The sequence below is a fragment of the Macrosteles quadrilineatus genome, unplaced genomic scaffold (genome assembly GCF_028750875.1).
Source record: "Macrosteles quadrilineatus isolate MER2022 unplaced genomic scaffold, UCM_ALF_1.0 Scaffold_9__3_contigs__length_116548681, whole genome shotgun sequence".
NCBI lineage: Eukaryota > Metazoa > Arthropoda > Insecta > Hemiptera > Cicadellidae > Macrosteles > Macrosteles quadrilineatus.
The window spans coordinates 26,433,217-26,721,574 of NW_026542602.1; the positions used below are offsets into that span (position 1 = coordinate 26,433,217).

Genomic DNA, 288,358 nt, shown 5'->3' on the forward strand with positions numbered 1-288,358 from the left:
GCTTTATCAGACAATCATCGTGCTATATAAAAAGTGACAATTTCACAACAACTATACCTGTTATGGTACAATTAGCTGGATCAGACACTCATCGTGCTGTATAAAAAGTGACAATTTCACAACAATTATACCTGTTGTGGTACAATTAGCTGTATCAGACAATCATCGTGCTGTATAAAAAGTGACAATTTCACAACAATTATACCTGTTGTGGTACAATTAGCTGTATCAGACAATCATCGTGCTGTATAAAAAGTGACAATTTCACAACAACTATACCTGTTATGGTACAATTAGCTGGATCAGACTAATCATCGTGCTGTATAAAAAGTGAAAATTTCACAACAACTAGACCTGTTGTGGTACAATTAGCTGTATCAGACAATCATCGTGCTGTATAAAAAGTGACAATTTCACAACAACTATAGCTGTTGTGGTACAATTAGCTTTATCAGACAATCATCGTGCTATATAAAAAGTGACAATTTCACAACAACTATACCTGTTGTGGTACAATTAGCTGGAACAGACAATCATCGTACTGTACAGTTTTACAACATCTATATCTGTTTTGATAGAATTAATTGATATAGACAAAAAACTAGTACCTTTTTGACTGGATATCCTATGTTTATGTTCTGAAATATAAATCCATATACATACCTAATTTTGATTTCTAAATATTTTTTAAGTTATATTTTATATGCTTCAATGTTGAACTCAAGGTCTTGAAATTTTGTACAGAATCATTATCGTTTCGGTCTTGATATAGTCCATCTTCAGAAGGCCCTTTACGTACCAAGGCTGGCCGTTTTACCAAATAGTTCTACACGAATTAAGACTTTTCAACCATGATTCTTTAAATCAAATTTAATTTAATTTATTTGCATTTTATGTTTTTTAAGATTTGCTATGACAGAGTTGTTGCTTGTAAATTGTTCTTGCCAAGTTCTGTTTCTGTTACTTTCTGCTCAGATTCTACAACCTAGTCAATGTTTCAACTCTTTAAGACAGAAATTTTACAGTATTGACGTAGACTATCTACATTAATTCTGAGCAGTTTTGATTTCAATTCATTTTTGTGTCCAGCTAATTTAAACAATATTTACCAATCCTTAGTGTTATAAAATTGGGATATCGACTGTTATTTCTCATGATTTATAGATATTAAACACCAAAGGGGCGCTTGAACTTCTAAAACGAATATGTGGCCCAAACATTTGGAAGACTTGTATTCTCATCTTAATTACAAATTTGTGTGGTTTATTAAACCTGAATCCCTCCGCATGCAAACACAGACTCCAAACACCTGCCAAGGTATTAATTAGCCTGTCTCGAGTAGTAATTAATTGTACTTTTCACACCCGACCGAACCTAACCCCGAGTTTCGTGCTCAATTTCCCATGGTGTTGCTTTGTTTGTTTATCGCACTCTCGCGTACCGCTGGCGAGCACAGGTTTTTGTTATTATTTGCGAGTTATAGTTTAAATAAACAATCCAGAATTGCGTGTTCTCGGACAGTAACTTGCAAACGAGTTTATCTGCGCGTTATGAAATGCACTGCAATAGTGCTAGTAGTATTGATGGTTAATGCGTTTTGTGAATATATTTAATTTCCATAGGGTTGTATGCTAAGGTTGTTCTGTTCCTTGGTTCACGACGGGCTTATGACGCAGACATATAACTACGGAAACAAACCTCAATTAGTTGTACTGACTGAATTTAAAAATAAGATTTGGTTCAATTCAATCAATTATGTGGAAGAAGAAAATTACCATCTTCATTTCACACAGCAAATATAAACATTAAGGATATTTCTTTGTTGTAATTAATATCAATTAACCCTTACTTACAAAAACAAAAGCTCCACTACGAAATCTTAGGCAAACATCGGACCCGAGGGAAAACAAGTACATGGGTAGACATGTGTTTAACCAGGCTTGTGATCTAACTCAATACTAAAAGTGTAGAATTTTAGTCCTGTAGATTGTCGATACGGTTGGTTTGAGCTCACAAGGAATAAACAGATACGCAAAATCGCCTCTATTTATTGTATCATACCATCTATTTATACCTCTATTTATAGTATATTTACCATCACTTATAATTATATTTTTTCTTATATTTGTTTTTGATTTTGTTTATTTCTTCTTTCAGATCGATCTGATCATTGCGTTTAGTGAGTTTGTTGTATCAATGACCTTTTAACGAATTTACCCTTGGAGAAGTTATAAAATCTATCATCATATTGTAGCAGTAGGAAAACCCTCGGTTCTGTACTTCTTGTACTTTTTTAGTTTTAGGAGTCTCGAAGCCAAACATACATATCGAGGCTATCTACTGGATAGTATTGAAGAAGCCTTGTGCGATCGTTGGTCATTGACTTTTTTTTATTAATTACTTTGTTTTAAAGCAATGAAAAGAACAACTTTCAGTAGAAGTTTGTACAACGTTAATTAGCTGTAGAGAATATTGACGTCCAGGTTCATCGATGAAAAGCGAACTGTTTTGTGAACCATAGCATTTTCTGTATAACATAAACTATTATAATAAAACAAGATAATGAAGAAAATATAATCTTATACAGTGGTATACTCTGGGATTTCTTCTTTCAACAAAAAAAAAAATGGTTACAGCTGGTATATATAGATAGAATGCCTACTTCAGTTTACAGAAGGCAATGGTGTAAAGGACCAAACGTAAACATTATTTACTATGGCTTAAATGAAACCGTCTACATCTGATGATACTTTAAACAAATGTCCTGAACTGTTACGATAAATCTGATAATAGTTAATGCTATTAGTATAGGATTCGGGCCAGCAGCGTAATTTGTTTATGTTTATGATGTATAACGGTTCTGTTCAAGTATTCGTGTAACGTATACATATGACGGTATAACCTTTTAATAACTACCAAATCCCAACCAACTACCAACTACCAATTTGCGTTTCTAAAGTTTTTTGGAAATCTTTAAAGTACAGTAACTAGTGTAACTGAAGCAAATCATTCTAATTTTACCATTTCAGGTTGGTTGTGAACTATCAGCAGTAATTGAAATATTAGTATGGAAATCGTATAAGTTTATTTCTCTCAGTCGTCCAAACCCACAAGAATCTCAGGACCCACGTTGTAACTAGAGCACGACCACGACCAGTATGTGTACAAGACACGGTCCTCCACCATGATACCATCTCGTCTCCGTCTCCTACGCTACAACACGCTGTCTTTGTTACCCGATATTCTCTACAGCTGGGTGACCGAGTGGTTTTAGTGCTACTAGTCGTAAAGCTGCGGGTTCCATCCTGAGAAAAGTCAGTAGCTCCTTGATGGTTCGACACTACATCCATCTGACCATCAAGGTCAGCAAGGATCTACATTGGGTTTTTATTCGGTTCATTTCTGAAGAATCCGCTGGTTTGTGTAAGGAACAACGCTTTCATTTTATCCATTCAGGACTTAAAATTCAATCATCTTCGCCTAAAAACAAGCACTCTGGTGTTTTGGCGCAGTACAATCTAATATAATCTCCTATTAGTGAATCGCCTAAAGTAGCCTATCGTATGTACACATTCTTTTTCTCATTCTCAGTCCCTTTTCAAAGCTAATTGTCAACTTGTAGTCTTCTAGGACAATTTCATTTTCACCTGTCAGTTACATTGCAGCACAAATGTACAAGTTCCCCTGAGAGATGGTTGTAGCTTGCAATGTCAGTAACTCACCCAATATCTGGTGCGCTGGCGGATGCTGAGTGGTACATCTCGAGTGTACTGATAGTTATTTGTGATACCGTAAACGCGTGTCATCCACACCTACCGCTACCGATGCAGCTTCAGGATACATCTGTCAGGGAGATTATCTCCTTTAGACACCCACTTGTTCGTATGAAGACTGAAGTGCAATATGTACCGGGTGTCTAGACTCCAGAATGTCAACACCTTATCAGTTGCAAAGATGTTATTTTACCACTAAATGTAAATAATAATCATTTAAAATTCCCAAGATGGTACAGTATTAAAATAGTGACTAATCATATCTTGTAAAATCCTTGACTACAACACAACTTTACAGCTTGTTAAAGATTGTGTTGTATTTTTATTCTAACTGGTATTTCATAAAATATTCTAATTTTTTAATAAGAATATCGAAGGAATCAGATATCAATTTAACTTTTTTTAGCTTAACTTTTTTATTATTTTTTTATTTTATTATTTTTTTGGGCAGGATTTGTTGTTGTTATTATTATTATTAACTTGGAAAACCTTGCAAATCACTGAACCTTTAAAAAGTCACTAATTAACATAATTATTGTTGAAACATTTATTAACCTTTTATTGAAATAATGAAATAATGAGGTGAAACATCAGACAATCAACCTAATAACATTTGAAGGTGTTGTTCAATGCCCCTTTTTAATTAAGGACCTTAAAGCAAAATTAAAGAAATTTGTCAATTAAGTTCTGGTACCTTTTATTCTTATCTGCAGTTTAAACATTAATTATTTGAGCTTTACTAGGTCTACATACTAGAATGTAACTGTGGTAGTGGTACGCTTGTAAATAAAGACACGTGTTGACAAATCTGTCCTAACTGTATATTTTGTATTTCGGTATGTAGTTGTTGTGTTATTGAGTTGTGGTGGTATGGTGTTTTGTGGTATGCCGTTGTGGTGGTATGGCGTTATGGTGGTATGGCAAGCGCGCGGTCTCCCTATGTATGTTAATTGGTTTGGAGACATCAACGCACTGCTCTGATACGATTATCACTACCAAGAACTCCATTTACCACTTTCAATCCAAAAAGCGTTTGCATTTCAAACCTTTTTTAACCCGTAGAGAACGATTTTACTTGTTTTGTATTTAAAACCAAAAGTTGGCTTCGTATTTTGTATGATTGTGGAATAAAAATATAAATCCGATATATTTAGTATGGTTACCGACTAAGACAAGCTTAGGTTTGAGCAAGAACCTAAGCTCAACAAATTAAAAGGTTTTGCTTACATATATAAAAGTATATCCTCAATTTTTATTTGTCTTATTTTAATTATGCAATCATGAGTAAGGACTATATAAAAACTATATGTAAAACTATACATCTTGGAGAAGAGTTACATTGTTTTTTTCAAAACTGTAGCTAGACAATGTTTAGATTAGTTTCAGTTTGAATTGCAAAAATATTCTTCGAATCAGGAGCGAAATACAACAGATTTGTTGCATAAAGGCAATCAAGGCAATGTCCTTTAAAAGTATTTAAGTTTGTCGCAATCGTCCTGCCACCAACAGACACTCTATCAGAAATCCATATCTGGTTTCCACTATACAGCATAATGATATATTGAAGTTAAACTACATATTCAGGAACTTTGTAGCTGGTTAAGGCTACGTTAGTTTAGGTTTGAATTGTAAAATAATTAATAACTATTTAGCTTTTCTAACAACAGTGCCAGTAGGCTCATCACCCATTTAAGGATTTTACAATTTAACGTTGATGTCACGTTGTGTTTTTTTGAAGGCAAAAGTCTTCAGAGTTAGGAGGTTTACCTTTAGTGTGTTGTTCTCAGTGGAGTTGATCATTGCCCCCACAGAGCCATCTCTAGTTTCCACTATCCCGGGTATGTATGTAGCTCGTGGACCCAGCTCGTGACTATCTCGTAGCCCACGCGGCCATGACTCATCGTTGGTCGTTACTGCTCGTTAATGCTGTTAATTGACATACCCTCCCACACTGTAAATCTCCCAATTGCCTCCTCGTTAGCTTGTCGTTGTAACTCGTTGGAGCTTCTGTGTCACCTGGATGTGAAGGTTGGCGTAACATTGCATCCTGGAGTACATTGTTAGCGAGAAATATCGGCGACGTTATTCTTGGGGTTTCATTGCCCTTCTTGTTTACAATCTTAATAAAAATAGCAATTTTGTAGGTATTATCTTGTGAAGGCGTTTTAAATTATTGAAATGTTTTACGTTTTCATAGGGGAACGGTCCAAGTCCTCGTCTGGTTACCCAATGACCAACGGCATCTATAGGTCCAGAGTCGACCCCGCTTGGATTGATCCAGCAAACTTCAGATCCAAACGCGAACTCTATGACCTACCTCTATACCCCCTACCTCTATACTACCTAGACTATTGAATGTAATACAAATTTACAATTAAAATCATGAGTCTCTAATGTTTTCTTGATTCAATTTGAGCTAAGTAACTTCCATTGCTCTTTTATTAATACATCGTAACTACCCACCAGCGTAATTATTGTTTTATTATGTTCAAATGATGGAAATATGTATTTAAATAACTGAAACAACCACAGCAACAGGTAATTAGCAATTCCCCTAGTTAATTTTGAATTTTTACGTCAAAAACGAAATTTCTTCTGTTTGTGTATACTTTCGAGAGACTTTAACGCACGGTTTTACTGATCCCTAACCTAAAATAACTAATTGGGTATTAACCAACTAAGACCCACATAGGTGGTTGAATACATGTAACATAACTATAGACTTATTGTGAAGGTTTTATTTCTCCTCAACTAAAACGATTTTTAATGTTCCAGGACCTCAAGCGTCACCAACATGTGATCTCAGCCATCAAAAACACACCACGCCCCACGATGGGCCTAAGACTGTTGTTAATGACACTCTAGTGATAGTGAACTGTGAACATCGTAAAAGGAAGCAGTGATGATGTAATTGCAACTTATGCCAGATGAGGACATCCCAAATAGTGATGTAGGTAGTAACACTTTCCATAGACGGTCGAAGCTAAACGCTAGTGACAATGTGGGGAGCTCAGTAATAAAGGCGATCACACTAGAAGACACGTTTGGATGGGAAAAGTATTCATCTAGTGGTGTAGACCGTTACCATATGCAATATTAGTGATATGAAGAGTCACAGTGAACTAGTTCTAGATTTGCTGGCGTCATTTGACAAGTTAGTGATGCAAAGACCTAGTGATCACTAGAGATGTTGCTGCTGCCTGACCAGACGTACGAGGAGGCCTCCTTGGAGCTGTTGACGGTGCTGAGACTTTGTGATGACTTCTTATCTCAGTACCGCATTAGACCCGACTTCTTCTGTCGCTACCGGGAGAGACTGGCAGCCCTCAAGTGTCAAACTTTGATGCCTTCCACCAGAGCTGCCTCTCAATCAGCGTCACGCTCAGGTCAGTTCTGGATTGAGCTAGAATTTAAACACCCCTTCAGCTTAACGTTGCATGCTTATTTCAAACGAAAACTGTTTGAAAATTTCAATAGTGGAGAAATTTATTTTCTAAACTTCCATTATAATAACATGGTATAGCATCGTATACAATCACGGACATATCGTATGGATTTCATTATATAAGAATTTGCTATCCTGGCTAGGATGTGCATTTTAGGGTGTTTAATAAGAGATGAGTTTTTTGTTGAATGAATGTGATATCCACTTTGTTACCAAGTCAAATAATTTGTTTATTTTACAAGGACCGTTTAGCAAAGGCCCGATGAACAAATACAGCTACTATTAGGTCCATTTCGACTAAAGAGCATCTGACTTTTCTCAGGATCGCGCCGGTAACCTCTTGAATACCGGGCGAACACTATATCGACTCAGTTACCCAGCTTAATTCTCGCTGACTATAGTAACTTACTTGAATTTTGAACACTTATTCTCAAATATGGTGGATAAGCTAAAAATAAATGAATTCTGTATCAGTTAACTTAATCTCTCGGATTAACCTTAAGTCATTATCAAATAACTCGTCGTCGTCTTAGTTTATTGCAACTACTTTAATCTTAGTTGATTTATCTCAGCCCACCTCATCGTGATCGTGATCCAAAACTACTACTAAAATCAAACATAAAACCTATTAAATCCCAATAAAACTATAAAATGCATCATTTTCGGTTTCAACCCCGATCCAAACAATTCTGGATACTCAGTTCAAGATGCAAGATAAATCGCATCGGCTCTCAATAAACTATTACCCCCTCTATCACGCGCGGAATGCCACGGATTCTGAAGGACATTGCGGATTCCTAGGAGACTTAGAGGTATTTAGTGTCGCGGATGCAAATAGTGCAGGGAATGCATCTCGGCAAGTCGCATGTCACCATAATTGTATGCCTCGCTAATCTGACGCCGACAAAGGCAGATTGATGGTCGCGGGCCCTGAGTCGTCTGTCCCATTGTCCAGCCCAGTTTTTATCTGCTAATATATTCCGGGAGCGTCTCTCCGTTGATCCAAGGCTACCGGAGGACGCCCCCGGTACCCGCTCTACGACACACCCCACACCTCCACGGATCTGGAAACAGAAAACATACTCAAATGTTGTTGCAAGGAATACAATATTCTTCTGTCACCCATATACTACTGTCTACGTTGCCGAGTGATGTTAGTGCTGACTTTCAAATCTGAGAGTAGCTGGTTTCATCATCAGCTAGTTTCGATTCTTCCAGATTCTATTTTTGTGATCGAGCTACCAGTAACTATATTGGGCCCTCCGTCGATCTGGAAACATAGGGCATACTGAAGTTCGCTACAAAGAGTATACCTCTTTAAGTTCTTCAAGTTTATGCTGTCTGGATTGCCTGGGGTTGAAGTTCTTTGATTCAAATGTAAAGATTGCTGGCTTGATTTCACGTGGAGTAAAATCTTAACCTACTGAGTTAGGTGCAACTTAATTTTCAGTGGGTGCAATTAGTTTGCTATCGACACACTCCATATACCTCCGTTCTTCAAATATTAGGGTTGCTGGATTGGTCCCAAGTAGAGTAAGGTGAAGTTAATTTTATTCAGAAACTAACGTTTACAAAATGTTATTTATATTATTTTTGTAGGTAGATTTAGGTAAGTTACATCATTTGACACACAACGAGTTGATAACACGTGAGTTTAGTTTTGCAGGTATAATTTACTGAGTTTACAAACAAAGTGTTGCGAGTCGTCGCAAAGATGATCTATTTGTCAATTACATGTCCACCAGTAGCCCAAGAGCAAAGTGCTCACTGTAAAATGTGTCATAAAATAAGCGAGAAACGTTTATCTCTAAGTATGGATCTAAAGTAGTAAGTGGTACCTAAGCACATACTATTGATGATGGTTGTTTTTTAGGTTGAAGTAATACTTGATGGAAATGTTACATCACGAACATATAACATTCAAGTTACACTTGACGAGTTTCATCCAATATTAATCAACCTTTATTCAGTTTATGTGCAGAATTACCGGTATTTAATCACAATAATTTCTATCCTAGCTTAGAAACGTGTTTTAGAAACAATCAAGCAACACAAACAACAAAAGACAGGCGGTCGTAGAAGCTCAACAATTACTGGTCGGATAAGGAATGTAGTCTGGTTGAACACAAGACACTAGACCGCCTCAGACACAGCTTCACTGTCGCAAACTAAGGGAAGCTGATGTACGTCTTTAGCTATGCGTATGGTCAAAATGTCAGCTTATAAACTAAATTATTTTTTGTTATATTGTTATTAGATTTGATGTTCATATCCTTATCCTCATAATCCTAGAACAGCATATTCCATTATTACTAGTACCGAAAGTGGCGTATTCCGGCACGCGCTCAAGTTTGATGTGAGAGGCAAAGCCGAAAACAGGAAAACTAAATTTCACGTGTGACTAAATAACTAAACTTTAAGAGGAACTAAATAACGCGGAAAAACGACCAAAAATGTTTTTTTTTTTTTACCAAAACACGTCATGTAATAATCAAAAAATTTTTTGATCCGACGTCCTTTGTAGTACTAAAAATACAAGTAGGCCTAACATTAGCCATGACTTAACGCTTGAAAATGTAAACTAGCATAAATATTGAATATAAATTTAGGTAAAATATAGCTCCTGAATTCAGCGTCCATGATTTGAGTTATACATATAACATTTTGCGACTACCATATACATTTGATTTCTTATATACAAGTTGTATAAATATGAGTAAATGTCAACGTATAGAGAATGCTTCTTCCTCGGTGGATATTCAAAATAAACATGTTAATTACAAAGTAACTGTTCAACATGGGTAAGACATTACGCCTTTTCTCACGTAACATCAAAAGCAGCTCCGATTTTAACTTCATTAAACATTTTTGGAAAATTGAGTAATTAGAAAAGTAATCAAGTATGTTTAGAACAGGTTATGATAATACACTGTGTAGGTGTGACGGTAAGCGAAGAGGGTGATGGATTGTGTTTTGTTAGGGACAATCGGGTCGCCGGAATGGTCGCCCCCGGAAACATCACCCCCCAGGCTAAACGTGACGTCACGAAACCAGACAACCAGCTGGTATAAAATCTATGTCCGCGACCGGAATCGTTCCCCCCCAAGGGCTTGACAAGTAATTTATCAAAATCTAGTTGATATGAACTAATTATGTTATTAATTTTAATTCAAACAAGTAGAAACGGAAAGGTCTTCCCCGGCAAGGCATCCCCTATGTACACCCCGGAATCGTCCCCCCCTGAAACGCTACCCCTAGTAGGGCTGGGCTGCTCGGCAGCCTACCTGCTGCCCGTCCTCCTCAGTCCATTGTTCTGAGGGTCGGCCGCTCGTTCATTATTATTGTCGCTTGGACAACAGCTTTTCCACAGAAGAAAATTGCAGACGCTGTGGTGGAATATCAATCAGTAGATTTAGATGTGTATGAACTTCTAAGACAACTAAATAATGCGGGCAAAGATTGACTTTAAAAAATGATTCTTTTATACTTAATTCATAACCAACGATAATGTGTAAAGTATACAATTTTTTCTGTTGCATTAAATGGTAGTTATACTTATCAACATCAGTAAACTTACCTTACACCCTATGGTAATTGTTAAGCAACACATTTGTTAAAAAATAGAATAATTTCTAATTATATTAAAAATGAATCGCATTGCTTCAGGTTTGGCCCCGAATTAATTAATAATTTGAAAATTAGAAACAGATTATTAAATAAGAATAAACATAATAATATCTTTTAGGGGATTAATCCCTTAAACTTATCGAAATAATTAATTGTTAGTAATTACAAATATGTAAATGATACTATTCTAAAGGTTATGCCAAAAAGTACCTTAATTCGGAAACAGCCTAGGCTAGTTTCATATCACTGGAATAGAGTCAAAATATAATGAAAGTATAATCAAAATATCAGAATCATTTTAAATCGAGAAGAGGACTTGCAATCAGTGTTGATATACCAATAAATTAGTTTTGTTATAAGATGTATATGTTTAGAAAACCTTTTTGCTACTGAAGTTTGCAAAATTATGTTTCATAATTACTAAGGGGAAAATATACGTGAGTTCAAATTTTTAATGTGTAATCAAAATTTGAAATGTTGAGCTGTAAACTTGTATTACATCGCTTAAACGATAGTAACATTCGTATATACTCCAATTAATGTATCACAAATTAAGTTTTTAGTGTCAAAAATGGGAAAACCCAATTTTTACCCCATAAAACCCCCCATAAACCCCCGTTCCCTTGGTTCGATCATGCTGGTTCGCGAACTCGTACGAATAAACGTAGGTTTACACGCTTGTACCAAATTTCATCAAATTTATGAATTTGAACGGATGGTGTTTTTGGCATCTAGGGACCTCAAAACGAAAAAGTAAATCGGTCCCGGGTCCAGGTCTCACCATGAGTACTACGGTAATAGCTTATTCCCTATAGGGGAAATTCGCTAACACAAATTTAGGATTTTGTAACAAAGTTTGGAAGACAGGTACTTAAATTGAGAAATAAATACACACAATGAGTACTAAATCGTCTATTAGGCCTATACATTTTAATTATGGAAAGAAAATACAAAAATATAACTGAATAACAATTTAATATTCTACAAAGTGTCAAGGAATTTATACAGTACCGGTACAAACTTCATTTACAATATAATTTAAAATAATAAAATATATCAAAATCAAAATCAAGAGCACAAAAAGAAGAAAAAAGCATAAAGATAAATTTTTTGTGTTACGCACTTTAAATTTGTGTGTTTCGTTTCTTATTCTTATTTTTATTTCTTTTTATAAATACACATTTTGCTACTGTAGTACCTTTACCTATTTGGTAGTGTTTGGACACCTTCTTATATGGGAAAAGGTTGAAAAATATGTTGATAATATTTCAAATTATCAAATCAAATACTTAGTCATTTTAACTACGTAAAAAATAATGTAAGTAAATAATTAAATATATTTTCTTAAATTGTTTTTTGGCAACAAATAAATCATTAAAAACCTGATAAACATTAAAGACCAAGAGCACAACAAATAAAGAAAGCAAAAAGAAAAATCATTTGTGTCCTAAATGAAAAATGGCTTTAATACAAAAAATAACGTTTTACTAAGTTGTAGAATATGCCTACGGTTATCTGTAAATATCAACCTATGCTCTTATTTAAGATTTCCTTCTGACTCCTTGAAGGATGTCCCCATTATATGACAGAAAACTGACAGTCTTTAAAACGTTGTTTTTAGGTGTGGTTTTTATGTACCAAATCTTATTGATTTATCTATTGCCGTTTTGAAAATATTAAGCCCATGCGGGACTTTATAAATACACCCTGTATATGTTGTTCAAAGGTTTATTGCGGACATTTTCCATCACGAATGTAAAAAACAATACACAACGTTTCGGAATCTGGAATCTGATCCCGTCCTCAGGTGAAAAAAACTTAACTAACACATTACAACTAACAATACACAAACGCCCAACCTAAGTTGGTCACCCTGTATATGTGACCGTGAGCGCGGTAACTCAGGCAACAACGCTGCGAGTTTAATGAGATTTGTTACAAACGTGTATTGTAATTTATGTAAGATTTAATACAATTGTTTTAAATGTAATGTTTTAAGACTTGACTTGGCATGTACAAAAACGCAAAGAGTGGAAATTAAACGGATAAGCAAGAATTCATGGGGGGGGGGGGGTGGGTTTCATCGATTTCCACTAGAGTGTGCAATTAATTGTGATATATTATATTTTTAAACGTGACAGAGTTTTTTTTTTTTTCATTTCAGGATTCTGAATCAACCACTTTCGCGATTTCGTGATTTTTGTGTTGAAATAAATATAATTTTCTAAGGAAGGGAATGTCAATGCCATGATTTAATTTTTTTAAGTTTAATTTTTTTTGTCTAGCAGCCGACGCTAATAATTTAAAGTCGTTTCAGTGCTGTTTTAACTAACAGCTGGTTTCAAACTGTCATTGACGTTTTTATGTTACAAGTAGTTTACTTAAATATTGATCGTCGGTGTTTGCCCGCATACTGTTTCAATTTTAAATGTTGTTTTTCCTACCGTAACGGATCTTCGTATTCAGGAAATCTGTAGATTTGATTTGAACTATACATCTCTAATACTTCTACCCTTGGGTAAAATCAAGATTTGTCTGAAATCAAATCTGTGTAAGTAGGCCTATAAGCTTATGCCATGAAAGTTATGTCATGTTTGTAGAATGTGTGTAGTCTATATCGATATACCAAAATTTCGAGGGTTATAAAAATGTGAACCGGTGTAGCAGGTCTCTAGAAAACACTGGGGAAAATCCCCTACCATATTTTGAGCTGATTTTATTGTTAGTGCAACTTCAGAGTATACTTTTTACAAATTACATTAACATTTTCAAAATCTGTTTACAACTTAATGAAGCGTTCTGTTCACAAATTAACCCCTTCCAAATTAATTAAGTACATAGGCTAGATAACACTGATAATTATGAATTATGTTAATGTACGAATTATGGTAAAAAGATGAAACTGACTTTAGTAAATAACTAACTAAACTTTCCCTTGACTATGTTAAACAAACGTATTTGGCTCAGGTATTCTTGGGAGGGATACCTGAAGTGGGGAAGTCTAAGCTATTTTACAAAAAAATACTTCCCGCTATAAATACAGTTGTACTCTACGAATTAATAGTCTGCAAATTACAGACGAATTCCATAAATCAATACTCTGAGAATAGTGGATACTATACTTAGGATGTTCTCTTGCAAACTTTTATGTTATACGTATTAATATTCTGCGAACTACAGGTAGATTTAAATGTGTAACTTTCAAAACAATGGGCGACCGTTCATGGAATAACTGTACTACTTCAATGTCAATTTAGTTATTTAATATCAGCAGTGTGAAATCATGAAATAAAGTGAATGTGACACTGTTGCTTGCTTCTCTGTCAACGCAAACGTAAACAGTGTGAGCTTTTTCCTGTTTATTGCCGAAGAAACTAACCAATATTTACTTTCTAAATTCTTTTTACGGGAAAGAGTCCTTCACCAATATCAAATCAGGAATATTCTCAATGCATTTATTTTACCATAAAATCCAGACAATTATTTAAATGTATAAAAATTATATACAGCATTTATTGCTCAATGTTTACAATTTAAGAATTAGGAAATGTGAAAATATGTTTGTCAAAGTGTGTACTGTATTATGATGTTGAGTGGTTGAAGCATGCTCATATTAATACGAGTTGATTCCTTACTTAATTGTCACTATTACTATAAACATTTTATTTCATTTCCACGTGTTTCAAATACATTTTATACGTTGACGGAAAAAAAACTATATGTAATTTATACATCATTTGATGTATAAAATTAAGGAGAAATGTCTAGAGAAAGCACAATATCAAAGTGTTAATTTGTATTTATCTTAATATCCACAACATTTGCGTAATAATACCAAATCCTTTCCATTCTTGCGAGTTCAGTCGAGCGGTGGTAATATGGGACAGTCTCTACCCTTGTGAACAATAGCTGGCTCGAGTCACGAGCCCAAGCCCTACAGCAGGTATACCGGGGGAGATCATGGCAGGGGGGGACCTTTCCGGGGTGTGCATTTTGAAAACGATCGGGGTTAACGTATCCGGTTAACATCAATTCTAATCAGAACATCTGGTAATTGTATATGATAAGTGAATATAATTATCTAATTAATACGCAAACTCAAAAATAACTCGTCATATCGACGAGTGCATGCTGCAACTGAAATTGAGTGTCCGCGGCCGGAAACATCACCCCCCGGTCTCTGACGTCAATATGACGTAGGGGGGGTGATGTTTCCGGGGGCGACCTTTCCGCGTCCCCATGTAATTTACTGTAATTAGTTTTAACGCATCAAAATTGGCAAAAACTGTGTTCCTTAAACCCACCTGCTTATCCACGTTTGTAGTGCTTACTACCATCCATATATAAACACAATTGTGTTTATACATCGATGCTTTCTACGAGTTACCACATGTAGGGTAACCGTTTGGAAACTGATTGAAATATTAGCGCGCAGCATTTACAGATGTAGATTTTTAAGTTTAATGGGTGGGTTGGTTTTAAATCATATTTCTCTCGTGTTGTTCAAATTATATGTTTGTGATATAATATGTCTCTAAAACAAGGCTTATAAGGAATAAGTAAAACGATATTTATTTAGTGTTTATGGCTACATTTTCTAGTGCTCTGCTGTACAAATGCTATTCTCTCCTCGTAAATTTTATATAAAATCAAATGCTAGGCTTTTGGTTGTCATTACGGTTAAGTTTGGTTAACAAGTAGCTGTTTGTGACACAACGGCCATATGTCAGTGCCTCAATCCAATTACGTTCATTTTGTTCTAAAATTTACGACAAATATAACCTGGATGTAGTGTCACAACTTATTTTAATAAATGAAATCCAAATGATTTGTCACCCACATTCGAATCCCTGTGAATACCTTTATTGTGTAAGGGTTATGACATTAACCATGCACACCCCGGACGCTAAACCCGTGCAGTTTACCATAGTTTAAATAACCTACAAACGCCGTAGCATTATGTTTCCCATCTCTCTCTCTCTACTCGCACCTGCGCCATCGGCTTGCGCAATGCGTGTTCGATACGGTTGTTACGCATGCGCCGTTGTCGATTTATTAACCAACCAATCAACTTATTCTTGAACGGTTTACTCGAAGCATATCTATGCATTCTGCTAGGAATGTGAAATGATTCTATGTTATCAGTTATTTGATAAGCAATGCTCATCAGTTGAATTGAATAGGTTTGGGTGTGTATAATGTACAGATATTTATTTAGCTGGCTATGTGTGTAAACTGTTCAATATAGTCTCTGTAGTGTTAGGTCCAAAGTTAAACCGTTTTGAGCGTCGGATTTGGAATGGGGGAGGGGGAGTAGAGGCAAAATTTGTTAAATTTGTAGGATTTTTTATTTTTTAATATTTTGAAAAACAAAAAAATCATTTACAAGAATAATTGGCATCAAATTCTAAAAGAAAATCAAACTATTAAATATTTTGCCAAAGTTAACTGTTACAAAGATGCAAAATGAAAAAGTGTAAATTTTTAATACAACTTTATTACTATGGAAACTGTTTTTTTTTTATTCAGGATAATTTTTTGCAAAAACGAAAATTGTAATCTAATTGGCCGGCGAATGTTGGTGATAAGTCCTTGAAGAAATGACAGCGATCGCCAGCGCCTTCTCAGCGTGTTCTTTTAAATGGAAAAGAAGCTTCACTGGGGCGTTTTCTGATTAACATTTAAGTATTAACACATTCACTACCAGGGGACATAAGACTTCTTAATAGAGAGGAGTGTGGCGGCTGGTAGGCAACGTATTGAGCTACCTCAGACACTTCGTATTTACAAGTATACTTACATAAACCAACCAATCTATAGACATTGGGCACGGGGACTTACCCAGTAGGACTTACTTACATACACAACACTACTTGAATATATAACTTATCATTCGATGCTCTTCGAAGTTTTTTTTTAGTTTTATGTTTTTTGAACTGAGTTAGGCTACGTTATTTCTAACAAAGAAAAAGTCAAACACAATGTTTTACGACATTCAGTGTTCCATAGCAGTGGGGCAGTGTAATAATTGTTGCCTTCGTGAAACCTGAACAATTTCAATTTCAATTTGTATTTTCTGTTTGTTGTCATGGAAATTATAACGCCGAATTTATTTCTATGAAGGCCGTTTGAAGTTTGAATCCTACGTAGACATCGAAACGGAAATACGCACTTCATACGTTGATTATTTTGATTTTGATTCATATTTTAAGCTAATTTAGTACTGTGATGTTGCCCAGTATAGCGACAGGTACTATATATTTTTTTAATTGAAAAACGTTACTATGGTTTTTAAGCAGTCTGTCGTTTCTATGAGATTAAATTTAGTTTTATTATTGCTTAAAAATTATAAATCATTATTTTACAACTTGTATCCACATTTCAATGAAAATCGTGAATTTAAAAACGGGGGAAAACACAGTACTTAGTTATGTTAAAGTTGTAATAGTCAAAGGTTGTGGTTGTAGCCAGTTTTAGAACAAGAATGGACGTAGTAATGTTGAACCACCGATTACTGAATTATGTATCATACTAGTTAGGCCTAACCTGTTGCTCGAATTCGAGCAATTTCGAAGTATTACAGGCGTTATTTTAAAACAAATAACAGTCATAATTTCCAATAACTTTAAAAGAGTCGACTCAAAAATTATGGGAATACTCACAATGTAAATAACATTTCGATATTGTAATCAACATTCCCTGTAAATATCTTATCATATTGCAAAAGCTGATCTTATTTTTTAGTATTTTCCACAAATGTTTCCCACTCGTAGCCGCATTAGGTTGTCCTTAACAACGATTATAAATTAAAAAAAAAAAAACATAATTTCTATTTCTTCTACTTGGGGGTGTTCTATGACTTTCATATGTTTCCATAGTTTTGCAAATCAATGATTGCTCAATGTAGCAACAGCACAGTGTTAATTTAGTTTTCCTTTCGGAATATAACAAATTGTCAAGGCATTCTCGGTTTTCCATTGGGTTGGCGTAATATTTAGGCAAACCCAAATTCAAATAGTAAATATTTCATTTTAACTAAGTCAGTAAATGTTTGTAACACACGTTTCCTTAAATTTCAACTAAAATATTAACAGAAATTAAATTATCCAGCTGATCATAATGTAAACAAATGTTCTTCATAATGATAACATGGGAACTTTAAAAGCCACTGGGACAGAGCGACAGAGGCGAAGGGACTTAAATATAAGGTCAGTTTGCAGATCTAGACACTTAGACGAATATTTTGGTGTTTAATATGTGGAGTTAAATCTTAAAACAAAAAAGTCTTATTGTTTACAAAGTTTCATGAGAGTATTTTAATAATATTGATTGGTTTTTAATGTAAACAAACTACAACAAATAAAAACAAAATGTAACATTTTTTCTATATTCTACCTACCAGTTCATTCGGGGTAAAATATAATTTTGAGATAAAACATTACGATTGAAGGTATTCAAAGCTTGCAACGCATTCTAGTAGAGAGAGAAAGAAGCAGTTGGGTTGTTTATGAGTTAGTTGGTAGTTCAACAGTTGTCCGCTAGAATGTGTGCGCATCTACACCGAGCTCTGTTGCTGGGTTTTATGGTTTTATTCCATTTATTCGATTGATACAATTCTATTTATATTTCAGGCAGTTGATAGGGTTTAATAATCTCTCATCTGTGTAAGGGTTTTAGTTATGAATTTGATCAAAAATTGACTGTAGCAATTGCAAGTATATAAATGGTTTCTTTGGACTTTTTGTGCCGGTTAAAAATATTATATTCTCTAGTTCTATGCGATGTACATCTAAATGTTGATATATCATAAATATATTAAATTGATTTAAAAATAAAATACTTTATGGAAATCGAATAAAGGAATTTCAAGTTGATCATATGCATTGAGCATCGCTCTTGATCTACCTTTAGATACATTTTATAAAATTGTATAATATATGATAATAAAAATACGTTATAAGATTAGTGTATACCTTTATAAACTTCATTTTACTGTCTGACACAATTCACAGTTATTTTATTTTTATGAAGTAAAAACAAAAATAGACTTATAACTGTTACTAAGACGAGAACAAGTGGTGTTAAACGATACAGTTCTCAAAGGAAAATGTCTAAAGTTTTTTTGAGTTTTCCAACTCTAAATTTAAATACCCCCGTCACAGCAAACCTGCAGACTAAGCCAATTTACATTTACATGGTTGGATTTTCACATTAATATTTCACCTAAAATAGTAAGGTTTGTGTTTTTTTTAGTTACATTCGTTTTAATGATTCTTGGGTTGCTACCACAGGGAGGGTAAATTTGTGTTTTTAAAAAGAGATATTGATAGCTTAGTATGAAATAAACAAATGCCAAATTAAATCAAACTATTTCCACAAACAAGCAAACTACGTCAATTTAGTTAATCTCCAAAAGAGTTAAAGAACAAAGAGTTAAAAGAGTTAAAGACTTACAACAACACTTCCATATGTTTTTTAAGCTCTACAAAATGGTTCGGAAAGAAATATGCAAATGTTATGTTTTTAGGGTCAAAAATGGGGAAACCCAATTTTTACTCCATAAATCCCCATTCCCGTAGTCTGATCATGCTAATTTTGCGAACTAGTTAGAGTAAATTTAGAAATTTCATCAGAATCGGAAAATTGGTCCCGTACCTAGTTTTTACCATAAGACCCACGGTAATAGCTTATTCCCTTTATGGGAAATTTGCTAAAACATAATTTGTTTACATTTTATTATAAATACAGACAATTTTAAAATCACTGCTAGTGAGTCGTAATCAAAATTTAAAAGACAATTTTGAATTCTACTCTCTATCTATATGTACAATTTCGAGGTACATGACTGCTTTCTTGGAGGTAAAAATCTAATCCATTTGCTTTTGTATAATTTGTTATAACACAATCAGACATTTTTTTTTTTTAATTTCATTTCAAAGCTATACTTGCAAATCCATATAATATAAAGCCCAAAGTACCCATGAACTTTTGAGAAAACAAGTCACACCCCTATAAACCATATACTTAAAATGTTCGTCATGACGAGAATCCTCGCGCAAAACTATCCATTATTTCATAAATTTCCCTTTAAGTTTTTAATTCCTTTCTAAAGGGAACTGTCCATATACCTAATGTTAAAAATACCTCAGCTGTACTTATTTGTTTGTTAATCTTTCAATTTATTACCTTATTAAAATCAGGTGTGATTATTTGTTTGTATTACTGTATTCTGTTTTGTAGGCCCTAATACTTTGCAATTGCTCGAATTCGAGCAACGTGTACACTAGTTTCAGCTTAACTTACCACTTACCCAATCAATAGTTTTATTAATACTTATGAAGTCAAACGTGGTGAAGCTCGTGGGTAACAGCTAGTTTTACTAAAGTAAAAGTTGAAACATAAATTTAATTTTATTAATAAGTCTTTATCAGAAAATATATTTCAATTGTAACGCTTGACATCGTCAACACTTTACTTGAGTTCAAATTTTAAAGTGGTTTTAAATACAACGTATTTGCATGTTTTTTCTATTATTAATGTTTCCATAGTGGCGATAATTAATTTTATTGAGAACTCTCAATCAATCAACAGCACAAACAATTCTCTTAGTAAGTCCCTCTTTTTAGAGTAAACTAGTAAGCCATGAGTCGCATTCGTCCGGTGTTGGTGGGTGTGGATGTAGGGATTGCTGTTGACTGGGTATTGGGTGAAGTATTCAAGGGGCTACCTCCACCACCTCTTGGAAGTGTCGGGGTGTTGGTTCCGCGAGTACTTGAGCCTTCCTACACTTTCCCTACTCCTGCACCTCCAGCATCCTGGCGTTGGGGCTTGTGGTAGGGAGGAAAGCAGGGTCTGAACAGCGAGAAAGGGTATTGAAAATCGTAGTCGTGCATCACCGGAGCAATGAAAAGCCCTGAAAGTGAAGCTTGGACCCTCGAGAGTGGAAAACAAGTCAGCCTTGGACCCTCAAGCTGCAAAGCCACTAGGAGTTGGAAGATTGGGAAGAGAAGTGTGAGGACGCAGAGCAACATACCTTTACTAAGGACTGGTCAAGACCAACTCGATGAGGAATATCAAGTGCAGTATGTTGCATACAGGAAGCCTAATTATTACGAGGATGGAATTGAAAGACTCAGAGAAATGTCTTGCAGAGGTTCTTAACTTTGCTATGGAGTAACAAATAAATACTCCTTTCAATAAACTACCTTATTCTAATTTTATTTTTTAAGTAGACATAATTTATCTGTAATGGTTTCCAGAAAAATTTTATAGAAATGTTTGTGGATTATCTGAGCATTGTTATCACTTTATAAATGTGTTCTACAGGTTCTGAATAGTTGTAAATATTGAATCGTGACCACAATGTACTGTTATTAAAAAAATAAATAACATGGGTCACTCTAGGCTGGCATCAGAAGCTAATTAAAAACAGCAAACCTGCAGACTAAACGAATTGCCATTTGTCTGATAGGATTTACACTAAAATGTCTCCTCAAAAATATCACATTTACTCCCTATTTAAATACAATTAGTTTAACGAGTACTTAGATTTGCTGCAACAGGGAGGGCAAAAAAGTGTTATTTTTGTAAATAAATAAAAAAATGTCGTATGAAATTGTTACACAACCACCACTTAATTAAGAAACAAAATTAAAACTGTGCCGCTTAGTTTTTCTATCTGTACGTTTCGGTTAATCCTAGGCTACATGGTAAGACATTAGAGTGGTGCTGATTTACCTATGAAAATACTGTTTGTATATGATTTAATGTTTAAAATGTAGCTAGTAGCTACGCTTATTTATAAAACGAGTAACAAATTTTGGAACTTTTTATTTGAAGTCAATTACAGTAATAGGTAAAACGAATATTTTAGGGCACTGTAGATAAATAACACATAATCGATTAATAATCGTGTCTCTTTGCAATAAAGAGTGAGCACGTATTTAATCCTTTTTGGATTATCAGTGAAATGCAGCTTTAATAATGTAAGATGACATTCCATCCCCTATGAGCATTACCTAGCCACTAAAGAATACGATATTATTGAATGCTGACTCTTAACAGTCAATGCTAAATGCTTTCTAGATGAAACATAAATAATATAACCGTCACCAAAACACAAAATCAAGTGTTATGCCCATGAAGAGTTGTGTATAACTATTACAGTATATACAAGTCAGGGAGTAAGTTAACCTTTACATTGAACTTCCACCCTTATAGATTTACCGTTCTTATAAAATAGATGAGAGTAGTGTTCACGATTTAAATTTTCTCGATTGAAGTATTGGGCGTTTTGAGGTTTAGTATTTGTTTCTTGTTATATTAACACTCACAAACCAATGGCTGTTAAATCCATTAAACGTAACTACAATATCCTTCAAATTGTGTAAACGGTTGTGTTTACCCTGGTATACTAAAAGCAAGAAAAACTATCGAAAATTGTACAATAAAATAAGAGAGAAATATTTAGTCTACATTAGTGCACTTAAATTTCACCAACATTCAACAGACATCAGAGGTTTCGTATTTTACAATAAGCCTCAACAATGTTTTGCCAACCTCTTCTTTTTCTTCGCAAACCACTTTTTTACATTATTTTGACACCAGATTCAATTATTTCTAGATCATAAGTAGAGATATGGAGCCTACTAGTACATAACATTTGCATACATTTCTCCGTCTGTGGTCGATGGCAGAGTCTGCTGGGTTTTTGTCGGTTCCGTCTACGAGTTTGTCCGAAGTACAACTAGACTTGGTGCAACTGCCCGGCGTTATTTGTGTTTGTGTGTGTGTGTTGTTGAGACGATGGTTGAGACGTGCCTCTAGCGAATGCAGGTTTGTGTGTGTGCGTGTGCGCCGCGTCGGGACGGTCCCTAGCGAATGTGTGTGTAAGTTTCAAGTTTGTATGTGTGTGTTCGAATGCAGGTGTGTGTGTTTGTATGTGTGAGGACGTGCCACACATACCAACACATTCGCCTCTAGCTGCTCCGCCTTGCTTAATTGCTTCGATACAATTCTCGGCTCAACTAATCACTGAGCATTTCTAACCGCGCATCGCCATGGCTTTATTTATGAGATTCATAACATGCTGTTTTTCATTATGTATAATGAACTGATTTCTAAATCAATAGGGACAATTTTTTTCTTATTTCTCCATTATGGTTCTTAAAGGGGTTTGACAATGAAAAGCTTACAAACTAAACACCTAAAACGACTCTTATCGTCAAAGGTTTGGGTCTGGAAATGAGCAGTGGAATAAGCTAATGTCCTCAACAGTTTTTATCTCCTCCAAGAATAAAAATATCTTCTTTTCGTCCGCAACACATGTATTGAGCGGATGGGGCGTCAACCATCGTGTAGTAGCAGTTGCGCCGAGTAGCATTTGCGCCGCGGATTAAATCGTGCTTCCAGCGCCGCGGAGGTTGATTAGTTCAATGATGCAGAAGTGACGAGGGCCATATTACTTACACTTGACTGAGTTGCTTGTAAATAGTGTCGTTTTCCATACTCCTAATTAACTTGTACTAGTAGTGCACTATTGCACATAAAAAATATCAAACACTTGTATACCCCCACCCCCACATGCAGTATTGTGTTAGTATAGATATTTTTCCTGAACTATAATAATTATTATAACCAGTAGACATTTTCTACTTATCACATTACTAATTTAGGAGAAAGGGGGGCTTTTGTTTTCCTATGTGGAATGCAAACAGCTTGGCATATTGGTATTAAGGGGATTTGCTAGGGGTATATATCCCCATACCTTTCGTAGTAACCCACTCCCTTATGTTTCCTTTGGTCACTCAATGGTGTTGTCATTGTCAGTTTCGAGTAGAATTTAGCAGAATGAACATTGTAGAATCCACAAAGAAGGGCTCAATTTTCAATCATTTCGTCTACTACAATTGTCCTACTGTACATTATATCATCGATATGTCGCACAATTGATAAGAATGCAACAATACGCTACAATAAAACCTTTCTGAAACCTCTAACCGAATAAATGAATCGATAAATAATTTCGAACCATGCAATTGCTTACAATTGACATTTACAACTGTTCACAACAGTTGACTTGTATTCCCTAGGGACTAAAAGGCTTTTTACCACTGGTGATTAAAACGTTATATAGTTTAGACCCATATGGTATGTAAAGGTTATACATCGAAGTGAAGGATCACGGGTTAATACATAAAACCCCATTATAAAATGGTTTGTCATAATTACAGGTTCTAAAAAAGTTAACCATGTAAATAAATCAATAACTTGAGGGGGGGGCAAGCCCAAAATGACACTTGCTATATCATAAGATGTACAAGGACACCTACATCGAAAACATTGGTTAATCAAAACGGGTGAAAAGTTATTTCACAAAAAACTCTATGGTATCAGGTACACAGTTTCATTGTTTGTTAACACTTAGCTAAACTAAACAGACAATACCCCCGCCACAGCAAACCTGCCGACTAAGCGAATTTCCATTTGTCTGAACGAGTACCTAGGTTAGCTGCTACAAGGAAACTATTAAAGTGGAGTTTTGGTAAAATGTGGATAGCTTAGTATAAAATAAATAAATTTGCCAAGTTTGATCAAAATATATCCATAAACAAGCAAACTAAAATTACTCAAGTTATCGCGTTCACGCACGTATATAAATCTATACAAAATGAAAAAGTAAATTAGTCACGGGCCTATGTCTTACGGTGCCACCTACGGTAATAGCTACTTCCCTATAGGGAATTCTCTAAAAACATCCATTTTTTGCGTATTTAACATTATGGTACAGAAGACGTAAGTATCGTTAATTTATTTATATTATACCTATATGTGTAGGGAAATAACAACAGGGTTCATTCCGATATCGGTGGTTCGTAAACTTAATCAAGGTGATTCAACCTTACACATTCATGCCAAATTTAATCAAAATCGCACGAGAAGCGATAAGCATAGGCAGGCCGGGAGCGCGCCCGAGTTCACGTGCAAACCTCGCACTGTCAAGTTGATGATTTTTTAAATATTCGTGGGAATGGATGGGAATTTGTAATGTTTATTGAGTTGTACAATAGTATTGAACATTTGCATGGGCTTTTATAGGGCCGAAAGCAGGGTCATTAGAAAATGGCTAAAAAAACTCACCCATGTTATTCTTATGGAGAAAAAGTGCCTAAAGTGAGGTCATATTACTACCTACTGTACGTTACATTTAATGGGTCAGTAAATGAAAGAATTAGCTTTTTTAGCTTGATTTCGAATATAGTATATGAGGATTATATGTAGGGATATGTAGGCAAAGATCAGGATTTTTGGAATTAGTGGCAAAAAAAATGATCCCCATATTATTTTTATGGTGAAAAACGCCTAAAGTGGGGTATCTTTGTGGTATTGCCACTACACGTTTTAGAGAGTTATTTTGTAAACTTAACATGTACTTGTATTTCTAGACTTAAGATAAACTTAAATTTATATAAGGCCTGTCTCAATTCCCAGGGTTCACGAAGCGCGATGTATTACTACCAAACCTGCTGATACAGAAACAAACTATTTTTTTTCGTAATTTCCTCTCTTTTGAGCTATTGGTAATTAATTGGTTTTAGGTAGCCCTTATACTGAAACGGCGGAGTGTAACTGTGTATTGTTGTCAACCAGTGAACGATATGTGCAGATATTTTTGGTGGCACCGATTTTGCAGTTAGGCCTATTAGATTTAAAATTATGTATAACCATTAGCATGGGTCACGAGGTGACAGCATGCAACCACTTTACGCTGAAAGTAAAATGTGGTAGGAACATAAGTCCTCAATAATCCTATTAGTGCAGTTGATTGGTTCCGCCATTGTTAACTTGTCAAAACTGCTAACCCGCATTTAATTAGCTGGCGCGGCGCTGGTGCTACGCGGCGCAAATACTACTCGGCGCAAATACTACTCAACCGTCAACCATTCGCTATAGTATCTGTATGCCTTTCATATTGACCTTACATTGTATACCTCATGTGGATTCTGTGTGCTACTAGACATCTATTACAGTGATAACAGTTGTTGTTTTTATTTGTTGTTGTAATCAAATTTTATTTCAACAAGATATCCTTGAGGAAATTGGGCTCTAATGAATAACCCTAGCACAAGAGTTAGCTGATCTTAGTCAATAACAATGTTCCACAAGTCATCTCAATTAATTCTACTCTCTCCTGACACATCCTGTATACATATACCAGCTTAGAAACTTGCAAAAGTGTGCTTCGCGCACAGTAAAGTCATTTCACACAAAACCTCTTCTCGACTGCCAGTTACGATTGGCTGTACAAAGGTTATAAAGCACGACGGAATTACTCCGAAACAGTTAGAGCAACTGTTCAGAACCAATTTGTACCGATTTTTTTCTATTTCCTATTCTCACAACCACATAACGACTGGTCGCTCGTCGGTCAGTTCCATTTCGCGACGTGAGAACATTGGTTCAACTCAAAAATGTTGTCTAGTTAACACGTTTGTGGGGTTTTATTGTTCGTATTGTGCGTATTTCATTGTTAACCTGTTATAAATGCGTGCAAAATCTGTTGAGTGTTCGTTTTTGTTACGGGCTGAGAATATACGTTTACTTGATTTTTATCGATAACACTACAAATCTAATCTTAACTTTGTTATGGTGAAAATATGAAAAGCAATCTCTTGTTGATGAGGAATCCCAGATATGGCTGCAGATAGTAAGTATTAAAGTAATAAGCTACGTTTTTTTCGTAGGCTAACACAAAGTTTGGTTTTATCAAGTGTTATGATTTAAATATAACCGATGGTTGTTTATGATAAGACAGAGATTTAAAACACTGCCTTATAGATTTATCATCCATATGGATAATATCCTAATGGCTGTGGATAGTTTTACATTATATAACCAACGTCGCACTTTGCGTTACATGAGAACACATATAAAAACAATTTACAAAACTAGAATGTTAAGTAACAACAATTTAGTGAGTGTACATAAATGAATAAACTACACTACCAGGCCTACAACTAACCCCTTAATCGTGTTGTTTAAATTCCAACATACAAAGGTAGATATGATTGTTTATTTAATTTGTCTGATAGAAATGAGTAAATTACGTATTTAATCAGTGTTATTTACCCCAATGTCCAGCAACTTGTATGCTATACATGTTTTGTATTATTTACGCAGTGGCATTTATCCCAATCCTTCTTCGTTTGTACAATATTTGCTATGTTTTGGTATAGATTGATTGCTTATTGCAAGCATATTTTTTTATTATTTTGTGTATATTTTCCTTGTTAATCCATAATGAATTTAAACAATAAGGTCGACGTTTACAAATATTAATAATTTATATTTGTAAAAAAATACAACCGACTTCAAACGCTCTAAAAAGAATGAAATAATTTCAATAAAGTAAACTTTTGTATTAGGCAAGCTCACATATTTTAAGTCGGCGCGGCTCTATGATGATTTTTTATACAAAATTGAAAGAGGGGGTCCATATTGCAGGTGACTGTCTATAACCTCAGAGTGATAAATAAAAATTTTGTTTTATTACTCTGAGCTATAACTAAAGGTGTTAATCTGCATTTCTTTTTCATAGTTATGCGTTAAGTGTTATTTTATTACCGTAATCAGAGATCGGCATTATAGTGGTATTAACGAGTATCTTTAAAAAGATTATAACGCATTTAAATGTTTCTAACTTGGAAAAGTAACATTTTAATACTAAACTAGCTTCTTCTCCCTATCATAATATCAAACTAAATTATTTTCCTATTCATATAGAACATTTGTGTGTGTTATTTTCATAATTCATTTATTCTGAAGTAAACATAAAATACAAGAAAATATTTCCTTTAATGTATAAACAAAACAGTTCAGTATGTTTTTTTATATATTTATGTTATCCAGCTACAATTTATTGATTTTCAAAATACACACACAACATTTAATTTCAATCATATTTGCAGTTTGAGCCGCGCCGACTTGAAATACGTGAGCTTGCCTAATACAAAAGTTTACTTTATTGAAATTATTTCATTCTTTTTAGAGCGTTTGAAGTCGGTTGTATTTTTTTACAAAAATAAATTATTTCATGATTTTTAGTGACTGTATAATTTTTTATGTATTAATTACTTGAGGTTTTTTGATAAGCAAAACTGTTTGAAACAATCTAAAGTTCCACAGAACAATCATTATTTTAAAACTGCTTTGAGTCACCTGTTCAGGTTACATAATCAATGGGTATGAAATAGTTATTTGTGTAACTAGTGAGCAAAGTGAGCAATTGACTCACTCGAGAGAAATACTTACTCACGAGCCGTAGGCGAGTGAGGAATGGTTTCTCGAGTGAGGCAATTGCACTTTGCACTCGAGTTGCACATTATATTTTTCCTACAGTTACCATAAAACATATAAATCGGTAAAGAAACGTAACATATTTTTACACAGAAGTTAACTTTTAATATGACATTTAATAATACAACAGTACAACAGCTGACCAGCTGATTTACAGCCAGTGCTGCCAACGTATTTTGCGCGCATACGACCTTGTCTGCATGTTACGAGCTCACTATTTCGTGCCTTCACGTTGCAAATCTGGAGTGAGACAAAGTAATTAGAGTGAGACAATGTTAACATTGTCTCACTGATGAGCGAATTGGCCAATTTGCTTTCTCAAATCAGTGAGAGAACATGTACATTGTTAGGTAACTGTAGGAAAATAACCATTTTTAGATATTCCTTAAGAAAGAAAGAGTTGTCCATTACATTAGGCCTAATAGAAAACTAATTGTCTTTTCTAGATACCTTGAAATGTCAGACATCATCGTTTCCTGCAATCGGTGTACTTATACTTTATAAAAAGAAATACATTAACGTCTCAAGCCTTTTGGAACAATATGAAAGTTATTCCTCAGCCACCAGCACTAAAATATCTCTCAAAAGTGAAAAATTGGTCGTTAACACGTGTAGTACCTTTGGAAAATATTATATGAAAGATTGGTTCAGCTAAAAGTGGTGTAAGTCATGTAGGGGGTTTTGTTTGCTCAAGATATAGCCTAGTCGAAATTGCAAATCATCTTCCTCTAGGACTTTCCGAAGCAGGCATAATAGTATTGATATGTTGGGTAGAGAATATTAATACACATTCCACATCTGCAAATGAAATATGTATATGAAACATTGGTTCAGCTAAAAGTGGTGCAAGCCATGTAGGTGGTTTTGTTTGATCAAGATATAGCCTAGTCGAAATTGCAAATCATCTTCCTCTAGGACTTTCCGAAGCAGGTATAATAGTATTGATATACACCTGATGTTTTCACAATACACCTGTATTTGTCAATATAATACAGCTATTCACTGAAACATATATGTTTTTGTAAGACAGAATATTCAATACTAATAAAAACAGAATTACTGTATAAACAAATCAGGTCAAACGTTAAAATACAATTTTTACAGTAACCAAAACAAAATGCATTTTTCTCAATGTAATTCATTTAGGCTCCATGGCAATTGGCAAGAAATAGTTTATTGATCAATATGAAGCAACTGTTTCCGTAGCTTCATTTAAATGGTTTCAACTAACAGCTGTAGGAATGTTATTATTATTTATTGCCTTCTCTGTACAAAAGTAAACAATCTGCACAAATGTAAACAAAATAAATGTTGAATATTTAAGGTTTTCAGAATTTTTCACCGAAACAAATATTATACTTAAACATAATATATAAGGTACCAAATAGAAACTCTCCTGGTTATTTTGGTGGTTGAACCACACTGATCGGTAAAAGAATCACAGAGAAATTGGTGAACATACATAGAAAAAAAAAACATCGCCACAAACAAATTGAGAACCTCCTCCTTTTGTTGGTAGTGGGGAAGTCGGTTAAAAATTACAATTACAGTGTTCGATAAAAATATGTTTTTCCTTGAACTGAGCTAATTAACATTAGTTTATCCTAAAACTAAGATAGTTCCAACAATAAGGAGGAAGTTGATGGAGCCGTTTCTTAGTGCAAGTCCTGAGCCACGTTGACACAGGATTTACGACAAAATGTTAAGACTTTGGTTGTTATTGGCAACATAGTTCTTTTCACACATTTTGTCATTACTCCGGTGTAAAAGTGATGTAAGCATATATTTACAACTTCTTGCGAAAGACAAATTTCTCTCGTAAACACTTAAAATGTTGGAAAACATTTGGATAAAACTAGCGTTTTGGGGTGGTTGTAACTTTTTTTAACACACGCGGTGAAATCCTGTGTAAATGGTTACTCGTATTTAACAGCGTCGGATTGTCACCACTCAAATGTATTCCTAACGGGCCAATCGGATTGTTTGGCGGTCGTAGCGTTTCAATGGCCGAGGAATTCCTAGTATCAGATCGCATGGTAATGTAATGTCTGTCTGTTGGGCGCTCATTACAGTCTATAACTGTCAATGGCGTTCGTGGTGTCTATAATTGACTGTCTATCGTGCAGAGAGCGAGTAGAATGCGTGACAAGGTCCGGGACCCGGGTACACTGCACTTGTTAGTGGAGAAGCTTGAACCGCTGACTATAGATACACTAGGTCAAGTGTACATCGTAGATCGAGTCATTGACTACAAAAGACTGTGGCAATTTTAATTGGAGTTGCCGTTACATCGAGTATATCAAGTAGACTTCTCAGCCAATACGCCAGTAGAGGCGCTTAAACCGGTGACTATATCCCCTAGGTACCTAGACCCTCTGCAGACAAGTTTGTTGGATTTGTGGCATGAATTTTGAAAGTAGACTAGTCATTTTATTTCAAACTACGGCCACGTAGAAATTTCAATTTTATTTGAGTTGTTAAATAGACTTTGAACAGTGCAAATATACCATTTATCATCCTATTAAGCTGCAAAACTTGAACCATTGACACTAGATACACTAGGGTCAAGTAGGTATTTCCTTTAAGTTGAGATTTTAACATAGATTTCACACATTGCAGAGTAGACTTCTGATTCTGTTTAAAGGTAGAACTCGAACCATTGACAATAGATATACCGCGCTTTTCAGTTAGATTATAATGCCATACGACAAGCTATGGATCATGATTAGATCGATTTATTTGGTGAAAACCCCTTTTTAAAGACATATAGTTTAAATAAATTTGGTTTTGTTGATTTTTAAGGCGTTTGTTTCTTGCTATTCGATCATTTTAAAACCATTTTAACTAATCACAACTTGATAGTACAGTAATACTTTTGTGAATCAATGGCTAACAAGATGAAATATTAGTGAGAATAAGATTGGCTAACAAATATAAAATATAAAACATGATTAATTAGTACGTAAAGTGATAAATTATTATTGTATACTATATAAATTGTAGGTTAAAGTCAAGTAATGTATTAGGGATGAGCATTCCAGTACTAGCTTAAAATGTTAAATTTCAAACATTCAAAACAAAATGTAATCATTATCATTGTAATCATTGAGTATTTTGAGATTTACGAGACAAAACTCAACCAGAGCCAATAAACTTGTGCAGGCGCTGATAGGCAATTTGTATCCTGCAATCATATTGCGTTCACCCCTTCCGTATAGTAAGCGCTCATTTTCAGTTGAGGTTAGTAAACAAATCTAAAAGTAACGCTTCATCCAATCACGATTAATTATTAGGTATTTAAAAAATTAATATAGCTATTAAAAAAAATCAAGCAATATTAATTTTTTTCCAATTAGGATTATAGAATATTTTCTTGTTTCTGCATCCAGACCATGTATTCAAGTCCAATGATGGAAACCAGCTGATTTCAGATACGAACCCTGAAAAAAGCTTTTGACTATTCTCAGGATTGAGCGGGCAACCTATTGATTAGTAGGCGAGAACTTTACCTATTCAGCTAATCAATATGATACCACTACCCTTAACTGAGAAAACTTATTTTGCATTACGTTTTCCAAATCTTAAACGAAATTCATAATATTCAGTACGTATTATGTACTAGGTAATTTCCTCCTACCTGTAATTAATAAATCAAATGATTTTCTATTACAACTTAAGTATTTTATTCGACTATACCTTACAGTAGTTAATAATATTATTCTGATTATATTTATTTTTTTCCCAAAGATAGAGTTTTTTTTAAGTAGACAGTAGATTTCTTAGAAATCTTTGCCTGTAACATAAGTTGTGTATTTTTCTTTATAATCCATCTGATCTAATGTAGAGCATGCGATTGTAATTATTATTATTGTGTAATGGATTATTTTTATAGGTACTGAAAACAAAATTATATTTTTATATTTTTTATATTTATAATTCTAAAACAAATACTGTGACCCTAACACTGACTCTTTTCTAACTCAGACGAGTGTTTGGCTGAGAATATTTTCCAATAAATAATTATAATTTTGTAACCTTATTTCGTCTCCTTTATCTCGTCTCTTGGATTAATTGACTGAAATGTCCAAAAAAGACTAGCGACAAAATTTTAAAACGGACGTGCAAACCGTAATCTTCTGAAGTTTGATCGATTCAGCAAGTGTTAACAGGCCATCTGGAATTTGTGTCTCTGCGCGAATGCCAACTAACGGAACTGCTTATCCCGATCATCCCACCACGCAACTGTGCGCCTACCACCTGTGTATGCCTACTGTGGAATTGTAAACAATGTGATGTATATCTGCTTGTGTGTTTCCAATATTTATCTCGAAAACCATTTAAAGAGTTTTATTGAAAGTCCAAATTATAAGGGGCTTTTGGGGCAAACAAATCAATTGGTTGGATGAAAACAAACGTTTTGTTAAGCATTTACTAATTTGAAAAACAACAATTTTAACATTGGGTTTTTAAGATCACATGTGGGGTAATGGATAACGACAAAAATGCAAACAAAAGAATCATAACAAACATAAAAAAGCCAACTATAAGTTATTATACATTGCCATATTAAGAATTATGTTCAAAATAAAAGTGTAGTGAATACCATTTTTAGCAAAGACTATACCGATGGAATGTATCCACGAGGGAGTATGTTTAATCCAAGTCACCGATGGTTCTGATCAGTTGCACTAAATAACGTACAAAATTTTGATAATCTAGAAGTTTCCCATTGTTTATTAAGAATTGTATACATTAGGTATATATCTCACAACAATATCAATACTTCTAAACAACCAATTTATGGTAATTCTCTGCTACTAAAGGAAAAAGAATTGAGAAATTTATGGCCGGGAGACAAAAACACGCTAAAAAACCACTGCTATCGATTGTGGTGCGTCGTATAAACTATGAAACGAGCGTCTCCACCACCGTTACGGCCGGAGAATGCAAATCAGGTAAAGACAAAACATGATGAGGGCTATTTAAATAATCGATTCAATTTGAAAGGTATAAATATTCAGTAGAGGTTTGGGCAGTTGCTCGCCCAGTGTTATCTCGCTCTTCTCAAGTCGGTTATTCAAAACTTCAAGGATTGGTCTAAGCTGCTGATTTGGGGAATCACTTTGTTACCTTTCTACAAGTTCTTTTTGAAGACGGTTAACACAACTCATGAGGTATTAATACTGATCTGCTAGTTTGGATATCCGTTCTTTAATGTCTTCTCCGTACCCTCTAAAAGTCCTAAATTGTACTTTTGGAGGGCCACTTCTAATCTCTTTTCCGCAGGTTCTTATGAAGTCAAAATAATTAAAACTTAAAGTAATTAAGTAATAAGTTTCAGATTCGAAGTATCATTTCCTCTCTCTTTTCGACAGTTTCTTATGAATTGGATTATTCATAAATTTAGCATTCATAATTGACCAATAGCTTATATCTATTTACAAAATTGTCATTGAATCGATTGACACATGTTCCAGTCCTCAAACATTGGCATAGACTACAAACCTTCATTTACTATCCAAATCCATGTCCTTTTAGATTAAGAATTTTTTACACAACTATTCCCAGCATTTGGGACATAATAGAACTTTGCATACTGGAATGGGACCAAGTCCATCTGTGTGGAACATCAACGCCCACCTGACCGCAGACATGAACTACTGCGGTAGACATAACCGAACTGTGCGGTCATGCGGTCACAGACCAACACAAATCGCAGTGACCGCACGTGCTAGCTACCCGTGCAACCATACCCCTGCAACAGAGTACAGTTTCTTAACATGAGCCATTAAAACAGTCCTGAAGTGATTGTATAATTCCATTAGTCCAGTATTGATGTGGTTGCGTTTTACAATTGCAAAGTACGAGCTATTACAGTACAATTATCATACAGCGTGTTATCTTACGCAAAAGTATTTGGTCGACGACAAATTCACACTCCATATTTTAAAACGATGAAATGAGTTGTTCTTGTATTGGTTTTCGACACAAAATTATCTAATGTACTTCAGGGCGACGCGATGTCAGTAGTAGCGCATAATGAAGACCTAAGTTCGGTCTTTATTCAATGGCAGTAGGTATTATTTGACGAGGCAATGTACACCAAAATGGTCAAATGATTTATTCCCCTTTTTCATATGTAGTTTATTTCAAGTCAAATACATTTGTTCTGTACACGAGGCCCTTTATATTGAAATGATCAAATTATTTGTTCCCTTGTTTGTTTTCGACCCAAAGTAAACCCAGGTCAACGTCACGGGTATTTGTTGACGAGGGGATAGCCTCGGGTGTCGCATTCCAAAAGTTAAGCCCCGTGTACACGAGGCTAGTACTAGCAGCTAGTTGATTAGCGCTAGTAAATTCGCTTCGTGTAAACGGTCTACTAGCGTAAAAATTTACTAGCGCGCTAGCATTTTACTCGCTGCTAGTCGTTTTGAACATGTTTGATATTACTAGCGCTAATAAGTGGTGGGGGTGGTCACGTGACCACTAGCGCTAGCGAACTAGCGCGGTACTAGCGGGGCATTTGCACTTCTGCTAGTGCTAATGCCACTCGCCATACGCCAGTGATCACAGTATCATTTTTCTTAATCAGTGGAGTGATTAGTTCCAACAGTTCTTCAAACTTTAAAGCATTCATTCTCAAAAACTTAAAGTACTCTGGTCTCCCAATGCCAGTTCTTGGAGGATTGGACGCACCAAGAAGTTCTCGCCTCCTAATCCACTTTCGAACCCACACAGATTAAGTTCATGTTCACACAACTCTTGTACACCAATTCTTAAAATTCGTCTCAAAACATTTCGATTAAAGGGAACAGAAGACATTTTCATTTTGTGCGACCAATGAACACTTCACTTCTACATGACTAGCGCTAATAATAAGCGCTAATAACTAGCCACGTGTAGATGGGAATTTTCGCGCTAGTGTGCCCAGCTAGTGCTAGCAGCGAATACTAGCTGCTAGTAAACTAGCTACGTGTACACGGGGCTTAATGTTGTGCCTCCGGTCATTTTAATTTATAACGTTCTAGGCCCGCCATTGATGCGCCTGGGTGCTTTTAACTACCGGTGTACGGGTCAACTGCGTACAACAAACATTCTTTAATGCTTTAGGTACCCTCCGATCCATCTAGCTACTATGGTTTGATTGTAAGACAGACGCTCTCACTGTAATAAATCATCTACGTTATGAGCACCCACATGAGGACATACAAATAATACAAAAATCAGTTATCCCTGAAAAAATTAAACTTAATTATTTAAACTAATTTATAACTCGCTAAGGTTTATAAGGTTCTAGACAGCCTTAAAAACACAGAACCACTCAAAGGCAGTTTCACATTGAAATTATTAGTCAAACAACTATATAACTTTAGTTTGCCACATGATTTTAAGGTTTGGACAGTTTTCTGGTGAATTAGGTATTAGCAGGTTAATGTATTATTCTAACAGGTTGGTAATATATTTGTAGTTCGTTTTAAATATACTAGTGGTCATCCAGTGGTCGAAAATTCAAAATGTAATGTACAAACAAAACCATGTAATGTACAGGCTTCTCTATTTCCACCCCACGCTGTAAATAAACATGTGATTGTAATTTCGTCCAATTGTTTTGATTTTCTGTTTATATTTTGTTGCTATTTCGTCACCAGCATGGCAACCCATAAGGCCCATGTTAATTTTTGTTTGGTTTAAAATTCATTTTTTGTGCTAATTGTTTTGCCTATTTGAATTTATAAAGGGATTCTGCACATATACAAGAAAATATTTTTCTAACAGTATGCGTATACTTTCTCTTCGATGTACACGAGCTCAGTAAAAAGGTTTTAAAGAAACATGCTTGCCTATTAATATAGTTTTGCTTATTTTTTAGCCTATTTGAATTTATAAAGGGATTCTGCACATCTACAGGAAAATATCTTTCTAACAGTATGCGTATACTTTCCCTTCGATGTACACGAGCTCAGTAAAAAGGTTTTAAAGAAACATGCTTGCCTATTAATATAGTTTTGCTTATTTTTTAGCCTATTTGAATTTATAAAGGGATTCTGCACATATACAAGAAAATATTTTTCTAACAGTATGCGTATACTTTCCCTGTGATGAACACGAGCTGAGAAAAAAGGTTTTAAAGAAACATGCTTGCATATTAATATATTCGGGCTTATTTGTTTAGCCTATTTGAATTTATAAAGGGATTCTGCTCATATACAAGAAAATATCTTTCTAACAGTATGCGTATACTTTCCCTGTGATGTGCACGAGCTGAGAAAAAAGGTTTTAAAGAAATATGCTTTAATATTAATATATTCGGGCTTATTTGTTTAGCCTATTTGAATTTATAAAGGGATTCTGCTCATATACAAGAAAATATCTTTCTAACAGTATGCGTATACTTTCCCTGTGATGTGCACGAGCTGAGAAAAAAGGTTTTAAAGAAACATGCTTTAATATTAATATATTCGGGCTTATTTGCTTAGCCTATTTGAATTTATAAAGGGATTCTGCTCATATACAAGAAAATATCTTTCTAACAGTATGCGTATACTTTCCCTGCGATGTACACGAGCTGAGAAAAAAGGTTTTAAAGAAACATGCTAGCCTATTAATAGTATCTTACTAATATTATAAATCTGAAAGTTTGTGAGTTTGTGTGTATGTTTGTGTGTATGTTTGTGTGTATGTTTGTGTGTGTGTTGCTCAATCACGCATAAACTACTGGACGGATTGGGCTGAAATTTGGCATGATGATAGCTCACATTCCCGATTAACATTAAAGCATATTCTTATCTCAAAAACCCTTTCGGGCTCTGCCCCAGTGGCTCTGTAGTTCCCCATGTTAATCTTATGATTTTTCATATTTAAAAGGAATTAATGAATCTTAACAGCTGTTTCAATTAAACAAGTTGGTTCTGTTCTATGATGTTCAATAGCATAAAAGTTAAAAGGATTACCAACAGGGTGCAGCACTATTAATTTTTTTTAATATATGACAACAGCTAATTTCCAACCAAAAGGTGAGTGAGCGTAGCGAACGAACTTCAACCTGGAGGCGAGTTAGCGTAGCGAACGAGCTAACCTGAAGGCGAGTGAGCGCAGCGAACGAGCTCCAACCTAAAGGTGAGTGAGCGTAGCGAACGAACTTCAACCAGGACGTGAATGAGCCATGCGAATACTTATGAAGTTAAACGGGGCGAAGCCCGCGGGTACAGCTAGTAGATGTATAAATGTATAGATCTGAGTAATTTATATGTAACAATGATTGACTAAAGTATATATCGTAATACATAAACAAAAAACAGAGAGCTACAATCAGAAACGTCGATTTAATAAGTAAGGTTGGAAACATATACTAATGGGCAGGGCCAATAATATGTTATATTTTACTTTATTTTTCATTTTATTTTACATGTTGTTTTAATATATTTTATTCTAGCTGTTGTACCCGTGCTTTGCAACGGGAAAGTGACACGAAATGTGAACATTTTGATCTTTACATATTTTGTATAAAATAGTTACACAGTTTGCTAACTCTTTTAGAAACAAAATTCAACCTTTATGGCCTTTATACTGTAGAAACGTTTATGGCTTTTAAATCTGGTAAGTAGTGGAAATCACAATTTGGTTTCGATTAATTTTTTATCTCGTGTATGCTGACATGAGAAAAACTTAAAAAAATTCGAATAACATTTTCACATAGTGGTTTAACTCCATATTCCTTATTTACGTATCTTTTTTTATTTTTGACATTTTTAATTTCAATCATGAAGTTTCTAAAATACTAATTATTAAATTTAAATGAACAATTTTTAGGTCAATCTTCTCAAATTAAATCACAAATCATCCTTACATCTTTACTCACAATAAATCATTAGCATCACTAACATCTGTTATTAACTTAAGAAATATTGTTGTGCTTTATCAATGGTCTTTTGAAATGTTAAAGAAACGATCCCTAAACTATGAAAAGCTGTAAATTATTAATTAAGCTCGAATAAGTAGTAATGCCAATAAGGATTTATTTTTAATGAAATAATGAAGACAACTTTCTTATTTATATCTTTAGTACATATTATTTAATTTACAAATGAAATTGAGAAATTTTACCATTTAATAATTAAATTACATTTTACTTTATATTTTTAATGACATATTGTGTTAAAGAATTTAACGATTCTATCTAATAAATGTAGAAATGTCCATGTTAAATAAGCTACCTTATAACCCGGAGTCAATCCGGCCTTATAATACATTATAGTATAATACATTAGAAACTGAAATCAGTCTGTCCCTAGCCACTAGCTCAGCTGACAGCGAAAGAACGCTGTCAAGTCTAGGTAAACTACAAGCTCAAATTGCTGTTTTGACAAGGGTAGTCGCTGTAACTTACAATAAACTCATTATCCTGTGGGAGGTGAGGTAGTCATTCATTGCTTTGTTAACTTCTAAATGTATTTAATTTTAATTAAAAATTAATTTCAATAAATGTATTGATCCTTTAAAACCCTTTTTGTTTAACTTCTTTAAACATAATAAATAAAACAGGCAATCTGATGGTAAGTGGTAAATATAAACAAAGTTTTGTCACACGTGGAAGGACGCTGTGACGTGGGATTTGAGTTACATGCTACTGAACGTTTTGCCCAAGAAAAACTCTGAACAAGTTATTGAACGCTGTTCATTAGACAAAACAATTGAAGCATAATAATATATATAACCCAAAATTTACTTTGAGTTAAGATTTAAATGCATAAACAAATTAAATAATGTAATTTAAAAATTGAACAACTTATATTATGTAAAGTTATTACTACTTTTAGCTTGACTCCCTGGCATAATCCTTCGCGGAGACTTCGGCTTCCTAGTACCAGTTACATAAAACACAACACTTTGACAAATATTGCGTCAATTCATCAACAAAAATAGCAATCTCATAACGACAGAGCCTACTTAACCACGAATACCTCCCTAGAGGCTTATACATTCAGGAGTCTCCATATTTATGGGTATAGGCCAACGTAAAAATTCTTTTTTGAGGGAAATTCGGGCTATATCCATAATATTTAGTGCCAACAGTATTCCGCTATCAATTTGGAACCCGGACCCTCAATCAATTTGGGCCCATTCGATTGTATGGTAACTATAACCACGGAAGACCACACTATGAAGGGCGATTACTCGGGACCGTATAGCCCGGCCTTCCGGCTTTAATGGGATACTTATTTATGAGGCCGTAGTTTTTGAATTAATTCGTGATATAAAATTATTTAAATGCCTTCATCTTTTTTAATGACTCAAAGCTGAATAGTTTCAGTTACAATTAATGGTGACTAAAAAATATATCAGCAAAGAAGATGGTATAAAGAGGGAAGTCCATAGTTAGAAAAAAACTATTCACATCAATTGAATATTTTTAAATTTATTGACTTTCTAGTATATATTATTTTGTTTCGGGGGAGATCGCTAAAGAGATTAATATAGTTATTAAACTCTTCTGTAAAATACATAAAGCGTTATGCATGTTGAGATGTCAAACACGAGATGGGATGATAGAATTGGCTAACTCTGAAAATCGTTTTCCCAGCCCATTATAGGCTTTTAATTAATAAATATAAAGGTTACTTACAGTCTTCGCAATCCTGTAATAGAGCACTACGGCCGTTTCGGAGATAACTTCATCGTCGGGTGCGTAGTCATCATACACTAATCTGAGCTATTTACATATTTACATTGTTTACGTGGTTTCTTCATTTTCATTGCGTCAAAGTTTAATAAATAGTACATACAACACAAAACACGGACACGACACGAAAACATTAAGGCACGTGCACGGCTAAAAACTGACGACCGACTGATCGAACTGTATCACTGCAAAGGTTTGGTGGACGACTGGATTAATTTTTAATTTTTAATTAATAGTCTTGGCTAAGGAAACAGCTGGCCTTAGTAAATAACAGAGCCCCAAAATGTATCTCACTCTTTAAAAACACACAACCCTCGTATGTTTGTGTTAAAATATTCAGTTAGGCTTCCATCTCAATTGCCAATACTGTACTAGTTTCATACAATTCTCTTTGATAACCATTCTCTTTAATAATTGTGTTGCGTGGACGTTTTCATCACTTCTCACTCATACATTTCTCTTTGACCCTCATCATACATTTGTGGGACAGAATGAAAATAATAATTTCATCAAAATATAACTAGGCAACTATATAACGTTATGTGGACTTTTTCATCACTTCTCACTCATACAATTCTCTTTGACCCTCATCATACATTTGTGGGACAGAATGAAAATAATAATTTCATCAAAATGTAACTAGGCAACTATGTAACGTTATGGGGACTTTTTCCATGATGCCATGGATGCGCCACATATAGAAACCATGGGTGAACCTCCCAGTAAAAATATCAACAAAAAAGCAAAATAATATGCCTATGTCAAATCTTTGGTACAGTGGCTATGTGTTTGAGCCAAGTTGAATGAATTGGTCCAGTGTTTTTCGAGTTATGGATAAACATAAATAATAAATTTCAAAAATATGTAATTTTCCAAATTGGTTTTCAGGACGACTTAGGTCAAAACTGGAACTAAAAACATAAAAGTGAAAACAAATTTCATAAATTTTTGCTTTGCTTATAAATATACATAACATGTGACAAAAACACAGTAACACTAATAATTAATTAATTTTGCCTTTAGCCGTAGGGTTATCGTGCTAGCCTTCAAATATGAGGGTTATTTATTCAATCCCATGCGGGATAAGCTTTGGGCTGGAGTTTTGTCAAATATTTTGTCGGAAAACTAGTTTTTCGTATATATATATATATATATATATATATTTCATTTTAAATTACATTCAAGTGCCTTGACGATCAAGTAACTTGCACCACAAATGATGCCCTCACGGGCAGACACTATTTGCTTATGATTTGCTTAGTTGGGATATTCTTTTTTTTATAGTTATTAAATATACTCTTTCGTATGAAAGCAATTTATAAAAGAGTGTGAGGCCGTTTTACCTTAGCCTTGAGCGGTGCGGGTCCGAGCCACCTACATCAACAATAGACGTCCACAATACCCATTGTCCACCTATTGTCCCGTCACATTGTGTGGGACTTGTTTTATTCCCCTTCTGGAGACAGATTTTAGATCTTTGATATGCGTCTAGCGCCACCGTATTTTCTGATTGCCAACACGTTGTTGTTTAAACTGCTATCAGATGTAAGTTATAAGTTGTAAGTTCCCTTGGAGACAGGCCCTACAAGAGTTTTTTTTTTATCATTGCTCATTACACATACATTAGTTAACTGTATGTGATTTAAATTTGCACAATCTTGAATTAGGTTTTATTGTCTAAGTACATTTACATACTTTCAATCAATACATTTATTATCAACTACTCACTTATTAGCTATGAAATTGTAAACAGTTGTAAGCTTTGACTGTTTTATAGGCAATAGGCCCTATCATATTTGTTCTCTATGATACTTTAAAGTTTATATATGTATTAGATATATAAAAATAACTTGCTTAACTGTGAAATTGTGAACAGTAGTAATCGTTAATAACAATTCCTAAAAAAAAACATTTCAGGGGAAAGGTCCTACTTTATTCACTACGTATGATTCCTTAAAGTTTAGATTTGTCAATTATATTAATATATCTTTGAATTAGTTAGATTTTTCTAAGGATATGTCTAAATGCAAAAATTTACTCAGCTCAGTGGTAAGGTTAATCACACTTATATATTACAGGTGAGCTAACATACCTTTCTAAAATGATTAACGTTCCCAAATGTTCATGGAAACGTTGTTTCTACACAGATTAAAATCCATCAATTTTGAATACATTCCACAACATTGCGTAATCATGATATATTGCCCAGGACACGGTTTGGGTGATAAATCAAAAGCTAGAATTAATTTGGAAAACCCGGGAAGGAGCAAGATGGGTCTACAGTTGGACAGATCGTCACCGTTACCTCCGCCGGGTCGACGCTAATGAAGGTTATCTGGCCTCTCAGGACTCCATGCGTCATGTTTGTTATACGAGGCACCGTTGTAAAACCACGCGAAAATCAAGGGTACGTCGTTTCGAATGATAGTCAGCAGTGGCAAGCAGCAGAGTGGACAATGGCATGTGAAATCTAAACGTATAAAAGTTTGATGGTCAAATGAAGTCAAGAGTTGATATTGGGCTTGGAGAGAATCAAAATAAAGGAAAAGAGTTAAATTTCTAAGGGTTTTTGTAAGGAGAAAAGTGAAGGAGTATCCCTATTAGACCACGAGCCACCAATATGAAACCCTCCCCCTCTGTGGGAATTTATGACTTATACTTTTTTGTTTGTATTACCTACCAGATTAGGATTTCAGTTGTTTGCTTCTTTTAAATTACAGCATATTCCGGAAAATTATGAAAAACTGTTCAATTTAAAAACTATTTTATTTAAATTACAAAAGGGTAGCTTCTTACTATCATGATATTTTCGTGTTTTTTCCGGAACATGCTGTAATTCACAAGTGTCAAACACCTAAAACCTTAAAGTACATGTCAATACTATATTATCTTTGCTATCTATCTTTGAATTCAAACAGCTGAATTAGGCTAAGAGATCTGCTTGGGAAAATATTGGCAAATCTGGCATTGAGAAAATTATTTACTGTAACGGGGTATCTGTTAAGCTCTCGCAATTTATGAATAAGGTCATTCTATCGTCAGATCTATAACATGCTCAATTGGCAACTACTGTATATAATCTGTACAAGGAAACTATAAGTGCGGTATCTTGGTTATACGATTGACAAAATTAATTATTTCGTATCATTATTATGAAAAAATAATTGTGTTTCATGTCATTTTCCACACTCCACTACATTTTAATTGATTTAGTTCATGTTTGCTTGGATTGCTAGTTATTTATTTCAATAGCTTCCTCGCACTTTTCTTTAAGCTTTTTGTGTATTCCAAAAAATGTTCATGACTAAGAACAGCATCATTGAGCATCTAGGGAAACCCTCACATTTCAATTTAAAATCATCTAAGTTACAATTACGTGTACCAACATTTGTGTCTTTTAACGATTCTGGAAACTGTTACCTTCTTTTACCAAACATTTTTTCAAACTACACAAGGTTTAAAGCCATTAGGCTTTTTATGGCAAATGTGTCAAAAGTAAAAATAACATTAGAGGGATCAAGGGATGAATTTTGAGGGCTCCACACATATTTGTTAGCATGTTTTTTTCAGAACTCGTTGTAACTTTACTGTACATCGTTTTGTATAGTAACGTATTGTAACTTTTAGTTACAAACACATAGAACACAGTTGTCCTGGAAAACAAACTTTGACTCTTCGAGGGACCGAAAAACGCCCCCCTTCCCTAGGGCTACAAAAACGTATTTTTGTTCCTTAAGTTCATTCAATACACAATTAAAACACACACTCCTAATCTACTTATATGATTGTTGTGTAATCAATTATAATTCGAGTTTTAATTTGATACGTCATCTAGATTTGTTCTCCTTTTTTGTATAAGAATAACTACCAAACCAATCGGCAGCTCGAAAACATATTAATTTGCTGGACACTGCTTGGCTCACTCATTTTCGTTTGGTTCCGCTCATAAAGTGCGTTTTCTTTGTGTCGTAAAGCATTCAGCATTTAATTAAATGTGGCCTGACCTCGGGCCTTACTGTTATTGTGCTGTTGACAGCGAGGCAGACCTCCTCCCAAGACAGCAAGCAAGCCACTGTTAGTTGCACTGGAACCCCTTGGTAATTCCTGTTTGCATTTTATAATACATCCAATAGTAACATACTCTTTCTACATGAAACAAAATACCACAGTATAATAATGGATTAAATGTTAACCAGTTTACAACATTCAACGGACTCAATCTGTGGTCATGTCATATTGAGTAATTTACCATTGTACTGGCTGAATAGATTGCTTTAGTATTCAAATGTGCACTTAACTATAAAAGATAGATAGTTTATTTAATATTTCTCTATTTCCAAACGTTTCTGTTGAAAATATCTTAAATCAGCAGTTTCAAGTTGCAATTCAAATCTTGGACCAAATTAAATCAAATTAAAGCTACTTGTCGTTAAATGTAACTGATCAAAGACAAATTTGGCTCTAGTTTGTAAAGGCAATGCTCATTATGAGTTGACAAACAATACATTTTATTCCAAGCAAAGTGATGATGGTTAAGTTTTTTTCAGAGAACTGTCCAAGCCATTGTGTCTCTTTTTACTCTCTGACCTCAATATATTGTTAGATGACATTATTAATTGATAACCTTTTAATTGGCGAAGGCTTGAGTATGACACTTATCTACTAATGTTTTAGGTATATTCTTCCCTTAAAAGAGGTCTAACATTAGTAATCATGAACCTAAACCAATTGATTACTATCGCTACACGGATTTAGTTAACCCATGCGTTAAAGTCACCGCTTGATTACTAATTTTTATGCACTCAATATTTTATGCTCCCATCACATAGAACTTAGAGTATTTGAAAATTAACTATTTAGCTGTTTCCTTAGCGATAGCATGCATAGTACCATTGACTTTTGGATACTATACTGAAGTTGAAGTATAATAAATTCTTTGTTCAAATCGAACATAGTTACAGAGAGTTGAGATTGTATTTTCTCGCTTGAGTTATTAAAATAACGGATGGACATCAAAAAACGCCATGGTTTAGTATAAGTTGTGCTATCAGATGGTATCTTTGATTGTGGAGAGTCATATATGTTTAGTGACATAACTTAAATTTCATCATAAAGATTCGACTATTACAATAATTCTCTATTCAAACCAATACAAACAAAAAGGATCTATAAAACATAAGACAGAATAAGCCAGGAGCTCAGGACTCCCGGGGAAGTCGTCGGAGTTGTTTTTTAAACTCACTTCTCATTTCGGGGTGGCAAGAGCCAAATGTAGAGAGAGATGGAGAGAGAGAAAGAGTCGAGTGGGACAGGGGGGAGAAATTGAAAACGACCTGATGAAGCTTTGAGCGAGAACCTGTTTCTACCGCGCCAGCCGACCAATGAGAAGCGAGGAATGTGGTCACGTGGGCGTCTGTCTCTGGAACGATCCTCTGGTCAAAGAACAACTCAGTTCAGTGATTCGGTCGTTCAGTTTTTGTTTGAACACTAATATTAACGTACCAATCGTCCTTCATGTCTATACTCCTTTTATCTATGGCTCAACCATGGATTAAACAATAAACAAACTCGATGGATTTATTATCCTTGTAGAACAACTAAATATAATTTTAGGGTTGGTTCGGTTTAGTAGAAATCGGTTTCTTGATTTAATGTTTATTTTATGTTACATTATTTAACCTATCTTGAAACATTTTAACCTTAGCATATTTTTAAAATATAATGTTGTATTGGCAACTGATTGACTAAGAACAAATTTAAACATTTAAACACAACCTTTGCTGCGTTATCGTTACTGCATAATAGTTCTTGAATTATATGTGTTATTCCATGCACGAAAACACATAGACACAGACAGATGTGATGTTGTACCTGTTAACACACCTACCGTTGACTGCACCTCTTATATTACACTTAAAAATTTAAGTATGTTTTATTGCGTGTTAAATGTTGGTAGCGTGTGCACTGTGTTGGTGAAATATTTTCCTTATTTTTAAAATAATATATTTCGATAGTTTATTTGTGCTTTACAGTTTGGTTGTATTACCAGAAAACATACAGTAATGATATATCTTTCATAGCTTCTCGTTCCTCAATGTAGTTGGCCATATCGTGTACCGGCTCTCGCGGGTGATTCACTTGGTACCGCGACTCGTTCCCGAGAGGTCGTCAGTGCGCCTGCGTAGTTCAGTTGGAGTCGGAACTTCAGCGCGCATGCGCCTACTCGGTGTCGGTGTCGTCCGTGCTGTATGAGTCTACAGTGTTTGTGCCGCGGACTCGTGTGAGTGTCAAGTGCGACTGAGAGACATGTGACAGAAGTAGCATGGCCACTCTTGGACTTTCCAAAGTTTTTATACTGGACAAGTACTTCACCGAACTGCAGAAATTTTGGGAGACGGAGAAGAAATTACAAGGTAAGATCCGAAATCTTATCGTGGTAGAGTGTAGCTGAAACGGTGCACATGTTAACCAACCCAATATCGTGGTTCTGTTAGTATAGCACTTTTATCGTGAGTGGATGTTTGGAGTTCATTAAGTCTGATGACCGTTGATTGGTGACAATGTATTACCTAATCAAATGTACACATTACAAACCATGAGTTCATATGTTTCCGATTGATAGAATATAGAGGAATAAAGCTGGCTTATACACGATGCAATGATTGATTGTTTTTTGCAAAGCCATAATGTTTTCAGGTAAGGTGTAGAAGGCCCGGTTGTCTTGACCAGTTTGGATTGAACACGAGGAAATGTTTATCTGCTGAGAGGGGGGGGGGGGTTGTCACCTGTTAAACATGTTCTTTCCCTTAAAATTGTGATACTGTAGAGTCTATTAATTTATGTAAGGCAATCCAGTGTTAATAAACAAACGCTTTAACTTACAGGAAATCGTGCCTTGTTACTAAAAAAATACATTTTACGTGAGTAAAATATCTTCATACATAAACTATAAGACTAGAAGAAGAGTAGACTACAGAAGAGTAACAGACAAAATTTTATTAGTTGAAGAACTAATTGACAAAGTTGTATACTTTGTCTGGATAGTAGAAGGCCAATCGATTACTGTATAGTTAATAAAAACAGAATGTTATTATTATGTTAACTGAATGTTATTGTTTTAAATGGCATTGCCATGGTACCAGTATCTGTATCTTATTTTAAATACTATAATATACAATAATGTTGGTTTAAGGAATATTATGTAAAAGCTTTGTGATAGAATATCTCATACTACACCAATAGAGGTTTGCGTAGGCCTACATACTTCCTGTTTGGCCGCAAAAATACTCAATTAAAAAGAAAATGGAGAGAGAAGAATTTGATCACGCTTGGACAATAAGGTTACCGTACACGTTCTTCAACAATCCTGCAGATGTCAAAATGCATAGAACAGAACCATGTAGGCAATGGAGGCATTGCCTAAGAACTTAGTACCGTTTAGTTTTTCTAAGATACACGCACTCAGTTAACCCGCGCGTTAAAGTCACCTCTCGATTACTGATTTGTATGCACTCAATATGTTATGCTCCCATCACTTAGAACTTGGAGCATTTGAAAATTAACTATTTAGCTGTTTCCTTAGCGATATTGGGTGCAAAGTATCTTTGACTTTTGGCTACTGAAGTGGAAATATACTAAATTATTTTGCTTTTGATTGAAAACTCTCTAAGGTTATGATCCTAAATAGGTGAACTCGGTATAAAGAAAAGGTTGATCTGAACTGAACATCTTGTTCTTGAATTGAAGTATGTTATTAAGTTAATTTTCAGATTCAGCCACCCCTTATGATCAGCAATTCAAATTAAATTGATGGCATTTAAACACTGGTTGAAACTCCTAGAAATTATCAACAATTCTAAAATTTTAGCCTGCCCTTACTAAGGCTACTAAGGATCTCCAGTCCGTGCCTTTCTAAAGCACGGACTGGAGATCAGACTACACTTCATTTTGGCTCCAATCGAAGACTCCTTGTTTAATGTATCGTCAGGTTATGAGACCATTACAATTGTCTACTCAAGAAACCCCTTACTGCATACTACCCGTCTACATACGTACATGGATGTCAAGTGGACGCTCAAAGACCCTAATCTGGCCATAAATGTGATAAACACAATACATTTCGTGTTGTCTTTTGTTGAACAATGTAGCGCAACAAAGTATGCTTCCAACAACCTCAAGCTTTAACTGTGAAATGGCAGAATCATTTCCTACTCCTGAGTCTGCGCCGCTTGGCTGGCAAGCGCCCAGTTCAGAAGCCCATTTATGAGCTTAGGAGAAAGCATCGCAGCAGATCCATACATCGTCTGGCCGCTGTGAGAGCGAGTTGAAAGGTCAGAGCAGCCGATCGCTTTAACTCACTGCTCAGCTGATTAACAAAGCGCCAATTACAAGCGAGTTATAGTCGTGTGTTGCCCAAGTCGGTCGGTCGTGTACGTCTGTGACGCAACTCTGCTTTCCATAGAGTAAGTCATGCTCTGCTCACACGTTCTCCACAGAGTAAAAACATTCGCCGACTTTGTCCATGTACTGTGCAACATGTATACCAACGTCCCACACACACACTATATGCTTGTCACGCCTGTAGGTGGGATGGTGTTATAGGGTTCATATATTGTTTTGGCGGTACAGGGAGTTGTTTTGTTGATATGTCATTTCGACGTAAGATTCAGTTTGGTTTTTAGCAATAAGTTCGAAACGTTAACGGTTTTTAATCTGTCCGTGATATACATTTGGGATAAATAATTTGAAGTTCATATTTCCTGAAAGATGTGTATTTCGTATTTAAAGGATGGACCAGTAGTAGCTAGATTTATGCCAATCTTACCATAGTCTCTTTAGTAACTTAACATAGTAATTTCTTTGAGTCAATGCCTAATAAATTAATACCATTGACTATTCGATACTGAAGATACTGCTGTATTATCAGTCAAAGGTGCCATATAATAACTCCTCAAGGCGACGTCCTTTCACACTGATGTGGCAGATATTTTTTCACTTAACTCCAATCCTCCACGTGATCAAGCGTTGACCCTTCGTGTTTATCAGGGAAGAAATTAAAACGACTAATTCAAACGCGATGATGGATTATTTCCTACATCCAAATAAGCCAATGCAAATGTAGTTCAATAAATCATCCAAACGAGTCGCGCCACTGGAACGGATCGCCGACAAAAAGAAGAAGAATAAAGCAATCAGCCTAGAGTGGAAGGAAGGGGGGGGGGTTCAAGGTGACACTCTGGAGGGACGACGGTCACGAGAAGATAATGATTATCATCATCATCATCATCATCATAAAGTGATTCGCTAGATATTTTGGAGTAAACTGTTCAAGATCCTCAAGGGACAACAGGTGCGGGAGGAGAGAACAAGGAACTGGTTAAGTCGTGTGAATAATGGTTGAATCATTGAACTTACTCAAACAGGCAGCTTGGTGAGTGAATATTCATCAAGGAGGTTCAAACAAAGAGATAATGTTTTTCTTGCACGACGTCGCATCATCGAAGATGTCCGAAGTGGAGATGAGACGCTGTCTGCGCAGCGCGGTCACTTGCTTTATAATCAGGATAATTGCTCCAAATGACATCTACGCCTTAACACGATGCGATCTCGCGTACACGCGCTTATTAATTCACCATCACGACACAGTGCGATGAACCTTCCGGTGGTCTTCAAGGTGTTACATGTGGCCACTGAGAGGCTGCAGCGGGGTTTACAGTTAGTTTGTGTTGCGAGGCTGTGTTTACAAGGAGGCATTGTTTCCAGCAGAGCAAGTTTTATGGCCTTTCTAGGATGTAAGTCTTTCTTCTCGGAGTTAAGTTCGTACAGTAGAGCTGTGAACTGCCACATTTTATTCAGCCTATTCAAATTCCAGGCACATTGATATTTCCTTGTAACTCAATAAGGCTACACTTTGATCGGTTTAGCTCCTTTATAACTAAACTACTGAAACTTGTGAACCCAATCTCGTTTACCAGGTATTATCCATGATACCAGTATCCATGATACCATTGTTTATCAATTATTATTTCAAGAAATATCTGCATGGCACTTTTTAATGTTATGTAGTTGCTTACAAATAATGCAAATCTTCCCTTAATTTAAACGTTTATACTAGTACTGTCAAAAACCACTCAAAATCGAGCATCCCATTTCGTTCATGTCTTTTTGATCATAAATATTTATTGTCTCTTGGTTGATTGGACGATTTAGAAAATCTTTTTATAGCACGTTTTCTTACGATTTTTGCTTTGGAATAAAAATATTTATAGAACCTCTGACATATTGCGTTGCGTACTGGACACTAATGATAACTGTTTTTTGGAAGCCTGTGGAATTTGGTTTATGGGCGAATAACATTATCCAGGGGTCAAGCTCTCAAAATGAATCGTCCGGGCCAAACAATAGCCTCGGTCATTTGAATGAGGGTAGTGATGTCATCGGCTAGATGAAAAGAAAATAACAGTGGTTTATGCAGATAAGATCGATCCCACCGAAGTATCTCGCAACTTCCTCATTTGCTTATCCCACGGCAATATGGGCAAGGTTTAGAGCTGAGGATGCCACACACGAAGACTCGGGAGACTCGTGCTAGCGTGGCTGTGTTCTTACTACGAGAAATAAGAGAATATTACACTGATGAAGGATTATAACACAATACTTTGTAATAAATAAATATGGTACTGGTATAGGAAAGCTGTATTTTCGAATTGATCGTGGAGATCCCAAAGAATACTCGTGGTGGAGTCCCTCAAACCCTGTAAGGCTCTTGCCGTGCCACTTTTGAGGAGAAAAGTGATATTCAAACCGTGAATTAATAGTGATAGAAGACTGAGTGAGAAAAGAAATGTGTTTATTTTCTTTAAAGTAACATTACCAAACAGTCAGTTTGTATAGAGAATGTGTTTTTTTTATAAAATAGAATAACCTTCTGGTAACTATCTTCACTTAAATTCAATTTATAACATATTATATATTTTAGTATATTAAGAATAATTTAAAATTTATAAAAGCCCCTCACGCAATAATTGATTCAAATGTCATCTATCTCCCTTCAAGCAAGTGTGGAGCCTCCAAGGGACCCATAAAGAGTAATATGTAAGGTTAAGGTTCCTTATCTTCTTAAGTCGATGATGAATCCCTAGAAAGGTTTCGTATGATTTATACTTTTCAATCACAATACTCGAAATAGTTAAACCAACATGTAAAACATTAAAATTGATAGTTACATGTATATTGCAGTATGTCGTAATAAATACGTCACAAATTAATTGTGAGAGTAGTTTTTGTTTATTTTTTAAGTGTCGTATTACCTCTACGGTTAAATAAGGTTTACTTTGGTTTTAACGAATCTTTGCACATGTTTCTGCTACCACAAACGTTTCAGTCAGAAGATCACTGACTAATGTCTTTATGTCTGGCGAAGTAAGTAGAAAGACCTTGTGAGTAATGGGATAAGTGAGCAATCACAAATCAAGCCAGAGCCACAGGTATACGAAACTAATGTTTCAATCACTCACATTTAACATATTTAAGCAAACAGATATAACCATTGAAACCACTCCCACCACTTTTTTCACTCAAGTAGGCCTTTACACATAGTTTAACATTAACTTTTACTTGTTGGAGTGTACCCAGCCAGCCACGATAAATAGGTTGCATAACGAAGTGGTAAAACGGCGAGTGAAGGTACTTAGCGATGATGATCTTTTAAGGGTTCAACCGCTCATAAAACATCGCACACCACTGAATGATTTAGTAAAACGATGAATATGTATCAAGCGAATGCTAGAACCATTCTGCTCTTAAGTAGAGGGAAAGTAGATCAGCCTTCGGGTAGTATGTAGCATTTACATAGCAGACGTATTTAGCCGAAGCTCTAGACAGTTGTGACGAGACCGCGAACGCGAAGATGCAGTTTTCTCGCGGCAGGCTGCGTAACAAGGCGGGTTCAGTTTTGCCGAGACTTCCAATATTGTGATTTTGAGAAGTTGTGTTGAGTGTCCGTTTGAGTTTGATGAAAGCAATGAGTGTACTGTGGGACTCTAGATCAGGTGTCGTCTTCTACGATAGGGACTAAGTGAGTGACGGTTGGGAAAATGACAGGTACTTCTAACTATGTTTATACAAACTTTCATAAGATGTACTTTAACATCAAAGAGCGTTTTACAATATTAGGCCTATTTATTCAGTGAATGTAGTGTGATGACCATCGTTTTATCTGTGTATTTGTAACATCAATAGATGTAGAATGTAAATAGATGGTTCGTCAAAAAGTTCTAACAAAAACCAGAATTTTCTTTAGACTGGACCATTTATTAGTAGCCCAATGATCGACGACAGCAGTGCTCAGTTCCAAACAGGGAACGGTGAGCTTGATTGTCAGTTGAAAACACTTGTCAGTGCAACCATTATTTAGTAATTCCATAGATTAAAAGAAGTCTATACTCCTTTTATCTATGGTAATTCCCACCATATATCGTCATTATAAAACTCTTATCTAATCGATCATTGGTTCGTTAGTCTAACCTTGATGAACATCTGGCTACGTCGTCAACTCTTTGTACCTTCAGTAAGGTGGGAATCATGAACTCTTTTGTGATCGATTGTTGGTATGGTATTTCTAACATTAATGACATTCTGTTTCCCCAATTAGGTATTCTCATTATACATTTATTTGCTTGTAGCCTTATTCTTTCATCATACAATCATTAAATAAACCCTATTGCTGCACATATTGTCGTAAACACAGTGACTGTTGGGAGTTCTTTGTATTTCCGTCATAAGAATCACCTCCGGTACTAACAGAAGACTTCACGGGCGACGGAAGGTCGTCTGGAGGTGTCTGACCACAGAAACTCGTCTTGCAGAATTTGGTGCACTTTATAATGGGCTCCGGTCCGCGTCATATAGCTTAATTCCTTCTCCTTTCTTTTTAATTCTGAGAAAAGAATTTACAATGAAACCTTTGTCTGACGGGTCTGTTTTTTGGAGGTGAGCAAGGTCGTTGGGACGTCTCGAGCCCCGTTTTTGCCTGACAGTTGCCCAAAGATAGCAGTTCTCCTCAATGGTCGGTGCCCGCCGCGCCGACCCCTCAGATCAACGTTTCCGCGTTTTAAAATTTTTCGTTTCCAAATATTTGTCGCTCTGGATTTCACTCACTAGGTACAGTGAATCATTTCGTCGCAAAAGTCACAAGTAATATTCAAACGGTGTTCATAGCAACGTCAATGTTTGTGGAAAAAAACGTCATATGGTATTTTATACATGTTTAAAGGCAAGATATAACCCTGAGATGTATATATCCACTGGATGGTATTTCATGCAGTTTAGAGACACAGTGCTGGATTTATGGATATTGAGGAGCGTTGTTCTTTTGTTATGTAGTACCATAGATAAAACATAGGTGGTAGTATCTTTTTTGACAGCCCATTACAAAAGGCACCTTGGACTATAGAATCGCCCCGCTTTGAATTCAGATTATTCAGCATTATTATTATTACTACTAGCTGACCCGGCGAACTTCGTATCGCCTAAGTTATAGGTTTCCCCTAAGACAGACCGATGGAAAACCCGGCAGACGTTGTCTTGCCTTTGACTATTTATAATTTAAGTACCGTTACGTTTAATTTTCAAGATGATCTCGTTCGCATCGCTCAATCACGTCCTGGTTGAAGTTCGTTCGCTACGCTCACTCACTTTTGGGTTGGAGCTCGTTCGCTACGCTCACTCACCTTTAGGTTGGAGCTCGTTCGCTGCGCTCACTTGCCTTCAGGTTAGATGTTCGTAACGCTCAATCACGTCCTGGTTGAAGTTCGTTCGCTACGCTCACTCACCTTTGGGTTGGAGCTCGTTCGCTACGCTCACTCACCTTTAGGTTGGAGCTCGTTCGCTGCGCTCACTTGCCTTCAGGTTAGCTCGTTCGCTACGCTAACTCGCCTCCAGGTTGAAGTTCGTTCACTACGCTCACTCACCTTTTGGTTGCAAATTAGCTGTTGTCATAAATGTAAAAGAAATAATAGTGCTGCACCCTGTTGGTAATCCTTGTAATTAATGCTATTGAACATCATAGAACAGAACCAACTTGTTTAATTGAAACAGCTGTTAAGATTCATTAATTCCATTTCTCATAAGGTTAACATGGGAAACTCCAGAGCCACTGGGGCGGAGCCCTTTTAAGAATTTCGAAACGGGAAATAGTTTACGTCCGATTCGCATACCTACAGAATTTACACACCAAATTTCATAACGATCGGTGAAGTCGTTCCGGAGGAGTTTGCAGACAAACACTGTGACACGAGAATTTTATATATTAGATTATTATCATTATTATAATTATTATGATTATTATTATCATCATCATCATCATCATTATTATTATTATTATTATTATTATTATTATTATTATTATTCAGCATTATCCTAGCATTATTCATATTTGAAAGTTGGCACTATTACATAACCACTCGGCTAACGATACAGTGGTCTTCTGAGGAAACAGAATACTTATTATATTTTTCATGGACGGTTACTACAATTGGTGCGTTATATCACTGATATAGTGTATATTCATCATTTATGCGTTTGCTTAATCTATTTCGTTACTTATAGACCCTGTTTTGGTCTAGGTTGAACTAAACCCACGATATTCTTTGATTGAACATAAACTGAAACCGAACGATGGCTAAAATTTCCAGAACGTTGTTCCAGAGGTGTCTTGAAAAGTCGTAGGCTATACCATTTTATCAATCTAAACTCTTCAAGCAAGAATATAACGCTGAAGAATTGTTAAATGCAAATCTTCATCTGCTTACCGATATGCTATGCTGCAGCCGCTCTTGACAAATGGACGCAACACTTTGGGATTTCCTTTTGACCAGTTTTTATATTTAAATGCGCTAAATTCCAAACTCGTGTAAGGTGTGTTTTTATCGTATCAAGTGTCAGTTACGCCGGATATTTAGCAGATAGCGCTGCTGTCATAATTATGAGAACGGCTTCCGATTCCCATGGCCGGTCAGTCATTAGCTGAAGGATTCGCGGACCGAGGAGCGCACAATACCTGCTCTAATGGGAGGTCATAAATAAAATCCGTAGGGGTAGGACCAAGGAGCGCAGAGGTACCTTGCGCGCCTCGGTCCTACCCATGCAAGGAACTAATCCCCTAATTATACGGATTAAAAGAGACAATGGCTGGGTCAACCCTGCAAGTAAATCCCATTAGTCGTGCCTCATTGAATACACTACTTTAAAATAAAAATGTAAGGAGTAATTTTGAAACTATAAATATGTTAACAGAGACAATGCAAGATACTGTATTATGCATTCGAAGTTGAAGTAGTTATCTTAAAAACAGTTGGTTTTTGTCCTACGTTAATAAGCCCATTTTCAATGCAGACAAACTGCATATTTTTCTAAGTGCAGTTTAATAAAAATTAAATATTTATCACTAAATAGTACGGAACTAAATTTGCATTATTCTATTATAATTAAAATCATATTAGATTATTCGAGACAGCTAAACTTTCTCTCTGCGTTTCAGAACTATCAAATGTTTACATTATTTTGTTTTGCAGGTATAGTTTATACAATTTTGAAATAGCTTTGAAGGCATGACGACTATTAATTGCTTATAGCATGCATGATTCTACGTGATTTGTTTTGATCATCGACCCGTGATTCAACCTTCGTCTCCGTCCTGTGGAAACACCTGACATTTTCTCTCGTGATAGAGGTTAGGATATTGAATGACTTAATATTATCACCGGACGTTCGTACTATTTAGGAGCAACGCATACCATTCTTGAAACTAATTAATTCTTAAGAACAACATTATATTATGTTGTGCATTTCCGGATTAGGTGGGTGAGCCTACTGCTGAAAGTGATATTTGCCAAATGACAATGTTCCTGGGCTAAATTTACTTCAAAAAGTAGTGTTGTTTACATAGGCTTTGTTTAAATTTAAAAATACTTTTTGAATAAGAATTACTTAGGTTTTTCTGAAAGTATATAGTTAGAAATATCTGAAAATAAATCGATTATTTTGTTTCGTTTACTTTTTTAACTGTTGTATTGCCGACAAAAAAGTGTATCTAATGAAAACATTTACTCCTCAAGATCCTATAATTATTCCCAACTGTTTAAACAAGCACAAATTTGTTTAATCAGAATTTACTTGGGTATTTCCAAAGTAATGGTTTAAGCATCGTTTAAGTAGATTTTATAGCCTCCGGATTACCAATAAATATAAACATAATTACTCTATTTTAATGCTAAATTCAAATAACAATAACCGGCACATACTCTAACCCTTTACTTTCCATAGTATCCTTTTGGATACATATTATTTCTCATTTTTTTACCTCTCTGTAGATAGAGATTTGAGTCTCCTACCTCTATGCATTTTGTTTCTAGGCTTATTACAAAGGGTTTTTAATTTTCCTAGTGTTGGCAAGCCTGCGAAAAGAAGAAAAATATCATTTCAAAGTGATGCAAACCAGGTTTTTGACACATCATGAAATTTAAGATTTTCAAGATAAGATTTTTTATGTTTATAACTAGTTACGAAGCTGGGAAAAATTATATTTCACTTCATTGCACCTTTAGCTACTGAAATATACGTAGAATTATAGTTTTCTGTTACTTACTTTTTATATATTTGGTATAAAATAACTGAATCCAAATGGATACTATGGGAACACAGAGTATGCTGACAATATTTAAAGAGTCCTCTATGTTCCCATAGTATCCTTTTGGATACAGGTTTATTTTTAATAATAGCTATGGCGTGTCGTCTGTGTTCCCATAGTATCCATATGGATACTGTTTTTCTTTTGTATTTTCTTTGATATAAGTCTGTTTTTTTAAGTCTGCACAATGATAAATATAGGCCTACAAGTGTTGTAATGCTTGATTCAGTCCGATATTAGAAATCATTAAATATAATAATGATGTGTTTTACAGATGAATGACAATGAAGAAATTGACGAATGGCTTATGATGCCATCTAGTGATATTGTAATTAAGTTTTTTACATAATATTATGTCTTTTTGTACTCATTCTAAATTAATTTGTTTTAATTGATGAACAAGTAACTTATTTTTCAATTTGATACAACTTTAAAAAAACTTGTATCCATATGGATACTATGGGAGTGTCAAAGTAAAATTAAAATTATTAACGTATGAAAATTAGCGAACAATGGTACTTTAGGTTTCCATGGTATCCATATGGATACATATTTCTAATTTTTAATTCTATGAGGGAAATTTGAAAACAAACACATTTTTAGCCTTAAAATACAAAAAATAAAAATAAAATTCACAATAATTTTTTTTGTTATTAAATTTCATAATTCTGGGAAGTAAAGGGCTAAAAGGAATTCTAAAAAAAGAGTAAACTACAAAAATTAAAACTTGTCTTTATTCAAGTAGTGTTACCAGTTACAAAGTAAATTATCTATTATAAAAAAATAAACTTTTGAGTCTAGAATCAAATAAGAGATAATAAGTAATGAGTAACTTACAATCAGTGACGTGGGTTTTTTTTAATTTCTTGCTGTACATCATCTAATAAGGTGACCAATTTTACAAATTCGTTACCGGTGCAGATTCCTAAAGAAAGATCTATTCTCGGTTAATGTTAACGGTGCAATTGGTACATTTTCTAACTAATGTCACAGATTCGTGGGTAAAAATATTTCATTGGGGCAAATAAATCCTAATCAGAGTGCACCATTAGTCAGCACCCACAATGTAATATACTGTGATTTTTCTTTAAATTAACAATAACTGTTTCATCTAAATAAGGCTAACTGATTATTTCAGGGCAAAATAATCAAACTTATTTATCCAGCGAGAACAAAGTTATTTTTGAAAAACATCAAACCGTAGGCCTACAGTTTAAACATTTTTTAGGCCTATAGTCTACAAACATTAGTAACAATGAATTATGTTGTTTGACGTTGTGACATGTTGCTATTTAGACATTGTGGTGACAATGTTATATTATACATCATTTGTGTCATTTAACAAACGTTTTACATGGTGACAACATAAACGCCAAATATAGATGTTAATTCGAAAACTAAAAGAAAGTAATACAAATTGAGTTTAAATTAGGAAGATGATTTGGAATTGCAATAACTTTAAAATTATATGGAATTTGATTCATGCTACCATATAAAGTGTTGGCTAAGTAACTTTAAAAAATTTTTCCTTTGTAAAATCTTGTTTTTGTAATATTATGTTATCACTATTGGCATTAAAAAGTAAAGCTTACCTCCTAAGAAATGTGAAATGAATTGAGAATGGCCCGTATTGTATTTTTGGAAAAAATCTATGGGATTCGAAATAGTACAAAATTGTCCACATAAAAAGTCATCATTTTGACACAAATCCTACTAATATTATAAATGAGAAAGTTTGGATGTATGGATATATGGATGTATGGATGTATGTTTGTGACAAGTGAACGCAAAAAATACTGGTCGGATTGGGCTGAAATTTGGCATGATGATAGCTGACATTCCCGATTAACATATAGGCATATTCTTATTTCAAAAATCCTTTCGGGCTCCGCCCCAGTGGCTCTGGAGTTTCCCATGTTAACCTAATGAGAAATGGAATTATTGAATCTTAACAGCTGTTTCAATTAAACAAGTTGGTCCTGTTCTATGATGTTCAATAGCATTAAAGTTACAAGGATTACCAACAGGGTGCAGCACTATTATTTCTTTTACATTTATGACAACAGCTAATTTGCAACCAAAAGGTGAGTGAGCGTAGCGAACGAACTTCAACCTGGAGGCGAGTTAGCGAAGCGAACGAGCTAAACTGAAGGCAAGTGAGCGCAGCGAACGAGCTAAATTGAAGGCAAGTGAGCGCAGCGAACGAGCTCCAACCTAAAGGTGAGTGAGCGTAGCGAACGAGCTCCAGCCTAAAGGTGAGTGAGCGTAGCGAACAAACTTCAACAAGGACGTGATTGAGCCATGCGAACGAGATAATCTTGAAAATTAAGAAGTTAAACGGGGCAAAGCCCGTGGGTTACAGCTAGTACAATATACATAGTAAAATTCTGACTCCGATCCTTGCTCTCGAGCCTGAGAAACTGCAAAGTATATCAACTATATACTGTATTGGTACGTATGTTTTGTATTACCTTTTCTTTTTATCAATCAATGGAAAAATAAAGTACTTCAATGGATATGCGCATTTTACATATCATAAAGAAGAGATGGTTTATGTCTGTTGAATTTACCTATAAAACTAAGATTAAAAATTCAGGTTGTTTTTATCAATGGTGGGTACACGTCGAAAGCATTTAATTGTATTAATGGATTTAAATTAGCTAAGGATTTTACAAACCATTCCTGCATAAAAATTAGTAGCCTATATTTCATAGCGAGGGGTCCCATTGCAAATTTGCGCATTTTAATAGGGTTCAACACCTATTCCAAGGTAAAACTAACGGTGCAATACCCCTTTATTTTCAAAGATTATGTTTGTTTAAAGCAGTTATTAAAAGTGAATAAACTTACTAATTTGCAATAATTTCCATTCATTGATTTTAGATCCACACCATGAAGACTAAAGTCACCTACCTTAATCAAGTCGCAATTATTAAAAAGTAGCCTATTTAAAATCCATTTTTATAAAATAAAAAAAATCTAAATGTGGTTTAACATTCAACTGAAGGATCAGCTTGTATATTGCAATTTAAATTCGAAAGTGAAAGTGTACGGCCTGGTAATTTGTTGATACATTAGTTTGGTAATAAGTTGCACTAGAAAAATATACCTGAATCAATGGTGTAGTCAGTGAGGCGCGACTAATGGGATTTACTCACATTGTCACAGGGTCGACTCAAGCATTGTCTTGTTCAACCCTCGCAAGTAGGGGATTAGTTCCTTGCACGGGTAGGACCAAGGAGCGCAAGCACCTCTGCGCTCCTTGGTCCTACCCCGACGAATTCTTCGGCCGAGGGGTTGACAGTTTTACGACTTGCGCTCCTCTGTCCGTTTCCCTAGCTGAAGATATCGCTGTAATTGCCAACACGCACGCACGCCCAAGCGCCTTCGCCCTCGCCCTCGCCCATCATGGATTCTCTTCGAGTAATTTCCTTCTGGAGTTTCACATAGTTTTTGGGACTGAAAATAGGCATTCATCTTCACAAATTATGAACTGCCGTAAAAAAGTATTTGTCTTTGGTCAAGTTCATCGTTCATGTTGTATCACTAAGCGAAGTCAACAGACTCAAATTAATATTCAGCAATCACTTAACACAGTTATTTTGTCAGTGCTGTACATGGCTTTGGCATCTCGCGTAGTTTCACCCTTGAGTATTTGGGAATGTAAATCATTATTCATTTTCATAAATTAGAAACAACCATAAAAGAGGAGTTGTCTTTGTCCAAGTTCATCTTATTCTCCCCTGCAAAGTCAGTCAGATAAGATTTCAATTTATATTCAGCAACATCCAGTCCGATGTTTAGTCAGATGGCTTAATGCATGAGAAAACATTACCAATATCCGTGCCAAACATTACTGCAAACTATCCTATTTAGCATCACTAAAACTCTGTTTGTATGGAGTGCGGCCAGCTGAAGGTTCGGTCCTACTCACATTCATGCAGGCCTTACACACATACACAGATGCAAGATATAGGACAAACCATTGAGTGTGCGTGCGTGAGTCCCTCATAGGTACAGTAGACTCCCTCTTATCCGGTTACCTTTCAACCGGACATCGGTTTGCCGGACAAAACTCGGCAGAACTGACATCTCTTTGACTGGACAATTTTTATGATCACATTGGTTAAACCGGACTAGATCGGTAGGAAGTGGGTCGTACTGAAACGACTTTTCTACTGGGAAAGATTTGGGACTAGTCACGTCGTGTGAATACAACGCTCTTCGAAATTTAGGTAGGTAACATATTTTGTTTGATTTTCGAGTGATTCACACGAGTTTGAAGGAACGTCGGTTTAACCGGAAAATGCATTATCCGGACTAGTCTCGGTCCAGGATAGAGGGAATCTACTGTAGGGTCAAGCTCCAATCGCACTGCCTGAGCAAACTCGGTATAGTTTGAACTTTTGTTTGTATTTCATCACCACCAGACTAAAGACCATTTGCGATGTCCCGAACAGATCTGGTCTGCAGGTAGGAATGTAGTATCATTTGCAGCAGAGGTGTCGGTAATGTCGACCGCAAATTGCCTCTGTGTCGTGGTCGTATTGCACAGTCACTGATGACTCCCGCTGGCATCAAACCGCATCATGATGACTCCCGCCGGCGTCAAACCGCGTCCTGACGACTCCCCCCGGCTACGCACACGCGTTATTTTTCAGGTCTTTGTTCATCTATGTTCAATCAACAGAGAGAAGATGGATGGGTTTGGGTTTGAATAGCATGAGATGTAATGAGGTCGTTTTCATAAATCTTGTCTGTTTTGGTTCAACTTGTTTGTACTTCAGGGCAATTGCAAGTTAAGGAATTTCATAAACATCTTTGAAGACGAAAGTAAATTATTTACGCAGGACAATAGACAAAGAAGTAAGTTACGAAAATCAAATTCCAAAGTCCAAAACGCTATATCAGTGTTAAAACACACGAAAAATAATATTTGCAACAATGAATGCCCTTATTATTGCAAACTTAGTCTTTAGTCCAAGCAAACTAAACAAACTTACATAGGGATCGTTAAAAAAATTGCAAGAAAACGTTTTAAGGTTTTATTTTGTAGAGTTGAGTTTGCAGAATGACATACTAAAAGTTGCCAAAAATCGGTGCACGATAAAACCACTAAAATCAGAATTTAAAATGGCGGCTATTTCCAACATTGGACAAATTAAAAAAACATATTTCACATGCATTTGTTATGCACATTTTTCGAGATTATGACTTGGGACCACCGCCTGTATTTATTGGGTGGTTAGTATTTCATTTTGATAGGGAACATGTTTTTGGCCACCATCTTGGATCCGCCATATTGGACATAGATAATTTTTTTTCAATGTAATGATAGTGTTGTGACACATCATTACCAACTACATTTTTACGCTGATTTCAATGCCGAAATCCGTTTTTAAATATCTTTATTCATTTAGAAGATATATTCAAATGAAAACTCTCCACCATACATTTCTTATGGACGTTTCGTAGTTTGATAATTTTTTTAAAACTATTTTTCTTATATCTCCAGTTCTTATTGACGCTTGTAGTTCGTTCTAGGCTTAAAATATTCAGTAATGTAAGGGCTTTCATTTGAGCTATTGATCATTAAAATCAGACGAGTTAAAGACCAGCTACGAACCTCAAAACAATATTAAATTTAACTTTTTATAAATATATTGTTATTAAAAGATTTATAACTCGGGTTGTTAATACGTCACCAAGTTCTTTTTGGTCTCAAATTACTCAGTGAATGTTTAGCTTTGATTTTATTAATCACTAAACAAAATCTGACAATTTTAAAATGAGTCATGGTTCTTAATTTAACATTAAAATGTATTTGTTTTGAAATTTGACTTTAGTTAAGGACATATATCCCAAACCCTAATAACTCCCGGAAAGTAATCCATAGCTAAAATAAAAGTCAATATTTTGGCGAATTATTTAAGACTATAAAGAGTTTTGGGAGTTATTTAGAATTGGGGATATACGTCTTTAACTAAAGACAAATTTCAATATAAGTACATTTTTATGTTAAATTATGGTCCATGACTCATTTTAAAATTGTCAGATTTTGTTTAATGATCAATAAAATTAAAGCCAAACATTTACTGAGTAATTTGAGACCAGAAATAACTTTGTGACGTATTAACAACCCGAGTTATAAATCTTTTAATAAAAATATATTTCTAAAAAGTTAAATTTAATATTATTCTGAGGTTCATAGCTGGTCTTTAACTCGTCTGATTTTAATGATCAAGAGCTCAAATGAAAGCCCTTACATTACTGAATATTTTAAGCCTAGAACAAACTACAAGCGTCAATAAGAACTGGAGATATAAGAAAAATTATTTTAAAACAGTTATCAAACTACGAAACGCCCATAAGAAATGTATGGTGGAGAGTTTTCGTTTGAATATATATTCTAAATGAATAAAGATATTTAAAAACGGATTTCAGTATTGAAATCAGTGGAAAAATGTAGTTGGTAATGATGTGTCACAGCACTATCATTACATTGAAAAAAAATTATCTATGTCCAATATGGCGGATCCAATATGGCGGCCAAAAACATGTTCCCTATCAAAATGAAATACTAACCACCCAATAAATACAGGCGGTGGTCCCAAGTCATAATCTCGAAAAATGTGCATAACAAATGCATGTGAAATATGTTTTTTTAATTTGTCCAATGTTGGAAATAGCCGCCATTTTAAATTATGATTTCAGTGGTTTTCTCGTGCACCGATTTTTGGCAACTTTTAGTATGTCATTCTGCAAACCCAACTCTACAAAATAAAACCATAAAACGTTTTCTTGCAATTTTTTTAAGGTCATATCCTATATTTCTCCGACTACTTACCGATGTGCAACAAGTATGATGAAATGGCTTTCTTGAAGTGCTGAGGGTGTTAAAATTGAAATCAGTGGTAGACGATACAGGTGGGGTTAAATACTTTATAAGCTTTGATTTCCCTGTGGCTAGGACGATTTCCTCTTGAATCTCATCTTAAGTTCGTTAAAAATGATTATAGAATGATGGTGCCCTGTAAAAGAGGTTTCGATCCTCTAGGGTAGGGTATCTTCAACATGTTTGTCAATACACTGATGTCGTTGCCTTGGCACTGTAGATGTAGAAAGATGTTTTGACATTCTTGATGTGCAATATAAGTCTTTAGGAGGCCCTGTAAGATATCTATAAATGAACTGCTGTCATTCGTACTGTGAAGTATAAGAGGAAGTAAGCGGTGTAGCCTCCGCAAGATGTTTCTGCTGCAGACTCTAATATCGAACGTGACGATTCCTCCGCTGATCTCAGTGATTATCAACTCGCGGTCTCGCCGACTGTTGAGATGTTCCCAGCCCATCTCTCATGATTGTGTCAAGATTATCTTGATTACAATTTGGGGTTTTGCTGATTCAAAATTTACCCTTTACTTCACCCATGTCTGTCTCGGAGACAACACTTGAAACTTTATTGCTCTGAAATTTCTTTGAACAATTCCGTGTTACAAAGGTCATATAGATTAGGAAGTAATCAAATTCACTCATCGGAGTACAAACAATTATCATCGAATCGTTTGCCAATGGGGAAAATAGTTTGCTGTGTGAAGAAAGGTCGCTTGGACCGGTCACATAAATAACAGTTGGCCAGTATTAATAACAGCCGAGTAGCCGCGCTGCCGCCTCACTACATTTGGATTTCTTTTAATTATGGAGCTGAGCCGCCTAGTCCAGGTCACTGCCCCGGCCAGGAATTTGTCTGGTTTTGATTAGGGGACTCCCGTGCCATCGCTTGATCCCGTTCGTGGTGACCCTGATTGTGGAAAGTGTTTCGTATTGAACAGGTGGGGAGTCCGGGACTATTTTAATGTTACTTCTCACATACAGTTCTTAACAATATTTTTTTTTAAATTTTGATATGAAATGTAACCATTTTTCCTTAGAGAAACTATGTGTCTCGTCTGATACACTTTGTGTATTTCTTCGATAGGGGAGATTGAGACGTTATAAGTCTCGATCTCTATAGCAAACTTCAATCCTTAACGTGAGTGTATTGGTTTATTTACAATATAACACTTAGGAATTCCCTCCGTGACCATGTGAGTTTTAACAAGTTAGAGAAACTATATAAAATGGAACAAATAAATAAACTGTGGATGTTATGAATCAAATTAATGCTATATTGCTCGTCTATAAATCAAAAAGGTTTCAAGATCGGTCTTGCAAGACTTTTGGTGGTTTGAAACTGAACCCTGTCCTGGTTTGGTGCTGTTTTATTTAGTTTTATTCTGTTATCACTATATTAGCGAGCAAGAGCAAATCCGTACCGTAAAAATAATAATTTCCTTACGCGATTACTTCATGACTTCGTTCGTTAAAGTCTCCCGTAACCGTCAGCAACAACTCATGCGAAATGCCCTCTAAAAAGTCTACAAACAACTATTGACGGATATATTTTTACAGTTGTACTCACAATTAAGCAATGACATTAATAATTATTACTGCGTTCTAAGTATATTCATGACTTCATTATGTTCTACCCTTAAATTATCTATAGGATTTCATCTTAGAATCATAGTTTTTCTACTTGCTACATTGATCTGTGGTTGACAAACTAATGAAAACACATAGCCATACAATCTAGTTACAATGCATAGAGGTTCCTACTAGAACTACAGCGATTATCACATCGTGAGAGAGCATTACACCCACGGCATGGCACGGTTGTCGGCGCGTGACCGGTACGTGTAGAGGTTTCGAGATCGTCTACATGCCACTAAGGCTCATTTAGCACATGGTCAAAAGTTTTATTAACGTATGAAACTCTTAAATATTATATACTGTAACACTACTGTGGCTATAGGGGTGGCTGATGCGGGAGTTTATGTGATTGTATAATATCTGCAGTAACACTACTTATAGCTGTACAGGTGTATGGTACATTCGTTGATATGATTGTGAATTATTTGTGGTTAAATTCGGTCTACTGTAGATTTTGGGTTGGCTGGCAATGCTTCAATAACAAAGTTCATAACCACAATGGCGCAGCGTTGATTCGATTACATATTATATGCTGTAACACTAGTGGGGCTATAGGGGTGGCTGATGCAGGCGTTGATGCGATTGCATAATATCTGCAGTAACACGATACTTGACTGCACTGGCTTATTGATTATGAAGATATTAACAACCGGTTCCCGCAAAACGGGGCTACGTGCTTCTGATGCCGCTGAATGTCAAGTATGCTCGTACTGGACAATATTGGTCCGTCAATCATCTCTCCCTTGGCTAACGCATTTCACTTTTTAGACTTATTGTTGTGTCTTCGGCTTTTTTAATTTTCCTGGATAGTGATGTTGTATTGGGTTCATCTATTATTAATTTGTTTCAAGTAAATCGTAAAGGATGTTTGAGATTTGTTGTCGAAATGCTCGCAGATTGAGGAAAACACCATGCTAAGTATGAGAATCCAAAAATGTTTTGGTTTATGAAAATTGATCTTTTGCAATGTACGATACATTGTGCATGAAAGCGTAATATTCTAGGAAGCCATGAAATTCTTACAGACAGGTGTTATTTGGCTCCATGCAATAGCTCGTTCCAAAAATCAATTCTACTGAAAGTCGGCTTGGACCGGACACGTGTGGTTCATGAGCCAGGACCATTTTAAAGCCCAAGAATCAAGAGCAAGATGGCCCATTTTCGAACTATCCAAAAAAAAAACACTGACTTTTCTAATGGTCGAACCGGCGACCTTTTGATTGCAAGGAAAGCATTATAAGACATAGTGGACTGTTGTGTAGATCGTTGTCTGTGTACTTGTACAGTATAGCACAGGGCACCAACCTTTGGTCTCGCGCTCTACTTCTACACGTTGATTTACGCGACCATTACTTCTTGTCCTCTTCATCATCGAGCCTCCATCTTGTCCTGCTGAGAGGGTATTGCACACTGCGTAGATAGTTCAGCTCTTACTTGTAGGTCCTTCACCCTTGTTTGCAGACTAAACCGTGTTGGCTGGAAGTAATATATTTCATTCAAAATATTTACGATTGACATGGAATAGCTTTCAATTGCTTTAACGTGGAGGATTTGGTATGTTTTATTCCAGCATTCAAACTACCTAAGCCTAATATTTTTGCGCTTGTTAAAGACTAAAAGGAAAAAGTACTTGGAGTACTGGAAAAGTACTTGTAAAAGGTACCTTCTTAGGAGTACCTTAGAAGGCCTCGAAACAAATGACCATCAACAGGCGACTAATCAAAGTTCTTTAACCTTATCTATACTTATTTAATACGCAAGCAGGATTTTTGTGACAATTACTCCTCCGAAACTACTGAACCGATTGACATGTTTTTGGTGTCATTGGAAAGAGCGTAACGTGAAGTTGTGCAGGAAACTTTCTTTTTAGGTAAATAATTAGAGAGTGAGGTCCTGGGGCCCTTTAAAGTTTCGTATTTCTCCATAAGATTAACATGGGAAACAAATTGTTTTGAAACTCCAGCTGTTGTCAGAAATTAAATATTAATAATTGTTCTTCATGGAAGCATGAGAAAATTCACCATGTTTACATTTGCTTTGACATTTAAATGTAAACAACCAGAACTGTCAAATGCCTATTTCACAATTTCAGACAGCTGATCCAGAAAAATAAAATAACTATGTGGTAGGTTTATTTAATCGTAAACTTTATGATAGATTATTTATTATAAATCTATTTTCAATGATTATGAAACAGATTTTTCTCGTTGCGAAGCAAAATTAAAAGTGAGAAGAAGAACACATGTTAATTGTAAACAGTCAATGTGTAAATTAACGATGTGTATAGTTTTGGATGTTGGTTTGTGTTTAATGATATAAATTATAAAATTTTTATTTTAAGGATTTGGCATATGAGTAAGCATGTGATAAATAACACCATTTCAGTTCTGCCAGTTTTTGAGTAGAGTTTAAAGTAGCCTACACCTTATTGTCTACAAATTGGCTAAATAACTTAAGTACGGTAATTTATAAAATTTGACAGCCTTTTTACGTAGACTTAAATTGTAAGCTTGCCTTTTCCCGTCCATTGGCAGGTTGATTGTTATAAATTAACTCTTTAAACTGGAATAGGATTGTTATGTAAATTGTGAGTATTTCCATTAGTTGACTACTAAAAACTACCTATTTAGTTCACTCTTTTAAAATAATCGGAAATTATGACTGTTATTAGTTTCTAAACAAGTTATTTGTTTATAAATAACTCCTGTACTTCTTTGCAATTGCTCGATTTCGAGCAACATGTACACTAGTAATTAAATAAAGACGCAACACTTTACACAAAAATACTTACTACGCACCAGATACTGTAAGTTAATAGTGTTTTATTATTGTTAATAGATTAGTTTTTGGCTGCTCGCTCATTTCTCTACTAAATACTAACATTTCTCCTCCATTTTCAGGTATGGATATGTTATACTATCAACTTCCATTCACTGGTAAGCCTCATATTTATTCGCTTATATATGTATTTGTATTACTCCCTGACATAATTTGTTAAGAAACCCGTTTCAGGTGTAATAGCACGCGAAAATGTTTGTTGGTGGTATCTTAAATAAATTTGAGATGAATTATTTGCAAGAATATTAAATCCGTTTTCCGTTATGGTCCAAATATTGCTTCCATATACTGCAATATACATTCAGAAAATGTTCATCGTGCCTAACTCAGTACTGATAACTCTTGTCCAGGCAAATAATTCAGAAAACATTGTATTACAGAAGTAAAACCTCACTAACTTTACACCCGGTAACTCGACAGTCAATAGCTGACAGAGCAAACGTCTAGCTGGCTTTGTCTTCCCATTCTGCTCGACTTTCCAAGTTTTATTTATCGAGTATTCAACATTTCTTTAAAGATTGTTTACTCAATATTTAAAAAGACTCATGTATTAATAAGTAATACATTTTATGTACAAGTGTGTCTGTTATGTACTAATGTATTAAAACCCATTAAAAATGTCAATGTTCTGGATGAATTAACAACCCCCAAACTCGACAGCCTCTGGGTCCAAAAATTGTCGAGTTAGCGAGGTTTTACTGTATTTACTTGAAATCATTCAAATCTAAACTGAAAAGAAAATGCAACAGATAATACCAACTATTATGACACGTTTTTTATATAGAGATGCATCACTAAAAACCAAGATATCAAATTATTAATGAGCACATTGTTCAGTTGTATATTTTCCCTACGTAACTGTATTTTTTCCTCCCTGTTTTGCCATTTTGCACAAATTGTCTACATTCCTAGTGTAATATCACGGGTGTTGTTCCCTTTATCCGTATTTCCCATCTGCAGGCCACATTGTTGTGTGATCTTGTGTGGTAAGCTCCAGCCCGGGCTTTTGGAGATATGGGCGACCCAAGGGCGGGCTGAGCGGCGTCGTCAAACGCTCATCCAGCCTCGTTTCCGAGAAGTCGTCCTCTCATTCTCTCTCTATCTCTCTCCCTCTCTCTCACTCTTCGACCGTCTGTGCGTTCCTTGTTCACACCGACTACTCACAAACACTACCTGCGAGAGCCACTACTTCACGGTCTAAACACTCTCCAAACACAAAGTTCCTGGGAGTCTACTGTTGTGTTCCTGTTTGGAAACCCGCTGTCAGAAGGATTGTCCATCATGTTACGCTCTTTGAGACCAATGTTACAACAGGCTTTGTGGTATAATATTCTGCTGTTTGACCCTCTGCCAGAGGATTTGTCTCCACCAAGTTCTGCCCTTTGAATCCAATGCTACAAGTCATGTGATACAGTACAAGGGCAAATTGTATGAGTTTCATTCCTTACTAGGATTCAAAATAGTAAACGTCGTCATCACTAGAGCTTATACAGCGATTCTTTTTGACGCGAGCTCGATTTTTGACGACCGAAACCAAACCGAGCTTGGAAAATTAGGTAGGATAAAAATAGTGCTACATTTTCGATCTATTATATACTATTTTGTTATTTTTACGTTCTACTGCACCGTATTTCTCGAAGCAGCCAATAAAACAGAAATGTTAAACAGAAATATCGTATATTATGTTTGACTTTGACTATTGACTGATTAACTTATAATTAATTAAATTCTTCAGCCTAATTATAGACACAGTATACAGTACTAGCATTGACCATACAGCATACTAGGTAACACGGCATTAAATGCAGATTCTCCATCAATGTAAGCAGACGTAATTTTAATATAAAAAGCTGATTTTCTTGGCTCCATCCGACTCTTTTTACACCTAGGATTCTAGGAATAAAACAAGGTACTTTGGCATCGCATTTAATGCATTGAAAACATCCGCTTTTTGCAGTATAACGAAACATTTTATCCTCAACATTATAACTTAATGACTAACCCAGCTCTTGAATTACGCATTTTAGTTGTATATGAATCAATCACGAGAGTAGAATGAACAATATAAAATCTGTTTTTCTGAAATTTTCTGAGTCTGTTCATTTTATAAAGCCATTCATTACCTTGGTTGATGTTGGAGGCTTGCCATCTACGTAATATTTGAACTATGCATAACATTTTTCAATTCTTAAAATGAAATCGGTACCGTTAACTATAGCATCATAAAACGAATAGGTAACCATGTGGATGTTTGACTGATTAGTGCAAATTAAGAATATAATACTACTTTTTGAATCCTTGATACAAACTAGAATGGAAAACTATAACTACTCTAGTATCAGCTTGACCCATTTCTTTCTCCTTGATTTCCTCATTAATTCTAAATCTTGTTAGACGTACAATCTTTAAATTAGATTCGATTGGATTCGTACGACGCCGAAACACCATGGTGCGTATCTTAATGCGAAGATTACCTAGGGGATAACATTTGTTCTACCACATTTAAAGCAGGACCATCCGACCATCAAATAAGAAGTAACTCAACCCGCTAGGTCCAGCTAGTAGTGACTTAGTGGAGGCGTTTTACAAAAAAATGTAGAAGTAGGCCACCCCTATGTCGGCGCCAGGGGCTCACCTTTCACCGTGGGATGCTGCTTGGGATAACCAACAGCCTGACATCCGAGCCCTGCAAACACTTCGTCACTTCGGCAACTGTCATGCATACTGCGAGCAGAGAGAAACTCCATAGATCATCCACGAGAGTGAGCGTTCATTATGGTTGGCGAAGATCTTGAGAACACTGGAGGAATTCATCACTATTTCGATACCACTCTGTCTCGCGAACTATAGTTCAGTAACAGTAACTATAGTGTATAGTAACATCGATTTAACAAATCATCACTGAAAGTTTCTGTTGGTACAAGTGACTCTGTGCACGTGGATTTTAAGTTTCTGTTTATCAAACATACTTTCTTCAAAAAAGTAGGCTCGTTTACATGGAACATTCCTTGATGTGACTGCCTACCCAAATTGAGAGTTGGATAACGCTAAATAGCTTTCTTCTGGTGTACCCCCGATTCACTGAGCATTTCTTGCCGATAGTCCCGTGCTTAGGCCGATGAATTCAGATGAAAAGAATACGGAATTCACGTTCTCCACACTGAGAATTTCCACATGAACATTCAATAGGCTATGAATTTCTTTTTGCAATAACACACGGTATTAAAATACGTCATTTGCCCCCACATCTTCCAGTATTTAATTATATTTTGTGTAACTTGATGTTGATAAATTGGCAGAGTTTTGGCAGAGACATAATATGTTCTAATGTGATCTAGATAGACGAGCGTGAAATATAATCTTATACCAAAACTGAAGTCTTAAGAACACTAATCAAACCCTTTGTACACATTATTGTCTTAAATAATTTTGACTCTAAACTCAAAGTAATCAAATCGTTAACCTTCCTTTGTACATTAGTTCTCAGCTTAAACGTGAGAAAATCTATGTTTATAAGCAGGAGTACTCTTATGCAAAAGTTTGCAGATTTAGATAATGAAACATCAACGCTTCCGCTTTACCAAAAGAGATTCTGAAACGGTCCTTATAAATATGATAACTATGAACTAATCATTCTTTGATGATCTGGACTCATTTGAATCAAACGTTGACCTGACGAATCTTTCTTGCATCAGGTCTCGGTCGTACACGTGTGAACATCAATCAACAGGCTCCCATGTCAAGCCTCGGACTCTTCGCTCTCAGTCCTGATTCTAATCTCCGAATCAATCCTAATGACCGAGGTACAGAGGTGGCGCGGCCGACGGCCTAAACACTAATTACCTCAAGGCCGCATCTAACTACTGACATTCCCCTGCTGGTTTATGTGTTTTCCCCTATAAAGTCCTGGAGGCCGAGCTATTGTGCATTGTACAGAGTAGTTGGTAGTTGAACAGCGTGCGGCAAAGGCGCTGGTAAGTCGTGCTGGTATATCTTAATTTTGAATACTTAAGGATAAATGGGGGATTATAAGACAGTTACTTTTGTAGTAGTTTTACTAGTGCTTCGTGGCGGTGTATAGACACAGGATGGAATTAAATGTCCTTTTCGGCAGCTATAGGCCTACATTTAGAACAACTGGTACATTATTGCCAATAACACAGTAACAATACGTTTCTATATTGGAGTACACTAGGTTAGCCTTTATTACATCAACATTACGAATTTCAAGGAAACACAAATCCTTTGATAGAAGGAATAGCAAATGTATAGTTGTATAAAAGGTGAACCAACGATGTACCATCTTGCATACCACTTAAATAATATTTAAACACATCTAATGTATGCCAACAGTAACAAAGTTGTTACTCATTATACTAACATCGTACAATATCTACCCTTGCGTGCAAAGCAAAGCTGTTGCCATAATATCTTGCTTAAACATAACTAATGTAAACCCGCGACTATAAAACATCATTATTAGTAATGAATTAGTAATATTAATTACTATTAGTTTTACTGTTGCCACTCACGGAAGCAATATGAACGCTATCAGAGGCTTTCACTAGTGTTGCCTGTCTGAAGACTGCAACACTGTTGTATAAACAACTGCATTGTAAAATGAGTACCACGTCGACCAGAACTATATAACTGCTGGAACAATAAAGGTACGTTAAGCATGTTTTACGATGCTTGAATCGTAGAGGTAAGTTTGAGTTAGTATTTGTGTTGTTCATACCGTATATCATCGAACCCATTTTCTAGATTGATTAAAACCATTTTCAAATGCAAGGGTTAAAAAATATATTCGAATAGTATTACATTACCTTGTATGGTATGATATTTAAACCCTGTTTTATCATATTAGGCTTGCCGTTTCTATTTTCTTCCTAGTAGTGTATTGACATAGTTACGACTTTTTTGGCAAATAAGTGAAATGAAATTCAACGAAAATATTTCAGGCTATTCCGAATATTGTTTTGAGTTTGTGTAACAATTCATAGTTATTTTTTATAATAATAAATTTTACAAATTATTGCAAATCCATGTGATTGAAAAAAATATTTCGCATAGGGTACATGGTATTTTGAACTAGTTTTAATTTGTATGCAGTATTTTATATAATTGAGTTTACAAACAATTTCAAATGCGTTTGATTGGAAAAAATATTGTTGTGTCATCTCGCTTAATATTTTCTAACTGTTAGCACGTTAAATATATTTGGATTAGAAATTATATAGATTTACAATTTGTTTAAATACATATTTTTGAAAAAAAAAATTCTAGTTATTAGGAATCTTTCTTTATAACCTATTTTACATTGTTCATCCATTTTCTACACAAATTTACAAATTATTGAACATTTTATTATGTTTGTTTGTTTTGCAAAACATTTTATGTAATTAGTTGCCTTGTAATTCTCCTCAATATTCTGGTTTCTGTGAGAAAGCAAGGGCAGCGTTTATGTATTCAAGGAGCGCCTCTGAGGACGGGTCTCGAATGCTGATTCTTCGACAACAATAATTAAAGACAATAAAGCGCTATCGTGGACGCGCCACTTGAATCATTTGTAAATTACAGCCATTCCACTCCTCGGGCTACACTGAACAGCTTACACCGCTAGGCGGAACTCCCAAATGATTGCGGCAAATTGTATTATAACTTTGTTAATCTTTCAAACGAGAATCTTTTGCGAAACAATAATTTTGTCGCCCCTGTACTCTATGGATTATCCATCTGAGCTCTCCACCCCTTGTCAATACCACTTTTAAGTGGGAAGGTGGGATAGTGAACTCCTCATGAGTTGCATATGAGATCTGACTGAGGCAGTGTTGAAACTCTCTTTCTAAAATGATGTCCTCTGGCTGGAGATGCGAGACCGCTCAGCCATCATCGAACCATCTACACCCCTAAAAGACTAATCAACCGAAATATCATGCTAGGGATAGCTTTCAACCGATTTATGTAACTCTTGGGACCGATTTGTGCGAATTCTGGCTTCAAAGAGTAAGACCCCACTACACCCTATGATGCAGGATAGATAATCTTTGTCATTAACTTACACCAGCTGATTCCTTAGTCAGGATCATTGTTCAAATATAGCTCAGCTTTGATTGAACCATCACTAAGTTATCCTGGTTTTCCTTAGGGTTTATTCTATTGTCAAGTTTCAGTTGTACTCTTGCCAACCGGCTGATTCTGAACCACGTATTTCAGCTCTTCAAAAGTAATATTTGATTAAATAAGTTCTTTTTAAAATCATGTTCCAAAAGAAAAAAAAACTTGTATTTGTCTTTGAATATAAGGAAATAGGAACGTAGAAAACCGAAATAGTCATTAGCTTTTTGATAGTTTAAAACTGGACGCGTGTGTGCTTGACTATTGGGATTTTAATAAATAAACCTGGCAAAAAACCGTCAGATCTTAGCTAGTAATTAGGCTGTAATTTCATTCATTCTACGCCCATTCGTCACTTGCCTCAATACGATCTCTGGTTGTATGACTTCTGGAGTCGTATACAACTGCAATCTTATGTTTTCAATAGTCTTTAGGGGAGACTTGAAGAAATATTAAAATTGAAACATTTTCAATTCTTAAACTTAAGAAAGCATGTTACTTGTAAATCAACGAAATCAATCTCATCGCCGCCACACGCTTCACGGATAGACCGTAGTCATAGGCCGTGGGTGGGCGAGCGCTCAGTCGATCCCGCTAATTGAATGGTCGATGGCTTGTTTTGAATATTAAATCACCTCATTACAGGGCACCGAGAGCTCCACTTGCTTACGATTTATCTTAGCTCGCGTAACGCTAACACCACAATCATCCGCCTCGCTCCACCTTGCTGCTCAAACAGCCACAACGGGGCAGACCGTGGTTATTTCTTAATCTGCTGCTCTCGCTTGAAATACGATTTGGAGATCTAATTTATTTCTGGTTTTTTGGTTTGCTGGTGCATGAATGGCCGTGCAAAAGGATTCCTCAACAACATTATGGCCAAGATGTAAGGGTAGGGTTGATTTCCAAGGGGACGTAATAGTAGTTATGGATTTGTACGTAAGGGTAGGTAATGCTCAATGTATGTTGTTTAGTCAATAAAAGGGACATACGCACTTGGTAGCCAGTTTATTTTTATTTTTTATTATTGCATACTTGTTACACGCATTGCAAAAGTATGTCTGTAGTTCAAATTGTAGGCCTAACAAAAAAGTGATTACTATATTGTTACAACATGTTTTTAGAAAAAGCCTATTTTGTCAATAAATAAGTCCTATAAAATGTGTTGGGGTTAAGAATTACATGGAACACACATTCAATCAATCTTAGGATTTTACTGAAGGATGAGGATGTCTACTGTGAGTATATGTACGGTATGTCCTTTGCACATAAATACATCACATCCTACAATAAAATCGTAATATTGATTAAATTTGTGTTTCATGCATTCGTCAATGCGTTGATGACGACAATCGTGTGTGTGTGTGTGTGTGTGTGTGTGGACAAAGTCATATTGACGTCTCGTCAACCAGCTCAAAGATATGGTAAGCAAACTACTCTGTACATAAATTACTCATTCGAATGTTTCTCCTAGCATCTCGCAGTTATAGACGTGAGCTGACTGCTGTTTTCAAACATCAAAGACCTCTGGAGTGTTAATACTCTCAGTCTGATGGTCTCTGACATTAAGCAGCTTCGCAGTGATCCTCGGGCGTTCTCTCATCTCTCATGCAATTAAAACCGTCCCTAGCTGATTGGTCAGGGATTAGCATTGTAAAGGAGTTCACATCCACTACTGTGTTGCTGCTGTATAATTAATATAATGGAGATGGACGCCATTTTGCCTACCGCCCTGACCGACGGATTTATTTCAAAGTAGTTGACTGAATCTGATTAAGTGGTTAACTCCACACATTCAACCGTGTGTTGGAAATGTCGAAGGCATTTGAACTACATGGATGGAGAAATTGTTGTTAGAAAAGGAGATAACGGCTACTTCGCTTGCTTTCTGATTCTCGTGCTCGTGCGTTTGTTTATGTACGCTATTACTGTATAACTTTTTGCTTTTTGAATGAAAATTTCCCAAAACTTGGTCATGTTACGACTTTTTGTTATATTGGAGACACAAAAATTTCTAGTTATTACTTTTTGAGAAAATAACGATTTATGTTTGTTAAAATAGAGGTCATTTTCATGTTTGAGTTTGAGTTTTGATGCACTTTACTATACTTGTCATCTATTGGCGACTTCGTTTTTCTGGACTCTTGTGTGTACAAAGATATGTTTCGTCAATTCTTTTCAACGCTTTGACATTGTTAACGTTTGAATCCGGCAACGGTCGAAACCCTGATCGCATACTATCTAGTGTCAACCTTTTTCTTCTTTTTGCTTGTGTTGATTCGACGCCAGTGGCACTTTTATCACCAATTGGATTCAAACGACTTTAGAAAGCAGTCCAAACCCATCAAAGTTTTGTTGGATAACTTCATTGATTGATAGCCAAATGACAAATTACATATGGGCCCAGAATCAATTTAGCTTGGAATCGAACCAGCGACCTACAGTTTAAACTGATTGAATCCAAATACAATTTTTACTTGGGCAATTTTCTGTTCGTTTTTAAATGAGTTAGCTTCAAGAAATTCTGGGTAATATCAGTCTACTTCATTAATCCATGGTAATATGAAATAACATAGTTCATCGCAAGACCTAAAACCATCGTTTCGACACTTAACTTACCTTCCGACCTCAGCTTCGCCTCGATCATTAGATTTGGACATGTCAAAATGAATTGCTTTAGGTGTTAGTGATGAAAAATACTATTACAAGAAACACGTAGTTTATCCCTATGAATGATCAGTGATGCAGTTCCATTGATGAAATTCACTACTGTATTTTATTCCTCTTCTCGATTCTGAATAGTCCCAAACAAGTCCTATGCAAATCCCACTTTGACTTACTGTATGCGATAATTATACGCACGTGCACCAATGACGGCACGGTTTTTATCCGAGTAACATGTAGCTGCGCTATTCCATTATGGTGCTGGAGGGAGGTTGTAGCAGGAATCTACCGCCATCAGCATACAATAGGCCATCTGCATACGTCTCGTACGTTAGGCTGTATTTATGCCGGAGTCTATTGTAGTTAATGTCGTACTCGGACGCCGCTCAAAGTTAACTCTAGTACACATTTAATGATTCCTCTTCATATCAAATGTTTGACGAACAGGTTATCTGCAGCTACGGATGCCCCCGATCTCCTGGAAAAGTCGGGGTTGTTTCAGCTAAGAGGAAAATGTCCCGAGAAATATACAGGGTGATTCAAAAAGGACTTTACAACTTTTAAAATTCATATAAATCTTATTAAACAAGGTACAGAGCTGGTTTTGGTGTTGTTTTAAAGGAAAACACTTCAAGTTTTTTTACCTTAAACTAAAGATGTTCTATGTGACTTCCGTTGGACTTGGGGAAAATAATTATTTAGGTATGAAAAAATAGTGAAAACCGTTAAAAATGTGAGAGAAATTTACAAAATTTTGAAAGTAGGGCGTTTTTTGACGGTGAAGGAGTGCGATTTTCGAAAAACGCATAGATAGTGTCTTGTAGGAAATTTAATTCCGAACCTACGTTTTTTCCTCAAATCTTTTATAGCTCTTACCGTTTTCAAGCTATAGCCGTTTGAAAAAAACGTGTTTTGTCGTTTTCAGAGGTACGCCATTTTAGACTTTTGGGGGGGTTAAAATTTTAAAATGCGACTTTTTGGAATTTTATGGGTGGTTTGGGACCAAGAACTACAAGTGTGCGAAATTTCAACTCCCTAGCACATCAAGAAGTGGGTGTATCGCACTCCTTCACTGTCAAAAAACGCCCTACTTTCAAAATTTTGTAACTTTCTCTCACATTTTTAACGGTTTTCACTATTTTTTCATACCTAAATAATTCTACCTAATAATTTTCCCAAAATCCAACGGAAGTCACATAGAACATCTTTAGTTTAAGGTAAAAAAACTTGAAGTGTTTTCCTTTAATACAACACCAAAACCAGCTCTGTACCTTGTTTAATAAGATTTATATGAATTTTAAAAGTTGCAAAGTCCTTTTTGAATCACCCTGTACAATGAATATATGAATTCAAATTTATTTAATTTTTTGCAATTTATTACCTTTTTGCCTGGAAATTGTGAAGGTGTCTTGCTATGAGATAATATTTTAATGTTGATGTATGTAACGTTTATCCGTCGAAGTTTTGAAAGTTATGAGGTGATAGGAGCTGGAACTTGTGCTGTTGACTGTGACTGTGGTTTGCTTGTACAGTAGTAATATTAGTCTAATGTAATGGTAAGAAATTATAAGCTGGAGTCGAGATCAGCTATGCATCTTTCTTATTTGTTAACTTCTATTGATGTCGGCTCTTCCTATCATTGCGAAGAATTGTATTCTAACGTTGATCGATTCATATCGAGTGTAGTTCATCGTTGCTTTGTTGCCCTGTTTGATAGTAGAAAGCGTTCGATATATCGCCAGTTCTATACAGTGTACTGTAAACTAACCCAATTGAAACCGACCAAATAGTTTAATACCTCGGCAACGTGTGCACTTTTAATAGGAAAACGAAATAGCGCCATCTTGAGAGCTAACGTATAATTTAAGAAACAGACCTGACATTGTTTACCTTATCTACTGAGAGGTAAGCGATAAACCTATATAATTTTTGTTAGAGAATCAGTCAGCTTAAAGAATGGCGCAGCATTAAACGTTTTGTTAATCCTTCGCACGGAAAAGGGACCATGAGCTCATAACGAAAGTATCTAGTACGGTAATAAGCAGTTAGTCCCATCACTTTGCCACCCTTCCCAGTTTTCAACACCTCCATAATTTCTAGAGATTTTACTCAACCCATACTGTAACGGTAAAATGTATATTCGCTATAAGAAACCTCAACAGAATTTGCTGATTGAATCCTCCATCAAATAATTAATACACGATAGCATAACTCCAGCAGGTATGCAGTCGACACTTAGATGGAATTGCGTATTTCATTGGCCATCCACACCAGTCGACAGGCAAATAGTTAGTATCTGTCTATGCTGGCATTTATGCGAGTTACGTGTTCTCAGCTATCCCAGCGACGATAAATACTGCGCCAACATGACCTACACGCGGAGAGTTTATCTATCATCTTGTTCACGATTTCTCAATGCAAATACACCGAGGACTTGAGCAACCGGCTCTCGGTGCTGACCTGGGTGAAGTTGTGTTTGGCCGATTCTCTCCAGTCTTCAGAATCAAACAATTAGTATTTTACAATTAAGTATCGAGGTACTGTAGTTGATATGCAAAGGCGTAGGAAGGAGATGGCATGTTCATTCAAATATTTGACGAGTGCTGTTATGGACCTAAGCCATTTGGAGTGGCCGTCGTTGAGAGAGCGGAAAGGAGGCATAGAGAGGAGAGACCTCTGATCCTAACCTAACCTAACCAGGTCATCTTCTTAAAACATCAATTATAAAGACCATGTGATCCATATCCGTGTCATCATTCCCGGGGTGCGAAGAATCCCATTACTGCTCCTTCGCATCCGCCTCCGCAACAACCTGAGCACTCTACCAAATACTGCTCCTATACCTCCTGATGAATTATGACATTTTATATCCCCACCCTACAACGACCTGCTCTCCTCGATAAGCGAAAATCGCTCTGGAATTTTCTGGTATGGTAAACAAAACCAAATGTCCATAATCAATCTTCGCTGTAACTTTGTAAATTGATTTACTGTATCAAACTGTATTAGGGGAATCGACCAATCAACCAACATTCAACGTTTAAGACCAAACAAATGAAACGTAAGCCCAGATTGCATGGACCCGGATGTGGCATGGTTGGAGATGGAGAAAGTTAGAGGAAGGACAGCGCGGTCGGCGACCTCTCCAGCCATTTCAAGGTCATGGGCCGGTATTTTGACTAAACATGAGCTTATTTGGGGCTTGTTTGGCACCTCTGATCTGCAGAATTCATCGTATAAAGTAGAAACATTTAGTAAATAGACTAAAATTCGCAAATATTATATGCAGTGTTACTTTTTCGCCACACTAATTCATTCATTGGAAACTTCATTTCATTCATCGTAGTATATTTTTGGCATGTACTAGTTTCTTGCGACAAAAACTGAATCTGATGTGTTGTGTTTGGAGGTAGTACATCAATTGCATATATTACCAATCGATAAATTGGGGTGCAATTGAGCGTATTTTAATCCAAACACGAATTATGATTGTCGAATGTTGATAGTTTTGTTATGGATAAAATGACTTCTGGCAGATCCGATCAGAGTTTCCAGTTTTGTTATGTAGGAGTAGTTAGTAAAAAAATCTTTTCCTACAGTTACCTAACAATGTACATGTTCTCTCACTGATTTGAGAAAGCAAAGTGGCCAATTCGCTCATCAGTGAGACAATGTTAACATTGTCTCACTCTAATTACTTTGTCTCACTCCAGATTTGCAACGAGAATGCACGAAATAGTGAGCGCGTAACATGCAGGCAACGTCGTATGCGCGCGAAATACCTTGGCAGCACTGGCTGTAAATCAGCTGGTCAGCTGTTGTACTGTTGTATTTGTCACTTCACATTAAATGTTATATTAAAAGTTCACTTCTGTCTAAAAATAGGTTATGTTTCTTCACCAATTTATTTGTTTTATGGTAACTGTAGGAAATAGTTATTTGTGCAACTAGTGAGAAAAGTGAGCAATTGACTCACTCGAGAGAAACCCTTAGGCTAGGGCCACACTTGGCGACTTTGACGCGGCGACTTTTTTTCGCGCGACTTTGTCGCAACGACAAAGTCGCTGGGGGTGGCCACAATAGGCGACAATTTCAACCTTTCAGTTTACTTTTTACCATACCAGTAAAAATAGAGTTTCGAGATGTTATATTTACTTTTAAAATAGTGTCATTGATAATGGAAATAAATAAGGATCTATGACTGTTTATGTATGTTTTTGGATGATCTTAGAATACATTGATGTTTTTACTATTATTTGCAGTATCATACAATTCAAGCGAATCTTACAAATTAAATCATATAGTTAAAGTATTTTTGTACGTGCACCGGTGCCTCTTTATATTTCGTACTTGGTCACGTAATAGTTTTTAACCATTTACCTGCAACAAAGGAATACAATGTTTACTAAATAAAAGTGTTAAATTATGTTTCTAAAACCAATGTGGACGTCTAAATCGTCAAATCACTGTTTAATGCTTAATGTTGCTATCTCTTGTATATATAAATACCCCCACTGCAAAAAAACCTGCAGACTAAGCGAATTTACATTTGTTTGGCTATATTTCCACTAAAATATTCACTTAAACTTGTCGGATTTATTTCCAATTTATATAAGATTAATTTAAAATTATGCTTAGGTTTGTTGGTACAGATAAGGTAACCTAATGAGGTGTGCTTGTTAATTAAAATTTTGATAGCTTAGTACGAAATTAACAATATTGCAAAATGTTATTAAAATATATATATAAACAAACCCCTTGTGGTTTTGGGGGTTTGTTTGTTTTTTTCCACTGCCAGCATTGGGAAAGGCCCCGGCCTAGAGGCTCAACAGTTCGTAGGACTGCTGTCGGAGGACACGGTCATACCGATGATGATGGAGGGTGAGGACAATTGGACCTGTGTGTCACTTTACATCCAGGGTGTTCTCCGTGCCAAGAAGCTTGACCACGACCGGGATGCGGTTTAGGTCAAAAAAGTAAATAATGCCAGAAACGGTGCGAGCCCTGTGGGCTTAGGTCACATGTTGGCCTGACTTGAAGTAATGTGACAAACAATTCCAGGTCTGTGTCTAACAGAGTAGAAGGGGTTTTTTAGTGAGTAGTCTGTGATAAACTCAGGAGTCTCACACTACAGGCTGGCTACCTGTGTGCGTAAAAGCATTTTCCCTCCTCATAAAAAAAATATATATTGATAAACAAGCAAACTACAACAGTTTATTCTCCATAAAAACGGGCATTATAAATTTACAATTGTTTAAATTATCCCCGTAACCGCTAGGCTTACAACACCGCTTAAAATGTACAAAAGTATTTATTTTTTAGCTAACAAAACCGTTTGGAAGGGAATTGTGAAATTTATGTTTTAGGGTCAAAAATAATAACGAACTAATGTTATACCCCATTAAAGCCCCTTAAACCCCCACTCTCATAGTCTGATCATTCTAATTTGCGAGCCTGTTTGAATTAACGTTGGTTTAAACATTTGTACCAAATACCATTAAAATCTCATCAATTTTGGTTAAGTTATCGCCCTAATGGGCACATAGACCCATATAAACATAAAATATATACACTGCATATGTATATAGATACATATATACTTATATATATGAATTTGAACGGAGGGAGTTTTTGCCTCTGAGGATCTCAAAACGAAAAATTAAGTCTGTTCCGGGCTTAGGTCCATGCAAATTTAATAATTTATTTTCTATATGGAAAATTCGCTAAAGGGATGAGAAACCATAGGTATGGAGCGAATTACCTGAAACATCATTGTTCATGGATGGCGTTTTTGATATTGTAACTTTTTGTAGTATGTTTTTATGTGTATAGCTTTGTCAAGCTAATGACATTGAAGACGACGCACGACATTTGAAAAATACACGAGGTTTTGGTTTCCTGTTATACCAGACGAGTTGAATCTCATATAATGCTACAGGGCACATGTAAACATGCCGACACTTATTTTATCGATGAAAATATTTGTATTTTAAAGGCATATTTTCCATGCTAGTCCAAAACTAAATAATATAGATATGAAAATAGAGCAGCAAAGGGGGTGTGAGCGAGCGACTTGTCGCCTAGTGTGGCCGGTGCCATAAGATAACATGGGGAGCGTATTTGTCGCCGCGACCAAAAAACGCTCCCGGTCGCGTTTATTTTTCTGTCGCCGGTGGTCGCTGGTCGCGAGTCGCTTAGTGTGGCCGCCTCCATTTAATTTAACGCTACGCACTTTCATTCATTGACGCCGCGACTTTGTCGCCGCGACAAAGTCGCCAAGTGTGGCCCTAGCCTTACTCACGAGCCGTAGGCGAGTGAGGAATGGTTTCTCGAGTGAGGCAATTGTACTTTGAACTCGAGTTGCACATTATACTTTTCCTACAGTTACCATAAAACAAATAAATTGGTGAAGAAACATAACCTATTTTTACACAGAAGTGAACTTTTAATATAACTTTGATATAACATTTAATGTGAAGTGACAAATACAACAGTACAACAGCTGACCATCTGATTTACAGCCAGTGCTGCCAACGTATTTCGTGTGCATACGACGTTGCCTGCATGTTACGCGCTCACTATTTCGTGCCTTCACGTTGCAAATCTGGAGTGAGACAAAGTAATTAGAGTGAGACAATGTTAACATTGTCTCACTGATGAGCGAATTGGCCACTTTGCTTTCTCAAATCAGTGAGAGAACATGTACATTGTTAGGTAGCTGTAGGAAAAGTATAATGTGCAACTCGAGTTCAAAGTACAATTGCCTCACTCGAGAAACCATTCCTCGTGAGTAAGGATTTCTCTCGAGTGAGTCAATTGCTCACTTTTCTCACTAGTTGCACAAATAACTATTGTTTTTATAAGTCAAACACAATTTCTCCAGTATTAAACAACAACCGGCATTACTCAAGAAACAGTTTGATTAAAGAATTTAAGCTTTTTTTAAGAATTTAAGCATTTATAACTAGTATCCAGGACTAGTATCTCTAAAGACAACGGGACAAAATCTTTTCAATCGGCCCCAAAAAGGTATCCTAAACTACAAAAGGATATTATATCCCCAGTAAGTATAGTACTTGTCTAATACAGTTGATATATTTTCACTTGTGTTCTGGTGCAATGTATTCTTTGATGGGGCTCCAAGCACAAAGCAAGCTGTGGGGCACTTGAGATGCCGGTCAGGCGTTGGACACGAGAGGCACGTACGTCGTCATGGTCGGTGAAGCGTGCTGTGTTGACTTTCGTGGCTTAATCACAGATAAACAGCCAACTATTTGCCTCTTGTACACATTTTTACAGCAATAAAACGGCTAACTAAAACCATAGAATAAATAAATGCTAAAACGAAGGATCCACTAATTGGGGTGGCTCTTTCGTGTTGTGATATAGAACAATTCCATGTTGTTATGAGATATCCATATTAAGGATTATCACAATTCATCAGCAATCTCAAAAGTGATCTGGAACGGGTCCATCGTTCCTGGTCAAAAATATGAACTGCCTCCAAGACATGAATTTGTATGGCAGAATCTGATCTAGAAACTTGAAACGGATAATCTGTGGATGTTGACGATTCGTCCCTACATGAAAAATGCATTAGCTATCTCGAAAGAAACCAAGTGTTTAAAAATTTCCTTTACTGCTTATGTTACAGTGTTACAGTTTACATAGTTACGGATTTCTTACACTTATCGCCAATGTTAGACTAATTTTATCTGTGCCTTATCTAGCCTGTTTTCCTTCATATGTGGCAACCAGGTCGCCTACAATATCAGTTCTGATCTTAAAGACACGTCTAGCTATCGGTGTTGGTTGTAAGTCACCCGGAGGACGTTGTCCTGCAAGGTTGCAAGCCACGGTACAAGACAAGTACACGGGCCACGAGTCAGTTGATTACGAGGTGGGTGTGAACCTTGCCGGAGTCTCTAGCAATGACGCAACTGGAGTGAGGCTGCAGTCTGAACCAGGTCTGAACATGCGTAATTTTTTTCGCTAAACCTAGAAGGAAATGGGATTAATATGGTTGAAAGGCAAATAAAGATTTAGGTTACATTGTGTGTATTGTCAGAACGATTCGTTAAAGTGAAATTCTTCTTCATCAGTTTCTTGCTGCGGAATATCTTCAGGTCAGAATTCCAGCATTCTATCTTTGACTATCAATACAATAATACACATAATAACAACAACAAAAATCATGATCTTTAAAGAAAGTACCTTCAAGATCATGATACAACTGGAATCTATGGTATGGCTGGCAGTTTGCTTTGTTCGTGTTAAATTCTGTTTTGAACAACATTTTATGAACGAATAACGTTTGACATTACATTGGATCAAAATATTCCGAAAATAGTGTCCCTCGTTGATACAATTTTCCATCATGTCACCAAGTTAAACAAACTGATTGAATTTATTTGCCTAACAGTTTTATGCAAATAATCTCCCTTTGCAGAGTGAGGAAAAGCAGAACTCAGACAAGTCACATTCCTGGCTGGTTTTAGGCTACCTGCTGAGCCCTAATGTTGGGGACAAAAACGTCGGGGGAGGGACCGACTCTAGCCTCAGGCACTTGTCGGCGACCTCGCGGTCAGGTGTAGGCCTACTTAGGGTTGAAACCGGTCTGTCGACGTGTAATCTTTGCGTGCTGCATTTGTTAGGGCACACAAACACTTCATTATCATAGCCCACCAAGTTCGAGATTACTGAATATAGTCCTGAAAGAAAATATGTCAGAAGACGGATCTTGAAGACCCTTTGGATTTGCATACTCATTGGACAATCTGCGCCTTGAAGTTCATAGTACAGTACTTGCTCACAAGTAGGCCTACTGACAGATTAGACAAACAGCTTCTGGGCTTATCCCAAATCCGTGCCGTGGCCAATTTTGGAGAGTTTGTATTTGAAGTTTTAAGTTCGTATAAATGTAGGCCTACGTCTTTGAGAACTGTACTGTAACTAAAAAAAGTTTACTAGTAAGTAAGTTATGTCTCATTGAATTTATATGTTCCAAAGTCTGCAATACATAATTATTAACCCAACCTAACCTGACACATGAACAAAGTAACTAAAAGTATTACTTTTGGGACACCAGTAAATATATGGAATATTTTATATTAAACACTACATAGCATCTGGATCTGAGAGCACACGTAAAAGTTAAAGAGTGGTGGGTAGCGTAGAGATTTGATTTGGCCACCTCGCGGAGTTGGACTGGAACCTTGGGGGCCATAAAACTATTCATCCAAAATATGACCATCGTGCGGAGTTGGGCTATCCCCATTCAATCTAGCATACAGTGTCGCAGCTTTAACACCAACGGCCCCAAAGTTCTATGAAAGCCCCCATGAGCTCGTCACTCACTGAAACACAATGAAAGAAGAAGTTCAATGTATACAGAAGTGTAAACTACCTACAGGGAATTAATTTTACGGTTTCATCCAAAAATATGAGAACCTCATTTTTGATGATTTGATAACCAAAATGATTTATGAATCAAGGAAGGATGGACCTGAAACTCAATATTGTATTTGATTCAGTATCTGAAAATAGATTATCTTCATCGGCATTTTTTCCACTATGCAACGCTGATGGGGTTTATACTGAGGGATCCAGGCCCGTTGTTCTTTTCCACTTGTAAGCTATGTTGAAATTTTGACATTGGTGATTGAGTTTAAACCCAAACTTTGGAAATATTTGGTGCTGTTGATTTATCTGAGTAGGATAGTTTAGTTGTCTTCTAGCTGATGGCAACTCTCTTGCAAATAATAGTCTGCTACTCAGCCTAAGTAGCTATGAAGCTATGATTGTAGCTATGAAGCTGAACAGTGCATTCAATAAAGAGCTCTTTGCACGACTAGGCTCTTGTGTTTCAGGAAGTTAGGTAGAAAGACGGGACGATTTGACAGCTCTCAATGATGTTGTCTGGCAACAGACAAGAGGATTATTCATGTACCAACCTAACAACAGTTAATTTCTCTACGGAATGTTCGGCTACCGATCTGCACCGTCATGTTTGATGCTTTTTTGGCATCACTAATGCCACAACAGTGATAGAAGTCGGTAATTGCTGTATTGTTCGTTTTGGTCTTGGTATTAGCATCGACTAAGGAAATAAAAGATTAGTTTTCACGATTGATCATTGTGCCACATATTTATCTTCATTCATTTATTCTAATCCAGGTACTTACTTGTAAGGTTTGTCAAAATTGGTAAGCTGTCCAAGCCCAACTACAACGTTCAACAGTTTGGTAGCTGACTGGTTATGGTATCGTCTGCGTCTCAGCTACAGGTTAGAACACCAAAGTGATGCACCATACTCATGCTTTGGGCATACCTCTACGACATGAAGAAAGGTTGTCATAGTCAGGCGTTTATACCATTTATAGCAAAGTTTGTTACATAGTTCTACTGTTCACGTTGAAACTTGTGATAAGACGCGCAAAATATCATTTTAGCGCAACAACATCAAATGTAACTTTTTGTGTACAAATTGTTTTGCCTAAATTATTTCCGTTAAATAGCCTATGCCTCGCTATTAATGTAGGCGATTGCATGAGTTGCGGGTACTATCGTATCTTGTTTCCAGGACAATATATTGGCCCGACTCGTACTCTGTGACCGCCACATGCGGCGGAGGAATGTGGATCTAATGGCTTCGCAGCTATATCTTGTTTTTCCTCTGATCATTTCTATGGTTATTGTAGGACATAAAACCTGCTTTTAGTTCTCGGTTATTCCCCCGTGATTGTAAAAGTATCTCCTCTTATAACTACTAACATCAGCAAATTTTTATGTTCCTCTTCATGACAAATCCCATAACTTATCGTATCCATAAAATGTAAAGTGGTTCTTAAATGGCTGTAGTTTGATTGTGAATATTTTTACAGGCATCTAACATAAAATACAGTGCATCCAACAGACAATGGAAAAATGTAAAAATATACATGTCTGCTGAAAAAATAAATTTTCTTAACATAACATCATTTTTTAATTTTTAACCGACTATTTGTCATGCAGGCTGCGAGATTTAAATGTGCAATGGTCATCAGAGATAGTAACTTGACTGTACAGTACTTGCAATCAAATGTCTCGACAATTTTTTTGTCAAACCACATAGCCCAGTCAAATAAAACAAAAAAAAATCCTTAAGGTGAAATAATTCAGGGAGAGTTGGAACTTTGGTTAAAACTTTCTTTGGTTCATTAGATTGAAGAAAATAAAAAGTCCTGATGGGTGAGGATCGAGCTTGACCAAGGGAAGGGTAGTTTTTCGCTTATGTATCAGAATCTTTAAGTCATATTGAAAAGTGTTCTGTACAACAGATAAAGCTGACAAAATTCCATACAAAAAAAAGCTTCTAAGCATTTTAGCCCTAGGGACAACTATGTCCAAACTATGAGCTTCATAAGTTGTGAAACGGACTTAAATCGCATGTATCTCAGTTCTCAGTTGTATTAACCAATGTGTGCTGCACTGTTGTGTTTGATGGTTACTCAGATACTGTCAACAGCATAAAACATGATGAACAACAACGACGAGCCACCAACAAGACCGTATCAGTCGACATTGATTTCACTGAAGAAATTACAGTGACTGTACAGCAAGAAAACTTTCTTTGTAATGACAAAAATAAGCCAGGTTGAAGGTTCATCAATGCTGGTACTGATGATTGCATAAGCTCCACTCGAGCAAGAAATTATATTCTTCATACCAGGAAAAGGTAAAGTATAAAGCAGAACGTATTCCTCAGTTGAATTACAGAAATGATGTGACTTTGCCAGAAGCATATTGTTAATTCAGGGTTTAGTGGGTGTGATACCACCTCGTCATTATTCAGAAAATGCAAGTTGTTAATTGTGAATTTTTTTATTAGGGATACCAGTTTCTATACCATCTGCAACATATTTTACAGCTCGACTTCGACGCAAAAGTAAGTCTCGACAGCCGGTGAGTGGATGATCCTAGTGAACAAATTTTGAGAAAAAAGATCTGGACAAAAACTGATACATCGCATTTATCAAATCCACCACTCACTAGGCTGAAGGCAGACCTCCCGTCTCTACCTACCACAAACGAAAGGCTCTGCTCAGCAACAATCGTAGAGAGTATACTGTGTTTATTTGCAAGTACAAGAATTGCTGGGGAAAATACCGCCAACTGATTAGGGTACCGAACGACATCTACAACCCCTTATATCTTGCTGCTCCGGCTGTTATCCTCACAACAATATTTTGTATCTATACAAAAGGTTGTGGGTGCCGTAAAGCGGGGATCCACTGCTCAACAATGTGCGGAAACTGCGAGGGAGCGTGCACTTAAAATAACCCTCCAGTAGACGACGATTCCTTGAATGAGGACTACCCTGAAGAACCCCTGGATCCGCTAGCTTAAACGATATAAACGACCATGTTATTTTCTTTATCCTTTAGCCCTAAACGGCTAAGTCTTACGACAAAAGTACGTAGAATCTTTTTGTGGGAAATTTTGTCAGCTTTAACTTGTGTATCTAACACTTTTCAATACAACTTACAGATTCCGATGTAATAAGCTAAAAACTAAAAAAAGTCACATTTAGAGTCAAGCTCGACCCCACCCATCAGGACTTTTTATTTTCTTCAATCCAACGAACAAAAGGAACGTCTAAACAACGTTCAAACTCTTCGGAAATTATATCACCCGATTAGTCTAATTTTACTGGGCTAAATGGCTCTCTGGTCTTTTGAATTAAATAGATGAATACGAGAACCCACTTTTTGACGAGTTATTTGCTTTGCAGTTGCGTTGGACGTCATGTAAAACCAAATAATGAATACGACTCACATACTACTTGACCGTCAAGATAGTTCGCTTTCAGGCGACTTGTTCGACATGGGGAATGGTGGTGGGGATGGGCGGAGCGAGCAGCACATGCAGCTATGGAGCAACCTATGGAGCTATGCTGCAATTGTACAACCTGTAGCTTGTGAGATCATTATATTTCTCGACATTTTTGAATTCGAACAGGGGGTTTATATCCCAACTGTTTTTAGTTGTCATAATGCAGTAGACACGAGAGCAAAGCTTGTTTTGTGGTAACACATTTTTTTTCTTCCTCGATCTTTACTGTTCAACTTGCTTTTTATCTGCATTTCGGAGTTCTCAAAGTAGACTAGGCATGTTCTTGGATGGCAATCAATAATGAATCAGCTTAAAGCATTAAATGAGTGTAGGGAATATTTGTGTGATCGTAGACTATCTTCTTCGTTAAACCTTATACACTTCAATTTGCATTACGTGACGTCTTCCTGTTAAATGCTTCGGGCTTTATCATATTATGCCATTTGTGCATTATTTTTCCCGTTTCTATCTCTAGTACGTAATATTATTTATTGATTATTGGATACTGGTCATAGATTTAGCAATACTGTACTGTATTAAAATTACTTCATCTATATTATGGGTCAGATTTTTTTCTAATTACAATATCTTGTATTTACGAACATTTTAAAAGATGTTGTCAATGTTCCTATTTTTTCCAGATGCATCCTCATCCAATGAAGCGGTTCATCTTCAACAGAGACTCCGCAATCTGAGCACGGAGTTGGTGACTCTTCGAAACAGACTGCATGTTCAGGGCCAGGGCCAGCCCAATAGTGTGTTAGCAGCACCTCCCACTACCACGATACCAACCAATACGACAACACCTCTCCCCACTACTACACCACTTAGCCAACCAACGAGTGGTGCTCCCCCCACTTTTCCTCGGCCACACCACCAACCACACCCTTTACCTGTGCCAGTAACCCAGGCGACCAATAACGGGCCTACCATTATTGGAGGTATGTACTTTAACCACTTTTGATGAGATTTAATTTTTTGTTACAGTTTAAAAAAAATACTCCGCCAAAAATTGTTTGTTTCTCGGATCAGAGGTCTCACTTCTGCTATCAGTTAAACTTACATTCATTTTAACTAAATGTAAAATAGGACAACCGATTAGGCCTACATGCAAATTATTTATGTGTTATATTATCATAATTAATAATATGTATGGAATGGGTGCAATCATTGACTATATACCTAGTCAATGGTGTAATACACAGTAGTATGTAGTTTAGCATCTACCTTTCTGCAGTCCTTGAGCACGGAGTAAGACTGTAAGGCAACTAGACATTTCCAATATGCACTGTTGTCATTAACATCTACAACAAAATCTGAAATGAAATGAAATGAAATGAAAAATTCTTTATTTTACCAGGCAAAGTTAAATCTCTGTTAGAAGCCTAGATAAAAGAAGCAAGGCTAACATAACTAGTGACTCGCCTTAGGAGTAACGTACCATTGAATATTTTGCTGTTGAATATTTTGATGAACCTCCTTTAGACCTAGACCTACTCTGAATTTGAGCTTATCCACAGCCGAGTTTTGTTAAATTAATGTTGTACATTTTATGTGATTTAAAAATGGTATAGTCATTGACATCAATTTACTAATGAAGTATAAGATGTAGAAATGTTAATACAGCATCGGTAATAAGATTCATTCCTGTATCAACCGACAACCATGTACTGTAAAAACTCGTTTCCATCACATAAGTCCGTTACAAAAGAATAATTTGCTCCTAATTTAAGTAAGGGTAGCCTTTATGAAGTAGGTTCTTGTTAGACATGATTTACTATTGTGCAATAATAACACAAATTTTTGTTTGCAGACACGACGGGCAAGACTGCTATGAGGCCGGTTGGCTGTGCCGAGCTTGAGGATCTCATACATTTGGCTGGGCCACTCACCGAGGATGCAGTCCTCAAATGTTTACACGCCAGGTTTAGCGCCAGCCAACTTTATGTAAGTATACCTTTTGGTTTAATTCGTTTTGAGGCAATGTGTGTAAGGGGACAAACTACTCATCCTTCAAAAGAAAGTGCTACGAACAATATAGGGCATACTACCTAGAACATTGTAGACCCCTATTCATCCAGCTCAAAATCCCCACCGTTTTCTCACAATATATCCTAGAAACCATTATCCTAGCAAAGAAATCCAATCCAACACATAGGCTACTATCACAATATCATAATAACAACACATGACACAAAAACAATATTAACCTGCCACAACACAGACTAAACAAGTTCAGCAACACCCCAACATACACAGGATCTAAATACATTAATATCCTACCAGACAAAATTAAAAATATTTCAAATCATACCACATTTGTAAAAACACTAAAAAATTACCTTATAAACAAACCATACTACTCAACAAAGGAATACACATACAAGAACACACTTATACCACAGACAATATAATACTCTAATGGTTTACTCCATTGTCTGTGCTTATACACACCTATATTGGGCTAGCTGAAAGGCTGCCAAGAGGATGAAGAAGGAGAAATTTTGACGACTCCCCGATCTGAGGATTGTAGCGAAGAAAGAAGAGGTAAAAGGTAAAAGGGGTGTTACGAGCTCATTCACTCACATTAGTAGTCCGGCCTACTAGTATTCGCCTACGTGCCATCGCTACGATGCTGATACAAAAGATTAGGCCATAGCCCGATAGCAAGGCAATTGTTAAACTTATACCGACCACGCCTAATAATAACCTAACCTACCTAACCTAAGGGTGGTTAGGTCAGGTTGGGTTGGGCTAGGAAGATTTTGTTATTCAAACTATTTAAAATCTTATTCGGAAGTCGATTTATATGTGTGGTTGGTATGATACGCAAGTGCCATCAAACTTTTAACTTGAAATGTTTTCGTCGTTGAACGTAAAAAAATAGTTTATTTTCTTTTACAACATCCTAAACTCACTTAGGTCCCCCAGTTCTTAACAGGAAGCCGAAATTGATGTGCTCAAAACAACATTGATTCATTTTCAAAAGAAGACATGATCAATCTACTTTTGAAGTCATGAAATACAATCTACTTTACACATTAGGGATCGGTAGCCGACTGATTACGTCTGGCGGCATGAGGCGTGTCTGGGAACATGTCCCGCAGCCACGTGTAAACTAGAGGCTCGGTGGCTACCGTGATTGCTGTGATTAACTCAGTTCGATAGGAAACATTCTTCATAATACGAATTTGAAGGGTCTTGCCCGCGGTAAGTGATTATGGTAAGACCACGGAGAAGAGAGAAACCCGCGGCTCCTCGGCTTTGACTGCGTGCGCGTGCATGTTCTGACCTGCACGCCACGTGTCGCCGCCATCTTGCCCGTGGCATTGACAGCCGTCCCACCCAGATACAAGATGATCTTTCTCCATTTGGTTCAGGTAGGTCACGAATCCGATAAATCAACTTGGCAAGTACATAATGCTGGTGTGCGCTCTTGATTTACTGACATGCAGTAGAGGGAACATACTATACCCTTGGCAATAACTTATAACACGGGCGTTTCTGTATCAAATTTTATTTGCAACAAATTAACGTTGCGTTATGTACAATCTTTTAAATATTTTTATAGTCACCGAGTCAATAGTATTATTTTTCCAATGCATTTATGAGATACCACATACATAGAGACAAGATTGTATTGTCTATCAAAATTCAGAAAATAGCTACCGTATAAGATGTCTGGATTAATTTCATTAACTCTAGTATGATAATTCCTTTAACTTTACTCTTTTATAAATTAGTATATATTTTAATAACTGAGGTATTCTTTATGATTTTTTTGTTACTGAAATCATTCAAAAGTCCTAGCGATTGTAAATAATTGTTCTTAAGGGTCCATTACTTTGATTCATGTCTAGCTGGTCTAACATTAAGTTTTTACTATAAACAAACAGCTGTGTATGATGTGAAACAACAACGTGTACGTGTACAAACTGTGATTTAAGCCCCCATAATTTTGTATTATGAAATGTGTTTCTGACCGAACCTTTTAGAGATAATAAAACAAATGTAATCATTGACAGTTCAAGTAGCATGAATGAAGACGAGATGCGAGATGATGTCCGAAGGCTCGCGTGATCGTTGCTTCCACTTCCAGGGGAGCAGCAGCGCTCTACAGGGTGTGGGGAAACCGGTTCCTCGGCGTGGCGTGCTGCATGATTCATTTTGTTTTACCGGCCGTTTACCGCCACAGAATGGCTGGGACCGCAGTTACATCCCATACTTTAATGATACGGCCGCCCAGTGTCTTGTAGGCTGATACCGGGAATATTTCATCCCTCGGGAACTAGGCGGCCATCTGGATTGGTGTAGGCCTATATAGGTACCTAGACATTATACTGATGGTGGGCAACGGGTTCGGAACCAGTCTTCCTGATGGGTATTACGCGTAATGGAGCAATTACATCATATTGGCTATTATATGGTGCGACGTGATCGGTTATAGGCTTGATATGTTTACACACACACTATTTATTGTCGACACTATTTAACAGAGCTGCGCTCACCTACCTGGGTGTACATTACAGTCTCCTATTAAGTAAATAGCCTATAATTGCTGTAGCATGCAGATAAGTCTGTTGTTTATTTTGGAGTATTCCCGGTCAGTAGTGTCTGGCTATTGTGTTTCCATTTAGTCATCTGCAATAGAACACCGAGACATTTTCCCCGATTCATTTGCTGGGTGGGTAGTTTGAATAGTTTTTTTTTTTTTTTAAGCAACTACGCCCCCGTGTGGTAGGCCTACTACCAACTACTGACTAAGCATTACCTAAGTAAAACCATTGACTATATAAACACTATAAGTGTCACTATAAACTAGATAGTGTTTTAAAGTCAATGTTAAAACGGTTCAGAGCTACAGTCTAGTGTCCTCGGATGAGTTCAAAAGGATTAACAAAAGATTGCATTGTTATCCTAACCCGTTTTAAAGTTATAGCTGATTTTCTAAGAGACTGTAAATTTATCTAAAAAGGGGGGGTGAGAGGAAAGCACAAGGGGGAGAAGTGGGGACTATTGGGAAAATACTCATCTCAACATGGTCTAACAGCTTAGAAAAATCCAGCTTCCCCAAAATTACTTCCGACTTCTGCCTTATTTATATCTTTAATGACTGAGCTAAACGTCGACTTTTCACATGGCTAAAGAACACTTGTGAAGTATGTTAAAAAGTAGACTACGCTTACTTTAGTAGACCTTACGCTTACACCAGTGTTTCCATCCAAAATGTAAATACGACACTATTCACACAAAACTGTGAGCGACAGAAATATCGATAAGCGAATCTGCCCCAGATTGATGTTGAACGGTAGCCCTAACCTCTGAAGCAGAGTGCTATGAACTATGAAGTGATTGAAGTGATGAAGTGGGCGAGTGGGCGCCCGCCGTGAAGTTTCTACGTTGTGTTGTGAAGCTGAGACGCAGTTCCGTTACCCAGACCCTAGGGGCAGAGTTCGCGACCCGGCCTAGGCTTTACACCAGATCAAAACCAGCTAGGCCCAAAACTGACTATGAATAGTACAAGTAGGCTTCTCGTCCTATATTAAAATCTTAAGTATATTGTGTGTTTCGTCCGTGTTTTCACCTTTAAAGTGCACTGATGCACGGCCGCCTTTAACTCCTGGCCGCGGCCTTCGAAGTGGCAACGTCGCAAGTAGTGGTAACTGCTGTTTTGATTAGAGGCAGTTAAGGTGGCCGTGACTGATGGCAGTTTTACTTATGTCCAGTATTGTCATGTCACTCTCTTATTTTGGGTGGAGATTACGAGTTTATCTTTATGCCTACTCTTAAGAATAAGATAGGCAACAATATTTTGTAAATATATTGTCGAGTTCAGTTAAAGTAGTTTTAAAACTAATAACACTCGAATATTAAATAAAAGCTAAAACAAACACTACATAAATCATGACACGACTAACTTAAAAATTATCTTCTGTTGATCTAAGGACAACTCAAAGCTTGTTTAGGAACAGGGTCCTGTTCCAATACCTCTCTTTCAGAAAAAGAGAAGAAAATATTGTCACAAATAGGTGCATAGATACTAATCACATTAAATAGGTTACAGTTCCCGCACCTCATTTTTTAGAAATCGAGCACCGTCAAAACTGATTTCAAATCTACATGATTTGTTCTTTAAGCATGTTAAATCTATGGTACCAATTAGTTACCAAATAACTTATCCTAATGAAAACTAGAAGATATACACTGTTTAGTTTAACCTCTACATTTACTTCCCTTGTTTCAGACCAATGTTGGACCTATCCTGTTATCGGTGAACCCCTATACTGACATACGTAACCCTCTCACCCTGACCAGCACCAGGGGAGTGTCTCTATCTCCCAAACTGCTAAGGGTTGTACAGGAAGCGGTGAGACAACAAAGTGAGACTGGCTACCCCCAGGCCATTATTCTTTCAGGTAAGAACTAATAAATTTGTTGATAACAAAAATCAAATATTTTTACTTCATCCCCCTATATATAGTATATAGAGAAAGTACAGGTAATGTTTTGTCAAAATTTTTGAGTTTGAGTATTTGGTAAATATATAAGTGTTGGGTAGGTACCCCTGAACCCCAATAAGTGGTTTTTGAAGCGAGTGATTCCTGTGTCTGTGTGTGTGTGTGGATGTCTGTCTGTATGTGTGGATGTGTTGATGGAATTTGGTATGTTGTGATTAATCCATGTATCTCCAGGTGTTTTTTCATTTTTTTTAAATTTATATTTTTGATGTTGATTTCCCCACAAAACCCCATAAAATAACAATAAAATAGATTTTTCTCAAAAATACCCCAGACGATTTTTATAAAAATTTAGTATGATATAGTCATTTTAACGGTAGAACTCCCATTGCTGTAAAAATTAAGGTTCAAAATGTATTGTAGCTTATGTGATTTTCCCATTTAAAAACCCCAAAATAACAAGAAAATCAGATGTTTAAATAAATTCTTTATTTATTTTGATGAAAGTTTAGTTGTATTTTGATGGTGATTATAAGTCTAAACAGAATGGTACAGCCCGCATTGCTGTAAAAATTATGGTTCAAGATTTATTACAACCTTTATGATTCTACCCATAAAATACCATAGTTTCCTACTAAGCTAATGGGAGAAAGAATGCGTCAGATTGCTTTTAGGTAATGTTTATTTTAATTACGAGGAGTGGTGTGGGATATATATTTTGATGGCTCCAGGAACCTGGCCGAATTATTCATATGGAAATTATAACTATTCAACCTCTAGAGTATTTAAAGAGCATCGTTCAGAAATTCTAGGGCCACCAAAGAATATGAAGATAATGAGTGATAATACGTAGCACACTGTACAGTACTTGCAATGCAACAAATTTTCATAAAATAAAACCAAAATAAAATTTCCTTTAAGTTAAATCCAAAGCACCAAGACAAGTGCTCCAAGGTTAGAATTGGACCTAGCTGTCCTTGGTCACTGGGATTTTAATGTAATTTTGCAAGCTGAAAACTGCTGATTTTGAGTAACTATTAGATCATCTCACTCAATTACACTTCATCATCATCTCACTCAATTCAGAATTCATTCAATTTAAGACACAAAATGTGTTCCTCTCTTAGTGAAGTGAAAGGATGGTTAAGCAGGTAACTAGTTTGATCCTGAGAAAAGTCAGAAGCTTTTGAAACTGTAATTATAACTTGTCAGGATTTATCAAATTGGATTTGATAAATGATCTTGGTTAGAGAAACAGCATTCTGACTGTCCTTATCATATTAAGAGTAATCAGCTTAAGTTAGGCAAGCTTATGATAAGCAAGTTAAGATGTATTGCTGCTTTCAGTAATAACAAGTGTGTTTAACATTTATTCTTTATACTGTTTGTTCATTAGGGACGAGTGGTTCAGGGAAAACTTATGCCTCTATGCTCCTCCTACGTCAGCTGTTCGACGTAGCGGGTGGAGGCCCGGAGACGGACGCCTTCAAACACCTCGCTGCGGCGTTCACAGTCCTGCGATCCCTTGGTTCCGCCAAAACAACCTCAAACTCTGAATCTAGTCGAATTGTAAGTGTGTCATCAATGTCAGATTGATTAGACTGAAAGTTTTGATCTGTTAGATATGAACACCATCATCTGTTGCTGTCAAATACAGTTTCTGTCTTTTGTACATCAACCTTTCATGTCAAAAGGACTACTTAATATAAACTTAAGCATAAATTGTACCAATTCTCATCCAACAATCCTTGATTAAAATTGCGAGTGAGTTTCCACTCTTATGTTTATGTGATGTGTTCAGGGTCATTTCATAGAGGTGCAGGTAACTGACGGAGCATTGTATCGCACCAAGATCCACTGCTACTTCTTGGATCAAACCAGAGTCATAAGACCACTTCCTAATGAAAAGAACTACCACATATTTTACCAGATGCTAGCTGGACTAACGCCAGAAGAGCGAGGTAATTAGTGGTTTATTTTATAATTTTCCTTTTGCCAACCCATTTAGACTTATGCTGACCTTAAGGTTTAGTTATTACTAAAATTTGTTCATACAGTCATACAGTCTTAGTACTCTTCATTCAAGACTTTAAATTAAATTGCAATTTTTTTGTTTGTGTGTGTATCTCCTCCATTCACATTTATAAAAGTTTTTAAAGGGAGGTCTAAACCCCGCTGTTGTTACCATCTAATGACCTTCTGTTGGATGGCATCATCAATTATTGATAGCCAGTGCTGACAAATGGCATCTGAGTCGTTCTTGCTTGGAATGTTGCTTTGCTTATTTGACAGTCATATTACAAAAATTCTGTGATCAAATTATGTTATGCCTTAGATTTGCAGCTAACTGTACTATTAGCAAAATCAAACCGTGTCCAAGGATGATAAAGGAAGCTTGTGGTTTTATTTTCTTTGGTCAATTTATACCATTTATATTTATATTTCTACTGACTGGTTGTTTCAGCAAAACTGAACTTGGAAGGCTACTCTCCAAGCAATTTGTGTTATCTACAACACGGAGACACAAGGCAAGACGAAGCTGATGATGCCGCTAGGTTTCAGGCGTGGAAAGCTTGTTTAGGTAAGAAACGCTTTTGTTAACTTTCTGATCTTAACCTTATAGACTGACAACCAGTTTTAAATTTAGCTCCTTTACTAATCAAACAATCCAATCACCAAACTAACGTACCAACCAACCCCACAACATCCCAACAAACAACAACCAACAACCAAACAACTACCCTTCTTACCAACAGCTGGGACAGACTGCTTACTCATAATACACAATGTTTCTGACACACACAGTTTCTAACTCACACAGTTTCTGTCAAAGTTGTCAACCATGTCTGACAACACATCAAAAACCCTGGTGGCCTCACCAGTCAATGAAACTTCACAAATGGAGAAGGACTAATACCATAGCCTCCCCTAATACACAAGGCTGCGGCGAGACAAAAGTGGCAACAACGCTGTCCCGGCAAACCGAAACCGCTGTTGCACTAATTTATAATGGACAATGTTTATGTTTACATTTTTGTTATTTCTGTTATTACCACGGCAATAGGCATGCTGTTGCCACATTGCCACACACCAACGCCGCTTGTATAGAGGAGGCTATGCTTACATCATAATCATTTTTTTGTTTATTAGGGATCCTACCAATTTTTAAAAAACCCCCTGCAATACCATTTAGGGCTTGGGGTGTGTTATCTATGGTTTGACAGTGCTAGTGCCAAAACATTGCTAGCACAGTACCATCACAGTCCTGTCACCATTTTATCATTTCCACCATATCTGTCCATTAATTAACAGCTGTGTCTAAGGAACATGTCGGCCTTAGTCACTAACAAGGCTACAAGATCGCGCCACTCATCCTACACTCATCCTTCACTCATATTTGGGTTAAAATACGCACATAGTGGCGTCTCCATCTGAAATAATTGATAATTGATAATTGTCATTTTCAACTCATTCTTAGACCGTCAAGTATTTAATTTCATGTGCATTAAGGATGTATTCGTTAAATATTTTTTCACATTTTCCTGTTTTTAGGGAACACTATAAATGACCCATAGGTTGTTTACAAACTCAGTACTTTCTGATTTATTATATTACATTAATTCAGAAATTAATTCAATATTAACTAGCTTCAAAATTGTTTGTTCAAATGTTGTGCTTAAAACTTGAACAGGTACTTTTAATCTAACAATTGAGTGTTTGGTTTACAGGAGTGCTGGGTATTCCGTTCCTGGACGTTGTCAGAGTGCTGGCCGCAGTGTTGCTGCTTGGCAACGTACAGTTTGTAGACAGCGGAGGGCTAGAGGTGACTGTCAAGGGAGACACAGAGTTGACGGCTGTATCGGGATTGCTAGGAGTGACGTCGGCTGCGCTCTTCCGAGGCATCACATCGCGCACTCACAACGCTAGAGGACAACTTGTCAAGTCTGTCTGTGATGCCAACATGGTGTGTAAAGACTGGATTTAATATACAAGATATATTTATTTACTTCCAATCTTAATGAGGCTTTCCAATCTTGACCAAGTAGACTGTCCAATCTTGATCCTAGAAGATGAGCGTGTCGTTGGATTGGTGTGATGCCAACATGGTGTGTAAAGACTGGATTTAATGTACAAGATATATTTATTTACTTCCAATCTTAATGAGAACTTTTCCCTGGAAATGGATTACTGCAACGCATCTGGAAAGCCGCAGCTACTCCCATATACTAATTCAATGACAAAGCCAATTCTTGTCAAATCATAATACTATACACTATAGTACAATTTATTACAGAATAGAACGGAAACCAGTTCATGTGGGGTGGGGCAACGGTTAAGCGGCATCTAACCACCTTTAACAAAAGGTACATTGTTATCAGATTCTGATTTTTGCTCAGCTTACCTGTGCGTTTCGGGTCCAAGACAAGCGTCTCGTCTGTTGCCAGTCATACTCGTATTGTGTAATATATTCCACTGTAAGCTTCAACAGTATATTTATTTCCAGTTAGAAATCTGAATTAAGATCACATAAGTCCTTCTCAAAACATGCAGTCTCAAAAAGAATCATACCAAATGATTCAATGTATCACATGGACTAGTTCATAATATTCTGATTCTGTCTACAGTCCAACATGACTCGTGACTCACTAGCCAAAGCACTCTACTGCCGCACGGTCGCTACCATAGTCAGGAGGGCCAACAGTCTAAAGAGGCTAGGGTCTACTCTCGGCACTCTGAGCTCGGACTCCAACGAGTCTGTGCATAACCAAGCAGAGGTGAGTGTAACTGTAAATAGGTTGATGTGACCAGTTGATTTTATGTTAAGTGAGTTAATGCTTACTCTTCATCCCAAGATCGCAATCGTAGTGTCACAGTTCCTCCCGATATTTACAGTCCTAAAGCTACAAGTATAAGAATAAGAATCTTTTTAAGAATAAGAATCTTTATTGTCCTTTAAACATATTTACTTTTATATACCTGACAAATTTATCAGTGGTGTAGTTGTAAAATGTCCAGTGTGAGAATACTCACCATTATCTAAGAACTGACTAACAAATAGGTTTTAATTCATAGTAAGTTACTGTTGAAAAAAGGGTGGGAACGCAGTTCCCTACGCCACTGAAACATATATAATTGTCAGTGAATTTATTAAAATGTAAAAGTCAGAATCAAGAAAATGTTACTGGATGTAGGGTATTTTATCCCATGCTTTCTGGCAGACACTATTGAGTATTGGTTGATCATTTTGTATTATATGTTTGTTACATTTGTCATTTTATTTTCTGTATTTAAATTATTTAACTATTTTAGTAGATTGAGAGATGAAAAAATTATAAGACACTGAACGTTTAAAGTTTTAAAGTTCAACAGGGTAGTACCAACTACCTGAGCATTATCTTGGCATAAGTTCCCTCATAGTTTTAATGGATACATTATTTAGGATTGACATTTTACTGATACATACATATATTATCTATATTACATTAACATAGTTAATAATGAAATATAATGTATATAATGATGTTAGGTCGCTAGTCAGCATGCATCCACAGTTGGAACAGCTGGTTCCAAGTCCAGTAAATCCATGGCGGCTCTTAACAACGCAGTTAGGCATGCCACCGACGGCTTTATCGGAATACTCGACATGTTCGGCTTCGAGGACCCTAAAGTGAGTAAAATGATGAATAGATCAATGACACCATTCTGGGTGTATTTAGTTTGAATCAGTACAGTAGTTTTCAGAATAAGTAGTAGGTTTCAGAAAACTAAGAGGCTTGGCTTACTACGGCTTTTTCCCTTTTACTACAGAAGAGTCATGTACTAGATCAGATATCAGGGTCGTTGTTTATTAAAATTCCTTCTGGTGAAATCAAAGTTCAAGGTATTTTTATGAGTTTCTCTAGATGAGTCTTGAGGTGTTAAAGTTATATATCCAAGCCATGCTGGATACACAATCAATGTCATCACTAATGCTTTCCTCTTACTTCAGCCCAGCCAGCTAGAGCACTTGTGCATCAACTTGTGTGCGGAAACAATGCAGCATTTTTACAACACCCACATCTTCAAATCCAGTATAGAATCTTGCCGGGATGAGGGAATCCATTGTGACGTTGAGGTGGACTATGTAGACAACGTACCGTGCATAGATCTCATATCATCCTTGGTAAGTAGCAAAATGTGATCTAACTGCTGAAAACTTGACAGCTGTAGGTTTAGCAATATGGTAGTGCCCTTGAACATAAGTATTTTACCTGGCGTTCATGGGGCACTCCTATATTCCAGTGCTTGATTTGCGGCGTAACGTGGTGGAACGGGGTTCCATTACCTCTCTTTCGGAAAGATAAAAATATTTGGATGTGGTATAAATGCATGCAGAGGAGGTTATGCAGTGAAACCATGTCGCAGTTTGTTGTATTATACAAGTTCGACGAGGAGGCGGAGGCGACTGCAGCGCCGTTATTATAATATTATATTATTCGAATTATATCGAATAAATATTTATCGTAAACACTAAATATCGTTGTCCCCGTGTGTTGTCTAACTTCAGCGGCGTCACTTATGTACACATCATTTCACTGAATTTTCCTAAAGTAGAGCCCTAATAAACTATATTGTATAATTTGTGTTTTAAATTATACTTTTGAACTAAACTGATCCCATGTTTCCTACAGCGCACTGGCCTGCTCAGCATGTTGGATGTAGAATGTTCCATTCGAGGATCGTCTGAGTCTTACATTGCGAAAGTGAAGGCACAACATAGACAAAACCCAAGGCTCATCGAATCCAAGCCCATCGAACCTAGAACTTTTGGCATTCAACACTTTGCTGGCAAAGTCATCTACGATGCGACAGACTTTCTAGGTACACAATATAAGATTCTATGTGAAACCTAAGAGTTTCAGTAGCATGGAAAAATCTCAATTTATGAAAATAACTTTCAAACTCAATTTTAGTCAAATTGTCAAAATTTTTGTCAAAAGTCAAATGCCTTAAGCTCCATGTCTCCAACGACCTGGGACTCACAAACTACCTCCTACAAATACATAGATCAATTTAAAGCAAGCCATCTGGTCGTCAGTATGTAAGAACAAAAAAATTATTGTTTTATAATACTTCCGCAGCCAACTCTTGCAACGTTGTCAAACATTTGTTGACAGTTTAATCCCTTCTCTTACTACAATACTGATATAAACCAATCTCACAATGTAGGAAGTAATGGCTTATGTCCATAAGATTTAGCAATTTAAAAAAACAACCTGTTTCTGCTTTAGACACCAACAAAGACGTGGTGCCAGATGACTTGGTCGCAGTTTTTCACAAGCAGACGTGCAACTTTGGGTTTGCCACTCATCTGTTTGGCAGTGAGCTGAAAGCTTTATATTCAGTTGAGACTGTACCACGAGGAGTAAGCTTTAGAATCTCTCCAACGTCACATTCTGATATGTAAGTGAAAGTAGAAAGCATAAAAATACAAATGAAAAAATTGAAAATTGAACATGAAAATGCACAGGAGTTTCTAATTAAACTTAAAAACACATTGAAACCCCACCAATAGACTTAACACATTCACTACTGCAATAGTACTAAATTTTTCATTCAAATATTCATTAATTTGTCAAATGTTATTAAAAAGCTTATATCTCCGTAACGGTCAATTTGAAGGCCCTGAATTCTCTACAGTGGTCTACAGGGATGTCTGTCACAAATACCACTTAGTCTGTGGATATGATGGTTAGTAACATCATGATAGTTGGCAAAACTGTTTTTTACTTTACTGCATCACTGCATAGAAAACTGTACCCCTACACCCGTGGTCTGCATGTCCTGTTTACCAAGTGACTATGTGTTGCATTGAAATGTATATCTCGGTCCATGGCAATGATCACATCGTCGCATATGGCGACCAGTAGAGCAAAGGTTTTAAGGACAGCAGTGATTTAAAACCTTAAATCAGTTAGCTGCGATCAATATTGTATGTATATCTGTTGAAGCAGCCATGAAAAAGTACATAAAATAATTTTTCATCATGTTTTGAAGCTCAGGTCCAACAACAGTAATGATTAAATGTAATAATTAATTAGTTGTGCAATATGATTTTTTCAACTCATATGTAAAGTTGAGATAAAAGTTGGTTTAGGTCTACAAAGCACAACGTTTTTGTAGGCCTAACATGTATTTCAACTTCTTCTTAGTACCTGACATCTGATAGTTTAGTTTATTGAAGATCAGTTAAGAATGAAAGATAAGTTTTCAATATGTGAGGGCTGCCTTCACAAAAGTTAATATAAATTTCTTTCACTAACAGGTTGAATGGAGATGAGCCAGTTTCAACTTTAACGCAAGACTTTCATACTCGCCTGGACAACCTGCTGCGAACATTAGTGCATGCAAGACCACACTTTGTTCGTTGTTTACGAGCGAATGCTAATGAGGTGCCATGTCGCTTCGACAAGCCGACAGTAATGCGGCAGATTCGGTCACTGCAGGTGCTAGAAACGGTCAACCTGATGGCTGGAGGTTAGTGCAACAAACAAAACTATTACAGTAATTGTACAATCTAGTAACTCTAACTGAAGAATCAATGAGTAATTTGTTCTATAATTAAAATTATTTGATTATTGATCATTTATTTTGGTGCATAAGAACAAGTAATCAGAGAACACTTTTATTTAGTCTTTGTTTCAATGCAATTGTTACACATTCAAAGACCAGTGGTTTTAGTGAGAGGAGAATGAAAGGGCCACCAACAATGCTAAAGCCTGGAGGAGTAAACACTATAGCAGCAGCTTTTAGTCAAAGCAAGTGCAGGTACTAGTGAAAGTGCCCTGCTCTGTCCGATTCTTGTTTGTATCAGTTACGTCAAAACATTTTCTGCGTCCTTTTTTCTTTACATCATTAACAAACATGTCTTGGGCTAGGATATATGAATTCCAAAATGTTTAAGTCAGCCATTTAAATCATCATCAACGTTTTGATACTTGAGTATGATTGTAATCCAGCTTGGATATTTCAGGTTATCCACATCGAATGAGATTCAAGGCGTTCAACGCTAGATATCGGCTATTGGCACCATGGGGGAAGCTGCGACGATGTGAGGAGCGGACAACAGAAGACTGCAGACTCATCTTGCAATGTCTAGAAGAGAAACACGAGCTGAAGCAACCCATCAGTCAAGTCAGCACTAGTTGGGCCTTTGGAAAGAGGCATATTTTCCTCAGGTAATTGTGTGATGAGATAACCCGTTCATTTGACATTCGTAGATAGAGTGACCTTTTAAAACTTGCTTACAGACCAAGACCAGCTACCTATTTCTTTAGTCAGATACGACTAAAGAAAAGCTCAGTGATCCAAGGACAACTGGGTTCAGTTTTGAGATTGGAATTATCCGTCAAAAAGCTACTAGCATTTAAAGGATGAAACGGGCAGCCGTATTGTGGTGTTAAATATTCTGGCAAGCAAAATAATTGGTGAACTATCTAGCTTTTCCCCACATACAACAATATAATATATCAAACTAATATAGACTTTGAAGACTAGTTTTGAATAGAAAGGCTTATTGCCTGAGAATTAAGGAGACAAAGGATAGGATAAGCAGGCTTTCTTTTAGAAATGTAGGCATCCCACTTTACTACAGTAACACAGAAGAAAACACAATATAAACACTGAATATTTCGAGGCCACTGGCCCCTTCCTCAACATTGAGAGTCACATTAGATACTTGAAAGAGACTAATAATTAATGATGAGAGTGAAAGACTTCAACTATCTAAAGTGACCCTCAATGTTGAGAAAGGGGCCAGTTGTGGCCTCGAAATATTCAGTGTTTATATTGTGTTTTCTTCTGTGTTACTGTAGTGAAGTGTGATGCCTACATTTCTAAAGGTAAAGCCTGCTTATCCTATCCTTTGTCTCCTCAAGACTTTGAAAACTTTTTATTTGTATGTATTTAACAGTAACCCTTAACATTTATTTAGTAAACAATCAAATTAAGATGATGACAGGGCGTTATTTATCTCTTGCAGCATTGGGATGTACCATGTAACTTTATGTTTTATGTTACCTAACAAAATTTAGAACTATTAAAACCAAAAATAGTAATTCACAATAGGATGAGAAGAAGAATCTAAACAGCGCTAAATGTTGGGATGTTGTTGCAGTGAGGGTGTTCGTCAGCAGCTAGAGTGTCTGAGGTGGGAGACGAGACATCGAGCTGCTGTCCTGATACAAGCTACATGGCGTGGCTGGCGACTACGACGGCGCTGGCCTACACTCAAACGCAACCTCGAGCTGCATCAAGCATCTAATCCAACCCCTACTACCGCTGTAGGTCAGTATCCATTGATAGCTTGTTTTATATGTTTATTTACTTCATTAGTAACAGTTGATAAAACAGGGTACCAGTAAGGAGATTTTAAAAAGTTGGTTTGTGAGAACTGGGTTGTATTTATGCTGTTGGTTATATTACTGTACAACTATGTAGATGTTCTTGGGTTGGTGTTGGGTCTATTGTTTGATTTTTACTTTCTTCCCCTATACCATAGTACAGTAGGGTCCCGATAGTCTGAAATGGTTGGGACTGGACCCATTTCGGATTAAACACTTTTTTTATTTGTTTGTCCTAGGACGCATAGGCACAAGCCCAGTATTATTTTCACATCACTTTAGGCTAGACCTAGGAGTTGCGGCATTATCACTTAGATAAAATCTATTGGTGATTTGGCGGGATTGGAACCCGGGACGAAAATGAAAAATGTTAACTAAAAAAAATTGTGAAATGTTTACTACACTTATTTGTTGAATTAGCAGAGTCCAGATTTAATTTATTTAAAGAGGCTGTAGGATTTTAAAGTCAAGGATCGGGTACACCACCTATGATTTTCTTTACTATACTGTATCAGCGAAATTATGCTAGATATGATTTCAACTTTGCTTATTTACTCATCCAATTGTGTTTTTGTGCATTAATTGTCCCAACATCAAGGCTCGGAAACAGGTTACCTAATTTCTAATCCTGTAAAATATGTAATTGGATTGTGATATGACTATTGTGTGCAGGTGTACTGAGCAGGACGACAGGGGCACCTGCTGCTCCGCCCTCCGCCACACTCACCCGCCCCCGCCCCCAGCCCATTGCTGGCACACCCCCACCAGACCCGAATGAGAAGTACGACCAGAAAATGATACAGCAGACATGCACTCTGTTCGGACTAGATTTGGTGAGTATTTGTTAACAATGTATTAAAAATGTATTTGTACCTTAAGTTGGATTGGGAAAACCAAATGGCTAATTGTGGAGTTTTTGAACATTTATATAGTCTTCGCTATGAAAATTGAACTCCAGGTTCTTAGAGGAAGAAAGTTTGCACAATCTTTAGTATCTCTTAAGCCGTGTATACGAGAGCACAGAAAACATACTACTGTACATACTACCGTGACGAGAGGCTAGTAGGGAGGCAGTTACCTACCTCTAGTACATTTCAAGTTTGCCAGCCAACACTATGGCTCTGTGTAAACACAGCTCAACCCTTTGAGTGTTATGCAACAATATATTGTTGTTCACTGAAATCTCCAAGATATCTATAAGGGATAAAGAGGAAGTAGCTAAAAACTACTAATTTTTAAAAAGTAGCAAAACATGCATGTTTATAAACAACCACTTAGCAAAGATTTGCTCAATCCGATGATTCGAGGTGTCTGTCTAAACCAAGGATTATGAACACCTCATTATGCCTCAGTGGTTGTAGTTTATCGCTACAAACACACAGGTCACATACTATTTGCCACACAGGACGGGATTCGATCCCGAGCAGACGAATGCCACTATGGCCAAGTGACACACCCTAGCCACCCAGGCTATCTGTGCTTGGAGACTGAGGAGTAAAAAATATTTAAGCTGACGACTGGCGTCAACAATTCCTAACAGATGGTGCTACACCAGGGCTATGCTCAGATAATTCTCGTTCAATGTGTTACTAGGTCCAAACTATCGTACAGCAGCACTAGTTAGTCACAGACTCTTTTGATGGTAATTACAGTTAAACCACAACAACAGTGATCATAAAAGGTGTTATTGAGGTTTTATTCACAAACAAGTTTTTTTTCCTTAAAAGGCTATATAGCCTAATAATCTTATACTAGAGGTCGTCCAGTGGTTGAAAACTCGACCAAAATTAAGTAATGTACAGACTTCTCTATTTTCACCCTACGCTGTAAAAAACTCATGTGATTGGAATTTCTTCCATTTGTTTAGATTTTTTGTATATACCTATTGTGTTGTTATTTCGTCACCAGCATGGCATCCCATAAGGTCCTTGTAAAAAAAAAAATTCATTTTTGTGCTTATTTTTGAGCCTATTTTAATTTATGAAGGGATTCTGCGCATCTACACGAAAATATCTTTCCAACAGTATGCATATATTTTTCCTGTGATGCACATAAGCAGAGAAAAAAGGTTTAAAGAAACATGCTTTTGCCTCTTAACTACATCAAGGTTTAATTCAATATCACGTTGTAAACCAGATGTCTTTCGATTTTATGACACTTTGGTTAATTATATTTATAAGAAAACTTGGAAATTTACGGTGAAAAACAGCTCTATATAATTTTTACTACAAATACCTAGACTTTTCTTTGTTAAACATTTTTTATTGACTTATTATTCCCCTGGTTAAAATAGTGAAAACAAAACAGTTACAATTCCACAACAGGTAATCGTTGTGAGAACAGTTTATTTCATAACACCTGTTAATTTCTGTTAATTATTATCATATGTTTATTTGTTATTCTATGTTTGAAAAAAGTTAAAATAAAGATAGTTGAGTTTGAGTAAAATAGTACATGATGGCAGCGGTTTAGATCTATGCCTCAGAAAAAAATCCTAGAAGGAAACAATCTGACTATAAAAATAATAAACTTGCCCCTGAGAGAAAAACAGTGAACAAAATTTGTCTGAGAATACACATCAAACAGAACAATACAACTGTCCAAAGAGGAATATACACAAACCAGCTATCTACTGAATCAACAATTGAATTGTGTGTGTCAAAAATTAACATTTCATTTCATTTCTATTTTCTTGAAGGCAGTCAACATTTCCAGGTTTGATTATGTTTACCATATTGTTAGACTGGTGTTTGTAATGTTGCAGGAGAGGCCTCCGCCAGTACCGCCCAGCAGACCATACACAGTAGCGGGGAACACAAAACTGGGCTACCCTCAGACCCGCGTCATGAAAATGCCTTTCCCAGGTATTGCATCGCTAAGTGTCAGTTACTTTCAATTAAAATTAAAATATACAATAAAATAAAATTTCTTTGAAGGGAAGGTACACTATTAGCTTTGTTATTTAGTCTTGAATACTTGTATACACATACTAGAGGTTCTGATTCCTTATTTAGATAATCCAACCAAATATCTGGCTATGTGACAATCTTTCCGGGTGACTATGAGTAGTCTGGTAATAGTGGTAATGGGTTGTTTTGGTAATAAAGGCGCCTTTTAATCTGACTATTTTAGTTTCCTCAACTTTTAATGTTGAAATAATAATTAAAAACTGCAATAACTGTAAGAAGTATTTGTACACTAACATATCTCATTAATATTGCACATTTTCAGTAGTTTTAAAACAGGTATTTTACCTTTTTCAAGTTGTAACACTGGACGCAGTACAAGCAATGAAAATGCAGCAACTCAAAAAGGCTTAATAAAAAACTTTATGGGTTTCATGAAGGGATAGTAGCCTCCAATTTGGTATGATAAGAAAACTTTACATCCTCAGACCCTGTTGCTTTTGGACCTGAGGTTGTGATCTTTGAGTGCAATAGCTATAACAAATGATCGATTGTAAAATGTGTAAGACAAACCTTTAATTTGGGAATTTAGTTTGTTAAAAATTCATAACGTACATTTTTACAATTTTGTTAGATAGAACAACTGAACTTGCCCATTCCAACGAATCAGTCAATTAAGTATACTCTTTCCTCTACATGACCTGACTGTTACAGAGGACGGGACGGGAGAAGTATCATTACTGAAGGGTGACACAGTGGTAGTGGTGGGGGCGTCACCTCGTCGAGGACATCTGGTGGTCGAGCACAGCAATCACAGTCTCCACGTTCCTTTCCAGTTTCTAGAACTCAAACCGAGTTCAATCAGCATCTAGCCGCAACCTACCTTCCAAACTCCCAAAGAAACACCGGTGGACTACATCCTTGGGATGTGATTTTCACCCGCACCTCTCGAAGGAAATCAAAACATTAGCTTTAACCTATGGACTCATGAAGTGAGCGTGGACAGCAGCTGTAACGATGTTTCCTATAATATGCCCATCAAGTCATCATAGTTTTATTCATAGAGTATTCCGTTAAAAGTACAAAGATTTTATTTATAGCACTGCCATATAAGTGTGCTGTTTGTAGATAATGTAAATACTATTACGTGAATAGTGTCATTTTATTGATTGTAGTTGAGTAGTATGTGAAATGGATCAAATGATTTTTTATTGAATAAAGTTATTTAGTTTTAAAATGTAGTTTCTACAATTTGATTTAAGTTTGTTTAGTTTGACAAGGATATATATTTCAGATCTGTTAAAATATTACCTTTCATAAAGTGCTATTTGAATTTGATTCATAGATTAAATTTTATTCATAAAAAATAAATGTTTAAACAATTTTTTGGAAGACTTGTGTTTTATTTTATTTATAAGTATGTTTTTAAATATTTTGAATATTTGTTTATTTGAATACTTCTTGAATATTTAAATAATTGAAAGCTGTCATTTATTTTAAAAAGCCAAAAAAACAATGTGTTTATCCATATAACCAAAGTGGTCTTATTTTAAACAATTTTAACATTAATTATTACTGTAAATACGTTGCCATACTTGTTTCCTTTTTTAGTTTTATTATTTAAATAAGAAAACCTTTGTCGGTAATACTGAATAGTACATAGGTGATTTATTTACAGTATATTGTGATCATGGTTGCCATTAAAATAAAATAGCCTATGTTTAGTGTAAACATGACCTTGTCTAAGCAATCTTAAATAAAGACTCAATGTAAGGGTACTAGGTAGCTGGAATGGAGTAGTTATTAATGGTTTTTTTTTCTAAAACATGTACTTTTGGCTTCAATATTTCTATATTAAAACATATCAGCAATTCTAAAAAAATGTCTTCTATATTATATGGTAAAAAATGATTCTATTAAAAATAAATATATTTTTAGACAAATATATTTTATAACAAACTCTAATCCTTAGTAAAACTGACTAGCGGAAATAAAATAAATTATACAACAATTTATAGATTCAGTAAAAACAATTACCAAAAAACGTTAAATATGAATTTCTAATAAAGTGATTTGTGACATGATTTATTTTCGACTTTGAGTAAATACAGTAGACCCCTTCTTAACCAACATGGCATTAACGAATAATCGGATTATCCGTCCTCGATCGTAAAATATTAGTTTCTTTTAACCGACCTTGCTTTGAGAACAGTTCCCTTTAACCGCCGCTTTTAGGAATCTCGACATTTCCGCTCTCGCGCTCGGCGATGGGAACCATACAGTTATCTCCACAGGATGTAACTAAGAATAGGCCAAAGTTTGTATCCATCCCAAAAACTTATGTTTTTCAGGAATTTTTTAAAGGAAAGAGAATTATTTATTTTTTTCAGGAAAGTTCAAGATTTCTGTTAGTTAACCAACCAGTTTGGTACATTTGAAGTAGTGAAAAAAAACTTGAGGGAAAAAGAGTCACAAGAACGAGACATAATAAAGATAACATCAAAATAATGATTTTCCTTATTGTCCTTATTATTATTCTCCTTAATTACGTCTGACCGAGCGAAAAACACTTGTTTGAGCGTAGGATTAGGGTTACTCTAAATCAGGAAAAGGAAAAGGGAGCCTATTTTTTCTAACAATGATTATACAAAATAATCATGATTATATAATTCCAAAAGAATAACACTTCATTTTGTTAGGTTTTAAGGGATTTAACCGTTTTAACCAACCTCTGAGTTATCCGACCTAGGTTCGGAGCTATTAGGGTCAGTTAGGGTCTACTGTAAATAGCTCATCAAATAACTGTTTGTGTTTTTGTGTAGTAATTATTCATAAAATGCCATAACTTATGATATTACACACCATAATATAATTAGGTACTTATAAAAATAATGTTAAGTTGTTATGTACATATCAGTTATGTTGTAATAAGACTTTAAAACTTAGTTTGTATCAATTATAGTTTAATAGTATTGTTACAAATATTTATGAGTTTAGTTGAAATTGTTAAAATTATAGCTATACAAATACATGTTATTATAACAATACCTTGTAATTGAACTACACCATCAATTTATGACTGATTTGTAAATTATTGATTGATGAAAAAAATAGCATGTCATTGGGAGTAAACAAACGACAATATTTTATGGAGGGCAGGTCAATCAAGCCTCTTTTTATTGAACATTTCCAAGTCAACATATTACAAAGCTTGAAACAAAATTTTTTTGCCATATGACAGGAACTGTAACTGTTTTTAAAATACGAGTTTCAGGGATAAATAAGTCGTAAAAAGCTGTTCATTCCCCCTTTACAAACTTTGTCTGCAGATATTAGAGAAGAAAATAGTTCTGATCAAAAATATGGTTATAATCATGCATATTATGCTAAATTGCACATTTTCTTATATGGGGGCTGACCAGGATTTGCTTTTTAAATATTATATTATAATAAATACCCCTCTACTGATATTTGGACTAATTAATTAAAATATAAAAATTCAAACGATCAAAGCAGGCCAAGTAGTTAATACATCATCAGTAACACCTGTTTGTTTTGACAGTGAATCGATACTGAATTAGTTTTGGTGTAACTAACTAATAAAGATAAATAACATATAGCATTAACGAATTTCCAATATAGGGAATAAGCTTTTTATTACCGTAGGTCTCACGGTAAGAACTGGACCCGGGAAAAATTAACTTTTTCATTTTGAGGTGCGCAGAGGCCAAAAATCCCTCGGTTCAAAATCATATGTATGTCTGTTATCGCGATAACTTGAGCAAAAATTAAATTTTTACGGAATTTGGCACACAGGCGTGTAAAACTAAATGTATTCCAACAAGTTCGCGAACCAGCTTGATCTGACTATGGGAACGGGGGTTTTATAGGGTAAAAATTTGTTTTTCCCATTTTTGACCCTAAAAACATAACATTTCATTTCCCAATTTCTTTCTAAACCATTTTATAGTGCTTGAAAAAGAAAAAATTGTACAGTCAAACCTTGTTAGAAAGAACCTCGGTAAATCTGATTTTTTTTCTCCATAGTACCTACGTAGTTTTCAAAACAGAACGAAACTTGTTTCAAAATGAAACCCCCACCCATCCCTCTTCCATCCTCTGTCATTGTTTGGCACGTGCCTCTACAAGATGAATAACGGCAGTATTAAACCTGTTGTAGTTTGCTTGTTTGTGGATATATTTTAATGGAATTTTGTATATTTCATACTAAGCTATCAACATTTCATTAATGTACACCTCATTACCTTTCCTGTAGTAGCAAACCTAAGTACTCGTTAAAATAATGTTATTTAAATCCTACTAATATTATAAGTTGTGAGAAAGATTGGATGTATGGATGGATGGTTGTGACAAGTAAACGTGCAAAATACTGGTCTGATTGGGCTGAAATTTGGTGTGATATGATAGCTCACATTCCCAGTGATTAACATATAGATGCATTCTTATCTCAAAAATCCTTTTGGGCTCCGCCCCAGTGGCTCTGGAGTTTCTCATGTTAACTTTTTATTCATATTTAAAAGGAATAAAATAATTTTGTCAGCTGTTTCAACTACACAAGTTGGTTCTATGATATTAAATAACATTAAAAAGTTATAAGGTTTACCAACAGGGTGCAACACTATTAAATTAAAATTTAAGTTTTTTTTTAGGTGCTATGGTAGATGTGCTATACTATATCATACCGTAAATTAAAAGAACCAAATTTTCTTAAACCGTGTCCTCTCCCATTGTAAACACAAGTATAACTGCAATAAGCATTTTATTTATATACGCCAACCCCATACGAAGGACGGGTACTCTGCTAGTAGGAAATAAATCTGACAATGTTAAGGGAATATTTTAGTGGAAATTCTAACAGTTATAACAAATTCAATTAGTTCAATTACAAGTTAAATATTTATCTTTAAATTAATCATTTACATCTGTGCTTAAAGCGTCATTAGGTTAACTTTTAAGCTCAAGAATTTGTTTAAGTGTCCATGTTTAAATGTATAGTATTTTAGTTTCTAGAAAATTGTAAATATATACAGCTGTATTATGTTATTATTACATGGTTATTAAACTATTACTTTTGTACAACAAACCCTTAATTAAAATCCCATTCATAAATCTGTTTATATTTTAATGTTATTTTGATACTTTTATAGGGTATTTTTGAATAGGGATTTAACTACCGTAGTTAAAACTACCCACAAAGTCATCATGAATAAGCCACAGAACGTTTTTTAGCCTCATGAGACCCACAATATTGTAATTAATTAAAATATCAGTTGCCATTTCTTCATTGTACTCCCAACTCATATTATTAATATAATCAACATTGCCAATATTCTAATATAGCCATCATAATTTTTGTTCAAAATATATGTGGTTTTAAAACAGTAGGTCCATCAATAGTTAAACTTATATGGTGCAATATGTAGGTTTGTTGGAAGCTTTCCATTAAAGAAAATGTGAAAATTGGACACTATCATTTTGAAAATTGTCACTGCCAAACTCTATAACCAGGAGAAGAATGAAATTAAACATGTATAATAAAAACTTTGAACTGTTTCAGCATAAGAAAAGGGTCAATTGATGAATAAATGATAACTAGCTGAAATGAAGCAATCCTATTACGTTTTGCAAACTTAATTGGTAAAAATCAAATCAAGTTGTAATTAGAGTTAACAAATCAAGTCATTTAGTTCTTGGTGAGATAATATCCCCTTAAAATTGATACATAGAAGAGTTAATTTTACATTTGTGTGTTTTTTAATAAGAAATTAAGTTTATGTATAGATTCAAAGTAAGTAGGCGAACTAGGATTGATGAAGAAAATAGCTAATGTGTGATAACAAAGAAATGTAAAATATACAATAAAAGCTCCAGATTTTTACTTTCTCCCACAAGAAAAATTTGTATGTGGAAAAGTATTAAAAAAGATTATTTTTAGTTTAGGGTGAAAATATTTGTTTTGAGTTCAGGGGAGCCCATAAAAGTGGTTTTTGAAGTGAAATATGTGTGCATATGTATATGTGTACATATAGCTACAGAATACACCAATTTTGATGATAGTTGGTATGACGATACCAACCCAAAGAACTCATGGAATCTCCAGGCAATTATTTTTGGATTTTTGTAAATTTTTATTTTTAGTGGAGATAATCCAGTAACCTTTTGTAATGCATTTTACCTAGCATGAAAAGGGGTAGTAGGTTTTTTTTTGTGTGTTGTATGGGATAGTACCAAGATGCTAAATCAAAATTTTCGACCTCGGCAGCCTTCCGGATTACCCCCAAAAAGCTTAGAAATCCGTGGAATTTCGCACCTTTTTTACATTTGTCCAATTTTGACCCTGAAGCATAACTTTTTCATAGAAAACAACTATTATCATTTTAAAAGTACATTAAATAATTTAATAATTTAAGACCAAAATGTTGATTATAGACCAAACAGTTTGAGAGATATGGCTCTTCAAAGTAGTTCATAAAACCTTCCATCATTGCTTGTATTTCAAGTTTCAAGCTATACAATTAGGTCAAATCTTATAAAAGAACCATAATAAGAATATAAACAAATTTATTTCATTTCAACAACAGATTGTATGTTTTGCTAACAAATAAAGTTTTTAAAAAGTAATGAAATATGTGGTGGTAATAAAAATGTCCACACTACCTATCAAAAGAAGTTTGAATATAGAACTTGAAAAAAATATTTAATCAGAATGAGCATACCAAATTTCTACCCGTCAACCTTTTACCAAGGCAAATTTGAACCAAGCATGGTTTGCATTTAACCATTGCTGATTTGGCAAACAAGAGTTTTCTCTTTGTCCCTGAATAAACTTAGCAGCATGGATTTTGCACAAGTCATTTATTTTTTTTAGAGCTGTAAAAAAATTACAAAAGTTTTACAACTCTCGCCAAAAAACAAGAATAAATACAGTATTTCACAAAGAGCCGGCTGTTCATGGATATTGACAATTAAGAAGCTCCCGTCTCCGTTTTATTTTAGAAAGAACTGCTGACATTTGTGAAAGTTTTTGTTGACTTTAAGCAACTCAACAATCTTATACACTCTAATTCTCTCTATCATTATACACTTGTATAATTTCTATATATTGCTGATTTGGCAAACAAGAGTTTTCTCTTTGTCCCTGAATAAACTTAGCAGCATGGATTTTGCACAAGTCATTTATTTTTTTTAGAGCTGTAAAAAAATTACAAAAGTTTTACAACTCTCGCCAAAAAACAAGAATAAATACAGTATTTCACAAAGAGCCGGCTGTTCATGGATATTGACAATTAAGAAGCTCCCGTCTCCGTTTTATTTTAGAAAGAACTGCTGACATTTGTGAAAGTTTTTGTTGACTTTAAGCAACTCAACAATCTTATACACTCTAATTCTCTCTATCATTATACACTTGTATAATTTCTATATGTAGTATCATCATGTCAAGAATATTGTCCCCACAGAGTAATTTTTTATTATTATTTTTGTTTTCTAAACATGATAAGGCTTATCTTTCTTTTGATTTTACACAAAAAGGAACTAGGAACTGAACAAAATAAAAGTACTGTAAAAGCATTTTATTGCCAAAATATAGTGTTTTGTACAAAAGTGATATAAAAATACATGAAACATTGAGTATAAAAAACATACAACGGTTTGTTTGAGACAAATAAGTACATGAATTAGCATTACAAATACAGCAACAACAATTGTAAGCGTTATTATTGAACGTACAAAAACGTTTTTGTATCTAATTTATGATTAGTAGGATGAAAATATATCTGGCTTACATGGAGTAGGCATTTTTATATGTCCATAAACTCATTGAAGTAAGTACTCCATAAGTGACTCATTGAAATTCACTTAAGCTGGCTCCAGACATGCCCCATTCTCGAAGCACGAAATATTTTACATTCGGTGATCTAGTTGTCTTACTAATTCGCCAATTAACAAGTAGACGTCTTCACTTATGTGTTGTTTTCCGAGCAACTGTTCATATTGGGAATAGCATAAATATTCGTTCACTTTGATGTGTGCAATGAACAGGAAAACACAAGCATGAATGTTTGCTGCTTGCCAAATAGACAAACACCTATTCACTACTCGCGATTCAGCGAGTCGCTGTTTGGTGCTTGGCGAATGGCGCATGTCTAAAGTGGGCTTAACACTTCGGTCTGTGATGTCTTGAAAACTAAAATAAGAAAATTACACTAACAATAAGATGTATCATGCATGTATTTCGTAATAAAATATGTATCATGCATGTATTTCATTCTCTATACAACAATTAACATTATATAGCACAGAAAACTATTTAACTTTAGTTTAAGTCCAAATACTCGAAATATATTAAACCCCAATCGCAGCACACCAGTGCATTCAACAACGTTTAAATTCTCCACTATTAAATATGTAATCATATAAAGTAAAAACCTTTATCAAAGTATTATATAAACAATAAAAGGGATGGCAATGCCTTAATATTTTTTCTTTTTTTCTGTATCCACTCAATCTAAGATAAATTATTAAGTGAATAATAATCGTGCGTGATATTTCAGGTATTCAAATGCCTCCCAATTTGTCATTAACCCACCAGATTACTGTCGTTAAAAGAAGGAATTCCAATAATACTAATGCGAAACTTAAATCCACCCAAGCCGTGCAACGGAACTAGACTGACGGTTAAAAAAATGACACCAAACTTGATCAAAGCAACAATCATCAGTGGTAAGTTTAAAGGAGAATTAGTCTTAATGTCAAAAATACCAATGATTTCATTCGAATTACCCTTTGAATTCAAGTGACTACAATTTCCTTTGCGTCTTGCTTTCGCAATCACCATTATAAGGCACAAGGTCAATCCCTGACTATCACCGGTTTAAATTTACAAAATGCATACTTTTCACACAGACAGCTGTATGTTGTGGGCTCACGTGGTGAAAGGTACTCCTAAAAACTTATATTTTTATACACCTAATGAAAAAACAAAAAAAAACATTGTTTATCCACTGGCAATTAAGAAAAATAAATATCTATTTTTGTAAAGATAGGCCTATCAAGTTTCCAATTTTAGGAGATTTGGGTCTGCTTCCAAAATATAAAACATTACAGTAACTTATATTAGGGATATGAAAGTTTAACAAATATACCGGTAACAGTAAATTCACTTTATAGGGAAGTATAGGTGAAATCATTAGGATTTTTTTTGCAAAATTTTAAGTCAAGTTTTATACATTCTAATAGGGTTTTTAAATTATTAAAATAAAAGAAATAAGTTAAATAAGTTGAGGATCACTAATTACAACAACAACTGATAATATTTAACTAGTGCACCTGTTGCTCGAATTCCAGCAATACAGGTGTTATTTCAAAACGAATAACAGTCATAATTATTTCCGATAACTTAAAAGGGTAAACTCAAAGATAATGTAATCAATCACTCCACTCCAGTTATCGAAACTGAAAACGAACGCTCTTTGTGTATCATGTGTTTACTATGAACAGCTGTAATTAATAGCCTACAAATTATTCGTCTGTTTAAGTAAACAAAATCTTTTCTTCATAAAAAACACATTTGTATTTTGATGGCCCGTGGCGCAAAGCCCGAGGACGTTTATTACAGGAATTGGTGAAAGGGGGTACCTACACAATAAATACTTAATTTTGACACATCGTTTGTAAAAATCCGTCCATTATTAACGGAGGAGTAGTGTTTCGTAGAAATCGCCTTCACGTATTATATACAAGGATAGGCCTACTAATCATACTTTATACTAATATTATAAATGTGAAAGTTTGTGTGTTAGTTTATTGTTTATTTGAAGTTCAATCACGCATTATCTACTGGTTGGATTGGGCTAAATAATTTGGTATTATGATAGTTCATATTTCCAAGGTTTACCAACAGGGTGCAGCACTATTAATTTTTGTGCTTTTTTGACAAGCGTTCAACAGTGATACAGTACTTTGATACTTGGTGTGTGTTTGAAAATGATAAATGGAATACCACGCAACAATAGACTAGCCTATAGACATTACCGGTACAAATTATTACAAATATATTGAATGGACAGAGAGAGTGTATATACTGCAGAGCATTAAAATGGAAAGATGAGCCTGCTGGAAGGTGTTATTCTGGTGGAAAAGTTTTACCATTATTATAAGAGCCGATACAGCTATGAAAGAACCATACTTGGAGAAGCTGAAGAGTCACGGCATTTTCAGTTTCAAGATGTTGTATAAGATTTTTTAGTCGGAGATTAAACAAATGGTTTATTGTGTAGAGAGGAGATTCAAAATGTTTAGGCCTATTTGTTTAACAAATTTTTAAACGGTGCGTGACACAATGAATACGGTAATGATAATATCTTTTTTTGTGATCTTTGGCGAAGCCACTACAGATAAGCATTGGTATGATTGTAATAGGGCCTACTCTGTTTATTTCCTATGCTGTATAATATTTATGGTAATACCATTGCAGGCGAAGCGGCGGGTAAAAGCTAGAAGGCTATATTGTAAAGGTAGTTGGAAATAATTGAGTGTTTAAAAAAAAGTGCACAAGCCCTATGAAATGGAATGAAAACAAACTTATTACTACCGTATGACTATAAATATTGCAGGGTGGTACAGTAGAGTCCCGCAAACTCGGCGTAATGTGGACTGGAAGGGTGACGGGTTATCGGGAACTAGGGTTAAAAATAAGAACAATTCAGTTTTTAAGCTTTATTTTATAACCGCCTTTTTTTTTATATTTATATTAGAAGTCAGAATTAAGTCATCAGATATAGTACAACAAATCCTTAGTACCAGTTGCGAATAATTTGAATTAAGGTGGCTTGAGTCCATGATTAACTTGGACTCAAGAAATCACTAATTTTCTGAGCCAGGTGATGGCCGAGTTATCCAGAATGCCGGGTTATCGAGTGCCGAGTTTGCGGGACTCTACTGTATTAACAAATTGTCATAGCCTTCATTATTTTCCCTTAAGATTTACAAAATCAAACAAATTACTCACAGTTTACCAACTTCCAGAGCTTCCACAACTTTCTGACATATCGATTTTGAAGATTGGATACAATTGTCAAATTTTGAACCTGCAAATGCATCTCCTCCTATGACCAATGGGGCGGAAGAAGATACCAACACACAACCAGGAGCGTCTGGATAAGTATTTGTCACTTGCGAGTATCTCCACTTGTGACACTTGACTGCTTTAGGCTCAGGCCAGTTGGGAAATAGAACTTTTGCCTGAGAAACCAACACTTTTTCCATATCTGGAATTGAGTCTTCAATGTGTTTTGCTCCAAAGCTGACCGTAGAATGTAAAACTACAGCACAGAGATTTTCTGGCTGATTTCTCCTTATGTTGTCTATGGAAACGTATCTAAATATGGGATTGTTATCGATGTATTGTGCGCCCCAGTTTTCATTGATATTTTCCAGGTAAAATAGAACCAACACATATCTAGCGCTATAGGTAACTGTGTTCAAGGGTTCTGCAAGACTTTGAATGCTTCTTTTAACTGACCCTTCGAGTAGAAACAGTTGTGGTACTGGCATAGTTAAGACAACGACATCAAAGTAATCCTTTTCACCTGTTTTTGTTTCAACTATCCACCTTCCATCTTCAAGATCTATTGATGAGACATGGTGAGAAAATTTTGTTTCATTTATCTTAGCTTGTTGTAGTATGTTCTTTACAAGAAAACTTGTGCCATTAGGAACAACAAAGTTTTTTGTGTTGTCTTGATGCCTCATTCCAATAACGTGGCATTTAAGTGGTTCCAATATTCCCTCAGATATTAAATGGTTGTATACATCTCCATTTGCTTTCATGTACTCTTCTGTTGTTGTGATGTACTGGGCGCCTAAATCAGCTGTACAGCTCGGGTTTAAAGAGCATCGAGTTGTGGCCATCCTGCCTCCCGCACCTCTTGCCTTGTCCCACAGGCTGATATTACAATCCGGCAATAATTTTCTAAGACACATTCCAGTTAAAGCACTTGTAATTCCACCTCCAACAAGTAGAATTTTCATTTTTACTTAATCTGGTTTTTGAAAAGTGACGTGTTTACTTAGATGTAGGCCTAGATACTGCTTTAACTAAGGCCTATGAAGACATCATGAGAATTTGTGCAGTTCAAAGAAAAAGCTTCAATATTTTCTTAAAATTTCAACCTAGGAAATCTATACATCTGCTTTACAATATTATGATCGCATAAAATAATAAATCTACCGATCATTTGCTAGACTAACCTCAAAGAGCAGGTGACGACAGAGATTTTTCAACTTGATTTCCAATTTAAATTATAACTGTTATTGAGTAGGTACTAAGGAATGAGAACATTCCTCCAATGCAAAATCCACAAAAAAAAGACAAACTGAAAATTTGTTTATGAAATGGGTTCACTAATGGAATGAAATTAGGAGTATCTTTACGTTGTTATTGTTGCTGTTGAGTATGACGTGATATGGTGTTCTAGTTCTGCTTCTGTTGGTTCTGTTTTATTTTGATACCGTTGACGGACGACGCGACGTTGACATTTGACACAGCTGATTAATGCACAAACAGCTGATAGCCATTCCAAAGAGTATTGATAACATTGCACTCTTTCACTCTTTGCAGTATAAGATGTGAGATAAGAATCTTGCTTTGGACCGTTTCCTTAAAAAAAGTTGTAAAAAAGCAAGTAAAAAAGGCCAAAGCAGGTGTAGACACAAAAATACAAAATTAAATGATAAAATTTTGAATTCTGTACAATATTAATCAAAATTCTAAATCGAGGGATGAAGGAATTAAGGCTATTCCTTTTTCTTTCCATGCTTCTTTTTAGCAAATTTTCCTATCTATCTATCTATCTAGGCCTATATACAGGGTGTCCCGGAACTCTCTACCAATATTTTAGGGCATTGCTCCTGGGTAAGAAACATAACTAAATATCATATTTAAACTGCCCGGAAGTCCTTAGTTACTCACACAGCCACCATTTTGTTTTTTCAGTTATTAATTTATTTCTAAAGAATGGTTAAACATACGAAATGGAAACTTTGCATAAAACATTTATGACAACTAGACAAAGCTACCAAAAAATTATCACAATTTTTCAAATTCATAAAACAAAATGGCGACCATTTGAAATTTTGTTTCTTAAATAACTCAAAAACCATTGATTTTACAGAAATATTAAGTAGACGCCATTTTGTTTTATGAATTTGAAAAATCGTGATAATTTTTTGGTAGCTTTGTCTAGTTGTCATAAATGTTTGTGCAAAGTTTCCATTTCGTATGTTTAACCATTCTTTAGAAAAAAAATAATAACTGAAAAAAACAAAATGGCGGCTGTGTGAGTAACCAAGGACTTCCTGACAATTTAAATATGATATTTAGGTATGTTTCTTACCCAGGAGCAATGCCCTAAAATATTGGTAGATAGTTCCGGGACACCCTGTATAAAGGAAGAACCGTATGTGGGTTAGGTGGCATCATGGTGGAGGGAGGTGGCATCATGGTGGAAGGAGGTGGCATCATGGTGGAAGGAGGTGGCATCATGGTGGAAGGAGGTGGCATGATGGTGGAAGGAGGTGGCATGATGGTGGAAGGAGGTGGCATCATGGTGGAAGGAGGTGGCATGATGGTGGAAGGAGGTGGCATCATGGTGGAAGGAGGTGGCATGATGGTGGAAGGAGGTGGCATCATGGTGGAAGGAGGTGGCATCATGGTGGAAGGAGGTGGCATCATGGTGGAAGGAGGTGGCATGATGGTGGAAGGAGGTGGCATGATGGTGGAAGGAGGTGGCATCATGGTGGAAGGAGGTGGCATGATGGTGGAAGGAGGTGGCATCATGGTGGAAGGAGGTGGCATGATGGTGGAAGGAGGTGGCATCATGGTGGAAGGAGGTGGCATCATGGTGGAAGGAGGTGGCATGATGGTGGAAGGAGGTGGCATCATGGTGGAAGGAGGTGGCATGTTGAATGGGTGACCTAGGCCCGGGACGAATACTCTTTAACACGTTTTTATTTGCTATATCACTTTCTTGTTCGGTACAAATTTTGCAATTGATTTTAAACTAACTTCCGATGAGCTAGAGACTTAAAACGTGAAACATAGCTCACAAATGGATGACAATGCAATATAAAATCATTTTATTTTCATATTATCCTTGGGCTATGCCCTATTGGCTTCCAAAGTTTCAACGTTTACATATTGTAAGAATGAACAGTAAATATAGTCAAATACTGTATTGAATTTCTCGCACGGGAACGACCACACTCGTCCGGTAAACACTAGTAACGGACTAGTAACGTAAGGGAGTATGTTTTATCCATGGTAATATACCGGACACCAAAACAGCTAGTTACTGCATGTTATGGGAATGAGTGGTTATAAACAAAAACATAAAGGTTACGACTAGTGATTGTTAGTACTTTAGTCGGTGGTAATATATAAGGATTTGTACAGATTTAGTAGTATGGCGTAAAATATCGTGCGTCACTCGTCCAAAATGTGTTTACTGGACTCGTATGGTTATTGATGGTAATCCCGTATGAGAAATTTGCAAAAAAGTAGAAAATAATTTATAAATATGCAGAGAGAATAAATACTTGTAAGATTTAAAACAAAAAACGCGGGGCGCATGCGATAGCGTGGGGCCATGCTGCAACCCCTAGGTCTAGCCTGAACTAATGAGAAAAACAATTCCAGGCTTGTGCTTAGTGTCCTAAGACAAAAAATATATATTTATTGACAATACTGGTTTGTGATTTCAAAGAATTTAAAGAATCTGAAGAATTTTTCAGTACAGGTCATAATAAATCAGTACCATTGACTATACACAGAAGTTCGCATGGGTGAGGCAGTTTGTGAAATTTGGAGATTATGAAACGCTCCCAGTTCGCATCTGTGTTTAGTCAATGGTATTACCTTTCCTCTCAATATTATTGTCAATTAGTGTAAGTGCTCCTTGGGAATATTAGTCTGCAGGTTTGCTGCGGCAGGGGTAGGGGGTAGGGTATATTAAATGGACATATACTTGTCACATATATGTAAAGATCAGCTATCAGTTGGTGCTCATACTGTCACGTTCATGTAGGTAGTACAATGATAGTATCAAAGATTAAAGGGAGTGGTTTACTCTTTTTTAATCTGTCTTTACTCTCTTTAATTTATGCTTGTATACATGTGTTATGCAATGTGTCACTGGATTCTACCCAAATTGCCAATGTCCTTGATTAAAAAACCAACCTTGAGTTAAAGAACCAAAGTAAAGTTCAGCGAGGAACTTTACTCATATCCTGATGCACCCAAATATGGCAGCCGTATCGGAAAAATGTAATCTAATGGTGTTCCTGTGATATGTAAAAGGAAAATCTTCGATTATTGGTTGAGTGGTAACAAATGGATCTACTTACCAAGACATTTTGTTAAATTGTCAGGAGATTTGATTAAACTTTTGTTTTAGTAATGATTTTAATCATCCAAAAATAAAAAATTCAATATCATAAACAAACTTGTATCGATTTAAAATATTTTTAGTATGATTACTTTCTAATTGCCTTATTTAAGTCCATTTTTGAAATGGCTTAATTGTTGTTAAGTTGACTTCATTCACATTTATACTTTGTTGCCAAAATTTTACTTTGTGAAACCTTACGGAAACATATTTCAACAAATATTAATACATTATTAAAGATTAAGTTCTACACATGATTTACTCAATTTGATATCTTATTAAGATAACACAGATTTATGAATATTTTGTGTTAAGTAACTTTAAACAACTTGTAATTTACAAAAAAAGAGACCATGTTAAATAAAAATTTTATCTTTGGAATTTCCAATAATTTTTGAACTCTTGTGATGATGATCAATTAAATTGTAATTATAGATATAAGTTAGCATTTTGATAACAATTGGTCGTCCATTTGTTCTGAAGTGTTTGCCCCTGGTTCATCATCATGGGGAATATTCCAATATCAGGTATGCTAATTTTATAAAAGAATCTTAAAATTTGATAAACTAATCATTATAACCTTAGTTAAAATAAAAATATTGTTTGTTCAGGTTTATTCGTCAATTATTTGTAAAAAAGAAGCAAAATATGCCTACAACCATGATTTCAATACTTAAAAAAATGGCATTCTTATATCCTATTTAAACATTATCGGTAATCAAAAACTTATTTTTAATTTGATCAATAACAAAAATAGAAGTAGGACCTACCAACCACCAAAAAAGAAACATTTTCTTACAGGATAAAAACATAATAAGAGCTACCGGTACCAAAAAGTATTGTTCATGCATAATCAGCCTTATGAATACATTTAATTGCAGTGATTATTTATTTAAAAGAAAGCGGAGGGTTTGAACTGTTTAATGTTGATTCTACAAAATTGCAAAATTATTCAACTCACTAACTTTCTAGTAAAATAACTTCACTAGGATAAATGCCTATTGGATTACTGATTTGTTTCAAATCATTTTATATTTTTTAAGGTCATAAGAATCTTCCGGTGACCTACTACTGCATGCCAGAAAGTGCCGGTGCCTCACAATCGGTTGTGGATCCAGTGATCAACCCCTTGGACTTCCAGAAACAAGAAGTTTCTAAACCAAGCGATGCCTTTGGAAACAACTACTATCAAAATGAGATAGGAGGTAATGGACTAACATATGTGCAAAGGTGTGAGGGGATGGAGACAAAAAGACACCAATTGTGTGAACTGAAAATTAATCAAAAAGAAGAAAAAAACCTCCTTAAAAATGTTTTCTAGATATGCTCATGTTTATGAGTTGATTGTGAAAATTAATAAAGAAAAGAATGGGAGAAATTAATCAAGCGAATTAAAATCTTTAAAAATTGAATCAATTTGTGTAGGAATATTTTTGTGATATAATGTTCATAACAATACACAAACCGAGGACAGATATTTTTGCTATTCATTATTAAATTAATAAAAGGTTTCATCTCTTTATCCATATTATTCGTCTTGATTAATTAAAATTGTTCACAAAGATTGTAGAAACAAACAAGTATTGTAAAATCCTGGCTCTTAGACGGTCTAAAAATGCATTTTGAAGCATTTCATACAAGTTAAACATTTTCTGCACGTGAGGGTTTTTTCGGATCTTGGAACAAGATATCGGTTTGCCCCCATGAAAATATTTTCCGTGGTACCCTTGACTAAAAGTATAACTGGTGTACAAATAAAAATAAAATATTTTTTGTTAACTATTGTAATTAAACAATATTTTCAGAAAATGTAAAAATTGATGAGCCATTTAAGCCAGCTACCCAAAGAAGTGAATTTTCCTTTGCTGAACCTTTCAAATCATCATCTGAGGGTCCAACAGTTTCAAAAGGTAGGTAACTTGGAGTTAATTTTCCTCTACCCTATGTTACATAACAATATTTAATTTTTACTGTTTTAGTTATTACTAATCTAATTTTAAGTTAGGTAGCATATATCACAAATTGAAAACATGTTAACAAAGTAAAATAATTTCAAACAAAAGGTTAGAATATTACTAGGACTGTTTGTTACGAGTTCAATGACGGCAACCAGGATATTACAAAAAAAATTCTTCTTCCTTTTGTGTGTTCAAATTTGACAGTGTTACAAGTGTCATTATGCTTATGGAACTTGTTTTTAAATGTAGTTCAAAGATACAGTTTTCATATGAAGCATAACACAACCTGTAGAGCCAATGGCTGGGTGCTGGGTGATTCTATCTTCGCTTAACAATCAATCAGACTATCACCATCACTGATTCGATTTAGAGAAAAAGTCATGAGATTTTTAATAAAATTCCAAAATGGACCCAGCTGTCCTTGATCATTGGGCTTTTAATAAATGGCCCTGGATGAACAACAGCTGATCATAGCCAAATTGGTTACTTACAAAGCTATACACAGGTCACCTCACTCCATTACACCACCATGCACATCCCTACCTCATATTAATATGATATTCATATTAAAATGTAGGTACACAAAGTATTTGATAAATTGAACAAGTGGGCCTAATTTATGTGTTAAATGTGTTTGTTGTTGCACTGATTTCACTTTTCCAGTTAATGATGAATCAGGGGTAACAGAGCGAGATAATGAACAAGAGGGAGTTTCAAGAGTATCCTACAAGCAGTATATGAAGGAATGGAAAGATAATGAACAATATCGCAGACAAAGCGCCAGAGTGGTACAAGCTAAGACCAATTCTGACACATCAGTGAAGGCAGCTCAAGGTACTATCAACCTTATTATCCAAAGAAACTAAGCTTATAAATTAAGTACGTTTTGAATGTTAGTTGAATACACCTAAAAAATGTACACTTTTAACAGCTTAATGAAAAAAAGGTACAGTACTACATATGCAACTTCCAAAGTTCATCTGGAAAAGATAAGCACTCTCTCTATATACAGTCGATCTACTGGCTTGAAATCCAAACTTACAAAAATCGGGAAATGTTAATTGTTTCAAAATCATTCAATGGTGAATTATTTTGATTTAAGTGTAAAACTAAATTGACAGTAACAACACATTTGCATATTATTCCAGAATCTGTCAGTGTCAGCTGGAGTGAAGAAAGGAAAGAACCAATGTGAGTAAAATGTTGTTACCACAAGCTATTTGAACCAGGGCCGTCCGAAGGGGGGGGGGGCAACAGGGCAAGCTGCCCTGGGCGCCGTGGCTTAGGGGGCACCGGACAGCGGCTATTTCTATTAACATAGTATTAAAATAATATGTGAATGTGACTATTACTGGGGGGGGGGAGGGGGCGCCAAGAAAACGTTTGCTCCGGGCGCCACCAACCCTAGGGACGGCCCTGATTTGAACTATTGATGTAGTAAATTAAAAACATTTTTGAACTATTGAATATTTTTTATGGTAGTGCTAACTGATTGATTTGTGGGAAAGTGGAATGAATCTCAAAAAATCTGATAATGATATAATGATTTAATGATGATGCAAAAAGGCAGCCCCTTTCGAATGTTGGACTGACTTGTTACCACTTAGATTGAAGAGTTTTTTTGGGTAGAGTTCTTCTAGCTTGTCTGAGAAAATTTAATAGTCCAAGGGCTTATAATTGATACATAAAAGATCAAATAACACTGTTTCAAGTCCAGAGAGTAGAATTGTGAGAAAAGATAGCATTTATGCGACTTTTTATTGTGTATCTAAGATTCTGATAAAAGTAGGCTACCTATTTTTGTTTGATGTTTTTTGAATACCGGTACTTGTGTATGGTTAATAAGATAGGCTATAAAATATCAACAACCCCAGAGCAAAATAGTTTTCTGTTTCCATTCAGTTAGCTATTCTCAAGAGACACTTGACTCACTTGATTGCATTTTTTTTTGTTTTTGTAAATAAATAATATTGACTAAATAAATACTATAAATAACATAATCACAAGCACATTTAAGTTACGTAGTTAAATATCTCAAGAACAAGGGTTTACTTCCTTGACTGGTTGTGTGCTTTCACCAGTGTTGGAGAAGAAACCCATTTAAGCTTTGATGACATCATTGCTATGATCAAGGAGGGACGTTTTAAAAAGATAGTGACGGTGGTCGGGACTGCTTTCTCCGCCAGTGCCGGGATACCCAACTACCGATCTCCACAGTCTCATCTTTATCACAGACTTTTCAACAGAAATGTGTACAGACCAGAAGATTTGTTTCATAAAGAAAACTACGAACTGGTTCCTCATAGATTTATAGACCTGTTTAAAGACCTTCTCCCTGAGCAGTACAAACCGACTTTGTCTCATTATTTTATTAAACTCCTGGAGACCAAGGGAATGTTGCTGCGGCATTACACACAGAACGTTGACAGCTTAGACATGATGGCTGGAGTCTCTCAGGAGAAATTGGTAGAGGCTAACGGATCCTTTAGAATACAACACTGTATGTTGTGTCGAGTGAGGTACTACTACAGCTGGTGGAGGGAGCTTATCCTCGCTAACACAATCCCCAGGTGTAAACAGTGTATGTGGTATGTGCTGCCAGACGTGGTCTTCTTGGGAGAACTGCTGCCATCACACTTCTTCACCAAAATTGAGGCTGATTACCGTGTAGCTGACCTCCTTATCATCATGGGAACTCCTCTGAATATTCTACCTTTCGCTCATTTCTACAACTACTTCAAAAACTGCCCCCGGCTGGTGATCAACCGGGAAAACATAGACAAAGAGTATGTCTACATGCAATATTTTGGAAATGCCCAACGTACGAGGAAAGTAGATTTTGATCCGGTTAAGAACTCCAAAGATGTCCTGTGGATTAGTGAGTGTGATGAGGCAACTAAAGTTATGGCAGATAAGCTGGGATGGACTGACGAACTGTATTCTCTAATGGAAGAGGGTCATAAGAAGTTGGAAGGGAAAATTGATGTGTTCGATGAGAAACAGAAAACTTCAACTGTTGGAAAATTGCCTGATAAACAAACAAAATAATAAATGTACAACAGACTACTATATTTTTGCATCTTAAAATTCATGCAGCACCTACTAGTTTTTAATAATTTATCGACCAATGAATGAACTAAGCATATGAGCAATTAATATACAGCAGGGAATTTATTTTGCTAACTGATTAATAGATAATTGACATATTATTAAAGGACCATTAAAATAATAGTGTAGTGAACTGTGTTCTTAGTCACACAGCCCAATTTAAACTTTTTCACCTTTTTCATAAAAAAATGTATTTGGGTGCAAAACCATAGATGAACTACTGTAATAGTTTATCTATGATAAAAGACTATGTTTTTTTATGAACAACCTTTTTACTCACAGTGAAATATTACACTTATTTCTGAAGATGAGGTTGTCACATAATTAAATATTGTAAAGCATAGATCTATTGTGATTCTCCATTAACTAGTTTAGATAAACTATAACATTATCAACATGTCAAAAGTTATGAATTGAGCCTACTGATTTCTTGAAGGAATATTTTCATATATATATGCTTCTCTCAGAGTTATATGTATACCTTCTTCAGAAAATCTTGAATCCAATACAATAAAAACAACATTGTTAAAATGAATCATAATATATATCAATACATAAAAACTTAAATAATTATATATATATATTTTTTTTATCAACACAATGGTTCAACGTAACTACTACAAAAGTCAATGCTGATATTAACTATGTATAACTATTAACTTTTTGCATAAAAGTATACTGGTTATAACACAGATTGTTTAAAAGTGTTTAACGTTGTTGTTTGAACTGTTTTTTTACAGCAAAGCTTCACAGTTTGCTACATCCAGTAAACCTAATTATGGTAAGTGTTAAGTAAATTTGTTAAATTTATTTTTAATATATATTTTCTTGTAGCCTATAATTTGTGTTTTCTTGTGTTTAACCATAGATCAAACATACTCCTTAAATAGATTTCTCATCCTTACAGAACAGCCGAAGCCAATTTTATTGTTAGCTCTGCCTGTGCACTGTAGAGGTCGTGTTTTGTTTACAATTTGTTCCTTTTCAGTAATTTTAAACCTAACCAAATAAAACAATCTAATCATAAGCAATAACTCGTCCTCTAGTTATATGACCAAACAGTAGCCTATAGCACAAATCATGAAATTAAACCTAAGATAATATAACTACTAAATTTACAACGGAATAAAAAAGTCTACCTACTTATGTGGTCTATGGTTTAACTTAACTTTTAGCTTTAAAAATTGGCAAACACTAAGAAAAGTTCTGAAAATGTGAAATAAAAAATAATTTAAACTGAATATCAATTAGAGTTCAATAGAAATGTGATTTTCTTATGTGTTTTTTCTTTTAACTGTTTGTGTTTAATTATGTGTTCCTAAATTGTTTATGACCAGCTTACCAGGCTCAAAAGTACGAGGTATCAGCTTCCAATGACGGGTTTGGGATATCTCAATCACACCAACGTGTAGAAGAAGGTAAGCTTTTGTATTTACTTTGGACAAACATTTACCTAATCCAATAATTTGGTTAATCATTAATTAAGCAAAGTTGATATGATCATTTCCTTAATACTGTTTTTGTGGGTAGAATAATTCTACAGTATAATAAGTACAGTATTTTACATAGAATAGGTACCTACATTTGTATTTTTAAATTTTAAAATCATTTTGATGTTCATTACAAATTATTATTTTGTATTATCAACTGAATGTGTTTTATAAAAGAGCTAATATTTTGTATTTAGCAAAATCACTATTATGCTATGAACCTTACTAACTCACAGTTTTCGTGTCACTTGTTATCTAAATGGATTTCACACTCTTATCAATTGATAATTTATTTTAATAGAGCTCAAATTTATCACGATCTATGATTTGGGATAATGTTCAGTAAGTAAATTTAGTTAGTGCGGCATAGATTGTCTGAAAAATATTTTCAAAATTATTTTTTAAACTTGTATAGAAGTAAAATATTTGAAATAACAGCAGCAGCAGTAACATGAGTTACTCATCAAAAAATACACAGCCGACATTTTAACATAATATCCTATTCTTATATGCCGAATAATAGTAGGCTTAGCATGCAGACAAAAATAAGACACAATAAAACATTTATTTGCAATTCAGATAAATTACAAAATTTGCAATAAACATCGTCACAAACCCATACTTGCAGATAATGTTCACACACATGTGAAGTTGTGAAATTAATCACATAATTAAAACGAACATAGAACTTGGGGTTAAAGGTTTCTTCCATGTTTCCTTTGTTCTAATCACCTTCAGATAAAGTAACAAATTTATGTAAAATCTTAATAAGTGATAAAAAAAAGTAAGCTTACTTATGTATAATTCTCTTCGTGATCTTTTACCGAAGCAATTTGTATTAGTCATTAAAACTGAATATATTGTGGTGTCTGAACACCTTCCAATTAAGGTATTTGAAAAAACGCAAGAGCAACAATGCAGGTGTTTAGCCAAAAATACCATTAAAATGCTATTAATCATCACGCCGAACCTTTGGGGAATGTACATAACAAGGATCCTTATGGGGTATGCTATTTGGGATACTGTACTTTGGACTCTTGAAGAGACTGAGTTTTCAGCGATTTGCCAAATAGCTCTTAAGAGAGCACAACACTGAACCTCCAACTCAAATCACATTTTTCAAGTTTTAAGTTAATGATATAACATAGGTAGGGATGTGAACACAGTCAATAAAAATACCATAATTATCAATATACAGAAAATGGTATGCCTACATATATTCAAACTACATAATATACCAAGACATAAGACCCAGCGAACGCTACCGTAGTAGGCTACATATAGGGCTAGGACCACAGTGACTGCAGGCGGAAATAAATTTATTCATTCTTAAATAGACATCTTAAGGACAAAAGATTTTTTTGCGAATTGTTACCTTCCTCCTTATTTTCTCTCCCCGAAAACATTTAACCTTTTAACGACCGTCCTATACGCTGTTTTCACTTTAGGTACTGTATGTCCGCCCTCTCCTCTGTATAATATAAGGTTGCATCGTTGCATGAATTCAGAAATATAGTCAGTTATTAACATGACAAACATTGGCTGTGATATCGGGCCCGCGAGCTTTGTCTGGGATTTTTTGGGAAGGTTTACCGGGACAAGGACCAGCGACGGGCCCCTATGATACGATTACGAACTAATCCCGCCCATCCGGTTGTTGGCCGATACTTGAACTAGTCTATGACGTCACGATCACATTCCGAGGTATCCCAAGAGATGGTCACTCGTCAACAAGGAGGTTCTTCTTTTTCTTTTAGTGGCCAGTGCACTGAGCTAAAATTATAACTGGAGGTAGCACTGCCATGGCAGAAGTCTGTCAAAAGCGAGTCGCTGATTTTGTTAGGTTGGTATAGCAGTAAGTTTTCTTACCATAGCAATAACATGGCTTCTTATAACTAGGTTGGTATAGCAGTGAGTATTTTTGTCATACTTGAATACTTTTAATACTTTAATAATTTTCTTTGAAATGGTGACCATACAAAGTAGGTATTTTAAGCCAAGTATAATAATAGTTATAGCAATAATATGGCTTCTTATGGACACCCACCTCACGCAAACATGGCGGCTGGCGACACGCATCTTTGACATTCAGTGCTACCTCCAGTTAGAATTATAGCTCAGTGGGCCAGTGTTTTCGTTTGCAATAAGTGATCAGTCAGCCTAAAGCACAGACAACCGAAACACATTAAAGTACATTAAAGTATTATTAACATTAATTATTGTTATTAGTATTATTAACATTAAAGTATTATTGTCTGTGCCTAAAGCGTATAGCATAGGTAGACGCTTGTTGGGCCTGAGTCCAGTGAACAAACTTGTGGAGGGGCCGCTCGTTCTTATCGCCACAAAAAATGATGATGAAATTTTGTGTACAACTAAATAATATTAATAGCTCTAAAACATTTACTGTACAGAATTAAGATTTGTTGGCCCTAAAATCACTAAGTAACAATATAACGAGAATTTAGTTTTCTGTATACAATTTTTTTTAAGTATAGGTCTACTGTAAAACTAAATTCAACTTAATAACTTTCGCCATCCCTCTGAACATGGGGCACCGGTCTACTCAACCTTATTAAAAATGTGGAATATAAGAAGCGAATAAGAACCGGATAAGAACGATTAAAAATATTAGCATTAATCCCTAGGCTGTTGCAGTAGCGCCCTAAACCTGTAACTGATAAAAGAAGTATCGTTACTGTGATAAGAACGCTGCCTCACAATCAAACTTTTTAAACTTTCCTTGTTTAAATTTATTGATAACAACGCATACGTAGCGCATAGGTGACTAAAGAGCTTACTGTCTTCTAGTAGTAATTCAATAACTTTGCCATTATTCGGGAGTTTTTCGTATCTAATCCGTGCAGGATTGACTTAATTCATGGTATTTCCAATATCTAACGGTAACCTACTAATGCAAAGCATAATTGATTAATGAATAAATCAGTGCATACTCTAATGATTAACTAGGGGCATTTGTAATATTTTATAGTATATAAGGTGTTGCAAAATCTAAGTGCAATATATTAAAAAACTAGAAATGTTTTATTATTAAAAACCTTATCTCTTTAATCTTTATTTGCATGTTAAATATACTTAACTATAAATAAATTTGACCATTTAGCATAAATCCACATAGTTTGGTAATTACTTATAACCAATGCATAAACGTAGTAGACAGTGTACGCATTGGATTCTAACTTGCTGTAAAACCTAGACAGCTGATTTGTATTTGTTACTGATCCTTCTTCTTGTTATGTTTTTTTTCTATTTATTTGTATGATTAAAATTATTTGGTAGGGTTTTTATTCAAACGATTGGAAATTGTTTTTGAAATATGATTTCTCGTAACCTGCATAAATTTCATGTCAATTGGTTGGGCAATTTTATCCAGAAGTAGAGTTATGTTAAAAAAGAAGATCCAGTAGATACATTATTGGAAGATTGTTACTAAACTCATTTTATTAAGGAACTAAAAATGATAAAACGGTAACAACAAGAAACTCCAAGTAAATCATAACAACTGGTTCAGCCAATCAATCAACTAGCTGCACACTGGACCTGAGGCATTTCTGACTCACTTTCTTGTCCTCTGGGTGCTCGTCTTCTAGATTTGGAGGCCATGTCCATATCACTCAGAAGACACTCTTCAGCATTTTCAGGGACGTCTTGCTGAGGCCTTGGTGGTAAACACTGCTCCAGTTGCGCCATCACAGTAGGTGGAAGCACAGATGGAAAATTTACACTAAACTGAACAATAAGTTTACCTTTCTCGGACGAATTACGATATTGAGGCATCCCCTCCCCTATAACGCACTTGATATCCCCATGTTTTACTACTTCCCCTGGAATGACAGTGATCAGAAGATTCCTGTCGTCTAGAGTTCGGATCACCTTTTGGAACCCACATAAGGATTCTACCAACTCAATTTCCATTCGAAAGATCAAGTCACTTCCCTTTCTTTTAAACCTGGGGTGACTCTTTTCATCCAGTACTATAACAATATCACCAGGTTTATACCCAGGTTCTTGGTCTCCTTCTTCTGTAAACGTGATTTTTTGACCGTCAACCATTCCAGGAAGGACGTGGACTTCGAGGACTTTTCGATCTCTAACTGTCTTCTTCCCGTTGCACGTCTTGCAGCGATCTTTGATGGGGATCTTCTCTCCTTGGCCCTTACAGTCGCTGCACATGCGCTGTATTTGCTGCATCATGCCAGGTCCCAGCTGGTGTACCTGGATTTCCATTCCGGAGCCTCCGCAGGTCCCGCATTTCTCAATGGCACCTTTCTTTCCTCCACGACCTTCACACTTTTCACAAACAACATTCTTCTCGATTGCCAGTTTCCTCGTGGAACCCTTGTACAGATCCTCTAAGGATATTGAGAGCTGATGTACAGCGTCTTGACATTTCCGTTCACCCGGCCCTCTTCTGCCACCTCCAAAGAAGATGTTAAATATATCCATCGGGTTAGAGGAAAATCCTCCACCTCCACTTCCTCCCTTCAATGCTTCTTCGCCACCCCTGTCATAGATGGCTCTCTTCTCTGGGGTTGACAATACTTCATAAGCCTGCGAAATTTGCTTGAACCGCTCACCTTCACTTGGGTTTTTGTCCGGATGGTATTTGAGAGCTAGTTTTCTGTATGCTTTCTTCAACTCATCTAAAGTACAGTCGGGTTTGACGCCAAGGATGTTATAATATCCTGTTTCTTTGACCATTTTATGAATCCAACTAGTCAATGTTGTAACGCTAAAGAAGATAAACGAACAAAAAAACTGTTTAAAAACTCCAAGTTATTCTGTCTCAAACCGTCTAAAACTTCTATCAGTAATCGTTTGTAAATTAACTGCAAATAAAAATGCCAATGACAGTAATGATTTTTTATTGTTTTGGTATTTTGTAAAATCAGCTGTCTAGGTTTTACAGCAAGTTAGAATCCAATGTGTACACTGTCTACTACATTTATGCATTGGTTAAGTAATTACCAAACTATGTGGATTTATGCTAAATGGTCAAGTTTATCTTACTAATATTATAAATGTGAAAGTTTGTGTGTTTGTTTGTTTGCTTGTTTGAATTTAAATCACACAATTAACTACTGGATTGATTGGGCTGAAATTTGGCATGATGATAGCTCACATTCCTGATTAACATATAGACATATTCTTATCTCACAAATCCTTTCGGGCTCCGCCCCAGTGGCTCTGTAGTTAAATCGTTAAAATTCCTGCCAACCATTTCCCAACCGTGCCGACCATTTCCCAACGTTGGGCCAACGATGTGTGCTACTTGGGTAGTCTATGACAAAAGCCATTCTAAAATACTCTTCTAAAGCACAGAAAAAGTAGTATGTTTTCTGTGTCTAAAGGCACTACGTAGTTAAAATTCATTGTAGTCGTTGGCCGAGCTTGAAGGCCTGAAGGCACGAGCCACTTTTTCCACCCTGAATGTCCTTATGGCATACAAACTAGAATTCAATCTATGCCTAAACCACCAATCTATCCGATAATGTCGGTAAAAAATAAAAGACATCGAGTCCGGTATAAAGTATTTTAGTATCAATCAGCTTCATTAACGGTTCACACCCTTCCACCATGGGTTTACACCTGAAGCTGAAGAAGCGTCTAAATTATTATTTGGGTTGCAGGATGGTGGAAATGAAAAATGTATCTCCAATTAACTTAGAGATTTCCTTATCCTGACTTATTATACATATTTATATTTAAATATTCTTCAATTAATATGTTCCATTCCAGTCGAATGACAATTTTTTTTAACTCACCATTGACTGCATTTTTATAGTACATCCAATTACGTGACTAATAATTTGTTTTTCCTACAGTTACCTACCTAACAATGTACATGTTCTCTCACTGATTTGAGAAAGCAAAGTGGCCAATTCGCTCATCAGTGAGACAATGTTAACATTGTCTCACTCTAATTACTTTGTCTCACTCCAGGGGCCCTATTTTTGAAATGGTTGACAGTTGAGTCAATCGTCAGCACTCAACTCAACCAACAACATGATTTGGTATTTTTGAAACCCAACCAGTGTTCTCAGACGTACGATAATTATCGTTTTGTACGATAATTTAGCCTCCCGTACGATGTACGATACGTCACCGTACGATAATGCTATTTGTACGATAATTTGGGCAATTGAATAGTACTCTTTTACAAAATTGGTTTGGGAGGTTATACCCAAAAATTTGGAAACATTTTTGCTGTTTTAAATCAAAACTCAGTATTTATTAGAGATGGGATATAAAAATCAATACATAAAAAATCAATCTTATGAAAACTATAAGTTAACTGTTAGTATGAATAAAATTAAAACGAAACCATTTCCATGAAATGTGCTTCTAAACTGCTTGAATGCTTCTGCTTCGCTTCTTCTGCTTCTCCTACACCACGAGAAAGTCTGTTACCATAAGAACAGACCATCCGTACATAATCTCGCCCATTTGGCGAATTATTGGTGTAGTAGTGCACGCCATCGATCTCTATTTTAGAGATCGATGGTGCACGGGTGCACGCACGGCCGCCTTTAACTCCAGGCCTCGGCCTTCAAAGTGGCAACATCACAAGAGGTGTTGTAACAGCTATTTTGTTTGGAAGTGAAGCAAAGCTAATGGTATTTGTGTATTAACGAAATATTGGTTACTGGACTATGACAATATTGACTCCGCTTAAAATGTACATAATAGATTTTTAATTCATATTGTTTCGGTTTTCAATTCTGTATGTCTTTTTTTCAATATTTTAATAAATTTATGTTTATAAATTTAAATTGAAATCAATAAAGTGTGAATTAATGAGCTGATATCACCTGTCTGCCATGTTATCTTATGGGACGTCTGTCACTGAACAACATACCACTTGTGGAGATGCCAATTCTACCAGGCCGCGGCCTGTAGTTAAAGGTGGCCGTGAGTGCATGGTGGAAGGAAAATACTGGTGTAGTGTTTGTGTTGAGGTTGAGAAATATTCACATAATATCAGTTACCTACTATGATTACAACGTGCAAAACTAAAAATAATATGGTTTTATGGCGATTTTGAGATTTATAATAAAAAAATATATAAGTCTATTAGGTATTTCAATACTCAAGCCAGTTACGATTGTTATTTAAAATTGTACGATAATTTTTCGTGAAATACGATAATTTAGGACCGCGTGTACGATATTTGACTACGGCCAATCTGGGAACACTGAACCCAACAGTTGGGAAGCGAGTTGGGAATCACTAGTTGAGAGACTCGTGGTGGAAATGTAGAGCATACGACCGTCAAAAATTCAGATGACGTCATTTTGAACCAATCACAATGCAGAGTTCTTGCGGACTTCGATTTAACCTCTTCTTACTCTAAAATCTGGCAGCTAATCTCAATCCAATCTGCCATATTTCGAGACACTGAGGTAAACTGTCAACTCCGTTCTTGAGAGATTGAGGTTATAATGGGTTATGTCTTGCTTAATTTAATTGCAAAGTACCTTAACTTATATAGGCTAAACTTAAGTATTAAAAATAAAATTTACTATGGATGTTTGTTTTAGGGTGTAGCTAATTATAAGTTTAGGCATAGGCTGCACTTTACTTTAGGTCCTACACTCATCCTAAATACATTATTAATTGCTTTCTTCGTCTCTATTTCGGAACACATCACCTTATTTTAGTTTCCTTCATCGGTTTGTTTTATGTTATTTTTAATTGTTTTTTATTTAGGTTAAAGCGGCCATTTGCCATTGCACTGGAAGCATATCGTAACTTAAATTAATTTGATCCCTTTATTAGGTGAATGGTACTGTATTGAAACAAACTATGATATTGTTTCTCTCTACCACAATCTTTAATACCTTAAATCATAGGTCTAATAACAATAATTATCTTATAATAAGTTCAATTAGTATGCCTAGTCTATTTCAAACATTCCAACAAGATTAAAACCCTTGATTAAATAGTCTAGTATTGACACAGTAAATAAAATTAAAATGCGATTATTCTACAGAAAACAATCGCATAATTGGGTGCTAATACATTGACAACAAATACATAACCTCTAAATCGCAATTAGTAAATTAAAGCAATAACAAAACAATATGGCGTCGTCTCAAAAAGAGTAATTTTTTTCCGAAAGAGAGGAAGAAGAAAGTGCAGTCAACCTCCACTCAACAGCTCGATAGGTGTTGAGTAGTTTTGGTTGTATAAGTCCACCGTCAACCGTTTCAAAAATACGAAACGATTGGAAATAGAATGACTCGACACTCAACTCATCAGTCAACCATTTCAAAAATAGGGCCCCAGATTTGCAACGTGAAAGCACGAAATAGTGAGCGCGTAAAATGCAGGCAACGTCGTATGCGCGCGAAATACGTTGGCAGCACTGGCTGTAAATCAGCTGGTCAGCTGTTGTATTGTTGTATTTGTCACTTCACATTAAATGTTTTAAAAGTTCACTTCTGTGTAAAAATAGGTTATGTTTCTTCACTAATTTGTTTGTTTTATGGTAACTGTAGGAAAAGTATAATGTGCAACTCGAGTTCAAAGTACAATTGCCTCACTCGAGAAACCATTCCTCACTCGCCTATGGCTCGTGAGTAAGGATTTCTCTCGAGTGAGTCAATTGCTCACTTTTCTCACTAGTTGCACAAATAACTATTTCATCTTGGTATTGTTGGATAAATGGTTGGATAATTTTTCTGAATCACTGAACACTGAAGACTGAAGTGACCTGAAAAAGAGAACTGAATCGGACTGAGACTGAGTGAGACTGAATCAAATTTCATGTTCATCAGCACTCACTACTCAGCAGACCGCGACCGCACACATACTACATACTGAGAAAATAATGTGAAATTAAATTCTAACCTATAAATTCCATTCGCCTACCACTTACTTTTCGTGCAATCCTATGTCCTGTCCGCGAACTTCAAATACTGACCGGTGATAATACTTATCATTTACCAACACCGCCTAGTAATGTTTCGTAAGTATAGTCCAATTTATGACTAAGTTATTATTTTATGTGTGAACATTTCTATGAACATATAACCTAGTTAGCGATCTTCAAACAATTTCTTGAAATTTTCAGGTGCTGTATCTCAAGTTGCCACTAGAATCCAAGCTAGGTATGGTGGAAGAGCTATCAGAAATGAAATATCAGGTTATTCAGCAGCAAGAAATTTGTAAGTAACTCATTTATAAATGAACGATATTTAACTTATCAAGCGTACCTAGTTGACAAGCTGCATAATAGCATAAGTAGCTCAATAGTATATTACGTTACTAGTCCTGAAAATAAGTGTTTACCGGACGAGTGTGGTTGTTCCCGTGCGAGACGAAGTCGAGTAGGGGATTACCATACGAGTCCGGTACACACATTTTGGACGAGTTGCGTACGATAGTTAACGCCATACTACTAAATCCCTACAAATCCTTATATATTTCCACCAAATAAAGTACTAAAAATCACTATGTTTTTATTTATAACCACTCACTGTCATCTAAATACAGTATAATCAGCTGATTGGTGTCCGGTAAAACTCATTGCAGTAGGCCTACAGTAGTACGCAATGAAACCCCATTTGATTAAGCTGGCGGCAAACAGCTGTTTTCTGGACTAAATCCTTGCGTGGGAAGTTCGTCAAAATAATGTAGTGTGGCGTAAAAATAATTTAGTCCAGCTGTTTGCCGCCAGCTTATTCAAATGGGGTTTCATTGCGTACTACTGTACTTTAATGAGTTTTACCGGACACTAAACAGCTGATAATACTGTATTTAGGTGGCAATGAGTGGTTATAAACAAAAACATAAACTTTCTTAGAGGTTACGACTAGTGATTTTTAGTCCTTTAGTTGGTGGAAATATATAAGGATTTGTACAGATTTAGTAGTATTATGGCGTAAACTATCGTACGTAACTCACGTACGGGAACAACCACACTCGTCCGGTAAACACTTATTTTCAGGACTAGTAACGTAATACAGTATACTTACTATTCCTTAGGTAGGCTATATAAATCCCTTGTTTCATTTAGACCTTAGTAACTTATTCCTTATTAATTAAATCCCACTAGGCCTACTTTAAAATAACTTAGGCCTAGTTTTCTTAAAACATAATGTTAAGCTTAAGCTAACTTAGGCCTACATTAAAAAGGATTTTCCCTTTTCCAAGTAGGCCTACCGTTAAGCTTACTTTAATATTTAATACTTTCTTATTAAATGGCGACCATAACTTACAAAGTAGGTATTTTGAGCTTAGCCCAGACCTCAGTTTATCTTGAAATAATTTAGAATTTTTTAGGTCTCAGTTGTAGCCTACCTTTGGAAAGATTCAGCAATTTAGTGCACCTGGGCCCTATAGTCTTTCCACCCCCAGTCTGGATAATGTTACTTTACTAAAAAAACTATCAGGCCTAACCTAGCCTATATGTTAATTTCTTAAACACCTCTCATCCACAATGCAATTTTATCATGGCAAGTTTTTAAAGAATTTAAGTTTACTTGGTTCGGGTACAGTTTCTTAACACATTCAATGCGGCGGGTCCACCGGTGGATCCCGCGCGTCTCAGCTGAGGAGTCCACGGGTGGGGGAGCGCGCATTGCATTGTTTGCCGGATCAGTGTGGTTCAGCCATTGTCGGGGAACGTTGTAATCTTTACCAGCCTGTAGCTTATAATGCGAGCTTTATTCTGGTGTAGGTTGGTAAAAAAATTGCCCGTAAAATCCCGTCTGGCAGTGCTTTTGTCCCGTTTTTGGGGATTTTCTCAGTTCGAGCCGTACTACAAAGACTCTGGTTATTGATCCAGGCAGTGCTGCTACCTTTGGGTGTTTCAGTGAACTACGTCTTTCGGAGTAACGCAGAACAATCACCACTGCTCTTTTGTGATTCGTCTTACTGAGATATTTCAATACCAATAGCGATCACTGATTCAGTTAGCGCGTCGGGGCTCCGCCCGGGCCTCGCCGCCATTGGCGAGCGCCTGTTTAAAGGTTTTCAGCAGCGAATGTGTTAACTGGGCTAAGTTATGCTAATATCGATTGAAACTATCGATTCAATTAGTACTTAAACCTTCATGCAATTTTTTCACCATCAGCAATTTTGGTTGGTTAGGATAGGTTATGATACCCTAGTTTAATTTTTATATTTTAAAATATTGATTATTAAGATAATCACTATTTTCAATTCAATAGTTTGAAACGAAATTAGCGTAGCCCAGTTAAGAAACTATACCCCTTGGTTCTGTTCTGGCCTTAACAAAATGCCGCCTTAAACACTTGTGTATTAAATAGTGAGCTCGAGTTTGTAAGACTGAAACAAAATGAGAGCATTCCTGCAACAAAGCATCCATTGCTATTGTAGCTTGAAATTTCAGGCCAAAAAACATGAACAATGTACAATACGTGATATCATAGATTAAACATAGGCCTATTCCCAAATGTCATCCTTATGGATCAGCTAAAGAGAATTCTTGTTATTTGAGTTATTTATAATCTTGTTTAGCCAAATAAAACGATCTAACCATAAACAATAGCTCGTCCCCTGGTTACATTACAAGAAGTTGAAATATAATTAATTGAATTTCAAGAAGTTGATTTATAAAATCAACCCTATTAATAGACCAAATTTTTATTGACACTAGTGCCCAGTGACACCAACAAAAACTAGACATGAAAAACAATCTGTACACTTTGCAATGTGATGTTAAGTCTTACTTGTGTTGGTTAGTATACTGCATCTAAATTGTACTGAACAAGCAAAACCAAGCATACCTATATTTCCGGTCAAATTTAGTGAGCCTCAAGCCTGAGGAGAGAATGACAAGTAAAATGGTGCTTTGGAGAGTACCTTTTGAATTTGTTAAAACCCTATTGCAAACTCAGATCAATATTTAATTTTAAAGACAAACTCGTCGTATTGTTGCATGTTTGTGGCAGACTTTAGCCACATGCCTCGGCATGAACTAAAACTAACCTCTAGCGGTCACGTATTACTAGAGCTGTCATATCTTATATATTAAAACGTGACAGGGTTTTTTATTTCACGATTCTGAATCAACCACTTGACAGATTTTCATGATTTTTGTGCTGAAAAGAAAGATCATTTTGAGAACTAGGGAATGTCGAAGCCATAATTTTAGTTTAGGGTCCCAGTTTTTTAGAATTTAAGGTTTAATTTTTTTAAAGTCTAGCAGACGACGGTAACATTCTACTCTAGCTATTGGTATTATATAATTTGCTTAACATAACAGCTGTAAACATTCAGTGTTTTGTGACACAAATCCAGCATTTGGATAAAAATTAAAAGACTTACGTAGTGTTGACTTATTTATACTATGTGTAATGCTAATAATTGGATACGTTCAATTCTTGGGTTAGATTATGACAGATTCATTAAATATACATAGTCAAATACTAGGATGCTCAAATAATCTTTTTAGGCAATCTTTGTAATCTTCGGTTTGTTTTAGTGCAATCTAATATGTTTTAAGTAACAGTATATAAAAATATTCTATTGGACTATGAGGTTATTTTATTTACTCTATGATTTTGTCATTGATTATGGGAAATAAGTAAGATTAGTAGAGATAACTAGACCACAAGAGATAATTAAGACCATTGCTGAATACAAATAAAGGCTCTGTACACGAGTCTTAAATGAAAAGGATATGCAAATGATTTTACTGCTCGACTTCTTGAGGAAAGAGTAGGAAAATCTATATATTTAATACACAGTTGTAACACTGTTTTCTCAGTTATTACTGGACCGATCTACAAGATGTATGTCTCAAATTAAAGGATATAATGCATAGATTTGCCGAACTTCCTTAGAATTTACGTTTTTTCTAAGGGCTAAGCACTACAGCCCTTCAAAGGTCGAGTCAATACAATTCTTATGGAAGATTATAATACACAGTTTATAAATGATTTGTCAGCTGTTTAATGTTTGTCAGACATTTGTTATTATTTTTATAACCTCACTTTCGGTATGTAATTATTAATCTAGAAGTTCCTGTTATAAACAGACACAATTTCGATCAAGGAAAAGTGTATTTTGTTAACTTATTATACCAAAATGTGTTATTTAAACAATATTTGTAGCCTATGTTTTGGTGTAAATTTTGTATTTTCGTATACTGTATTAGTTTTCCTGCGAACTGATTTGAAGGAAAGTGCTAATTGATTTTAGGTTTGAGTATGGAACATGAAATAATACCCAAAGTAGGGGACGAAAGGTTTGAGTATGGAACATGAAATAATACCCAAAGTAGGGGACGAAAACTGTTTATTCCGATCAATATAATTTATTCCCTACGGCCACCAGAACAATCATAGTGAAATCCGCTTGCAGGTTGTGTAGAAAATTGCTTATGTGTGGGAAACATATAAACATTTTATCATAGGTAATCAATATTACTCAAGGTAAGTGTTTGGCGTTAAGCAGTACCAAACTTTACCTTCTGGAGATGGCGATTACGAATACGTGTAACTACAATATAAATTTGTATTTTCGAAATATGTGTTACTTTTCATGCAAAATGATCCAAAGGAAAGTGGTAATTGAGTTTGAGTTAGGGAATGGATGGAACGTGAAATTATACCGAAAGTAGGGGACGGAAACTGTTTGTTCCGATCAAAATCATTTATCCCACCAGAACAATCATGGGGAAATCCACTTGCAAGGTGTGCAGATAATTGCTAATGAGTGGGAAACATACAAACATTTTATTGTAGGTGATGATGAATCTTACTTAAGATCAGTGTTTGACGTTCAGTAGTACCAATCTTTACCTTCTCAAGATGGCGAGTATTCTGGATATGTAGAACTACAATTTATCAGTGAACTATACCCTAACTATTTTTTCCAGTAGGCACACAGGGAAGTTGCTTGAGAAACTGTGACTTACGATTTTGGTTCTGGCGAAAAAAGTGTGTGATTTGATGTTTAAAGGCAAATTTGACTCGGGTCATTACAGTGTTATACAACTTTATCATAATCCCCAGGGTGTGAAAAGTACAAAAAGAAAAAGTAAAGGTGGAAACTGTGCGTAAAGAGACAACCAGAACGAAAAAAACGTGGGGAGCCATGGAACTAAAAAGTAAATAACAGTGATGGTGTTAAATGTGCTCTGGAAGTTCCTAAAAAAACGCCTACTCTTTTGAATTGGGGTCGTTAGATTGGATTTGTTACTACTGCAAATCTATGAATTTAGAGTCAGAACAGACTAACAGGGACACGACACAAGTATTTTCTCCTTATGTTGTCACAAGGGGAAGGTAAAATTAGCTCCTTATCGACATTCTGAGTTCATAGAAAAGAAAATCTTATCAACATGGACTACATAGGCTATAAATAAAATAAAAAAGAAACAAAAAAACTATTTGAATAATATAAGATCTTACAACTCTGCATTTGCAATGGTGAGTTTATAAGTCTCACTTAGATGAATCATCATTCTGGTAGTATAGGCCTATATAATTTTAAGATCCGGGGCTCCGTTTACCATCGGATTCGTTAATACCCTCTAACATTGAACCAAAGTATGCCCAACTTTATATTATAGCCTATACGACGTATACGCAGCTGTTACTTACAGAATGGGTCAAAGATCCGTGAAATGCGGCCAACTGCTGATGCGTGATTTAAATTACTATCTTTATTCCGCTCAACGAATGTAATGAACAAGAAAACAACGAATGTAGGAATATAAAATAACAAATTATCTCCATAGCATAAGTAGCTTATTAGGTTATCAGCATTGTGCAGTTCATACACCATTTATTTTTCAAATGTAACTCGAATTAATTTAAAACATTCATTTGGTTAAACTAATATATTGGTTTGATTAACATAAATTGTTTATACGGGCCCAACTTATCCGTTCTACTTCATATAAAAAAGCAGTCCCTAAATAAAATACAAAGATAAACAGTATTTGTTAATTATTAATGTCTTTTATTTTATCTATTTTTTTTTTCAATTTCTAATATTATTATTTCCTGATAGCGGAAATCTCTCACGCACGGGTAGTAGCCTATGTGAGAGGCATTTCATATTTAATGACTATGTTAGTATATTATTTTATTTATTTATATCATTGCATAACTCTGAAATTTTTACTGGCAAAGTATTGTAACAATGTATTTACTTACTGAAATAAACATGATTTTGATTCGATTTTATTTGATTTGACAATATTCCCGTGGCAGAGCACGGGCGGCTAACTAGTAACTATTTAATTGACAATTACTCTCTCTACTGTAGGCTGCTTATAATCAGTGTGCGAATCAGCCGCAAATCTCACTTAAACGCGTTTCACATCCTCACAATTGCTGTTTCATTGAAAATTATCGGATTTCAAATGCATATCGTATAGGCATAAGATGGGATAAATACATATTTGGTCAGGCAACATTTGTTTACAAGATGATTTTTCATATTAAAACTGGAAGAAAAGTTGTCTTTATACGTGTAAACCAGCTCTTCTGAATTGTACACAGTTTTAACTGACTACTCAATTCCCGTACGTAGGACGGGCTAACACCTCGTCTCAGTTAATATTCGTCCAATCTTATAAACGAAGGAGTCAATTGATTTGATATAAATTGCCTTAAAAAAGTTATTCTTGTAAAATTGTTGTAAAATCAAAGGTTTTTGAGTTATTTAATAAACAAAATTTTAAATGGCTGTCAGTTTGATTAACGAATTTAAAAAATTGTCATAATTTTGTTGTAGCTTTGTCTAGTTGTCATAAATGTTTGTGCAATGTTTCAATTTTGTATCTTTTACAACATTTTAGAAAACAATTAATAAGTGAAAAAAAATGGCGACTGCGTGAGTACCCAACCAAGGACTTCCGGACGATATAAATGTATGATATTTGGATATGTTTCTTACCCAGGAATAGGCGTTCGCTACGCTAACTCGCCTCCAGGTTGAAGCTCGTTCGCTACGCTCACTCACCTTTTGGTTGCAAATAAGCTGTGGTCATAAATTTAAAAATAATAATACTACTGCATCCTGTTGGTAAACCTATTAACTTTCCAATGCTATTGAACTTCACAGAATCAAATTGTTTAGTTGAACCAGCTGTTAAGATTCTTTAATTCCATTTAAATATGAGTATACTTGTAAGGTTAACATGGGAAACTCCAGAGCTACTGGGGCGGAGCTCTTTTGACGGATCTGTACCAAACTTCACTCAAACCATCCTTGAATAATGCTTAATAATGCCTAAAAGTTTCATTACAGTCTGTCGAGTGGTTTCGGAGTCCATAAAGGACAAACAAACAAACATACAGTGGATTTTATATATATACTAGCTGGCCCGACAGACGTCGTCCTGTCCTATTGTGGTTTTATGTCACATGCTCGTTCATTTTCAAGATGAGCTCGTTCGCATGGCTCAATCACGACCTGGTTGAAGTTCGTTCACTACGCTCACTAACCTTTAGGTTGGAGCTCGTTCGCTGCGCTCACTTGCCTTCAGGTTAGCTCGTTCGCTACGCTAACTCGCCTCCAGGTTGAAGTTCGTTCGCTACGCTCACTCACCTTTTGGTTGCAAATTAGCTGTTCTCATAAATTAAAAATAAATATAGTGCTGCACCCCGTTGGTAAACCTATTAACTTTTTAATGCTATTGAACATCACAGAATCAAATTGTTTAGTTGCACCAGCTGTTAAGATTCTTTAATTCCATTTAAATATGAGTACTCATAAGGTTAACATGGGAAACTCCAGAGCCACTGGGGCGGAGCCCTATTGACGGATCTGCACCAAACTTCACACAAACCATCCTTGAATAATGCCTAATAATGCCTGAAAGTTTCATTACAATCTGTCGAGCGGTTTTGGAGTCCATAAAGGACAAACATACAAACATACATTGGAACTTCACAGAATCAAATTGTTTAGTTGAACCAGCTGTTAAGATTCTTTAATTCCATTTAAATATGAGTATACTCGTAAGGTTAACATGGGAAACTCCAGAGCTACTGGGGCGGAGCTCTTTTGACGGATCTGGACCAAACTTCACTCAAACCATCCTTGAATAATGCTTAATAATGCCTAAAAGTTTCATTACAGTCTGTCGAGTGGTTTCGGAGTCCATAAAGGACAAACAAACAAACATACAGTGGATTTTATATATATATAGATTAAAAAAGATATTTTCCCTTGGTGGTGTGCCCCCTGTTCTAGCTTGTGCCCATAGGCCTGGGCCTATTGGGAAATCTGGCTCTGTTGTCAGTAGAAACAATTCAATAAAAAGACCCACAACGAAATTACTGGTTTCCCCTTGACTTTCATGCTACTGTGTGTGTGTTTTCGTTATTTTATATATTATATCACTAATGGCAAGAACTAAAGGCGACTCTAGAAGACAAAAGGTAAATTACATTAAAAGTTCTTGAAACTGGGTAAAATAACAAACTTTCAACTAAACTACTTGTATTTAAATTTTAAAACTGTTCAACTACTTTAGGAATATCAATATAGCATAGGAATAGAAGAAAAGACCTGTCTTTTTCTAAAAATAGTCAAAGAAAAGCTAAGTACATGTTGAGGTTTGCCTTTAGTACATAAATGGGCTTTGCAAAAATCTATAACCCATTTTTTAATTATTTTCAGGTCCTTCAACAGACCTAATTATACAGCCAGAAAAAGAGAGGACTTCCATGATTTTAATGACAACGGCACAGGTGACCGGTGGGAAAGGGATGAATATTCAGGCTCTTACACTCGTAAATTTGAGGGTCCCAGAGCATGGAATCAGAGGAACAACAATTACGCACCTATGGACAATATAAATCCACCTGATTGGAAAAATAGTAAACTAACCACTTTTCGCAAAAACTTTTATCAACCTCACCCGAATACGGAGAACCGGCCTGTAGAAGAACTGAAAAAGTTTTATGATACACATAAAATAAAGGTGTATGGTGATGCTCCAAAGCCAATTTTACATTTTGAGGAGGCAAACTTTCCAAAATATGTTGCAGATACAGTACAGTAAGTGTGACAAATTAACTTAAGGTTAATGCAATAAGTTAGTTGAGCTCTCAACATAATTTTCTAGGTATAACCCAAATCATAGAAGTTTTATAGTTTTCGGAAACATGTGTTTGCTTTGCATACTACCTATGGTTTAGTTCTAATTAATCTCCTTAGAAGAGAACAGACCCTATGTAGCCTATTTGTCCACCTAGGCTAGTAAAAATGTGTTCCTTTTCATTTTTATCCTAGTAGGCCTATCAGTTTTATCCTACATTGTTTTGTTTTGTTAGAAACCTTTGGCTGCGTACAATACTTTTTGCCATCTTTACTAGTACAGTAACAAGTTTTTTTGCTAGTTATAAATGGATAGATTATTTAAGATGGGGATGCCACTATGTGCATATTTTAACCCAAATATGAGTGAAGGATGAGTGGCGTGATCTTATAGTCTTGTCAGTGACTAAGGCCGACACAGCTGTTAATTAATAGCCCATACAGCTAATGGAAACTAAGGGACCTACAGTTTATAATGGAATCCGAACCACATTTTTGCCTTGGTATTAACGAATTGGTCTAATTATCAGGATAGTACTGTGGATAGTCTTAATACTCACTACTGCGGGCGTTAATCCACACCAGGGAGTATCGCATTCACAGTGCATGCCTATAAATATCCACAACTCGGGACCTCCTAGTATCTGGATTACAGGACGACACCACTGTCTCAGTCCCAGTCTAGTTGTTTAGACATGTAGACTAACATAGCTGAAATGTATAAAGAACTGCACTACTTTTAGGTATAACGCACAACATAGAACATGACTTACTTTTAGCATGGATGACGTTAGACAGCCGTTCAGCGGGCAATCTGGTAGGTAGCAATGACGTCACGGCATTGGTACAGTGCAGCCAACACCGTTAAAACAATCTAGTCCTCTTAAGCCTTGATTATATATTACACTCGCCAACCCTTATAAAATAGTTGGCCCACAACTTAAAACTTCTTATAAAACTTTAATTCAACATAAAACGTTCTTTAAAACCAAACAATTTTTTAACTTCCATTTTTTTTTCTTCTTTTTTTTTATATATATTTTTTTTAATAATCAACTAAAAATTCTTCTTTTTGAATCGTGTGTATACACACTTACAAGTCCAGTTTAGCTGGTTTGCGCACAGTCCGCTGCGATCTTCTAACCACAGGAGTTGGACTGCACTGCACCTCTGGACGCTGCCCCTCTTCCATCGACTTCCGTCCTTGGGGTGACGGTGGACTTCTGGCACTTGGCGATGACGGCAAACTCTGCCGACTTGGAGATACTCTCTCCGGCGACACGCTGACGGTCACTGATTCCGGTGGATCTGGCACTTCCTCTCTTCTAACCAATATTTCCTCTTCCTCCACCTGACTTGGTCTTAGATGATCAGCGTGACAAAACCTGGTCCGATTCAGGACCCTCACAAGATAAGTTACTGGACTTCTACACTCCACAATTTGGCCAGGAACCCAAGAAATTTTTTCCTGCCTCACCGTCTTTACTAACACATGCTGGCCTTCACTGAAGGACCTATCAGAGCCTCTGTGTTTATCTGCTGCCCGTTTTTGCAACTCCTGTTGCTTCCTGGCCTCATCAAGCAAATTTGGCTTCAACATTGTTAAGTGAGTTCTAGGCTTCCAGCGTAGGAAAAGTTCAGCCGGACTCACGCCTGTCACTGAAGTGGGGGTGTTGCGATAGGAAAATAGAAAATTATCTAGCTTATGCTGTAAAGAAGTAGGCTGACTGCGCTTCTCACTCAAGACCTGGCGCAGCAGACTCTTCTTGACTTCCTGAACTGAACGTTCTGCGGCTCCGTTGGATGCCGGGTGATAGGGTGGGGACAGGGTGAATTTGACACCATTCTTCCTAAGGAATTCACGGAATTCGAGACTAGTGAATGAGGTACCATTGTCAGAAACCAATTCTTCGGGCAAACCATAGGCTGCAAACAAAGTCCGAAGCTTCTCTATAGTCTTGGAGGAAGATGTAGAGCTCATCAGAAACACCTCAATCCATTTTGAGTAACTATCGACTAGGATGAGCATCTGCTGTCTTGACGTGGGATCTTCTGCAAAATCAATGTGAACTCTGCGCCACCTCTCCGTGGCTAACGGCCATTGATGCAATGGAACTCTAGGACTGGCATTTCTCGTGCCTTGACATACAAAACAAGACGCCACTGTCTCCTCAATGGATTTTTCGATACCTGGCCACCAAACGTAGCTTCTAGCCAACAACTTCATCCGGGTTATACCAGGATGCTGTTCATGGAGCATCTGGATAACGTTCTCCCTCAACATCTCAGGAATCACCACCCGACTTCCCCACAAGATACAATTCTTGTCCACTGACAACTCCAATCGTCTCCTCTGAAATGGAAGCAACATAGGATTTTGAACCTCCCGCCAGCCATGTAAAACAAAGTCCCGAACCCTCGACAACAATGGATCTTTGTCCGTCAATCTTCCTACGTCCAAAGACGTAATCGGAGAATCATCACTCACACTGCAGAAATTGATTACTTGAACACAAGACTCAACATGTGAAACATAATTATCCTCCAATTCCAACGATTCATCATCTTGAAGAGGTAGACGTGATAACGCATCAGCGTGGGGTAAGTCAACCCCTTTTCGATATTTAACCTCAAAATTGTATGCTGCCAGAATAAGAGCCCATCGCTGAAGTCTTGCCGCAGCTAGGCTAGGTACACCACGTTTTGTTCCAAAAATTGCCGCTAACGGCTGATGATCCGTCTGTAACACACAGTTCTTACGACCATAAATATACTTGTGGAATTTCTTTACCCCGAATATCAACGCCAATGCTTCCTTGTGTAGTTGGGAATAATTTTTCTCACTAGGGCTAAGAGTTTTGGACGCAAAAGCTACAGGCCGCTCTTCTCCATCGACCATATGAGACAGAATGGCTGACACTCCCCTAGGGCTAGCATCACACGTTAAAACAAGTGGCTTAGACACATCATAATGCACCAAAATATTGGAGTCAAGAACCCATGACTTACTTTCCTCAAAAGTGCGTGAACACTCTTTGGTCCACTTCCATGGGACGTCCTTCTTCAAAAGATCATAAAAACAACTGATTTTTGATGACAAATTGTAAATAAACTTTCCATAGTAATTAATCAACCCAATGTAGGCCCTTAACTCATCCTTGTTACTCGGTTCCGGGGCATTTCGAATAGCCGACACAATCCCTTGCTGGGGGCTGATTCCCGTTGCTGAAACCACATAGCCTAAATACTCAACCTTAGGCTGCAAAAATTTACACTTGCTCTCGTTAACCCGAACTCCATAATCCATCAGACGCTGAAACAGATTTTCTAATCTACTACAAGCTTCTTCACGTGTTGAGCCTCCCACTAGAACATCGTCCAAGTACGCTACGGTACCTGGTAACCCACATACAATCTGATCAATGACTGCTTGAAAAATAGCCGGTGCGGACGACAACCCATACGGCAAACGTCTCAATCTAAAAAGTCCTTTATGGGTAGTCAAGGTTAACAAAGGTTGTGACTCCTCTGCTACTGCTAACTGCTGATAGGCATTTGTGAGGTCGATTACTGAAAAGTATGTACATCCTGACAACGAGGCAAAAATATCTTCCGGTTGCGGAAGCGGATAGTGCTCTGTTTGCAGCACCGGATTTAACGTTACCTTAAAATCGGCGCACAATCTTACGCCATTTGGTTTAGGAACCGTCACCAACGGTGTAGCCCACTCGGAGCTGGAAACCCTATAGGCTATTCCATCGTTAACCATTCGGTCTAACTCTTGTTCAACCTTCTCCCTCAAACTATAAGGCACTGGCCTATATTTACAAAACTTGGGAACTACATTGTCTTTAAGAATAATGTGAGCAGTAACCCCTTTAATTTCTCCAGCTCCCGTTTGAAATACCATAGCATATTTATTTTTCAACGTTTGCACATCAACTTCAGTTGTACTGCTAAGCTTAGGCCTACTCAGTTGATCCTTACAACTAGGTCCTGATACACTACTCACAGGGTTAGGCTCAGACAAAGTCAAATTAATTTGATTACTAGGCCTACTCTGTAGGCCTACTTCCGATACTACTGAAAAAATAGAACGCCAATCAAGTTTCAACTTGGCCAACCAGCTCCTTCCCAACAACATAGGCTGGTTCCTACGACACATTTTCACAACCAATAAGGGCAACATAACTTCTTGACCTTTATATTTTACAGTTACATCAGCTTGGCCTAGCACAGGCACCTCCCCACCAGTGTATGTCAATAAACTCAAATTTACATGATTTAATTCCACATTAGGAAATTTTTCCGCAAAAACCTCAGACGGGCACACGGATACTGCTGATCCACTATCAATTTCCATTTCTACAACTACATCTTCTATCATTAGTCTTACCTTGTAAGCTTCTGTACCGTCAGATAGGCCTAGATTGTACAAACACAAGTCCCGAGTCTCCTTGACTATATCCAAGTTAGGCCTAGGCCTAGGGTCCTCCTCTTCCAAATTAAGATGATGCACCTTGTGTGGGGCAAATCTTCCACTCTTGGACTTTGAATTCTGCTTGTTAAATTTATTTCGGGACTTACAAGCCTTGAACAAATGCCCAACCATATTGCATGCATTGCACTTGTAACTAGAATATGGACAATCATTAGCTTTATGTTCCACTGAATTACACCTGTAACACTTATTCCTCCCATTAAACCCCATATTTGGTTTAAAATAACCATTTACATTGGATTTATTAAAAGAGCTAGCAGGTAAAACATTTTTACCACGTTTCATACTCAAACTGTTAACATCCTGTTTCGAACTGAAAAGACCTGTTTGCTTCTCTGCTTGTTCCAACCTGAGAGCCAAAGCCTGAGCTTCTTCAAAATCTAAGTCTTCAGACAACAATTTTTGTCGTATCACCTCATTATTAATTCCAGAAATCAATTTGTCCCTAAGGGCATCTTTCAGAAATGTAGAAAATTTACAAGTACTAGACAAATGCTTGATAGCTACAACAAATTCAGAAATAGTTTCGGTAGGCTTTTGTACCCTGGAATAAAACATGTATCGTTCCGCCACTACTAACTTCTTTGGGGAAAAATGTTTGACCAATACTTTTGACAAATCTTCATAAGATTTACTATCCACCTCGTCAGGAGACACAATATCTGACAAAACTGCTAATATTTTAGGGCCCAGAACAGTAATCAACACTGAAACTTTACTACCATCTTCAATACTATTGGCCTTGAAATAGTGTTTGAGACGCATTAAATACGACTCAATGGCTTCCTCATGGGGATTAAACTCTCCCACCTTCCCAATACCTGACATTTTCGTCACAGTAGATCCTTTTCCTTTGTCCTTTTTGTCTCCCATTAACACTCGCGGAAAAGATTTTTACTTTTTAATCCATAGAAAGAAATCCGTAATTACCGACTGCGCCAATGAAATGTATAAAGAACTGCACTACTTTTAGGTATAACGCACAACATAGAACATGACTTACTTTTAGCATGGATGACGTTAGACAGCCGTTCAGCGGGCAATCTGGTAGGTAGCAATGACGTCACGGCATTGGTACAGTGCAGCCAACACCGTTAAAACAATCTAGTCCTCTTAAGCCTTGATTATATATTACAATAGCCTTACTAATATTTATATTATTTTGCCACTTAAAATTTCTAATAGCCTACTCTAACCCATACCTTTGACTATTAATACCTACAAGACATTCCATCCCCATGTTAAGGTTGTCGCCAGTGTTCTTTATGAAGAACTTTGTACCTAGTCAATAGATTATGTTGATCTACTAAATTAAATACTAATTCCTAATGAATACACAAACTTTTTACCAAGCCAAACTGATAGAAAGACTTATTGTGAGCTATAGCAAATGTTATAACCCATCAACTATTTCAGCAACAAAATATAAGGTGTAAAAAAGAATTTTAAACACTAGCGCATTCTGTGACTGGCTCACACTCCTGCATATTTGCTTTTTTAATAAAACCTTGGCGACAGCTGGTCCATATATATGGGATGTCTACTTCAGTATCCAATAGTTGATGCCCTTACCTACCTACCTGTTTTTAGCGAATTTCCCTATAGGGAAGTAGCTATTACCGTAGGTCTCATGGTAAGACTTAGGCCCGGGACCGATTTACTTTTTCATTTTAATGTCCCCAGAGGCCAAAAACACCATTCGTTCAAATTTTTATATATGTATATATATATATCTAATATATAAAATTCTCGTGTCACAGTGTTTGTCTGCAAACTCCTCCGGAACGACTTCACCGATCGTTATGAAATTTGGTGTGTAAATTCTGTAGGTATGCGAATCGGACGTAAACTATTTCCCGTTTCGAAATTCTTAAAAGGGCTCCGCCCCAGTGGCTCTGGAGTTTCCCATGTTATTCTTATGAGAAATGGAATTAATTAATCTTAACAGCTGTTTCAGTTAAACAAGTTGGTTCTGTTCTATGATGTTCAATAGCATTAAAGTTACAAGGATTACCAACAGGGTGCAGCACTATTATTTCTTTTACATTTATGACAACAGCTAATTTGCAACCAAAAGGTGAGTGAGCGTAGCGAACGAACTTCAACCTGGAGGCGAGTTAGCGTAGCGAACGAGCTAACCTGAAGGCAAGTGAGCGCAGCGAACGAGCTCCAACCTAAAGGTGAGTGAGCGTAGCGAACGAGCTCCAACCCAAAGGTGAGTGAGCGTAGCGAACGAACTTCAACCTGGAGGCGAGTTAGCGTAGCGAACGAGCTAACTTGAAGGCAAGTGAGCGCAGCGAACGAGCTCCAACCTAAAGGTGAGTGAGCGTAGCGAACGAGCTCCAACCCAAAGGTGAGTGAGCGTAGCGAACGAACTTCAACCAGGACGTGATTGAGCGATGCGAACGAGATCATCTTGAAAATTAAACGTAACGGTACTTTCTTTCCATCGGTCTGTCTTAGGGGAAACCTATAACTTAGGCGATACGAAGTTCGCCGGGTCAGCTAGTATATATATATATATATATATAGGTATATATATAGATTTATATATATACTAGCAGAGTACCCGTCCTTCGTACAGGGTTGGCATATAAGTATCAAATGCTTATAGCAGTTATGAGTGAGGACATGGTTTAAGAAATTTCGGTTCTTTTTGAAGTTCGTTCGCTACGCTCACTCACCTTTAGGTTGGAGCTCGTTCGCTGCGCTCACTTTCCTTCAGGTTAGCTCGTTCGCTACGCTCACTTGTCTTCAGGTTAGCTCGTTCGCTACGCTCACTCGCCTCCAGGTTGAAGTTCGTTCGCTACGCTCACTCACCTTTTGGTTGCAAATTAGCTGTTGTCATAAATGTAAAAGAAATAATGCTAGTGCTGCACCCTGTTGGTAATCCTTGTAACTTTAATGCTATTGAAAATCATAGAACAGAACCAACTTGTTTAATTGAAACAGCTGTTAAGATTCATTAATTCCATTTCTCATAAGGTTAACATGGGAACCTTTGCTCCAGAGCCACTGGGGCGAAGCCCGGAAGGATTTTTGGGATAAAAATATGCCTATATGTTAATCGGGAATATGAGCTATCATCATGCCGAATTTCAGCCCGATCCGACCAGTAGTTTTCGCGTTTACTTTTCCCATACACACAGACACCACCTCTTTTTTATAATAGTATAGATATATGTGTCCGTGAACACGATAACTTGAGTAATTTTTATCCGATTTTGATGAAATTTGGATTGAAGGTGTAAGGCAGGATAAACAGTGTTGGGGAAGCTACTTTTAAAATGTAGCTAGCTACAACTACTGCTACATTTCCAAAAAAGTAGCTTAGCTACAGCTACAGCTACAGTTCCGAAAAAGTAGCTAGCTACAACTACAACTACAATGAAATGTAGCTACAGCTACAATTTTAGCTACTTTTCCAATGACGTTAACTTTTATTCCACGCACATTAGGTAAATGTAAAATTAATTGCAACTACATTTTTATTGAACAAACATTTAAAAAAATGTCAGTATTGTATCTAACATTACTTGGAAAACAAATTATTCCTAGATTGTATTTAATTTGTTGGCATTATAAACCTAACATTAGAACAACAGAACCAAATAGTTGGGTATCCCATCATATTTAGTAATTATTTTTAAATAGGCCTATTGCATTATTTTTAAGCATCTTAAAATGTAATTTTCATTAAGTTCAAAGGACATACAACCAAACTATATTTTAAAAGCTAATTTTATTAATTTAATATAGATTCATTTATAGATGCTTTATATCAACAATTAAGACCAATAAAACTGCAAAAAGATTATTTAAAAATACTTTTTGTGTTACAGAGCCTAGCCTACTGAAATTGGAGTTTATTGCCTTTCTTTACTTTTAATGTTAAAAACAACATTGCTATAACTTTTAAAGTGATAAATTACTTATTCTACGAATAACACTTTTCAATGTCAAGAAATCGTCCTTTATTGTCATTATGCATAGGACAAATTGTGCTTCAACCTAGTTGGTAGAGAAAACAGTATTCAGCAACTTATCCTGAAATCGGCTTTTAATTTAAACATGATGAAATTTGTAAAGTAAAAATAACATGTAGGCCTACTTGGCTATGTAACAAGTTGGCTATAGTAGGCTTGTTCTTGCAAGGACTAAACAGATATATTCATAATAATTGAACTTGGTATTCGTCTTAAACCATAGCCTCAGTCATATACAAGAGCTGTTAGCAGGAGCAAACTATGTTATTTTTTCAATGTAAGTTTCATGTTATATGAAGATTTTTTCATTACAATTAATTATCATGTAGTCTAGGCATATCTTAAATCTCATCAGGTAATTTCCTCTTTGCTAATTTAGTAAACCTTTGAAAAATCTTCGTAATCTAACCAAGGAAGGGCTTGTGATGATAAACCACAATCAACAGCTGAAGCAAAGGTTGATAGACCAGCTTTATCATTATTTCAAGGTGTGTTGGTTTCCATTAAACCCCAAGTTGAAGCATTATCGATATAATAAAGAAACTAAATTGATTACTAATTCCCCTGTGTCCTGTCAATCACTTGCAAGCATTCAATTCAATTCAATAGCTTCTCTTGTCACCGGTACCGTTTAAACGTCGTCTGCATCTAGCGATTTTATTTTATCTGACAGTAATCATAGAGTAATAAATTAAGGAAATGAGAGCCAAAAATGTGGATAACACTCATTTAATGGCCTCTATGTCCACACAACGTTGTAATAGGGAATGAAACGGCTGCAACCAGCTGTTTGAAGCCGAGAAAGTAGGCCTAATTTTTTTGAAAATCTCAGTTGGAAAGAGGTTGTTTCACGTAAGGTTGAGGTTATGATAAAAATCACTATCTCAAACAAATGTTAATGTAGCGAGAAAAGTAGCTAAAATTCCGCTACAACTACTTTAAAAATGTAGCTAGCTACAGCTAAAGCTACAAAATCTTAAAAGTAGCGTAGCTACAGCTAACGCTACAAAAAAAGTAGCGCGCTACTGTAGCGTCGCTACTTGTAGCGCGCTACTTCCCAACACTGAGGATAAACTTGAATGAGTTCGCGATCCAGCATGATCGGACCATGGGAACAGGGTTTTATGGGGGGTTTTATGGGGTAAAAATTGGTTTTTCTCACTTTTTACCCTCAAAACACAAAATTTCCCAATTTTTCTCTAAACCTTCTTAAAGAGCTTAAAAAAACAAACAATTCAGTATATCAAAGTGTTTTTGTACGGTTATTGGTTACGGAGAAAACTAAAAAAATTGTAAATTTAAAATTCCCATGTTATTCTTATGGAGAATATTGTAAAATGTTGTAGTTTGCTTGTTTATGGATATATTTTGATCAAACTTGGCAAATTTATTTATTTTATAGTAAGCTATCAATATTTTACTAAAAACACACTACTTTATTAGTTTCCTTGTAGCAGCAAACCTAGGTACTCGTTAAACCTAATGTTATTTAAATAGATCAATTGAAAATCAATTCGGCCAAATGGAAATTCGCTTAGACGGCAGGTTTGCTGCGGCGGGGGTATTTTATATTATCAGACAGCAGATTTGAGCCTATTTTTTCTTACTTAGCTACACTATTATTTTATAGAATTTCACAATATTATCCATTCTAATGCAACTTCCAATAAAGGTTAATAAGTAAATGATCACTCCACACGATGGTGCTAGCCAACAGTGACGTAGCCAGGAGGGGGGGTCCTGGGAGTCCGGACCCCCCCCCTTCCGGTCTTAAATATAATATTTTTTTTGTTAAATTAAATGTAAAATTATATAATTATACTGTATTGACGTTGGGGTTGATTATTTTCAATGCCAAGAGAGCTAAACAAGATCGTTTTAGGGCCTATATTTTTAAATTTTTTCCCTAACCCCCCTTTTACCTGGTCCCCCGGTCGGTTGACCCCCCCTATTTTTAAATCCTGGCTACATCACTGTAGCCAATCAAAGTGATTCACACCAACACCATTTGCATTGTTGCGGTAGACAAGTCTGTACGTGCTGAGGAAGGGGGGAGATAGCTCCGTCAACATTATAGCATTGTTGTAGCGTATTCCAAAAGTGACCCGTAAGTTTACCATACTCTGGCTGACTTCACCAGTCCCTTTCTGTAAACAACTTTCTGGAAAGAAGCTGCTTACTGTGTAGTCTGGCAAAGAATATTTAAACCAAAACATTGTTAAGTTGTTAAGTTTTTAAATTTCAGTTATTTCTTGGGGGGGGGGGGGAGGCAACCAAATTTCATGTACAATAGACGAGACATTTAATGTCTTGATTTATTGGTGAGAAATCACTTTTGTCCATCATGAAATTTTTGACAGTTTCAGTTTTATTTCATATTTGTTGCTTGTTTCAGTAAAATTGGCTTTGATAATCCGACACCAATCCAGGCGGTTGGTTGGCCAATAGCTATGAGTGGCCTTAATATGGTTGGTGTTGCACAAACAGGTTCAGGGAAAACTTTGGGGGTGAGTAGTCGACAAGAGATTTTAAAAACTAAGCTTTATAGATTTAGAGGGTTTCCAACAGCAAAATCATCCATGGTAAAGTGGCATTAGTTGATACTGTGTTGCACCTACAGTTTTAAATATTAAAAATTTTAATACAGTACCAGTTGCAAGTTTAGAATGCATTATATTTTTTACTAAATAATGAAATACTTCCTTCAATGAACCTGAAACTTTTATATTTTCTACAACATTTGTTAAATTGCACACACATCATTTTTGTGTGTAGTTTCTAAACTCAAGATTTCATTTCAGAAAATTTTTTTGTGTATTTGCCAGTTTATTGATATGTGCCAATTAGCTTACTTTTGTTTATCGTGTGTGGTTTTGTGTTGGAAACCTTTTACGGTCTTCTATCAAGTAAGGAACTCATCAAGTTGTTATCCCTCCCCAATTTTACATAGGTATAATTTTTTTATAGTTTCCCCTTCTTTTCCAGGGAAGACATTTTTATCTTCATTCTACAAGTCATAAAGACTAAAATATTTAAATTATTTTTTACAAATATTCCACTCTAGTTACCTAAAATAATCAAGTTCAATGGAAACTGGGAAAGAATAACAACTTGAAGTAATAATCAATATTATTTATAGGCCTACACAACGTACGGTTGTGACATGGTCGTTTATATTTATATTGTTGAAGTCAATAAGCATGTTTTGGAATTCATTAAGTATTTTAGGACTGTGCATGTTTCAAGCTAGCTTATAATTTCTTATGGTTTGGCTGTACTAAACTAGTCATGGGCTCTCCTCCCCCATGTGAAATCTCTAAAAACAAAATCTGTGCAGCTAAATTTTAAGCAATCCAAAGTGGATCTAGAACCTTTCTGGCCAGTGTTATTTTTTGTTTTGTGGGATTTAACAAGGGGGAATTTATTTGTTGTAAAAATGGAGTTGAGTAATATAGATAACTAAACTGTATAAATTCATTAAATGTATTTAATTTGTCAACCGTATTTTGAGCCACTTAGTAGTGTCACGGATATTTTATATATCAATCATCACAAAACGAATCATTAGCAAACTAGTTTAACATTTTTAACATAGTTTGTGGACGTAGTTTAATTTTCAACTCAACATACGCATGAATCAAAACCATTTCTTTTCACGGACTATAAAATGCTCATTATGTTAAAAATGGCTTTCCTTCTACAAAAAAAAAAAATGTTTACAAATTCAAGTGTAAAATACTACTAGGGCACTTTTGTAATCGCAAATTAAATATTTTTTAACAGAAAGCAAAGTTGACTAGGCTATACAAAATAAAATAGTAAAAAGATTATATGGATAAATAGGGCTAGTTGAACTTTAAGTGACCATACCATTCGTAATTTCTTTCTTTTAAAACTTTTAAGTGAATTGAATAGTTTTTGTTGTCGTCTAGATGATTTAGTACAAAAATATAGTTTTGACCATTAAAATGTTTTTTTAAACTTGATCTTTTAACAATTAGGATATAGGCTAATAATCATTATATCAATGTATAAATTATAAAAAGGCTAAGAGACCCAATTAAGAGTTTTCTACTCAGAGCTTGTGCATCAGAGCTCAACAAAACACAATCAACACAATATTTCTCTCTGGAGAAGCTACTGGTGATTTTATTATCACAAAAATATGCAAATGTCATATAATAAAATGCATATATAATGGTTTGGCTTTTAAATTAAATTTAAGTCTGACTGTGTTCAGTTTATAAGCCATTTTAGATAAAATTTGATGAAAATTTAGATTAAAATATAACTTGGACTATAAATTAATGACATTTTATATTGGGATAGGAAATAATTAGCTAGTGTTTATATGTTACAAGGGTTATAAACATTTCTAAATTGTGTAATCAATAAATTTTTGAAAAAATTGCAATCAACGTACATGGCCAATCAGGCCATGGTTATATTTTATTCTATCAAACATTTCTTCTCCAGGAAGAAAAGATACAGTAGCCTATCAGGTGAACAATAGCTTTCGTTACACTGAATGTTCCCACTGTGTGAAGTAATTGTTTCCAAATAAAATGAATTTATAGATAGGCAATAAATAAATTAATGACGTTAATGTGTTTTTACGGTAAAAAAAACAATAAAAGTAAGGCCTGAACAATTCAATTATAATGCAACCCATGCTTGGCTAGAAGCTCATTTAGCCATTGATTACAAAGTAATTTAAATCTGCTAAGCAGGCAAACTAGAGACTATATATAAAACAAATATTGGATAAATAGGCTACCATTCGTTAGTATGAATGTTTTTCATGTGCTATCGTTGGTTCAGAAAGCACAGGAAGTAGCTTGAACTTTGGCAGTGACTTTTTTAACAATATACAAATTAAGAAACAAGAGTAATGTTAAAAAGAACGCTCCAACATTTTTAAAAGAAGCTTATAATGTATAGCATAATGCAAGACGAAGATAGACCAACAAAAAGAAGAAATTTGTCACAAGACGATCATGTGTTTACATTAGTTTTCAAAAGAGATGTCCAAAGCAAATCTTTTTGTAGGAAACAGTTGAGCTAAGCCAACTTCAATGCCTATAGTATGTCTCAATCAACCTACTTATTTACAAAAACCAATAAAAAAAGTTCAATTTAGAAGAAAAGATCAATATTTTATATCACTAAGGGGGAGGAGAAGTGTCAAGACAATTCATTGATCATTATCTCTGATTTTTTTACCTTGTGGAATTGTATCCGACAATTTGTTTCTTCCAGCCGTCACTGTCAAAGCCAATTATCAGGCAGTTCTCAAACATGGCTAGTAAAAAAAGGAAAAACTCAAATGGTGGAAATTCTGGAAGTGGCGATGATAAAGACAAAGAAATCAGCATTGAACAAATGTATCAGAAGAAGTCCCCAGAAGAACACATTTTACTGAGACCTGATTCTTATATAGGATCTGTGGAACCAGTCACAGAAACAATGTGGGTGTATGACCCTGGAACCAAAGCGATGACACAGAAAGAAATCACTTATGTCCCTGGCTTGTACAAAATCTTTGATGAGATTCTGGTAAATGCTGCTGATAACAAACAGCGAGATCCTAAAACAAATTGTATCAAAATAGATATAGATGCTAAGAAAAATATGGTTTCAATATGGAATAACGGTAGGGGGATCCCTGTGGTGGTGCATAAAAGCGAGAAAATGTATGTTCCAACGTTAATCTTTGGACATCTCCTTACATCCTCTAACTACAATGATGAGGAGCAGAAAGTAACGGGTGGAAGGAATGGCTTTGGAGCAAAACTGTGCAATATTTTCAGCTCAGAGTTTACTGTTGAAACTTGCAGCTCTGAGTATAAACTTTGTTTTAAACAAACTTGGAAAAATAACATGTCAGTGGAAACAGAACCTATAATAACGCCAAGTGCAGACGAAGATTACACCAAAGTAACATTTTATCCAGATCTTCGCAAATTCAAAATGAACAAATTGGATGAAGGGATTCTAGATTTGATGAAGAGAAGAGCTTACGATGTTGCAGCTTCTACTAATGGAGTTCAAGTGTATCTAAATAAAAATCTTATACCTGTGACAAATTTTAAAGATTACGTTCAGTTGTTTGTAAAGACGAAAAAAGATTTAAACGACAACCAAGCAAAGATAGTTTATGAGAGAGTCAATGATCGGTGGGAGGTTGCTATGGCTGTATCTCCTGATGGATTTCGCCACATGAGTTTTGTCAACAGCATCGCAACCACCAAAGGTGGTCGTCACGTAGATCTTGTAGCTGAACTGATCACCAAACAGCTCATGGAGGTTTTCAAACAGAAGAAAAGAGGAGTAGATGTGAAGCCTTACCAAATCAAAAACCACATGTGGCTGTTCATCAACTGTCTTATTGTTAACCCGACATTTGATTCCCAAACAAAGGAAACCATGACACTTCAACCCAAAAGTTTTGGCTCTAAGTGTAGTCTTTCTTTAAAGTTCATCAAAGAAATTACCAAGTCCGGTATTATTGAAACTGTTCAATCTTGGGCTAAATTCGAGCAGGAAAGTCAACTTGAGAGGGCTTTGAGTGGTAAAAAACAGAACAAACTGAAAGGAATACCCAAACTAGAAGATGCAAATGATGCAGGAACAAGCAAGTCACTGGATTGCACTTTGATATTGACAGAAGGAGATTCAGCCAAATCCCTAGCTGTTTCAGGTCTTGGAGTCATTGGAAGAGATAAATACGGTGTATTTCCCCTCAGAGGCAAGTTGCTCAATGTACGAGAAGCTACTCACAAGCAAATACTGGAAAATGAAGAAATAAACAACATTATTAAAATTACTGGTTTGCAATACAAAAAGGTTTACAAGACAGTCGATGATTTGAGGAGTTTAAGGTATGGTAAATTAATGATAATGACAGATCAAGACCAAGATGGTTCCCACATTAAAGGATTGATAATCAATTTTATCCATTCCAATTGGCCATCATTATTAAAGCTTCAATTCCTCGAAGAATTCATCACCCCAATCATCAAGGCCTCAAAAGGAACACAAACTTTGTCTTTTTATTCATTAGCTGAATTCGATGAGTGGAAAAAGGGTGTAAAAAATTTACACCTATATAAGGTTAAATATTATAAAGGATTAGGTACATCTACATCAAAAGAAGCCAAAGAATATTTCTCAGATTTGGGACGTCATCGAATAATGTTCAGATACGGAGGTGTCAATGATGATAAACAAATTGAAATGGCTTTCAGCAAAAAAATGGTAGAAGCTCGGAAAGAATGGCTCACTGACTGGATGGCAAGAAGCAAAAAGAGAACAGAAGATGGTATTCCAGAAGACTATTTGTATACTAAAACAGTTAAGGATGTTACGTATGAAGATTTTGTCAACAAAGAACTTGTACTATTCAGCAATCTTGACAATGAAAGGTCTATTCCCAATTTAGTCGATGGGTTGAAGCCTGGGTCCAGAAAGGTTCTTTTCACATGTTTGAAACGCAGTGACAAGCGTGAAATCAAAGTAGCACAACTGGCGGGTTCTGTTGCTGAACAATCTGCTTACCATCACGGCGAAGTGTCTCTCATGCTAACTATCGTCAACTTGGCCCAGAACTTTGTCGGCAGTAATAACATAAACTTGCTTCAACCTATAGGTCAGTTTGGTACAAGACTACAAGGAGGAAAAGATGCTGCTAGCCCTAGATACATATTCACAATGATGAGTCCTTTAACCAGACTGATTTTTCACCCGCATGATGATCCCCTCCTTACTTATTTAAAAGAAGACAATCAAAGCATCGAGCCAATGTTTTATGTCCCTGTGATTCCGATAGTGTTGGTGAATGGTGCAAGTGGTATCGGAACAGGTTGGATGACTAAAATACCTAACTATAATCCTAGAGATATCATCACAGCTATTAGGAATATGATGGATGGAAAGGAGCCAACTAAGCTAATACCTTGGTACAAAGATTTTCAAGGAAATATCAAAGTTTTTACTAAAGATAGTTATGTCTGCACGGGTAATATTTCTGTAGTAAAACCTGATACAGTGGAGATCACCGAACTGCCTGTTGGTACATGGACTCAGGCTTATAAAGAGTCAGTGCTGGAAGTAATGCTGAACGGAGATGGTGATAAGAAACCATCCATTATCAATAGCTACAAGGAATATAACACAGACACATCGGTGCGGTTTGTAATCAAACTATCACCTGAAAAACTCAAGGAACTGAACTACAGTGAAGGGCTACACAAATTCTTTAAGCTGCAGTCCAACATAACCATCTCAAGTATGTGCCTTTTTGATCGTAACAGTGTTCTGAAGAGATACGATAATGTAAAAACCATTTTAAAAGAGTTTTTCGCAATTCGTTTGGAATACTATGAGAAAAGAAAAGCATACCTGACCAGTCTGTTGGATGCTGAAGCAAAAAAACTTATTAATCAAGCGAGGTTTGTTACTGAGAAATGCAATGGAAATCTTACAATAGAAAATAAAAATAGGAAAGCAATAATTGATGAATTGATTGAGAGAGGATACGACTCAGACCCCGTTAAGTCTTGGAAATTATCGCAAGATAATAAGGCGATTTCGACAGATAATGAGGAAAGTGGACCAAACTTTGAATATCTCCTTGGCATGAGCTTATGGTCATTATCAAAAGAAAGGAACAATGAATTGTTGAAGGACTGTGACCAGAAGAAAGTTGAACTTGCAGCCCTTGAAGAAAAATCAGCAAAGGATATCTGGAAAGAAGACCTTGATGCTATATGGAACAAATTAGATGAAATAGAAGGCAACAGTAGAAAAACGAATGACAAACAAACAAAACAACACACATAAATTAAAAAATAAAACATACATGTAACTGCCCCCAGACACAAGCAAACTAGGTATCAGTACTTTTGGTCCTATCTAGGTAGGTCCTATCTGTTTAAGATGAATCTTAATTGAGGTGAAGGATACTTAAACGCTCCTCACTAATCCTAAATATGGATGCAACGATAAATAAATTTGAATAAGTCCGTATAGCTTGCCGTCTCAACGCCAAACCAATGATTGAAATGAAATGAGTATCATAGTTTTTTATCAGCTGTTAAAAACTTGATCCTTCACGTTAGTATTTTTTCCTTCATAATTAACTTATTGTATGGATTTAAATCCCCAATTCTGAAGCTTCGGTCCATAAAATAATGGTACTTAAAATGCTCTCTTGGCTAATTGAAAAATATTGAAAAAGTACTTATTACTGTAAATTATTATTAAGGCCTTTATTAAATGTTTTTTGTGAAACTAAGCATTTAAAATGCAGTGTCAATAACGTTTAAATTAAAACCAGTTAGATATGAGAAATTATCATTGAGATTTGTACCAAATCAAAGTTACCAGTATTCATGGAACATTTCCATGTCAAATTGTACATACGTTTTGTAAAAGTAGTAAAATTTGTACTTTTGTAGTATAGGTGTATTAAATTTTTGTGTACAAATAAATAGTTAGTGTTTTAAATCCCCCCACATTGCAAGAAAACCCCCATTATTATATAGCCTTCCATTTGAAATATTGTTCAAGAGGCTTGTCAATTCAATCAAACTATGTTTACTGGTCTCCATAGGAAAGAATATAATGAAGTTAAAAATTATCCTTGAACTACTTGGTATAAATAAAATTGTTTACACAGTATTTCAGTCCAAATATTATTGTTTAACTGGTCTATAATTTTGAACACAGTGTCCCTCTCATAAGTATGTAAATACTCAAATGCTATTGTAATTGATGTAAATAAATATTATTGCTTTCTGTAGCCTAAGATTAATTAAATTTCTATAATGAACTTTAAAGATTGATTTTAAGATTTTACAGAAAAAAGTAAATATTGTAAAATCAAGTTAAGCTAGTGTTTTAAACCTATAAATCGTTTCTTTTAACAAAATTTTGTTTACACATTGAGCTTTTTCTCTCCATAAAATAGAAGTTTTCACATTTTTCTAGTTCCAATGTTTAAAGGAATGTTAGTAAAAATTTAAAAAAAAATTGTAATGCAGCTTAAAGCTCTGTTTTTTTTTTTTTTTTTTTTTTTTTTTTAACACCAGTTTATAACAAACCAAAGTAAAAAAAATGCCAGCGATGAAGATTCAATTCAAAGGTCCTTTGATCTCAAATTGATTTGGAAGTTGATGTGACCATTGAAGTCGGGAAAATGAAGTGGTAAGTTGAAAGACGCTGTCAAAGGCAAGGAGTGGGATGAGCGGATCTCTTTCAAGGCTTTCTCGTAAGGTAAACCATTCATTTACTTAAATTTATTGTTTGTTTACTTTAAAATACAAAAAAAATTCAAACAAAAAAGACTAAACAATGACAATTTTATGCAAACACTTTTTTGAATAATTGGTAAACTCGATTAATTTTGTTATGAAAATAGATGATTAGGTCTATTAGGAAAATAGAGGTTTTAAGAGATAGAAAAAAAAATTAAATGCATAACATTTAAAAATCAGTAACCCTTAAGTATCTTTTTTCTTTGTTACAAAACAATCTAAAATTTGATTTGATGCCTACAAATATTTCAGATTTTGGTGTATTCAAATTTTAATGTTGATTTTTTGAAACAGCCAAACCATAAGTTAACAAAGATAAATCTTTAGAGTTTGGTATTTTCTCATTTTTACATGGAGGCCTTAATAAATTGGAAATTTGTATACAGTAGACTCCCTCCTAACCGACCTCGCATCAACTGATTATCGGATTATCCGCCCCCACTCGTAAAATATTACAGTTTGTTTTAACTGATCTTGTTTTGAGAGCAGTTCTGTCTGCCTCTTGAAATGTCGGCATTTCCGCTCCCACGCTAGCAATGAAAACAATACACTAAACTCTACAGGATATAAATAAACATCCTGTCTCGTAACAAAATGGTTGCTTTTATATTTAATTTCGTCAATACGCTCTGTATTGTATTACGATGGATTTGGAAAACATCAGTAAGGTACAGGGTTTTCATTGACTCAGGCCTACGACGATAATTTATTCCACTGAAAGTATTTGGCTTTCCAGTGTTTTGGGTTAGTTTGTGACTTTTCTATTGTCAATAATTTAAGAAAAAGGGAGATAAGTGTAGTTTATTTTGTAAATAATACACTCATGACTTCAGAAAAGTGATTATATACAATTCCAAATGCATAGTACTTAATTTTTTTCAAGTTTTTAGGGATTGCCCGTTTTAACCGACCTTGGTTAAGAGGGGGTCTACTGTAGAAGGTTTTAGGTAAGAAACAGGAGGTACCTTAAAAGGAGCTAATTTGTTGAAAAAAATATGTTTTCATGGTATCTAATTTTATAATTTAAATTTTTAAATTTTTTTCTGAATCATGTTCTCTTTTCAATGTCTCTTTTCAGACAACTTTTGTTATCTTTTTAACCATCAGAGTAATTAGATTTTTTTTTTATTTTCTCTATTGATTGTATTGTTGTAGGTATTCTGCTTCTTAACAATGCTATTGTGTACAAAACTGTTCTTAAATACATAACTTCTAAGTATCTGTCATTATGTCTTTACAATATTTTTAATAAATCTAAAAATATGTTTTTGTTTAATGTGTTGAAGATTTTTTTACTGTAGAAAATAAACCACTTATAACTTGCTTTTAGGAGTGCCTCTAAAAATGTCCCTTAATTTTTGTAAAAAAATAGGCAATTCATTGTTTTATAGAATGTTAGCTGATATACCTCTTTAAACTTGTGTTTTTATACTTGAAATTATCTTTAATGTTACTTTTTGAGTAATGTTCAATTATTAATGGTTTATTGTTATTGGATGTGCATTCAATTAATGGTTTTCAAATTGTCGACACTGGTGGCTAAAATAATTATTTTTGCTCAAATTTATTTCTTACTACTATTGTGTTTTTTTTTTTACAATGTTATAATTACCTTTGTGTGTTTTTGTCATAGAGCAATGATTTTATATTATAAAGCAGGGGTCTCCAACCTACGGCCTGCAGGCCACATCCGGCCCACGAGCACAATTCTCCTGGCCCGCAGACAGCCAGCGGGCCTATGACATAAACTTCTTTTTATGGCAAATACCCGCCACCTTTTTTTCTTCCACGACCACCTGTGTTCTGGTAGTATTGTCAATACCATGACCGTTTCCCGTGAATGCGATAACACTTATTGCCCTTTCTTGCTGTCTCGGCAAAAACGTAATCGTCTCCTAAGATCAAGGCAAACTCGTGACCATACCACTTAGTCTCGGCAATACCATGATCGTGGCAACACTCGTCAAAGGTGATTGTGATTTCCATGCGACGTTAAAAGAGAATATTACGCCATTAATGAGTGGATGATTGGTCATAGAAATTGACGGTACTCCCAACCTTACCAGATTCAAGTGTAATTCACTGTCTTTTTCCCATTAAACAAAATTCTGGTACAATTCCCAGTCTCCATGTTAGCTGGCTACCATGTTTAAATATGAGTAGAGTATGTCTCTCACTTTCCATTTTTTTCCTGGAATTTTAGCTAACCAACAAGCTATATAAAGCCTATATGTATAAGGTAATATAGGAAAAACAGAAAGGAAAATCCCAAAAAACACCATTAAACTCTTAATTAATTAACGATTCTATAGGTTTATGAGGAGGGGGTTAACTTTCTGCTCTGAATTATGACTTAAAAAATAATATTGAAATATGACACCTTCCCTTCAAAAACTTACAATGCAACCATCAAGGAAAAAGGTGGGAGACGCCTGTTATAAAGGACTACTTCAACAAAAATACATATTGTATTCTGTAGGTTTTATGTAAGCTTTCAACTTTCAATTTTACATCATGAGTTGATTTATCATCAAAACATAGAAATCATCAAGTAGCTTGCAAATCAAATTTTTTGTAGTGTGTTATGTTTCCACCAGAATTAACCTCTGTTAAAATATACACAATACCCTTTTATTAAAGCATGGGGCACTCCTAGGGTTAAGTTATTTGTGCTAATGTTTAGTGTTGTTTTTATTTTATTTTTCTTTTTACTATTTACTTTGATTAGTAGCAATTATACCAAAGAATTCAGGTGAAAAAGGATAACAACTATAGCTGAAAGTTTTCCAGGAATTAAATTGTTTGTGTCTCCACACTTGTTAATTGCTCAATTTTTGTCATTTTTGCACAGTTTTTTTAACGTTTCTTGTAAGAAAACAATAAACGTTATACTAGCAAGAGTTATATATTGATTTGACCATCCAAATTTATTGACGACCTAAGTTCAAATATAAAATGGTCGGTTAAGATGAATTACAGCTTAATGATACTCAAACAACTCTCTTTTTCATGTGACTTCCCTCAGTTTAAATAAAGTTAACACTTTTTTTAAATGGAAAGCCTTGGTATTTTAGATTCTATTAAAAGTTATATTTTACGCAACCTCACTGGTGTGTTGTTCACACAGTACATCCTACCAGCTACAGTGCACATCAACAATCAAGAACCGTTGCGTCCCGGAGACGGACCCATCGGACTAGTGTTGGCGCCGACTAGAGAACTGGCGCAGCAGATACAACAAGTGGCACGTGACTTCTCGGCTGGACTGAAGTCTTGTTGTGTGTACGGCGGTGCGGGCCGCGGACCTCAAGCGCAGATGTTGGAACGTGGTGTGGAGTTAGTGATAGCCACGCCTGGCCGCCTTCTGGACTTCCTGGAGCGAGGTTAGTTGACTGTGGTAGTACATAATTACATTAGAGTCCCGATTATCCGACCTTAGGAAGTGTTATCTGACCCTTTCTGTGAACCATTGAGTACCAAGTCACATGATATTTTCGTGTGGTATGATGGAACACTGCAGGTACCATGGTACAACTACTTTTGCCACTAAAGTTTGTATTTGGAAGATACGGCAGGTTAAGGGCAACTTAACTTGTCTGAATTGGTTGATTGTATTTAGCAAGCTGAATACCACATAGTTTGTCAACTCTTAAACCTGCTTACCTCTTAGCTACCTCTTGTGTCTTGGAGACCTTTGGCAGAGTGGACGAGTATTGCTTTGTGTTACGTTTTCTTCTATCATGTTTCTCCCGATTTATCAGCATTTTTGCTTGTAGGTGTGACCAATCTGAAGCGCTGTACGTATGTGGTCATGGACGAGGCTGACAGAATGCTTGACATGGGTTTTGAACCCCAGATCAGAGCTATCATGGAGCAGATCAGGGTAAGTTTTGTTAATTTTTAGGAATATGAAAGGGTTAAACCATTGAATTGTGGCGTTAGACAGTACAAGATTTGGACCAGTGCTTTGCAATAAAGGGTTATGATTTATCACATGAAAAATCCATTGTCATAATTTTAAGCGTAACAAAAAGAGATTCCTCATTCTCTAAGATCATGAGGATTATGAGTTGTGATAGTTATACATTGTGTTGTTTAGGATTACTGCCGAGTGTGTCAGACTATGAAATTTCAGATTATTGAGAGCCAACTGTTTGTTATACTTTAGTTGTTTTTTAATATCTTCGGCGTGTACATTATATACAAGACAGATCACAAAAATGTAATGAATGGTGAAATTTCTGCTGTTATAATTTTGTTCCTAGCAAAAAGATATGCAATCAAACATAGGGTGTTTTGCTGTTACAGCCAGATAGACAGGTGCTGATGTGGTCTGCAACATGGCCCGAGGAGGTGAGGCAGTTGGCCAAAGACTTCCTCAAGGATTATGTACAGATCAACATCGGCTCTACGGAACTGTCAGCCAATCACAACATCACTCAACATGTGGAAGTCTGTGAGGAACACGAGAAAGAAAATAAGTAGGTCAAAACAGTGTGTCTGTTATGTTTTATAATGTTTAATCCTTATATAACAGTAGACTGTATTTGATAGGTATCAAAGAAATAATGATTGAGAAGAGTACAAACTGTATTTACAAATACATTACAAATAATAAATACCTTCCACGTTTGTTTGAAGTACGAATTGGTTAGTACAGTAAGTATCAAACACATAAGTTGAATGTATGTTTGATAACTCAATTTCAAAATAACGTAATTGTTTAAACAAAATGCCATTTGCCTATTGGGTATGATTATGATTGGAGTGTCCAATCGAAATTACCACTTACTGTACCATCTTTTATATTTTACCGTATTGTGTGTTTGCATTATAGGTGTAGATTTATGTTTTAATAATGTTGTTAGAAAATTTTGTATTTACTTTTCTTAAATTTTAATAACACAATGCTGAAAGAAGCTATTTAAACAAAATGTAAAACTATATTATGCATTGTTGTTTTTGGTCTCAACCGTGTTGTCAGTTTGGCCCTCTGAAGAGGCAGTTCACTGTCGGAGATGGGTGGTTGTGTTTTAATTTTAGTATAATTGGAAGGTGGGATAGGTGAAATGCCATGTAAATTTACTGACTTACTTTTACTCAAGATAAGTTGACTAACTTATTTAAAATTAGGTTTTTTTAGCTTGGACCGTTGATTAAAATCCCAATAATCAAGGTAGTGAAGATATTTTTTACAAGACAAGATCCTAAGCAGTACAGCATTTTTTATTTGTATCCTTACCAATGTATATATTTTACAGGCTCAGAAACCTGTTGAAAAAGCTATTTTCGGAAGAAGATGTTGGAAAAACAATTGTTTTTTGTGCAACCAAACAAAAGGTTGATGAGGTTGCGAGGTTTATTTCAAGACAGGGGTGAGTAATATAAGTTAATCATGTTTTATGTTTATACTTACAAAAATATTTTTTTAAATGTGTTGTCAAATTCTATGAGTACTCAACACAGTACCACTCAAAAGTCAAGTAGGTTTTTAAAATCATTCAAAGTAGAGACAAGTATAAACAATATGTAAAAAATAGTTATATAAACAAAATATTTGCACTTTAACTTTTAGCGAATTTCCCTATAGGGAAGTAGCTATAACCGTAGGTGGCACGGTAAGACCTAGACCCGGGACCGATTTACTTTTTCATTTTGATTTCCCCAGAGGCCAATAACACCATTCGTTCAAATTTTTATATATGTATATATATATAGACTTTTTTATATATATATATATATATATACGTCCGTGAACGCGATAACTTGAGTAATTTTTGTCCGATTTTGATGAAATTTGGTTTAAAGGTGTAAAGCGGGATAAACTTGAATGAGTTCGCGAACCAGCATGATCGGACCATGGGAACGGGGCTTTACGGGGGGTTTTATGGGGTAAAAATTGGTTTTTCTCACTTTTGACCCTCAAAACACAAAAGTTCCCAATTTCTCTTTAGACCTTTTTAAAGAGCTTAAAAAAACAATTAATTTAGTATATAAAAGTATTATTGTTCGATTAATAGTAAAGGAGAAAATTAAAAAAATTGTAAATTTAAAATTCCCATGTTATTCTTATGGAGAATATTGTAAATTGTTGTATATGGATATATTTTGTATTTTGATCAAATTTATTTATTTTGTACTAAGCTATCAATATTTTACAAAAAAACACACTTTATTAGTTTCCTTGTAGCAGCAAACCTAGGTACTCGTTAAACCTAATGTTATTAAAATATATTTAATTGAAAATCAATTAAGACAAATGGAAATTCGCTTAGTAGGCAGGTTTGCTGCGGCGGGGGTATTTTTATTATTTACACCAAGTATTAAACACCTTTGTTCTGAATACTGATTTACTGTTTTGAAAGGTCTCTCATCGTACATTTCATTACATATACGTTTAAAAACGTGTTTCAAGATCAACTTCTTTTGTGTTGTAGGTACAAAGCCATGGCGATTCATGGGGACAAGTCTCAAACTGAGAGAAATTACGTATTAAGAGGTGAGTTGACTCTCTCAAACAAATGACCTCATAATCTATAAATTTTTCTAAATTTAAAAATATATTTTACATCTTCACAACTGTTTTATTATTCTCTGTTATTCAACCTTTCCGCCTACCTGACCTAGCCACAAGTCAGGTCCAAACGCAAGATTTGATGCAACTCATGAAGGGCTCACCTGTCTTAGGCCGCGGCTCCACTTGCCGTAGATTGCAGCGCTGCAAATTGTAGCTGGTCAGTTGAAGAAATGGGAAGGCAGCGATCAAACGAAGGTGGCTCCACTAGCGACAGTCTGCAGCGCGCTACATTTTACGGCGCGCCGTAGAATGTAGCGTCGCGCGGGAATGGAACTCGGACCATTTTCACGCTACATTTTGCAGCGAACAGGTGGCTCCACTAGCTGTAGATTGTAGTGCCGCGTCAAAGTGTACGTACAACCGACCAGCATACAGGCACGAGACACACGCTACAATCAGTATCGACTTTTTAGTGTCCTTAGATTTTAATTTTTGATTTTTGTGGATTGATTTGTAATCAATGGAGCCTGAACTATAGACTGTGAAATTATTATATTAGAAATGTATAACTTATTATATCGGGAGTGTGGGGATCTTGTTTTATAGAGGTTGTGTAGGGGGTTTCTACTTTATACATATTATAAATTAATACAGTAGTGATTGGAGAAGCAAATACGTAAACACATTCAATTTGTTTTTAAATGCAGCAGTCGTCAAATTGTTATGATTAGCCCTATAATGAAAAGTTCCTAATGGTTGTTTTAGATTATTATTAATATGTACAACAAAAACTCAAGAAACTCATTGATATTCAGCGTAGGCCTACTTTGGTTAGACATATTACTTCTGAGGGTAAATGAGTGCAATAAAAAATAAAAATGGAAATAGAATAGAAATAGAGATAAAATGACCATTAAAGTAAGAGTAGGTAATTCGACACACCCAGGATTGATGAAGCGAGGGTTCACTGTATAAAATTAATTAGTTAAAATTCAGTACACTAAAATTGCATTAATGTCACTGAAAGCCGTTCCCCTACTCCAATTGCTTCTCTTAGTTTGGTATTCTTCTTCTTCAAACGTGTTGATACTGTCTGAATACTTTTGTAGTTTAGTATGCAATGTGTAGAACATCCCTTCGGACTTTCTATTGCTTAAAATTGGATGGATCCAACATTTTCGGATGCTGTGATCGGCGTCGTCTTGATAAAAGTACACTGATAACAACAAGACTACGAATGTTAATTTGCGGCATGATCCAGGGTCAAATTTACCTCCGCGCTACACTAAACTGCTAGTGGAGCCACGGTGCATGTGAGGACGCTGCAGATTGTAGTTCGTACTCTGCTGCTAGTGGAGCCACCAACTGTCGCGTGTAGCGCGCTACAATTTGCAGCGCGACGATTTACGGCAAGTGGAGCCCCAGCCTTAGAGCAGGCAGATTTGTCCTCTTGAAATGACATTGGAGGCTGGGTTCTTTTGTGAGTTGAGCATTTCATGAGGCTTTGAGCTACTTCTTAAATCTTAACCAATCAGCAGACAAGTATTAGACGCAACAGTTTCTTTTTATATTTAGGTCAATCATGCAAAATATTCATTAAATATAATAAATGATTATAATTTATAAGCAATCTATAGCTACTAGTACCAAAAGGATCAGTGGGGTTATTTTAACTTTCCAAAGTAACTACACAAAATATTTTATATTTGGCAGTTTTAACTAATTTTGTGTAACATGTTTCAGAGTTCCGCCATTCAAGAAGTTCTATTTTAGTGGCAACTGATGTTGCAGCAAGGGGCTTGGGTATGTTCCTAATGTTTCTTAGTTTTACCTTTTTATTCAATTAAAACATTTACTTTAAGTCATCAACTTTATTATAGATCTCATTGATTTTATCCCCGAAAAGATGTTGAAATTCTCTGGTTGATAAACAGATTACCGTAGTTGTAAAATAAATAATAAGAAAGATTTTGGTAATATTATTTTCACCCAACTGTCATTTTGAGGGTGAATCACTAATTAAATATGATGTCTTAGAACTGCCTAACAGTGAACGAGACCTTTATATATTATTTTGGTCAGAATATGCTACGGAGTATGCTCCAGTCATAAATGAAGAGCAAATTAGATTCAGGGAGAATCGTTACCAACAAATATTTACTCTGCGAGGTTGGCCAGAAAAAAATATGGAGGATTATATTATTTGTGCTTTATTCTGGTAATAACGCTAAAAGACAAACAGTGGTTTTAAAATCTATTTAAATCCTTTTATTCCCTTTTTTAAATGCTGAATTTGTTTAAGTCCCGACCCCCATTCCCCCACACACCATATTAAGCTCATATATAGGTAATATTGCATTGCAGCATTCAAATCCCTCTGTAATTAATTACCCTATGCTCTATTTGCGAAAAGGTAATTTTATTAAATTTAAATTTTTCATATGGCTACAATCCAAAATTAATTTTTTTAATAATCATCTTTCTAGAAACGCTTACGCTCCTCGGAAATCCTTTCACACAGGATGAGGGCCCCCTGAAATCCTTCCACATAATAAAAAGAAAATCTATCCTAAGGGGAGCACTGGTTGAGAATGGCTGGTTTATATGATTAAAAAGTTAAAATAGTTTTGAAATGGGGTAAATAACAAGAAACTTAGTACACAACATACGCATCCTCAGAAACTGGACAGAACTAACCTTAAAATTGCCTTCAGCTGATCCGTAAGGATGGTAACACTGTATGTTTAATCTGATACCACTCCTAACTAAACATATTCCTCTTACAGATGTGCAAGACGTGAGGAATGTGATCAACTACGACTATCCACAGAACTCAGAGGACTACGTTCATCGTATCGGCCGCACAGGCAGATCCGACCAGCTGGGCAACTCTTACGCTTTCTTCACTTCTCTGAACCAGCGGCAAGCGAAGGGCCTCATAGACGTACTGCAGGAGGCCAAACAACACGTAGACCCTCAACTGTCAGAGATGGCCGTCACAGCTAACTACGCAACTGGCAACAAGTGGAGAGGTAGGTGGAATTATAGACTTAAGTCATCCGATCTATACCGACCAAATTATTGTAATTTAAATTAAAATAGATTAAAGTTGAACAAGCCACTGATGGGAGTGTGCTACTGTCAAAATTGTATTTTCTTCTTTAGATTTTTGTACTATAAAAATAGTCATAAAAGATGTTGTAGTTTAACTAAATTGGCCTTTTTGATTCGCCTAACTAGAAAGTCTTGTTAAAGGACACAATTCAGTGATTTACATCAGGGCATGTTTTTGGTGGCTCAATCCAGCTTTGTTCATTTTAACTTCATAACTGGCAACATTAGCTTGGATATGGTCAAATAGAATGCCTAATAATCTTATAGTCAACTGCGCCTGGTTGGCCAGTAGAACGAATCACTACATTTTTATTGTTACCTGTTTCACTTCTCTTTCTTCAGTTCAGGTTTAGGGCTTCCAAAGAACTTGCTAACTGCTGATATTTTACCTACACTCATTAAATAAACTAGTCAACAAATATCACATGTTAGCCACTAAGCGTAATTTTCTTCTAATAATCGGTCATCATTATTTTATAGTTGTTTCATGCTATAACCAATAATTTTCTTTTCAGGTTTTAACAACCGTTCCTTCAACAGATACCCTCAGTCACATAAACAACCTTGGAGGAGAAATTTTGGAGGTAGATTTAGAGATTATTGAAAAGTTAACCAACTCCACGATGGGAGGGAAACACAAATTATTGTTCCTTTAGTCAGTTGGCAGTGAAGTGAAATAATGTACATTTTTTTAAACCATAAACTGTTAAAGACATTTGCTACCATTTATGTAACGTGTTCTGATGTTGAGGGTGGATTGTTTTTCTGAGTTTATTAGACTAACTTCACATTTTGTAACTATAGCTTACCAAGCATAACTGATATTTGAGACTTATTTTAGGTCTGTGGCACTAAGAGACTTGCATTTAGGCCTAGTAACTTGGTTCAAGAGACAAAACTATCGGTTGATTCCAAAACAGGTAAACATTTAAATAAAATCTTAAATCTGTGAACTATTATTAGTTCTTTCTTTCTATGATCTAATATTTTGGTAGCGAATGTTTTAAAGATTCCTAAATTGAAGTTATTTATATTTTGAAACCATCCTTGTAAAAAATTAACTAAAATTGCATTTATTTCTTTGCATTTATATTTTTTTACTGGCATCATGGATATAAACATGCTCTACAAACAATAAGTTTTTGATCAAATCAACTGCCAACTGTATTGTTAATTAACTGAATTTGTTTTGTTTTTGTACATTTCAGACGTATCATTCAAAATACAAAAGGATTCCAACGATCCAAATTCCTAAATTTTATTAATAGTTTAAATCTTTGTTGTAAAAACCTGTTTTTTAAATACAGAAAAAATTAATTATTTAGCTATTTTGATCGTTTATTTAAATGTGATCATTTGCATTTCCTTATTTGTGGGTAAAATTTCATATTTCTTTGGTGATTTGTAAAGTTACCTTTTTCCATTTGTGTTACTTCTAGTTAAATAAATGTTTCATCCAATGAACAAAATGTTATTTAACTATCTTAATTTAATTTGGATAGTTGGAATCCTGATGTATTGAACTATTTTAAAAATTATGTAAATAAAATTTTGCTAAATGTGAAAAGTAACTTTGTGTCTAGTAACCCTTGAAAACCATGTTGTCTTTTGTTTAGATATTAGAGACACTGCATTAACTTAAGACTGAAATTCTATTTTCTACCTTTTTTTGCTGACCAAGATGATGGGTCATAACAGTTGCTAGCTAACAATAAGTCATTCCATTAGTTGGAATTGGTAAAAAAGTTTGTGTATTCGACAGAAATTAGTAATTTAGATCAGCACAATCAGTTGGTGGCTCACATCAACTACAACGATTTTAATTTTAAAACTGGCAACAACTTTAGAATGGGGATGGAATGTCTAGTTGTATCAATAGTCAAAGGTACTAACTACATAAGTACATAGTACTGGGAGACCGAGCCATAGCTCAGTACAGTTTATTTCGATTGTAACAGCAATATAAAGGAAACTCACGTTTTTTACAACTAATTTAAGTTCTAGTGGAATTTCAATATTATGATAGACATTTTCATATGTTAACCCAACACATTAATTTATTTTAATCATACACTTTTCTTATGTTATAAAAACAAATAAAAGAAATGTTAAATATAAATCAAGTAAGTTTTTATAAAGTCGTTATGAATACAGCTGTCCAAATTATGTAAACTATTAAAAAGTGCATAAACATAGTTGTAAAATCTACCCTTAAATAAGTGAAACATTGAGTTTACGCCATTGCACTCAAACGGCACCAACACACTTATCACTCATCAACACTGACTTGCTCTATTTTCCCCTATATCGAATAATCTTCAGTTGCAATCTTTGCTCAATAGTTACAACTGATGTTTGTCACTTTGTACTGTTTTTTATAAATTGCTAGTATACTGTGGATGGCTTGTTATAAACCAAGGCCCCACTAGAAAAAACAGGCCATGCTGCAGCGCGGGTAGCGCAACACTACGTCACAGTGGTGGATAGTTGTACTAAACTCTTACCATTAAAATCTTACAAACAGCCAGCTTGTTTATTTACCTAAAACATATGGGAATGGTGATGGCAATGAGTTTGTCAATGAAATCGATCCACTAGTGTGACGTCATGGATCCTGCAGCATGGTCTGCTTTTTCTAGTGGGGCCTTGTATAAACACATGTACAAGTCTTTTGTTTACTTTTTACTTGTTATTTTGTTCAACCAACACAGTTACTTGACAACCCATAAGGCCAATGTTGAATTTATGAATTTTTCAAATGAGTTGTGTAGCGAAATACAAATTTTCCTGAGGTAGTGGCTGTTGTCAATCACGTTTTAAAGGCTATAAATTCCTAATTCCAGATTTTGACAAAATCCTTTTGCTGGATTTTGAGATATATGTTACAGACAGACAAACAGACTTTGCTCGTATTAGAGTAATAGCATTACCGAGAATTTCTAAATTTCACAAAAAAAGCACCCAAAAGGGCAGATTTTGGGGGTGGGGGTGGTTTTTGGGAAATTTTCAAATGTAAAGGGGGGTAGAGTTATACCTAATTTTAAGGGTCTTTGAGTCTTGAGTATTTTAGTGGGGAAAAGCTTAAAATTATTTTTATCCCTATTTACAGGGTGTTCAAAAACTTACAAAAAATAGACCTTTTGAACAACTTTTCACTGAGTAGACGGGAAATTTTGAAACACTTTAATTGCTTAATGAGCTTTCAAAAAAACTCTGGTTTCAACCATTTTCCTAACATTTTACTTATGTTACACATTTTCAAACTTTTTGAAGTTTCAAAAGCTGCTATCTCAAAAAATTGTAAATAGCAACATGGGTTTCACCACATACTATATTGTAGCCCATAAAATTAGCTACAATTTTTGCATTTAATGTTTTTTATATCTTTATTTGTTAAAGAGCTATAGCTAAATTATACTAGGGGCCACAAGAGCCTGCAGTTGGCAGCAGCCAATAGCAAGACTGGACTAGCGCGATGTTGCATAATCACCCGTTCACTACTTTTCAACACTAATCCTATACTCTAATACGAGCAATGTTTGCTTGCTTGCTTGCTTGCTTGCTTGCTTGCTTGCACAAAGATCTCGAAAACGGCTCCGACGATTTTCTTCAAATGTTGTAAATAGTTCATTTCTGGCCTAAAAACGAGTTTCATGCAGTAAGAACTGCCAACAAAAATCTAATTACATAGAAAAATGAAACTGAAAATCACATTTTTTTAACATTAGTCTTATGGGTTGCTAGGTAACCATGTTGGCTGAATTAAATAACAAGGAAAATGTAAACAAAAGACTTGAAGTTGTAGCATGTGTTCATAATAAGCCAACTACCCACAGTATACTAGCAAATTACAAATACAGTACAAAAGGAAAAACATCACTTGTTAATATTGAGCAAACATTATACTTAAGATTACTCGATACATTGTAGTCAAGGGTAGCAGTGCGAAGTCTAGGATCTGTTTATGACGAATACATTAAGGTATCTGCAATCCTAAAATGCTATGGGAAGGGAAGGAAACAGGTCCGTGACGTAGGAAGTAGTGAAGGAAGTAGTAAAGGCAATCATAAAATGCTATGGGAATAGAGGGAAACAGGTCCGTGACGTAGGAAGTGATGAAGGAAGTAGTACATGCGAGCAGTCCGGAGTGTGGGGACTGTTTATGACGATAAAATTAGGGTATCTGCAATCCTAAAATGCTATGGGAGGGGAGGGAAACAGGTCCGCGACGTAGGAAGTGGTGAAGGAAGTAGTCAAGGCGAGTAGTCCGGAGTGTGGGAACTGTTTATGACGATTAGATTAAGGTATCTGCAATCTTTAAATGCAATGGGAAGGGAGGGAAACAGGTCCGCGACGTAGGAAGTGGTGGAGGAAGTAGTCAAGGCAAGCTGTCTGGAGTGTTGGAACTATTATGACGATTATATAAGGGTATGGGCAATCCTAAAATGCTATGGGAAGGGAGGGAAACAGGTCCGAGACGTAGGAAGTGGTGAAGGAAGTAGTCAAGGCGAGTAGTCCGGAGTGTGGGAACTGTTTATGACGATTAGATTAAGGTATCTGCAATCTTTAAATGCAATGGGAAGGGAGGGAAACAGGCCCGTGACGTAGGAAGTGGTGAAGGAAGTAGTCAAAGCGAGCTGTCCGGAGAGTGAGAACTGTTTATGACGATAAGATAAGGGTATGGTCAATCCTAAAATGCTATGGGAAGGGAGGGAAACAGGTCCCTGACGTAGGAAGTGGTGAAGGAAGTAGTCAAGGCGAGCTGTCCAGAGTGTGGGAACTGTTTATGACGATTAGATAAGGGTATGGGCTATCCTAAAATGCTATGGGAAGGGAGGGAAACAGGTCCGTGACGTAGGAAGTGGTGAAGGAAGTAGTCAAGGCGAGCTGTCCGGAGTGTGGGAACTGTTTATGACGATTAGATTAAGGTATCTGCAATCTTTAAATGCAATGGGAAAGGAGGGAAACAGGTCCGCGACGTAGGAAGTGGTGAAGGAAGTAGTCAAGGCGAGCTGTCCGGAGTGTGGGAACTGTTTATGACGATTAGATAAAGGTATCTGCAATCTTTAAATGCAATGGGAAGGGAGGGAAACAGATCCGCGACGTAGGAAGTGGTGAAGGAAGTAGTCAAGGCGATTAGTATGGAGCGTGGGAACTGTTTGTGACGATTAGATTAACGTATCTGCAATTCTGAAATGCTATGGGAAGGGAGAAAAACAGGTCCGCTACGTTGGAAGTGGAATCAAGGCGAGCTGTCCGGAGTGTGGGAACTGTTAATAACGATTAGATTAAGGTATCTACAATCTTAAAGTGCTATGGGAATGGAGGGAAACAGGTCCATGACGTAGGAAATGGTGTAGGACGTTGTAAAGGCGAGCCGTGTGGAGTTTGGGAACAGATTTATGTATCTCCGATACTAAGACTGCTTTCAGAGTGAACTTATGATTTTCTTCGAGCAAAGCTCGGTCCCCAGGTACTTAAAATAATCTAAACAGTTTTTTTTTTCAAATCAGCTGGTATTATTAGATTTGGCAACACCGCACTGTCCTCATTGGCTCCTTCAAAGATGGCTTTAATTATGAGCAAATGGTTTGTGAGTTCCGTGTTTATTTCCAAGATTGGATACCACTTGCTTTAGTTCAGCCGCTTAGAAAGCGACCTCTAGAATTGGTTAGCATTAGTGCGCATGTCGCTTTCTAAGTGGCCGAACTATAGTATTGTAGTAGTGCAGTTCGGGGGTTAATTAATTACTGTACCTACGGTATACATACTTTTTCTTTTAGGCATTTTTTTTACCTAGAGGGATGGGGTTGAGCATGAATACTAGAGGGTCTGAATTATCAAGGTTCTTCTGTATATTAATAGTGAAGATTAATAATTACAAACCCCTAAGTATTTTCGGCCATGCCTTTCTTTAGTTTTAGTAAATGATCAGTTAACTATTTTAGAAAAGTTTCTTTTTTACTTATTTAATACGCAAGCATGTTTTTTGTGACTAATTACTCCTCCGAAACTACTGAACCGATTGACATGTTTTTGGTGTCATTGGAAAGAGCGTAACGTGAAGTTGTGCAGGAAACTTTCTTTTTAGGGAAATAATCAGAGAGTGAGGCCCTGGGGCCCTTTAAAGTTTTGTATTTCTCCATAAGATTAACATGGGAAACAAAAATTGTTATGCAACTCCAGCTGTTGTCAGAAATTAAAAGTGAGAAGAAGAACATATGTTAATTTTAAACAGTCAATAAGTTTGCTAATTTTACAGTTTGCTACAAAAATTTACTGACTTGGTTGAAATGAAATATTTACTATTTGAATTCGGGTTGGCGTAAATATTACAATGGAAAAAAGCGAGAGAGCCTGGATAAATTGATATATTCTGTTATGTACATCTTGAATATTTCCATAATCTTTGGGTTGAATCTTTTAAAGTCATCAGAAATTATGAACGTTATTCCTTTTAAAATAACACCTCTAATACTTAGAAATTGCTCGAATTCGAGCAACAGGAACACTAGTACATATTTAATACGCAAGCAGGTTTTTTGTGACAATTACTCCTCCGAAACTACTGAACCGATTGACATGTTTTTGGTGTCATTGGAAAGAGCGTAACGTGAAGTTGTGCAGGAAGCTTTCTTTTTCGGAAAATAATTAGAGAGTGAGGCTCTGGAGCCCTTAAAGTTTTGTATTTCTGCATAAGATTAACATGGGAAACAAACATTGTTATGAAACTCCAGCTGTTGTCAGAAATGCTGTTCTGTTATTTAATTTAATTTGTTTACAAGGAGAATCTTTTCTTCGTGCCATGTGGTCAATGAGTTATACTTTTGCATATATTTCAAATTCTATACACTATATAAAGTAATACATTAAGAGATCTTCATTTAAATAATCAATAAGCACGATTGAGCTTATTGCCTATATGTTGCCTATATGTTTCCTGGTAAGTGTGTTGTAACTGTTTTTTTATAGTAGATTATAAAATCTTAAAGTAAAACCGAATTATTCTTTTCTGCATTCTCACCCCGTAGCGAAGCACGGGCAGAGCAACTAGTTTGATTAATAATCGTACATCACCTAAAATATTATGCAAAAAAAGTCCTCGGTTGTTGTAGTTTGTCTTACCTTTCTGAGTTCACGGTCCTTGTGACTGATCTCTGTGAAATCATTACAAAACCCAAGGCTAATAAAAAGAGATTCCTCTGGAGACATGTATCACCATTGTTGTTCTCTCCCAGCCGTGTAAACATTACACTTGACTATAATAATAGTCAATAGCTTTACATTGAGCCAGTAGGTTTAGCCTTTACATTGCAAGCTAATGTCTTGTCTTCGTACATCAGAACAAATTTGAACTAAGCTATTCTACAAATTTCTGAAAACTCTTAAAGATCATATTTTAATAACAGTCCTTTAAGTCTTTACTAATAATAACAAAAAAATATATATTAGAGATGTACAGTATATAGCCTAACTGAAAAGTTTAATAAAGATAATGTATTTAAAACTAAATAACAGGATTTATATAGTTTAACAATAAATCATATCTGTAAAACATATAAAATGTACAAAACATTTATGGTAGTCAATAACTAGTTCAGTCTAAAGTACTTGACATTTATTTTTCAGATTCGTTATATTATCTTGACAATAGACAAACATTTTTATTTGTAATTTATTTAAGAAATACATAAGCATCAAAATATCATCTATACTTTTAGTTATCTAAACATTTCACTTCAGAGTGTTCTGTGTTCTAGAAAACCTGATCACTTGATGCTATCTTCATTCGTAATTTGCATCATTATTAAACTCGTAAATCTTTAAATTATAAATACATAAATCTTTAAATTATAAATACATATATTTTAATCAAAATACAATCTAGCAGCAAAAATAATTATATAATCTCCAGGTTTGCTGTGATAGGGAGGATGATATTCACTCCCCAATACCGATTGGTTTCTGACACAGATATTGTTTGTATTAAAAATAAATCAACATGCAGGCCTGTAACTTTTTATTTGTATTTTTTATGAAAATTCACTGTTTTCCTCAATATTTTTGAAAAACTATATGTTTTTAATTACAGTGGACAAGTTTGTTTTTAAGATTAGTAAAGACCTGTTTTAATAGGTATTATGTACAGTGCTGTTTAGTGGTTGTTAGAAATTTAGAACCAGAATATGACTACTGAGTATTTGACAAAAAAATATTTCACCATTAAGTCATCACAATGGTTGGTGTATATGTTTGTTATTTTAAGTCTAAATTCTCTTCATTAAAGTGATATTTCCTTTTTCAGGACACGACAGATGAAACCCAGAAGAGAAAAATCCTAACCCAAAGCTATGATCCAATATTGAGTCTGAGAAGGCCTTGAAGTTACTGTGTAAATCAAATCCAAAATGGAAATAATTGCAATTTCCAATGCAAAAAACACTCTGCCTGAGAGGTAACTCACTTTTTGGCAACCTTTTAAATATTGAACAATATAGGTATGTAAACAATTTTACAAAGATTCATCTGTAGTACTTCTTTGTGTGTTAATAAAATGTTTTCATCCTGACTATTACTTAGCTCTATAGAAACTGTTAATTTCCTAAAGACGAGTATATAAAGATCTCTTTTGTAAAAATTAACATTACTTTTTGTTTTTGATGAACAAGATTGGACAGTTCATGTCAATGAAAATCAGGAGTAGAAATTATACAGAATTACATTTCAAACTGTGTATTCTGACATATTAAATACAAAAAACTACTAATTTGTCTTTAATGACGACTTCAGTTTTTTAAGTTAAAATTCAACCTTTTTTCAAACATTTATTTTTGTTATAATGTCTTGTCATTTTAATGTTGTTTTCTTATTTGTTTACTTAATTTGTTGCAATTTATTTGGTAAATTTATAATAATAAATTGTTTAGAATTTAGTTAACGAGGCTCATGCGTTAGTTGAGTAAATAAATGTCAATGAATGCCTAAGAATGTAGCCTACATAAGCAAACAGTCAGTCTAAACACATACTTATTTTAGGCATAGGCTACATAAAAAACATTCAAGTTATTGTTCTTTCTAGCCTGTTTGCCGCTTGTTACCTTATAAGATTCTGTTCATTGTTGTAAGCCTGTCTGTCTATCATCTTTTCATTTGTATTTGTTTTTTTAAGAATTTTCTTTTCAAGCAAATCCAGGCTAATTCTTAAAGCGATTTACTGTACTCACAACAAAAGTTGTAATATCTTCAAATACACTGTTGTAAAAGAAAAAAATGCTTATTTTCGAAGTTGTGTTCATTTATGACAATTTTTATAGTTTTTGTATAAAAATCAACATTTACCTCTCACAAAACATTTTGTACTCTTCAAATACTTCAATCTGGGAGCATGATGATATTTTGTGTAGGTCTGTAAATATATTTTTAGTTTTACATATTATGTCTTTCAGTTATAATTTAGTAGTTAAAATAAATAGTTTTGTAACACAATTGCTGTTTTATTAATTAAGTTTAAACCTTTTAGCCTATGAATTAAAGGTTTCCTTGAAGGCTAATCAGTTAAAGGTTTACTGCAGAAAATTTGTTTTAAACCCCTTAGCAAGCAAGGGTCAGGGAAAAGTCTCTCCCTCACAAAAAATCTTAATATGAAAAGCTTCTAAAGTAATTTGTGGCCTGTCTAACTGTCATGTCCAGAAAATTTGACGGTGTAGGGTCATTTGTCTTTAGCCTACACCATCAAGTCTTAGCCTACATCATTTGTCTTTAGCCTACATTATCAAGCTTTTGAAATAAAAAAAAATGTACTAGGAATTGTAACAAATCTCTTATAATAAATAACATACGAACAAAAATATCTGTTCCCCACAAAAAAGATTATTATTGAAAAAAAAAACTATTTTAGTCGTGAGTATTGCAAATTGAATCATGATTATTTTCATTTTGTAAGTTCTTCAATCTTCTTCTTCGCTTCATGTAAAGTATGGTCCCTCTATTTAAGAAATGTGTCTATTTAAAATTAAATAAAGAAATTATTAAATTTGTTCAATATTAGTACAACTTTGTTGCCGCGGTCGGCGATGCTGTCACAAATTTCTAGAATCAAATAATGATGTCGCGAACATCATTAAAGTTAGCAATATATCCAAGAATGGTGGTGAATCCAGCAAGACTACAAATATCATTGAAATTTGCAAAATTGTTCCACAGTCAGTGGATAATGATACTTTTGTTTCTTATCTGTTTGTTAAGTTTCAATCATCTGCATAAAGAATAATTTTGCTCTCCCTTTGATTTACTAGAGTTAGGTTCAAACCAAGTAGATTATGAACAGCAAAGTTGTGATTATATGAGGCAGTAGAGCAGGCAGGTAACGGGGCAGGTTACTTGCCTCTAATGTTTTTAAGTTACCTAAGGCAAGTAACCTGCCCGCCAACTGGTCTCGTGTAAACGTGGCTTAAGCGACCCAAAATTGACCCTTTAGCTATACCATTTTTGATTTTTTTATGTTATGTTTTCATAAGAGTGATATTTCTACATATTGAGCTCTGTTTTTTTATTTGATTGAAACCAATAGTAAGCATAATTGTTAATTCTCACATTCTTTAGAATTTCCAACAACTTACTGTGGCAAACACTATCAAATGTTTTTTATATTACTACTAATTATTTATATGATTTATAGTAACTGTAGGGAAAATAAATACAATGTGTAACACGAGTGCGACTTCGCCCACTAGTTACACAAATAACCATTCAAGGTCCATAATTTGCAGATGCATGTTTCACCTTCATCTATTGAATTTTAAATGGTTTCAACAAATTCTGCTGTTGCAGTCTCAGTTGATCTCCCTTTGCGGAAACCATGATGAGATTCGTCTAACAAACCCATTGTCTCTAAATATTCATATAGCCTTTTGTGAATGGCTCTCTCATAGATTTTGAAAATTTTAGGAGTGACAATAAAAATCTTATTTATTGAAATTTCTGTTTAGTTTTTCTTTTGTTTATGTATTATGTTAGGAACTTTAATTATTACAATCCATTACTACAAAGATTTATTTTTGACACATTCTGTTGTCTAAAACTTAACAAAGCTTAGTTAATTTTGTTATTTAGCTTTTTCTCAGAGCGTTCCATATTGCGGAATAGAAGAATGAAGGCAAAACAAGGAAACTCTTCACATTCATTATTAAAATATGGTTCAGCTTTTGTGTGATTATTAAAATTTAGTTCTCATTAGCCATAATTACTACTTAGTGGAAGAGCCAGGGTTGAATAAGAGTTGATAATTTAAGGACTTAGAGAGTTTAGCTCCCAAAGATTTGTAGGAGGTCAAAAACTGTTTGTACTATCAATTAATTTTTGGAATAACAGGGTTTTTATTTTCACTTTTATTGAGTTTAGTAAAGAAATAGGTTTGCCAAAAGCTATGTTTTTTAGTAAAATTATAATTTGGGAAACTTAAAATGAGATAAGAATTAGGGTAGGAATATGTTAAGAAACACTTCAATTTCACAAAAATCTTAAATTCAAATAGTCTACGCTTTATTGAAGAAAAATATTTCTCTAAGTAGACTGAAATCCCGCGCTCGGAGAAAAAATGAAGGTGTAAGAAGGAGAAACGTTAGTTTAGTAAACAAACTATTAGAGAAGGAACTGCTGGTGTGATGGTCTATTTGTGAGGGGTCAGCTGTGAATTCTTGGCCAAGCTCTAATGATGTTATTGGACAAAAATACATCAACTGAATCTCATTAAGCATAGTTAACTGTTAACATAATTTGCATTTCTCGCTTTCAACAACCTGCAGACTAAGAGAATTTCCATTTGCCTGATTGGATTTACTCTAAAAAGTATCTCCTAAAAATATCACATTTATTTATTCCCTATTTAAATAGCATTGGTTTAACAAGTAATTAGGTTTGCTGCAACAGGGAGGGTAAACAAGTTTTTTTTTTGTGGGTGAAATGTAAATAGTTTAGTGTGAAATAAATACATTTTCCAAACTCTGTCAAAATATGTTCATAAACAAGCAAATTACAAACGTTTACTTATTCTCCATAAGAATAACGTGAGAATTTATAATTGAAATTTTTTTGAAATTTTCTCCGTAACCATTAGGCGCATGATAAATATACTAAATTATTTGTTTTTTTAAGCTCTACAAAATAGTTTGGAAATAAATTGAAAAATTTAATTTTTTTAGCGTCAAAAATGAGAAAAACCTATTTTTACCCTATTAAACCCCCGTTCCCATTATCCGATCATGCTGGTTCGCAAACTCGATCAAATGAACGTAGGTTTACTCGTTTGTACCAAATTTCATCATAATCGGATCATTTTTGCTCGAGTTATCGTGCTAACGGACACACATACATATATTAATTTTAACGTATGGTGTTTTTGGCTTCTAGGGACCTCAAAACAAAATAAGTAAATCTGTCCCCGGTCCAGGTCTTACCATGAGTTACCATGAGGGTAATAGCTTATTCCTCATATGGGAAATTCGCTAAAAAGTACTTTTTGCCAGGGGTGTCCATCCCCCCCAAAGCTCATGTCGCAGAACCCCCCCCCCAAAAAAAAAACCAACATCTTTTAAATTTCAAACCCACCCCCCTCGCCACCAAACCTGGCCCAAAATGGTGTAACTTTTTACCATACATTACATGGTAGTGGAGTCATTGAACGGTTTGGAGTCAAAATTTAGCTTTGACTTTGGATAATTTCCGTCTTTTTGGCTAGTTGCACCGTACTAATAGAGCTGCTGAAAATAGCTAGGAAGAAATAGCATGTTTCCTGGTCGTTTAATATATGAGCTCTTATTGAGTGTTGTGCTTACATGAAACAAATGAGGAAAACAGCAATATACAATCCTGGTAAGTCTGATTCATCTCTTACTCTCAGTTCATCAAGGAAATACACCACAAAATTGTACGAGTAATTATTGGCATTTTACAATATGCCTTATAAGGTAAGTAAGGAAACTAAAGTTTTTTTTTTAATGTATATTTATTTTTCTAGGGACAAGAACAAGAAATAGTATATTTTACCACTAGTCACAAAAGCATTTTGGAGCGAGATAGCGTTTTACATGCGAGTCGAAGACGAGGCCCGAAATGGGACTTTCGTGACGAGTATTGAACAATACTTTTCATTACGATGAAAAAAACTACTTCATCAAACTTAAAAAAATTAAATCTTCAGTTGTAACTTTGTTAATGTCATGTTAATGTTTGTTAATGTCAGGCAAAGTATTGTTTGTACAGCGAAAGTAATGTTTATGTCAGGAAAAGTCAGCTGATCACTATTTGTTTTTTGGTGTATGGAAATTGACAATTTTTGAAGAGTGATGAAGACTATTTTATTTTTATGTTCCTTTTTTGTTGCCTTTGTTATTGCAGAAATTCTATGCTATCCTTCAATATTTTTCACCATGGGGTGCAGCATCTTCTTTTTATACTATATAGGACTACACAGAAATAATGAGTTAAGTTTATCGAGCATCCTCATATTAAGGTGCATATGGTTGTGGCTTAGGTTAAAAATGAAATGTGATGCAAAGAGAAAATACCCCCTGCAGCATAAACAAATTTCTATTTGCCCGATTGAATTTTCACTAAGATATTTCAGATTCACTTATAACTAGTGGAACCCCGTCGAAATCGACGGTTAATCTTGAGGTTTTATGTAAATTCAGCTAACTGCGATGGATAGAGTGAAGTCATTAAAATGTTAGTTAAATGAAGGGAGGATAAGCATAATAATAAGTATGACGATTGTGTTCCCTAAAAAACGTGATTGTTGAATTCGTTTAACACAATATTTCCTACCTTTTTATCGGCTTTAGGTTGCCCAAAAGGTTTTTTAGGAGTCTTTATAATTGTTTGTTCATGAGTTTGTTTCATTTCAAAGCCACTTTCACTATATGGGAGAATGAGTTCATATAATTAGTCTATCATGTTACGGAAAGAGTCAATATTTATTACTAACAACTAATTCCATCTGCTTTAGAAAAATCATTCAGATTGTATCCAGATTTATAAGTAAAATCTTCATCTTTGGTCATAAAAATACAGAATTTTATCAGCATTTAAATAAGTTTTTTTTGTATTTGATAAAAATATCTGATTCTCCAGATAGCAGTAACATTCTTACTTCGATCTAAGCAATTTTAATTCCTTCTCTTACCACATCGACCCATGTATTTAATCATCCTGTTCTTACTTGATAATTCATTAACTTATGGGGTAGTTTTACCTGGCCATATCGACCACATAAAGCTGTGCATGTTTTTCGTGGATGGAATGAACCATAATTGTAGGAAATTTGATCACAAATCTTGAACATTTGCGGAACCAAATCCATAACCTAGTCCAGCCTTGATAACAAATCATGCAAATGCGATGAGATGTGATTGTGTTTCCGAATGTTTTGTATGTAGTGAGGTTTAGATGCATTGCTCGGCCTAGCTACATGTGTACATCAAAGTAAAAACCCTGTAGGCCTACACTTTTTTTTAAATACCTGAATTGACATTAGTTCACCTGCTTCACCAAAACCATAGATGAAACATACTCCGTAGTTAGTCTATTCCAAAACTTGAACACAGCTCTCATCCTCAACGTAAGTTACTCATCCATGACACAATTTTCAACCCGATTATCAAAAACTTTCATACCAATAAATGAATTTCTGGTGTTCTTTCTTGAATTTCAACCTTACAATATATATAAGATAACCCGATAAGGAATAATTATATGTCCCTTTGAAAATGATATGTCACACTTATTTCATAATTTAAAATTTTCTAAGAGCAATAAAGCATAGATTTTTGAACAAAACATTTGAAACTAATCATAAATTCATCATTTTGTAGAAACTATAAAAAACTTGCCATGCAGTGGAGAATCAATTTAAAATCATAAATAATAATGTAAACATTTAATTTTGACAGTTTCAGTAGACCTTTGAATACAATTTTAATATTAACAGCTGGTTCATTAATAGCTGGTAGTGTAAAATTATCCATATGGTCATAATGTAAATACAAATGCTGAGTGAAGTTTAAAGGCCTGTGGGGCAGAGCACCAAGGAAATTTACCTCGTTTCTCTTTTGAGGGCTCACCTACAGACCAATACCTTTCTTTAGACACCCCTACCAAGTTTCTACACCCAGCCGTTCTCTCAAATTAGCTGTGACAAAAACCCCGTTTTCCTCCATAAGAATAACATGGGATGGGACTTTAAAGGCCACTGGGGCAGAGCCCCAAGGGAATTTACCACGTTTCTCTTTTGATGGCTCATCTACAAACCAAGACCTTTCTTTAGACACCCCTACCGAGTTTCTACGACCAGCCGTTCTCTCAAAATAGCTATGACAAAGAAAAACAGTTTCAAATTAATATATAGATGATAGATTTTCTTATTTCCTATTTAAATAACATGACTTAGGTTTGCTGCTACAAGGAAGTTACGGGTAATGAAGTGTGTTTTTTAGTGAAATTACTTTAGCTTGAATAAAAAAAAAACCTTTTGTATAAATTAGTTACCATACTATTTATCAGTTCACACATGGAATCAGAAAATTTGGTATTCTAAACGTTGCTTAAAATTTATTTTAATGTTTCACTCTTATTAAATTATTATAAACAAAATTCTGAAAAAAGACCTGTTAAAAGAATTTGGGGGACCTGTAACACAATCGTAATAGATGATATTATTAAATCACTTTCTAAACAGCTGCTTATTTGTATTGGCAGAAAGCTTGAAGTCGTTTTTAGAGGTTCTCTTTACATAACAATTATTTTGTTTTCTAGCTTTGTTTGCTAATTAATGATGCAATATGAAGAAAAATATAGTTTACCACACGGGCAAAAGGTGGCTTTTTAACCCTCGCTGATTTTCCGACATCGGCTTCGCCTTGATCGTAAAACTTGACCTCGGGTCAAAAAGAGTCACTTTAGGTTTAGGCCCTAGTGCTGAAATGTACTATTAAATTCAAATTCAAATTCAAATTCTTTATTAACTCATAACATCTTTTGGAGTACAATGTACATAGATAGGAGTTTTGTCAATATTTATAAAACTAATACTAAACTGTTATATTATATTAGGATGTATTTACCAAACCTTTATCATTTTGAAAAAGATACTGTGTTCTACACTGTTTGTTAGAATTCATTCTGTCAAAATAGTTCCAAAATAACATTGGAATTTATTTGTAAACTATTGTGTGATGATATAGTCCAAGATCTGAAGGGGGTTGAGTATGCATGAAAAGGGTGACGCAATTTTATTTCTGATTGTTGTTATAGGCACTATAGTGATCATGAAATCGCATGTTGTCGCCCCCCAGCGTGGTCCACATCCCGGGGGGGGGGGGAGGGGGGCAATATGGCGGGGGTGCCGTTTACTAAATAATTTTTATAACCTACAACACTTTGATAGCTCATCATACGATAATGAAATGTCCCAGCATTTATATTTAAACTAGGGGCTTGTAGGGGCAATAGCCCCTTTATATAATATATATAAATATTCCAGTAATTATTTTGTACAAATTATTCGTCTAATGGGTTACCGTACCCTACCTTGAATTAATTATCGTTTAACATTTTTGTATATTGTAATGTGTTAAATAGTTATTACATACATGCATAATGCTTTTTGATGTCTGCTATGTTTAAAATAAAAATTCTAAAAGACTGATCATGCGTGTGTTTATAATACAAACTTTCTAATCATAATACAACTAAGGAACATTTACAATAATCTTCATGACTATTAATTAAATATATATAAATTTCTTTAAATATAGACAAATTCACTTAGTTAAAACACAGATATAATGTCATCCTCCAAATTGTAAAATGCCAATTCTATAACAAAATCTCTCTGGAAACAGCATTTGTTGTATAATATCCATTTTGGTCGATTCCTTGGTCTTTATTTGGTTCTAGTACTATTTTAACGTCATCTGGCCGCTTTACCTGGCTAAAAGCAACATAAAGTTGACATGGGTAAACACGGGTTTTCCCTTTTTTTAAATAAATGCCAAATTTTGTGAAGGTTTGACCTTGCCCTTTAATAATAAGTAATAGTGAAAGCTAATTTCGATGGATATTGAATCCTTGTAAACTTAAACGTAATATTAGGATCTGTAGATATTAGTTTTATTTTTGGCATAAAAAATATGTTCCCTTTGCCTACTCCAGTAATTACTTTTAACTTTAAATTTTTTCAGACATACCGAACACAATCAATCGTACTCCATTAACTAATCCAGACCTTGGGAAAAAGTCTATTTCAGCTTTTTAATAGTATACATTACCATATGCTTTAAATAAAGTTAAACCACATGTTTTAAAGTAAACTAAGCAGACATGACCTAAATTCCCATGCTATTTAAATGTGAATTATTTTACTCCGTAACAACCTTTTGGTAAAAAATTAAGAAAAATTAATAATTTCCCCCAAAATTTCATACCGAGACCTTTAAAATGAGACCTCTCCCAGCTTTCTACGGCCTCTCGTTTGCTCACAATTTCATTGTAAAATTTTGGGCTTACGGAATCCTACTAATATTTTAAATGAGAAAGTTTGGATGTATGGATGTAGCCTATGTTTGTGACAAGTGAACGCGAAAAATACTGGTCGGATTGGGCTGAAATTTGGCATGATGATAGCTCACATTCCCGATTAACATATAGGCATATTCTTAGTTCAAAAATCCTTTTGGGCTCTGCCCCAGTGGCTCTGGAGTTTCCCATGTTAACCTTATGAGAAATGGAATTATTGAATCTTAACAGCTGTTTCAATTTAAAAAGTTGGTTCTGTTCTACGATGTTCAATAGCATTAAAGTTACAATGATTACCAACAGGGTGCAGCACTATTATTTCTTTTACATTTATGACAACAGCTAATTTGCAACCAAAAGGTGAGTGAGCGTAGCGAACGAACTTCAACCTGGAGGCGAGTTAGCGTAGCGAACGAGCTAACCTGAGGGCAAGTGAGCGAGCTCCAACGTAAAGATGAGTGAGCGTAGCCAACGAGCTCCAACCTAAAAGTGAGTGAGCGTAGCGAACAAACTTCAACCAGGACGTGATTGAGCCATGCGAACGAGATAATCTTGAAAATTAAGAAGTTAAACGGGGCAAAGCCCGCGGGTTACAGCTAGTTAGATATATAGATTTAATTGTAGGCCTTGAATAAGTAAAGAACAGTTTTCCTCTAATTTCTTCCTGATTTTTCATCAAATATTTTTTTTTATTCATAGACCTACAAACATAAAGCTATGTTTATCCTTAAACAGTGTCTCTTGAAACTTGTAATTTTGGTTGCTTTAAAAAAATACCCCCGCCGCAGCAAACCAGCAGACTAATTTAATTTCCATTTACCTGGCTGGATTTCTACTAAAATATTCCCTGAAAATTGTCAGTTTTATTTCCTATTAAAATAAAATTAATTTTAATGAGTACCTAGGTTTGCTGCTACAGGGAAGGTATTGAGGTGAGTTTTTATTAAAATGTTGATAGCTTAGTATGAAATAAACAAAATTGCCAAATTTAATTAAAATATATCCACAAATAAGCAAACTTCAGCAGCTTATGTATTCTGCGTAAGAATAACATGGGAATTTTGAATTTAAAGTTTTTTTTTTATCTCCGCAACCGTTGGGCATACAACAACACTTCAATAGACAAAATTATTTCTTTTTTTAAGCTCTATGAAATGGTCTGGAAAGAAGTTGTGACATTTTATGTTTTAAGAGTCAAAAATGGGAAAACCCTATTTTTACCCCATAACCCCATATTGATTTTTAGCTTCAATATAAAATATCTAAAAAACCAACAAAGATACGAATTTCAACACACTAACATTTTTAAAGATAGTATTTTTATGAGTAAATTGACGTTTATTGCAATGTTCTGCCTAGAATAGTTCTCGAGTTATAGGCGTTTTAGTAAACGCCGCCCCTCCGCCATATTGCCCCCCTCCGCCCCGGGTTGTCGACCACGCTGGGGGCAACAACATGTGTTTTCGTGATCACTATAGTGCCTATAACAACAATCAGAAATAAAATTGTATCACCCTTTTCATACTCTACCCCCTTCAGATCCTGGACTAATAAGTACCGGTATACATAAAGATTAATTTTGTCTTGGAAATCTTTTGGACCTAGAAGTGACTCCTTAAAGAATATTATGTAGAGAAAATAGCTTATGTTTACTGGACATAAACTAAGTAAAAATTGATAACATGTTACTTGACCGTCTCAGTTAATAGAAGATGAGACTAATTGTGAGGAACAGAATATGTTAAATATATCGTTAGAAAAATAATTGATATTCAAATTGCTCACTTACACACGTGGAATGGGTGTCTAGTGTGTGGAAGGAGAAAACACTATTATCAATTTCTTACAATTGCATTCACACAATAAACACTCAATCTCCGTTACATCCAAGGATGTTTAGCAACAAATTAACCTTGGGGTGATCCCAGTGCATCATCTGAAGTGTGACACATTGTTGTTATTGGGCTTGACCTTTAAAGACTATCTAAAAAACATTGAATCATTACATTTCGACAGGGACACAATGCTTATTCCAACCTTGATATGAGCGTTTAATTTGTGGGATGAGATGTCTTGCAGCATTATTGAGAACTGGAATAGTCGTTTCTTTAGTCAGAACAGTTTCTTCAACTCACGATTAATTGTAAATTTAAAACCTTGTTACAAAACCGTTGAGTCCAAGTCTTCAGAATTATTAGATCACAATTTCCCTTCACAATGTGTTTGACTTTATCCAAAACATTAGCCTACATTAGATTTTAGATAAGATATGTTTTACAACAGGATACATACGATATTTTTATAATTTAGGATAAAAATGGACAAAGGATGAGTGTAGAGTAAAATGGGCTAACTAAAATCAGCTTAAGGCCATTTGTCTTGTCAATACCAAGGATAGAATATTGTTAAGGGGAAAATTAGGATTAATGTTGAATGAATTAGATGAAAGCTATTGATGACTAGAATCAGCTGGTTATGACTAAAGTCGGAGTAACTAAATTACTATGATTCAGTGACACCGTGACACTATAAACAAAGAACAAAGGGTTGGCTGAAAAAATGTGCATTAAAATAAGATAGAAATATTCCGCTAACATAAGCACATTCAGTGTTATTAAACCAAAAAAATCTTTATAAAACCATTCATTATTGTCTATTGACTATACGGTATAGAGCACACACAATAAGTAAGCATCAGAGTTTTGAATAGGACGAAATTATTTTCCTTTCACTGAAACTGAAATTATCTAAAGTTAATATTATAATCTATTTCATAATATTTTTACTATAAAAGTAGGCGAAATAATTTCTCCCCTCGCAAATTATATAGTCTGGATAGTTCAAGGTCACCACCAACAGAGACGTGCGCTGCGTTGAAATGAAAGAATAAAACAAATCGAAGCCTGCTTGAGCTAAATTTTTGAAACAGGAAAACTTGACGCTATAAATGTTGCGTCCAGCGTAGTTCAGTTCAACTGATGCTAAGTTAGCAAGCATTGCTAACTCGGCTGTGAGTTCGGAATTGTATACATTAGGTAAACTAAAATTACGAGTACATCGTTGCCTACGGTATCATACGTGAAGGAATTGAATCATTGCATACTAATAAATATATATATTAACGCAAGCATGTTTCTTTATAACCCTTTTTCTCAGCTCGAGTGCATCGCTGGGAAAATTTATGCATACTGTTAGAAATATATTTTACTCTAGATATGCAGAATCCCTTTATAAATTAAAATAATGAATTTGAGGTTTAAAGAAATTAACATGGGTATTATGGGTTGCCATGCTGGTGACGAAAAAACAAAATTTAAACAGAAAGTCAAAACAAATGTTTTAAGCGCGAGGTGAAAATAGTCTTTACATTAAATATTTTTGGCCGAGCTTTCGACCACTGGACGAACTCTAGTTTAAATAAATTAACAATTTCACCCATCAACCACGGTATATTTTAATTTGATATGTTAACTAGTATTCATGAAAAAGATTGGGCATCAATCAAATCACAAAACCGTTTATAAACTCGAACTTGATATATTGTATTGGTGATAAATATTAGTCGGTTCAACCACATTCAAGTTTATATTTTTGAGCTTCATAAATGATTTGTATTGACAATTAACATTAATTAGGATAAGGACTGCGTACGACTATCCTTGACCATTGGATTTTTGATTAAACTGTCCTGTCTTAGCCAGCAGATATTATATTATTATTAATAGACCTAACAAAACTATAATTTCATTTTCACAAACTCGAAACTCATTTTGCAATGTGTGTACCTAGAATGTTTTTTTTACGTTTGGTATTTTAATTTGTTATTTTATCAACTTTATTAGTACGGTATTAATAGTATTATTATTAAATAACAAGGTTATTTTTTAAATTTCTTCCTATTTCTGATTTGTAAACTGTCATTAATATCCGAGCAATAAGTTGGGCGTTGGAAAAATTACACCTAAATAACAAAGAATAATTGATCGACATCACCCTCAATGCCAAACGAAATTTACGTTATGATGAGATGTCTACTATGGTCGCATTCAAAGTCAATGATTGTGAAGTTTCCGCTTAGCGCCCTTTTGGACTTTCTGATTGCAGTGTTTACATTTTTTACCACATTAGCCAAGATAGTTCAACTCACCAGTGAAGGATAAAGTCAAGGCCAATATCTGAACGACCCCTCTGCTGATAACAATGTTGTCATCATTCGTCTGACGTTGGGAATCATTCTGGATATGGACTTGTGGTTTTGACTTGAAACCATACTGTTTGAAAATTGGTTTTAGATCATTCTCCTCGTTAAGGACTTTTCGTCCTATTGTAAAATATGAAGCGTGTTATTTGTGTTTGTACGACAGGTTGAGATGTTTGTTGAGGTGTTGAGAGGTTGATGATTTTAGAAGTTTTCTCTTATTTTCTAATTTATTTTAATTTGACCAGAGGACACGCATTATTTTACATTATAACCCCCCCCCATGGCCCTATAGATAGTATAAGGAGAAAGTATTGTTTTAGTCAAAATTTTCGAGTTTAAGTTTTTAGTGGATAATATATCAGTTTTGGGTCCCTCTGGACGCAAAAAAGTGGTTTTTGAAGTGTGGGTGTGTGAGTGTGTGTGTCTGTATGTGTGTGTGTGTATTCAGAGCTACAGACTACACCTGTGGTCCGATTTTGATGAAATTTGGCATGTAGGTACTAATCCATAGTATCTCCGGGCTTTTTTAATTTTTATTTTGTATTTTATTTTCCCATAAAATCACCATAAAAACTGAAAATGCGTTTTTCGAAAAAAACCTACTCTGATTGAAATTTGTATGTTATGGTCCTTATAATTAATTCCAGACAAATTAGTGCAACCCCCTCCCTGTAAAAATTACAGCTCAAAAATTAAAATCCAACTTTTGTGATTTTACCTATTAGATATCATAGTTAATTACTCTCATCGCTTACTCGTGATAAAGGTTGTTGACAAGCTAATGGGAGAAAAAAAGTAGGATGTGTCAGATTAATGATACCTTTAAGGTTTTTTTTTCTTTTAATGTATCTTTTGTCATACTATGACAGCAAATAGTGACACATATGCCATGGTTAACACGATAATGTGTTCTTCGGTTAATCTTGGTAAAGAGTTTGTGCGTATGAAAGATCGGTATTTTAGCAGAACATCTGTCAATGTCTTGAATTAAGTTTAAACATTAACTCTTAGATATTATGTTTTATATCCTAAGAATGTTTTATTTTTATTTTGAAAGTAGGTTTTCCATAGCCTAACAGAATTTAAACTGTTTATCAGCTTATCCAAAAATATTACCACATTACTGTTCCAATGTTAGTCTTGCAGAATTGTGCAAAACTTCACGAACTTGTAAGCAAAGGCAAAGCAACTTGTAGTAAATTTCATAACGTCACATAATCACAGACATATGTCAAATTATGAGAGAGGTTATAGCCTCAAAGGTTGCAAATTCAATAAATAATTATTGAATGACATGATTTAATGTATGATGGTGTATGATCCACGTCATATTGCTGCTGTAATCTGTAAGTTGGATTGGATTCATTAGACTAGATAACGTCGATTTTTACAATCGGCCTACAAATATTCAAATACAGCCTATACAGATCACGATCTGATTCTGTATTAGCTTCAACAAGCGATTTAAAATCAATAATTGGCTTACAGATATTCGTTAATTTTTCACCAAACAGTTTCTGCATTGAGTCGTGTTTTATCTCTATTTTTTTTCGTTTAAGTTCTGTTTTGCGTTGTGTCACGTTTTAAACATAAACAAGTCAAACTTTAATGTTTTCACGGTCAGATTATCATGCTGTTAAATTGGTTTGTGCTAAAATGATTATTGTTTATCAAGACACAAGATTGGTAGAGTTTCTGGGTCTGTAATAATCCAATTCAGCCTTTAAGAGGGAAGGAACCTACAAACAATGTCGGGGAAATGAAACAATTTCCTAAAATCAAAATAAATACCATTCTATATTTTTTGTAAAATCTTCTCTTTGCCTCTTTTGAACTGGCGTAAAATATTTATCACATTACTTTGTAGTCTAAAAGCAATTCATATATTTTTTTATCAAATGCTACGCAAAAAACACACATTAAAAAAGAAACCGAAAATCCGTTCACAAACCGTCCGTTCGCAAAATTTAGGAGGGAGTTCCCCCGCCACCTTTTTCTTTGTGTATCGTGTATGTTAGTTGTATTGGTAGGATCAAGAGACGTGGAGTTGATCTTCCCAAAAACCGCCTACATATTGTAAACGGAGTTATGGCCTATACGCGTTACTGTACTCAAAATGACACTTTTTGCCCGTGTGATGAACTATTTCGTCATAGTGCATGATTACAAAACAAACTAAGCTAGAAAACGAAAATAATATTAACCTTTCAAAATGACTTCCAGCTTATTTTCAATCCCGCTAATGTAAATAAATAAGCAGTTGTTCAGGAATTTATTAAATTATTTTGCTTTGTGGAAAACCAGATCTAAAGGATCTTAAGGAGGGAGAAGAAACATATCGTGAGAAGTATAAATACAACTATGATAGAAGGCACAAAGTGCAAACTCTGAATCCTCTTCATATAGGAGACCCCCAGTTTGGATTGTGGACCTTACCATTGACTATAACCTTACATGGCAAAATTGTGAAAATCCTGGACAGCCCTCGTTCATATATTGTTGAAACCGATAAGCGGAATGTGAGAAGAAATCGATTCCATCTCAAACTTGCCCCTTATTTAAGAGAGGAAAACATGAACACACAACACAGAACCATACAACCGTCCAAAGAGAAATATCATAGACTAAGCAACACAAGGGAGTATGATTTATCTATGGAAATATACACAAACCAAGCTGGTTGAAGAACTTTCAAACTTAAAAGGGAGGATGTTGTGAGAACAGTTTATTTCATAACACCTGTTGATTTCTGTTAATTATAATCATATGTTTATTTGTTATTCTATGCTTGAAAAAATGTAAATAAAGTGAGTTGAGTTTGAGTTATGACATAAAACAGTGCATCTACTTAATTCTTAAGTAAAATAGTACATCATATTTTTCGTCATATTGCATCTATAAACTTTGTCGGTTGAACTCCTCCGCCATTTCTTAACCGATTTTATCCATTGACGTCTCATTGGAAAGAGCGTGTCGCGTAGATTTGCAAACTGGCCTTACATTTTTGACAAAGTCCCTTGGGTTCTGCCCCAGTGGCTTTGAAAGTTCCCATGTTATCCTTATGAAGAACATAATTGTTTACATTTTGATCAGCTGTATAATTTAATTTGCTGTTATTTATTTTTCAATTCAATGAAATGCATTGAGTACCTTTATTTACTATTTGAGTTTGTGTAAACATAACCCCCAAAACGAAAACAGATCGTGTTAGTATGGTTGTATCTTAAATTTGTGTATTTATCGTTGTTTTGTGTCGCTATGACAGATCGTGTTAGTATGATTGTAACTTAAATTTTTGAATTTATCGCTGCTTTGTGTAGATATAATTTGTTTATTTGTTGTTTTTTTTCTTTTAAATGCCTCCGACGCTACGACAATGAAACATAGACAGGAGGCGCAATCGTGATAACGACCGTAGCTACAGAACAGTGACACGTATAGGCTCAACTATTAGGTTAAAATGCGCCCTAACACTACCCCAAAACAACTTTTCGTTCAAAATTGGCCCTCTATCAATGACCTGTGTTGCCTGTACAGCGAGGCATTTTGAGAAGGAGAAAACCGGCCGGAATGCTTTAGGTTTATTAATAATGAAGATAAACATGGTCTCAGTTACACACCGGTAATCTTTGAGTTGAATCTTTTAAATTCATTGTAAATATGACTGTTATTCGTTTTGAAATAACTCCTGTAATACTTTGCAATTGCTCGAATTCGAATTTATAATTGCAACATGTACACTAGTTATTATTAAAGCAAACTAAGTTACAAAACAAAAATACTCTTTATGTAAAGATAACATCTCAAACTACTTCCAGCTTGTTTTACTTTGCTAACGCAAAACAATTAAGCAGCTCAATCCAATTATAATTTCAAACCGACACCCTTTTTCTTTGGCGAACATAAACCAATCAGCATCAGCAAGCCTACAACGAGATAGATAGTGTTTTCATTTCAAGCTAGGACAAAGCATAGCATCAGGCCTCAGTCCAGTAGGGTTTCAGCTCTCTGGATTGGAACATCACGAAGAATAGAATAGAATCAGGCTGGAACCCCTAACGGAACTCCCACCCCATAATTGGACAAAAAACGCTTGACGTAGGGGTCGTCTACCCTTGAGACTTGACGTACTTCCCCCTCCCTCACTTCTACCCCTGGGATTAGCTGGTAGACGTCATCGGCGTCCACTTGACTCATAGGTCAGTTGAGATTCCCGGGGAAATTGTCGTCAACTCCCGCGTGTTCTGCGGAACTGGTTTTCCCCGGCCTAGCCACTGTTACTGTAGTAGACCACCGCGTGGTAGTGGACAGTGACAGTGGTAGTGGAGTCGGTGCTCAGCTGTGCGGTAGTCTACAAGTGTTGTGGTAGCTTGGTGTTATACACATGGACCACTGAAGTTTGTTTACTATATATGAGGTTAGTTTTTACTCTACTATTTGTAGTTAATATTGTTGAAAAATTTTTGTTTTGCTAATTTTGAAATTATTCCTTTTCAGTAGTTAAAAGAATGTTAAGGTTTTACAGCATAATTTTTCAAATAAGGCTTCTTCTAGATTGTTTGTTCAATTTTTTTTTTAGTGTTCAGATTAAAGTCGTAACATTTTAAAATTTTATTTACACTTTACAATTTTTTTATCAGTTTATTTTTATTTTCGTGCTTAGGTTTTCAAGCACTGTTTCACTTTTATTAATTCAACTTTTTTAATTTTTTTTCTTAACAAAATAGTTTAGTGTAGAGTTTTTTATTTGTGTTTAGGGGTACCGGTATGTAAAATTATGTATAACTAAGAAAAATATTAATAAGTTTACCCAATCGACCTCATTGTTTTAGCTTTAGGCCTATTATTTTGAAGAGTAGTTTGATAATCTTTTTAGATCAATTGGATATATTATTGAATAATTACTCAGTTTTATTAGGGTTCCTTAACTCTGAACACATATACATAAACCTATAGGCTAAATAGCATCAAATTAAAGCTATTACCGTAGGCCTACTCATAGACTTTTAGATGTAACTTTTATTGGTTAACACAAAATATACCCTCATCACGTCTTCACCCCATTGGCTTTTAAGGTTTGTGTAAATAAAGCTGAGTTTAAAATACGAGACTTTATTTAATGAGCTGTAATGGATCTGTGTAAGTTGTGTCATAGGTCAAATTATATAAATGAGTAAACGAATGAGTGGAATGTTTACACCTACCGTATTCAATTTGTTGCTTCCCCCTCTTCAAGATTAAACTTTCCGTCTGAGCTTAAGAGATATGAACGATTTTCAGGAGCAGATTGTAATCGTTTCTATTATCATAAAAATATGTTGTTGTTTTTTCAAAAGGTAGCCTATTAGATTTTACAAACACTACATGACCGAATGTAATAAAAATGCGCCTTCCGAAAGTTTTCGTTATAGGTAGTTTCCGATCGAAATCGATAGCTGTTATAACTTTATTGTCCGTCTTGTAAATGTTTAAAGCGCGAGTATAGATTAATAGAAAAGTTAAGGAAGAAATATATTTTTTATAATCGTATACTAGTGCCAATACGTGAAAATACTAATGAAGAAGTTATTTAGCAATGAAGATTATTAAACGTTTTTATGAGGCTGAGCGCACACTGCTGTATGGGATCCATTCGTCGAGCAACTGCTCAAATGTTTTAAGCGTTGCGAGGCGCCTCGCAACGTTTGCTTGATCAGTGTGCGGCGTCCCAATGAAATACATGGAGCGCTCGTACCCAGCGAAACATTTTGCCTCGCAACACTTGCTTCAGGTGAAATGCTGCATGAGTGTGCGGCCGGCCTTAGTATTATCTTACCTAACAGTGAAAAATTGTGCCGAATGTCTCGAGTTAATATTTCCATAAACTTCAAGTAAGCTGTTTTTTTTAAGATCTGTAAACAACACTCTGAGTACTACTGGATGGTGTGCGTGAGGCTGATTAGGGTTTATAGTCAATGATACAACGATTTCTTAGTTTAGTTTTACGTGATGATTTCTATCACATGAGAATCTTAACCCCGACCCCTGAACGACTTGTTTATAAATGGATGCTTATCGGTAGGTTTTAAGACAGCATTTTCCTTGTAACTTGCATTATTTACTTCAAACTACGTTTTTAACTATAAAGAGATGAATTTAAAGAACGGGTTTTAACAGTGGCCAGATTAAGCTGGATTAGAATTGGCCAGATAAGTATGTGGCATCTTCAGAATTACAATAAATAATGTCACTTTCAGAAAGGAGCAAACCGGTTGACGCGGACGACGAAGGTAATTAGGATGATGATCCAGTTGCCGAGATAAAAATGTCCAGTTCATGAAATCTCGTTTGCAAGTGATTTGCTTTCAATAATTATGGCTCGCAGAAAATCAAACAGCGGCGTTCCTGGCATCTCATTACAGTACGACGAAATTGCCAAGTCGCTGGCAGAATTTAATGAAATCAAAACGTTAGTCGACAAGCAAATCAGCCAAGGAGTCAAGCAAATGCATAGTTCTAAATCTAATTTAATGTTCATAATATATTGATTGATTTAAAACGTGTCATAAGGGGGGGGGGTGTCATAAGGGGGGGGGGTGTCTTCAGCGTTAAAGGGTGAGAACGATGACAGTGATTCTTTCAATCCAAAAAAGTATGTTCTTGGAATATTGGGATTGAGGTTTAAAAATTATATTTTCAAAACAGCTTTGAACTCATACAGGACTTTTTCTTCCAGAACTTCACACCTAACAAACTAAACTTAATCGGCTGGTGCATAACAAAATCTGATTACATATTGTTCTTGATCTGATATTGCATTGTTCGTTTGATCTTGAAGAAGAAGTTTATGTGCTTATTCTTCATTGGGAATTTGGGATGTCAATTGCATCGGGTGCTGTTAGTTTTTTATTAAATCTTAAAGGACACTGCACTGTACTGTTAAGCAAACACACTGAATTTTATTTGGCTAGATATTATGACTCGATAGGCAGTAACTTACAATATATTTTTGGTCTAATGTAGAGCATAAACACATAAAAGAATGTACGAATGAGATAGTTTGTCAAAATTACTACAACCAATTCATTCAGAACAATCGAAGTTTGTTCATTATGCGGGCCTCGAACTCTTGGCCTTGATGTGAAGTTAACCCTTAAACCAACACTGGTAGTATTGTAATAACATGCCGAAATAAAGCTCGATTGTATAATTGGTCCGAAGCAAAGATGGAGTCAAATTTTAGACCACGTTCATTTCTCGTTTGTGGACATTGCTCGAAATTATAGTTTAAACTAGAAGTAACTGTAACTGGTTCCTTTTCTTCGTATTAAGCATTAAACTTAGGATACTGTGAGTAAACATTATTCTGCCGTTAGTAATGATCAGCCTGATAGTGCTGTGGTTCGTTTGAATGCCAACTAGGGAATGTTATTTTTCCCAACTTAGGATACATTTTTTGTTTAAATTGTATTATCATTTCTAGAATTAAAAAATGTTATCGTATATTTTCTGGCCGTATTTATTTACGTGCTCGATAAATGACAGACTTATGCTATATGACTGCAAGCGTGATGATTCTTCTACAGGTAATGATTTCGCAAACCATTTAAAGAACACTGTTGTTAATACGCTAATAATGTTGTTTCAACTGTTGTTGAATTGTTAATACTCCCAGAGGGGAGGTAACTGCCCGGTGTCAGACCCGGCACTTCAGGTAGACCACAGTTATGGACGACTGGTAAGCGCCAGCCCCTTAGGGGGAGCCTCCAGTGACATTCCCTCCATTCAGGGTGGGGGGGGTGTTTAGCTCTCAGTGACGCCGTTAATTCCGCCTCTCCTCATCTACCTGTAACTGTGGTTGTGACTGAGTCCTACCTGTTGTGTTCGACTGACATTTTGTGAGGCATATCCTCGACTTTGGAAGTAGCCTCGTCCTGGGAGGTGAAATACCTAGCCCCCAGAGGGGAGGTAAATGCTCCGTGTTGGTATCGGCATTTTCAAGTTGGCCACAGACATGGTCGACTGGGCATCGGGTCCCAGTGACATTCCTTTATCCAGGATGGAGGGGTGTTTAGCTCTAGGAGAGATGGAAGTACATCATAATCTCTAACCTACCTGTGTCTGTGGTTCTTTGGGCTTCGGCCTGCTTGTTGTGTGCGACCAGCATTCAGTGGGCAAATCCTCGACTTTGGAAGTAACCTTTCCTGGAGGTGAAAACGGGCAAGTACCCGCAGCTCACGGGGACACTCAAGGGCAACGTAACTTTCCGCAGTGTGAGGGCAACGGTTTGTAGGTACTTATGCAAACCTATCCCTGTCTCTGAGCACGGACGGTATGGTTATCTTGAGTGTGGGGGGTTCTTCCCGGAACCTCAATTGAGTCAAGGGTGTCGCCACCTCTGGTGGATAGGTTCATCCGGGTGGGTCCCACTTCTATACCTGCCTCCTTTTGGGAAACCCTGATGGCCTGGCAGTGATGTTGGGTCTGACGGGCAAACGAAGTAGATCGGGTGCTGGGTCCGAGCCCGCCAGGGGTATCTGGGGATCTATCGCTCTGGTTATCTCTGGTTTCCCAGCAATGGGTAAGGCCTCGATCGGGCAGCGGTGTAAATGGGAGGTTGGGGTTCCCCCCGTCAGCGTGCTGATGGTCCCCTTCCTCCTGGCTATTGATGGCGGGTTCTGCCTGTCAGGGATGAGATAGGTCCCGAGTGTTGCTTGCACTAAATGCGTCGGGGCGCTCTACTATGGACCTCTAGGTTCCGACCTAGTGGAACCCAGGTGGAGTGACGCTTAAACAAGCAGCCGGAATCCCTGGTTAGGATTGAGGGGCAACCCTCTTTCCGAAGGGTCTGCTTCGGCAGCCGGCGAGCCTGATGACCTTAAGTCATCCGCCCATGATGTGCTAAAGGTTGATGCGTAAGCTTCGGCCTACATCATGGGGCCCGGGTATGTCCTGAAGGATAGGTACCGGGTAAGCAGTCAGGGGGCTTCGGCTCTCATGACAACAAATAATAATAATAATAATAAACCATTGCGTGCAGAAACTTTCCTGTTACAGTAACTATTTTTCAATCATTATATGACTAACTCTCAACGTATTTTCAAACACTATTGAGTTTTCTCAATCTCATAGCGGAAATGCAGCTTAAACCCCTATTTTGAAGAGGATTTCCTCAAAACCGCTTGTTAAAACGTGACGTCTAGGTTTAAAAGTGATCCACCTTCCTTGGTTGCACAACGAAAGGCTAAGGTTTTGTTTACGTGCCATATCTCTGTCAACTTTGCAGTTCATCTCCTAATGAGTTTTACAGCTTTCGTGGTGTTTGACGTAACTGTAAAAGGTGGAAGTCGTTTGCTTAAGGTTTATTTTAGGTTAATTTCGTAATTATACCAAGTTATACCATGGTATGTTTGACAATGTTAAGCTTTGGTGTACGGTACTAAAAAAGTTAAATGTATATAACATGTTCCTATAGTTTCCTTCCCCAAATATTAGAAACGTGATTTCATATTTTGGAGGGTGGATGGGATATCAACATCCGTTTTCGATCTCATAAAATGTGATTTCACATTACCCGGTCATTGATTGGGAATACATCCCTGGAAAGTGCGTACTAATGTTTTTTTTTTGTATCATGGAATTTCCTTCAACAAATTATAGGTATTCAAATCAATATTATGTCAATTGTAGAAAGTCAGTGTTCATCATAAATATGTTTTCTAAAAAATGATTCAGGCTAATAACATTAATGAATACATTTACTGTACGACATTGGGTTAAAATACTGGTACAATACTGTGTTTATGATGGAATAAAACATTATTTTCCTAAAATTTGTTTTTTAAATAAAATCGGAAAGAATCTCGATGGGAAGGGAAAACGTAACCATAATCTTAAATCCCAAAAATAATTACACGTGAACAGCCTACGATGTATGTTTCAGATTTTATATTATTATTACGGAGGATTTATACGAGAATCAAACAAAAGTATTTTTTTAATTGTTTTGCCTTTTCAATTTTAAACTTAGGCCTATTTCAGGCGAAATTTCAAAGACAGCCAAATAACTCAGAGTGGCAGTTTTTCTCGTAATACAACTGTAACATAAAACACATATAATGAACTCTCATTGCTGATTATTATGATAATGTTACAATGGTTACAATAAACTGTATAAACTGAAGGCAAATAAAAATCGGAGAAGTTTTTTAACTACGTAATCATATTCTAAAAAGGAACAATCTACTACTATATAAATCGCGATCTTGTTTGACAGATTAGCAAACATGACCGATTGTCTCAAAGTCCCAGTTCAACAACTGGTTTTGTGGGGAACTTGGCAAGAATTCCAGTCCCAACTTGGTCTACTTTTCCTTTAGCAACTTTCACAAAAATTATATTAATTACACTCTTTATAGTATACTCTTAAATCAAACAAGGAGATAAACTAATGTATCGGGATAGAATTACGTGGTACTCTGAGGTGTAAAGGTGTCCATTGAATTGTAATTAGCACCTACGGCTGCTGCTGTTAACATTTCTGACTTCAGGGATACCCGAGATCGGTTCAATGGCAGGGGAATTACAATTATCTAAACTCACAGTAGTCTGGTACATAAGTTGTTGTATTTGAATGATTGTCTTTCCAACCTATTTTCTATACAATTTGTGTTCGTGGTGAAATTCGCTAAATATCTTAAATTGAAGTTTTATGTACAGATGTTAATGTACGTTGTTTTTGGTTACTGCAAGTAGAATTCCCATGCTCTTGTAAAAAGTTTTGACTTTTAGAGTTTGTTTTTATATTTGTTTCATGAACGCTTACCCTTGAAAGCGCTTGTCAACCAATGTTTCTCCCCCAACAGTTTAAGGGTACGCTGTACATTTTGCAATGTGAATTTGCCCTTTACTCGTTGGTTACAAAACCTGAAAAATTAAATGAAATGCTTGATTTTCCATTAAGCATAAAATGCAAAAGGCATCGAAGCAGTACTTTACAATAGACATATGAAGATAAGCAATACTTTAAATAAGTTCTATTTTATTTAGTCGTAACTATTCAAAAACCATTAAAATCAAAATAAATAAATAGAAAATATCAACAAACTCAAGCTACTCAATACTACAAGTTTAATATACCATACCGCAAAACTTTCAGGCTGATTCATAAGGATGGCAAATCTGTGAGGAAGTTTATTTAATTCACGGGTTATGACAACTTCACATAGGATGTGTTAGAGAAGGAAAAGATACAAAAATAATAGTTTTAAGTACCTTTAAGAGACACATGATTCCCTTGCTGCAACTACCATTGACTTTAATGATACTACCATTGACCAAAGACAATAGACTGCATTTCATTCGATTGCAACAATATCATGAGTATACGGTATAAACAATATGTTGCAAACACACTAGGTATTTTTCTGCCTTTAGTAATTTTTTGTTTCTAGTCAACGCTTTTTCTATCCACTGTTAGGTTTTAGATATATTTACCGTATACAACAATTTTACTTGAAAAGTCATATCAACTGTATTTGTAGTAGAAATATGTTTGTAAAACTAAACTGTCAATTTGTAAAAATATGTTTGTAAAACTAAACTGTCAATTGTAAAAATCTGTTTGTAAAAACTAAACTGTAAATTGTAAAAGGTAGAACGTATAACTATAGTATATTTGCATACTGCATGGAATAAAAGTAGTTTGAAGTATTTTGGTGCATTGGACGTCTATGCATCATTAATTGGCGCTTTGGTTGTGTAATCACACTGAAGCAAAAATTAATTAATTGTAATACTTAGATTCCCAGGGAAAACTGAAAGGAATTTTCCTTGGTGACATTTTGAAGTTCAGTGCAATTAATTTTGCTGACAAAAACTTGCTTTTGAACATCCTAGCTAAGGTACTATGTCACTTGCATTCTAGAAATCTGGAAACAAGCCAATTATTATGTAAAAGAACATCAACTCGATGGTTTACTTATCGTCATTAATCTTACGCAATGCATTTTTTAGGAGGTGACACATTATAAAGGATGGCAGCTGAACAGTCTATCAGTTATAGAAATCTTTACTTGAGCGCCTTAATAAGTGAGTATATACATTGAGGTATCTTTGTTCTTTGTATAGTTTCTACATTTAAATGTTTCTAATTTCTGTTTGAATTTTATTCTGGGCGCGTACTGTGCACTCTGCAGCAAGAGTTATGATTATATAAATATTCGAATATTAGATCACATACAAAATCGAGATTCTCCATTTACAATTTTACATTCCGCAGTAGGCTATTAAAAATTGTACTTTCTCTCATTTTCCCTTTTATGGAAAAATTAAAATACACTAAAATATTTTATACAAAACCAGCTTTAGAATAGGTATCATATTTATGTTCTAATAAATTATGGAAGGTCTAAAAATATATTTTTTAATGATTTTCATTAAGTCTATTACGTGAGATTGGACTCTTTTAAAATAATTTGTTATTCATTTGGTTCCCATCTTTCCACTCGTTGAGAGCAAATTAAGCAATGACATTTAACTTGGTCTGTGATTAGATTAATAAACAACCCCAGCTGCTTCTGCTGATTGGGCTAAATAAATTAAATGATCCTGACTGATGAAACAGCGAAACAGCTGATCTTAGTCAATCACAAAGCAACACCATAGATAAAACATACTCCCTTGCAACACATATCATCTCACACCATTCTACACTCATCCTTCACTTATATTTTGGGTTTAGTAAAGCACATAGGTGGCGTCCCTGTATAAAATAATTGATAATTGGTGCAGCTTACTCTAAGATTTTCCCACAGTATATTTTTAATTTAGTACCTGGTAATTTGAATTATAAAATTCAGAAATTATTTATAAATATCGTATTATAGGTATTTCAAATAAATAAACTCATTCATTTAACTGCACCAAGAATAAGTAATTGTGTAATTAAAATATGAATAAACTATGACCTTGATTGCACAGCCAATTAACATTATATAAGCCTAGTTTCAAAGTTAGGGTCAGGGATCCTCCTGTGACCTTGGTCTTGACCACAAACTGGTTGGTCAATTACGAGTCCTGCAACCAGTTTCAGGGGATCTTGGAATTCTATTGGTTTTTTCCTCACGTGTTTCCCACAATATTGTAACACTTTTTTTACACATATGATTTCATGATCGAATTTACCATTAGGCTTCATGGGCTAGATGAGTTCAAAATTAATTAATCAGCTCATTTTTGCTAGGAAATTTGTGTAACATGTTTTACAAAAAAACTATTCTATTTGAAATATTGTCCTACTGATAATCCTACTGTTTTCCATTGTTACTTAAATTTCCTTTTATATCTTGGTGCACTTTAAAAGTGGTTTACTGTTCCAAAAATGACTAAAAACAGGGTACAGTACTTAGGATTTATAAACAAATCTATAATATTAAAACGAAACAGGGTTTTTTATTTCACGATTCTGAATCAACCACTTGACCGATTTTCATGATTTTTGTGTTGAAAGAAAGATAATCTTGAGAACTAGGGAATGTCGAAGCCATAATTTTAATTTAAGGTTTTAGTTTTTAGAAATTAAGTTTCAATTTTTAAAAAGTCTAGCAGCCGACGCTAGCAATTCAAAATATTTTCAGTGCTGGATATACTAACAGCTGGTTATAAACTGTCATTGAAATGTTTATGTTACAAGTTGTTTCTATACAAAAATATTGTTCTTCGGTGTTGGCCTGCATACTATTTCACTTTAAAATTTAGTTTTTTTTTTCTACCGTGAAGGATCTGCTTTATCAGGAAATGTGTTATTTTGATCTACACATCTCAAACAGTTTAATTAAGTTTTGTCGTAAATGCAAACTCTGTAAGTTAGTTATTTAGTTTCTGCCATGGAAATTGCATCTCATATTTGGGAAATCTTTTTTTCAGAAATTTATTGCTTAATCGTTTAAGATATAAGAGGGTTACGTGTTGATTCTTCTTTTTCTGTATGTCCGAATGTATGTGAGTCATACTATAATTTTGGTTAGTAATGAAAGCGTTAATTGGTGTAGTAGGGCCTAGGTCTCTATAAAACTGTCCAATGAGCTGCAAGGTGCAGTAGAAACCAAAGTCGACTCATACCATACCATAACTCTCCCCGTAGTATTGAAAAGTGCAGACAAAATATACAGACCAGTTCAAGATAACAGAGGTCGAGATAAAAACAAACAGAGAGCTAAGAGAAATGTGTAAACACCCAGATATAGGGGGTGCTTTCCAGAAGTAAAAGGCTTGGATGGGCAGGCTATGCGTGGTGGATAGAAGATAAATCAACTTTTAAAAGTATATTCCATAGTACCACAAGATAAAAGACCACTTTGGAAGACCAAGAATTAAGTGGAAAGAACAAGCTATGAAATACATCCTCAGACCGGGATCTAAATTAGAAGAGGCAGGGGATGGAAAAGAATGGGTGGCCAGAATCCTCATTTCATGAGGATTCTGGCCACCCAGTCAGTCTGTGGTCACGGAGCCCACATAGCACAGAATATTTATTTGATATCAAATAAACGTTCAATATATCAAACTATGTCAAATCAAAAATTTGATATTTATTTGATATTCATTTAATGTTCAAAATGTCAAAGTCAAACAATGTCAAACTTTGAATATTTATTGTATCTTCAAAATATCAAAGTCAAATAACATCAAATTTAGAATATTATCTAAATATTCTTAATGTTAAAAATTTGATTTTCTCTTTGAAAATTTCCAAATATACTAGTTTAAAAAAATTTTAGATTTAACTTTTTAAATTTTTTAGAGTAAAGAATTAGTCCCCAGCATGGAGGTCGGAGGTCAATTATCTCAAAATAATTAATAATAGGAAGGAACACTGAACACTGTAATTTTTAATTAATTGATGATGGATTTTGACTTTTCGCGGGGGGGGGGGGAGTTGTTGGAACATCTGATATTTTTCTGAATCTAGGCTTACTACACATTTCAAGAAGAGTGAATAGGAAACACAGCTTTTTTAAAAGTTTTGTTTATTAATAAAAAAGTCAAACTCTTAACGATTGGAGTTATCATTTTATTTTTACTAGTAAATTAAACCAAACGTAAATTTAAATTTTTTTAAGTGTAATATAACTCTAAAAATATGTTAAGTATCTAGTTTGAGCTTGACTTGGCCCATTCGTATGAAAGGAAGAGAGGAAGACTGAAGACAAAAGACCAACTTAATTCTAACCTAACTCAGCAAACAAAACAGAACATTACAATACAAAACAAATTACAAAATCCGTCGCGCGACCAGTGGTGGCCAGTTTACTCACGGTGTGGATTTATTTATTTATTAACCAACAAATTGCCCATTTTGAGGGAAAGTACACGATTTATGTAAAATGTACCTATGACAACTAACTTGTTGAGTAGGCTACACAAGTAAGTAGTAAGTAGTGAAAATAAACTATGGAAGCAACAAGAGTATCAAGATTCAAGAACAAGACATAACCTCAAATCAGTTAACTTAAGTGTGCTGATATTTTGTTTAGTGTGTGTCACTGTTAGTTTAGAGTTGTTATTTTTGTGACTGGGTATTGGCATAACCTACACCGAACATCTTTTCACGTTTTGATCCTTGGAGTATGTAAGTATAAGTCACTATACCTAGTAACATAGGCCTAGACGTATTTTAGGCCTTGGCCCCTTACCTAGACCTAAGTTAAGCTACTGTACAAATTAAATTGGCCAACTTATCATTCCTAATGCCTTAACTTAAGTATAAATAGATAAATCTGAAACCTCAAAATAGGCAATCTGTTTTAGAGGAAGTATTTTTCTGCATACTAATTAGGCCTAGGCGTAAGCTACTAAGTTAGGCGGCTTGCTTAGTTCTTACTGAACCAGTAGTTTATTTAGCTTCAAAGGGCAACTTCCGGATGAAAATAGTGTTCAATATATAGGCTAGTAAGTAGGACTAACTTACTGGTTTACAAGGCAAATGGAATACCATACTGTGTTGTAATACCTTGTTAGGCTAATTTTGAAATATTACTAAGTTATGTGGGTTATATTTTACGTCAGTCACTAACTTAAGTTTATGTAAATTCATCATCAAGAATAAGTTAACTTAATTTAGGCTAGCCTAGGCCTAACATATTCTACCTCAACCAGGTTACAATTTACCGGTATTATAAAAGAAATAGCCTAGCCTATTTGAAATCCATTTTCCTTTTAAACTGAATTTGGGTATACTTCCGTATCTGTTGTCAAAAACAACCGAATGAACATAGGCTATAACGATCGATATTTTCATTCGGTTGTTTTTGACAACAGATACGAAAGTCTACCCCTGTATTGTCCTTAGTCTTTTGTATTTTAGTTGTTGTCTGCTTCCTTTACCAACCAATGATTAGGCCTAACTAATCTTGATCCATATTTAGGCCAGAGAAAGGTATGCATGAATTTAACTCAAAGTAGTTTTCTCTCCATTGTTTCAGTTGATAACTCTGCAGCTTTGGTGGAAGTTATTATTTGGTAGCAGTGAATAATTTGCCTACGGTACCAATTCTCCCGAGTGACAAAGTGGCTGTCTAGCAGCCTGTAGGCTGGGAAGGAGGAATAAATTTTTCTTTTGCAATCTGCATCTGAAGCCAGCTATCTTGTGTAAGTTTTTTTTTTTATTTACAATCAGACATTAATAATAGGTAGACATACATATATTTCAATTAGGTTTTCTCAAAGTTAAAATAAAGTTTCAATCTTAGGTGTTTTTATTTCAATTTTTCTGTTTGATTCGTCATGACTGTGTATGTCTTTTTTGCCATAACGGGTACAGTTCCGCAGAGAACCTGCGATATATTATCGGATGAATAACATTATATATCAATAATTATCCGATTCAATACATCGTTCCCTATGTTTTTTCACTATGTAAACATCAAATTGAGTTATGATTTGCAGATTAGGTGAATTGGTTTTGCAATATTAATATCAAATCAGATATATATACCGTCCGATAATATATCGCAGGTTCTCTTAGGAACTGTAGATAAGTTAGGCTCTACCACCAAAACACAACCTAATTCATGATAGGTACCTAATGGGTAATAACGTAGCCTAAGGTTCTTCACACAGTTAAGAGAGTTTCTCTTTTTTGTGACCCACTTATATAGGAAGTCTTTGATTTACACTATATAAATATTCCGGCAGTGCTAACTTGTGTAAAAGAAAACTGTATTAGTTGAATTTTTTTAAATGCACACATAGGCCTATACACACACCAAACTACATCCGACCGTTGCACTCATTTCAGTCAGTGCTCACCCCAATATTTGTCCGTTCAAGTGACTGAGGATTACTTTTACCACTACCTAGGTCAAAATTTTCAATTTTCAGATTTAGATTTAGCTTTAACAAGGCTACTCAAAAGAAGCAAATGCCATCAAAATATAAAATAGATTTCACTAGGTACTGTAACAATTTAATATGTGTACCTAGTTGTAGGCTATCCTGGGTGTTGATCAGGAAAATTAAAATATATACAAATTCTAGTGCTAATACTAATCTCTTATTATACAGACGCAGTACCGGTACGCAAGAACACTAGGATCGTGGTGTAATGGAAATATATGTTGTTGCTACTATAATCAAGAATTGGCTTCGCCCAGCAAAGTTTAGGATTGATGCAAGGTAAATTTATTGTGTTATTTATAATTTAGGTTAAAGAAAAGATTGCTTATCTAATTACCTAATATAGAACTTAAATTTTATTATAATTAACAGATTAGGCCGACATCTAACTACTGTGATGTTTTCTTTTCAAATTGTGAATTTTCAGTGACAGGCTATGCAAATGAGCAAAACTTAATCTGCGGTTTTATCCATCTCTTTTTTCTTTATTGTCAAGAACTCAATGCCTTATCGAGAAATTTAATTATAAAGTACAGGTATAGTAAAAAAATAGGTCTTAAAAATGCCTAACGAAGGGGTCTCCAACCTACAGCCTGTGGGCTACATCCGGCCCTCGTGCAGTTTTATTCCAGCCAGCAGAAAGCCAGCATACGTTTTTGAAAATTATTATTTTTTATAGCAAACACCAATTATATTCTCCCACGATTGCGTAAACACGTGTGGTCAGGTGGTCTCAGCTATATCGTGATCATCTCCCGTGATCTCGCCAAGACTCACGAGCATATTATACTGCAGTCTCGACGGTGCCGTGATTGTCTTTTGCAATCCTAGCAACACCCTTCATTGTTGAACGTGATTTCCTTGAGGTGTAAAAAGAGAACTTTGTCAATGAATGCAGGCTCAGCCATGGGATATTTATTTACCTCGCGGCTCATACCATAATTAAGAGCAATTAACTGTCTCTTCCCCATTCAACAAAATTTGTGTACAATACCCTGTCTCCAAGTTGGCAGGTTAACGTATTTAAATAGGAACATAGTAAATGTCTCTCACTTGCTAATTTTTTCTCAATAGGCCTAGGGGAATATTAGTAGTAGTAAAGTAGCGGCAGATTAATTTAAATATATATATTTTTAATTGATTCTAATTGGCAGAACTACAAATTGAAATCTTAAACTAGCTGACATTTTAAGTGTCAAATTTTATAGCCTATTCTCACTAAAAAATCATTGAACTTTTTGTCAAAGATTTAGCTTAGAATGTGATTACTTCTTAATTGCACATCTTTCGTTAGAATTAGAGGCATTTATAATTTTATTTTATGAACAGAACTATATTTTAGATTATTAAAAAGGCAGAGGATACGCGTCCGGTAACCGGACGTGGATTAGACGTCCGGCAATTACTGTCATAACCTAACCTAACCAACCAAACTTGCTGATAGTGAAAAAATCGAATTAAGGTGAAATTCTTTCTCTATAAAAAAAATTATAAATGCCAAAAATTCTAATAAAAGATGTACAGTTAAGAATAAATGGTATTCAATGCAAACTCTTCGACAAAAAGTTAAAGTCATCAATGGGATTCGAACCCTGGACCTCTTGCATATCAGCCGAGCACCTTATCCACTACACCACGAACACCGATGGCTGGTCATTGTATTGTTGTGGTAAAGGCGTTCCAGGCTCCCGCAACCCCATGACGTCATTGCCGTACGCCTTATCCACGTCCGGTTACCGGACGCGTATCCTCTATGTATTAAAAAAGGAAACTATGTAGTTTATTTGTTTGGATAGATTTTGATAAAATTTGGCAAACTTATTTACTTTATCCTATACTATTGACGTATGCTCAAAAAAACTTTTTACATTCTCCATGGCTGCAAACCTAACCTTGTTAAATCTAATCTTCATTCAATTTTTATCTTGTATATTTTTTATATTATCAGCAAGTTAGGTTAGCTTATGACAGTTTAATTTTATAATAGAATGCTCTCATTTTGTCGGTAGTAAACCTTAATTCAATTTTTTCACAATCAGCAAGTTTGGTTAATTTGGTTAGGTTACGACATTTTAATTTTATAATAGAATGCTCTCATTTCGTCCGTATCACAAAAAGCCTTTACCTTGTGACAAACGACAACTACAATCGCATCGATAGTAGATGATGTTGTGATTCGATAGAGTAGCGAACAATTAACTTTAGTCGCTAAATCGGTGGCGTTTTTAGACAAAAAAGTGCTCACCGAGGAAAAAGGTTTGGAGACCCCTTGTCTAACATATTATATTTTATCTATAGCTGTCTTAGAAAATAACTCTGTTGAACCTCTTTTACAGGAACAATAGAAAACTCAAGAAGGCCATTTGGGAGATGAAGAAGACCAGAATTATTTTTTTTTTAATTGTACATATCTTTTTTATATTTGTGTTTAAATAATTTTTAATTAAACTTATTTTATCATACAAACAAACTTTTTTCTTTAAAATGTTTTCCTTGAATACAATTTTGTTTTAAACAAATATGTTTTGTGATACTTTTGTTAATGTTTTGTCAAATAAGAAATATATATATATATATTTACATTTTTGGGTCACCCAAGAACTTTAACAAACTACCTATAACTTCAGAATAATAAGTCAAATCAAGGTAAGAACAGTAAAGAAGTCTGAACTGATATTTTTTTTAATCGCCATGAAATTTGAAATGTGAAAAAATGCAACCTAATTCTTCTAAACATATTTTACCAATAAATGTATGAGACATTTATTTGATATTCAATTTAATATTTATTTAATGTCAAATTAAGTGAGGTTGAACCTAAATTGACCATTTATTTGATATCAAATGAATGTTCGCGAATATTAATTTAATATTCGAATGTCAAAAATGTTATATCAATATTTATCACCATCATATTTAAAATGTGAATGTAAATTCAATCATATTCTCTTTATTATATTTTACCAATAAATTTATGAATGTCAAATTTGATATTTATTTTATATTCAATTTGAATATTTATTTGATGTAAAATTGAGTGACGTTTGAACCTAAATTGAACGTTTATTTGATATCAAACGAATGTTCGTGAATATCAATTTGATATTCAAATGTCAAAAATTTGATAGCTATTTGATATCAAATAAATATTCGGTGCTATGTGGGAGGTAAAGGTGTGGTAAGTAAGTGCATATATAAGTGGTATATGCAATTGTAGCAACTCTACTCAATACCTGTGTGTGTGAATCGGTCTCCAATCTCACTTCAAGTCTTTTCAAATCGACGCAACTGCTATTTTATGGTAAAATTATCAAATTTAAAATGCATATCGCTATATTTTAGGTCTATAATCGGATGGAAGAAATAGGTAGTCACGTGACATTTATTAATAAGGTCAACAACTAAAAAATAACAATTAATTGTTAATTAGGTTGTTTTGTGGGCAGTTGGCCCCCATTACAACTGCCAGAATTTGTCACTGTGCGTGTAAACTAGATGTTCTGAACTATTCCGTTTTAATTGACTACTCGATTCCCGTACGTAGGACGGGCCAACAGCTCGTGTTACATAATTTTATGATCCATAAGACACTTAATTTTGCTATACATAGTTGACTGGTTGTATCTTTTATGATGTGGAATATGTTATAATGAGTGTTAGATGAAAAATCTCTGCTCCAGTTATGAGTAAAACTAATGGCCGATTCAACAAACACAGGTAGAATATTGTACGTTAAAACGTTACAGTGGCTAATGTATGAAATTCTACTAATCTTTTGTGGAACACCTAGTAGTTCTTGAAATTGTTCAAAACACTCAACCAATCTGTCCTCAGTCAACATCGTGTACTTCGGTGTGGGCGAGAGCAATGTGTGGACTTCCCCCGCTATTCCCCGCCTGCGAGAAGCAGGGAGTCGCCTCTCGGGAGCCGCTGCGGGGCTTGACGAGGCTTGGCTTGTGTCATGCTTTGCCATTGGTCAAGTCCTCGGACCTCTCATCAGCGGATGTCTTCTAGACTCCCTGGGTCGCAAGCCTACCACCTTCCTCATCATACTGTTCCTACTCATCAGCTGTGCTCTGCTGGCTGTGGCCTCTAGCGCTCAGGTGAGAGCAAAGACATCAACCCTCAACCGATTTTATAAAGTTTTTAGTGAATGGTTATATGATTCTTATAGATAAAGTTGGCCTTGAACAATCTATTTATTGAATAGGTGTATAGAAATTTAGAAGAACTTTGTATTGTATTGAATCATATCTTAAGGCCCGCCGCACATTGGAGCGAGGCGAGGTGCTGGCGGGAGCGAAGACTTTTTCGTGTCATCGCACATTGAAGCGAGGCGGGACAGAGGTTTCCTAGCTTTGGTCCTTCCGTTGCGAGTAGGAGGACGATTTTTTGGACCTTTGTTGATTCTGATTGTGGGTATAAAATTTTTTTGCTCTATTCGCTATCCAAAAAATGTAAAAGCTGTTTTGAAAATGTGATTACCGTACACGAAAAAAAGATTAAGCCATGGAGAGTATTTTTTAACTACTGAACTACCAGACCGGTATTTTAGAGAATATTTACGTGTGAACAAACAACAGTTTGACGATATCCATTAAGTTGATTGAAAGTGACATCAATGAAAAGGAATGCAATGCTCAGCAACATATAGCCATCTGAATTAAATGCTACATTACTATATCTTTCACTCACAAAACACTAGAAAACCAACGCAGGCGAGAGCGAGGTGCAGGAAAACTGTATTCCAACTACAACGCCGCAGAGGCCTGACAGAGGCTGCAGCTGTGCTGCCCGGAGGCTGCGCGCAGCCTCTGCTCAATGTGCGGTGCTCCATTTAAATATGTTTATTACAGAATCAGCTGCGCCTCGCCTGCACCTAGCCTGCACCTCGCCTCGCTCCAATGTGCGGCGGGCCTAAAGCCAGTTTTGAGGGTATTTCAAAAATATATTTAATATACAACAAACTAGTTCCCTAAATACTGATAATACTGTAAACTCTTCAAGCAAAATTACAATATATTTTCTGCCATCATCACACACTTTCAATATTTTGTTTCCTACAACTATAATATTACCATATGTGTGAGTAAGTTAAACGCTATCACATCAAGTCAGAAAAAGTATGACATATAACATTGTTTTGGATGATTATAAAGAAAATCTCTTTCGACATTTCAGGTTCTCTACTGTGCCAGAGTGATTGGAGGCTTCTCCTTTGGCATGAGCGTGTCTGCTTTGCCTGTTTATATTGCTGAACTATCAGATGTGAGTATAAAATTATTGCATGTTTGGAAATTAATCATTAATTTAAGAAACTTGTTATCTTACTCTTTGCAGTGGCTTGAGGATGCATAAGGGAAAGGAATAAATAACACATCGTAGATAGTGTAGGAAATAAGTATGTGACACCCATAATTGATTTAACCAAACTTAAGTGTACAATTTTATTATTTTTATAAAATTCTCTATTCCCAGTTGATTTGTGTGGCAAATTAAAATGAATAAGTATTGTGGATTTTCTTTATGTTGCTATTAACCAACTAGTATTAAAATTCCAAAAGCAGCTCCTTGAAAACTTGAAAATCCTCAGGGTGACATTCAAGGAGATTCAAAGGACCTAAAGATCTATATTTTGCCAAGGTTTGTAATATAATTTGTTTAGATTTTCAGACTAATCAGTTTTAAGTTGTTTTTGCTTCAGTTGAGCAAGACATTCACACTCCACTGATACACAGATAATAAATAAACAGACAACTCTATTCCATAAAGAGAGTTCAAAGATGATACTGACTGTCCAATACAAATTGTTTGGAAAAGAATATGTTTGGGTAAATAGTGTTTTACACATGTCATTTATGAAAATGGATCAATCATTCTTAAAGACATTAATTTCTGTATAACGATAATGCAAATGTTGTTTGATAGCTTGAAATGGTGAGTTAATTATAACAACTAAAACTTGTTTTTCATCCCATTACAAAAGTCTCACACTGTTCTCTTATCTAACTACTTTATAATTAACAAATGGGCCGTCTGCATGGCTTAATTGTTGTAACTACAGCAATTAGTTTCCTTGTTCTAACTGTGTAAGACTAGACATACCACTAGACTAAGGTATATCGTTACATTTTTTTAAACATAAGATTTGTATTTCTAGGCAAACAGAAGCTTAAACTTTGATTAGTTTTAAATGCCTAGCATTATCTTTGGAAAGTTATATGTGATTAAAGTGAATGAGGTTAAACAGCAAATTTAACAAGAGAAATAATTATGAGACTTATTAGTGCAGGTCTATAAAAACAACATAAGACAGGTCTCTCAGATCAGAAAAACTTTATTTATAATATATGAAATGAAATATAGTATTTCCTTCCTAGTTAAATAAGTGAAATAGGAAATAGTAGTGAAATATAGTATTTCCTTATTAGTTTTATAACACAATATCTAATTAATGCCTTTATTTCACAAATACAATTAACAGCATTACGAAATATTACCAATTAAGATGGTGGCCCAACCTATGTGCTATTTAAACCAAATATGAGTGAAGGATGAATGTAGAACGAAGTGTGAGGATCCGTGTAGCTTATTTGTTACTGACTAGGATCAGCTATTTTGTTAGCCAGGATCATTTTATTTTAAGCCCAATGGTCAGGGACATTTGAATAGGTATAAGATGATTGGAATTGTCATAATAGATTTTCAGTAAGTCAATATTAAGCCTGTAATATTAAGTTGCAAAACCCAATACACCCAACTGTCAATGATCATTGGGCTTTCAATAAACGATCCTGACTAAAAAAATTTCTAGTATTAGTCGGTAACAAAGCTGCCCAACACATCTTGTCCCTTTATCTATAATTGACTTACAAGACACACGCCACCGTCTTATAGTCCAGTCAACGAAGCTGAATGAGTGGGAAAAAATGGTGTAGTTCCGGATTTTTGCACAGTTGTAGGGGATACCCTCCTGAACAACATACTAAAAGTCCTGACTGATTGGGTGTGAGGTGAGCTATGGGGGGGAGAGGGGTGTAAATGCACAATTTTTCGGTTTTCTGTAAATATCTCGAAAACGGTGCCCTCCAGCGGTAAAGTGTACTTATACAAAAATGATGAGCATTAAATTTGCAACCATAATGTCCATAACATCGTGTTCCTAAAATCAACACTTAGAAAAAAAAAATATTCAGAGTAACTAGTATTATTGTGGTAAAGTGATTGTTTTATACTACATCAAGTTATATAAACTGATAAAAATGTGCTAAATACTCGTCTATGCAGTACAGCTGTTAAAAAAATTGAGGGGAGAGGAAGTCGGCCCGGACTGGAAGCTGAGAGACCAAACAGTGGTAACCATAATAACATACTGTAATATTAAAACTAAAATAAACTTGCATAAAATGTTAATACACCTGTCTTTTGGGATCCCTCTTGTACTGTATAATAATAATAATATATGAACAGCTGATAGGTTAATGTTTACATTTTTTAGTAAACAACTTAGATTTCACAAACAACCATCAAAATGCCGTTGAATTATTGTTTATTTTTTTGTTAAATTAACGAACTTATAATCTCATTGATTTAATAATAGTGTATAGTATATGGTTACCACTGTTTGGTCTCTCAGCTTCCAGTCCGGCCCGACTTCCTCTCCTCAATTTTTTCAACAGCTGTACTGCATAGACGAGTATTTAGCACATTTTTATCAGTTTATACAACTTGATGTAGTATGAAACAATCACTTTACCAAAATAATAGTAGTTTCTCTGAATGTTTTTTTTTTCTTATGACCAATGTATCTCGTTAAGTGTTGATTTTAGGAACACGATGTAATGGACATTATGGTTGGAAATTTAATCCTCTTCATTTTTGTATACGTACATTTTACTGCTGGAGGGCACCGTTTTCGAGATATTTACAGAAAACCGAAAAATTGTGCATTTACACCCCCCTCCTCCCCATAGCTCACACCCCATCAGTCAGGACTTTTAGTATGTTGTTCAGTAGGAGGGTATCCCCTACAACTGCGCAAAAATCCGGGACTAACCATTTTTTCCCCCTGAGGGACATATTTTGAGCTTTGTTGACTGGGCTATTAATGAAAAGATAAATGATAAACACAGATGAACTGCATGGATGGACGAGCTTTAGAAAATAAATACAAAGAATAAACCTCTTTGTGGTAGGTTTATCTGTATGTTTATTTTCTAAGCCTCTCATCTCCTTTGTTTTCTGTATGACCTTCAAGTCATCTTTTATAGCAGCATAATAATTTCAAGTACAAACAAGGCAATAAGATAAGTAGTCGATAATGCACATTTACTATAATCATGTTGTTAGAGATCAGCATTGACCTCCAGTCATGAACTTGAACTTTATTCTTACAGTCATGATATAATATCAGCATTGGTAATATTTGCGTAAAAGATTCCTTGTTCTTGACCAAACAAATGTTATAATTATAAAAGGTTTGTATGAAATAAAATTAGAATAGTCCTATGCTTTGCAAAAAGGGTTTTAAGTTCAGGTATGGCAGCAACACAATTCCATTAAAATAGAGGCAACTAAAGAAGTCATAAATACAAATTTAATTATCACTTCCGTGTGATCTCACATACAGCCTTAGTACAGCAGACTGGACTATGGTAAAACGTCTGACATTCAAGTTTTGACTTAAAGTCACTAACGTACTGACGGTATTTTTTTTAAGTGAACTTTGAGGATAGCCAAAGTAATATATATACTTTATATGTAAAATGATTTTGTGGTTTTTCTAACCCACGTGTTTTGCTCCTTTTGATAATCGTCTTTTATTCTCATAGCGCGATGATGAATGGCACCTGGGTTCTGAATAAACCCGCTTGGAATTGAACCAGCAACCTTTAGATTTGACAATCCATACAATGTCATAAGCTGTTTGAATCCCATTCCCATACATGTTATTCCACATCACATTTGCATGCACATTTTTAGAACATTTTAAAATTAATTAATTACTTTATTTTATGAGCTGTAACAATTTTTCATGTTTTCAGCCCCACATACGAGGGACCCTAGCCTCTCTACCGCTGGCATCTCGGTCCCTAGGCTACTTCACCATGTATGCAGTAGGGCCGCAAGTAAGCTACGTGGGGCTGGCCATAGTCAGTGTTGCTGCTCCGCTCGTTGCACTCTTAATATTCTTCCTCTTACCAGAGTCGCCGTACCTGCTGCTGGCCAGAGGAAAGGTAGACAGAGCCACTCAGACCATCCAGTGGCTCAGACGAGGGGCGTCTAAGGAGACGGTTCAAGCAGAAGTTAATTTGATACAGGTTAGTGTTGAGTTGATGTTGACTGTGTAAAGAAATGCTTGATTTCAACAAGTTTTTAACATTTAATTCCTTTTTTATCATGATTTCATCACACTTTAGAAAATGGTTAGGGAACCACAACTACTGGGAGGTATGAAATCCATTGGCGTATCCATGGGGGTTTTAGGGGTTTAAACCCCCCCCCCCTTAAACTCCCCTTGACCTTAAAATGTGATTTTTACGATAAACATTTTTTTACAGTTAAAAAATCACTTTTATGTCTCTAAATAGCTAAAAAACACGAGTTTGCAGGTCTAATTTTCAATAATTTTCTGAGGGATACCACCCAGACGCCCGGTGTAACCCCCTCTTAGGGTCATCCTAGTTACTCCTATGATGAGACCTTATCTCTTTTTTCCTATATTTTTCTCTTTAATGTTTTATTGACTTTTTTAGAAAAGGAATTCTGTTTGCTGATTCACAGAAATATTTTTCTATAGAAAAAGACATCCCAAAACTCTGTACCAATATGTTCAGCATCCAATCAAACCCTGAATATAAAAGTATAACTAATCTTCCTCAAAAAAACATGAACAGCTTAGTACAAGAACTCGTGGATGGATAAAATGAATAGAGGAATGTTTTCACAACGTAACCAATACCAATCTAAGTTACAGTTGTAAATCCCAAGAAACAGAATGTAAACTATTTTGTACAGGCCTGTTATTATGTTACTATTATAAGGTTGAACTATAATTTTAATCTTTAAACAAATTATTAGTATATAGTGACCAAATTATTTTGCTTTTTGAATAAAAGATTTGTTTTGTTATTTGCATTGGATGAGTGCAAAGTAAGTGTAAGGTAAGTAAATCATTGTATATTAACTCATGAGTTGCTGTAATCATTGTACTGTATATCATTTTTGGACTCTCTAAAAAAAAACAGGACATTATCTTACTGTCTAGTAGGATAACATTGTATAATTGTGAAGCACACAAAAAGACAGTAAAACATACAACCCTTAATTACTTCTTAAAAAAACTTTAGAAAATGTCTGACAAAGTTCAAAAATACAAAAATAACAAAATAAGTAAGGTGAGGAACAAAATGTACATTGCTACAAAGTGTATGGTGAAAAGTAGATTTAACAGATTTAATAACCCTTCTAAAAAACATCCATAATCATAAAAATAGCTACTAAAAAACACCCATAATCATAAAAATAGCAATTTCTTTTGTTTGAATCTATTGAAAATGTATGTTTACAGAAAGCTGTAGAAGAGATGAAGATGAGCAAGAGAGGTTTTCGAGACCTGTTCTCAAACAGAGCGAGTATCCGAGCCTTGTATATCAGCTGCGGACTGTTGTTCTTCCTTCAGATGTCTGGCGTCCCTGTGATCATGTCAATCACTGAATCATTATTTGATCTAGCTGAGGTAAGCCATTTGATAAAAAACAAATAAACTAATTTACTGTCGTAATTGTTTTTATGATTTGGGAAATCTATATGTTGTTTAGAAGTAGCTCTAAATAACTTCTAAAGTCTCAAAGTCATCAAACATCAAAGTAGGCAGAAATAGGTGGCTCAGTGGTTATAGAGAGCCTGAATAATTGGATAGTAATTGAAAGTTGACAGGTTGTCAGCAGTTTGTTGATAGTTTGAAAACTGATGGTACAGAAACAGCTGGTCTTACCCAGTAACAAAGCTAAACAAGGCCTCTCAAACTGTTGTATTTTCATCCTTTATTCATATTTTGGTAATAAAATACATACTTAGTCGCGTTTCTACATAACTAGCAGCCGGCATCACTTTATGACTTCAAAATCCGAGATATATTTTATATTATTTACGATTTTCTACTGCTCTGAGTTAAGTTGAAAATTATCTGTTGTTTACTTAATAATCATTAACTTACCACTGACTTGTATTTTTTTTTTTCAAGCAAACCCTGAACATGACTTTTGTAATTAGCTTTTCCAACTATAATGAAACATGTACTATGAAAACACAAAACACTATCAAAAAACAAAATCTAACTTAAATAATTGTCTTCTTTACTTTTTATACAAATAGTAACATTATGAATTCACTAAAACATCACCAACTGTAACAATAACCCCAATTTCTGGTGGATGTTAACAAAATTTTATCATGACCATCAGTTTTGATTTAAACTGGCAAAAGTTCAGATGATTTACAACAGAATTCAGCACAAACACTGAAATTTTAAAAGCCAATGGGCAATTTCAAGGACAATGGGCTTTTACGGGATATATCATCCAAACCCGCAGTCGATTTGCTGCTCACAAAAATCTAACAAATTCTTTTAATAATAGATTACAAATAGTTGTTTGTTTTGATATCACTTATCACTCAAAATGTAGTACCGGTACCTATAGCACATTTATTTTGTTGACCGTATTTACATAATCAATGTTTCACAGGTGGATATCCCAACAAAGTTGTGCACACTAGTGTTCGGAGGATTGATGTTGATTGTAGGACTAATGGGTCCAACAGTCACTCGCCACTTTGGTTACAAGAAACCTCTTCTCATATCTGCCCTCGGCAGTTGTCTATCCCTGGTATGTAAATTAATATACTTTTCAAGTTAATAATCATATATACTGTAGGTCCCAGCAAGGGCCTGGTTTCAAAGATTATTGTTTGAAAAGGCAAGCACAGTTGAATGGAAATGTGTTCCTTGACTTTGTGTCATTGGTACAAAAAACTCAAAAAATTACACTATACATCATCAGGTCATATCCCTTTCAATGACAGTGGCTGCCTTTTTAACAAAGAAGGTTTTGAGTTAGAATGAAGGAAAGTAATGTGACAATGAAATGTCATAATTATTGTGTAAAGGGTTTGTATTTTTTGTGGCAGGGTGGACTCTTATTCCTATTGAGGGAAGACTGATATCCCAACTGGTTTTGACGTTCCAATGTTTGGTTGCAGGTAGTGTTTGGTACTCACTTTTACCTCATCAGTCTCGGACACGACATGAAAAACTTCAGTTTAGTCCCTCTGGTGAGCTTGGTGGCTTACATCAGCTTCTATTCTCTAGGTAATTATTGTGTCCTAAAAAATGCAACATTTTAATAAGAAGCATTAGGCCTATGGCTTGTGTAATCGTTAAAACTTTGACGAAAAACAGATAACTAAAAAGTGTAGAATGATTTACTATAATGTATTTATTTTTTCTTTGAAAAAAAAATTGCCGCAAGAATGTATAGGCTAAGTATTACCTAAATTTATTGTTTTTTTCTGTTATTGTTTTTTTACATTTCAATAGATAGTTTTCTCCTGATCACTTATCTAATTGCAAACATCACACATTGAATTGGTATTCCTTTACTCTAGGTAAAAAGAAAATTTTTGTCCTCTAAATTGTCAGACATTAGAAAAAGAGAGATACATTTTATAAACTGTCCCCATAATATGAATAACTAATTTTGGCATATTGAAATAAATCTTTCCAGGTTTCTCCAACAGTGCGTTTGCTGTAGTAGGAGAGTTATTTGCGCCCAATGTGAAAGCCCTTGGGACATCTCTCACCAACAGCATAGGCTTTGCCTGTGCCTTGCTCTCCATCCAGATATACTACGCAGTCAAGTCCACCTTCGGTATCCACTTTGGCATCTGGAGTTTCGCCTTGACAAACGCCTTTGCTGTGCCTTTCACATACTTCTTTGTTCCCAACACAAGTGACAAAAGTCTTGTAGAGATTCAAGAAATGCTCAGTAGACCGTGGTTTGACAAAAAGAACAAGATTGCTCCAGTGGAGAAGTACACGATGAAAGAAGTGTATTGACTTTACCAAACATAGGGTAACAATGACAGAGTTTGAGTTAGTGACTTGAAGTGCTTTGCTGTGATCAACTTTGAACTGTAAATATGTTGTACATACTGATTTAGATGTAGTTATTGTAACAGTAATTTGAATGTACCAGTGAGAAATGAAGTATTCCTTAGTTGTAGGACATTTGTACAGTTTTTCATAAAAAAAACATGATATTTAAAATGTATATTGAATAATGATTACCACTCCCAAGTGTTACTTGGCTTGTTTTTATGAAGTTCTTAAATGAAAAATTTCAAAGAGATTCAAAGAAGATCATTTGTAGCCTATATTACATAGGAGTTCTGTTGACTGTGTGTTGAGGTATACATGGTGAGAAAAAAGTCCCGGGACAGTTAAATTTTCAAAAAGTGATAAAGATAGAGCTATAAAACTTGTTACATAGCTACTGGGCGTTAATAGTAGTTACCTAAAGCCGTTTTTAAGTGGCAGTTTCAGTTCAGTTCTAAGGATTTAAAGGTTTCTCATGACAGCATTGTTTTACTTACATAACAGGAACAGCATAGTGTTGTTAACAACACAGGAAAGTATCAATGAGGTTCAAGGATTAAGAGAGAATCAGCTGCTTACCAATTTAATTGTTAACGATTGGTGCAGTTAGTGATTGATACAATGAGTCGTTGCATCACTGTCAGTGGCAATGAGATATTATAAACGAAAACATAACCTCTCTTAGAAGCTTTGTACAGTAGGTAAAGTAGTGTAGTACGCAACTCGGGTAAATAGGCTCGTACCTCAAATTTTCTACTCCTCAGGGAGGCACGCTCGCTAGAAGTCGGAGAATCATAAACGTATGCATAGGTGATATGCACATCAAATTAAGGATCTTAATTAGATTCAAAGATATCTTTTTAACAGCTGCCATTTTTTACTCGAATGACCGTGTCAGTTCAAGTTTGTGGCGTTGTATTCTACTGTAGACCTTTTAAAAATTTGTCCAATTTTTAAAAATGTCCACATCAACCTAGCTTACTCTTAAGGTTTTATTTTTTTTCTAGCGGGCCGTCACCCTGAGGAGGTAGGTTGTCACTGAATAATGTCTTAAAATAATTTTAATACCCAGTAACTGTGTACCAAGTTTTGAAGCTCTACCTTAATTAATTTTTGAAATATTTAACTGTCCCGGGACATTTTTCCACCCTGTACAATTTATTTCAATTGCCAGGGTAAAGTGACTAAGATCATTCTTCTTCTTTATTCAACTTTTTTTACATTGGTGAGACATCGGCCCTGTTTGTAGTATGATGGACAACCAATGCCAATGTATTAGGTTCACATTTTGGTCCCACCACTTTCAATATATGGTGCAGTTCATTCATACTAGCTCACTCACCCCTTGCTTTACTATAAAGGCACATGTTTCATGCCCATGCCCTAGACCCATTTGAACGGGGAAAATATTAAAGATAAGATAACTTATGCCACCAACCTCTTTACAAAAACTTGTCTTAAGTCAGTGGTTAAACAAAGTTGTCTAGCAAAAAAATTATCACATCTTGTAATATTAATAGCTCAGTCGTGCATAATCTACAATAAGGAATAGAGAGAGATAGAACGTTTAAGGTAAATAAGTAAGCATATTGTGATGAGAACTATTTATTCAAACACACTTAGTGTTCTCAACGTATTACGCCCATATGACTAAAAGAATCTGAGTATTACACACACAAATGTTGAGATGATAAATCCTATTTATTGAATGAAAAGGAAAACTAACACGGTACATTTTAGAATTATAATATTTCATATAGTAGGCCTAAAATTTTCTTAAAAAATAAACACAAACTAATTCTGTCTGGCATTAACAAAAGAAATAGCAGTTATATTGGTATATTGGTTTTAAATCTGAGTATTGTGTTACAACTATGATAGTGTTTGATCATATTAATATAAACTAAGTTACAATTATTTTGTGTCACATTTTAAATAAATCTTCTACAACACTAAGACACCTAGATCTAAAATATTATGTTAAGATTACAACCTCTATACTTTGCATTAAAATAATGCCCATTTTCCAAATATTCGGTCCTAAAACCTATGCTCACCAGAGGAAAACTACAAAAAATATAAAAACACAAAAAAAGAAGTATGGTTAAATAAAAGTTTGCATTCTCTCCCTTTTTTGCAATTTTCTGGTAGTGTCCCTCTATTTGAGAGAAAGGGAAAATTCCACTAGTTCTATGCAAAGTATAGCTTGTAGATGAAATTCGACGGCATTGCTTGCAAACTTTGGACCATCTTGAAAAGAAAATTCAATCCTCGTTAACTCACAAAGTAGATTTCAAAATTTTAACTGAACTTAAAAAAAGTTTTCTTTTTTAAATTAAACATGTCTTTTGTAAGTGCTAATAAAGGAAATAGTATCATGTTACCAGTTTCCATGACTAAGTATGAAAACATGGTGGAAGAAAAAGTGTAAACACTTTGTCTAAGTAGACTAATGAAAATCTATTATGTTAGCATAAAAAACATATCCTTATAAACAAATACAGTAACAACTGAATTTCGGTACTTAACATAAACTAGATACATATTAGTGTATTTACCAAATGAGTTTTACTACAGCTAAACAAGAAGTGTCAAAATTGAATATTAAATACAAAATGTTTGAAAAATTTAACCAAGTTAATAGACCTGCCATTAAGTAAAACAATTGTTGATAATAAACTTATTATAAATAGGGCCTAAAGGGAAATGAGGCACCATATACAAAGGGATAATACAAGTGATAGATCAGAGCCGAATCTCAAATTCATCGAATTTTGAGAGTCAAATCTCAAATCTTATTTTAAGCTTACGCATCCCAAATCCTCGTTTAAACGGTAAATCAAATGGAATCTGAACAAGCCTTGAGACTAACCTACAAGCAGAACACGGACAATGACAATTTAATTCAAAGGCAATACAGATTTTTAGTTGTTTTTTGACATACCTTCTTAAAATTTTGTTAATCAACCATGTGCTGAATAAGCTGATTGTGTTAACCGATATCAGTAACATCTGAGTAGGATAGGTTAAACGTAGCCAAATTGAGGATATTAAATACAAAATCCAAGTTAAGCAAAGCAGTTTATTATTTATTGCTTTATTTGCCTTGTGCTATGAGTTATATTTAGGCATGGTGATTAGGATGAAAGATAAGTACCTACAACTACACTATGAGAATTTTGGTGTGTTTCAGTAATTGGTTGAAAATAAATACAATATTTTAGGATTGATTAAAAATACAGTTACTTGCCAGTAAAATTTGTGAAGAATACTCATTTTAAAGACTCAAAATTGAATTCGAGATTCGGCACGCTTAAATTCAATCATAACCGGATAATATATCACAAAATGACTAGCTACAAAATAAAATATCGTTATTCGTAGGTATGTTCTCACAATAAGTGAATTTAGCAATTTACTGCCTAAATAATAAGTAGTGAGTTAAAGGTTAAAATGACTGTCCAAGGTGGCCCTACCCTGAAAACTTATTTTTCCCCGTTACATAAAAAATCTACCAAAGTGGTAGGGATAAACACCTACAAGCAAAGCTCAGTGTGTACACTTAATAACAGCAAATGGAAAAATTATTTTCAGGGGAAAGAATTCTTAAGTCCTTTGGTAAAGGACGTGTTTAAAGCCCAAGTGACCGATCAGACTGGTGCAAGACAAACAAATGTTATTTCTGAAATCTCGAGAAATCTATGAAAGTGGGCAAAGTTTGACTTTCCGAGGTCGCAGAAACGATATTTCAGTGGCACCACCGTGTCTGCTCGTCCGTTGTCTCTTCATTTCTTGGTCATGATCTTGAGATATTCCAGAGCGTTGTGGGCGGCCGCGGTCTGTGCCTCCTTGGAAGTTGTCCCTGAGCCGTGACAAACAGCCACTGGTAGAGTAGACAGCTGTACCAAGCACTGGTATTTACCTGGGCACATCATCATCATTAACTACAGCACATTGTATACAAATTATGTAATCAAAGCTAAACAAACATTGGTTGACTGATTATTTACAATTTACTTTCAACTAGTTTTAATTAAGTCAATTGAATAATATCTTAAGACAAAATACAATTGTGTAAGAAACTTTGTCATTAAAATTTATGCATACTTGAGGGTTGACTATAAAGTAGGTTCATTGTAATTAAACTCACATTTTGTAACTGCACAAACAAACTTTATTAAGTTACGCCAGAGACATACATTGTTAATATTGAGACTGCCCAGAATGGAATGGCTAACTAACTGAGTTCGGCTATCGGTTACCTGGTTTATCTACGATACATAAAAAACAAGACGCACAAGTCTTGGAGAGAACCAACTACTATTTTGTTGACAAGTGCTGGATGTTAGAGGCGGAACAGATTCATTCTAGTTTACATATTAAAATAAAGTCTTACCTAATCCACAAAATAATAATATCTTACCTGAAACAGACTTTTCCTCAATGTCGACATAAGTGACCTCAAACTGCTGTTCTGAAGCTATCTCCTGTAGAAACTGGACAAAGTTAAACCCTTGGTTCCTGAGCACTACAGTCTGTAAAAAGAGTAACAGGGCATTGTAATCAATCTTATTTGAAAGCAAAATATATTGAAAACATAAAACATTCCCAACAATGTTTGAATCTATCAATCTAACATTCAATTCTATTCAATTTTACAAACTAAATTTTAACCATCCATTCCAGTTTATTGTTCCAGTTTTTAGCAGAATCAGTATTAACTTAAATTGAGTTTGGAAATAATAGATGGCCAATCAAAATAAATAATTGTTTTGAAATGTTTAGAATTATATTCATGTTATGTTAAACTGTTAAATTTGATAAAACCAACTCTTAAGGTTATAAACCTAACATGACAGCAAAATTCTAACTCTAGCATTAATTTAATGCTAAACATTGGAACTTTGAAGGTACTTGAAACAAATCTTCGATGTTGGGTCAAATGCATGAGATAAGCAAACCTGCTTGGATTCATATACTGAAAAAGCGAAATAAAAAAATGTGACTATAGAGTAGTGACCAAAAAGGTGGTTGAAACTTCTACCACGGCATTAGAAAACATGAAGAAACAGCTCAGCAGTTGTTCAAAATGATGGAACAACTGTGGTACGAACCTGTAATTCACTCAGCTTTTCACCATAGGATGATTTGAGATTCTTGTGAAACTGGGAGACCTTGTGACTATGAGCAGTTGTCAAAGTTGAGATTTTGGCCTCTTTCAGATCAGCGTACTCAAGACCAATCTGAGATACGCGTTGTGTAAGCTGTGACAAAAATTAAAATGTTTTGACTTGATTAGTAATATTTATTGTTATTTAGATATTTTTGGAGTCAGATTTTCGTGATTGAACAATCATAATGGGTAATTATTGCTGTCAGAAGTTTTACAAGGAGTAATAAATTTTAATTTGTTTTTTACCATAATATACCACAAAAAATATAAGCCTACTCTTAAATAAAAAAAATTAAAACCATAAACAGGGTTCTGTCCCATGGACCTTCAAACTTCCAATGTTTCCTGGGGCTTTAATTAATGATGATAATTTTAAAATATTTTCATCCTACAGCCTATAGAAGTTTATTATGATTTTCAAACTAAAATGTAGTCAAGCCCTCTTCATCTTAAGTCATGTTTTTATTTCAGAATGCATTATCCTCCTACTCTGTTTTTTTTTTTTCAAAGCTTCTTTATTCATCACTGAAAAAATTCATCTGCACAATCAAATAAAGGTATTAGGTCGATTTCACTGATCAAGAACGTTTTGATAGAATTCCCTAAGAAAAAAGTACCGGTAGTCCTTGACATAAAAAAGAATAAACCCTTTGCCTATGAGCAAAGGGTTTATTCTGTTCGTTTAAAAGTAGTGAAACCAATGCACACATCCGATATAGGCTACTGTTAACCTTTAAAAAACCCTAAAGACAAATTAAAAAATTACAATAGTTGACATCTGGAATGTTTTAGCTTTTCAAGTGAGATAAATGTTAACGGAAGAATACAAATCATATAGCAAATTAGGCTATATGTAGTCTACAAATCACCGTTAATAATAATTGATTAGTAGATAAGAATATTAGCAATCTATATATCTAATTCCGTAAGCCCAAAATTTTACAATGAAATTGTGAGGGAACGGGAGGCCGTAAAAAGCTGGGAGAGGTCTCATTTTAAAGGCCTGGGCATGAAATTTTGGGGGAAAATATTCATTTTTCTTAATTATGTACCAAAAGGTTGCTACAGATTAAAATAATTCACAGTTAAATAGCATTGGAATCTAATGTTATGTCTTTTTATTTAGTGTAAACACAGCTGTGATTATATAAATTTAAAAAAATATAACCACCCCTGAATGTGCATTATTTTGTTATTGTAAAATTGTTAGTGAAGTAGTAAACAACACAAAGTGAAAATTAGATAAAATCTGTTGAACAAACAATTTGATGCTTTTAAACTGAATACTTTACAATGGATTGTTCTTTTGCACAGTAATAATGTATAATGTCGGAAGACCACCACGCAGAGGAATTGTTCCTCAAAATGAGAACAGGCGCCAGATTTGGCACGATATTAATGGAAGAAGAATAAATGAGCATCGAATGAACATGAATTTATTCCTGTGTATAGATTACCACTTTTAAATGAGATTGCATTACACAGCGTAGAACCAATGAACGAAGGGTGCATTCATTGTGGTACATTGCGCAATTTGATTTGGTGAAATTGTGGCGCAAGGCCGAACCTTCACAAAAGTTGGCATTTATTTGAAAAAACCAGTGTTCAACCATGGTCAACTTATGTTGCTTTTTGATTTGCAAAGAGGCCAGATGATGTTAATAGTACTAGAACCAAATAAAGACCAAGGAATAGACCAAAATGGATACTATACGACAAATGTTGTTTCAGAGAGATTTTGTTATAGCATTTTACAATTTGGATGATGACATTATCTCTATGTGTTTTTCTAAGTGGATTTGTCTATATTTAAAGAAATCTATATATATTTAATTAATAGTCATGAAGACAATTATTGGAAAATGTTCCATAGTTGTATTATGATTAGAAAGTATATATTATAAACACACCGCATGTCCTTTGGAATTTTTCTTTTAAACAGAGTAGACATCAAAATGCATTACTTATGCAGGTATGTAATAACTATTATACATATCATAATATGCAAAAATGATAAATTATAATTCAAGGTAGGGTAACCCATGAGGCTTATAATTTGTACCAAATATTTACTAGAATATAGGGGCTATTGCCCCTACAAGCCACTAGTTAATTATAATGTTATATTGACACAAAGTCAACTACGAGTTATTGAGCTTGATTGGGATTGCAATAATATCTATCTGCCTTGGTGAAATTTGTTTGTGTGAATAATAAATAAGTTATAGTAAAAACAAAGTCAAACTATTTTCTCTTGATTCAGAGGAATATAGGTCCAAGGGCATTTAAATCTCTGTGAATTTGTTAAGCTGTGTGATTCATGACGAACATTCAATGTCTAAAGATCATTTTAGGTTACCTCCTCTTCATCTTCAAGATTGAATGAGATATTGTTGGATTCCACATTGATATCCTTCAACTTGTTCCACATTTTATTGGCTGCCTGACGTTTGGCCAACTTTTTGGATTTGCCAGTTCCTAAAAAAATTGATAGTAAATTGTAGATAAACATTTACATAATTAAAAACTATCACAGTATAATTTAAAACTATTCTAATAAAATATATTTAGCCTGTTCGAGACTTGTAGGCACAATGTAACTGAGTTGTAAAAGGGTTTTTGATCTTTTTTATCGAAGAATTTACACTTCCCAGTAAGAACCAAGACAAATTAAAAAAACTTCAATAGGTAACTTATGCTGCATACAAGTTATAAATTGGTAGTGAATTAACGGAAAAGGTCCGAGTTTTTAATTCAATATGTTTATACTGACTAACCAATCTCTTTAAACTTGAAGACGACACAAGCGATGGTGAATTGTCTCTCATGAGGCAGTCCCTCCTCGTGCTCCGTCTGGTAGGTGGGAGGAGGCCAACGCCGAGACATGCACAGTTCCTGTAGCAGCCCGATGGGATTGCCGCCAATCTTGTCTTCGTATGGGGAAACCATGTTGCCAGTCCTGAAAATATCAAACATTTTTAATTGGATCATGTTTATACAAATCAAAAGTTTAAATACCTGTTGTACTGTCGAATACAACCTTAAGCTATTGAACAACCTTTGTCCAGTTTTTTAAAATTCATAATAATAATTGAAGAACTTTATCATTTGTACCAAAAGAACATAAAAAAAAACATTTATTAAATATGAGATTACTGTGCCTTCACCGCATAGGAAATTATGGTAAATCTAAAAATTTAATACCACAAGAACGATAATAATTAAATGTATCAGCAACCTACAAGCTCAAAAAATAATTTACAATATCCTAGACATTGCTTTTGTCTTAATTCGTATTTTACTTTCTCCCCCTCATAGTATAGGCCTATGGAGAAAGTATTGTTTTCGTAAAAATTTTTGAGTATGAGTTTTGAGTGGATGTATCCGTTTTGGGTCCCCATGAACCCAAAAAAGTGGTTTTCGAAGTGAGTGTGTGTGGATGTGTACAGAGCTACAGTCCATACCTGTAGTCCGATTTTGATGAAATTTGGTCTGTAGGTACTAATCCATGGTATTTACAGGCGTTTTTTTTTTTATTTTTTCAAAATTTTGATTTTTCATAAAAACCAATAAAATAACAAAAAAAAAAGGATTTTCTCAAAAATGGCTTGAACAATTAAAAATAAGTCTTTGTTTTCGGTTTTTTAAATAGGATCCAAACCACTTTAATTCAGTGTTTTTTATTCCATGCTTACTTAGTTTTTCTAAAAGTATATCATGATCCACACAGTCAAAAGCCTTGGATAAGTCACACAGCACACCCACAGTCTTCTGCGAACCATCCAAGGCTTCCGCAATGCAGTCAATTATTTTTGTTATGGATTTTTCAGTACTAAGCTCTGGGCGGAAAGCAAACTGTGACGGATTTATTACATTATTGCTTTCCAAAAATTCTGTTAGCTGAATCTTAACAATTTTTTCAAAAATCTTTGAAAAACATGGCAAAATTGCTATAGGACGATAGTTAGAAGGATCGTTGACATCACCCTTTTCGGTTTAATCTCAGCAAACTTAAGCTTATCAGGAAAAACACCCTCGTCAAGGGACTGATTTATTTATAATGGTTTAAATACCTGCATTCAGTAATCCAATATGCTGCTTGTGGCAACAATAGTTTCGAGCTACAACTTCCACCCGGTCGCGTCACCTGTCTCATGTTCCCGAGTACTTGGTATTTTTAATGTTAAATGTTCGTGTCAATGTGCGTTTTCGTGTGTTCGTGTTCTATGTACTTATTTATTAAATGACGACCTTCATATATGGAAGTGAATAACGACGCCTTGTACGGAATGAAGATGGTTCCCTGTGAACCGAAACTATAGTTGCCACAAGCAGCATATTGGATTACTGAATGCAGGTATTTAAACCATTATAAATATTCAAACGTAATCCGGAGGCTAACAACTCTTAAAAATGGACTGATTTACTATTTGGCATAATGGATGTTCGATAAATTTAAAGAGTCTTATAAAAATCAAAAATCATAAATTTGATTATTTCACGGATATTATATTTATTTTAAAGCTGCAGATCAGCATGGGTCCTCTAGTTATTATTATTCTATTTTATTTTATTTTACTGTGTGATATAAAAATGTCACCTGTTTTACTAGCTCCGCTTGAATTGTGTGATGTTAATAATGTAGTAGGCCTATTTGATTTTAATGTACAGGCTTACCCTCAAAATATGAGTGAAAATTGAAATAAATATTAAACTATAACTATAACAATAAACTGTAAGTCAAATTGAACTATTATCATGTAAACTGGTGTAGGTGGAAAGGACTAAGGCCACTGAGTAACAAAACCAGCAAAGACAGGTCAGAAACCTGTACTTTATCAACAAACTTTGAACCTATTTCCTGGGGTTTCCCCACTCTATATCAGTATTTCAACCATTTTCAAGATAATACCTTTTTCACTTGGTCATTTTTTCTTTTTCCTAAATTATTTAAGAATGAAGGTTTACTTATTCATACCAATATCATTTAACAAAATATCCATTTATAACTTAAACTTATTAGTGTTATAGCAATTTTAGCTAATTATTAACAGTAATAAAAAACTGCATTCTGGTAAATTATTACATTATAAAGTTAACTTTATTTGAGCTAATCTTTACAAATAATTAATTCATATGAAGTAGGCTCTGAGTAGATTGTGAGGGAGTGATTCTAAATAAATTTAACTGTAAACCAATTAAAATTAATTGAAATGTCAAAAGTCCAGTTTTATATCTGCCTTGGCAAGGTCACACTTTTTCACTATTGTTAATTAAGGACTAAGCAATTTTACTAAATGAAGTTTTGATTAAAATGAAACATACACTCATATTTCTCAAGTTTGTTAATAATGGATGAAACAAAATGCATGAATTATTTTTTTAATATTGAATATTTTTTGGCAGAGCCTAAAACAATCAACTAACAAACAGGAACGTAAAATGAGTCATTGCAAATGACAGAACCAAACAAAATAACGGACTTAAATCATAATTAATTAACCCAACACATCAACTTTTATTGTTTTGAGCTTTGACATGGTCCTAAATTAGCTTCCAACAAGAGCTTCAATCAGGTAAAATTGGTTTTAAAAACTTACAATAACTGGTCATTAATAGAGTTGGACATAGAATTCATCATGTTAGGGTCAGTGTTTCCAATCAACTTGTCCAAAACATTTTTTGCTGCTGCATGCTTGGCTTCCTTTTTAGACCGGCCGATACCCATTGCTGAAATTAAAGCATAAACAATGATATTTAGAGAAAAAGAACATATATCAAACATTCTGAAAACACACTGACACGACACAATTATTCACAACAGCACTCGTCATCAAATAAAGTAAAACTGACCGATTTTACAAATTATAATCAACACCAATCATAATAGACCAGAAGCCGGGCTCGGCGCTCCTACACTGCGGCCAGTCAGTCTCACAGTCACAATACAGTGTGTTTGCTCTCGACGAGCTAAGTTTCCTTTACCCTAGTTGTGTTTGGTGATTATTTATTTATTGCTTTCACTTTGGAAAATTAACGAGGAAATTTTTTTATGGACAACAATTTACTACTTAAGACACCCATGAGAAAGTGGGTTCATGAGTTTAATGAAGACCACAGGCAAAGCAAATACTACGCAACCTGCTTACCTATTCAGACAAATTAAAAAATTATCACAGAATGACGATCAAAATGTTTGACTACCATTTTGTCACACATAGGGTAAGAACAGTAGCCTACAAATGAGTCGCGGTGGAGCTGTAGGTCGCGGAGGATGCCACTTGTTAAGTCACGGTCGATGCTGACTGCACATAGCGTGAAGGTCACCGGCGCCGTCTGTGGAGCTCAGACTATTGGAGTTAATCAAAATAAATAGTCCTATACTTGGTGCAATGTTGTTTGATTCAAGTTCGGATAGTGATGAAATCTCAGCGGCAACTAAGAGGTGGATAATTGGAAGTCTACCTAACAAGCGGTTTTCAGTCCACCCAATAAATAGGTGAAGAAACAGTTTAGGCGAATACCTCCACGTTTTCAGTGAACTCAAAAACGACCCTGATCGATTTTGTTTGTACATGAGGATGACTCCAGAAACTTTTTATTGTATGACTGGAATTACTTACTCCTCAGTTGGACTGCTGCATTTCTCATCACACCATTTAAGAAAAAACAGATGCATAAATACATACGAGAACCAAGGAGCATTCGATTTACAACACCAACAATAGGTTGAACCTAAGATTTAATAAAACAATTGAACCAATCACAGCGAAGTAGCCAGCTAAACCGCGCGGTAAGCATCAATCTAAATCAAATGAGTTTGATTTTTAAAAGCTTCGCTGTAGACCTCCTGGATGGCAGCGCGATGCACCCCCACCGTGACTGTTTGTTACGCTAGGCCTGGTTAACAACAATGTGTTTGATTTACATGATTGTTGAATGCGACCGTGATCTACACCTTCACCGCAACCCACTTGTTCTGTTCTTACCTATAAAAACATTCGGAAGTGAAGTAACTTCAGGGCCTGTGTAGAGCCATCCTAAAAATCTGTTAATTTTGTTGAACACAATTACTGTCAAGAATATCTTTATTTTAATTAATTTAAACGTAACTTACATGTTAGTAAAATTTAAATATCTACCAAAAACATTAGCAAAGTAAAAAGGTTACAGTTGTTCTTGAAAAAAATAATAACAATAATAAAAAATAATTATTGTTACGAGGTGTTATCCCGTCCTACGTACGGGAATTCAGTAGTCAGTTAAAACCGTGTACAATAATTCAGATCAGCTAGTTTACACATATAAAGACAAAGTTTCTTGCAGTTTTAATGTGAAAAATCATCTTGTAAACAAATGTTGTGTGACCAAATATGTTTTGATTCCATCATATGCCTATACGATATGCATTTTAAATCCGATAAGTTTACAATAATAGCTTATTCCCTATAGGGGAAATTCGCTAAAACAGCAATTCTGCAATTTTTACGATGTGAAAAGCGTTGAAGTGACATTTGCAGCCGATTCGCACAGACGCACACTAATTATAAGTAGCTACAGTAGAGAGAGTAATTGTCAATTGGGAAGTGTATAGACCTAGTCCACGATACCACCTTCCATAGCATACCTTCTTTCATAATTATTATCACCACAATACAACTACTATACACAATTTCCAGGAGGTCTGAATAGAAACGACCTAAAATAAAACGATAGTATCCAATAAAATTCACAGTACACATAATTTAACTTTAGTGTCCTAACATCAAAACTAATTGTCACACCTATCCTTCATATCAATTTCACTGCATTAATTGCTAAATAAATAAGCGTAAAGAAAAGTAAAAACATTAACAGTTTGTTTTGAAACAGCTGTTTGGTTCAAATAAAATTCATTTGAAAAAAAGAACTGGTCACATGTAGCAGGAATATAAAAAGTAAACACGCTACGCTAGTAAAGCTAATGACGTAATTGTCAATGTTTATTATCCATACCGTTATCAGATCTATCCTTGATAATTACCCACCCTCATTGAATAAATGTACATCGCAATTTTCCATATTAGTTAGTTTAATAAAAGTGATATTTTCACGTTTGGGGGCGCTGATATAGGCGCCCCCAAACGTAACCACGACTGAACACGATTTCATAAAAGGATGGTTTGTCTAATTGCAGTATCCTAGGTCAATGTTGACGTTGTGTTCAATCTATGTCATCCATCTGTTTATCTTTGTATAAAGCCCGGCTGAGGTTGTGGTGGTAATTTAAAATCGTGATTCATGATTATTCTTGATCTTCTTTTTATGACATCAGTATTTCCGGGCCTAATCCAAACAAAGTTAAAGCAGACAAACATTAATTGTAAACAAAGCTACCATGAAGAATTAAAACATGTAAACTTTGTTATTTTTCTAATCTTTCCTTGAAAAGTGGAGCAGTAAAATAATTTGCATTTATCCTTTTTTATTAAGACTCGTGTACAGAGCCTCGATTTGTACTGTGGTTTAAACTGTGGTCTAATTATCTCTACTAATCTTACTTATTTCCTATAATCAATGACAAAAATAAAATAACCTTATAGTTCCATAGTTTATATTTAACCAGCTGTTAGTTAAAACAAATTATATTGCTCTAAAACAAATCGAAGATTACAAAGATTGCTTTAAAAAATAATTTGAACATCCTAGTATTTTACTATGTATATTTGATTAATCTGTCATCCTCTTACAGAAGAATTTAACGTATCAACGATTAGCATTACACATAGTATAAATAAGTCAACCCTAAGTATGTCTTTACATTTTTATCCAAATGCTGAATTTGTGACACAAAAGCTGAATGTTTACAGCTGTTATGTTAAGCAAATTATTTTATGCCAAAAGCTAGTTTAGAATCTTAGCGTCGGCTGCTAGACTTTTTTTAAATTAAAACTTAATTTCTAAAAAACTGGGACCCTAAACTAAAATTATGGCTTCGACATTCCCTAGCTCTCAAAATTATCTTTCTTTCAACACAAAAATCATGAAAATCCGTCGAGTGGTTGATTCAATAGTTCGTTCAGTGGTTAATGAAATAAAAAAACACTGTTTCGTTTTAATATTATAGATTAAGCAACAAAACTATTTTTCTAGAAATCTCTGCATCAACCTCGGCCAAAGTTTTCTAGCCACTGGGACTGACTGGATGAAAAACAAATTAGTTTGATTTGTGTCAGACAAGCTCAGGCCCGTTCCTCCTTTCCAGCACTAAAACAGGTGCGAGTGTACCCTTGCTCAGCTCACTCAGACCGCAGTGGTCAGACAGCAGAAATTCTGCTTCCAATGTAGTACCAGCCTAATACAGACCATCTCCCTACCAACCAATTTTTTACACTTTCAGAGTTAAATTTTATTCGATGTTACATCAGTGTATCATTTTATTTTGTACTGACCTACGACATCTGCGACGGTGACCCTGTAGCGGAAAGTCGGCTCGTGAATGGCTCCCTCCACCTGAACCAACTCATACTTTGGAGTTGTTCCTCTGCGACTGAGCAGCTCCTGCAGTACAGACACTGGTGTTTTGGAGGGAAGTGCCTGCATCTCCTGTAACACCAATAACTTTGTACCCACTCATATTTTAGAGTCGTTCATTTAAGACTGAGCAGCTCCTGCAGTATGAACACCGCAGAGCTAGAAATACAACTAGAGGGTAGCACTGAATGAGAGAATTGCAAGACGTTGGCCGCCAATTTGTACAAAGAAATAGAGTACCTTATACTTGGTACATTGGAACTAGAGGAATATGGGATTGTGGGATTGCAAAAGAGCCATTCGAGCTAATAAGTCAATTTGAGGATTTAAGCCAATGGTTGATTTCCCTAGTTCGTACCAACATAACAAAATTTGAGCAACTTCTGAGACTGCCTCCCAGAGTGACACTATTAACTGGACCCCATATTAGCGAATTTCCCATATAGGGAATAAGCTATTACCGTAGTACTCACGGTAAGACCTGGACCCGGGACCGATTTTTTTTTCGTTTTGAGGTCCCTAGAGGTCAAAAACACCATCCGTTCAAATTCATATATATATATTAGTGTGTCCGTTAGCGCGATAACTAGAGCAAAAATGATCCGATTTTAATGAAATTTGGTACAAACGTGTAAACCTACGTTTATTCGAACGAGTTCGTGAACCAGCATGATCGGACCATGGGAACGGGGGTTTATGGGGGCTTTTATGGGGTAAAAATGGGGTTTTCCCATAAAAAATCACTTTTACCCTCCCTGTTGCAGCAAACCTAAGTATGTTTTAAACTGATTCTATTTAAATAGGGAATAAATGTGATAATTTTAAGGAGACATTTTAGTGTAAATCCATTCAGGGAAATGGAAATTCGCTTAGTCTGCAGGTTTGCTGCGGCGGAGGTATCAAATATTACAGTAGCTTTTGTTAGTAGTAAAACCTTACTACTTAAAACCTTAGAAGTGTTTAATACTTGTACCCAGCGATGCATATAAATAAAATCCAAAGACAACCTTAAATGAAGTTTTGAATAATACAACCTGGAATATCCAGGTTGTGTATTCAAAATTATTATGTTAAAAAAAATTATGTTAGTACTTGACCCTACAAAGAGAAAACCCTTATTTATCATGAGTTTTAAATTTTGCTCTACCTTTAGTTTAGTTCTTTATGATATTACATCAACAAGTACAAAATTTCTGAGATGAATAATATTGCCGTTACTCACTCGCAGTTCTGTTTTTTTTTTTTTTTTTTTTAGTTGACTCACAAAAATGTCGGCCATTTGAATCACAGAGCCTAATTCAGATTTGGAAATGCTCACAAACCTTTGGTTGACTTACCCGTTTTGCTGCCTCTTCCAAAGGCAGTTCTGCAGGTGTAGGGCGATGTATTGTTCTCGGTAGTCTGCCTCGTGGGCGTCCATGCATATTGTTCATACGCTGAGCAGCCAACATGCCAGGCCCCATGCTTCTTTCCTCCTGTTTAATGCACTCGGGTTTCATCACTTGCACAGGCACTTGCATCTGTAATAATTTGAGTAATTGGTACTGGTTCCATTTTTAATTTAGACAATATTTTTTTATTTGACCCTTATGGTAGGCCTATTAATCCACAGAAAAAACAATACAATATTTACTGTAACAGTGCCTTAACTTGAGTAAATTTGTGTTGAGACTAAAATTATCAATCAACTATTAAAAATCAATCCACATAACATAGGTAGTACTCAAACGGTACCTAATCTTGTATTATTGACTTGTGGTTAACACCAAGAGTGTAATTTATGGTTAATTTGGCCATATAAATCAATTTGATTTCAATACTGATGGGCTAGCCAAAATAATATTACAACACAGAAAATTAAATCTCGGGTCTGTGTGTGCATGCTGGGTCTATGAAGTGAGTTGGAATTGAAAGTATGACATAAACCATTTAAGCCTAATTGCCTGTTGTATTTTATTTTTATTTATTTGTTTCAATGCATAGGCAATGGCCTATTTAAAAAGATGATCTACAGAAAAGGCCTATAGATGGCTAGGCTACTTGATCATAAGCCATTAAAATGCAAGCATTTTAGAAATATTTTTTTGTTGTGTTTATAGCACTATTTACAAAGTGCAAAAACAGTCTGGAGATAACGTAAATCAACAATTTTATTCATTACTGTAGTATTCTTTATACTGTATATTATCAGCTGTTGTCATTAGATATAAAACAATGTTTACCTTTTCAATTTGCAGTTGTAAATATTACTTTCAATAAAAGAGTTTATTCAAATGCGTGCTTATTATGAACTCTAATTCAAAGTCACAACAATTGGCGACGAGAAAAAGTTTTTCAAAATTTCTACTCATTATTTGGATTTAAAACCTTTTCTAAATTTCGATTTTTTACATTATGGATGCAGAACAATTTACAGCACTACTGAAAGCATTCACTGAGAGCCAAGTCACACTTGCAGCTACACTTGCAACGAAGATTACTGAAAAACTTCAACTTCAACCTCCAGTACAGCAGAGTAATACGTTAGTAAGTATTCAACCATTTGAAAATTTCGATCAGAAAAAGGAAAAATTTAAAAACTATTTGGAACGCTTTGAAAATTATCTTGCTGTCAAAAACATCTCAGATGAAAGGAAAAAAGCACAACTTCTTTGCGCTTCAATTGGCTCTGTTCACTACAATAATCTTTCATCATTAATTGGACCTGAAAAACCTATCAAAGACCTAGATTTTGCTACTTTGGTCAAATCACTACGTGACATGCTTTCACCACACAGAAACGTTGTAGTTTCACAACATTACTTTTTAAACACTTATCAAAAAGCAAATCAATCAATTCCTGAATACATAGCTTCACTACAAAAAGACCTGTCTGAATGTGAATTTACAGTCCAGTGTGAATGTTCAAAACAAGTTTCAGTCTCAGATACATTTTTAAGAGCTCAATTCATAAGAGGCTTAAAAGATGACTGGATTCGAGAACAGTTATTACAATCAGACACTACTTCATTCAAAGACATTGTAACCAAAGCTACTGCTTTGGAAGCTTCCCGATTAGAGACCCAGGCTTTGAACAAACATCAGCATTCAATTCCAACTGATGTAGATATCAATAAACTTTCAAATGTAGGTACAAAACATCAGAGAAGTCGTTCAAACTACCGTAAGAATCCAAATTCTGGTCATACTTATCGTTCTCAATCAAAAGTAGATTTCAATCGCCTAGGTTTTGGAGATCTTTGCTTTCGATGCGGTAGAAATAATCACCGCGCAACTGAGTGTCGCACTAGCAAGTCATCACTTCATTGCACTTCCTGTTCGAAACAAGGCCATGTAGCCAAAGTTTGCATTTCAACCCAAATGAAAAATAAGTCTTCTACCAATCAATCTAAGTTCAATTCAACAAAGTACATTTCTTCAACCTCTGATGACATTCCGCTAGGCTTAAATCAAATCACTGAAGTTCATCCAGTTACCAAACCTAATATCATAGACATATTTGACCAGAACGAACGATCAAATTTACCCGATTCACATAAGTATTTTGCTACAGTTTCAATTGATAACAAGCCAATGCGTTTTGAGATAGATTCCGGAGCAGGATTTACATTAATACCAGAAAAGGCTTTCAATGAGTTAAATCTCAACGTCAAACTTGACCCAACTAATGTGTATTTCCGTGCTTATACAAATAATGTATTTAACCATTGGGCAAAGTTACAGTTGAGGTTACTTACAAAAACCATAAATCAATTGAAGATATGTATATAGTTCCTGATAATTGTCCAGCAGTCCTAGGAAGAGTGTGGATTCGACACTTACATATAAGTCTACAAGAAATAGATGATGGTTCAAATCAACCTAACTTTTTCAATGTCTCCGAAACCTTCCATTCAATTGATGACATATTTTCTGAATTTTCCACAGTTTTTGACCAAAGAATTGGATGCTTGCCCAACCACAAAGTTACACTTCAATTACGTGAAAACGCTAAACCTGTGTATACCAAAGAACGTAATGTTCCGTTTGCACTTAGATCTCAGGTTGAGGAAGAACTCAACAGTCTTGAATCATCCGGCATAATATCTAAAGTCGATGCTAGCGATTGGGGTTCGCCTTTAGTTGTTATTCCTAAAGAAAATGGCACAGTGAGGTTATGCGTCGATTACAAAACAGGCGTAAATGATCGTCTTGTTTCATCTAATTTCCCGATCAAACACATTCCAGATGTTTTACACTGTTTGCGAGACTCTAAATATTTTTGCAAGCTTGATATTTACAAGGCTTATTTGCACATTCCAGTTGATGCCCCAAGCAGCAAAATTCAAACTATTACTACACACCGCGGTACATACTTGATGCACAGACTTAGTTTCGGAATCAAGACCGTGCCTGCCGAATTCAATCGCATTCTAAGCCAAATTCTAAACGGGTTACCAAAGACTGAAGTTTATTTTGACGACATAATCGTGCACGGTACAACAAAAGATGAATGCTACAATAATTTACGGTTGTGTCTATTCCGTCTACATGCGAACGACTTGCATCTAAACAAAGACAAATGCAAATTCTTTTGCGAACAGATTGACTATCTTGGTCATGTGGTTAAGTACAATCAAATTTCAAAAAGTCCAGAAAAGATTAGAGCTGTTTGTAATATGCCTCAACCAAGGAATATTGATGAGGTTCGGAAATTTCTTGGAATGGTTACCTACTACGCTCGGTTCATCCCAGACCTATCTACAAAAACAACACCTCTTCGACAGCTTCTACAGAAAAATAGAAGATTTCATTGGTCAATAGATTGTCAATCTGCATTTGATTGTCTCAAGGAGGAAATAACTTCTAAAAGAGTTCTAGTACCATATGACCCCCATCGTCCAATCGTTCTAACATGTGATGCCAGTCCTACCGGAATTGCAGCTGTAATGAGTCACATAATTGATGATGAAGAGAAACCGATCGCTTACGCATCCAGATCCTTAACTCCATCAGAGCGAAATTACAGTCAGCTCGATCGAGAAGCTCTTGCGATCGTGTTTGGAGTCAGTCATTTTTACAATTATCTGTATGGACTTCACTTCACCTTAATTACAGATAATGCCCCTCTTTCAAGAATTTTCCATGAAAGCAAATCCTTACCACCCATGACTTCCAGCCGTCTACTCCGTTATGCATCTTTTCTATCAGGGTTTAACTATTCAATACGTTTCAAGAAAGGGGAAGCAAATGCTAATGTTGATTGTTTATCCAGAGCTCCAGTGACTCAACAGTCTGAAACCTTAGACATTTTCCTAAACAATGAAGTTACCTTGCTACATTCAGAAACAATTTTTGAAATATCTTCTGAACATTTAAATGCAACTATTCTAGCCCGGGAAACTGAAGCTGACCAAAATCTTAGGGAAATTAAAAGGAAACTTTTGTCTTCTTCTACTGACCTACCATACACATTGGACAACGGAGTACTTTTCAAGGAAACTCGTGCTGTCATTCCTACCAGCCTTCAACCTCAAATCTTACAGCAACTACATGCTACTCACATTGGTATTACAAAGATGAAGCAATTAGCCCGAAGATACGTTTATTGGCAAGGGATTGACAAGGACATAGAGAAATTAGTCCAATCGTGTGAAATTTGCGCCCACATAAAATTCAATCCTCCCAAAGCACCCCTTCATCCATGGGTAGAGCCAGAAGAAAACTGGGAGCGTATTCATATAGATTACGCGGGGCCTTTTCAAAACCACTACTTTCTTGTTTGTGTGTGTGCCAAGTCAAAGTGGGTAGAAGTTAAAGTATTGAGAAATGCTCCTACAACTTCTAATACTATCATTCTTCTCGACAACATTTTCTCATCTAATGGCTATCCTCAAGTGATGGTATCAGACAATGCCACAATTTTCACCAGCGCAGAATTCAAGAAATACTGTTCATCCAATGGAATTTTCCAGAAACTGATTGCACCTGGACATGCAGCTACAAATGGTCTTGCTGAAAGAACTATCCAGACTTTGAAGCAAAGATTAAAAGCATTGGAAGATGACCATCGTCAAATACATACAAAGGTTCAAGAGATTCTTCAACAATATCGCGCCACTCCTCTCTCAAATGGACAATCACCTGCAGAACGATATCTTCATCGTAGGATCCGCATCAAGCTGGATGCTCTTCGACCTTACCATCCGGCAAAGAATCCTCCTTCGATAATAAGAGTTCGAACATTCAATGTGGGGGAGAGAGTTCTCATTAGGGAGTATTCACAAAATAATAAATATATATGGACATTTGGTGAGATTATACAGAAACTAGGGACTCTTCACTATATTGTAAGGTTAGATTCTGGAAGAACACTGAAACGTCATCTAGACCAACTCCGGAAAACTCAAGTAAAGAAGGTTCGTTTCAACGAATGTGAAGAAGTACCTAATCAAGTTCCCATAATTCCACAAGTCCCAATGCAAGTACCCATACTTCCGCAACAGCAAGTTCCTATCCAAGTTCCAGAATTAGTCCAATTACCAGCTGAAGAGAACTTACAACCAACATCACCACGACCACGAGTACGATGTTCAACCCGCACTCATAAAGCTCCAGATTACCTTAAAGACTATGTTACAAAATGAGTTGAAAATAAGTGGGGGAGATTGTAGTATTCTTTATACTGTATATTATCAGCTGTTGTCATTAGATATAAAACAATGTTTACCTTTTCAATTTGCAGTTGTAAATATTACTTTCAATAAAAGAGTTTATTCAAATGCGTGCTTATTATGAACTCTAATTCAAAGTCACAACAATTACAAACTAAACTGTACCTTCCTAATCTACAGTCACGAATCCACATAACACCTGACCTAACTTACCTACCTCACATGTCTAAATAATAACTGATTATGCTAAGTAGTTCATAATCAACATTCAGTTGAATTTATAAACGCCTCTACCTCTTTGTATAACTTAATGTTTGTCGTCTTAAAACACAGTAATGGCGACAGAGACAAGTAGATTAGAGGCATTACAATAATAATAATACCCCTGCCGCAGCAAACCTGCCGTCTAAGCGAATTTCCATTTGGCTGAATTGATTTTCAGTTGATCTATTTAAATAATATTAGGTTTAACAAGTACCTAGGTTTGCTGCTACAAGGAAACTAATAAAGTGTGTTTTTAAGTAAAATAATTATAGCTTAGTTTAAAATCAATATATTTGCCAAGTTTTATCAAAATATCTATAAATAATACCCCCGATGCAGCAAACCTGCCGACTAAGCGAATTTCCATTTGTCTGAATTGATTTTCTCAACTATTAAATCTATCTTTTTATTCGTTAGTTTTTAAACTAACTAACTAATAACTTTTAACTAGCTAGAATTTTTAAACTTTCCAATTATGCGGAAGCAACTCAAATACTGATTATTTTTTTCACGTGATCAGTGAGGGTTGCGTGCGGCCGTGAGAGGTCAGCGCCATTGTAGACAAACAACGCAGAGGGTGGGAAAGAGAAAATCAAAGTCCAGTTGCTTTGGAATGCAGTGGGCCTGTGGAAGGGTAGTGACGGCCATTATCACACCCCAAGCACTGAGGGGTGGGGAGGGGGAATGTTTGTTTGGTGATTGATATATCATCTCAAGTGTCAAAACATTTCTTCAGTTAATGTTCATTATTTGACAAGTTTTAAGTCATTTGTTTCTGTTGTAGTAATGTAAAATGTGATAATGTTTGATTAAAACACAAGTACCATAGGACCGAGCTTGCTCGAGGTGTTTGATTTGTTCAAGAAGAAAAAAATAGAGCTTATAAGCCTACAAATATTTTCAGTCTTATCACGGTTAATTAAGTTGTAAAGTCAATTCGTTTTCGTTAGACATCCACTTATCTTAGCTTAATTTAGCACTTAGCTTAATTTAGTCTACCAAACTTTTTTCATGTGGATGAGCAATCTATAAAATGTCTACAATAAGCTTCAATCAATAAAACTCATGATACATAACATCTGTTATCTGTTGAACGTTATTGCAATAAGTCACTGGGATCGCGGAACGTCGCAAATATAATTACTGGATGGTGTAATAACGCATCAATTCGTGCGGTGCATCCTCGAAAACTACAAAACGTACTTGGCCTTTCCTTTAGATCTTTAGTTCAATATCAGTGTATAATGTTTTGCGGTAAAACACTTACCTTTTGTTTTTGAACAATCGTAATTTGGTTAGTAATACATCATACAATGCAACTGTATTATATAAGCAATTCTCAATAGCATTGCAATGTGAGGAAATTGTAGGAGCAGTTTTTTAATCATTGTGCGCAAAATTTACTCATATGTATACAGTAGTATAGATTAGTAACCAACATGTGTCATTACGAAATCCCTTAAAACAACTGCCCAACAAATAGCTTACTTACTATGAAAACTATTTTTTTTTTCTATTAGTTAGTTTTTCAACTAATAACTTCTATCAGTTACTTTTTAAACTAGGTACCTGTAACCAACTAATAACTTCTATCAGTTACATTTACGGGACTAACTAATAACTTCTAACTAGTTATAATTTTTGACTAACTTTCCCAATGCTTAATGAACCGACTCATTAATTTATGCTAAGTTACCTCCAGACTGTTTTTGCACAATTAAAATAGTGGATGAAACACAATATAATAACAATATGAAGAAAGCTTGCAAGTATTTTTTTGTTAACTTATTGTTAATTTTATTATGTCTCACCCACTATTTGAATTGTGCAAAAACAGTCTGGAGGTAGCATAAATTAATGAGTAGGTTTATTATTAACCTTCCGAACCTAACCTAGCTTTTGACCTTTTAACCTAACTTGTAACCTAGAACCGAACCTAACACTTAAATACAGTCACGAATCCGCATAAAACCTGACCTACCTTCCCCACATGCCTAAATAAGAGCTGAATAACTTATTTAGTTTCAGAACGAAATTGATTTCATTCTGCGTTAAGTCGAGTGTAAACAGCTGTTTGCTCTCCTCACTCAGTCCTCAGCCCACATACGGTAACTTAAGTTATGAATCCGTATATGGACCCCGCATATGGACCACACCATATAACCATCAGTAACGCTCAATGAACCTTAGTCGTAACTTAATTTTAACCTTCGTTTTACAGCCACTTAGGAATCTCTCAGACAAAAACTGATTGCATTTTTGGATTCAGCGTGAAAAGACTGTAGGTAGACTAGACATTATTAAAATATTGGTGTGAACCACAAATACACTAGGCTACTTATTGTTGATTTTACCCCCCCCCCCCCCCTAACTTACTCCCCAGGTACCGGTACATGATGTTGATACTGTCGTGTGGCCGTTAAAATGTTCTCTATCTGTTGGCATCATCGGTAATATGGCTCGCGGACGTATTTTTCCGCAAAACAGCCAGCAATAGATTTTTAAAGGCGCGCACACTACTTAAACTGAGTTTACCCCCCCTTACTTACTCCCCAGGTACATGATGTTGATACTGTACTGTCGTGTCTGTTAAAGTGGCCTCTATCTGTTGGCATCATCGGTAATATATTTCGTGGCCATATTTTTGTGCAAAACGGCCAGCAATAGATTTTTTATGGCGTGTGCACTACTTATTGCCAGGTTCACGCAAGTTTAAGTTAGTTATTAAAATCACATCTTTTCCCAATGTAACTTAGATAAGGAATAATTGCCAAACGTTTGCACCATTGTTTCCATTTGTTTTCAAAAATAGCCTATGCAACTTTTGCATAATTGTTGATGTTTAAATTTTTGGTAACAATTTAGTTTCTAAAGTAATGATATATAAATAGGCCTAAGTTACTAAGTATGGTTCTCTTGGTCACCTTAATCGTCATCATTTCCCTATGCTCACACTGAAGACATGAAAGCTTTCTCCATGCAGATTTTTAACGAACTCACAAATGAGCCGCTGTAGGCTACTCTTTTGAGGAAGTGTCTGGCGAGTACTTCTTGAACATATAATACCTATGCACCGCCATCACTAGTTTTCTATTTGTAAATATTGGTTGAATAAGAATGTTTTTTTTATTCCTAGTTTTATTACTGTAAATTTTATTTGACGCAGTCTATCCAACAAGTGTTGGGCAACGACATAGGAGTTGGTAATGGTAGGCCTATTAACGTTTTAGGCAAGATGGCAAGATGTACACCTAGGTCTAACCTACAAGTCATAGCAAAAGAATAACTTAGGCTAGACCTGTATGTTGAATTGTTGGGAAATAGTTTTAAGTAACTTAACTTATTAAAAAATAATGACAAGTAACTTATTCAAAATAATGACACCATTCAAAAATTGTTATAAACAATTGCCTAGTAGATAGACCAAATAAAATATTATGGCAATTAAAGCAATCTTAATTCTATTCATTATTTTCTTACGATTTAAAATAATGGATAAATAAAAATTATGACAACATTTTGAGCATGTGATTGTGAACGTTAAAAAGTATTGATTGAGCATTGCTTTAAGTTACAGAAGATTGATATTATTTTGTAATTTAATTGACAGTAAACAAAAGAAAAAGCATAAATTCATACAACTTACCGTGTCAGCCATGCTTTGATAAGTATATAAATAATTGAATAAATAAATACTATAAGTAAATGGCCGAAAGGACAAACACAACCGCCGCAAATATGAGTTCTCTGAGTTCCCTTATTCTTTAATAATTCTGATTCGATTCTGCACCTCTGCACGTTCTCTCGTTCACTCTCACTGTGTTCACTTGATCCAAGATCCAATCCACTTGATCACTTCACTTCACCAACAAACTAGCACTAGCGTCTCATTTTCCGCTTGTTCCAGAAACTGATGGGAACCTTTTCTGCGAAAGAGTGGTGGATTGTGGTCATTGTGGAAGAGTCCCACACGTGATTTAAGAAAATCTTTAAATTTATTTTATAATATTTTAGTTAGAAAATTAACTTTTTAACTATTAAATTAATTTTAAAATTTTTAATTATAAAATTAAACTGTCATAACCTAACCTAACCAACCAAACTTGCTGATAATATAAAATACCCCCGCCGCAGCAAACCTGCAGACTAAGCGAATTTCCATTTGTCTGATTGGATTTACACTAAAATGTCTCCTTAAAAATATCACATTAATTCCCTATTTAAATAACTTTAGTTTAACGAGTACTTAGGTTTGCTGTAACAGGGAGGGTAAAAAGGTGTGTTTTTTTTGTAAAATGTTAATAGTTCAGTATGAAATTAATGCATTTTCCAAATCTGATCAAAATATGTTCATAAACAAGCAAACTACAACTTAACAGTTTACTTATTCTCCATAAGAATAACATGGGAATTTTAAATTAACCGATTTTTGGAATTTTCTCTGTAACCAGGCGCATAACAACACTTCAATATACTAAATTATTTGTTTTTTTAAGCTCTACAAAATGTTTTGAAAAGAAATTGCTAAATTTTAAGTTTTTAGGCTCAAAAATAGGAAAAACCAATTTTTACCCCATAAAACCCCTGTTCATATAGTCCGATCATGCTGGTTCACGAACTCGTTCGAATAAACGTAGGTTTACACGTTTGTACCAAATTTCATAAAAATCTGATGATATATATATATATATATGAATTTGAACGGATGGTGTTTTTGGCCTCTATGGACCTCAAAACGAAAAAATTAATCGGTCCCGGGTCCAGGTCTTACCATCAGTACTACGGTAATAGCTTATTCCCTATATGGGAAATTCGCTAAAAAGATATAAAATAGCCTAAAAATCGAATAAAGGTCTACTTATAATTAATTTTTAATTATAAAATTAATTTTAAAATGTGTTATTATAAAATTAAACTGACATAACCTAACCGAACCAACTAAACTTGCTGATAATATAGAAAATATATAAGTTAATGAAAAATCTAATGAAGATTTACTAATTTTAAAAAATAGTTCTGTTCATAAATAAAATTATAAATGCCTCAAATTCTAACAAAAGATTCGCAATCTAAGCAAAGCCTTGGACAATAAGTTAGTGTCTCGGGCGGGATTCAAACTCCGGGCGGGGACCTCCAGATCACGAGTCCGAGACGCTATCAACTACGTCACGAACACCGATGGAATCATATCGTCTCGTTACGGTAATGGTGTTCCATAAAGAGCAGAGTGACGTCACGCCCCCCACTCCTTCTCTAAAGAGGTTCTCATCAGTTCCTGACAGAGGAAACCGAGCCGCCTTAAACAAACGCCACCGCCGCGCGCCGCTACCGCGCCGGCGCCGTTCTTTCTTGGTTCTGTTCTAGTCTTGTCCTTCAAGTTAGTGACGTGAAGCTGGATCGCCCATTCCAGCACACTTTTTTTTAAATGAATACATAAAAGTGTGCTATTCATAACGGCTATTAAAAAAAAGTGTGCTCTTCTAATAATTGTGATATAATTAATTAATAACTTCTTGATTAGCATCGTACGTGTTATTAAATTTCCTGAAAAATACAGAAAATATATACGTCTTGAACCATGCCCTCGTGCCTGCACCCAGACTAACGAAAAGGAAGCGTGATCCATGCGCAGGCCCGAGGAGCGGCTCACAAAACTTTACTTAACAAAATGAGAACCATGGATGGAGGTTCAAGAACAACACGCCATTTGAGAGAAACGAGCTGTAATTAACCATTTAAAAGAATAACACAACAATAACATTAACAACAATACATGAAGTAAATACTCTCAATTAAAGTTTAAATAATTTTGATACCACTCTGACCTACAAACTTACAAACATTAATTTAAAAAATTCAAATAGGCTAATTTCAGTCAAAGTAAATTTAATCAGTTTTATTTTTTTTTTTTTTTTTTACTAAAATATTATAAAATTGCAACAGTAAATAAATATATAAATATATATATCTTTCATCTGGAATTGGTAACCTTAAGGATTTAGGGGCCCCAAAATTGAAATTTAATAAAATATGTAATAAATTATAAAATCTAAAAAAAAATCAACAAGTAGCCTAGGCTAAAGAATTTAAAATTTGAAAAGAATAACAATTAATAAATTTCTGTGCACAATTAACAAATAACGAAATCTCCAAGTCCAGGACGGTGGTTATCAATAATTAATTAGGCCTAAAACTTGCGGTAGTTGCGGTTTTCCTTCATTCTATCCAGGTACAGGACACTGTTGAGCCGTTGAAGATGGACGGAGAGGGGCTGGCCAGAGTTCCAACTTCCAACAGAGGCCTCAAGGTGGTAACTTTCTCCGCCATTCTTCCGGTGTTACAGTTTCACCGCACACATGGGCCCCAAAAGGCGCGCGTGGCGCACTTGAACTACTCCATAACCTCGCAGACTAAGCACAAATTAAAAAACATACACAACCTTGTATAATTCATGTGCCAAAAGGGCGATTTAAAACGATGAAAAATGTCTGCGAGGTTAACTAGTTGATTGTCACGCAACCTCTGAAGTGCTGGGCGGTGGGAATAATAAGAACAAAACCCACAGCCTTGTTCGGGGTCGTGGAGGTAACAACGAAACACTGAACTAGCCTACTATAAAAAAAACACTTGAACCATTGATCATGAGTCGTGACATTCGCCCGGTGGAAATAGTCACGGCTCAGTCTAATAACACTTGCAATAATATATTTACACTTTTTACCGTTTTGTAAGTCAACAGTATAAGTGTAAATATATCATTGCAAGTGTTATTAGACGTAGGCCTATATATTTTCTGTATTTTTCAGAAATAATTAATTGTATTGGGCGGGCCAGAATCACGGCTGGCCCGCCCATTTCAGCTACAGATATATAAACCATTCCAAAAAACTGTGCTGAAAGTGTGCTCACAGGAATCATAAATAAAAAAAGTGTGCCGCCCCCGTTACTAAACAAATAACCCTTGAGTTGTAAGGGTAATGAGATTACCCAGCCCACCCATTTTATCTACAGATCTATAAACCATGCCGAAAAACTGTGCTGAAAGTGTGCTCGCAGTAATCATTAATAAAAAAAGTGTGCCAACCCCGTTACTAAACAAATAACCCCTAACTGGTAAGGGTAATAAAATTACCCAGCCCGCCCATTTCAGCTACAGATCTATAAACCATGCTAAAAAGCTGAGCTGAAAGTGTGCTCACAGGAATCATTAATAAAAAAAAGTGTGCCTCCCAAGTCACTAAACAAATAACCCCTAAGTGGTAAGGGTAATAATTACCCAGCCCGCCCATTTCAGCTACAGATCTACAAGCAAAGACAAAAATTTGAATGACAATCTTTACTCTCTAACTAACGTATACATGAGTCAATTAATAAAAACAAAAAAACCTCTTTTAGTATTCATTGACTTGGCCAAGGCATTTGATACTGTTGACAGATCGCTGCTTCTGGACAAGCTGAGGTGTATAGGGGTTACTGGAACTGCTTATAATTGGTTTAAAAATTACCTTTCTAATCGTTCCCAAATAGTCTCCATTAGGAATGAGTAGTACACAACAAAACATTGACTATGGAGTAATTCAAGGATCAAATTTGGGACCTCTTTTATTCTTAATATACATCAATAACCTTGGTAAAATTAATCTGGAAGCTGGACAGATCTTCCTGTATGCCGACGACACCGCTCTTCTGTTTGAGGGCGATAGCTGGGAGGAGGTGTATCAAGGTGCGGAGCGGGGCTTACTCACCGTCAAGCGATGGTTCGATCAAAATAAACTCACTGTAAATATATCTAAAACTAAGTATATGCCAATCTCCCTCAGAGCTGACTACGACCCTAGAAACCTAGAATTAAAACTACATAGTTGTAGCGCTGGCAATGTGTGTGACAAGTGTGAAAGTATCGAATGTGTCAGTGAATTTAAATATTTAGGTGTGATATTTGATCGACGTTTAAAATGGTCTGGCCATATTAATCAAATCAGGGTCAAACTACGTAAATTTATCTTTGTTTTTGCAAACCTATCAAATATCTTACCAATTAATTTGTTAAAGAATGTCTACTATGCTTATGTACAATCTGTTTTGCAATATGGAAATCTGGCCTGGGGTGGAGGATACAAAAGTATACTTGCACCAATAGAAATTATTCAAAAAAGAATAATCAAGATTGCACACTCCACAAACCTATTCGATATCCCTCTGAAACAGTTTTTGATGAGTTCAAAGTACTTAATATTTCCCAGCTATATACTAGATCTGTAATAATATATATTTTTAAGAATAAACAATATATTTTTTGCCAACCAACTCACAACTATCCAACTAGATTTTCAGTTAATATTGGTATCCAATTGCCAAAAGTGAATAAATCGATAAATAAAACTTCTCCACAATACATTGCAAAAATAATGTTCTCAAAGTTACCTAATAGTTTAAAGTATCCCGAACCTTGCAGTTTGCAAATATATAAAAATCAAGTAGATAAATGGTTAGTGGAAACAGGCCGTGGCCAGATTGATTGTTATCTTGTGTCATTGTATTCGTAGTGTGCGTGTGTGTGTGCGTGTGCGTGTGTCGTCGATGATGTGCCTGTCTGTGTGAGTGGGAGAGTGAGTGAGTGAGTGAGTGAGTGAGAGAGTTGCATGAGAGAGAGAGAGAGAGTCGGCTCGCCGCTGGCCCACAGCCCCACAGGGACAGAGCAGTGACGGCCCTTTAAGCACGGGTCACACTAGGCTGTTCGCCAGCCGCTGGTGATCAGCAGCTGGCACCAGCATCACCGGCTCACCAATCCAGGCTGAGTCAGCTCAGTGTCAGCTGCGAATTTTGTGGTCACATTAAGCTGACAGTCGCGGCTTCTTTCAATTCGCCGCTGATGCCAGCCTAGTGTGACCCGTGCTTTAAGGGCTACCAGCCGCCTGTACAGGGCCTGTAGTAGTGAGTCGTTGCATGCGTTTTGTGTGTGTGTGAGTGTGTGTTGTTTGTGCGTGAGTGTGGGTAGAAGATGTATGAATGGTTTCCAAGTCCCAGTGCTTTTCACAGTATTATTAAATACAGTACCCTTAAATACCCTTTTTTCTAGGTTTTTATCATTTATTTATTATTATTACTTTCTTCTTTTTTTAATAGATTTGTCTCTATCTTTACACTTTTCAGATATTTACATAATACTTTCGTTATCTGCTGTGGCTTCCTGGTAAAAATGTTTTTTTCCTTTTTGGTAAATGTGTAATTAGTAGTTAGTGTAACAATTATTATTAAAACGATGTTAGATTATAATATGGATAGTCTGATAATAACTCGTTCCCCACGCACAGGCTTCGCCTATGTGGGGAAATTCCATTATTATTAAGAATACTGTTTTGTAATTTTTTATCATGGAATAAATGATGTTTGATTTGATTTGATTTGAAAAAACCATGCCAAAAAAACTGTGCTGAAAGTGTGCTCACAGGAATCATTAATAAAAAAAAGTGTGCTGCCTCCGTTACTAAACAAATAACCTCACTGGTAAGGGTAATAAAATTACCCAGCCCTAACGGGGGCGGCACACTTTTTTTATTAATGATTCCTGTGAACACACTTTCAGCACAGTTTTTTGGTTTGTTTTATAGATCTGTAGCTGAAATGGGCGGGCCTTCGGACCAGCCGTGATTCTGGCCCGCCCAAATACAATTGATTATATCACAATTATTAGAAGAACACACTTTTTTTATAGCCGTTATGAAGAGCACACTTTTAGCACACTTTTTTGTATACATTAAAAAAAAAGTGTGCTGGAATGGGCGGGCCAGCTTCCCTCTCCCTCTGTACTGTCTGCGTTCGTTGTAGTGTTCAGTTCAGTTCAGTCGTTCAGTGTTGAGTGTTGGTGTTGTTGTTGTTGAGTGTTCGTGTTCACTCTCACTGTTCAGTCAGTGTTGTTAGTTGTTGTGACTTGACTAGTGAGTGACAGTGACGTCAGTGTGACACTGTGACTGTGAGTGAGTGTTCCAGTGACACTAATGACATTATTCCTTTATCGTACTGACTTATTGTGTAACAATTAGGCCTAAATACAAAAAAAAAATAATTTTGTTGTGGTAACTTAGGCCTGACAAGATTTTGTAGTTTAGTGCTACCTAGGCCTATTCTTGCAGGTTCAATACATTATTAATTTAGGAGATACAAGATAATTCCAAGAATAATTTAAGTTGTCGAGATTGTTCAAGGTAGGCCTCAGCTTAGTGCTTGCTTAGTATAAGTTAATAGATAGGAATGTTGAGTATGGTTGACATAGGTTCAATAGGTAACTTAGCCTAGGCATTTAATAGAGAATTATCATGTGTACCTAATCCTGCTCTAAGAAACACACTAACTTACTACACTTAACTTAGGCCTAATTAAGTTAGCTAGAGTGAATTGCACACTAACTTAGCCTAGGCTAGCTGAAAACTTTATACAGTACCTTATACCATCCATCGCTGACCAGTAATGACTGTGGATGGCAGTAGGTCATGAGATCCATTCATCATTTTCCTCTACAAAATATTCTTTAGTGGAATAGAGAGGCCGTGCCTTTAGTAGTTCCTTTAAAAGCGGATTATTTCTCTTGACCGAATGAAGGTTTACTAGGTAATCAAATCAATAGTTTCAATCGATATTTAGGGTAGCCCAGTTAAGCCACTGTGGTTATTATTTACTTTCCTTAACTTACTTAGCCTATAAGACCTTTCATAAACTGTTCTTAGACACCAACACTAAAACTTTCTCAAATGACTTTTTAGTTGCCGAGGCTTCCTGTAGACACCATGCCTATTACTAGATACCACACCTGGAAAACTCGGAAACATCGTGACAGGGGGCAGTTTCCTATAGCCTACTAGACACCTCACTAAGATTACTAGACACCATTGAACTTACCTAGATTACTAGACACCATGCCCACATTACGGTTAGGTTAGGCTACACAAGGTGTCTAGTAACTTAGCGAGCTTTTACCCCCACCCAAAACCCCATATTCGCACCAGTCCCCTAGATGGAAGGGGTTATTGCTGATATGTATCCGATTGTAGGCGTCAAAGGAAGCCTCAGCAACAAAAAAGTCATTTAAGAAAGTTTAAGTGTTGGTGTTTAGGAACAGTTTAAACTCGTCTTATAGAATGTTTTAAATGAGTTGAGGATAGGCTAATTGTTAACTTAGTGAATGATGCTATAAAAAAGTCGCATGTGTTAGATGGTGACAAGGTCAAAGGTTTGGACCATTCTGTTTCTAAAAGTAGGCTAACAGGCTATATCCATTGGTATTGGAAAACACTCTTAAATTAAAATTAAATAGGCTAGTTTGATGACCATACTGGTAACTATTTGCAAACTCGGGCCCAAATTTGTAATTATTAGGCATAGGCTTACAGTATAGAAGGCTAACACTAACTTAACTCACAAGATCGTTAATCTAATCTTATGTTCTACATACCATAATTAAAAGTTAACATTCAGTAAGTTGTTTAAGTCTTAGAATCACATGTCGAGATGAATCTCAACACAAAAACTTGAAAACATAATTTTTCTCATTAGCATTAAGTTAAAACTTATCCTTATCTAGATTACCCTTAATTGAAATTGATATTGCAGATGGCGTTTTCCTGGATATTAGGTGGAAAGAAGAAAGAAGAAAAACAAGCACCGGTAATAGAGGCTGTTGAAGTGGGCTCTGATGAAGGTTATACAATTATTCAAGCCAATACTCCTCAGGTAGGTGGATTGTATCCTCAGATTCCATCTTCTGCTTACTCAACCAACCCATACACACCACTACCATACTACCCAGTGTTGCCTCAACGAGGGAATCAACAAACGGCTGACACCAATGCAAGGACTCATGTACAAAACCAACTTGATGGAATACCATTTGTGTTGAACCCAGCTTTGGAACAATCATCCAAGCAAACCCATCTAGCAGGACTTGAAGAATTGCGAAGGGCCGTGTTTCAAATTGCTGCAGATATAAATGACTCAGCGTATAGCTATGACTTTAAAACAGAATATAATATAATGCGGGAAGCGTCTGCGTATCATGAAAGTTAGATGTGAAGTAAAGTATAAAACAGATCAATAAGTTGTAAATGTTATCTTTAAATCTGTACTATTTGATTTATGGCTGTTAACTTCTTTTTATAAGTTAATGAGAATTGTAATTTATTGTTAAATATTTGTTCTTAGTCACAACTTCTCAATTACAAAAGTTATAAATTTATTTTTCATATAGTTATTTTTCTATTAGAAGAATCAAACACATAAAGATAAAGATTTGCACAAGACCCACAGCCACAAATATTTTACGGATATTTATATTAACTGGTGTTTGTAAAGAATCATATTAAATACATTAGTTACTGATCAACTATTAACAAAATACATGCAAAATAACGTATATTTTGTATAGGTAATAAATAAGTTTGAATTGAAGAAGCTGTTGACCAATTAAAGATCAAATAGCCACTTTTAGGCCGTTTGGTGAGATTACTTGCTGCTTACACTAACTATTCAAACTTATAAAAACTATTGCATCTCACATACTAAAAAAAGAATGTTTACAAAACAGCTAATGTTTGATTATTTTAATCGGTTTTAAGTTACATCTTTTATTGCTGTTTTAAACAGTTGTTTGCCTTATTTTGTAAAATATTTCTACTATTTTGCGCTACCGGTAGTGCTAGTTGATGCAGTAAAATAGTTCACTGGATACCGGTACCGATAAATAATCCATCAAAGGAATCCCTTTACCTTGTTTTCTTTGGCTTCATTATATTAAACCTCTTTACTTTCCGTGCAAATCATATTATTTTTCTAACTTAAATTCAACAAATACATAAAATACACCCATCGCAGCAAACCTGCAGACTAAGCAAATTTCCATTTATCTGGCTCGATTTATAATAAAATATTCCCTTAAAGTTGTCAGATGTATTTCCTATTTAAATAATACCTATTAATTTTTGTGATAACTTGGGTTTGCTGCTAAAGGGAATGTATTGAGGTGTGTTTTTTATAGAAATTTTGATAGATTATTATGAAATAAACAAAATTGCCAAAATTGATTAAAATAAACAAGCAAACTACAACAGTTTATAAGAAAAACATAGGTATTATAAATTTACAATTTTTTTTAAATATCTGTAAACGTTTGGGCATACAACAACGCTTCAAAATACAAAATTATTTATTTTTTTAAGCTCTACAAAATTGTTTGGAAAGAAATGATGAAATGTTATGTTTGTAGGGTCAAAATGGGAAAATTAATTTTCACCCCATAAAAACCCCCGTTCCCATAGTCCGATTATGCTGGTTCGCGAACTCGTTGAAATAAATGTAAAGGTTTACATAAATTGAATCAAAATCGGATCATTTTTGCTCGAGTTATCGCGCTAACAGACACACACACACACACACACACATATATATAGATATTGGGCTCTGGGGACCTCAAAACGAAAAAAGTAATTCGGTCCTGGGTCTAGGTCTTATCATGAGACCTACGGTAATAGCTTATTCCCTATATAGGAAATTCGCTAAAAACAAAGACTATGAGAGTCTTGGTGCCTCAATATATTTATTGAAAACAGTACCTATTAACCCCTTCGCTTACAACGACGGCGATCCGCCGTCGCGCTCCCGTTAGCCATTGTGTGAAGCGACGGCGAATCGCCGTCCGCTATTAAAACCTGTTTGTGCCGAGTTAGTTCCCCAGAAATCCAATAGATCGCATATGCTTCTTGTTCTATGATTTCCAGGCTTTCTTTTGGTTATATTTTCGTCATCTCAGTCCAGTCCAATCGGCAAAAAAACTGAAGTTGAAATGGTGCAACTTAGCAGCTGACGACGTCTACTCTGGTTTCACAGCTGATACGTTGTTGTGTTTACTTCGACGATGTAAACATTGTGTTAGAGCCTTGTTTTACTTTATTATTTTATTGAAAAGTGTAGTTATCTTATAAAATAAGTTATAGAATTTACTTAGTGTAAGTTTTTATCAGTATTTTACTTTTTCGTCGTTATAATGACTGAGTTATTAGGCCTATCATGTCGTGTTTCACTTCGTCGTGATAAAGATTGAGCTACAGTATCTTGTTTTACTATATTATTCAATTGAAAAGCTTTTGTATAATACGATGAGTCTTCAAAATAACTTGGTATTCGTGGATGAATGTGGAAAAGAGTTAGATGAAAGTGACATCATAAAACTTATAGGGGATTGTGACAGTGACAGTGATTGTGACTTGTTTGAGGAGAGTGGTTGGAGTGATGATGATGATTTGGAAGGGAGCAGAATTCAAGTGAGTAATAAGTCTAATACGCCTATTGATTATGAGACCACAGTTTCCCCAGAACATAATACTAATTGTGTTAGGCCTAGGCCATTAGAAAGTGACCAGTTGTTGCTTGAACAGCCTTCTTGCAGCTATGCTAGGCCTATGACCCCTCCAGATGCCCTTACTGTCCAATATAATTCAGATTTGTCTAGTAGGCCTGAAATATTTGATCAGCATGTATCTTCTCCATCACGTGATGAAGAATTGCCTAAATCAGTCCAGTTTCTTGATCGGTTATACTGCGGTAGTATGAGCGCGCCTTCTCTCTCGCCTACACCGAGTGAGGAAGCTGACGACCCTGGTTTCCCTGACTCTAGGCCTATAAATGATATAGATAGTGGCAGGCATATGCCTATGACCCCTCCAAATGTCCAATCTGATTTAGATTTGCCTATTAGGCCTGAATTATTTGACCAGCTTGCATCTTCAATCGTGCCTGCCCTCTCACCTACACCGAGTGAGGAAGCTGACGACCCTAGCTTTCCTGACCCTAGGCCTAAAAGTAAACCTGTTAGGGGCAGGTCTAGAGGAAGAGGTAGGCCTATAGGAAAAAAAGCTATTTCACAACCATCTAAGCCTACTAAAAGGTCCAAAACTCAAACTAGTAACGATACAGCTCCACCAAAAAAGAAGAAAAAGGAGGGTTGGCAGTGGACCAGTACCATAGAAAGTAATATAATAAATAAAATCCCTTTTACTGGTTGTCCTGGTGTTAGAGCAAGTTTGGCTAGAAGTTTAGGCTCAGCTCCCTCTGAATTAGATGTTTTCAATGCGTTTCTTGATAATGACTTTTGGCAACATGTTGCAACAGAGACTAATAATTATGCCAAAGAAACAATTAAGAAAAAGAACGAAGCAGGCGGGGTAGGAAAAACTATATACTCAGAATGGTTTGACACAACTGCAGATGAGATGGCTTGTTTTTATACACTGTGTGTCCTTATGTCGCTTGTAAAAAAAAGAACCATACAATCATACTGGTCGCCTAATGCTGTAACTGAGACCCCTTTTTTTCGTAAAGTGATGCCATTCCGCCGTTTTTTGCTACTGTCCACATTTTTCCACCTTACAGACAATAATAGGAAACCTGTGAATGATAAACTGTGGAAGTTAAGGTACGTTATTGAGTACATGAACAGGAAGTTTTCCCATCTGTACATACCTGATGAAAACATAGCTGTCGATGAGAGTCTTATGAAGTTCCGAGGGAGGTTGGGCTATGTCCAATTTAATCCCAAGAAGAGAGCCAGATTTGGCATAAAGTTTTACAAGTGTTGTGAATCTGGAAGTGGTTATTGTTCTAAATTTAAGATCTATACTGGAGCTGAAGTCAAAGAAAATGTACCGGTTGAAGAAGGAAGTGGGGATTCTACACAGGAGGAAAAGCTGTTAACGAGTGAGGCGATAGTCGTTGAAATGACAAAAGATTTGGCAGGAAAAGGACATACTCTGACAATTGATAATTGGTACTCCTCACCTCTTCTCTTCTATAGACTTAAGCAAATAGGTTTCAATGTAATTGGAACAGCTAACTGGTGGAGATCAAACATGCCAGAGAGCTTCAAAGAGGGTAAACTTAAGTTGGGCGACTACGAGACAGCCTATAGCCACGATATGTTAGCAGTAAGGTGGCAGGACAAGAAGCAAGTTTGCATTTTGTCTACCTTTCATCAAAAAGCTGACAAAAGATCAACTGGCAAGAAAGACAGAGTTACCCAAGAAATTATAACAAAGCCAGAACCAGTGATCTACTATAATCGTTCAATGGGTGGAATTGACCGCGAGGATCAGCAATTAGCGTCGTTTCCTAGTATGAGGAGGTATGCTAAGGGATACAAGAAGATCTTCTTTTACATAATGGACATTGGCCTTTTTAACTCTTATGTAGTGTTCAAAAAATTAACCAGAAAAAAATTGGGGTTCAGTGAGTTCAAGGAGAGGTTTGTCAAGCAAATGTTTGAGTCGCGACAACTGCCACCGTACAATCGAAGAGGACGATCATCCAACTCAGAAACACCTCTGAGGCTCCAGGCAGCAACTTGGGGACATTTTCCTAGGCCTATTCCTCCAAATGAAGTCAAACAAACACCTTCAAGAAGATGTAAGGTGTGTAGTGCCCAGGGAAAGCGCAGTGACAGCCGATGGGAGTGTGAGCTCTGCCTTGTCGCACTTCACATGCCAGAGTGTTTCAAGGCATACCACACCAAAATGAACTTTGCTTGACATTTGGTGAGTTTTTATAAGTGTCATACAGTATTATAGACTAGTTCCAAAACATATATGAGCCCTATGTAGCTAAAAATTACCAATAAAAAAGTTTTTTTTAATTTTTTAATTTTTTTATTTTATTTTTATATGGTATAATAAAAAATTATAGTTATATTTTTTTGGGAAATATTTATATATTTTGAATCTACATTTAATTTTGAATAAGAAAATAATAATATCTTGCATATAAATAGTAAATGTTGCCTGAAAAAAAATTAAATCAGAAATGAATGAAACTAGCCACAACAAATTCGTTTGTTTTGGCCTAGGCGGGTAAAAAAAAAATCATAAGTGAATGGGTTAATAATAATGGACAACCACCATTTCTAGCATGATAGGCTTCAAATGTGCTCAAAGGTTTATACATACAGTATTGTACTGTGACCAATGCCTAGCAACCATCTATGTCCGTTGGTACAAATATTTCTTTTATCTTCAATTTTGAGATGTTGAATATGCATGTGTAAATATAAAATGTCACCCTATATCTTGTGTATGCATTTCAAATATAAATATGTATCTGTAAGTATATTATGTAAGTAAACATGTTACATTATAATTTATATTGTTTTAATATTTCTGTAATTAATGTATGGCCATTGCTTCATAAAAACGATGGTGCAAATACAAATTAGATAGGAGTAGCCCATCGGATTTGCAATCTTGTCACATTAAATTAATTTCACTCATGATTCATAATTTTGATGAATTGATATACGTCAATTAGAGATATAAAAAATTACTATGGTTTTTTAAAAGTGAAAGCCACGTACAATTCATCATCTGTACAGGCTCTCAAGAGTAAAAGACTGTGCATGAGTTTTTTATCCAGTACTATTTACTACAACCTAAAAGAAACACTTAACAACAAGAATAAGAAGAAACACTACTTAAAACAATATCAAAATAGATTAAAAGCCAGCCTACATATTTTCTAGCTTGTTTAGTTCTATAAACATCTGTGATGAAGTGTTTTAGGTGTTATCGTTTGTATGAGATAAGATTAGTAATTTATGTTGAAGAGACAGGTTGTATATTTTATGTTTTTTATTAGAACAAATGTTTAGTAGAATAAAGTTATTTCCAACTTCCAAGTTTAGGTTGGTCATCTGAGTGGCTCCATACGTACTACATTCGTAATAGAATAACTTAATCTCAACAGATCAGAATGCACAATTTTCTCTAGATTTGATAACTACTGAAAGTGTTAGTTTAGATCTGCACGTTTTGTTTTAATTGTCAAGGAAGTTATCATATATCATATAGTTATATATCATAGTAGTGATAGATTTTTTATGTTTATTATTGCTGCAAATTATCTAAACATATGAGGTCATGTCAAAAAGTATCTTCAATAAATTGTGGAAGTTTTGGAATGACTTCTTAATGACCATTGCACTTGTGTTAAAAACCACAACTTGCGTTTAACATTTTATTTAAATCAAAAGTGCGGCTTTATGTAAGTTGTGTTTTCATTTGAAGCTTTCAATACAACCTGAAATAAAAGACATATTTAAATTTTAACAGTAATACTATGTAAACCTTAAGTTATTAATTTAAGTGGCCAATTATTTTAATTTAGAAATCATGACTTTGATGTTTGCTGTAGCATGTAATTTTACCTGCTAATATATTTTTGTGGACGAATGGTTGTGCAATGAATACTTTATGGTGTTAACACTTAACTAAATGTCTGTTCTATTGATTTGTAATTCCTATTGATAGCCATCCCTATATTGCGTTTTAGGTTTTCTTTGTCTTAAAATAACTATATTTATTATTGTGAATTTAAAGAGAACAGTACTACTAAGGAGCTTAGTAAAAATATAATAAACAAGATGGATTACTTCTTGTATGATTGTTGGCCTTACCAAAAAACCCCATGCATTTCTTGGTTTTTAATTTTTTCACAATTATTTCAACTTAAGATTGTTGTTCTGTTGATTTAAAGAATTCTCTTTCTTAGTAAAAAAACCTTTTTTCTAAGTATTGCAGAGACAGTGATTTGCAGTGTTAAAAAGTGGTCCGTTAAATATGTTTTTAAGTGGTTTCTAGCGTTCTTTTTGTAAACACACCAAATTGACTAAGAGTGAGCATTAATACTTTTCCACAAACCAGTACAGTAGAACTCCGATTATCCGAATCAATAGGGACCAGACCCCATTCGGATAATAAAAAATTTGGATAATCGGAGTTTTACCGGAATTCCGGGAATTTTAAAGAAAAATCCTCATTTTTGGTACTAAGTGAACTTTAAATTAATAATAATTGAAATAAGAATATTTTTACAGTTTACAATGCTCATAGTACACGTGTTCTATACATGTTATTAAGTCAATAGTGTTCCATCAAAGTCCAAAATTACACATTGGGTAAATGTGTTTCATAACAATTCTTTGATATTTTGCAAAACTTATTACTGTAGCTTTACGTTTTTAAAATTGTTGAAGCAAGCGATTCGGATAATTGGAGATTCGGTTAATTGGAGTTCGGATAATTGGAGTTCTACTGTAGCTACATTCCAATTTACAAAAGTGAAGAAAAAGAACAATTTTTTTTCATTTGGTAACAACAACAAAACTTTGACCTCCAATAAGCAAGACATTAAATACATTTGAAAGTTTTTACAATGTGATTCTTTTAATACTTAACTTTGAAATGGCGACCATAGGTCTACGAATGTAAGTATTTTAAGCCAAGTATGAATGGAGATGAGTGTAAGATGAGTGGATTTTGTTTGTAGTCTTGTTAGTGACCAAGGCTAAAATATTCCTTAGACACAGCTGTTAATTAATAGCCTTCCTGGATACACTTGTGTAACTAGGTAACTATTAAGTTAGATTAACGAGTTTCTATGTGCCTAAAACAACTACTGTTATTGTGATGTAATGTGATAAATAAATGATTATGTTTAAGCATACACCTTACTTACTTACTTACTGCAGTGGCCATAGGTACCCCAAGTGGTACTTGGCCTCGCCTACACATTGCCTCCAGCCTTCTCTGTCCTGCGCCTGGTCTTCATTTCTACCCAGCTTCCTCAAGTCCCGTCGCACCTGGTCCTTCCATCTCAGTTTAGGCCTGCCTGGTGGCCTTCTGCCTTCTGGGTCGTTCCTTAATACACTGCTTAAGGTTGTGCCATGTTCTCTTCTGAGGACATGACCCGCCCACCTAATGCGTCTGCTTTTTACCTCAGCTGTTATATCTGGGTCTTTATATAGCTCTCTTATTTCGAAATTATGTCTAATTCTCCAGAATCCATCTTCTTTAGTTGGGCCATATATTTTCCTAAGAATTTTGTTTTCAAAAGTTACTAACCGTTTTTCTGATTTTTTGCTCATTACCCAACACTCAGATCCATACATTAGTGTCGGTCTAATTATAGTTTTATAAACTCTTACTTTAGTATTGCGGGATAACAGCTTTGAGCTCAAAATTTTGTTACATGCATGGAGGCTTCTGTTTGCAGCATTGAGTCTGTTAGTTATTTCCAGTTCTTCATTATTATCATTTGTTAATAAGACTCCCAGGTAGGTGAAATTGTTCACTTTTTGGAAAACATGGTTTTCTATCTGCAGGACTTCATTGTCCTCTTCTTGGTCATCTCGTCTACCACATTGCATATATTTAGTTTTTCTATCATTTATTTCAAGGCCAGCCTTTTTCGTTTCCTCAATCAATATTCTGACTAGATCTTCTAAGTCTTGTTTTGTATGTGCTAATATCGCAACATCATCCGCAAAGGCTAAAATATTTATTTTCTTTCCTATCTTTATCCCTACCTCTGAACTTTTAACTTTCTGTAGTGCTTCTTCTAGAGCAATGTTGAAAAGTATTGGGGATATTCCATCTCCCTGTCTCACTCCAGTGTCTACTGAGAAAGCCTCTGACACTTGTCCTTCCACTTTTACTTTACATTTTGAGTCTTGGACACTTAATGAGGCCATTTTTATAAGTTTTTTTGGAATTCCCTGTTTTTCCATTACTTTCCATATTCTTTTTCTGTCTAAACTGTCGTAAGCTTTTGTAAAGTCTATGAAAATGCAGTAGAAAGATTGTTTAAATTCATAGTATTTTGCTATTGATTCTTTTAAAATGAAAATTTGATCTATGGTAGATTTTCCTTTGGTAAAGCCAGCTTGATGTTCTCCAATGATGGTTGATGTGTATTCTTCTAATCTTCTCTGTGTAATTTTTGACAATACTTTGTAAGTTACATTTAAAAGTGATATACCTCTGTAATTGTTACACTCCTGTTTACTGCCTTTTTTGTGTATGGGGACTACTAACGCTTCTTTCCATTCATCTGGTGTGTTTTCTGATTCCCATATTTTTGTGATCAGTTTGTGAATTTGTTCTGCTACGTATTTCTTTCCTGCTTTTAACATCTCTGCTGCTATTCCATCTTCTCCCGGCGCTTTATTGTTTTTCATGTCCTTTATTGCTCTTGTTACTTCTTCTAATGTTGGGGGGGTAATCTGGGGTTGTACATTATAGTATATTTCACATGGTTCGTCTTCTTTTTCCTGAATTTCTCCATTTAAAAGCTCTTGGAAGTACTCCCTCCAAACCTTTATTCCTTCCTCTTTTTGGATTATGATTTTTCCCGTTTTATCCTTGATTCCATAGGTGTTTGGGGTGAAGCCTTTTTTAAAGAAACGAATGGAACGGTAGAAATCTCTTGCATTGTTTGCTGTTCTATCATCTTCTGCTTTTTCTAATATTCTGTTGATCCACTCTCTCTTTTTTCGCCTCAGTATTTTTACAGTTTCTTTGGCTTGTGTTTTGTAGTTTTCCTTTAGGTGATCTTGTTGATTATTTATCCACATTTCTTTTGCTTCTTTTCTTTTTCTTACTGCATCACTACATTCTTCATCGAACCAAGGTTTCTTTTTTATTTTTTTCTTTATTCCACAGACCTCTTCTGCACATTTGTGAATAGAATTTTTTAAGTTTTCCCAGCTTTTTTCTACAGTGTTTTCTTCTTGGGGAGGTTCTTCATTTAGTGACTCTAATGCTTGAAATCGGTTTTTTAACTTAATTTGATATTCTTTCTCCTTTCTTTTGTCTTTAAATGATTCGATATCAATCCTGGCAACTTGATCTGACGTTTTCCTCTTCTCAGTGTTCAATCTTTGGTGTATGTTCACTAAGACTAGATAATGATCAGTTCCAAATTCTGCTTTTCTAATACTTCTAACGTTTGTGATGGTTCTTGAGTGTCTACGATCAATCAAAACATGGTCAATCTGGTTCTTTGTGACACCATTTGGTGCTGTCCAAGTTGCTTTATGAATATCTTTTATGAATATGCTTTATGAAAGCATACACCTTATGTTAATTATTTCTGTGTGACCCCCTTATCTGCTAAGAGCCATGTCACAGCCCAAAATAAACAGTTTTTAAGAAGTTAGAAAGCAGTTTTGTACTATAGATTTAAAGAACAATGATAAACACAAATAATTAATAATCTTGAGTATCTAAATAGGTTAACTCACAGTATTTTAAACCCTTTCCCTGATCTAAGAAAATATGACAGGGTTTTCAATCTAAGAATTCCCATCACCTAATTTGACTTAGGAATTCTTCTTCTACCAATGCTAATATTGCTCCGTAGTTTGCGTGTACACTTAAACAAGGCTCCTCGCCGGTTACTGGCATCATTTTTAAACAGAATGACACCATTTGCAGCTCTGTAGCTGATGGTTACTATTCGCTGTGTTTTTAAAATTGTTAAATCTCCCGTTGTGTATGAGATAAGGTGAGTGTTGCGTTTTTTTATCGCAAGAAACATATCCGATGCCGACATTCATCGCCAGATGACTGAAGGTTATGGCCCTAATGCAATAAAAATGGAGGTTATGAACACTTTTCCCTTGTGGTCTTCTGTGAGAAATCTGGGTACCCACCAAAAACTCAATTCCTTCGGAAATGATCATTTTCATGGTCACTTTGAACTCCCAAGCCAATTTCTGCACTTTTCCCTGTATAGTTGCATTAGGGTCATAAACTACAGTCTTAAGGCGATGAATGTCAGCATCGGTTATGTTACTTGTAGTAAAAAACGCATTGCTCACCTTATGTCTAATACAACGGGAGATTCAATAATAAAAAATTAACAGCACACAGTAATATGTACTCATCAGCTACAAACGCAACAATGACCCTTAAATATAAATTTAAACGAATGGTGTTTTTGGCCTCTGGGGACATTGAAATGAAAAAGTAAATCGCTCCTGAGTCTAGGTTTTTCCGTGCCAGGTAATAGCCTCTTGTCTATAGGGAAATTCACTAAATACATCAAACATGCAACTTGGTAACATTATAAAAGAGAATGTAAAAATAAGTAAAGGAAATATAATAAATTCACAATAAAAATAGTAAAATTGTTAATAAACTTATAAAAATAACAAATCTTTTAACAATGCAGCTCTTTTAGACACAGCCAGAGCATAAACTAAAGCAAACAGTTAAAACTGTCTTTAAATGTTTTTTGAACAATTATTAACTTTATAACTTTCTATCACCATTGCATATAAACTAAATTCAGCCCTTAAAGTAAAAATCTGTGACATTAGGGTTCTGGGTAGGAGAGGATGATCAAAAGAAAAATGGGGATGTGTCAGAAAAGGGTAGGGTTACAAAAAGAACTATACAAATTAGTTGTCAAGAAACAAAGTTGAAACTTGAAAAGAACTGAAACCAACAATGTCATCCCTGTGATCCACCAGAAGATAATGTGCACTTTGTTTGTCTTTTGAAGTCTTAAGTCTACAAAAAATCCCATAAATAAAAAATAAATAAACCTGTGCATAGAACTGTAATGTTATATTTGGATATTGTATAAATTTATGTAAATACAACGTTTATGTCATGGATCACACAATAAAGTAATTTGTACACAACAAAATCTGATATGACAAAGAATTAGGATACAAGTTTTTGCTGTGTGGAACACAATATACAATTTATATTCCTCAAAGACCTCATAAAAAAACTCTTTTGAGCACCTAAAACACATATTTACTTTTTAAAGTTTTGTAGTCATTAAATTGTATGAATTTCATTAGAACATAAAATAACAACTGGAAATTCTTGTGAAGGCAAGTCACAATAATTTCAATTCAAATTATAAATACCCTATAAAAGGTATAGAATAACCTGAGTACTGCCAGAATGATCCTGTTGGTCCTTACGGATTACGCGTTTCGAGGAGCTTAAGTCCTCATCATCAGATCTTGTACAAGAAACACATCTATCACTTCGAGAAGGTCGTCAAAAGTTTAAATATACAACACGGACACGGACAGAGTGATAGATGTGTTTCTTGTACAAGATCTGATGATGAGGACTTAAGCTCCTCGAAACGCGTAATCCGTAAGGACCAACAGGATCATTCTGGCAGTACTCAGGTAATTCTATACCTTTTATAGTTTGTTCAATGATCCAGAGACAAAAACAACTCAAAATATAAATACCCGTCCGTCGCATAAAACCTGTAGACTAAGCGAATTACCATTTGCCTGATTTGTTTTTCACTAAATCTATTTAAATAACATCGGTTTAAAGAGTAACAAATTTTGCTGCTACAGGTTGGGCAACAAAGTGTATTTTTAAGTAAAATATTAATAGCTGAGTATACAACTAAAACAAATAAATTTGCCAGGTTTTATCAAAATATATAACTTTTTGATCAGCATTGTACGTGTTATTAAATTTACGGAAAGTAAATAAAAGAAACGTCTAATAACACTTAACTCGAGCAAAATTGATCGATTTTGATGAAATTTGGTACAAACGTGTAAACCTACATTTATTCGAACGAGTTCGCGAACCAGCATAATCGGATCAGGGGTTTATGGGGTAAAAATGGGTTTTTCTCATTTTTGACCCTAAAAACTTTAAATTTCTCCCTAGACAATTTTGAAGAGCTTAAAAAAACAAATAACTTAGTCTATTGAAGTGTTTTGAATGTTCATTAACTACGGAGAAGATTAACAAAATTGTAAATTTAAAATTCCCATGTTATTCTTATCGAGAATAAATAAACTGTTCTAGTTTGCTTGTTTATGGATAAATTTTAATCAAATTTGGCAATTTGGTTTATTTCATACTAAGCTATCAATATTTCAATTGAAAAAACACACCTCAACATCTTTCCCGTAGCAGCAAACCTAACTACTCACTAAAATTAATGTTATTAAAATTGAAATAAATCTGAAAATTTATAGGGAATATTTTAGTAGAAATCAAGCAGGGTACCTAAATGGAAATTCGCTTAGTATGCAGGTTTGTTGCGACGGGGGTATTTTGTATATTTACCCTCTTGTGAGTAGCAGTATAAGCCTAAATATATGTTTTAAGTGTTATAAGACGTTTCTTTTATTTACTTTCCATCAAAATATATCCATAAACAAGCAAATTACAACAGTTTCTCATTCTCCATAAGAAGAAACTGGGAATTTTAAATTAACAATGTTTTGAATTCTTTCTGTGACTAATAACTGTACAATAACACAATACACTAATATATTTTGAGAGTCAAAAATGGGAAAAACCAATTTTTACCTCATAAAACCCCGTTCATACATGTTTGTACTAATTTCATCGAAATCAGATGATTTTTGCTTGAAATATCATTCTAATGGACGAATGATTTGAACGGATGGTGATTTTGATTTCTGGGGACATCCAAACAAAAAGTAAATCGATCCTAGGTCTAGGTCTTCCCATGAGACCTATCGTAATAGCTTATTGTCTATATGGGAAATTCGCTAAAACATGGTGTACTAGAATTTTAAGTAGGCCTAAAAAAAGTCCTTGAGGGTATTGACAATCAGCTACAGTAAATTAATTAACATAACAATTAACCTTCCTAAAAGGTAAACTAGTAATACTGCTAAAACAAAATTATATTATTATGGTCTAGTGGTTGGACCCCAGTTCCTGGGGGCCCGGGTTCGAATCCCGCCAAATAACCATTGGATTTTATCCAAGTGATAATTCTGTAGCCTCTAGGTCTAGCCTGAAGTAATGTGAAAAACAATTCCGGGCTCGTGCCTAGCGTCTTAGGACAAAAAAAATTTTTAATAAATTAATTGTTTTATTTTTTTTCTTAATATGAGTACAGTTTACATTAGTCAATTTAGCTATTGTTGTACAAGTGCTAACCAGGTACGCCAGCCGAAACAGACGGGCTATATGTCCATTGTTGTATTTAGTGCTAAAAAATGTATTATTGTACTTTTATTTTGTAAATTAAAACACTTTTTCATTAAGTTTAATTTTCATTTCTTGTTAAACACTTATGTTTCCTTGAAAATTAAATTTAATCACTAAACAAAATACATACGAGGGCTGTTCAGAAAGTACAGAAAGTTTGAACAAGAAAAGAAAATCCATTATATAAATATTAAAGAGGAACTTTAAATACTACTTTTCCACATATTCACCAAACAATTTGAGGCACTTATCACAGTGGTTAGTGGGATTTTCAATTTATCAGCCGTAAAATTAGGCCTATACCATCTGCGAGCCCAACCTGGACACATGCAATCGGAGCCTCTCGGCTTCATCATGATGACCAATAACCGTGATGATAACCATGTGAAAGTTATGTGGAGCAAGGTCTGGGGCTGGATTGCCGGGTGTTTGGGGGGAAACTCCCATTTGAATGAATGAAAGAGATCTTGCAAGTGATTTTCCAAGTGAGGACAGTCATTGTCATGCAAAAATTCTATTTTGGACGTGAAATTTAGTTCCGCCATTTTGAAACTGAATGCACCATTTCTGGAGGACAGAATTGTGAATTGTCAGTTTCTGTAGGCTACAATCCATTCAATTGACAATAAATCTCTCTTGGTTTCAAGTTTATGGCCAGCAAAAACCATATTGCAGACATCTAACTAGCAGGATGAATAATTGCAGCACACTAAACAAACTGTAAAATTGTGAAAATGGTCAGCACAATTATTACAACACTTCTGTTTTCACGGCTGGACTGTCATTGAGGAGGCGAACTTGTCTGTATATATACAGGGTGAACATAAAAGAAGTGAACAACTTTGAACATCAATTTATCGAAAACTATGGATCTGACATCGCTGCGGTTGGTACCAGTGACTCGGAAAACACCTTAAGTTTTGTCTCAAACAGCTGATTGCTGTCAACAATACAAACATGTGTCAAAAGATGTTATTTATTGATTTGTTTAAAAATGGTCAAACGCTCTCAGAAAAGTCTTTTTGTGTTTTAGAATTAGAGAGAACTCAGTCTGCCATCCGTGTCCAATTGTGACTTTTTTTTGTGGAGAATGTGAAAGAAAAAGTTTTTGTTCCTTCTTTGCCATTGAACCTTATGGAGCTCCGAAATCGCATTACTACTGCAGTACAAAGTGTCAATGAGACCATTCTTGAAAAAGTTTGGGCAGAATTTAGTTTTAGAATAGATGTGTGTAAAATAAGCCGAGGATCCCATACTGAGCACTTGTCATATACTGTATGGGAAAAAACTTGAGAATCTTAGCTTTCTAATGGTGTATTTCACATTCTCCTAGGTAGTAGAACTTTCCTGTAATCTTTTATTAAAGTTGTTCATTTCTTTTGTGTTCACCCTGTATATTGCAAGATTAGTGCTTGCCTAACAACATCAAAGAAAATGTTTCCTAATTTCTGAAAAACCCTCGTATCAAGAAAATTAGATGCAAGAGTCTTGTGTAGCTGCATTACTATAAACTATTTATCTCGCCAGGATCATTTGTTGTACAATGATCTAGGGGCGGCTGGCTCCAGTTTTTAACCGTTAAAAAGCTATTGACTTTATAATCACACTGGCGACTTGCAGATGGTTAGTTGAGCACAATTAAAAAACTGAGCTTTTGCTTACTCGGCAATTCTTATGGAAAGATAATTTATTTTCACTATTTTAAGGTATAAAATTCAATGTTATTAATATACTTACCAAATAATACATTTTGTTATTTATTTTTATCTTAACAAGCTTACCAATACAGGACCTGACCAATCAGGTTGCATTAGTAGGAGCTTACTGAAGTAAATTTAAAACTCCTTAAATTGTATTTATATATATATATATGAATAACTTCTAAAACAGTCATACATGAATTTGTGATGTGTTAAATTCTAGACTTTTAATGAATATAAAAATATAAAATAGACATCTCTGAATACTGATGTAAGGAAATGTGCCTAGCCTACAATATGATTTCATTAGCAGACTTTATGATGCAAGTGATGGTAAAATCTCCAAGTTTAGATTGCCAAAGACTAGAAAGTACATTTGACGATTTAATAATTTACGAAATTGTTAAAAAATACAACCTTCTTCAATCATACATAACATAAATATTGTGTGAAATAAAAATGTAATCTTACGATTTACCCAAAAACAAAGCTTTCAACTTCTCATTGAAGCTACTTGGAGAGTCGACTTTGTTGCTCCACAGTTCATAATACTGGTCTGGTGATATCGCAGAGAGATTAACATCAGGTCCGAGCTCATCCGAAACAAACCTCTGCCACACCTGATAACCAATTAAAAATTATCATTATGATGTTGAAGATATCATTAACAATGAAAAGTACATGGGAAGTAGATGTTTAACAAATACTTTAAATATTATTTAATCCCTTAAATATAAGTTTGATTAGAATATTTTGCTTAAAAGGTTGTAACCCTGGTGAGCATAACAGTAGCTGCCTAATAAAATAGCATATGACATCATCTGGCCGCAGGGTTGTTAGTTTTGACCGAGTCATTGATGTGTTATCAGTATCACCACCCTGGGTCTGGCATACCCCCACGTGCATGCTTGTGTTACCAGTAGCCTACTATGTTCATTGGGGGTCTAGTGTACCCCCGTGGACGTAGTAGTATCTCAGTTTCATCATCATAATTAGTATTACTGTAATAACTTTATTATTTATAATTCTGATAGTTTTACACTAAAATTTGGTATTTTTGTCCAATGCAGACAGTGCACCGCGCCTTTGCACTAGGAGGCTAGATCAGTGGACTCTATGGTTGGACATTTCCATCCAATTGGTTTACAGATACTAAGTTTTTTGGCAAACTTTCAATAGGTACCATAAAAATTATAAAAAATAAAGTTATTAATATTAATTATGATAATAAAACTGAAACACTAATACACGCACAGGGGTACACTAGACCCCCAGAAGAACACAGTACTGGTAACGCGCGTGGGGGTATTCCAGGCCCAGGGTGGTGATAACATGTCAATGACTCGGTTAAGACTAACAACCCTGCGGCCAGATGATAGCATATGCTATTTTAGGAAGCTGCTGTTATGCTCACCAGGGTTGCCACTATACTTGTAAAATTATGACAAAATTATCATACGTTGGAGTATGTCATTACGCTTAGCACGCGTTTAAGGGTTAAGAAGTCATTAGATAGGTCGTTGCAATCAAGCAAAAAATCTTTGAAATCCATCAGGGCTCTGTCTCAGTTGCCTTCAAAGTCCCCATGTCATTCTTATGGAGAAAATGTTTGTTTACATTTGAACAGTTGAATACTTTGAAATTTACACTTACAAATTTGAAACAGCTGGTTATACTCAAATTGAAATAAATGGAGATATGTGCAATGAGGATTTATTAGATTTGTTGAAAAGATAAAAACGTACTCCGTTTTTTGTGGTTTAAAAATTAGTGTTTCGGTGCAAAACATGTATTTAAAAGTTCAATGAATTTAAAAGTCAACTTATAGTACAGCAGTTTGTTGTGGTTTTTAGGTGTTGTTTTACTGAAACTAAATAACAGGATATTATTTATAAGTGGACGATAATATCAATATCGAAGGAACAAAATTTTTGTATCCAGTTTCTTCTACTGTAAGAGATGGCACCTGCATTCTTCTGTATGATTATTTATCTTAGGTGCTCAAGAATAATGATCAGATATTATTGATATTAGAACAGGAAGAAGTCTTGGATAGGAAAGGTCTAGAGATGGGGAAATAAAGCTTGATGAGGGACAAGGAAACAGTTGAGATGTTTAGGACAGTAGCTAGGTAAATAGGAAGAACCAGGGATACATACGGGCTTTTGGAAAAGAAAGAAACAAAAACCAAAGTAAATGACAACCTTCTATACATTAATGACTCTATTACTCCCCTCACGGAAAGTAAGTAAAAAAATAGATTAAATATATTGCTCAAGTTTATTCATCATGTGTTGATATACACAAACAATGGTGTCCAATACCCTACCTGGTCAGATGGGGTGAATCTCCTAGACTTGTTGTTTCCCAGATGTCCGGGATGAAAGTGTACGTGCAAGTTGTAGAGGAGGTAGTGGTAGAAGTAGATGTGAGCAGCATCTGTGCCTTGGAATGTAACAGATTGAGAACTGCAGCAATCTTGGCCCTATGGAAACAAATACTCTCTTACTTTTCCATTTAGATAAGCATATTAATCATATTTTAGCTGTAAGCGGTCAATAGGCTACAAAATAAAAGTAAGGTACAATGAGTATTCCATTGTACATTGAAACGCCGACTATCCGAATTAATTGGGACCGGGGTCAATTCGGGTGATCAAAAATTTGGATAATCGAACACAGAATGGTAATAAAGAAAAACAAAGTGTTACACAACGAATGAACTTTATTGAGGATAACTAAGACAGAATAGAGCTGTTAAATTGAATTGAAGTACAGTAGAGGAACAAATACTGAGATTAAAGCTTGTTTCCGCACAGCTAGATCACGCAGGTGCCGGACGGCAAGAAGCTGTACACGATCACAGTCTGGTAGCCGCTCCATCCATTTGAGGGTGTTGTCAAAGCACATAAACGCCTCACTATGTGATGGTAAACTTTCGTCTCCTGCCTCTTTGTATCCTGCAGTCTCATTGTTTTCATCTTCATATTCCTGTTCATCCATGACACTCACTGCGATTTTATCATCTGTTATTATCTGGTATCCTTGATCGTTCTTATCACATTCCAACCACTCTTCCATATCATCGACATCACACTCCGAACAACCCGCAATTTCCTTAGCCATGTTTACTAACTCCCCAACTAGCAACAATTCTGGTCTGTTGATAGCTAGTCACGACTTGCTATGAACCGGTGCCGTATCACGTGTTTTGTTACCGTCTGGTCGACCAGTGTTAAATGTTCAGTTTTGTGTTTTTTAGTTGTGTCCATGTTATTTACTATAAACTTTAGACGAACTCCACCATGAGGAATATCTAATGACTACTGCTTGACATTCTCCTGACCCGAAGATGTGCTCCTGTAGCACAAAACAGCTGTAGTCACTACGAACTACATGGGATCGTTTTGGACAGTAACAAGGTATTTTAAACCACTAAACGTTAATTCAGAAGATCCAGGGACCACACCATCATTAAACTAAAATAAGAGCAAAAAAAATCCGAACCCGCGCATGTAGAAAGACCTCAATGTTACACTTGTCAGTGTACCTAACGCCTTAACCAACTGAGCTAACTTACCATGCTACAACGCTGCTAATGCCGCTTTAAGCACATTAGCGCTCGTAGGTGAGATTCAACTTAAATAAACTACCACATTAAACTACAATCAGGCTTAGGTTTAAAAGTGTTAAACTAGATGAATACCCTACCAATAAATTTATGCACTCACCTGAACAACTGGATATAGACAGTTCTTGTGGTAGTTGTTGAGGATCTGTTCGTTCCCAGGTGCCATCAGCTGGGCTGGAGTGAACATATGGAACCTGTCTCGGCCCAGCTGATCCCTTGTGTCTATTAGAGGTGCTCCTAGCTCTATCAGGAATTTACCTGCAAGAAATTGTCGAATAAAACTTTTTAGATTTTAAGTTAAGTCTGATTATGAAATCTTATAGCCTACTTAGGCATCTTTAAAGTAACCTAGATAGTAAAAAAAAACTATTATGCCTGCACAGCCTAGAATTAGTTGATTGAAATCAATTACATTTATCGAGCATAGCTAGTAAATATTTCATGCTCCAACCTTTTTTCCTAGAGTCCCACATTGTAATTTTTAGAGGGAAGGCGAGCCAGTTATATTTCAGTGCAAAAAGTTAACCCCCCCCCCCCCCCCTAAGCACACAAAGGCAACTTGGCTAGAGTTTAGTGGTGTTTTTGAGATTTTCTAGCTTAATTTTTATTTTAAAACTTTTTTTTTTATTGTTAACTGTGATCCCAGGAAATAATTACGGTATCACTGAGACTGCCAGAGGTGTGTCAATGTGATCACGAGAAAAGATCATCGAAGTGTTTGCTATCTAAAAGAGTGTTTTTCGTGGCTATCTGCAGAAAATTAATTTACCATTAAGTTAGGTATACATAAATAACCAAGGGTTAATTTAATTTATAGCTAAGTTAGGCTTTATTTGGTAACTTACCGTACCGTAACGGTTGTTTGGAGTTTGGTTGGATTAGGTTTAGACATATTTGTAGGCCTACCTGTTTTTAAGTTGAGTGCATCAAAAGGCCTTTTACCCTAAAATAATTTCCCACACATCGCCCCCCCCCCCCCAATCAACCCTGATTCCCACCGGTCCCCTAGATGGTATAGGTTGAGTAGTATGAGCTTCCCCATTTAGGCTATTTTATGTGCACTAAGTTATGCATTTTAGGTCTTAGGCTATATTAAGAAAGTTAGGCACTTATTTGTGTAAAAACTACTTACCTACCTAACTTAAAAATCCCATGTGTCCGTAATCAAGAAATTTTATTTAGCATGCCGGCTTATCAAAAAATTGGTAAGGGTAAAAATGTAAAACCCCTAACTCAATAACCTTGGCCAGTTAAAACAACTAATGCCTATCAACTTGTTGTACTTAAGACTTATAGGCTAACTTAAACAGGAATTGCTTCCACAAAGACACAGCTAACTTATGTTACCGTACCCTACATTTTTAGTCCTACTTACCAAGGTAATAGTCTTCGTTTTTCCAATACTTTCCACTTTTCACACATGATTCTGAAGAAGGAAAGAGTGACCTTAGAGCTTTGATACTTCCTTTACTTAAAACATAACCTGCTCCAGCAAAGTTATAGTGTACATTCCACAAAAACGCTGGACGTCCAAAATAAAATAAATCTTCGTAGTTCTTACCAAACAAATAGTATCTTAAATTTTCAGGTATTGCAAAAATATCGTCAGGTACAAATAAAACCCACTGGTAGTTGTTTCCACTTTTGTCCAAGTGATTTATTACTTCACATAAATAATGCCAGGAACTCTTTGGCCTCATCACAGTAATTTTAATATAACTTTCAGGCTTAAGGCCATAAAACATCACATGATTGCAGTGTTTCATCCATGTATTCATAGCAGCATAAGCATTGTTGACATTTTTCACAAACATTACACACATTATATTTACTTTATGTTTAAAAAGTTGTGATTCTAAAAAGGTAGCTAATGATTGGTTTCCAGAGTAACTATAATAATCAAAGTTTACCCTGTATGTCATGTATCTCATCTTTTTCAACCATTTGTGATAAAATTCTTCATGGTTAGTTGAAGGGTTATGTAGAGCTGTGTGTGCATAATAAATATTCTTATTTGGTACAACTCTACCAAATTTATCTTTGCTCACAGTCAAAATAAACGCAAAAATAACCCCAATGCTAAATCCCAACAAAAATACGGATGATTTGCTGGGATAAATGGCCATTTCTTGGATTTGGAAAACTAAAACATAACCTAGCCAAGTAAGTAGAAGCACTCTTATTTTCCACTAAAAAGTTTTTTATTACAACTTTTCGCATATTTCAAAATGCTACAATTCACAATAACAACTACAGATTTTACATCTCGCAAACTTATTTAAGACTTAATTTAGCTTACATTTGGTGCACCAGCACGCAAACAACTTAGGTCAATTCACTTGACTAGACCACTCACTGAGACTGAGCTATAATAATATAACTGGACTCAACTGGAGTAACTACGACGGCGCTGAAGGGCCACCAACTATAAAAAAATATTTTTCTTAATCTCTGAGAAAAAACTTAGAATTCTGAGTTTAAAGTCAGAATATAACAAGTGGGCGTTCCACTCTGAGATTAAAGTCAGAATTCAACTAGTGGGCGTTCCCACGGCCGCCTTTAACTACAGGCCGCGGCCTTGTAGAATTGGCAACGTTGCAAGTGGTGCTGTCCAGCCCTGAAAGTCCCATAAGATAACATGGAAAGCGAGTGACACCAGCTCAGTAATTTACGGATTATTTATTTAAATGTAAATGTATGATCATAAATCCATTAAAATATTTAATATAAAACATATAGTGTTCTAAACCAAAACGATTTTAATTGAAAATCTATTCCTACATTCAAACCGAAGTCGTTTTTTATAGCCCTAACCTACTAGCCCAGTGACCAATCGTCCAATGTCCTACTCCTCTAGCCTATCCTATTCTAAAAAATTCTCATTTCAAAACTAGGTAAGTTAAGCCCGGTTTCAGCCTTGTAGTTCAAAATAATTTATCTTCTCGCAACTCTGATTGTCTGTTGGTTAGTAGGCTAGTTAAAGGAAAATGCAAGATTTACTTGACAGAAAGCAGGGCCGTCCAGAAAGCTCACTATAACTTAGTAGCCTAGTAAACAAAAATTCTGATAAGGTTATACCAGTAGCAGTAGCTTACTTACTTAGTTGAGTTGACACCGAGCCAGTAACTTAGTTTGTACACTTTACAAATAAAACTAATAATAAGAGTTAATGACAAGCATCTTTGTGTTCAATAATTTCAATAACGAAAATTCAGATGTTTTCCTTTATTTTTGTTGGTACACAACTACACAAGCCTTGATTAGCAATGTGTTTAAAAATCTTGTGAAGCTACAGTTTCACCCTAACCTTTGAAAGAAAAACCTCTACTTAATCTAAAAACTCAGTAGGTCTATTTCTTTTTCTTTTGGCTTTGGTTGGACTAGGTAAGTTACAAGGATGATCAAACAAAAATTTAATCTCAGTCTCCCAAGCTGATTTAAGTTAGAGCTAGGCCTAATGTTAGGGGATATGGTAATTATAAATCACTTTTGAAACTTTAAGAGTAATATGCCTAACTTAGGTAGGCCAAATAGTTTAGGCCTACAGGCCTGTCATAGGCATCTACTGGTACAGCTAAGCTAACACAAGCTTTGATATTAGTATAGTTGATGGGTTTAAAGATGTTTGTGTGGCCTAACACTATCTTAGGCCTAGGCTATTAACTTTAGGAATATTATGCGATATTTTGGTTATTCAACAGGGTTAGCTTAGTTGACGGAGTTGACGTGTCATCTACTGGAAGCGAATTAGAAGAGTAGCGAATTAAAGGAATGAGAGTGAAAAATGTCTTTAACATCAACATAATCAATACTCTTTGACCTCAGTATCTATGCAAAACTGCAAAGAAAAATTATAAAACAGCTGCGTCTAGATTTTGGCTTTAGTTAAGCCTAATTTATTTTGAAACTTTAGTTCAAAAGACGTTGTTAAGAGTAAGGTTGTGATAAAAATCACTAGCTCAAGAAATATATAAGTACCGTAGCTAGGAAAGTAGCTAATATTCCGCTACAACTACTTAAAAAAAGTAGCTCGCTACTGCTCTAGCTACAAAATTTGAAAAGTAGCGTAGCTACAGCTAACGCTACAAAATAAATAGCGCGCTACTGTAGCGTCGCTACTTCCCAACACTGCTCAGGACTATAGGCTTATCATCGTATACTTAATATTCATTAATATCTGTCAAATTTGTATTTTATCTATTTAATTGGTCTATTCATATAGGTATTTTGAAAATAATCCTTCCATAAGATAGATAAATACCGGTACATAGGCCTAACTCTTCACTGAGCTAAGTGGGTTATATTGGGTATTTTCACCAGTGAAGTGGGAAAAATTAAGTTACCAAAGTGAATTAGAAACCATGTTTATTCAAGTTATTCACTATTTATGAAGTACAAGTAATAAAGTGATGTTGAGATGCCTCAAGCATGTGTTGTTCCTGTTTGCAAATCAAATTATAGAAATAATGTAAAAGATGAAGGAGTTACTAGGGGTACACTTCCATATCTGTTGGCACTAATATCGAACGAGTACTTTTTATCGATATATCGAACAATCGACATATCGATAAAAAGTACTCATTCGATAGTTTAATTAGTTAGGTTAGGTTATATATCGATTAATCGATATATCGATAAAAAGTACTCGTTCGATATAAAAAGTACTCATTCGATATTAGTGCCAACAGATATGGAAGTGTACCCGTTACTAGTACATTTTCTTTCCCGAAGAATCCTGAATTGTGTAGGGCGTGGATTCGTGCAATTTCTAGAACAGATTGGGAACCCAATGCAAGCTCTGTGGTATGTATTAAACATTTTCATGATGATGATGTAAGTTTGACTGAAAAGTTCCAAGACATAAATGGGGAATGGCATGAAAGGCGTAAATCTCATCAACTCGATCCATTCCAACGGCAGGTTTTTACTATCTGAAATAAGAAGAAAAAATATTCATAGAGCATTAATTAATTAACAATTACAGTACTAGAAATTATCTATAAAGTATAAAAGAGGATGTTTGTATATATATTTGGCAGTGATAAACTCAGACACCACTGAACCGATTGCCACGAAACTTGGTACATACGTGTAGAATTTCATGGAATAGGTTTATACACCATCAATTTCGTGATCCGTCCAATCGGCTTCGCCCCAGTGGCTCTGGAGTTTCCCATGTTAACCTTATGAGAAATGGAATTAATGAATCTTAACAGCTGTTTCAATTAAACAAGTTGGTTCTGTTCTATAATGTTCAATAGCATTAAAGTTACAACACTATTATTTCTTTTACATTTATGTTACGTACTTCTGTCTGTTTTCAGTCTTGAAAATAGTCTGGGGATGACTAGTTTCAGGTCAAAGACCCATTATCAAATCCACATCAAATTGAAGAGTTTATAATCCGACGGAACGGAAGTCTTCATCAAAACGTACATATA

General features: G+C 35.3%; 9 protein-coding genes and 1 long non-coding RNA gene across 18 annotated transcripts in view; 5 read left to right on the forward strand and 5 right to left on the reverse strand.

Moving 5' to 3' along the window:
• The first annotated feature begins 6,760 nt into the window (after window positions 1–6,760).
• Window positions 6,761–110,642, forward strand: LOC129003064 (unconventional myosin-IXb-like). Of its 2 annotated transcripts, none has more exons than XM_054431282.1 (19): window positions 6,761–7,159; window positions 90,233–90,532; window positions 91,405–91,538; window positions 95,836–96,007; window positions 97,446–97,618; window positions 97,851–98,010; window positions 98,514–98,630; window positions 99,778–100,013; window positions 100,675–100,824; window positions 101,577–101,717; window positions 102,039–102,212; window positions 102,721–102,910; window positions 103,321–103,492; window positions 104,355–104,566; window positions 105,063–105,267; window positions 106,206–106,375; window positions 107,104–107,264; window positions 109,196–109,295; window positions 110,052–110,642. In XM_054431282.1, the coding sequence occupies exons 1-19, from the start codon at window positions 6,961–6,963 to the stop codon at window positions 110,207–110,209; spliced, it is 3,324 nt and encodes a 1,107-aa protein (XP_054287257.1). In that variant the 5' UTR covers window positions 6,761–6,960; the 3' UTR covers window positions 110,210–110,642. The 2 variants fall into 2 exon arrangements, with proteins under 2 accessions (XP_054287257.1, XP_054287258.1); XM_054431283.1 differs by lacking the exon at window positions 6,761–7,159 and adding an exon at window positions 46,157–46,296.
• A 5,852-nt stretch (window positions 110,643–116,494) lies between these two features.
• LOC129003069 (renalase-like) lies at window positions 116,495–121,839 on the reverse strand. The gene is made up of 2 exons (XM_054431289.1): window positions 120,367–121,839; window positions 116,495–116,549 (listed from the first exon to the last, which is right to left on the reverse strand). Exons 1-2 carry the CDS (start codon window positions 121,386–121,388, stop codon window positions 116,531–116,533), a joined length of 1,041 nt encoding a protein of 346 aa, XP_054287264.1. The 5' UTR covers window positions 121,389–121,839; the 3' UTR covers window positions 116,495–116,530.
• Window positions 121,840–122,836: 997 nt separating this feature from the next.
• LOC129003295 (shematrin-like protein 2) lies at window positions 122,837–123,331 on the forward strand. The gene has a single exon (XM_054431585.1). The coding sequence runs from the start codon at window positions 122,837–122,839 to the stop codon at window positions 123,329–123,331; it is 495 nt and encodes a 164-aa protein (XP_054287560.1).
• A 1,955-nt stretch (window positions 123,332–125,286) lies between these two features.
• LOC129003063 (DNA topoisomerase 2-like) lies at window positions 125,287–187,324 on the forward strand. 4 transcript variants are annotated; one of them, XM_054431281.1, is made up of 19 exons: window positions 125,287–125,328; window positions 125,845–126,006; window positions 126,607–126,711; window positions 127,423–127,593; window positions 127,908–127,950; window positions 130,608–130,648; window positions 131,205–131,285; window positions 140,455–140,548; window positions 148,992–149,372; window positions 160,294–160,405; window positions 171,342–171,597; window positions 171,991–172,097; window positions 172,523–172,695; window positions 173,476–173,589; window positions 174,652–174,713; window positions 176,475–176,534; window positions 177,518–177,763; window positions 178,361–178,429; window positions 186,151–187,324. In XM_054431281.1, exons 1-19 carry the CDS (start codon window positions 125,307–125,309, stop codon window positions 186,162–186,164), a joined length of 2,313 nt encoding a protein of 770 aa, XP_054287256.1. In that variant the 5' UTR covers window positions 125,287–125,306; the 3' UTR covers window positions 186,165–187,324. The 4 variants fall into 4 exon arrangements, with proteins under 4 accessions (XP_054287256.1, XP_054287255.1, XP_054287253.1 ...); XM_054431280.1 differs by lacking the exon at window positions 186,151–187,324 and having other exon boundaries at window positions 178,361–179,216; XM_054431278.1 differs by lacking the exons at window positions 171,342–171,597; window positions 171,991–172,097; window positions 172,523–172,695; ... (4 more) ...; window positions 178,361–178,429; window positions 186,151–187,324 and adding an exon at window positions 163,158–167,565.
• Window positions 134,860–136,208, reverse strand: LOC129003067 (dnaJ homolog subfamily A member 1-like). Its single transcript, XM_054431286.1, has one exon. The coding sequence runs from the start codon at window positions 136,077–136,079 to the stop codon at window positions 134,898–134,900; it is 1,182 nt and encodes a 393-aa protein (XP_054287261.1). The 5' UTR covers window positions 136,080–136,208; the 3' UTR covers window positions 134,860–134,897.
• A 16,595-nt stretch (window positions 187,325–203,919) lies between the features above and the next one.
• LOC129003065 (facilitated trehalose transporter Tret1-like) lies at window positions 203,920–230,346 on the forward strand. Of its 2 annotated transcripts, XM_054431285.1 has the most exons (10): window positions 214,710–215,227; window positions 216,081–216,246; window positions 217,162–217,272; window positions 220,828–221,096; window positions 222,175–222,261; window positions 226,038–226,313; window positions 227,564–227,731; window positions 228,741–228,881; window positions 229,255–229,363; window positions 229,779–230,345. In XM_054431285.1, exons 3-10 carry the CDS (start codon window positions 217,266–217,268, stop codon window positions 230,108–230,110), a joined length of 1,389 nt encoding a protein of 462 aa, XP_054287260.1. In that variant the 5' UTR covers window positions 214,710–215,227; window positions 216,081–216,246; window positions 217,162–217,265; the 3' UTR covers window positions 230,111–230,345. The 2 variants fall into 2 exon arrangements, with proteins under 2 accessions (XP_054287259.1, XP_054287260.1); XM_054431284.1 differs by lacking the exons at window positions 214,710–215,227; window positions 216,081–216,246; window positions 217,162–217,272 and adding exons at window positions 203,920–204,034; window positions 211,612–211,686 and having other exon boundaries at window positions 229,779–230,346.
• A 1,392-nt stretch (window positions 230,347–231,738) lies between these two features.
• On the reverse strand, window positions 231,739–255,587 carry LOC129003068 (interferon-inducible double-stranded RNA-dependent protein kinase activator A homolog). Of its 2 annotated transcripts, XM_054431287.1 has the most exons (9): window positions 255,399–255,580; window positions 246,173–246,355; window positions 244,754–244,907; window positions 240,923–241,052; window positions 238,100–238,281; window positions 237,682–237,800; window positions 235,264–235,413; window positions 234,573–234,684; window positions 231,739–234,071 (listed from the first exon to the last, which is right to left on the reverse strand). In XM_054431287.1, the coding sequence occupies exons 1-9, from the start codon at window positions 255,408–255,410 to the stop codon at window positions 233,935–233,937; spliced, it is 1,179 nt and encodes a 392-aa protein (XP_054287262.1). In that variant the 5' UTR covers window positions 255,411–255,580; the 3' UTR covers window positions 231,739–233,934. The 2 variants fall into 2 exon arrangements, with proteins under 2 accessions (XP_054287262.1, XP_054287263.1); XM_054431288.1 differs by lacking the exon at window positions 235,264–235,413 and having other exon boundaries at window positions 255,399–255,587.
• Window positions 255,588–261,658: 6,071 nt separating this feature from the next.
• Window positions 261,659–271,254, forward strand: LOC129004459 (piggyBac transposable element-derived protein 4-like). Of its 2 annotated transcripts, XM_054433055.1 has the most exons (3): window positions 261,659–261,725; window positions 261,838–261,957; window positions 263,360–271,254. In XM_054433055.1, the coding sequence occupies exon 3, from the start codon at window positions 265,897–265,899 to the stop codon at window positions 268,318–268,320; it is 2,424 nt and encodes an 807-aa protein (XP_054289030.1). In that variant the 5' UTR covers window positions 261,659–261,725; window positions 261,838–261,957; window positions 263,360–265,896; the 3' UTR covers window positions 268,321–271,254. The 2 variants fall into 2 exon arrangements, with proteins under 2 accessions (XP_054289030.1, XP_054289029.1); XM_054433054.1 differs by having other exon boundaries at window positions 261,685–261,957.
• On the reverse strand, window positions 269,679–285,453 carry LOC129004460 (C1GALT1-specific chaperone 1-like protein). Its single transcript, XM_054433056.1, has 5 exons — window positions 284,293–285,453; window positions 283,018–283,175; window positions 281,617–281,772; window positions 279,766–279,907; window positions 269,679–269,860 (listed from the first exon to the last, which is right to left on the reverse strand). Exons 1-5 carry the CDS (start codon window positions 285,041–285,043, stop codon window positions 269,838–269,840), a joined length of 1,230 nt encoding a protein of 409 aa, XP_054289031.1. The 5' UTR covers window positions 285,044–285,453; the 3' UTR covers window positions 269,679–269,837.
• A 1,812-nt stretch (window positions 285,454–287,265) lies between these two features.
• Window positions 287,266–288,358, reverse strand: part of LOC129003093 (uncharacterized) — a 4,674-nt gene continuing 3,581 nt past the window's right edge. For both annotated transcript variants that reach the window (XR_008491620.1, XR_008491619.1), the window contains exon 4: window positions 287,266–287,848. This is a non-coding gene — a long non-coding RNA (uncharacterized LOC129003093). The remainder of the gene's footprint in view (window positions 287,849–288,358) is intronic.

Excerpts from the sequence above, each read along its gene's own strand:
- LOC129003067 (XM_054431286.1), bottom strand. The coding sequence starts at position 136,079 with ATGGTCAAAGAAACAGGATATTATAACATCCTTGGCGTCAAACCCGAC.
- LOC129003065 (XM_054431284.1), top strand. The coding sequence starts at position 211,632 with ATGGCAGCTGAACAGTCTATCAGTTATAGAAATCTTTACTTGAGCGCC. Across the intron at positions 221,097-222,174 it reads CTGTGGCCTCTAGCGCTCAG|GTTCTCTACTGTGCCAGAGT; the intron begins GTGAGAGCAAAG and ends TCGACATTTCAG. Across the intron at positions 222,262-226,037 it reads ATATTGCTGAACTATCAGAT|CCCCACATACGAGGGACCCT; the intron begins GTGAGTATAAAA and ends TCATGTTTTCAG.
- LOC129003064 (XM_054431282.1), top strand. The coding sequence starts at position 6,961 with ATGTTGCTGCTGCCTGACCAGACGTACGAGGAGGCCTCCTTGGAGCTG. Across the intron at positions 90,533-91,404 it reads CGGGCCTACCATTATTGGAG|ACACGACGGGCAAGACTGCT; the intron begins GTATGTACTTTA and ends TTTTGTTTGCAG. Across the intron at positions 100,014-100,674 it reads CTGTCTGTGATGCCAACATG|TCCAACATGACTCGTGACTC; the intron begins GTGTGTAAAGAC and ends TTCTGTCTACAG.
- LOC129003069 (XM_054431289.1), bottom strand. The coding sequence starts at position 121,388 with ATGAAAATTCTACTTGTTGGAGGTGGAATTACAAGTGCTTTAACTGGA.
- LOC129003068 (XM_054431287.1), bottom strand. Across the intron at positions 241,053-244,753 it reads CACCGTCGCAGATGTCGTAG|CAATGGGTATCGGCCGGTCT; the intron begins GTCAGTACAAAA and ends CTTTAATTTCAG. Across the intron at positions 235,414-237,681 it reads ATCTTGAAGATGAAGAGGAG|CTTACACAACGCGTATCTCA; the intron begins GTAACCTAAAAT and ends TTTTTGTCACAG.
- LOC129004460 (XM_054433056.1), bottom strand. The coding sequence starts at position 285,043 with ATGGCCATTTATCCCAGCAAATCATCCGTATTTTTGTTGGGATTTAGC. Across the intron at positions 283,176-284,292 it reads AAACGAAGACTATTACCTTG|GTAAATTCCTGATAGAGCTA; the intron begins GTAAGTAGGACT and ends AATTTCTTGCAG. Across the intron at positions 281,773-283,017 it reads GTCTATATCCAGTTGTTCAG|GGCCAAGATTGCTGCAGTTC; the intron begins GTGAGTGCATAA and ends TTGTTTCCATAG.
- LOC129004459 (XM_054433055.1), top strand. The coding sequence starts at position 265,897 with ATGAGTCTTCAAAATAACTTGGTATTCGTGGATGAATGTGGAAAAGAG.
- LOC129003063 (XM_054431278.1), top strand. The coding sequence starts at position 125,307 with ATGGGGAATATTCCAATATCAG. Across the intron at positions 126,712-127,422 it reads GGGTCCAACAGTTTCAAAAG|TTAATGATGAATCAGGGGTA; the intron begins GTAGGTAACTTG and ends TCACTTTTCCAG. Across the intron at positions 130,649-131,204 it reads ATCCAGTAAACCTAATTATG|CTTACCAGGCTCAAAAGTAC; the intron begins GTAAGTGTTAAG and ends GTTTATGACCAG.
- LOC129003295 (XM_054431585.1), top strand. The coding sequence starts at position 122,837 with ATGGTGGAGGGAGGTGGCATCATGGTGGAAGGAGGTGGCATCATGGTG.